The 287,511-nt window shown below is 37.7% G+C and overlaps 18 protein-coding genes, 1 long non-coding RNA gene and 1 pseudogene across 26 annotated transcripts; 14 read left to right on the forward strand and 6 right to left on the reverse strand.

The window, feature by feature from the left end:
- The first annotated feature begins 1,631 nt into the window (after positions 1 to 1,631).
- On the forward strand, positions 1,632 to 14,421 carry LOC102237380 (voltage-dependent calcium channel gamma-1 subunit-like). Its single transcript, XM_005808746.2, has 4 exons — positions 1,632 to 2,103; positions 10,582 to 10,656; positions 12,359 to 12,496; positions 12,656 to 14,421. Exons 1-4 carry the CDS (start codon positions 1,863 to 1,865, stop codon positions 12,886 to 12,888), a joined length of 687 nt encoding a protein of 228 aa, XP_005808803.1. The 5' UTR covers positions 1,632 to 1,862; the 3' UTR covers positions 12,889 to 14,421.
- A 28,259-nt stretch (positions 14,422 to 42,680) lies between these two features.
- LOC102236859 (cytoplasmic phosphatidylinositol transfer protein 1-like) lies at positions 42,681 to 109,734 on the forward strand. Its single transcript, XM_023349392.1, has 9 exons — positions 42,681 to 43,204; positions 94,533 to 94,681; positions 99,733 to 99,821; positions 101,014 to 101,021; positions 101,722 to 101,793; positions 104,136 to 104,231; positions 105,657 to 105,812; positions 106,373 to 106,436; positions 108,551 to 109,734. Exons 1-9 carry the CDS (start codon positions 43,157 to 43,159, stop codon positions 108,859 to 108,861), a joined length of 993 nt encoding a protein of 330 aa, XP_023205160.1. The 5' UTR covers positions 42,681 to 43,156; the 3' UTR covers positions 108,862 to 109,734.
- Positions 55,703 to 57,144, forward strand: LOC102223257 (annotated as a pseudogene).
- On the forward strand, positions 65,912 to 69,191 carry LOC102225594 (HLA class II histocompatibility antigen, DQ beta 1 chain-like). Its single transcript, XM_023349393.1, has 4 exons — positions 65,912 to 67,003; positions 67,102 to 67,368; positions 67,727 to 68,020; positions 68,111 to 69,191. Exons 1-4 carry the CDS (start codon positions 66,952 to 66,954, stop codon positions 68,257 to 68,259), a joined length of 762 nt encoding a protein of 253 aa, XP_023205161.1. The 5' UTR covers positions 65,912 to 66,951; the 3' UTR covers positions 68,260 to 69,191.
- LOC102225334 (HLA class II histocompatibility antigen, DQ beta 1 chain-like) lies at positions 69,193 to 72,852 on the forward strand. The gene is made up of 4 exons (XM_014475740.2): positions 69,193 to 70,091; positions 70,405 to 70,671; positions 71,053 to 71,346; positions 71,437 to 72,852. Exons 1-4 carry the CDS (start codon positions 69,920 to 69,922, stop codon positions 71,583 to 71,585), a joined length of 882 nt encoding a protein of 293 aa, XP_014331226.2. The 5' UTR covers positions 69,193 to 69,919; the 3' UTR covers positions 71,586 to 72,852.
- On the forward strand, positions 75,768 to 77,798 carry LOC102229989 (H-2 class II histocompatibility antigen, A-Q alpha chain-like). Its single transcript, XM_005817416.3, has 4 exons — positions 75,768 to 75,954; positions 76,645 to 76,893; positions 76,988 to 77,269; positions 77,359 to 77,798. Exons 1-4 carry the CDS (start codon positions 75,783 to 75,785, stop codon positions 77,499 to 77,501), a joined length of 846 nt encoding a protein of 281 aa, XP_005817473.3. The 5' UTR covers positions 75,768 to 75,782; the 3' UTR covers positions 77,502 to 77,798.
- LOC102237122 (HLA class II histocompatibility antigen, DQ beta 1 chain-like) lies at positions 81,601 to 83,349 on the forward strand. Its single transcript, XM_005808745.3, has 4 exons — positions 81,601 to 81,689; positions 81,791 to 82,057; positions 82,440 to 82,733; positions 82,821 to 83,349. The coding sequence occupies exons 1-4, from the start codon at positions 81,638 to 81,640 to the stop codon at positions 82,967 to 82,969; spliced, it is 762 nt and encodes a 253-aa protein (XP_005808802.3). The 5' UTR covers positions 81,601 to 81,637; the 3' UTR covers positions 82,970 to 83,349.
- A 286-nt stretch (positions 109,735 to 110,020) lies between the features above and the next one.
- On the reverse strand, positions 110,021 to 114,877 carry slc25a19 (solute carrier family 25 member 19). Of its 2 annotated transcripts, none has more exons than XM_023348469.1 (7): positions 114,752 to 114,877; positions 114,344 to 114,499; positions 113,904 to 114,059; positions 113,636 to 113,806; positions 112,700 to 112,880; positions 111,993 to 112,123; positions 110,021 to 111,906 (listed from the first exon to the last, which is right to left on the reverse strand). In XM_023348469.1, the coding sequence occupies exons 2-7, from the start codon at positions 114,473 to 114,475 to the stop codon at positions 111,709 to 111,711; spliced, it is 969 nt and encodes a 322-aa protein (XP_023204237.1). In that variant the 5' UTR covers positions 114,476 to 114,499; positions 114,752 to 114,877; the 3' UTR covers positions 110,021 to 111,708. The 2 variants fall into 2 exon arrangements, with proteins under 2 accessions (XP_023204237.1, XP_005808800.1); XM_005808743.2 differs by having other exon boundaries at positions 114,747 to 114,877.
- A 383-nt stretch (positions 114,878 to 115,260) lies between these two features.
- Positions 115,261 to 118,832, forward strand: mif4gd (MIF4G domain containing). 2 transcript variants are annotated; one of them, XM_005808724.2, is made up of 6 exons: positions 115,261 to 115,354; positions 115,963 to 116,085; positions 116,228 to 116,337; positions 116,526 to 116,681; positions 116,896 to 116,988; positions 117,174 to 118,832. In XM_005808724.2, the coding sequence occupies exons 2-6, from the start codon at positions 116,007 to 116,009 to the stop codon at positions 117,399 to 117,401; spliced, it is 666 nt and encodes a 221-aa protein (XP_005808781.1). In that variant the 5' UTR covers positions 115,261 to 115,354; positions 115,963 to 116,006; the 3' UTR covers positions 117,402 to 118,832. The 2 variants fall into 2 exon arrangements, with proteins under 2 accessions (XP_005808781.1, XP_023204116.1); XM_023348348.1 differs by having other exon boundaries at positions 115,289 to 115,351.
- mrps7 (mitochondrial ribosomal protein S7) lies at positions 118,642 to 121,182 on the reverse strand. The gene is made up of 5 exons (XM_005808723.3): positions 121,106 to 121,182; positions 120,063 to 120,254; positions 119,919 to 119,982; positions 119,665 to 119,832; positions 118,642 to 119,408 (listed from the first exon to the last, which is right to left on the reverse strand). The coding sequence occupies exons 1-5, from the start codon at positions 121,180 to 121,182 to the stop codon at positions 119,187 to 119,189; spliced, it is 723 nt and encodes a 240-aa protein (XP_005808780.2). The 3' UTR covers positions 118,642 to 119,186.
- A 1,006-nt stretch (positions 121,183 to 122,188) lies between these two features.
- nup85 (nucleoporin 85) lies at positions 122,189 to 128,851 on the reverse strand. Its single transcript, XM_005808722.3, has 19 exons — positions 128,697 to 128,851; positions 128,146 to 128,236; positions 127,412 to 127,574; positions 127,212 to 127,282; positions 127,080 to 127,123; positions 126,501 to 126,570; positions 126,269 to 126,390; positions 125,982 to 126,116; positions 125,504 to 125,626; positions 125,158 to 125,289; positions 124,963 to 125,069; positions 124,795 to 124,878; positions 124,635 to 124,700; positions 124,307 to 124,458; positions 124,071 to 124,188; positions 123,875 to 123,975; positions 123,275 to 123,426; positions 122,601 to 122,702; positions 122,189 to 122,400 (listed from the first exon to the last, which is right to left on the reverse strand). The coding sequence occupies exons 1-19, from the start codon at positions 128,727 to 128,729 to the stop codon at positions 122,302 to 122,304; spliced, it is 1,965 nt and encodes a 654-aa protein (XP_005808779.1). The 5' UTR covers positions 128,730 to 128,851; the 3' UTR covers positions 122,189 to 122,301.
- Positions 128,852 to 129,478: 627 nt separating this feature from the next.
- Positions 129,479 to 136,458, forward strand: sumo2 (small ubiquitin-like modifier 2). Its single transcript, XM_005808720.3, has 4 exons — positions 129,479 to 129,580; positions 131,191 to 131,322; positions 133,738 to 133,809; positions 135,727 to 136,458. The coding sequence occupies exons 1-4, from the start codon at positions 129,560 to 129,562 to the stop codon at positions 135,787 to 135,789; spliced, it is 288 nt and encodes a 95-aa protein (XP_005808777.1). The 5' UTR covers positions 129,479 to 129,559; the 3' UTR covers positions 135,790 to 136,458.
- A 751-nt stretch (positions 136,459 to 137,209) lies between these two features.
- On the forward strand, positions 137,210 to 147,471 carry jpt1 (Jupiter microtubule associated homolog 1). The gene is made up of 5 exons (XM_005808719.3): positions 137,210 to 137,430; positions 139,535 to 139,677; positions 143,201 to 143,349; positions 144,522 to 144,552; positions 146,884 to 147,471. The coding sequence occupies exons 1-5, from the start codon at positions 137,375 to 137,377 to the stop codon at positions 147,027 to 147,029; spliced, it is 525 nt and encodes a 174-aa protein (XP_005808776.1). The 5' UTR covers positions 137,210 to 137,374; the 3' UTR covers positions 147,030 to 147,471.
- Positions 147,472 to 152,620: 5,149 nt separating this feature from the next.
- On the forward strand, positions 152,621 to 159,270 carry LOC111611706. Its single transcript, XM_023349485.1, has 5 exons — positions 152,621 to 152,665; positions 152,811 to 153,143; positions 156,599 to 156,928; positions 157,257 to 157,402; positions 157,757 to 159,270. Exons 2-5 carry the CDS (start codon positions 152,813 to 152,815, stop codon positions 157,916 to 157,918), a joined length of 969 nt encoding a protein of 322 aa, XP_023205253.1. The 5' UTR covers positions 152,621 to 152,665; positions 152,811 to 152,812; the 3' UTR covers positions 157,919 to 159,270.
- Positions 159,271 to 162,838: 3,568 nt separating this feature from the next.
- Positions 162,839 to 165,227, forward strand: LOC111611600. The gene is made up of 4 exons (XM_023348662.1): positions 162,839 to 162,941; positions 163,062 to 163,433; positions 163,726 to 163,889; positions 164,576 to 165,227. The coding sequence occupies exons 1-4, from the start codon at positions 162,887 to 162,889 to the stop codon at positions 164,753 to 164,755; spliced, it is 771 nt and encodes a 256-aa protein (XP_023204430.1). The 5' UTR covers positions 162,839 to 162,886; the 3' UTR covers positions 164,756 to 165,227.
- Positions 165,228 to 166,786: 1,559 nt separating this feature from the next.
- Positions 166,787 to 170,371, forward strand: LOC111611582. Its single transcript, XM_023348579.1, has 4 exons — positions 166,787 to 166,958; positions 167,057 to 167,389; positions 167,690 to 167,835; positions 169,599 to 170,371. Exons 1-4 carry the CDS (start codon positions 166,889 to 166,891, stop codon positions 169,686 to 169,688), a joined length of 639 nt encoding a protein of 212 aa, XP_023204347.1. The 5' UTR covers positions 166,787 to 166,888; the 3' UTR covers positions 169,689 to 170,371.
- A 5,700-nt stretch (positions 170,372 to 176,071) lies between these two features.
- Positions 176,072 to 274,941, forward strand: LOC102219068 (septin-9-like). 5 transcript variants are annotated; one of them, XM_023348695.1, is made up of 12 exons: positions 176,072 to 176,313; positions 186,938 to 186,991; positions 211,440 to 212,195; positions 265,279 to 265,488; positions 267,365 to 267,493; positions 267,654 to 267,735; positions 267,832 to 267,969; positions 269,612 to 269,729; positions 270,009 to 270,104; positions 271,446 to 271,542; positions 272,214 to 272,265; positions 273,599 to 274,941. In XM_023348695.1, exons 1-12 carry the CDS (start codon positions 176,292 to 176,294, stop codon positions 273,738 to 273,740), a joined length of 1,896 nt encoding a protein of 631 aa, XP_023204463.1. In that variant the 5' UTR covers positions 176,072 to 176,291; the 3' UTR covers positions 273,741 to 274,941. The 5 variants fall into 5 exon arrangements, with proteins under 5 accessions (XP_023204463.1, XP_023204466.1, XP_023204464.1 ...); XM_023348698.1 differs by lacking the exons at positions 176,072 to 176,313; positions 186,938 to 186,991 and adding an exon at positions 192,462 to 192,568 and having other exon boundaries at positions 273,599 to 274,939; XM_023348696.1 differs by lacking the exons at positions 176,072 to 176,313; positions 186,938 to 186,991 and adding an exon at positions 202,008 to 202,297 and having other exon boundaries at positions 273,599 to 274,939.
- LOC111611610 lies at positions 221,106 to 224,804 on the reverse strand. Of its 2 annotated transcripts, XR_002754117.1 has the most exons (3): positions 224,763 to 224,804; positions 222,220 to 222,337; positions 221,106 to 221,347 (listed from the first exon to the last, which is right to left on the reverse strand). It is a non-coding gene; the product is annotated as an uncharacterized LOC111611610 (long non-coding RNA). The 2 variants fall into 2 exon arrangements; XR_002754116.1 differs by lacking the exon at positions 224,763 to 224,804 and having other exon boundaries at positions 222,220 to 224,257.
- Positions 232,720 to 236,035, reverse strand: LOC106699847. Its single transcript, XM_014471506.2, has 2 exons — positions 235,964 to 236,035; positions 232,720 to 235,018 (listed from the first exon to the last, which is right to left on the reverse strand). The coding sequence occupies exon 2, from the start codon at positions 235,007 to 235,009 to the stop codon at positions 234,266 to 234,268; it is 744 nt and encodes a 247-aa protein (XP_014326992.1). The 5' UTR covers positions 235,010 to 235,018; positions 235,964 to 236,035; the 3' UTR covers positions 232,720 to 234,265.
- LOC102219329 lies at positions 243,775 to 247,465 on the reverse strand. Its single transcript, XM_005806352.2, has 2 exons — positions 247,367 to 247,465; positions 243,775 to 245,465 (listed from the first exon to the last, which is right to left on the reverse strand). The coding sequence occupies exon 2, from the start codon at positions 245,462 to 245,464 to the stop codon at positions 243,959 to 243,961; it is 1,506 nt and encodes a 501-aa protein (XP_005806409.1). The 5' UTR covers position 245,465; positions 247,367 to 247,465; the 3' UTR covers positions 243,775 to 243,958.
- Positions 274,942 to 287,511: the final 12,570 nt, after the last annotated feature.

Below are 287,511 nucleotides of genomic sequence, written 5' to 3' on the forward strand. Positions count from 1 at the left end.
TGTGAGGTGTTTGGTCTCTTTGCAGCCACAGAGGAGACCGTGAACAAATAACAGGTCAGGGGTCAGCCAGGAAGATGGGAAAAACCAAAAAACATATTATTACACACTGAGAGATGAGTGGACTCTGTCATTGGAAGAAGGACACCTTTACTGCAAATGTAACCAGGCAGGTTGTGATAATAAACATGGGTTTTTGCCATCATCTCTCAGACTTTGACACTGTCAGATGTCCTTCACCAAGCATTTTGTTTTGCCCACATTCTATTGTTTTCTAACAAATCTGATATGTCAAGCCAACTGCTTTGTTTCTTTATGGATCTCCTAATTGTGCACACATGAATATGTTTTAAAAAGAAGGTAAGGGTAATTTTATTTATATAGCACATTTTCAGGCACTACAAGAGTAAAAGGGGCTGAAAATAAATGCAAACCACACTATTTTGATTTTTATTAGTAAAGAAATCATGAAAACTATGCATCATATTTGTCTTTTTGTCATTTTTGTTACATCGGTCTATTACATATAAACCCAGTAACAATAGATTGTAGTTGCAACATTCCAAATGGCAGAAAGGCTTAAGAGGTATGAATACTCTTGCGAGGCTCTGCAATCCTGGATTGTATTTTGTGTCCCCTAGACTTTATGTTTAGCTTTAAATATCCCAAAGTTAAAGTATAAACCCCCACGAGCTGTGTGAGTTGTGTCAGAGCAGAAAATGGGCCAGAGTCCTGTCTAAAGTGGGGCGCAGTGGTTTATAAAAAGCTTGTCCACTTATGCAGGGAGTTTTACGGGCAAGATGTTGATTGTGCAATTCAGATCTATCAGATTTGACTGGTTTACATATGTTAATAAAGCTGGTAATAATAGAGAGCTCAAGATTTCAGATTTCAGCCTTCCAAATGAATTGTAGTTTTAAGTATTTCCGTTAAATTAATACATGCTGAGAACTCGACGTAAATACATGTAATGCATTTTCTGATGACACATTTTTTAACGTCAACAGCATGAATATTCTACAGGTTTGAAGTAAAAGCTCCTTTTTCTTCATAAAAATCTGGATCAGCTGCTGGGATCAGGTGAAGTCCTTGTTTCAAACCTTGATGGCTGATTGGCTGAGGAAGTAGATCAGCCATTTCAGACGCCAACTAATAAAGGAAATCTTTCCCCCGAGGAGTCCCATGGCGCATGGCACCTGAGACAATTGAACGAGATTGGACTGAATAAGAAAAAGAGGGAGATGCGACAGAGAGTGTTCCAGATAAATGATGGATTGATAAGTGTTTGGAAGAGTGATGAAATATTAAAGTCTGGTGTCACAGCATGACGATTGTTCCCATCTGATGATCTTTGATGTTGTAAGAATTGCAGGGGGAAAAAAATCTGAATCAACAAATTGTATTAAAACTTTAAATCAATGAGCTCAGTCTTGCTCTAACACTGGTCCCAATTGCTTTGCTCCAAAATATTGATGTAAAGAGCATAAAGACATCCAGGTACACCTTGCTCATTTAAGTGAATGGCCTTAGTTTACCAAAGGCAAGCAGGGAGGGAGAGGGAGAGAGGAGAGAGGCAGAAACTGGGGCACTGTTATCTGGCCTCTTTTTACCAACCACAAGGCACAAGGCGGAGAACGAAAAAGACAGACCCTTGAAGAGCAGGAGCGACAACAGAGGACATTGGCGGTGTGGTGAAGGCGGCAAAACATCTGGAGACAATGTCCGATGTCAAGAACTGAAAATAAAGAGGAGAAGGAGCAAATTCCACGGCAGCCTGTCCAACCACTCGCCCAGCTGACACAAACCGGTGGCAAGCACGGACGCGCACACCCACGGTTCTGCGCGCACCAACTTGAAGCTGCAACATGTTTGAGGAGCAGGTGACAAAGGTCAAGATCACATCTGTGGTGATCGTCGTCGGCATGTCTGCGATGCTGGCGGCAGTGGTGACAGATCACTGGGCCGTCCTGAGTCCCAGGGTGGAGAAACTCAACGCCACATGTGAGGCGGCCCACTTTGGCCTCTGGAGGCTTTGCAAGAAGACCATCTTCATGATGAAGGAAGACCCTCAGGGCAAAGGATGTGGCCCCATCAGCTTACCTGGAGGTATGGGGCATCCTAATTTTTAATCAGTAAAGTAAAACCTGATCAGTGATTATCTTTTAGTCCTTATGGTGAAGGTGCCCGTCAAGAAGTGGAGTTCAGGCATAAGGTCGGTGGTGTTGCTAAGATGGTACAATCTACTGTCACTGTTTATTAAAAATAGTGACTGTTAAAAAACCCTAAATAATTATCTCACAGGATATTAAAGAGCTTTTTGAGTTATAATCTATCAGCTTCCACATTCAGGACCCTTTATAAGCGCTTTTGTTTTCTGTGGATCTGTTCCTTCTGCTGTTGTCTTCCTCTCTTGTGGCAGCACATATGTGGCCATGTGTGCAGACATTCACAAGAGCATAAACATGGATGGGTATTTCAACCAAACACTTCACAACTCACTATGCCCAGAAACCCTGTGAACTGTCTTTGTCTTCCACAAAAGAAGTCACTGAACAGACTGCTGATTAGGTACAACGAGGATACCTTCAATGTGTTATGGTGAAAGAAAACGAAAATCTTTTCTGTTTGTCATAAAACCATATGGGTCGTTGAATCATTTATTATGGCGTAGTCTGACTCTCTTTGGGCTGAAATGTAAGATCTCAACTCCCTTATCTTGACAGATAATATTTTGACATATTCTTTAGAGGCTTTGATCAAATCAGATGTGAATCTTTCAAGAAAGTAGCATTTATTACTTTTGTGGTTAAAACACAGATGGAAAATGTCAACTAAAGCTGTTTCTGTCAAGTATAAAGTCAACTCTTTTGCACAATTGGGTGGTATTCCAAGCTGTAAGTCATAAAAAAAAAAGTCAAAGCATTGCAGCTTGTATCTTTAAAGGTTTTAAATTACATGCACAGCTTTAATTACGAGGGCTCTCTTTGTGCAGAGCAAGCCCCTGGGTAAAACCATGTCTCCTGGCCCCTGGCTGTGCATGCGTGCCTTGCAGCCTAACTGAGAGATTTCACTCTGACTCTGTCATTGACTTTGCCTCTGGCTCCTCCAGCACCTCAGGATCAGTACAGGCCTTAATGAAGTGTGGCTTTCCGCCCCAGCTCATGAGTTAGAATACACCTGGGAGACTCGGGACGAATGACAGAAATTGAGAGAAGAGAGCAGGAGGGTGTACGTGGGCAGGGATACCTCTGTTGAGAATGAGACACAGAGCACTTTTGGAACGAACAAAAGAGAGAGAGAAAGGTGGTGGTGGGGGTGCGGAGGGTTCTTCCTGTGAATTGAGAAAGTGTTGTACTTTTTTTTTTCAAGAACATGTTGAGAGATCATATAATAGTGTACCTAGACAGAAAGCCAGATGAACACGCTTTCATCTTTTTCTCTGGACAAGCCCGTCACCTGTTGGATGTAAGACAGAAATTGTGACTGGCAGACTCATAATTCCAGTTTGACATGTTAATTAGCCTAAGATATCATTATAAAGCACCCTCCAGGTGTATTGAACCACCTGTAAAGATGTGTAAAAAGCTTAAAATAAATTCTGGCTCGGGTTTCTCTTTCAACATGTAACGGTTTTGAAGAATACAGAAAGGGAGTTGTTGACCAATATCTGTTTTCACAATCTCTCTAGATTGTCCTGTCCTTTCCTGTCCACTGTTCTCATCATCTTACCCTCCAGAGTTTCAATGGGATTCAGCTAATGGTGGCTCTGATGACCATGAAAGACAGATTTTGTGTCCGGTGAATAATTCCTGAATTTAGGTGACCATATATTCAGAATGATTGTACTCCTTAATGACTGAAATATGACCTGTTTGCCATCTGATAATGTTATGGTGTTACTATGGGAGTGCTATGTGCTCTGAGAAAGTCCTGAGTTCTTTGAAAGAGAAACAAGCTCACATCACCGGAGATCTTCCACCATACATTACTGTGGAAATATGGTGCATTTCTATATATTAATAATTTGTTTATTGCCAAACTCATCTGGAGTGTTTTATCAAATTAACTCACAGGGGTCTACAGTAAGGACTAAAATGTAAAAATACATTTTAAAATTTACCAATAGTCAACATAAAGACATTAAAACAGAAGTGGTGTCTTTTTTGTATGTTGGTTAAAAGCCTTGCAGCAGCACACTGAATTGACTGGAGAAGGTCAAGATCTTTCTTATTCAAACAGATGAAAGGACGGTTACAGCAGTCAAGATGAGATTAAATAAAAGCATGAATAATCATGTGTAATTCAGCTTTTGACACCAGAGTTTGAGATAAGAAATGTTTCTCAGCTAAGAAAAAGAAAGAGTAAAAAGAGTTTCTCATTCATCCTTGAGAATGTCACTCCAACGACACAGCAAAAAATATATTGATAAAAAGTCCATATTCAGTCCTAAAGTCCATATAGTGGAGATGAAACTGACCAATCACAAGACAAGACACACATTGTTTTATTGTTTGAAGCAGTATTTTATCTTAGTCATGCTTCACTCAAAAAAAAAAACAAAAAAAAAACACACACACACACACACAAACATATAACTTGTTTAAAATGGATGGATAATTGTTTAACCTGATGTTGCTGCTTTTTGTTTTCTTTTTATGGTAACAGTGTAAAAGTAGAATCTCCGCTACTTCTGTGAGATTCAAACAACCTGAAATAGGCAGAAGTGATTAGACAGAAGCGTCCTAACAGACTGAAATGTCATGCTCTCTGGTTTTGTTTGCAGTTTATTTCCGGTTCTCATTTTTAGCTTTCCATTGTTTATAATTGCTTTCTCTGTCCTGATTATTTTCACTTTTACCGTTGGGTAAGTAGTCTGTGTGCTCTGCTCACAATTTGTCAGGTTGTTTATGCTGGTTTGGTCATGCGCAGTTACTTCCTATATGACTCCAAGGTGCTGCACCAGAAATGCAGGGCTTTAGAGAAGGGAGAGCTTTTTAAAAGAACAGCATAAATCTGCACAATTCGTATCATTCAAGTTGTAACAGAATAAACACTTTTCTCATTAGGATTTAGATGAGTAAAAATGGCTTCTTGTCTTTCTGTCTCTGAGTAATTTTGAGAATTTGTTTTTGCTTCAAGGTTAAATGGTTTGCTTAAGGCTTATCGGTTTTCTACTTAATGTTTATACGTCTTTGAGGGGCAAGTTCCAGTCAGTCACTGTGCTCTAATTTTGTTTCACTAAATCACCTTGCAGCACCGTCACAGTTTCCCCATTGTAAGAGAATAATTTGAAGTAGTAAGTTTTTACTTTAAGAAACTTTCAAGATTTTCTGAAGCTATGTTGTATTGTCTTCAATTTCCACTGCATATTAAAGGCGAATACAGATTAGGTAGGTTGAAATGTTTTCGCCAGGAAGGTAGTACTTTTGATTTTACCCTAAACGGTAACCATTTTGGATTGTAAATCAGTAAACTAGAGTCTTCATCCACTCTAGTTGATGTGGATGATGTGGATTAAACTCCTCTTCTTCTATCAACTTTTCAGTCTTCCGCTTGCAATAGCCTGAGGTAAAAAATGAAAAACGAATCCCACTGTCAAAGTAATATTTTGAAAGAGAGTCTTGTATTTAGTTTCATGTTAATCTGCTTGAGCTGAGCTTTTTACCTTCAGTAAGTATCAAGCTGTTTTCTTTTATTTAATGTTGTTAGAGGGTCCATTTTGCCATCTAGTTCAATATGCTACAGTCTACTTATGGGAATCAGTCGGCAATCCATTTATTCCCATGAGAAAATCTGTGTCCTCCCTTATGCTTGTTTAACCTTTTATTCCACTTTCCTTCATCTCAAACATCCTTTGAGTGTCGCTTAAAAGCTACTCGGTTTTTGTTGCATGTTTTAGAGAGACTGAGTAGGAAGAAAAAAATAAATGAACAAAGTGCTCACTTGCCCAAGTGGAAACGTTGAAGGCATGCTGGTTAAAAAGTGAATCACACTGATGGGCAAATGCTGGTAAAAACTTGAGCTATCACAAAAACTGCGGGTTCAGTTCTTATTAGTTACACTGGATTTTGTAAGACAAACTTTAAAGCAATGCAGTCTGCTTTTATGCAATTTTTGTTAAACAGGTGTAAACCCAGTTACTTAGTTTATCTGCTTCTCAGTTTACTGTGCTGACTGCATGCAAAGCACAGTGTTGTCTTGGACCAATATGTGCTCTGAGAGATTACATCCTTCATGAATCATGAGCCCAAACACACACGCAACATTGATTGGACTTAATAATGCAAATTAACATTTTCCTAAAAGACAAGGAGGTTGGTTGCGAAGAGGACAGCACACAAACACTCATTCCTAGCTACTCTTCTGTTGATAAGCGGTTGTGTAACAGGAGCAACTAAACTGTGAACCCAAACGGCTTTCAAAATTAGCTTCCCAGAAATGACGCATGACAGCTGGAGTGTTGTAAAAATCAAACAAACCCTTCATGGAGCACATCGCGCAGCATGGCTGGGAAATAAAGAGCACAAATGGACCTTTTGGGTGCATGTGCATGTTCACATGCATACATGCTCAAAGAGACAACAGAGACTACTGTTTATTATTATCAAATATGTTCCAGAGCTTCAAGGTGGACATGCATTACGCTTTCCAGTCCTTCAGTGGAAAGAAAGTATCCCCAGAGCGCATCTTTACATAAAACATCTTCAACTTCCTGCTTTTCATTTGCAGAAGCCAAGCACTTTGATGATATCCAGAATTCATACTCAAAAGCATAAATATCCCCTTGAGCCTTTTCACCTTCTCTACGCTCAATTATTTTCCTCTCTCGTGCGTCGGCTTCCTGCTTTGAGTGGAAAGCCAAACAAGGCAGCAGTAAAGGCATTGGCCTCCGCCTATCACAACGTGGAGCACTTACAGATACAAAATTTGAATAGCACTCTTAAAATGCAAATGACCCAGAATATACAGAACAAAATGTGCTCATGATGATGACAATGAAACCTTTGACTGTCGTCATGAAAGGTCAGCATGCTCAGGCAGCTGGGATTCTATTTCGTTGTTGTGTCCCGGTTATCGGAGCTCCTGATGGAATAGCTGTTCAAATATCACAGTGCATGCTTTTCACACTGACCCTGAACTAGTTGGTCATTCTGTGAAAGCACCTCAACGCAAACTGTGAGCAAAAGCCTTCAAAATAAAGACTTACAAAATACTTAAATGTGTGTAGGTGCCAGATGGTTGATTGAATTTAAAACAAAAACAGAAAAAATGTGAGATGTTGTGAAACAGAGTGAGTATGGAGTTGGTAAATCAGAGGCGCCACATCAAAGAGAGAAGACGACAGTTAAAATGGAAAGAGGTGAAACTAAAATGACAGGCGACACTTCGCTATAATCATCCTCCCCCTGTAACTAAATCTCCCCATTAGCAAGACTGCAAGGTCGATGATACGCACCCAGATGTTCTCCTTCTAGGTAAATGTTCCCTGTTTTGAGCAGCAAATGTGCCTTTTCCACAACAGCTTTTTACCAGATAGTCAGTCTACAGGAGGAAAAAAAAAACAAGGATAATCAAACTAATGAAAACTGATCTAACTGCAGCGCCTTACAAAAGCATTTATACACCTTAAACTTTTTACTTTTTCTCACATTAAAACAAAAACAATCGTAATACAATATGTTAAAATTTTGAGTGATAGGCTTACAGGAAGTAGAACAAAACTGTGAAGTGGCAAAAAAAGAGACAGTTTGCTTCTAATTTTTCAAATAAAATCTGCAAGGTGACATAGATTTACTTTTACCTTTACTGCAGTTTTTATGTGGCAGTGTAATTTGCAATAGCTACTTCTGCTTTCAATAAATGTAATTACATTTTATTTAATTTAAGTTTATTTGATAGGGACAGACACAAATAGACAAACTGAACAAAACAGCAGTCCAATGTTTGCATCATCAAAAAGAATCAAAGCAAAATCAACACTCAAGTTTTTAAATATGTAAAAATGAATTTTAGCACTAAGATTCTATTGATTAAGATTTAATAGTGAATAACTCCTTAATATATTTTGATAATAACCTATATGTGACAAATCACCTGGTTAGGATTGATGCTACCACAACAGTAACTTGATGCTACCACAACAGTAACTTGATGCTACCACAACAGTAAGGTGATGCTACCACAACAGTAATGTGATGCTACCACAACAGTAAGGTGATGCTACCACAACAGTAAGGTGATGCTACCACAACAGTAACTTGATGCTACCACAACAGTAAGGTGATGCTACCACAACGGTAACTTGAAGCTACCACAACAGTAACTTGATGCTACCACAACAGTAAGGTGATGCTACCACAACAGTAACTTGATGCTACCACAACAGTAAGGTGATGCTACCACAACAGTAAGGTGATGCTACCACAACAGTAAGGTGATGCTACCACAACAGTAAGGTGATGCTACCACAACAGTAACTTGATGCTACCACAACAGTAAGGTGATGCTACCACAACAGTAAGGTGATGCTACCACAACAGTAAGGTGATGCTACCACAACGGTAAGGTGATGCTACCACAACAGTAAGGTGATGCTACCACAACGGTAACTTGATGCTACCACAACAGTAAGGTGATGCTACCACAACAGTAACTTGATGCTACCACAACAGTAACTTGATGCTACCACAACAGTAAGGTGATGCTACCACAACAGTAAGGCCGCAAACTTTAGAATTGTAAACCTGATTTTGAGTTACATTTAAAGCAGATCTCTGGAGCTGCAGACAGAAATGTGACTTTAATTCCACCTGCTTTCCCAGTCTTAATCAATCTTGATGAAAAAAAAATATCTTCATTGTTTAAAGCTCCTCTGAACTATTATTCTTATCTCTTCTTTGTGTATAAGGCAGAAAACTGTTTTCATAAAGACTGGAGAAAACAACATAGCTCAACACATATTAGAGGAGATTAGCTTGGCCCCAGAGGTGCAGGCAAGAAATGAGAAAAGACAAATGAAAATAATATATTTGCACATATCAGCTACAATGTGTCCCTGCCTCCACTATTCTGGAGTTCCTGTGTGGCCACACGTAAATTTTTTCCATGCACAAGCACAGGCATATGCATTCAGAGCTCTCTTCATATATGCCTTTACATGTGTAAACAGATAGAACTAGCCAAGACCTGCAGCAGCCTGTTGCTAGGTTACCCCTTTTAGTGATTCCTTCTCGTCCTGGTTAACAAACAGCTCCTCTGTTGCCTCGTGGACACACATACACTATGCACAGACACCAACACACAAACACTGTCTGTCCCTATCTGGATAGAGAAGGGACCTGCCTGTTTTATGGGTTTAATCTCAGCAAGAAAGGATAGCAAGTGTAGAACAGAAGGAACACTTGCTTGGCCTTTAGCTCGTTGTCAACCTTTCGCCTCCTCCCAGATGCCTTTAAAAGATGGCTCATAGATAGAGGAGTAGAAAATAATTGCTCTTCCCCAGAAACATTTCTTCACAGCTGTGGGAAATATCAACCTATTGTGGAGCAAAATACTGATGGCTCAGCAAGTAAAAGGCAACAAATTCACAATTGTACTTCATGAAGAAATATGTCCGTAGTGAATTTGATTCCAAGTAACATGGATGACAGAAAATATTAGCTTTCCTTTAAAACAAATTATTACAAGTTATAGAAATGCTGCTGAGATTTGGAAGGGATATCAAACACACAGTGGCCAGGCAGTCAAACAAGGTCTACATTAGTTGCACAAATTGTTATTATTTTATTTATAAATGTAGAAATTTGAAAGATATGATATGGGATTTTAAGCCAAAAGTGTTTTTTTTTCTAAAAGACTAATTTAAATGTGTTTCTGTTCTGAATATTGACTAAAGACTTTGCTATTTATTGATGTCTTCACAATTACAACAAAGCTACAGTATGTTCCAATGCAGTATGCTGTGTTTGGAAAATACTTTAAAATATACACAAAAGAAAGAAAGGAACAAGGAAAGGAAGGAAGGAACAAAGAAAACATGTGCTGTGAGTTACATTGCATAAATTCTCATCCTCACATGAGCGTATTGGTCCCCAGCTGAATTTCTAGAAGTCAGTTTTCTCCACAGGTTTTCATCTGATGTTCTGAAAAGCGAATATTCTGTGGATAAATCCATGAACTGGGCGTTGCGTTGAGGAAGTTACATTTAAAACATAAATCTTAATCTCCTACAATGATCCAGATTTGGATGAATAAAACTTTTAACTCAACATTTTCTTTATAAAAACCCAAAAAGCATTTTTGACAATGTTCACTGAGAAACACCAGTTAAGAATTTTTAGGTAAAATAGATAATGTTGCCCACTCAGTGTTTTAATAGTATTTGGTAAAAGTATTCACCTCTTTAGCTTCTGTGTCTTAATAATGTCAGTGTAATTTTATACTCACTCATGAGATTCATTGAAAGTTTATAACCCAGAACAATGGCTGGTAATGCAAAGGTATACAATCTTTTTTCTGCCTTTAGTCCCTCATATCTCTTTCTGTCTGTTTGTCCCCCTCTCCTCATTATCTTTTATTCTTCAGCAAAAAACTGCTCCTACTTCAAACACTTCACATCGGGAGAAGAAGCTGAGGTTTTTGAAGTGAAGACCCAAAAAGGTGGGTGGATCTTTGCTAACTCAGACAATAAGTTACCACAGCACCACACTGTCTATGTTTCGAAATCAGCAGAAACATCTAATAATATAAGAGAAAAAAAGAGAAGATAGTAAAGGCAGGGAGACATTGGACATATGATCATGTTCTCCTCTAATGAGACAAATGTTTGAACATGACAACAAATCTTTATGCCACTTTTAGGGCTCTAAGAAAAACAAGAGGGCAATTTGGAGCAAATTACTTTTTACACACTTGTAATGGAAAACTTGTTTAAATGCAATTCTTCCTGATTTATTGTGTTTTATCTTATCGCATTTGAGTGAAAGAAACAGCAGCATCTTGACAAATGTTTTCAATTAAAGGCCACATTTCATCAACTTCTATTATATAATTAGGCTTGTAGAAATGTTCTTATTTTTAGCTATGGTGTAAAATGATAAGAGTAATATTTTAATAATGTAAAAATGAATTTGCTTCTAATGCCACAACAAAGGAAGTTTTATTTCTTTCCACTGAAGCAAGGCAAAAATAAAATAAAAAATTTAAATAAAAATATAAAACCAAGAGAGACAAAAAAAATCTGATCTGTTGTTATGTGCACATGAATTTGCAAAGAAATGCTCTAAGGAATGAGAGCTTGGTGCTGTAAACCTTCTGTCTCCTATCTGTAGTCCAAAAAGCATGAAATATTAATATCCAACAGCAACAAAACTCTGAGCAAGAGTTAATCATCCGACGGATTAATTCCCAGTTTGCATTTAGTTATTCATGGTTTGAAAAGATAAAATGAAATGGTGGAAAATATTTCCTAGTTTTTAAGGTATAATTGGAAATATTGTGAACTTACAAATTTCAGTTTCTATTAAATTGACATTTATATATAAAAAACATAAATATAAAATTTTTAAAGTACACTGAAAACTTGATCAAAAGTGAGTGTGAAATCTCAGATGGTAAATGCATGTGAAAAATGCAAAACACATGTTTTATACATGGGGAACATGGCTTTGCTACAATTCTATCACTTAATATATGAAACATAGATTCAACTTAAATTGGATCTGCACAGGTAAAAATGTATATGTTGCTTTAATGTTTGCTAAATAAAGTTAAGAAAGAAAAATCAGAAATTCTGCACACAAAAAACTTCTTAGAATGTGCTGAAGAAACTAAATGTGAGGAAATTTTCCACCAGATATGTTTGAACAGTTGGGACTGTGAGGTGAAATAGGATCATTTCTATCTCAGCTGGAGATTTACAGAGAAGCAAAAAGCAGATTATCTTTATCTGAGAAAAAAAAGCGAGAGAAGGCAGGAAGAAAGAGACATGTCCTAATCATCTTGTTAAAAGTCTGCAGCCTGCATGACATCTTGTCTGTCATGCAAATTGTATTATTACCGGTTTGGATTAATGTCTGTTGGTTTTTTTTTGTTTAGTTTTTTTTTTAAGTGGGGCTAATTTAAACGCTAATTATCCGGTTCATAACTCAGCTCAGTGCTGAGCTGAGTTATGAGTTATGAGAAAATAAAAACCTGTTATTTTCTTACACAGTCCCAGTTTTTAATCTCCACACTGATCCTATCATCTCATCCAGTTTTCTACAACCTTTTTGTCTTTGGTAGATTTTTTTTTTATGTTTTCTTGTTGGCTTTGTATCCTCCTCTGGTTTCTAAATCTTATTTGTTTCCTTTCCCTCTTAAGAGTACAATATCTCCGCTGCAGCCATTGCTATCTTCAGTCTGTTCTTCATGATTCTGGGCACTCTGTGTGTGATCTTTTCTTTTGGAAAAGGACGAGACTACCTGCTCCGACCTGCCGGGATGTTCTTTGCCTTTGCAGGTTAGATATGATTGTGTTATTTTTCCTCCTTTTTCTGAGTTTGAAATATTTATGATTTGTGGTTACAGTGCTGATTTTTATAAACCTTTTTTTAAAGCTAATGCATCTTTTTGTTGGATGAATTGAACGAATGGAGATCTTTCCTGTTTTGGCATGCAGGCCTTTGCATTATCATTTCCGTTGAAGTGATGCGCCAGTCTGTCAAGCGAATGATCGATAGCGATGAGACCATCTGGATTGAATACTATTACTCCTGGTCCTTTACCTGTGCCTGCGCCTCCTTCACCCTCCTCATCCTCAGTGGAGCTGCCCTTCTTCTTATCTCAATGCCCCACATGCCTCGTAACCCCTGGGAAACCTGCATGGACGCTGAGCCAGACACCTTGGATTAGCCATGGATGATTTTGCTGGAATCAATTGTAAACAGAGATTAAAAAATGATGGTAGTGTATCGTTTAACCCTTTAATTATGTATAGCTCAAGTGAAAGACATTAAGTTCGCTTAACATGAGAATTAACTTTTTTATCTCTTCCTTTTTTTCTCTTTTTCAAATATTCCAAAATTTAATCTCCATGGGGTTTGAATTTAAATTCAGAGTTTTGTATCATCAATATTTATAGACTTTCATTTTGACAGTGCTTTCCAAAAGTCTTCTGACCCATTGATCTGTCTGATATCTTGTTGTTTAAAATTCACAAATTTAGTCTATTTTGGGGGGTTCCATGAAATAACACCAACGCAATGTAGCCGTTCTTTGAACTGTTAAATGTTGGCTACCATTTAAAATATACTGCAAATCACCCTGAACTCACCATGTCCAGCATGAAACATGGTGGTGCCAGCATCATGATGTGGGGATGCTTTTCTTCTGCAAGAACAAACAGCTCCTCATCCTGAAAGATGAATGGAGTTAAATTCAGAACCATTCTGGAAGAAAACCTGTTAGGAGCTGCAAAACGTTGAAATAGGTTGACAGTCCAGTTCTTCCAGTAGAACAATAACCCTTAATAATATATCATATTTATATGTGTGAATGCTCGTGACCTAAATTTAGTTGTGTCATTGGAAAAACCAGTTTGACTGTGGTTGAAATTACTGAAGTTATTTTGTGTCAGTCATTTTCATAAAATCCCCCCAGAACACTTAAAGTGTGTGGATGTAATGTGAGTTAATGCAAAAACGATCACAGAGTGTGAGTACTTTTGTAAGGCACCGTATTTTCAACATAGGCATTTTTACCAAACTGTTCTAAAATTATACCTTTAAGTTTCAGTTAAGGCTGTAAAATGCTATCGCTATGATATGTAGTATAGGAAAATTAAACTGTTTTGTTTGTCCTTCAACTGCAAATGACGCTTCAGTTCACCTGCAAATAATACTGTCACCGTTAGTTAAAGACCTCATTTAGACAAACTCCTTTTATCCAGTTGTTTCACGTGTTGTTAGTCACCTGTGCCTAATGTGTTTCCATGAGTCGGTGTGGCCCAGCAGACATTCAGCTAATGCAGGTGCAATGAAATTAAAGACCCCTAAAGGATGCCATTTCACAGGGAAAAAAAAATCCATTTTACCGCTGTAATCAGAACAAACCTGTTATCATAGTTAACACAGTGGGACATCATTACATGGACTATGAAAAACAAAACAATTAAGGCACACTGTGCATGTCTCTTCTCCGCATATCTAATAAATCTATTTCAGTAAATAGATTTATTAGAGTTAAAGTAGATCTCTATGTGTTAATTTCATCTAGTAAGAATATGAGTGGCTACAACTGAGTGGTGATGTAAAACAAAATCATGTTTTTTATCTGACGTTTCATGACAGCAGGTCTAATGTAATGTTATTCATGTATAATTTGTATTATCATTTTTACACAATATTAATATTTGTCTTTTTCACAAGAATAAATTAAAATATTTAAATCCCCCAAATGTTTGCACTTTCACTTGAGGTTTTGTCTCTTCTGTCACTTTAACTTCTGAGTTCAAACAGAAAATTATATAAAGGGTAGGATTATGAGAGCATAAATAATTATGGAGTGATAACAAACCCATAAACCAGCACAGAATTTATTTTTTATTTTATTTAAATTTCTTCTTGGCATTTCAGGTAAACCAAATAGAGAAGCAGCAAGTGAAATTTCTATATGTAACTCTTCCCGCAGAAAGGACTCACAAGTTAAAATACATGCATATAATAATAACCTACCTATTACTACAAAACATATCCAGTAATAAGAAAAAAAGCTTATGCTTCCTATGGTACACTTTTAAATCCTGGAACTTTGTCAGTATTTTGTTTTATGACTTTTGCTGAAATATTACACCTGCTTTCATAGCATCCAGAAAATCAGGTTTGTACATTTTTAAAGCTCAGTTTTTTGCTTTGGCAGTATCAAGTTAACACCTGGAACGTGTCAGAACTGTGATTTCTGCACCTGGCTTCACTGCATATGTTTTACAGGGTTTTTTTGGTGTTTTTTTTTCCACAATGAAAAAAGTTGGATTGGGCATTATTTCACTGAGTTTGTTTTAGTGAGGTTTAGGGAACCAACGGTGCAACATTAACATAGAAAAGCATATTTGAAGGTTTGCACTTGTCATGGCTTTGATAGTGGAGGATTTATAGGTGTTGTACAACAGCAGAGGAGAGTGTGTGAAAGAAAACTTTCCACTTTGGCACAAATATAATTTTGCATACCAAAGGAAAATATGAATCACATATTTTGACCTTTTCTTAGAAAAGGTATCAACTTCCCAGCAGGTATCTCCAGTCTTTGTATACCAGTTTATTTGTTATATTTTTATTTTATTTATCGTCTTACTTAACTTTATTTTAATTAAAACATAAGAATCTCTTTAGCTGAAATGTCATGATCCATGATGCTACATTCTATTTTTGTCCCAGAGTACAGAAGAACATTGACATATGATTTCCCATAAGCCAGAGCTGAAACTGGTAGCAAAGTACACCAATATTGGAAGGTTATGATTTCTGAACAGCTAAATATTTTCATCCTGTTTCAGCTGGGTTTAGGACAGAGTAATGCAGTCCTCCACCTTCCCCACCTATTGCTGCAGCTTCTAGCCAGCTTGCTGAAAGAAGACTACTATAAATCGCATTTACTTAGACTAAAAGTAACACCAGTGCGCTGTGCCAGTTGTGTATAGGTTGTTTTTTAAAGTAAATCCATTACATTTTCTTTGTGTTTGGGTGAATGTTAAACAATACCACTGACTCTCATCTATGTGGTTGGTTTTATTCTGAACCAAGAAAACATCATCTTTATTTGAACTAAAAACAATTCAAAATTATTGTTTCTGATAGGTATTTTCCTTTCGAACCTAAATAAAAGAAAGAACCACAGACAACGTATATGAATTTTACGTGGAGCTTTTGCAAAAGGAGAAGGCTCTGCCAAACTTCTCCTCCGAGCAATTTGCAGAGCGTTCTGATCTGCCCTCACAAAAGCTCCTGTTTTTATTGTCAAAGAAAAACAGGCAAGGGGGCAGTCAGGAAAAACAACAGAGGTCGTAAAGCTTCTAACCCAAACATCTAACAACCCAGTTCCAGATGTGTTATCTGATCAAAGGTCTGAGCCCGGTTCAAATCTCGGTCAGTACTGTCAATAAAACAAAATACGACTGCTCACAGGTAGTTACTGAATTAGGAGGTGTTCTTGAAAAAGGATTTAAGGTTTGAGAAACTCAGTGTTAACTATTTCTCGTAAAGTTGAACAGACAGTAGTGACCTCCATAAGAGAACACTTTAAACAGAAAATCACAATGATCTATAGGCTGAATGTGAACTAAAGAATAAAATGATAATACCAAAAAATCTCTGTTTTGTTTTGTTTGTTTGTTTTCTAATGACAGATGTTTTAAAAAGCTAAACAGCCAAACAACAATTGATAAATGAAAATGGAAAAAATGTGCATGCATTTTTGTGTGTATTTTGAATTTCTTTTTTTTTTTTTGTTCCCACTTTTATCATCATCATCTTACTTGCTTTGATGGATAAACATTATTATTGACTCACAGACGTATGTATAGGTAAACTTAGTAAGAACCTGGCTGGAACGGCTTTTCCTTTCAGAACTGCCTCAATTATTTGTGGCATTTATTCAACAAGGGGTTAGAAACCTTCCTCAGATATTTTTGTCCGTTATTGACGCAATAGCATCAAACAGTAGCTGGAGATCAGTTGGCTGGAATCCCAAACTTACGTATATTATTGGACTGAAACCTGGTTCACCATGGAGGCCATGGGATTTACAGTAAATTCATCGTCATGTTCAAGAAACCAATTTGAGATGATTTGAGCTTTGTTACATGCTGTCTTATCATTCTTAAAGTAGCCATCTGAAGATAGCAGCGCTGTAATCATAAATGGATTGACACAGAAACAATATAAAGTTACACTGCGGTATTTACATGATCAAACTATTACAGTCCTTCCACCAGCCTGAACCACTGATACAGGGCAGGATTGTTGCATGTTTTTATGTCTCTCATTGTCCAAATTTAGTGAGCCTGTGTTCATTTTAGCCTCAGTTATCTTTTCCTAGCTGCTAGCTGTCTAGCTGCACTGAGACAGGTCTTCTGCTGGTATAGTCCACCTGCTTCAAGAATTGAAATGGTTGAACTTTAACAAGATATCTTCACCATGTCTACATGCCAAAATGTACTGAAATTGTTCCAATGGATGTGACTGATTTGTGCAAACAGGCAGATGAACAGATGCCCAGTAAATATGTTTCTACATGTGAAAATTTTGTAAATTAATAAAAACAAGATGGTCAGTTTTATCCACAAATGGCTGGAGATATATATTTTTATATGTTTAGTATGTACTATGTATAAAGTTATTTGTTCCTTACCTGTAAGTGTTGACTGTTTGACTTACTAATGAATTCATTTCAAGTGTCACAGGATAAATGCAAAATCAATGTTTTTTGGCCAAGGAGCCTTAGAGATTCTGCATCCTAAAGAAACTAAAACCGAGATTAACTAGTTACTGGATGAAGTAGAACCAGCAGTATGCATGCATAAAGAGGAACATTTAACATGGATTTAGAAAACTGAGGAGGGTTTTGTCAGGAAGGATTTAGCTTCAGGTTTTACAGGAGTGGTAACATCAAAATGTAAATGTATTCACTAACGTGTTGTTTTGTAACCAGCCTCCACACCAGTTTGTCAGAACTATTATCTGTCTTCCTGTGAATCTGCATTACATCCCTTGACCTGTGTGACAGATTTTTTTTCTTTTCCTGCTCTTGGCATAATTAAAAAAAAAAAATTAAACATTAATATGCAAGCAAACCAAAGATTACTGGAGAGACATTACTAAATGTTGTTCATATTATAAGTATGTTGTAAACAGAACATCAACATTGTGTGCAGCTAACTTTTTACCTTTTAACCTATTTTTTCCCTGCTTTGCAACAGCAAAATAGACAAAGCTTAATGTCATAATACATGTGCTAGTTCCCTTCTCCATTATTATGACTTATTAAAGTTAAGAAGTCAATGGCTCATAGGCAGGGTGTGCCTTAGTCAAATTGACGGTCATTCACGGAGACATAGAATATACATTGTGACCTAATGGTAACTCAAGGAGCCCAGTTATCATAATATTCATGTTTCTGGTGCATAGGAGGAAGTTAGAGTATCCATGTATCCATGGGTAGAACATCAGAAAAGCTTCTGGCCAACATCTGAACCCAGGTCCCTGTTTGTTGCAAACCATGACATCAGCTCCTGGTGCTGCTCTGCACTGCATATAATTGACGGGACACCAAAGTATAGTTTTAGGTTGTTATGAGTTTTCTATGAGTTTTTAAGGTCAGTAAAGGGAACAAGAACAAATACTGCTGGTACCGTTGGTAAAGATTTTGCTGTGCACATTTTCACTCCAGAAACTGGATATTGAATTCCATTGCAATTCAGGAAAAAAAAAAAAAAAAAAAAACAGACCATAAAAAGTATATACTTGTCTAAAAAAAATTATCTACTTGTAGAAGGGTTGAGATCTCTATGTTGGTTTTCCAAAAATCCCAAGAAAATGTTGCTAAAATTTAGAAAGTTTCAAGCATTATGAATACTTTCCATATATTCATGAAGGTTTGAAATGTTAGGCATAGAGCTATAGAGCTTAATTTAAAATAACTTATTAAGTGACTTATTAAAGTTACTGTATAACAATAAAGGTGGGTGTAGATCACATGTATGTTGTGATTAACATTTAAATATGTTTATGTAGGGAATCTCTACATTAAAGAATGACGGCAACAAAATATACATGCAGTAAAGCTACAGTGCAAATATTACAAGAACAGTACAATTTCTAAAAAATGGATTCACATTTAATGATAGGCGCAAGGATAAAATAATTCCTTTTGGTTTGTTTACCTTTCTACCATTTTGCTGATGAAGGATGTCTGCAGGAGTCATCCTGGTTCCTTGAGTCACTGCGAGGAAAAAAAAGCTGTCGGTCCCTTTCCCGACCTCTGACTGAGCTCTGTCAAAGCTGCCACTATTCCCTATGCAGCACAATACAGTACAAGCATTTTACATTCTGCTTTGTCCTCGGGAGGTTGGATGAGCTGGCAGAAAGGTTTAAAATCACAGGACGAGATTTCTTTCAAGTTGTCTAGACAGGAAAGGAAGAAACGAAAAGAAAACGTAAACTGAAACTGAAAAGACTGAGCAGAGGAATGGACAGCGAACAAGGGATTGAGAGAAAAAGTATAGATGAACATGAGCTACAAGCTGTCAAATATCAGTTAAAAAAAGAGGGAAACGGTGACCTAACTATTATGAAAAATTTTTTACAAGGCTTGATCTACAACCCATTTAAGGTTGTAGAGAGTGATTATCTCTTCTTATTAATGTAGATAAATTAAAAAAGGGATGAGATTTCTTCATATTCCTTAAAAGTTTCTCTAAAGGTTTTCCGGATTAATGAAAGATAAATACACGTTAGCTCAAGATTAAGAAGGACATTCAACTAGAACGAAAATCTATTATCAATCAAACATACATACGAATGATTTATTAAACAAGACTCAGAACAAACAAATCTACTTTACTAATTCTACTCCAAGGTGGACATTTTATGATGATGTCACAAGTATAAAATGTTATTATCTGCATTGGTCAGAGAGCATCGGTTTTTCAGAAGGGGTTTTATCATTTTGTTTTCTTTTCTACATCAATTCAAGAGAGGAAACGGAGGAGGGCAGTTAATTCAAAATGTCTGAACCATCTGAACCTGTTAGCTTTCAGAACCAAAACTGCACCAGAGCTGAATGTCATAAGTTGTGCTGACTGCCTTTGTCAGCTTGCAATCTATGCCTGTATTTAAAAAACAAAACATGTTAAATGATTATAAATGTGAAAAAATGAAGAAGTTTGGTGTCTTTGAAGAATGGAGGATGCTTTTAATTATCTCCCACTGTGAAAAGTGCATCTCTGCTGGAGATCAATGGGGGTGGAGTCCACAGTGTTCTACTGGGTCAAGTGGAGGTTGCATTTCATTAAAGTCACAGTTCCAGTTTAATTTTTTCTTTAATAATAAATGATCATCTGACCATCTGTAGATGCAATACTCTATGAGTGATTCTAACGGGTCAAACAGAGTTGAGATAACCAAACATCAGGTGATGTTTAAGTTTCATGTTCGACTTAAACTATCCGACATCCACAGGTAAGTAAACAGTTATATACTTATATATACTTAAACAGGTGTTTAACACTCAAAGTGTTCCCTTTATTTTTTTGAGCAGTGTACAATAGTTCAATAGGACTATTTCTATGCACAGAATCAGGCCAATCCCTCTCTTACAGAACCGACTAAACTTCTGCCAATGTACTTCTTACACTCTTATTTCTCAGATAAATGGTCAAGAAAATTTTAGCTCAGACAGATTTTTCTTTCAGCTAGAAAGCCACTCTAAAGTTTAAAGGTTGTTTATTCTGGGACATATTGTTGGATTTGCAGTTAGCTTAGACGTAAAGAGAAACTTTCTTAGAGAAGTGGTGCTAAGCACGCATTCTAGGCAGATGGGAGAAAGTTGGGATCTTACACAAAAATAGCCAAATTAAGCATAAGATACAAACAATATTTATCACTGTCAAGTCCAAAAGGTGAAAAGCACTGTGTAACTTATTCGGGCGATGTTTATTGGTGGACTCTTTACTAAAACTGGACAGCTCAATTGGAGACATAATCTTGAGGAGAAAGAGTCATCACAAGGGGTTCATCAACCAATCAGAAGCAGATCTGGGATAATATGAGATATAATTTCACATCACAGTCAACTTAAAAAAAAAATAGGCTAATAGAAAATCAAAATGGGAACAATTTATTACTCTTTGAATAGTAAAGACACTGTTTTTCTCATTTTATGTTGTTTGGACTGAGTGAAACACTTCATCAAGGAGTGCTCATATTATCAAATAAGAAAAAACATTTAATTTTAAAGTCACAACATAAAAACTAAAAGTAGTCAGGTTACATTTTGCCTACACACTGAGAAAACATTTTTTCAGAGAACACTTAATTAATAAAAGTGTCAGTGTCCAACGCTGTGCGCCCCCACATTGAGCTGTGAGTCACATCTGTTAAATACAAAATTATGACAAATGTTTAGGTGTCTGCTCACGACTGGACTTCTCATACCTACTGAAGACAGGCTCTGGTCTCAGAGGATGTCATATTGCAACCCTTCTAATAAACAGACAGCAGTTTCTACAGTGCCAGAGATAAAGCAGAGAGAAGAAATAAAAAAAAAACTATCTATTAAAGGCTTGAATCATAACATCTATTTCCCTACAAATTGATTAGTTTCCACAGCTTCAAGAAGCTTTTTGCAATGAAGACAAATTTTTAGCCTACACAACTTTGGATTTTACTGACTTTTAAGCAATTTAGACAACAGTCAACAGGTTGACTGCCTCTCTAAAATAAGCTCCACATCTGTTTGTCATTTTTCTCTTGAATTGTCTGTGCAGGAAATGTCAAGAAGACCCTAAAGTCTCATAAAACCACCTCGCATCCAACCCAGACCTCATAACAGCAGGAATAAAAAAGTCAAATACAATGGATTGGATTGAAGAGTTGGTGGTAGATTATTTCAAAGAGAGGGCCCTCTATATTTAAGTATGCTATGGTTAATTCATTTCTGCACAATGGTAATTAGATGTTGCAACATTGTCTTATTGAATAAGTGTGTATATCAGAATAATTCATAAAAAATGTGTCTAGTTGCAACAATGTGAATATTGTCTCTCTATTGCCTATAGGTTTGTACAGTAACCTGAACATTTGACAGTAGTGTAAAGTCTGTTGGCATGTTTCAGATGTGGGACTCTCTTCCTGTTTGACAACGTATGAATGCACCCTTCAATCCAAAGATAAGAGGCATCAGTGTTTGTCAGGATAACTCCTTTGCTCTTCCCAACTACAGACTCTTCACCCCAGACAGACAGTGACAGCAACTCTCAACTTGGCCTCAAGTGCTACTTTTTCTTCAATTTTCTCTCTTTCTCCACTCTTCTTAAGTGTGACTAGATTTATTTTCCTTCGATCCAGCCTTTCGCTATTTCTGACTCACTGCCGTTTTCCATCCTGCCTCGTCATGTCATTTTACGTCTTTTTCTGCTGCCCACACTCTGCACTCTTTGCTTCAACTTTCGTTCTTTCTTTTCTTCAACACAATTTCCTTTTCCTTTTAGACTTCCTTCATCAGCACCGGTCTGTGTTCTCACATTTCACTCCTGAACTTCTCTAATGTTTCACCTTATTTAGTCAACATCAGTCTTGCTCTTTCCCCTTTTTTCGTCTTCTCTCGTCCCGCTTTGATGCTATCCTCACCAGACAGTGACAGTGAGGCATTCGTTCACCTCCTCCTCTTTTTTTTTATCTGCTATTCCTTTCTTTCTGCACCCCTCCCCTGCCCTCTACCACCTTTCCTGTCTCTATCTTTCTGCTCCAGTGAGCTCTCAAGCAGGCACTCTGCTGTCTAATGACTTGGATCGGTAGTGACTGTTGAGAGGAGATAGAACTGTAATAAGGCAGTTCAGCTCAGCGCGAGAGTGCAAAGCACTACCCGTGCTTCGCCTGTACTTACTATACACTGTAATCAGGCCAGGAAGCAGCATGGAGGAGGAGGAATAGATTGAGCATTGTTTGTAGAGATGAAATGACCTGGGAGTTTATGTTTCCTAAATTATTCACGAGTTTTATGTTAAAAAACAAAAAAGGTGTGGTATAAAGTTGAAAAAAAATCTAACATTTAAATCTACACATATTTAAAAATTTACTCAGTGTAGTAAAAATTATTTAGTGAATAATTTTTTTTTTCTCTTCCTTTGTTTTATAGTTTTTATTCTATCATCTTATGTTAACATAAGTTGATTTAAGCTGTACTTAATACTCGAAATCAGTTTTTGATCATTCACAGATATTTTATTGAATTTATTTAAGTCAAGATTAAAATTTTGCTTCATCAAATTGAGACTATCTGTGGTCATACCTTTTTTCTTTTTAAGTTTTCTGAAAGAAAGTGGTTTTATCACAAGGACACATTAGGAAAATGCATCTTGTTTAGCTAATTGAACAAAAAGATATCAGCAAAAATGTGTTTTCTAGCTAAGAGAACGTCCAACTCTGTAATAGTTTTCTGTAAAACACAAATTGTACCTGTGTTCCAGTCTCTGACATCAGTTTGTGTGAAGTTTGTGGCAAAAACACTAAACCATGATTCTGGTTTAGTGTTTTTGCTTTGTTTGGTATTTATATTTTGCTCCACTGTTTCCTGTTCCTACTACCTACATGTAGTCTTACTTACATTCTTTTAATTTGAAATGTTTTACTTTTACATCGCCCTGTTAGTTTCCCATGGATGAAGCCATTCGGAGTCAGCAAACTGACAAAAACAACCAATGGCCAAAAAAGAAATTCAAGAGGGAAAATGTTGAACAAATTAGACACATTTTGTTTTTACTATTTTGGAATGAAGGTTGTTTAAAAGTCATAATCATTAACAAGAACAACAACAGATCAGCAGCACCGAGGAACAAACACTTGGCACCACGTTGTGGCTGGAGGGAAGAGCAAATTAGACTAAGAACTCAAAGCAGTCGACTTGTGGAGTAAATATGCAAAACCTGCCAATCAACAAATCATTGGTACATAAGGTTGTATGAGCAATAATGAAAACCAACATTCTGCCATCTACTGTGAAACATCCCAAATGTGTCTAAAGAAATGTTTAATTTAAAACTCAGTATAGTAATAAAAGTAGTGGACCCCACCACCTATGGACTGAATGCAGGCGGTAGAAGAGACACTGCTTACCAAGAAGTCATATTGATTTTCTAGACAAAAACTCCTGTGGTTTGGGACATGTGATGCTCCCCTACTAGGGTCTGTCTGAAGTCCAACCATTTATCCACATCCTCAGGAAAACAGAAATACAATTTAGTTTCATTAGATTTTAATCGATGAAGTGATATGTTGCTGTTCAAAACACTAGCCACCCAATGCATCTGAAAGCCAGGCATGAATTATCTTTTTTTTTTTTTTTTTTTGTGGTTCTTTTAATAAATTTTTAAATGAGTTCTCTGTGCAATCCTTTACCATCTTCTGTTTATATCAATTTCCTTTTATGTACTTTTTCTTTAAAAATGAACCAAACTTTTATATTTCTTCTATCTTCTATCTCCAGCTTCAAAAGTATCTACTGAGATTCTCTTTTCTGTTCTTTTCCTTTGTTAATTGTTGGAGAACTAAAGAGAGTTGACCCCACTGATCCTTCGTCCAGTTGAATGTGACTGACTTTAATTTAAAGTGGAAACGCAGGGAGCCCATTCCTGTCCATGAATAAATTCAGTTTGAATTCAGCTGGTTGTGGAAGAGTACAAACAGTAAAAGCAGCTTGACACAAAGACCCCCTAGAAAGTTAAATTAGTCCCTCATTTTTACTTTTTCTTCTTCTGTATAAGTGACACAGAACATTCCCCACTCTTCTATCTAATTCTTTATGTCTCTTGAGAAATTGGAATAAGTGGACAGGTTTATTCCAAGAGATGTTCTCTTTTATTTTTTACTACTGAAGGGCAAACTGGGTTCACCTCTCAGGCTCCTTGACCCAGCCAAGGTTACTTGGTCCTGGTTGTAGTGGATTATGTCCTCTAGACATGTTTAAAACATTTAAAAGCTGATAATTCTGTAGTAATTAATATGTTGTATGAACTACCTGGTGAAAGATGCACCTCGTCTTTTAAGATAGATGTAACCCAGTTGCAGATGGCTCAACCACAACTTCTAAGAAGAGTGCAAAAACCTTCTAATCATTGAAATCTGGAATGATGGGTTGATCAGTATTACTGCTGGTTTTCTCACAGCAAGAATATCTTGACATTTGCATGTTCTTCATGAACTTGCATGAGTATTCTCCAAGTACTCATGTTCCCTTACAAGATCATGTTTTGTAACTTGTGCAGTCATGTGAAGAGATTACTATTTAATGATAACAAGAAATCCTGTCATAATGTAGATGAACAGGAGCACAAGGGAGCAAGAGAAACATTTGGATAAATGCTCTGATGGCACTGAGATGGCAATAAGAGAGGCGACAGGCACAGCCACGGAAAAGCATTTCACCAAGGCTTCCCAGGGGACCTATGCATATTGTGCTTGTGTGTCTTATCACCCCTCAGTAACAAACAAATACTGCGTTAGTTTAAACTTGAACACAGGCAGAATGTTTATGTGCAGAATTAAGCCCACAAACGCAACAGTCCGTTAAAACGTGAAAGCAAAACAAAGAGGATAGCCCAGGGGTGAGCAACTCCAGGCCTCGAGGGCCGGTCTCCTGCAACTTTAAGATGCAGCTCTACTTCAACACACCTGAGTCAAATAATGAGGTCATTAGCAGGACTCTGGAGAACTTGACTGTATTTAGGAGGTGATTCAGCTGTTGGATTCAAGTGTGTTGGACCAGGGAGACATCTAAGAGTTGCAGGACACCGGCCCTCGAGGACCAGGATTGCCCACCCCTGGCGATAGCCAGTTATCACTTATGCTGGGCAACATTAAGGTTTCTCCTTCATTATGAAGGAGAATGGGAGGATGGACCAGACCAAAGTTTAATGCCAACATCTTCATGAAATCAAGCTGAATATAAACATTACTGCTGCAGAAAAATCAGTTAAAGTGCAAATCAAGCTGCGTGTGGCCTTTAAACAACTCAAGATTTTACATAGTAGATGACATGTGACTTGTTGAAAGTGTATCTTAGAACAAAGCTTTAATTACAAAATTTGTCAATAATAGCCTTTGGCACCTTATTAGTTGTCATTCATAGCCAGTAGCAAATTTTGCTATTGGTTATACCAATAATGACTTTCCAACTGGAATAAAAACATAACAGCATCAATTTTGAAGTTCTATTACAAAAATACAAAATCTTATCAAGTATTTTTGGGCTAATTCACAGTGCAAATTTCTTACTACACTTGAATTAAGACAAAACTATCAGTAACTTTTCACCGAAATATGGGAATTTGTTTTAAGTCAATAATTAGTTTGTGAAAAAGAAAGAATTCCACTGGTGGGTTATTTCAATTATAGCATGAAAAAAATCTCCTTAGTGAAATAATTTTCTATTTTCACCGGATTCCAGATCTTACTCCCACAGAAAACCTTTGGGCTGTTCTTCAAACCTTACACATCTCCCATCACTCTCCCATCTCCAATTTAACTTTTCTTCTGTTTTTACTAAAACTAATTTGAGGAAACACAGACCCAAAGCACAGGAAGCAGGTGTTAAGAATAATGAGCATGGAGGCGTTGTTCAGTCCAGCCTTTGTGGGAAAATAGATTTGAGCTCTGCCATTATGTTTTTTTCATGTTATGTAAAAGAAGAACAGTGACAGGAAGAGGAGAAATGAATAGCTCTCACAATGACAAAGCCAACACGGAATAATAATGACAATGACAAAACAATTTCATAGTTTTTACTGGACGACTTTAGCAAACAGAAAATTTTTTCTAATAACTTAATTTTGTCCCTAATCTTAACCCTACATAATTTCATGAATGTGTGTTTTCATTGTACAAATAAATTTCTCCTTGATATAAAGAACTTGATCAGGGATGAGACCACAATCAGATTTTGTGTAAATATAATATTAAGACATTAAAAAACTTTACAAAACATATTTCGTCACAAATTATTCATACCTTAAAAGCCTTTTAGATCTTTTTTGGTCTATTTGGATTTACCTGACTTGAGCTTTGACTGTGAAAATATAGTCGAGGAGAAGCAGCTTTCAGCATCTATGCACCACAAATTTGGAACAAACTTCCAGAAAACTGTGAAACAGCTGAAACACTGACTTCTTTTAAATCTCGACTAAAAACCCACCTGTTTAGAATTGTATTTGAAATGTAATCAATTACAAATTTATTGATGGAACCTGACTTAATGTCATGTTTTGATTGTTGATTCTATGTTGCATTGTGTTTCTGTGTTTGTAATGATGTAAAGCACTTTGAAATGCCTTGCTACGGTACGGAGCCCTCTAGGGGACATGGGGAATTTTTTTTCTTTTGCGTTACCTCGCAAAACTTTTGCGTTCCCTCGCAAAACCTTTTGCGTTACCTCGCAATACTTTTGCGTTACCTCGCAAAACTTTTGCGTTCCCTCGAGGTAACGCAAAAGAAAAAAAATTCCCCATGTCCCCTAGAGGGCTCCGTACCTTGCTGCTGAAATGTGCTATACAAATAAAATTTGATTGATTGATTCTCTTTCAAATGTTGCTTCTTTAAAAAGCCCTACTAGTCAATAAAACCTACATAAAGACTACATAAAATACATTCATTTTAAATACAATCCATCTAATGATTATTTTGGCAGATGACCAATCAGTCAATATCTTGAAGTTTGTGAATAATTAAAATAACAAGTTAAATTTGGTGCTTTATTTGACATAAGGCATAGAGCAAATAGGGTTATTCCTAAATAGGTGTACAAATTTAACGTTTTTAAGATTACCCAGACCTTCACTGGTTGATGCAATGTTGCCTTGCAGCTATAAGGTCCTGGGTTCAAGTTTGAAGTTTAAATGTTCTCCCATTGTATGTGTGGGCTGTTTGTGTCCAATAAATATGCATGGTAGGTTAACTTGTCTCTGTAAATTCTCTGTGTGTTTGGGCTTCCTTCTGATGAACCAGAAACCTGTGCAGAACTTCCCCACTTCTTTCCCAATGACTGCTGGAGATAAGCACCAAAGTTTCACTAATCTGAACAAAATGTTATTCTGACATTTTTGTCAGAATAACAAAAATGTCATCTTTTGTGCTAGAGCCGAAAGTCATGCAACGAGAATTAATTGCAACCTTTGAAGCAATAAGTCAGAAGTTTTAAACTGAAGGTTTTCTAACTTTGTCTTGCTATGTATTTATTGAACATAAATAGAAAAAAAAGTGAAAAGTCAGCTTCTGTTGAAAGTTTTTCATCTTCCTCTACAGTACATAATTGTTACATCAAACAAAGCTTCTGTTAGCATTTCTGCTTATGAAAAATGTTCTGCTAAAGTTCTGGCTGAGTGAAGTTGCTGTTCACAAATAAACAGTCCTTTATAACATAATTTCTTCCATGTCCAACCACAAAACAATGTAATAAAATGTAAAAAAAATAATAATAATAATAAATAAATAAAAAAGATAATGCCTTTTTGTTTTATTTGTATTATAATGAAGAAAATACCCAGCTTTGGGCCCACTATTTGTTTTTCTTCTACCAAAAACAACAATAGCGACCATCCTGGCTCTGTACCACGCATTCAGGTGCTCTGTAAGCTGCCACACAGCTAATTGTACCTTTGAATGATGCAGAATAACCATTTTCTCGCCTGCTTGGTAAAAGCTCTCATCTCTATCAAGCAGCCCAGTGACTCATTCAGAAACATTGTGGGAGGAAAAACACATAAGCACAGCCAAAGTTTTCTCGAGCTCACATTTGGTTTTTTCCTCATTATACAAAATGCACTTTGGTCAAAGCTTGATGATCACCATAGTGACCATCACATAGAAAGAGAGACGGGAAAAATGTGCTGTGTCAGGCACAGTGGTTTGCAATGATAGCCTGGTGAATTTTGATTTCTTTAAATCATCCAGTTTTTTGAGTTGAGGATTAAAATGCAGTAAATGTTCAAACTTCAAAAGAAATAGAGTTGAAAAAGAGAGATTCAGATTTTCATCTTTTTAGAAACCTGAAGTTTTCCAGATCCACTCATCCATGTAGCTCGGCTTTTAGCTCATTAGAAGACTGCTACTGATTTAGGTTGACGTTATTCTCTCACGTAATTTACCTCGGCCTCCTGTGCATGGCACCCATAGCAAAATGAAGTTTCCTCCATTACATGAATGGCTGTTTTCACAGCTGACAAAAGCTGACAGTTGTGTGACCTCCAGTAACAGAAACGTGGATGAAATTAATGCCGTCTCATTATCTAATTCTTTCCGGGCTGTCCTCCCACCTATGATCAATCCTGTTTTGACACTGGTTTATTTTTGCTTTGCGTTCATTAGCATCAGGTTTGTGCGTCACTGTTATAAAGCTCCTTATTTAACAGGGCTTTCAGTGCCATTCTTATTTTTGCCCATTCAAGATCTTTTCAAGGTGACCGTTTTGTTTCTAGTCCCATTTCAATTCATTTCAGCTTTTTTGGTGCTGTCAAAAAAAAAGAAGCTTGTATCTCAATCTTGATGATTTCCTTTGCTTTGTGAGAATTTTGTCTTTTGAACTCCTTTCATATTAGTTTGTTATTCTTTAAAGGAATATCCAATGAAGAACATGGAACATTTAACACTGGGCTCTGTGAAGATTTTTTTATTTCCTTTTTTTTGTTTTAACATATCGTGTTTGCCACTGTAACAATCTGAATTTTTGTCTGATGCCATTTCGGCTTTTATTTCCTGAAAAGTTCCAGCATTGGAAATACAAGATTCTGAAGTGTTGAACAAGAATTTAAGATAATATCAATACCAATATAAGGTTCCAATCCCAAACTTTAACATGCAAATTATATGTTTGATAACTTGGCAGCTTTAAATTTCAGTAAAATAAAATAATACATTTCACCAGTGGAAAGTCACTTACCAGTTGAGCTCCAAATGGCTCAGCATCTGTTTTCTTTAGATTTTTTTTTTTTTTTTGGGCCTGTCTTCTACTAGTTTAGCTCTGGTCTTGAAATAGGTCAACTCTCACTTTATTCAAAGTCTTGATTTTGTCTTAGTTTTAGCCTTGACTCTTGGGTCAAGACTAAAATATCTGATTCAGTGCAGCAACCAGTGTAACTTCTTTTTTTTATGTAAAAATTATTCTAAAGGGTTCATTGTTAAGAAATCCACGGTTTTGTTAGGTTAGCAAAATAAAGCAAATAGCAAACATTGTAATGCAGAATTCAGCAGTAACATTTTTGGTTTTGTATTCAAAATAAAGATGCACAGCTTGATAGGGTTGTGGCAAAAATAAGCTCTCAGAGGTTCCAGCATGTAAGCCAAACCAATGTTGGTTGAAATACGGCATACGAGAAATATGCATGGTAGACCAAGCTGTGGTTAAGTTTCACGCACAAGTATTGAGCGATGTCAAATGTTGACATTTTCTGTTTGTGGCTTCCCAGAAACAGTCCAGCTGAAACGAAGGCTGGAACAGGATTAAATGAAATTTGAAGAAGAAATGGCCGCTTGCCCACCAGTTATTGTGAAGATTGTGTGAAGAATTGTAACAACTTGTCTCAAAGCTGAGTAGGTAAAGCAAGAAGACTGACTCTTGGTCAGAGCCACATATCCATCTTGTTCTCTCCTGTTTCATGCTGAGATTAATATTTCAGTCGCATGCTGTGCAGCACATACACCTCCAATGTAGCTTGCATTATTTACAGGGAAGAACAAAATAAAGATGAATCTACTTTTATAATAAATATGATGCAGGAGAAAAAAAAACAAAAAGCAGATATTCACCAGCATTTACAGTATGTGTGTGCATAAGGCACAATGAGTGACAAACTGATTTCCATTCAGTCGCTGCTGCTCCTCAAGGGAAAAAAGTGTCCGCGCTAATAATCCGTTGCATTTCAGTCTGACGCGGGTGACTGAGCCTGGCTATCAAAGACAACAAGTCACAACAAGAAAGGGACCGGCTTGATGTTCACCACGACTCTGTACAGGTTAATGTAATCTCAGAGGCAAATTGAAAAACAGAGGGAGGATTGTTGAAGCGTATCGCATTTCCTCACCTGTTCCTTGCAAGATTTAAGAACATATTATTCTCTCAGGGGTTCATTGTAAATCAATTAGACTGTGAAAATAACTACAGATACGGTAACAGAGATTAGGGCAAAATGCTGAGAAGAATCTCAAGTCTGAGCTGGAGTACAAAGATAAAAAGGCAGTGACTTTAATATTATTTGTCAGGATCCATATTATTTTCGTAAAACTGGCCTCTGCCTACTGCCGCAAACCAATCTAGTCAACAATGATAAATAAAGTCTTATTCGTTTAGGTTTTAGACTTAAAGCACACCAGAAAAATATCATCAAGAAACCAGAATGAGCAGAAAAGCCAGAGGGAGGCATTTATCATCAGTAATAGTGAAACACATAAAGTCACAGTGTGTCTTTGTTTCCACTCTTTAGGTGAAAGAGAGAGTGGGGGGAGGTACATAGAAGAGAAAACTTTTATCACGGTCCTGCCAACACCTTAGAGCCCTGTAGATGAATTCATTAGCCTCCATTAGCTTCTTCATCTCTGTCCTGCTCATATTAGCTTCACATCTTCCCACTGATCCTTTTTCATCTTCTTCCTCCGCCTTCTTTTTATTTTCCATTAACTTGTTTACTGCTATCCTACCTGACTTCTGCTTAAAATGCCACAAGAATCATAATGGGTTATAAAAATGTCTGTTGCGTGGGTGTCATTAAGTTAAACTTTGACATATGTGTACATTATTATTATTCTATCTTGGGGAAAAAGCATAGCAGAATAAAATAGTACTACATTTCCACCACTGCCCTGTAAAAATTAAGTCCTCTTCAATTTAATCATAACAACTCGGTTTTTATCAGTTGTACATACAGCTGGTGTTTTGCCTATTTGGCTTTGCAATGCGACGCTGTAAAACATTTGAGCCGCATTTAGTTTTGTCTACTATCTTCTACTCTTTAACTCAAATAAATTTTGCGAGTTTTAGATTTTGAACCTAAATGTGTGAGTTTGTGAAAGATAAACTTACAGTGATAAGTTTAGTTAACTTTTGATTAATTTGGTCAAACCTCAAAGAGTTGAATAAAGTAGAGTTTTTAGGTTGGCATTTAAAAAATAAACTGAAAAAAGAAAACAGTGTGCTTGGCGGCATGTTTTTGCATCCTGAGATGGAAGTGTGACATTGATCTGACTCTTGCATGTTTATGTTAAAGCAACTGACAGTTTGTAAAACTTGAGGATAATGTCCTGTTCACACTAAATGTTTTTCAGGAGAATTCATTGTGATGTTTAATAAAATTCATTATTTTAAATTTTGTTCATGCGATTTGAAACAAGAATTTTAATTATTTTAAAGTAAAATAAGTAGTTATTTTAACGTGATAGTAGACAAATGTGTGCTCTTTAGGTAGGGGAGGGCAGTTTTTTCGTGCATATTGTGAAATAATTGATCGATTTAAATTGCAGCGTTAAGTTAAAACTCACAATTCAAGATTAAGGTACTTAAAAAACAAAGTTTAGACAATTTGTCTCTTATTAAATCAATCTGATCAGATAATCTTCTTTCATGTTTTCACTGTGCCCTTTAGATGATTTGTGGAAAACCTTAAATGGAAATTTTGTCAACAATGGTTTTCGTCTCTTCATTTACTCTGGACTATCAGACTATGAGGAATCTGAGGGGGCAGTTAGTCACAAAAGTCACAAAAGCTAGGAAACCCCAGACAAGACATGTTTATATTCCAACACTAGTATTCCTATGGGAGAGCAAGCTTATATATTACTAAAGATGGCATCATCGCCTCAGACTCCTAGTGCAGAATTTGTTGTTTTGGTACTCGCAGGTGATAATGGTCTGTTGAGTCTCCTGGGAGGAGAATTTGAACTGCTGGCCACATGAGTGTTAACAGCTAAAAACATCCTTTTAAAGTGTGGCTCGCTCTGAATTAGACTTAAGTCTGTTTCATGAGGAATATCAAGGGCAGTAATCTGGTGCTTCTTTTATGGAGTGAAACTGAACAGTGATGTAAACAAAATGATGTCACCTTGTTTTAAATGCTGGTGTGTTTGTCACATGCTTCCTGTTAGTTTGTTTTGTTCTTGGAATCAGAAACTGTGATCTGAATAAAAAATAAAATAAAACACTGAGGATGAAACTGAGAAAAGATCCTGATGATATGTGACAAGAATTGGAAAACAATTCCCCGTGTGACTCTAAACCCAATTTAGCATCCACCTTATTGCTATACTTATTTTTTTTTTTAAAAAGACTAAAAAAGACAGTAACAATTTTGCATTTGTTAAAAACTTTTATGTGCATTGTAAAGAAAAAACTTCATAACTGGCACTAAACAGCAAGGCTACCAGTAAACAGTGAGAATTGGCAGTAAGCAGTGGCTTCAGAGGCAATCAGCAAGCGTTTGAAAACACACCGCCAAATAAATTACTTTAAACAGTTTCCAACATGGATTTTGAAGCACTTTCATCTAGTCTGTAAGACGTTTTCTCAGAGAAATGCAACTCTGATGAAGTAGGATGCAGTAAGAATCAGAAAGAGTGAGATTGAGAGTCGCATCTGATTCGGTCCTACGTATTAGACCTGATTACCATCTTACAATTTTCTACAAGTACAATACATTGTAAGACACAGTTGTATTGTTTGAACTTGTGGTATTGTCTGAAATAAGTATATTATAAGAATATTAATAAACATAATGTTTTTCCAGGATCTCATCAGATCATTAAACCGAAAACTGATACATTTACACTTAAATTTTGCTCCCCTCTGTGCTTGCATTCATTACATGAGCAGAGCTGGAGAGCAGAGATGTGCAACAGACAGATGGGACAACATACGATTTTGGCAGGTGATGAAGAAGAGGGTATTAGATAGATAAGACAGTGTTATCATCGTTCACAGGTAGAGTTCACATGACAGATAAAAAAAGAAAGCTTTTAGATTTGCATGTTTTTTGTGTCATTGTTTCTCTAAATCTCTATAAAGTATTTTTACATTTTACCTTCTGTTGATTAAAGAGAACATATATGAATTAGGTGCAGTTTATCTCCCGAAACTTGTAGTGATTTCTTGATAAAAATGGTGTCAGCTAATTTTTTCTCCACTGAGGGAGACAACTTATTCAAGTCCAAGTTAAAAGCAGACAGAGCAACATCTATGTCTGTAGCTGGACTGATGTATTAATCTTACCATTTTAAACTTTTACTAGAGGGATTTTTTAACTCCCTGAAGATGTTTAATCTTCCTCATTAAGATTTTTATTAAATATTATTTTTGTTTACTTTAGAGATAGATTTAAACAGAAACGGGCAGAAACGAACTAAAACAAAGGATTAGAAGAATCTTTGATCAGGAAAATCTTTAACATGCCTTACTCTCCACTGATTGGTTGATGTATAGCAACCAGTGTCTCCATAGTGACATGGAAGCAGCAGTTTGGCAGTGAGGAGGGAACAATCACCAGACTTAAGAATCCCTGCTTCCACCATGAGGAAGCAAAAATGTTTTTTTCTTCTTCTGTAAAAGCCTGCAAAGACATGCGATGCATCCATCAACATGAAACAGACACACAAAAACAGCAATAAACAAACACACACACACACACACGCACACACACACACACATCCACATGTCAGAATGCACCCCACCCCTCCTCCAAACATCACACCCTGATAGCTGTGATATTGAGCGCTTGTCGTTTAATTTTCCAGGAGAAACACAAGCTGAGTCCCAGGATGGAAAAGAATGCCACAGCTCTCACAGCAATATCTCCCCACTAGCAATAAGTCCAGATTTTATTATACATTATGCAAGAGACAATCTTCTTCTCCAAATGAAATAGGCATGACACCTCAGTGGCTCTCTGACCCACCAGATTGGGAAATGGGAAGACTGAAATTACCTGGGTGAAAAAGCACATATTGGCCACCTTTTTCACAGGGTTGGTAGTTTTTTCTACTTTGCAATGCTGGTCCATCACAACCAGCACTAGATACATGGTTTGGTTTCTGACCAGCGTTGGGGAATCGGAGATGTGGATTGGTTGCTGGCGTATCCATGGAAACAGTGTTGACACCGAAGCATCAACCAGCGCTCCAAAAGGTCGCTGGGCATGATTGATAAGCGCGGGAGCAGGCGCGGTGGCAGAGGCGCATTGTTCCTGATTTGTTGGGAAATTATTCAACGTTCAAAAGCAATGAAAGGTACTTGATGTTGCACTTTTATGGTCTTTAGTAGCTTTTGTTATCTGCATACTTGCTTCTGATTGGGGATAAGTGCACTGAAGCTCATTGTTCCACTGATCTGGCATTCATTGCGAATCAAGACGACCACCCTTGAGCAAACATTGCTAATTGTGTTGATTTTTCGTAGATTTTATGGCCCTGACATTTACTCTGCTGGGCCAAAACATCTTCCGGCATTTACCAGAAGAAGACTCTTGCGCTTCTGATTGCACTTCATCAAACTCTGTATTAATTAGAATTAATTTCTGAATATCATCATTAATAGAAAGTAAAATTATGACAAATTAGTTTCCTTATTATAATTTAGAGATGGGCTCTTTTGTTTCTTATTGTTCTGCATTACTTTACTATGTTTAAAACTTAGGCCTTCTCATCAACATCATCATTACCTTGCTGTTTGAATTCTTGTCTTACTGGTTTATTCATATTTCCTGGTTTATATCTACCGTATTGGAAATGAACATGTGTTCACAGCTTTGTGCACACATATGGCTCCATGGTGATGCAGATGCAGGTTTTGGGTTCAGGCTCTTTCTGCTTGAATTTTTTTTCCCTGTGTATGTGTGGATTCTCTCTAGATCTGAGGTGACCAACTATATCAACTGTCCTGAAACGTTTAGATGCATTCCTTCCCCAAGAGACATGCTCAGTTCACTCATCAGCAGGTCAGACGTCTGATATTAACCCATCCATCTGATTCAGGTATGTTGGAGCGGAAATGCACCTAACAATTGCCAGATTTTTGTTCTCAAGGTTTAGAGTTAGGCACCTTTACTCTAGAAACTCCTCCATCTTTCCACAGTGCAAAAATATGGATATTAGGTTAACTGACCACTTCATGTTCCCCTCAGTTATGAGTGAGTGTTTGTGGATGGTTGTTTGTCCTCTGTGTCTCTGTGTTGCACTGTGATGGATTGACAACCTGAAGCCCAAAGATCACTAAAGACAAGCAGCAGCCCCCTGTGACCTGTGAGGGACAACTGGGTACTCCAAAATGTATCCATTTACAACAGATAAACTGTTGTAAATAATATACAACAGCCTTGATACTCTATATCAAGGCTGATATAGAGTAGAAATAAGCATAAAAGTGATATCATTCATTTCTGCTTTTCGATCAAAATTTGCCATTTCAATTCAGTTTTACACATTAATTGTTACATGAATCAGTTTCATTTATCCATGAATCCAAACAGGGTTTCTCTTTGCTACTGCCAGAGTTTTTAGTTGGCTGAAAAATATTTTTCTTCAATTGTTCTTTGTCTTTGTTTCTTCTTGCTTTCAGCATCCAGCCAAGTCAAAATTTCACCACATGTTGCCTTTCCTTCTTTTGGGCTGCACAATTAAACTGCCCATTTTAATTTGCTCAGTAAATATTAATATTTTTAACAAACATTTCAAATTTTCATTGTTCACCACCCTAAACAGCTCTGTCTGAATTTAGGTCCTCCCTGAAAATCCCTTGTGAAACTTCTCACAGTGACAATAAGGTTTTCTGAGCCTTTAAGCAACAAAAAGGGATGCAGACGCCAGACTACAGTTGTGTCTAGACTGAACTCTGTCACCTCACCTCGCAGAATCTCTCACAGGTTATTGTTTTTCAGTGGCTGTCATTGTTGCCCCTTTTTGTCATTTCTCAGGTATAAACTGCCAACTCGCTGTTGTGTATCTGACAGAGTGCCAAGCGAGTGTTTGGAGAGCGCTTTGAACTTTCCTGTATGTAGTGTGTGTGTTGAGTATGTAGCCATATTTGTATCTAGCTGATCGTCTGTAGTTATCTAAACGTTTGACTCCCAGGGGTGGAAAATAAACAGTCCAGGAGGAAATCATTCACATGTTTAGATTTTGATATAGTTGTGTGTCATGGTATCTCATTCAGCCGTTACAATCAATACATTTTTGTTTCAGTATCTCACACAAAGTAAACAAATACCTTCTGTATTTATAAAAGATTTCAAAAAATTTTAACCAGGCCTATTTAGTTAGAGAACAAACAACGACAAGTTTTAGCTTATGATATATGAAAACAACTGAAATCCTCAACAAAAACAATTTTAAAAAATCCTTTCAAGGGTTTAACTTTATTTTATATAAAACAAAGTACAGTAAAAAAAAAAAAAAAAAAAGAGTGATGTAATCCTGCAAACAAAAACAACAACAACGAAAAACATCCAAACATGCAATAGGTTGCAGGATGTTTCTCAAACATTAGGACTGGGTTGCATTCACCATTGCATCACTTTTCTTTTAACAGCAGCTGGTGAGAGTTTTGAAACTCACCCTTGGTTTTGGGTTACAATAATGTAGATTTTAGGATGCATCTGAAGGAAATTAAAGGACAACGCTGTTGTACATAATTTATCTCGTTTGTCCTTGCCTTGCTCATCTGGAATCCATAATGTGCATACATCCTACAGCGAAGCTGTCCACAAGAGGAGATTCTTCTGTTTTGAGTGAGCTTAGGTCTTTTACTGTTTGTAAAAAGTGGTTGCAATCTGTTTTAAGTCGGTTTTTTTGACAGGGCAAAGCAATTGTTTGGTGGGATTACCTAAGGGTGTAAGATTAACTTTTTTTCTTAGTTAAAAGTTTTGAAAATCATGTTTCCTTTTCCTTTTGCTTGAGAGTTATTGGAATCAGTATCTATATTTCAGAACCAGTTACACTAATTGATAGGTTGGGTTTTACTTCTCTCTCAGCTCATCATTGAAATGTTTTAAGCCCTTCACCCCTCCCCGCCAAAAATATTAATGCATACTTTTTTGGGGGGATAACGGTATTAGGACAGAGGATATATTTGGCATAAAAAACAATACATAATAAACCAAATGCAGCATTCCAGGAAAATAAATTCTGGAATACCAGCTGTGAAGCAGAGCGCTGGATGTGTCGTGGTTTAGAAAAGCTTTTCCAGCTTGCCATCATAGAATCTGTCATGAAATCTCTGGTCACCTGTAGAATTTCTTATTTAAAAATAAAAATAAAAATGAATAACAATTTTATTCTTTCTATTGTCTAAATCATCAAGATTGCTGTTACAACAGGCCACCCTTTAACCTGTAAAGCAGTTACTTCTTATAGGACATGCTTAGGAACATGTGTGAATACCTATTTGTATTTCAACCACCTGTTGTTGTTTGCAGTAGTCATTCTACATAAAAATAATTTCCAAGGCAATTCATTTGTGTTAGAAATCCTAAATTGATCCCCTTGCATTTTCTTTTTCAGTGTTTTCCATAAATTGTTTCTCCAGATCAATCAGTTCTTGTTGTATCCCTTTCGGCTAACGTTTGCTTTTAAAAAATTAGCCTTTGACCTACATTTACCTTCATCACCAAAGCCTGTGTGCTGTTGCCTTTTAGAGGACTGCACACACAGGTCCATTTGCATTGGCTGAACAGCTGCAATCATTCACTCTGTGGAGGCTGAGACTGACGCAGATGGATACTTCCGTTCAAATCTATCCCAGCCACTAGCACCTCGCCTGAGGTTTAAGGGTAGTTTACAATTCTGTTAAATGCTAGAATCAAAAAGCTGTGCTGCTGTACGTATTCTCTTTATGTAACTCATGTAATCAGCATGGCTTTACTTTAATTGCCAGAAATGAAAAGAATATGAAAGGAGCAGCTCTGAAGCAAAACACAGAGATCCACAATTTGTCAATAATTATCAGATTGGGTGAACTGTGTAATTTTGCCAGTAAGTGAATATATTAAGCTTAAGAGCTTAAGACAAGCATAAAACAAATCCAAACAGTCACGATTGGCATCTTCTGATCAAAGCTTAGTAATTGCCATCGAGATTTAAGACGACAAAAACTTTCACAGAATTAAACAAAACCAAAATATTTCCACTTCACTGGGTGTTTAAAGCAGCAGCTGCATTTTGAGCGTGGATAAACTGTGTCCTATTAGTCAGGCAATAAATGCACTATTAGGAGTAATGAAGACTTCCATCCGCCGCCATCAGACCCTCCTTCCGTTCGTTCACCTAGTGCTAATCCGGTCATTAAGCAGCTGCTGAAATACACACAAACACCTATTTCCCTTCCAAAACTTGTGGCTTCAATAAAGCATTTTCGTTTTGGTCACAGGAAACACCCACAGGATCGTCAAAGCAGAGAGGTGGGCTCCTTTTTTTTTCCCTTCACAGGAACATTGTACGGACTGGGCTGAGTGGTTAGAAAAGTGACTGTAAAGGCCAACTAATGATGTTGAACGGCAAGAGGCGAGGAAGCCGGGTCTCTTAGCAACAGTTTCTCCTCGCTGCCAGCTCTCTGATATTGGCTGAAATAAGCAGGGATTGCTGTGTGTTGGTGTGTGTGTGTGTGCGTCTAGGTGCGTGTGGGGGTGTGTGTGCGTGTGTGTGTGTGTGTGTGTGTGGCAGATGGAGTTTGTCTTTCTACCTAATTGTAGCAGGTCTCATCATTACATGTACAGAAGCATAATGTCAAATGATTTTCCTTTTTAAATCCAATTACAGAGGAGCAGTAGGTGGGTCTGTTGTTGTTCTCCTCCCAAAATTGCTTGCGATTCTAATTTGTCAAAGAAAGTATATGTGTGTGCTCGTCTTTCCCATGTGTGTGTTTAATTTGCACAGTAGAGCATAGAAAAGGTGAAGAGCTTTCACACTACAACTTAAGGTCCTTCTTCCCCATGCTTGTACAAATATTCTGGCGTTAGTAGCGTTAATCCCATGAGCTTCCAAGAGAAAATCCTCACCCCCACCCCACCCCCACCCCTCACACACTGAGTGTGTGTACAACCGAAACCATCCAAGCATACTAATGAGGTAAAGATAACCAATAGTGGCAAGCACAAGCTTATGCTCACTATTAAACATATTGCATTTAAAAGATTAAAAAAAGATAATAATCTGTTCTTTATTTATTATTCTGTGATCTACCTGACTTGGCTTTCAATAAGAAAAGTCCTACACTTGCTTAATATTCGTGTGACCTCTTCTCACACATTTCTTTAATGATCAGCTATTCATGGAACCAGTTCTGTGAACTTTTATTCTTTACAAATAATACTGAAGAACTCTGACATTATCAAACAACGGGGGAGGACACACTCATATGTTTCTAGGGCACATTAGTCTGGATACCTGCCTAATTGCCTTCCTGCTCCTGATATCAGTTGTGTATAATAATTGCAATTGCACCATTAGATTGAGTACAAAGCGCCCTCTTGAGTTCAGAAGTGGGAACTGTCGTGTTTGGAAAACTAGGCAGGGTTGCCCTACAATGTAGGGCCTACATGTTTCAGATACTCTGTTAATTCAGTCAAACTGCCCCCTTTATTCAAAAGGGGTAATCATGTTGATGGAAGTTTCATTCAGTGTTGAACCATGATGCCGTCTACAACAGGGGTTTGCAAACGGCAAACTCCAAAGTCATGTGTTGCTCTTCTGTAGTTTTCTGAATGCTTTTATGAAATATCTACAGAGAATATCTACAACAGAGGAGAAATGACGAGGCTTTTAAAGGTAATTTGTTTTTGGTTTCAAACTATGCTGCATAATTTTAAATGCTCTATGTACCTTTTTTCACTGTCTGGAGAGGACTCACTCAACTGGTATCGTTCTACAAAATAAAGTGTTTTTTTTTAATTAACTTTCCAAAATCTAAAAATGTAAATAAATTCTAGTTTAACTTCCGTAGCTTTCAAAACTAAATGTTTGATTTAGTTCACATTTGTCAAATTTATTTCTGTGACATTTGAGCCCAAACCCAGCGTCGTTTTACATTGAATTTTGCTCTTTGCTCTTTGTTGAGTTTGCATTGACTCTCTCCAGGTACTCCAGCTTCCCCTCGCTGTCAAAAAACATTAATATAAAGCACTTAGGTACTTATGCATGAACAGTGTCAGTCTGTCTGGGGTGTACATTATTTTATGTATAATCCATATTTTAAAGCTGAATACTCAATAAATACATTTTGGTATTAATATTTCATCATAGGATACTTTTTTTTTTCTCCAGAGTGTATAAATTATCTCTGCTGCCCTTCTGATAATGTAATAAAACTGCATCGTTAAGAAACACATGCTGCTGTAAGTTCCCTTTAGTAAAAAAAAAAAAAAAGAAAAAGAAAGAAAAAACATATCTTTTTGCTCCTTAAAGGATGATGTGACGCCGGTCGTTTACCATTTAGATTCAAATGTCTCTAGGGACATCTACCGGAGGAGCCGGGTACTGCAGCTCTTTATGTCTAATGGTTTTAATGAAACAACTTTAGGACCTTTTCATGCACTTCGGTAAGTGTTGTAAAACTGGTCGGTCTGCAATTTAAGCAACGTATTTTTTTTTAAACTTTGCATCTTATATTGGACAGATCATAACAAAAGGAACTGAAGATTTCTAGCCTTAAGCAAGAAGCACTCAGAGGTGCTGTCTTGATTTGATACCTTTGGATGCATATCATTCCAGATCAGGTTCTGTTCATTAAAAAATAAAATAAAAATAGAACACAAAACAGAGAAGGCTATTTTTGCGCATTTTGTACTGCACAAATATGTGTTTATTTCAGTTTATCAAACAAATTTTTAAAATTTTAATTTTAAAATCCCACAAAGAAAACCTGAGCAAATTATTTCATGAATCAAGAGAAAATGAGTAAAAGAACATGCATCTCCGAGGATCTCTGAGGTTGACCAAGAGGCTGAGAACTGATGGATGACACCAAAGGAAAACACAAAACACACCAGTGAAACTACAGCTACAGAAAATGACTCACGGAGTAATAACTCCAAATAATATGTTCCACTGAAAGTGTGTAAGCAATAATAAACATTTTAAGTAATCAAATTTATTTGACTGTTATGCTTGACATGTGAGTGGATTTGGTTTAGTTTTGCTTAAAGGAACCTCTAATGTTTTCTGATGGCTACAATGTTTATGTCTGTGTTGTATTTTAGTGCTGTCTTGAACTGCTTTCATCTTGGCCTAAATGCAATAAACAATAAAGGTGATTAACTAATCTTAGCCCTTCAGTTCATAGCAATCAGACGGAAACTGATTAATGATCCATTAGTCGCTATTACAAGTAATCACCTAAACTCTCTAAAAGAGCTCCTTAAAGTTGTGCTGGAACTTTTTCAGGCTTTCCAGCTGTGTCGAAAATATGTCTGGCGTGCTGACATTTCAGGACCATGGTCAGCTTCAGTTCAGAACCAAGGCCAGTACCGGGACTACAATTAGTTCGTGATCAGAACCATATTTCGGAAAGAGTGCAGTCAGAACCACGAGGCTGGCAGAGGAGCGACGGTAGAGAAAGTTATTATAACTGCTGCTATTCAACGAGTTACCGTGAATGTCCCACAAAAGGAAAAAAATACACAAAAAGAAAAAAAAAACACACAGAAATAGATTAGTGCATAATATTACACACTTAAATATTTAACCTGTGCAGTTCTAACAGTAAAGGCTAATTCTGATTACAAATGTTGAAAACTCAGAGGTTATCTAACCATACTGTGGCAAACATTTTTATATGTCTTCGTTCCAAAGCAATCATGTCATTTGAGCGTTTTTTAAGGCTCCATCATGCTGTTGATGTGTATTTCTACAGCAGGGGTCATTCATATGCATTTATTTCATATTGGTCCACTCTGCTGCTGCGCGCTTCACAGAGATGCTGCTGCTGCTGCTGCTGCTCTGTGCCGCGCATCTCCGCACGGAGCTGCCGGAGGAAAACTAAAGAAAAGGAGGCATTCTGGTAGATTTCATCACAGTAGTGTGTGAAGACTTTTATTTCTCTGGAAGTGTTTTGGTTTTTCACTCCTGGACGAAAGCGCCAGCGAAACGCCGTTGCAAGAGACTTATTTCGGAGTTTGTTGTTCGTGCGCTTTTGCGTTATCAGCTGTTTAATGGATGCCGATGGATTAGTTTAGAGAACTGGTGAAGGGGGGTTGCATGTTTTGAAAGAAACTTGCCGTTCACAAGCTGCTGAGTGCAAAGAGCTTCGGCACTGCGGAACGGCGGCTGCTGCAGAAGTGGAGCGCGATTTTCTGACCGTTGCAGTTTTTTTCTTCTTGGATCTTATTGGGTTTTATTGTGGAGATTTTCCAACTCATCCGACGCAGCTTCCTACTGTTACCTTTAGCGCGGGGACCATGTTGTTGAAGGAGTACCGCATCTGCATGCCTCTGACAGTGGAGGAGGTAGGTGAAGTTTCCATTCATTCTCGCTGCTGTGCATCCTGCTCTTTCTGCTGGGTTTCACTGTTTCACTGCATATCTGTGCTTAAAAACCACGCCGCTGCAGACCTGTTCCCTGGTGGGCAGTTCTATCTGTTGTACTGTATTGTTGTAAAGTTGCCAGCTATGCGTTTTTCCCCGTATTTTGCAGCAGAGTAGTTACAATAGAGTTGCAGTCAGGTTGTAGTCGCGGGGTGGCGCTATTGCTGCTTTTCAGTTTATAATTCAGCATTTAAATAAGCTGTTACCTATCTATCTATCTATCTATCTATCTATCTATCTATCTATCTATCTATCTATCTATCTATCTATCTATCTATCTATCTATCTATCTATCTATCTATCTATCTATCTATCTATCTATCTATCTACCTACCTACCTACCTACCTACCTACCTACCTACCTACCTACCTACCTACCTACCTACCTACCTACCTATCTATCTATCTATCTATCTATCTATCTATCTATCTATCTATCTATCTATCTATCTATCTATCTATCTAATCGGACACCCCTGTGTGAAGCAACAAAACAATACCTCGCTCAGGTCTCAGGAAGTCATCTGTATTAATCTGCTGCTATTACTAAACTGAGGTGTCGCCCTGTGTCATCAGCTCTCTCACTCTGATATAACGCAGCCCTCAACGTGCCTCTCCAGGTTGTTTGACCTCCATTTGCACCTTGATTCACGTGACTTGAGCAGCGAGTGTGATGCTGAGTGGCGTCAGGTTAGAAATGGCTGAGTGACCATTTCTAGTCTCACGTCGCTAATGGCCTCCTTTAAGACTCGGTACCTGACCCGGCCTTGTTACAGCCGTTAATGTTTCAATGTAATTTAATGTGATTTTATAGGATAAACCAACGAAAAGTAGGAAAAACAGTTAAAGTTTTCACAAAAGTCAAAATTGTGAAGACAGCGAGGCTGGACCACTCTCTTGTAGAGCTGGACGTACGTATGTATATTGTCCAACCACATTTTTAGTGTTTTGAAGATTGCCCTGCATTTGGCCCATCTATCCCCCCATCAGCTTTGACCATCTTCCCTGTACATCTTGAACAAAAGCATCCCCACATCATGACGGTGCCACCATCTTATTTTTCACAAAAAAGATGGTGAATCGAGTGGGGGGTTTTCTATCAGAAATGTACATTTTCGTTTCATCTGATGGGAATTTCTTTTCCCACATTTGGTGTGTGCTTTTAGGTGCCTTGTAAACTAAAAATTCTGATTTGTGGGATGCAAGACTAATAGTTGTCCTGCAGACATGTCGTTGACAGCTGTGGCTCTCGCTCCTCCAGAGCGTTTCCACTGATTGTTTCTCTAATTATGAGCTCCTCTCATGGCTATTTCTAAGTATGCTTGAAGTTTTGACATGTTGTTTATATTTTCAGATAATGAACTGGACAGTGCTCTGTGAGATATTGGAATATTGTTTTACGGCCCAACTCTTTTCTTGTTACTGTTTGTTTTTGTCTTCATCTGTCTGCTGTTTTTCTTGGTTTTTACCAAAATTCGAGTGCCTTCATAGAACAGCTGTGTTTATACTGACAATAAGTTACACAGAGATGTGGTCTGTATTAGGTACTGCTGGCAATTGGTAAGACTGGCTTTTATTTAGGGGTTTCAGAGTCAAAAGGGAATAATGCAAATGTGTGTCATACTTTTCATATTTTATAAGCAAAGAAGAAAAAATCCCTTCCTAAGATTTGTCTTGTTTTAGACAATAAAATTTGATAAAAATGCAACAAGGTTTACGGTTGTAAGAGCCAAAGTGTTTTTAGAGTTTAAATTTATGGCCACTGTGTTTCTTCCGTCGGGATGCAAGCAGGCTTTATGTATGAAATCAATGATTTAGAAAGTAAAATTAAAGCACACACCTGGTCATATTAGGATAATCTATAGTGAGTATTTCCTTCCACATTTCCTGTTATACTTTCTAATGATTTATAATAATAATGTACTTTTGAATATTTTGGGAGCTTTTTGATAAGATTGACTGCAGATGGTTAAGTCCAACTTAACAGATGGCAAAATTAGGGAGCGTTAATGAAAATTTGATGCGAAGGTTTGCAAAGTTTAGCATGTCATACATCACCCTGACAGAGCAGGTAAAACAAGGGAAGATAAAACTAGATTGATCCCTAGATGCTTTTAACTAGACAGTTTACCAGCTTCCTCTAAAACTCTATTGATCCTTGGTCCCTTTTTTGTGTTTTCTAGGAGCTTCATGTTTCTAATTACCAGCATGCTCCTTCATCACCTCTTGTCTTGAGGCAGATTGTGTCCCGTCTTCGCTCCACTAGTGATGAAACACACAGCAACACTCCACAGCCTGACGAAAACAGTTACATCTGTTGTTGTAATGACCATAATGCTGGTCAAATGAATCTATTAATCTGTCAGTGGCTTGGCAAATGAACATTTATGATCTATTAACAGCAGACACGCCGCTGCTTGCAGAAACAGACGAGCGAACGGTCATTGTCCCGTCACACAAACACACTCACGCTCGCGGAGTGTGCACCTGTGGGGATTTGTATCAACTCAAGGAAACTGCTAAGCTATAAAGAGACTTCTGTGTGTTTTTCTAAGTTGCTTTAAATGTATACCTTGAGGGCAAATAGATAAATGTATAGGTCTTTCACAATTTAATCAGAAGAAATGGTTTATCATTGTAGAGTCACCTTGATTGGTTCAAATTACATAAAGCACAGCTTGGTGCTGATGCAGAAATTGAATAGACGACAAAACACATCACCACAATCACCTGAGGGTGTATTTTCTTATTTTTTCAATTCCTGATAAGTTCATTTAAGGTCTCGGTGTTTTTCTTATGCCGCTTTCCTTGCTTACACAATGCATTCTTAAGATTCACCAACCAGATTCTCCTCCAGAGGCCCCTTTTTCAAAAACCTCTAACAAAAACATGACAAGACAGCAAAAGAGCTTCACCTGCTGCAGACATCAATAGTCTTCATCATTAAACTGCCAGAGGCGGTGAAAGTGAAGTGCTGCAGAGAAAAACGAAAGAAGAAAAAAAACACAGCAGAAAGCTCCTGTCGTGACACCCAGAGCTGAATTCTGCAGCCCAGATGTTTCCTTTTGATTATGCCAATGGTTTGGAGATTTATGAGGCCACTTCATGGGGTTATACATTACCTCACTCTGTCAGCAGAAAATGAATTATGAGTGTTTTATGTTGAACGGTCACAAAGTACACCGTAAGCTCTTCCTTGGCTAGCTCTCCGTTTGATACTGGTAATAGCAGATGTTCCCTCATTAAAACTGCTGATACTGATCGTGATCACTAGTTGACACTGAGTCACTCTTTTGATTTTGAATTCTTCCCATGCTGTCCTTATATGATTTTGTTTGACTTTTTCAATCGTTTTTAATTTAAACAGAGTTTGTAATTCTTTCAATCTGAGTTCCAGTTGCCAGAGCTACAGCATGTGACTATAGCTCCGCTAAAGACGATCCTCGTTACTCCACAAAAAAGATTGTGTCCAGTTTTCAAAATGAAATTATGTAGTCTCTTCAGACTCAGGCTTCCTACACAATCTAGAACAGACTTTGATTAGTTTTAATCATTTCCTAATGTGAATGAGTTTGGAGAAAGCAATTAAGAATATGGAAAAAGGTTTGTATTTTCAGCTTAAACTCTCTATTCAACTCTAAATGTTGATCTTTTACTCTGTCCCTCCTTTCTTTCTTCCCTGCATACTTTCCTGTGACCTCCCACATCCCTGTATTGTCCTTTCAGCCTTTTTCCTAATTTTCTTCTTAATTCACATTTGTTTCATTTGTCTCCCCTTTCTTATTTCCCTGCTCCAGTCTTTACTTCCCCTCTTCTCTTCTTCATTTCGGGTGATATGCTTCCCTTTTTATGGTCTGCCTTGATACCTCCAAGCATTTGTTGTGGCCTAAACTTATGTCTTTTGAAGAAGAGAAGAACAGTAGATAGCTCTGTCCTTTAGCACTCATAACCCTGAGAAACAGAAACATTACACATTAAAATCTATCAACACTGTTGAGACTATCTTCTACCCTGTCCCTTTTACAAGGATCAACCTAAGAAAATAAAAATCTTTGTATTTATGTTTGTTTTTGAAATCATTTTGTTAAAAAAAAAACCTATTTGTTAAAAATGGATATTTTACTCTACTGATTAAATGTGAGAAATTAGTGACAAATTTTTATACATGGGGACAAATACAGTAAATGTTGAGGGTGCTGCATTGGATAATGTCACAACATCAATGCTGAATACAGCATTGCACCAAAATGTAACTTATAATAGGTTTCTCATCATGGTGCATCAGCTTTATGAAACAGCAGTGGGTCTTATAATAACAGCAACAAGAAAAAAACTTATACATGAATGGAGAGAGCATGCAAACACAAAGTTAAACAGCCTAATGTTGTACTTTACAAGATGTTTATTTAAAGGTCAAGCAAGACGTTTGAGTAAATTTATATTTTTATCAACAATAAAACATGAGATTGACATATTTGACCAAAAAAAGAAAGCAATGTGATAAGATAACAAAGTTTAGCAGCTAAAGACAAGACAAGAAGACACTCTCTGAGAGGAAGCAGTATTGATGTTATATATTCAGCAAGAATAGGAGGGGGGTGGAGTAGTAAACAGTCCCATGCAGAGTTCAAATTGTTACCTTCTAGAGACTCTCTTAAATTGTCTAGCTTGAGGTCATTGCATGCACACAGTACAGAGAAACGTTATAAATAGTCGTTTGGTCTTACCTTCTTACAGATTTGGCATTGCTTCATAGTTTCTAGTTAAACTAAACCAGCCTAAATTTAGTTCTGATAAAACGTTCCAATTTTCATAAAGTGCTTTACACAAACATCTCTGTAGGCGCTGAGGCTTATTAAATGCTTATATAATGTGTTCTTAATCGTCTTAAAAAAGGTGGATTGTTTGAAGTTTCTTGCTCTCGCTTGCTCAGATTTTTGCGTCGAAGCAGCAGCCAGTTTCTGGCCCCGTGAGACAGACTGAGGGAGTCCCCGGTGTGAGGATAATTGAAATGCTGGTGTTGTCCTCAAATTGTGCTTCAACACTTCGCCTCAGTTTATGGTGACTCTATTGAAGGTAATTTTCTGCACATTTCCTGAGAAGATATCTTGCTGAGAAGATTTCTTTCACAGTTATCTCTCTTATAAAACATGATTTCGGTCCTTCCTTGTATAAAATTGCCAAAACTGTGTTTGGTCACTGCTGGCCTCACTAATCTCTATGGTAAGAGCTGTCATTTAGAGCGTCTTCTCTGAAATGACACTAATGTTGCACTTTGTCTCTGGTCCAATGGATGCTGGAGATAGGCTCCTGCCCCCCACATCCATTCAAGGATCAGGTACAGACAACAAATGGAAGACATTAACTTTGATCATATACACACATATATATTAATGGTTAATATCTACATTTGTAAGGTATGCAAATATATTTAGTTTTATCACCGCTACTCTCCTGTTAAACATTTCTAATGGATAGATTATTTTTTAAAAATCATCAGTGAAAAGATGTTCCATAATTTATTGCCGTCTCCAGATATATCTGACCTTGTCGGCAAATGGAATAAAAAGGCTATAAAAGGCTTTAATGTGATAAAGTGAATTAGAAGATATCTCATAAGAGGGTTAGTGATGACAAGCATTAATAGTTATTGGTAATTTTTTTATATTTTCTTTTCAGAGCTTTTTGCTTCCCATAAATTTTTCAGCAGTTTGCATTTTGACAATCTGTTGACCTCAGTGCAGGACTCATTTTTAATAAAATTAATTAATTGTTATAATTATGTCATCAAATGGGGAAAGTATACATGTTTGAAATGTGCAGAGAAAAACAAGAGTGGGTTGCCGTGGTAACATCCTAAGAAACAGTGACAATGTAAAAAGGCGTACAGGACAAGCAAGTCAGAAATGACTTTCCTTTGCAGCAACATTTATTATCTGGCAGACACAGAGGGTCAAAATGTTTCTATTTATAGTCGGCACTAAATTAAGAGCTGTCAGGCCTATGTAGTTTGTCAAGTGGAGCACTGACAAGTAAGATGAATAATCAGGACTTAGTGAGAGTCTATGATTGTGTTTGCATAGTGTATGTGTATGTGGCTGGGACTGAAGGAAACTGTTGTTGACAGGAATTCTGCGCTCTGAGTGCATGCTTATTAATTTATGGGCATGCAGTCAAGAGAAGGCAGATGCCAAGTGCGAGGTGAGGTAGGAAAAATAACAAAGAAACATTTATTGTTAGGGACAAAATGACAGAGACAAGGAGAGAACAAACCCAACGAACTCCAGCTGGTTCATAGACTAAATTCAAGTCGTACTGAGTTTCACGGAGTAAAAACACAAAAGAATTAGTAATATTTTAGTTGGTCTAGAGTTTAATTACCAAACATTGCTGTGCTAAGGCTTTGCAATAAAAAAAATAAACATCTAATTGACCTGTTGGGATAGTGAAGGACAGAGTGAGAGCTTGATGCGTTTTTCTATAATCTACTGAAAGTTTACACCAAGAAAAATTAGCTTAATCTGTACCAGCGAAAGGTTGCTCAGAACTATTTCAGACATATTTTATAAGACGTGTTTAGGCTGTTTTCACAGCTGTGCAGTGCAGCCTAAATCAGTGGAAATAGTATATGATATAAAATATTAACACAATAGTACTAGTAGTATTATTTTGAAAATATTGCCATACTTTATCTAAAATTTATTAAAAATTTAACTGAGCAGCTTAATGTAAGGTGTTGATATAAAAGTGGAACAGAGAGAATTGATCTGGATCTATATTTGATTCTTTAACCTTTTGGTTTGTTGTGCTAAACATTGTCTTATTAAAAACTGAGCTTTTATTTTTAATGTTTTTATTGCTATTATTTTACTTCTTGAGACTTCAAAAACTACATGTACATTTTTTTTATTATTATTTTTTTTTACCTGAGAAAATACCAACACACCTGACATCACCTGCCCCTATACTTGTATTAGGTAAAAATGGAAACCTACATAGGACTCTATGAATCCTCCATCGGTTAGCTGCCTAAATGAGTGGCGTTCATTTACTCTTAACATTCTGTCCAACCAGGAGGAAACAATGGCTGCTGAGAATAGAAGCTGTGCCGATACACTCGGTCCGCCGTCAGAGTTACGGGACAGGAGTAAGAAGAGGCGAGCAGCTGGACATGCAGGACCATAATGTGATCACAGAGTATCAGGATGATTTGTGTACACTGCTGATGGATTAAGTCTGTGATCAGAGCGTCCATAAGATAACGTGGTCACCTGCATTAGTCATTTGCTATTTTCTAAATTAAATGCACTCTCGGGAGGAAGAAGATAAAAATAAACTATGGTGACATTTATAAACTATAAATGTCACTGCACCAAATATTTCTTCAACATAGCATTTTGAAATGTGTTTCTCACTCAGTATAGCTATATGTTTTGTGTTTGCCTTGTTCATTCGCGCTGCTGACGTAGTGAAACTATTTGTTTATAAAAAGTAAAATACCAGCACATTTTCTTCTTCTTAGCATGCTGTATACTATTAAGCAAAACATGTTTGCATATAGTACGTCAATATTCTATTGATCGAATCCATAAACTGTTTTTTTTACTCTTTACAATGACACAATGAGAGAGAAAGGATCATATGGCCTACTCCATTAGCTAGGAGAGGAAACTTCGCACAGAGGTGCCTCGACACTTATCATAAGGTTTTCTGTAGTTCAAAAGAAACTAAGTTATTAAAGCAGGAGAAAACCTTATCCTGTGTTATTTTCATAAGTTTTCCAGGAACTGTGCAGAATCATATTCAGAGCTGAATAACAAATGAGGCATAGCAACAAAAAAAACAGTTCTCATGCTAATTTTAGCCTAGGACCAAAAGAAACTGTGGCATGTGAAGTGTTAAAGAAAAATGATTATTTTTAATGCTTGATACAGCTAATCCACGACATGTGTAACAGTTATATACAATACTCTTATTTGGAACAGTTTTCTGTTGAACATTTGGGAATTCAGCTGAAGAAGCAGGCCGAAGCAGGGCCCTTTGCCTCCCCCGCTGAAGACAGAGCAATAAATTTGCATTCCGAAAAGGGGGAACAGACTTCTTGGCGCCTCTCGGCCAGGTCGGACGGAGATGGGCACGAAGTGGTTAGATAAAAACCAGACATCGGAGCTGTAAAGAAGGGGAGTTTCCGGGGGTCTCTGAGTGGTCAAAGAACGGAACGCCTTGGCTGCATATATTAAATAGGGAAACACCTTTTTACTTTAAGATTCCGTGTTAAGAAAAAACGAGAGAGAGTTTTTTCCATCTTTTTCTCTCCACGTTGGGCGCCTTTGTCTGTCTTTTGTGTTTCGTGTGTGTCTGTTTTCCCCTTGTCTGTATAAAATGTATATCTCTGTATCTCTGCAGCTTTGTTGTCGATTGTTTTTGTATGAGATTAAACTTCGTGATCTGTGACGTCAACACGTTGTGTTGTTTCGTTTTACCAGCACGCGGTCGCTGCACGTCGCTCACGGAGAACGTCACTCACCGATCCCGGGCAAGATTAAAGAGGAAAAGAGCCAAACGTTTTGTCCAAAGCTAGCATAAATGATCTTCTTTTTTAATAGAAGCTTCATTGAATTTGAATACTTTAATAAAAGTATTTGGCTGTGACTATGTAATGTATAAACCTGTTTCAAAGACAGAAAATCTCTTAATAATGATGTCGGTACATTTTATTTTTCTTCTCCACACTTACCAATCAGAAACTTAAGTGTGTGAGCCTAAAGTAAACCAGAAAAAACACACAAATTAAACTGTTTTAAAAATTTCAATCAGTATAAATTTGTCAAAATTTGTTCAAACATAGTAAATGAAATTTAGAACAAAAATTTGAAACGTTTATTATTGTTTTGTCCTTTAAATTAGCAGGTGTAATTTTTATGTTTTCCATGACCCTTTTTCTGTTTTTCTCCCTATTTTGGCTGATCCGTTTTGCTTCCTGAGCCAGATGTAGGCTTGTTAATTTTTTAACTTCAATAAAGTCCGGTATGCAACATGGGGAAATCTCCCCCTTCTCATAGTGCACTCTGTTGTAAGAACATGGCATCTTTTTTCCATGTTTTCTTGACAGAATACATTTTTTTATGCAAAGATTGTGTAAATTCTTTTATTCATTGGCAATGATAGTTTTACTACATTAGCCTCTTAATACATAAAAACAATTAGGGCAAATGAAACCTTCGGTTTAAAAATAAAAAACCATTGATAAAGGAAAATGGTTCTTGTATGATGAGAAATGGGATTCATCTTAACTCTTGGAGTTAAGATGAAATAGCAGGAAAAGTGCTATTTCCTGCACTTAAAAGTGCAGGAAATAGCTGACACTTCTTCTGAAAGGCACAGTAATCATTGTCTGAATTCAAACTAATGCAGACTCTAATCTCTAACGCTCTTATTCTGAGGGGGTGGGCAGCGCATTTGTGTGGCGCTAATTAATTTCCTTCCTCAAATTAAAGCAAGCGATGCGACCGATTCAATCAATGAGCAACGTAATTATCGTTTGATCCTTTGAAAGGCTTTCAAAGAGCATCTAGGTGACACCTCTGACACAAAACCAGCCAGCTTCTCCAAAATAATAATTAGCTCAACGCAATTAAATTCCCTAACTTTCAGCTCTCACTTTACAGATGTCATGTATGAAACCAAACAACCTTGGTCTCAATGAGCTGTGGCACACTCAGTTTATTGACTACGACATAGACATGCACTATGATACAAATTGATGTTTGAACTCATCCAAATATTTGTATGACATATCAGGTGAATGTGTCTTTGGTAGCCATGGGAACATTTGAAGCACACAGGTAAAGAGAAATCTCTTTGATTGTGAAAATCACTGGATGTGTGCATTGAGCTCACATTGGTTAAGGTTTGTGTGTAGCACAGGACTGATGATACAGTTTTTTAATTCAAATTAAAGTGGTTTTATTTTTGATCAATTATGATACGTTTAGTTAGTCCTGAAAATCTGCTGAGCAGCTGTTGAATCTGGGGCAGCGCCTCTGTCGCTAGAAAGTTCACATTTGGCAGAGAAACCTCGTGGAAAACACCAGATGCTCCACGTTCGTGTGCTGACGGCGACTTTGTAAGTCCTGCCATGTGTTTGTGTGTCTGAAAATCATACAGAGCCAATGATAAAATGCACTTTTCCCTGTTTCTACTTCTTCGTAAACCAAGATTGGTATTAATGCAGACAAAGAACCATTTTATCCAGTTGTTCTTTTCTTTTTAAGACATGTTTCCACATCAAGAACCAGATTTACAGATTCGTTGTGTGGTTTTCTGAAAAAAAAAAAGTGTTTAGATTTGTGATGATTATTTCACCGCATAATGCACCATACAAAGCGGTATATAAGATTTACTCCCTTTGTGTTAGCTATGGCATTTTATAGAAAGAAATATTTTTTATTGTTCGTCTTTTTAGAACAAAGTGAAACCAAAATGTTACTAGAAACACACACCACAGCTGCGAGGGTGGGCAGCTGTGGTCCCCACCATCACAGCTGCCCAAGAAAAGAAAAATAAAAACGACGGGCTTGTGTATTATTCATAGTGTTATTTCTCTAAATAAGATGATTGGTATTTAATACCAATATATATATATATATATATATATATATATATATATATATATATATATATATATATATATATATATATATATATATGTATATATATATATATATATATATATATATATATATACAGTACATACAGTATATACTGTATGTACTGTATATATATATATATATATACATACAGTATATCTATATATATATGTATGTGGGCGTGTGTGGGGGGGTGTATTTGTGTGTATTGTATGTGTATATACAATACGCATCATTGTTACATACAGTAACAACAAACTGGAAAACTTGGTGAAGATTTCTATGAAGCACCTTGCTGTGAGCTCCTCTTTTCATGGATCTCTGCAACTATGAATGTTACTGATTCATAAGAAGAAATGTGTTTCTATTCCACTACATAGTAAATAAAGCATTTTTGCTTCTGTACACAGGTTAGTAATGCTTTTGTTTTCAAATGGTAGCTGTGATAAAGATGCTTTACTTAGAAAAGCTGATGCTCTTTGAGTATAAGTACATTTCTTGCTTGGTATTTCTGGTAACATAACTGCAGGTGTCAAGAGGAATTAATTATCTCTTTTTCTCACCTCCTGCCATTAACATGTGCGGTTGTTGATTTAGCAGCATGTAAATCTTGTGGGGGGGTTTTGTTATGACAAAAGAGTTTATGTTTCTGTGTTATCGTAAACTAAAATGATCCATGAAACAGAGTCACCTTGCTTCTCACTCCCTGTGTGCTGCAGTTTCACACACAAACATAATGTGCTCTCCTCATAAAATGTCAGCAGCTGACTGCCTGTGAGTGAACGTAAGAGAGAAAGCGAGTGAGAGGGGGCCGTAAAACCATCCTGCAGCTGTTGTGACATTAGCTCACTGTTCACTACAAACTGTTCCTGAGCATGTGTCTCCTCTATCTAGCCTTTAAAAATATATTTCTGCAGTTAGTACTGGAAGCACTGGGAGAAATCAGAGGAGCTCCATTTATTCACAGATTATATGTAATAGACAACAGGGCAGCCTCTATGTGGCTTTTCCAGGCACATAGTGCCATTTTATAGCACAATCAAGTAACTGTGTTGTTTAGTTGTTTAATTGTATATATATAATACGACTTTAAAAAAATGTGATTTTGTAATTTAACATGAAAGAATCAAAGCAACATGATGATATAACATGATGTAAAACTCAAAAAAGTTGATTTTACGTAATTCCCTCACTCCCACTCCATCCCCCCTTAGGTGAAACCAAAGTCTTTTAAACATATAAAAGGAACTAAAGGTCCATTACAAATACATTAAGTACTAGATGCAAGAAGTAGGAATATTAAATGTAATGAATAAGCTAAATATGAAAGAGAGACAAAGCAAGAAATAAATCAAAAGGTCTTAAATCCTGTGAGAAAATAAAGCTGCACTGCAAGGTTGAACAGCTAATTTCTATCAAAACATAGTGTGTCATGATGTTGGACTAAATAATTCAGTTTAATCTAGTTTATTGATTTCATATAAAATCCCTAAAAATACCATCTTAATGCACTTTACAAAAAAACAAACAAAACATTTCAAATTCTGTTATAAGTCAGGTACTTGTATGAAAATTTCCAAATTTATGAAAACTTGATGCTAAAAGAATTTCTTTGTCAACATGAAACTTAATTTATATTTTAATAATCAGTGTAGAGGCTGCATGAATTACCCAGAAATACAGTTGGAACAACTATAACAGTACTCTCAACAACTGACCCAGCTTCCTCCTCAGCCAAAAGTGTTTAGTTTGCACTCAGGAATGAGGAAGCTCTTGTCTGCAGGAACCTGAGTCCGTCTGGTGAAATCACATTTTCACTGCATGTTTAGAGCAAAGCGATTGAGTCAATATGGGACGCCACTGGAGATTAAATAATCTGTGCTCTGTACTTCTCCTACTTTTCTTTGGAGCACGTTTTGTCTGTGCTGCAGGTAAGTAACCAGCATAGAGCTGCTTGACTTATTTACCTATTGTTAAATGTTAATTTTCACTGTTTAACTCTTTTTGTTGCAGGAGGTCATCAACTTTGTTTTACCTATGGATGCTTTGACTCAAATGACACTATGATATTATGATATTATGTAGACTTTAAAAACCACACCAGTGTCTGAGACAACAAAATATCAAGAACTATACAATCTAAATATGCATACAAGTACAGAGAAATATGCCAAGGCGTGTGTATAAAAGATATACAACGATGGAAACCGGATCCAGACGTTAGAAGGACTAGAGGTAGGTAAACCTCAGCTTTAATTATTCAGCAGTCATAAATCAAGCATGTAAGAAATAACTTCCCAATTTACTTTTTTAGATCCACCAGAAGTGATTATTTACACCAAAGATGAAGTGATTGAAGATGTAGAGAACAGTCTTATGTGTTTTGCCAACAACTTTTTCCCACCTGCAATCAACATCAGGTGGACCAAGAATGACAAACAGGTGGCAGTGGAAGATCCCTTCATCAAAACTATTTCCAACTCTGAAGGGGCGTTTCATGTCTTCTCCTACCTGAACTTTGTTCCAAAGCAAGGAGACATTTACAGCTGCACTGTGGAACATGAAGCCCTGCAGGAACCTAAGACCAGGTTTTGGGGTGAGAAAGTCTTTTTTTCTGTAGCTTCTAAACTTAAATTGTCTCTACTTGTGTTTTAGTTTGAATTTCAAATATTTTTTCCCCTGTTCTCTTTTTCTTTAGATGTTGAAACGGAAGAGATGAGTATGGGTCCAACCATTTTCTGTGCACTTGGCCTGACTCTTGGGCTTCTTGGAGTCGGTGCAGGAACTTTCTTGTTAGTGAAAGGAAACCAGTATTGTAACGCCCCAGAATTTGCTGCCTAATGCGTAGCATAAAAGAGTAGCTTCCCTTTTGACTTTGTTTACGTGTAACAAAATGTAGGTACTGTCAGGCTTTGCAAAAAGGTTTTTCATCCAGGATTCCTCTTTTTTTAAAATCACATGGGACCTTTAACTGTTAGCAACTAATGTTTTCTGAGCCATTCTTTATTCATATGAAAATAGGAGTTAGCCAATATTCAAATTTTTTTTTTTTTTTTTCATTTTTATAGCTTTAGGTTGAAAAGAAAGTCGTTCAATAAGTGTATGTATGTACTGCAAAAAATTAGTGTGTGTGGAAAGTATTTTTAAACTGAGTGGCCAATATGCTAAAGTTGTACCTTTGATCCATTAAATTCAGTATTTAGTGTAGAACCACTTTTGTAAATGTTACCATGCCTGAGTTATTTTGGATTAAACTAATACAATATTTTTTCTAAATCTTCACTGCCTAATGAAAACATAATGCAAACTCTTGAGCTTGTATTTAATAAAATCTATCACTTTGACGGCTAACACAAACAAGTCATACTGAAAACCTGAAAAGCTTTAACTAAAAGGAGAAATACTAAGGGTAAGGATGAACTAATACATGAAAAAACAAACCAAAATTACCAGAACATCTGACAGAACAACATGGCAACCCAGGATCTGTTGTACTTTGAAAGAGTATATGATTTGCAGAAACAAGTGAGCCGGTGGTAAAATGGGAAAGTAGCTGGTGACATTTTGAGAGTCTGGAAATAACCAGGGTTTTTTTGTTAAAACTCAAAAAGTGATTTTTAGACAAAAACAGGAATGGAATGAGGTCCAGTTCATTACATAAAACAACAGAAATGAATCTGTTGAAGTTGCTATGGCCCAATGACTGCCTCAGAGATAGATAGATAGATAGATAGATAGATAGATAGATAGATAGATAGATAGATAGATAGATAGCATTTATTGTCATTGAACAGAATTCAACGAAATTTCCATTGCAGCTCCCGTGCAAAAGGTCAAATATATACAGTATAAATAAGCAAACACACAATAATAATAATAACAATATATACAACTAAATTAACTAAAGGCACTCAACCACACCAAAGAAGTAGCAGCAGGTCCAATTATGGCAAAGTACAGATAATGTGACAGTGCAAAGTGCAGAACAATATGTCTGTGTGGGGGTGGGGGATATGTATGTGTGACTGCGAGGTTATGATATGTGTGAGAGGGGGGGGCGGCAGGGAGTAATGGCTCTGACGGCTGTGGGGAAGAAACTGTTTCTCAGTCTATTTGTTGTAGTCCGTATATTCCTGTACCGCTTGCCTGATGGCAGCGGCACAAACAGTCTGTGGCCCGGGTGGCTGGAATCCATGGCTATGGATCCAGCTCTCTTCTTGACCCGGTCTGTGTAAATGGAGAAAGGTGTAGTTATGAGGCATGTGATGTTATTTATGAAAGCATTTAATCTAGTAAATGATTTTTCGTTTTCTGTATTCATTTTTGTATTGGATTGGTGGTTCAGAAAGAAAAACAACTTTTTAACTTTAGGTAAAGGGAATAGGAGAAGAATATGAGGAATCACTTTTAATGCTATAATTGTACGATCCTTTAATGTGTTTGATCCGATTCATAAGTTATAAATGAAGACCTTTCCTCAGTTTAGGAGATCAGCAGAGAGAATGTTGATTGAGTGCCTGTTGTGTAAGATAAAATGTTTTGTTAATTTTTAGAATCACCATCTTAGAATGTAACATTCATGTTGAGTTATTCTGACTTTCAGAAATTGTCTTAATAAACAAATAGCCTTTATGTTTTCTTAATTTAGTGATGACTTCTAAGTGAAAACAGTGATACCTTTTTTGCCATTCGGATCTGTTCCTGTATGCTTCACACAAATATTATATCCCTGCGTTTTTATTGGTTTGTTTCTGATTGAATGGGCTCATTTTGGTAAATTGATAAAGCTTTTATTGGGTAATAAACATTCTCACACTAATGAAAAAGAAATATTTAGTTCAAGAATATCACATTTACTCCCCCTGATACAATTTCTATCTTAGATCTTAAAAGTGTGTGTGCTGATCCTTCTAATTTCTTGCCAACATTGTGTTAGGTTTGTTGAGTCTTAATTATCTTTTTCCTAGCAGATAAGCCTTATTTCATATTGCTGGAGGGTGACATGTAGCTGTATACAAGTATAGAATCAAACAAAGTCAAGTGACACATATAATAAAAGGCAGCCAAGAAAAGGAACAGATATAAAGGAAGTAGGGTGTGAAACAGGAAGTTTGATTCCAAACCATAAATAGAGGAACTCGAGGTACATATGATACAATTGTTTTCTGTACCGTGATTAGTGCATCAAACCTGGAACATATGGCCTGAGATGTCACAATGCAACTATTAGAGACTTCCTCAATATAGTGCTTGTATCATAGTACTTGTTGTACGTATATGGCTGGTGTTTTTTTATGAAGCACATGACTATAACTGTTATCAGCACAACTGTCAAGAGATGCAGGATTCAAGAAGAGATTAAACACCAAAAAAGCTAACTAAGTAGTTTCATACTAAAGATTCAATAAAGGAAGCAGGACTTAAAACAGAAAAGAAATGGAAGTAAACTAAAACCGAGATAAGACTAGCTGAAGCAGAAAACACAAGACATTAGCAAACTTACTAGGTATGATATTAGCATGTTTCACTTCACAAAGTGATTTTAATAGACTGAGGTGAAATTCAAAATATTAGGAAGGCATTTTTGATGAAACTAAAATTGGATATCCACTAAAAGTGTTGTTTTCTCAAACTGTCTGATTAGGAGTTGTTATATCCATATATGCAGCTTTTATTGTCTGGAATGTAAAACAAAGTTACAATTTACATATATATATATATATATAGATATAGATATAGATAGATATAATATAGATATATACAGTACAGACCAAAAGTGTGGACACACCTTCTAATTCAATGGGTTTTCTTTATTTTCATGACTATTTATAAGGCAAGAAATCCCACTTATTAACCTGACAGGGCACAGCTATGAAGTGAAAACCATTCCAGGTGACGACCTCTTGAAGCTCATCAAGAAAATGCAGAGTGTGTGCAAAGCAGTAATCACAGCAAAAGGTTGCTACTTTGAAGAAACTAGAATATAAGGGGTATTTTCAGTTGTTTTACACTTTTTTGTTTAGTGCATATTTCCACATGTGTTATTATTCATAGTTTTGATGCCTTCAGTGTGAATCTACAATGTCAATAGTCATGAAAACAAAGGAAACTCATTGAATTAAAAGGTGTGTCCAAACTTTTGGTCTGTACTGTATGTGTGGGGGTGGGCATGCTGGCGTGGGCGTGTATGTGTGTGTGTGTGTTTTTCGTTTATGTGTGTATGTGGTATAAGTGTGTGACATCACAATGAAATAAGGTATCCCAAGCAAAAAAAAAAAAAAAAAAAAAAAAAAATTAACCTCCGAGAATAAAATATAGGTTAATAAAATACACATAATTTTTGTTGTATTGATATGTATACAAGGATGTCTTGTATGTATGTATATTATTTGTGAAAGTCCACTTAGTAAAAATATATCTGGGTCACAACTTTTACCGGAACTTATAAAAAGGAACAGAGGACACTTGATTGAAAAAGAGAAAGGGGTGTGGCAGCACGCTGGAAGAGACGCCGAGCGACGGTCCGTGGAGCTTGCAAGATTAGCCCGGAGAGAACTGACTGCTGGACTAAAAGCGTGGCCAGAGCAATTCACAAAGGGGTCAAAAGTCTTCTGGAGGCAAGGTAGAGCCACACGGAGCGTTGACCGGACCCGAGGCGCTCGCGATCCAGGCCTGACGAAGGGAACCGCCCGGGCACACAAACGCCGACCCGGTGAGACCCTTCCATTTTTTTTCCCTTTCTTTCTTGTATTTTTGGTGCACGAAGACGGATTAATATTTTTGGGCCCCAACGCTGTTTTTTTTTGCGCAAACGGAACTTTATTTTTTTTGGATTGCCTAATTATGGACTTTTTTGATGGACTATTATTATTGATGAACTATTTCTTTTTCTTTTGATTTATAGGCTGGGTTATGGACTTAGATTTGACTGTTTCGTTGTTTAATTGTAAAAAATTAAAGAGTGACGGGTAAAATACTATGATTTCAGGAAAACAATTGATTATTAAATGTAGCGGGCAGCTTGTAGCCGCTTCAGTGCGCTGATGTGTCCCCTCTTTCTTTACATTGATGAAATCGTTTCTCTAGCCTTGTTTGATGGTCATGCTTATTACCAAATTCGTATAAAAAGAAGTAAAAGGACTCACTTGAGCGTGTACATTTCCCGTTTATTCGAGGATTTTGTTACAGAGTGGTGGCCCGTACGGGGATTTTTTTTTTTTTTATGAGTGTGACTAAAGTGATGTACAGCATTTGAATGTTTTTGTTGTTTGGGGCTTTGTTAAAAACAATTAACGTGTCAGTAAAAGGGATAACTTTATTGACATAATGGAAGAAATGTCCCATCATCAAACAGAAGCTGAGGAATCTGTTGACAGAGTTGTAGGTCCTATTTTAGAGACGGAAGAAACAGATAATGTCCCAAGAGGTGATTCCTGGGTAACCCGGAGAAATCCGGTGGGGGAAATAACTTCTTTACTTAGCTCATTGTATGTATCTGATGAGGAGAATAATGATGAGGAGGAAGAAGAGATACCAGGTTTTACTCCTGCAGATCTCTCTAGATTTAAAGATGAGTTGACAGCTGTGGTTGAGAAGGTTAGTACTTTAGAGGAAAACTATCAGGATTCAGTGGCCAGTGCCTTAAATCGAGAACAAAATATAAGAACTTATATAGATAGTAGTGTGGAGGCATTAGAACAGCGTATGATTACAACCCTAAGAGAGTTTGAAGAAAAGTTGGTTCAGTGTTTACAACGACGTGATGATAGGTGGAAGGTAGAGGTAGAGAAATTGAAGCGCGCCTATCGATCTACTACTACCCGACCCCTAATCAGGGCTGAACGTGATTTGGACATTTCTGATGTGCAATGGACACCTAAGATGGCACCTTCTACAGTGCAGGCACCAGTAGTGTATACTTCAACTTGTCAGAGGCCACCAACAATCCATTCAACACAACTGGCTTCATGTAGGCTGAGTGAAGATCATCAAAGTGCATGCTCTGGCGATCAGGATCGACCTGCACCTGGGCTTTCCGAAGAGCTGCCAGCTGCACCACCTACTAGTAGGGGAGTATCTACCCTTCACTTGGCTGTACCTCTCTCTTCTAGTAGAACGGCTGTAGTTTATGCCAAACCTCCCATCCACTTGGACTTTCCCACATTTGGAGAGGCACGAGACGTAGCAGATGTGCTGAACTTTATTGACCAGTGTGAAACATTCCTGTCTGTGAGACCACTCTCTGACCCTGAATTAATTGGGGCTTTGACTGGCGTTTTAAAAGGACCCGCTCACAGTTGGTGGTGTGTAGCCAAGAATCAAATCCAGAACTGGATGGATTTTAAGGAAGCCTTCTATGCTGCATTTCTCCCTCCAGATTACCTCTCAGAGGTGGAAGAAAAACTGCGGGAGATGGTGCAGTTGCCTGAGCAGTGCCTGAGAGACTTCGCCTTCGACTACCGAGCATTGTGCTTGAGGTGGAAGCCTGATATCTCAGAGGTCGAACTGGTGAGAAGGATCCTAAATAACTGTAATCCTAAACTGGCTGGTTGCCTCCGAGGGACTGTCACCACCATGGATCAGCTGGTCACAGTAGGATCCCAAGTGGAAAGAGACTGTGCAGGGGCTAAGGCCTATTGGGGGAAGGTTGATCATCAAAAGTCCAAAGGCAAAGCTCCAGCAAAACCTCCATCTAAAGGGAACTTTAGAAGACCAGCAGATGTAGTGTCCGTTGTTCAACGAGGGCCGAGGCTGGCGTCTTCACTTTTATATGTTCCTGTAGAGATCAGAGATAAGAAATATCATGCTGTCCTGGATACAGCCTGCACTTTTACACTAATGAGGCATAGCCAGTGGCAGGAAATGGCCCGGACAGATGAACATTTAAAACAAGCCGACAACCAAAGGTTTGCCCTGGCAAATGGGAGAACTTACAGCGCCATGGGAAAAACAACTATCCTCTATTGTTGGCATGGCATGATGTGGTCGTTAGACACGTTTGTGGTTGAAGATGCTAACCTCACATTTCCCATTATTCTAGGCCTGGATTTCCTGACCAAAACATCAACCATCATCAACTTAGGTGATCATACTTATGGAGTCAAAGGGCCCAGAGGTTATTCATTTTACCCTTTCATTGCTCCACCCCCGAGCAATTCTGCTGGGCGTCCTAGCTCATCTTCTCTAAGTCTGATCATGGCTCTGCCCATTAAAGACACGGATGACTTCCCCGCAAAGAGAGGACCAGCAGCTTTTAATCAAACCCCTGAAGTTACGCATCTCCTGCAAGCCTGGCCAACAGTGTGCACCGATACTTTGGGTAAGACATCCCTGGAAGTGCATCACATTTACACGACAGATGAGATACCAGTTCGATCTAGAGCCTACAGGGTGTCACCCTTTAAACGGCAGATAATCAAAGAGCATATTGAGAAAATGCTTCAAGATGGCATCATCGAGCCCTCTCAATCCTCTTGGGCATCTCCGGTGGTCCTCGTCCCAAAACCAGACAAGTCATTTAGGTTTTGTGTGGATTACAGGGCCTTAAATGCCAAAACTCGCCAAGATGCTTATCCCATGCCTCTGATTCATGAGTTGCTAGAATCCATGAATGGAGCTTCAGTTTTCAGCACTTTGGACTTGAAATCGGGGTACTGGCAAATGGCAGTGGCTGAAGAAAGTAAAGCCAAGACAGCCGTAATAACACCTTTTGGGCTGTATCAGTTTAAATGTATGCCTTTTGGACTGAAAAATGCGGGTGCCTCATTTCAGAGACTCATGGAGCGAGTGCTTGGAGAGTTGAGAGGAAAAATTTGTTTTGTTTACATTGATGATGTGATCATTTTCTCTCCCTCACCGGAACAACATATGAAAGATCTGGAGGCAGTTTTTTCCAAATTACACCAGGCAAATTTGACCCTCAATCTGGGGAAATGTAATTTTTTCCAATCAGAACTCAAATTTTTGGGTCACATAGTGTCTGGGCAGGGGGTTCAAGTAGATGCAAGTAAAAGCTGGGCCATCACAAATTACCCCGAACCGACAGATAAGAGATCGCTTCAGCGATTCTTGGGGCTAGTGGGCTGGTACCACAAATTTATTGCCCATTTTGCTGACATAGCTGCACCTTTATACTATCTTCTTAAAAAAGACAGCAAATGGGACTGGTGTCCAGACTGCCAGCAGGCCTTTGAAAAGTTAAAACAGGCCCTGGTGGAGGCCCCTATACTTATGCAACCTGACTTCCAACGGCCGTTTGAGATACACACAGATGCCAGTGATGTAGGCCTCGGCGCAGTACTTGTGCAAATGACACCTGAGGGCGAGAGGGTCATTGCCTATGCGTCTAGAGCTCTGAGGGGTGCAGAGTGTAATTATTCAACCTCAGAGAAAGAGTGCTTGGCTGTAGTGTGGGCAGTTGAGAAGTGGCGGCATTTCATAGATGGATCTGAGTTCACACTATTTACTGACCATGCAGCATTGACTTGGGCCTTTAATTGTCCAAAGGCATCCTCTCGTTTGACCCGGTGGGTGCTTCGGCTGCAAGAATACCATTTCAGCGTTCGATACAGAAAAGGGTTACATAATCTAGTACCCGACGCACTGTCAAGAGCAGTGCAGAAAACCGACCTGATGTACGTTGCAGCAGTCATGTCCAAACCTGAGTCAGAGCTACCTTCATCATTGGCCGAAATCAAACTGGCACAAGAGCAGGACTCTGCTCTTCTTGACATGGTCCAGATGTCTGCTGATAAAGACCCCAACAGAATAGGGTTCTGTCAAGTACAGGATGTCTGGTACAGGAAATCCTTTATCAAGAACCAAGGCGAAAAGTTTCAGCTGGTCGTGCCCAAGTCTATGATAATCCAGTTTCTCAGTTACTTCCATGATCATCCTCTAAGTGGGCACCTAGGGAAGTTAAAAACCCTGTTAAGGATACTGGAAGTCGCCTGGTGGCCCTCGGTCAGAAAAGATGTGTGGGCCTACGTTAAAGCCTGTGTCACCTGCCAAAAATATAAACCTGACAACAAAAAGCCTGCAGGGCTTATGCAGCCTACTGCAGTAACCGAAGCAGGGGAGAAGATCGGTGTTGACCTAATGGGTCCTCTACCTCGCAGTAAGAATGGAAATAAATACTTGCTGGTAATCATTGACTATTTTACCAAGTGGATAGAGGTGTTTCCTCTCAAAGACAGCAAAGCTCAGAAAATTACCAGCATCTTGAAGAATGAAATATTTACCCGCTTTGGAGTCCCTCAAGAGCTAGTATCAGATCGTGGCCCTCAGTTTACAAGCCATGAGATGGAAAAGTTCTGTCGCACATGGGGGGTGATTCAAAAGTTTACTACAAGTTATCATCCCCAAGCCAATCTAACTGAAAGGTCAAACCGAACAATAAAGACCATGATAGCCTCTTTTGTGGGAGAACACCATTCCAACTGGGACCAATGGATCCAAGAGTTTAGATTTGCCATCAATGCCGCTCAGCATGAGACAACTGGAAGGTCTCCGGCAGAGCTCACTCTGGGTCGGCCTCTCAAAGGTCCTCTGGAGAGAATCATTGGCCACTCTCCTAGCCCTCAACAGACGCCCTATAAACTTTTGGACAGACATAAAGAAATGACTGAACAGGTTAAGCGGAAGATAGGGTTGAGCCAAGCCAGACAAGCTAAGTATTATAATGCCCGTAGGAGAAGTGTACAGCTCTTTCCGGGAGACTTAGTCTGGGTTCGCTCTCATCCCCTCTCCAAAGCTACTGATAAGTTTTCCTCTAAGCTAGCGCCTAAATGGTCAGGTCCAGCAGTAGTGAGGAAACAACTGGGTCCTGTGAATTACCAGATACAGTGGACAGACCAGAATAGAAAGACGGATACAGTGAATGTGGTGAACTTAAAACCCTATTATGGAGTTCAGGTCCAAGAGCCTCTGGCAGGGGGGGGGGGATCTGTGACATCACAATGAAATAAGGTATCCCAAGCAAAAAAAAAAAAAAAAAAAAAAAAAAATTAACCTCCGAGAATAAAATATAGGTTAATAAAATACACATAATTTTTGTTGTATTGATATGTATACAAGGATGTCTTGTATGTATGTATATTATTTGTGAAAGTCCACTTAGTAAAAATATATCTGGGTCACAACTTTTACCGGAACTTATAAAAAGGAACAGAGGACACTTGATTGAAAAAGAGAAAGGGGTGTGGCAGCACGCTGGAAGAGACGCCGAGCGACGGTCCGTGGAGCTTGCAAGATTAGCCCGGAGAGAACTGACTGCTGGACTAAAAGCGTGGCCAGAGCAATTCACAAAGGGGTCAAAAGTCTTCTGGAGGCAAGGTAGAGCCACACGGAGCGTTGACCGGACCCGAGGCGCTCGCGATCCAGGCCTGACGAAGGGAACCGCCCGGGCACACAAACGCCGACCCGGTGAGACCCTTCCATTTTTTTTCCCTTTCTTTCTTGTATTTTTGGTGCACGAAGACGGATTAATATTTTTGGGCCCCAACGCTGTTTTTTTTTGCGCAAACGGAACTTTATTTTTTTTGGATTGCCTAATTATGGACTTTTTTGATGGACTATTATTATTGATGAACTATTTCTTTTTCTTTTGATTTATAGGCTGGGTTATGGACTTAGATTTGACTGTTTCGTTGTTTAATTGTAAAAAATTAAAGAGTGACGGGTAAAATACTATGATTTCAGGAAAACAATTGATTATTAAATGTAGCGGGCAGCTTGTAGCCGCTTCAGTGCGCTGATGTGTCCCCTCTTTCTTTACATTGATGAAATCGTTTCTCTAGCCTTGTTTGATGGTCATGCTTATTACCAAATTCGTATAAAAAGAAGTAAAAGGACTCACTTGAGCGTGTACATTTCCCGTTTATTCGAGGATTTTGTTACAAGTGTGGCATATGTTGTTTGTGTATAGGGCATAACTACATTTACTTCCTCTTAGCTGTGAATCAAATAACCTTTGCACACCAGTGAAGGTCTGCCCCTGTCGCGTTTTACTGCTGAGGAAACATGAATGCTTACAATTTTCTTTTTACCTTGTTTGTATCGCTTGGAAATCCAGGTGAGTTTGATTAATTTAACCTTTCACTTTTTATTTAGAGGTTGTTTGGAATAGTTAATTTAAACAAATGAAAAATTATTTCTCTTATTTTTCAGCAGTTTTTTCAGATGAAGATTTTTACCAAGTCAAAGCATGTTGTTCATTCAATGGTCCAAACTTCGACAAGATTGAATACATACTTACAGCCAGTTTTAACAAGCAAAAGATGTTGGAGTACAACAGTACAAGAGGAAACTGGATTGGATTCACAGATTATTCAATTGTGGCTTCAACGTTCTGGAACAAAGACCCTTTGGACCGCCTTGAAAGAGCAATGGAAATTAAACTAATGTGTTTCGATAACCGAGCATTCATACAAACCATCAGTAAGAGCAATACTTTTTAACAATATGAAGCTTGTTTGTAGTTTTACTTTATATGCCAATATAGGGCTGAGACTGTGATGTTATGCATCCTCATTTAATGACGATATACAGAAGAACTTTTTGTACTTTAACAAATATGTTTATATTTCTACATGACATCAAGTTAAAAAATATATATTTTAATTTTTACTAAGGATTCATTAACTTTTGTGTTAATTTCTGTGTAGATTTATGAGAAAAAGTTTCTATGTTCACAAACACTTGTCTATGATATCATGCACTACATTGAACACCATAGAAAAATGAAAGTTAAGGCCTAATGTGAAAGAAATCATAAATAATAACCCATTTTTTCTAGGAAACCTGTCAACAACGCCCACCATGAGGATAAAATCAGTGAAACAGCCCGATGGTCGACATCAAGCCGTGCTTGTGTGCAGTGCCTATAACTTTTACCCAAAGCAAATCCAAATAACCTGGCTGCGAAATGACCAAGAAGTGACCGAAGGGGTCAGTAACACCGATGTCATCCCAGATGGAGAATTGTACTACCAGTTTCATTCTTACCTTGAGTACACACCAACTTCAGGAGAAAGAATCAGCTGCATGGTTGAACACGTCACCCTGTGGGAGCCAAGAATCATTGTTTGGAGTAAGTTTGTTATTGTCATGCAGATACTTGGCATGGAAATAATTCACAATATGAATGTTTACCCTATTTGGGGTTTTTTCCCTGTTTCAGACAACTCCCTTCCTGAAGGAGAAAAAACTAAGATTGTTGTTGGACTGTGCGGACTGATAATTGGTTTGGTTATCTTTATCTCTGGATTTATTTACCACAAGAAAAAGTATGCTATATATTACTCTGTCCACCAAGGTGAGGAAATGTAAAAATGTCAGAAAATATAAACTTCATAAAAACCTAAAATGGTACGGTACTTCTTCCTTTAACAGAATGAGTTCTGGTTCCTGTGGAGGTCATTCCTGGATTGCCTGTTAGTAGAACTAACAAAAACAAATTAAAAACACCCTCAGGTCCTCCAAGATGCTCTACTTGTAGAACCTGAGAATGTATCTAAGCCTTTGTAGTTCAATTTTAATTCTAGGGAATAGTGTGCAATTTTTTCATTTCTTATAGTCACTGGCAGACATTTATCATTTGTGTGGTGCTTTTTTGACTTTTTTATAGCTGGACATGATTAAGATATATTTTGTTTTTTGTTTTTTTTCTGGATGACTTATTGAACGGCACTGTAGCACAATTTGCACCACTATTGCCTTGCAGGAAAAAGGTGCTTGGTTCAATTCCTGCATGAAGTTTACTGGTTCTCACTTTCATGCTCCAGCTTTCTCTTTCACTCCAAAAACTGTGGAAGATTATTTGCTCTCTAAATTGTCCATAGGTATGACAATTCACCCAGCAACCAATGGTCATAGTCACCCCATAGCTGGAGACCTACATGGATAAAATGGATGGATGGAAACATCTAGTATAGTAATCAGTACATCACCACTGTTACAAAAGCTGTGCTTCTAAAAACTGCTTTCAAGTCCACAATGTAAAAAATGTGAAGAAATTGTTCACTTGTTTATTCTCATAATAAATTATTGTGAAGAAAAGACTGTATGGCCAATGATCTAAACAACACTGTGATGCTTTGATGATCTGAGATATTGAGACAAGCATGACTCAGAAAACAAAATTCCAGACAAATCTATTTTAAACAAATCATTAAATATGATCTACAAATCAGGTATGACTAAAATACATACAGTGGCTTAAATAAAGTATAGTACACTATAGTCAAGAAAAACTTTGTATAAGCTTGTCAGACTACAAAAGCAAGTGTATTTTATCAAATAATGTTAAACACAAAACAGAACATAACACAACACGAGAATGATCCACGAATAACAGGAACCAGGCAGAGAGCAACTTGTTTTTTAGCATTAAAACTTAACGGTGTTTACAGAAAACATTAGATAAACACAACAAGCAGAATTAGAAATTAAATATATAAAAGTAGCTACAGTACAGGATACAAAAACTATGAATATTAAAAGAAACAAAGGAACAAAAAGCAACAAATGAATCAAAATGTTTTAAACCTTGTGATAAAATAGAGCTGCACCGATAGGTTTCAACTCCTAATATCTGTCAATAAAAATACATAACACCCTAAATACTTTATGTGCAAATGTTGGGCTAAAAATGTGTCTTAATCTAGTTTATACAAATAGTACTAATTCTCCAAAAAAAATACTTTGTCAAAATACTTTACATTCCATTCATACTGACAGAATAATAGTCAGCTACATACAAAGAATTTCAAACTTCATAAAACTTGAGCCTAAAACAATTTCAATATCAACAAGAAATCTAATTTATATTTTAATAATCAGTTCATTTTAGCTGTTAAACTTACCCAGAAATACAAACAGTTTCATTTGGAACAATTACATTACTCTTGACATTTTGCAGTACAGTTCAACAGGATTTTTGTTGACCCAGCTTTCTCCTCAGCCAAAGGATTTTAGTTTGCCCTTAGGAATGAGGAAGTTCAGACCTGCAGGAACCGGAGTCCGTCTGGTGAAATCACGTTTTCACTGCATGTTTAGAGCAAAGCAAGTGAGAGTCACGATGGGAAGCCAGCGGAGATCAAACAATCTGTGCTTCGTACTTCTCCTACTTTTCTTTGGAGCACGTTTCGTCTGTGCTGCAGGTAAGTAACCAGCATAGAGCTGCTTGACCTGCTCTGCTCTGTAAAAAAACAAAAAAGTTGTTTTATTTTTACAAAAAGCACTGGCTGATGTGGTTGCTAGAAGAATTCATGAAGTAAACATGTAAACAGTTTTACTGAGCAAACAGTAATTGCAAAGGTGCTGGACTGTAAAATAATTGTCGAGAAAAGTGTGACTATAAATTGTTATTTTGGTAGGTTTAATACTTTTTATTTTTATTTAGGTTTTAGTTAGCTGTTTGGGGGTGGGGAACAATTAATTTAAAATTCACTGATTTCTCTCATTTCTCTGCAGTTTTTTCAGATGAAGATTTTTACCAAGTCAAAGCATGTTGTTCATTCAGTGGTCCAAACTTTGACAAGAATGAATACATACTTACAGCCAGTTTTAACAAGCAAAAGATGATGGAGTACAACAGTACAAGAGGAAACTGGATTGGATTCACAGATTATTCAATTGCGGCTTCACATTACTGGAACATAGACCCTTATGATAAGATTGAAAGATTTGTGGAATTGACAATGATGTGTTATGAGAACATCAAATTTATTCAAACCATCGGTAAGAGCATTTCTTTTTAACAATATGAACACAGTTGACATATTACTTGATATGACAACTGGAACTGAGACTATGATGTTATACATGCTCATTTGGCGACAAACACATAACATAACTTTCAAAGGTGCTGTTATATTTTTACATTTTACTTTTCCAATTATAAAGTCATCAACTTTTGTGTTAATTTCTGTGTAGGTGCATTAGAACATGTTCATGTTTTTGTTCACATTTACTTGTTCATGATATCATGCAATGGACAATATAAAAAAAATAAAAGTTAAGACCCGATCGAATATTAGACGATACGTCTCAAGGGGTTATTCTTGAAACAGATATATAAATAATGTGAAAGAAATCATAAATAATAACCCTTTTTTCTAGGAAACCTGTCAACAACGCCCACCATGAGGATAAAATCAGTGAAACAGCCTGATGGTCGACATCCAGCTGTGCTTGTGTGCAGTGCCTATAACTTTTACCCAAAGCAAATCCAAATATCCTGGCTGCGAAATGACCAAGAAGTGACTGAAGGGGTCAGTAACATCGATGTCATCCCAGATGGAGAATTGTACTACCAGTTTCATTCTTACCTTGAGTACACACCAACTTCAGGAGAAAGAATCAGCTGCATGGTTGAACACGTCACCCTGTGGGAGCCAAGAATCATTGTTTGGAGTAAGTTTGTTATTGTCATGCAGATACTTGGCATGGAAATAATTCACAATATGAATGTTTACCCTATTTGGGGTTTTTTCCCTGTTTCAGACAACTCCCTTCCTGAAGGAGAAAAAACTAAGATTGTTGTTGGACTGTGCGGACTGATAATTGGTTTGGTTATCTTTATCTCTGGATTTATTTACCACAAGAAAAAGCATGCTATATATAACTCTGTCCACCAAGGTGAGGAAATGTAAAAATGTCAGAAAATATAAACTTCATAAAAACCTAAAATGGTACGGTACTTCTTCCTTTAACAGAATGAGTTCTGGTTCCTGTGGAGGTCATTCCTGGATTGCCTGTTAGTAGAACTAACAAAAACAAATTAAAAACAGCCTCAGGTCCTCCAAGATGCTCTACTTGTAGAACCTGAGAATGTATCTAAGCCTTTGTAGTTCAATTTTAATTCTAGGGAATAGTGTGCAATTTTTTCATTTCTTATAGTCACTGGCAGACATTTGTCATTTGTGTGGTGCTTTTTTGACTTTTTTATAGCTGGACATGATTAAGATATATTTTGTTTTTTGTTTTTTTTCTGGATGACTTATTGAACGGCACTGTAGCACAATTTGCACCACTATTGCCTTGCAGGAAAAAGGTGCTTGATTCAATTCCTGCATGAAGTTTACTGGTTCTCACTTTCATGCTCCAGCTTTCTCTTTCACTCCAAAAACTGTGGAAGATTATTTGCTCTCTAAATTGTCCATAGGTATGACAATTCACCCAGCAACCAATGGTCATAGTCACCCCATAGCTGGAGACCTACATGGATAAAATGGATGGATGGAAACATCTAGTATAGTAATCAGTACATCACCACTGTTACAAAAGCTGTGCTTCTAAAAACTGCTTTCAAGCCAACAATGTAAAAAATGTGAAGAAATTGTTCACTTGTTTATTCTCATAATAAATTATTGTGCAGAAAAGACTGTATGACCAACACTATAAACAACACTGTGATGCTTTGATGATCTGAGATATTGAGACAAGCACGACTCAGAAAACAAAATTCCAGACAAATCTATTTTAAACAAATCATTAAATATGATCTACAAATCAGGAATGATTTAAATACATACAGTGGCTTAAATAAAGTATAATACACTATAGTCAAGAAAAACTTTGTATAAGCTTGTCAGACTACAAAAGCAAGTGTATTTTATCAAATCATGTTGACCTTATAGAATAATCAGACGAGGTAAGACCAGGTTTTGGGGGGTTATTTATCACTGCATCGGATCAGAACCACACAGGGAGACCAACTCCAGAATAAATCAATAGGTTTGACTGACCTAGTTTGGGTTAGGTTTGCTGTATCAGAAATTTTTCATGTAATGTTGGGTTATAGGATGACCAAAAGACAAGACATGGCAGTTCTATAACAAAGTGGATTAATTAAAGCTGCAGTATGTATTTTTTACAAAAAAATACATATATATTTTTTTGCATATTGTTAAAACTGTGACCTTGTGATAAGAGTATAATATAAGACAAACTAGAAAATTTCTGAAGAAATTTAGCCGGGGCCTGCCAAGGCGTGCCCGTCGGTTTGGGCCCGGCGTTGTCATGCTACAAATTAGCATCGATGCTAAAGAACGCTGCAACGTAATCAATAGCATGTGGAGAATCACAAGAACATTAAGTAAGGTGGACGTGCACCATTCAGTATGATTTAAAATTTTGTCAAGGCTTTTATTTTGGAAGTTTGGTTAAACTTCATTTCAAAGGGCCAAACTAATCCCATGCGTAATAGTCCTTGGGTTAAAATAGTTATATAATGCTCAAAACACAAGTAGTTGATGTAAAAATATTAAAGGCTTTCATTTTGAAATGTTTGTTAAGCTTCATTTTAAAGCGCCAAACTAATCCTATGTTTATCAGTGCTTTGGATAAAAAATCACATAATGCCCAAAAGAGCAAATACCTGATGTAAAATTGTCAAGGCTTTTAATTTGAAATTTTCAGTATGCTTCATTTCAAAGGGCCAAACTAATACCATGTGTAACAGTGCTTTGGATGAAAAAGTCAAATAAAGCCAAAAAGAGCAATTACATGATGTAAAAATATTCAAGGCTTTTATTTTGAAATTTTTGTTAAACTTCATTTCAAAGGGCCAACCTAATCCCATGAATAACAGTCATTGGGTTAAATCAGTTATATAATGCTGAAAACGCAAGTAGTTGATGTAAAAATATTAAAGGCTTTTATTTTGGAATTTTTGTTAAACTTAATTTCAAAGGGCCAAATTAATCCCATGTGTAATAGTCATTGGGTTAAATCAGTTATATAATGCTGAAAACGCAAGTAGTTGATGTAAAAATATTAAATGCTTTTATTTTGGAATTTTTGTTAAACTTCATTTCAAAGGTCCAAACTAATTCCATGTGTAACCGTCATTGGGTTAAATCAGTTATATATTGCTCAACAGAGCAAATATCTGATTTAAAAATATTCAAGGCTTTTATTTTGAAATTATTATTATGCTTCATTTTAAAGGTCCAAACTAATTCCATGTGTAACAGTGCTTTGGATGAAAAAGTCAAATAAAGCCAAAAAGAGCAATTACGTCATGTAAAAATATTCAAGGCTTTTATTTTGGAATTTTTGTTAAACTTCATTTCAAAGGTCCAAACTAATCCCATGTATAACAGTCATTGGGTTAAATCAGTTATATAATGCTCAACAGAGCAAATATCTGATTTAAAAATATTCAAGGCTTTTATTTTGAAATTATTATTATGCTTCATTTTAAAGTTCCAAACTAATCCCATGTGTAACAGTTACTGAGTTAAATCAGTTATATACAGCCCATAGCAGCAAGTAGTTCTAAAGGCCAGTTCTCAGTCCTGATCTGTTTCAACTGAGTGGTCCACTATAGATAGAACTACAGTGATGCGTATTTGTAGTCCTAATCAGCAGCCAATAGCCTCTTGAGTTCCGTTGCTATGGTAAATAAGTTTCTCACCAAGGTGTGAACTGTTAGTGACAGAGCCTGAGAGCCTCAGAAAATCCTGTCGCATGACTTTGCTCTGAAGCACCGTGACAGAAAACCGTACGGTCTAGATAAATTTCGAAAACATTTTACCGGAGCAGACATGCGTATCAATGTGAGGACCGATTTTGATACCAATCGTGCGATATTTGTGGGCGTGATGGCGATTTCAAAATTATTTTGGGGTCAAAAAATCTCTTCATTTCTCACTCTAGCAGAGGGGCACTCAGACAGAGAGACACTCTAATTTTAGGAAAAATGAGAAACTTTGGGTCGCTTAGAGACAAATTGTGGACAAACCGTAATTGGTATCGACGAGCCGTCTTCACTTTCGAAGAGATCACAGACGTATCTACAAAATGAAATTTGAATGGCATTTCTACGTGAATTCGTGACGACACAGAAAATCCTCAAAAATAGGGTATTTGAAGGATTTTTCCCATTGACTTATAATGGGGTTTTTTTCGTAGTTTTTTGCGAATTATGTCGCCATGTTAAGCCCGAATCCCACCAAAAGTAATAGGTCCAATGGCGTGAATTTTCTGCACGTTTTGATACCTCATTTGTAGGTGTGCACGCAGCGGTATGAGCCGCATTAACGGTTACGGATGAAAAATAAAGAATTGGGAGAATAGCAATAGGTTCCTGCCATTGCTTTGCATGGCAGGCCCCAATAATCTGTGAAAAGATTGAGCTAGTCCCAGTTCTCCTAAACACAACCAATCAGAGCCAGGAGGAGGATCTTAGCAATGCCACAACAGGGAAGTCCAATTTCCTGTAAACTTTATGGCATTAAATTGGCGTACGAGATGTCATATGACAAATGTTAACAGTTGGGTAAAACTTAAAACTTCAACACAGTTCATGCCTCTGGCAAGCAATCACTTCTCAACAGCCCAGATCCCAGCCTGTCTGTACGAAGGGGACCATTTAAAACCAGGCTAAGAGAACCACAGAAATCAGAAAATGGAAAACACAAAACAGAACATAACACAACACGAGAATGATCCACAAAAAACAGGAACCAGGAACCTAAATACTTTATGTGCAAATGTTGGGCTAAAAATGTGTCTTAATCTAGTTTATACAAATAGTACTAATTTTGGAAAAAATACTTTGTCAAAATACTTTACATTCCATTCATACTGACAGAATAATAGTCAGCTACATACAAAGAATTTCAAACTTCATAAAACTTGAGGCTAAAACAATTTCAATATCAACAAGAAATCTAATTTATATTTTAATAATCAGTTCATTTTAGCTGTTAAACTTACCCAGAAATACAAACAGTTTCATTTGGAACAATTACATTACTCTTGACATTTTGCAGTACAGTTCAACGGGATTTTTGTTGACCCAGCTTCCTCCTCAGCCAAAGGATTTTAGTTTGCCCTTAGGAATGAGGAAGTTCAGACCTGCAGGAACCGGAGTCCGTCTGGTGAAATCACGTTTTCACTGCATGTTTAGAGCAAAGCAAGTGAGAGTCACGATGGGACGCCAGCGGAGATCAAACAATCTGTGCTTCGTACTTCTCCTACTTTTCTTTGGAGCACGTTTCGTCTGTGCTGCAGGTAAGTAACCAGCATAGAACTGCTTGACCTGCTCTGCTCTGTAAAAAAAAAAAAGTTTTGTTGTTTTTACAAAAAGCACTGGCTGCTGTGGTTGCTAGAAGAATTCAGTAAATAAAACAAATACATTAAACATAAAGTAAACATGTAAACAGTTTTACTGAGTAAACAGTAATTGCAAAGGTGTTGGACTGTAAAATAATTTTTGAGAAAAGTGTGACTATAAATGGTCATTTTGGTAATAAATATAGTAAATATAACAACATATTATGATGTACAGTATTATTTTGATAATGCTGTTATTTTATATTTCCTTCCAGTACGCTTTACAACTAGTTCTTGTTTGTTGTACATTAATTTTAATTTAGGCTTACTGAAGAGAACCAATAAAACAGTTAAAATGCCAGGATAATGTTTCTTTTATTATTTTCTGTAAACAGAATTGAAATTTACTTTAAATGTTTTTCTTTTTAGTAATTATTATACTTTCAAATAACATCTATAAACAAAAAAATTCCAAAAAACATTTAGCACTTACATGTAATGATAAAAAACCAAGGGAAGCCACATATTAAGGCTAAAATATGTAGAGAAGAACATCGTTTTTGAATTGATTTCACCAAATTTTACTACCTTTCTTTACAGTGTGTTTACCTTCTTTGTGTTAATTTTCACTGTTGATCTTTATTACAGGGAGTCACCAACTTTGTTTTACCTATGGCTGCTTTGACTCAAGTGACACCGAGCTCTATGTGACATTAGACGATGATAAATTGTATTATGCAGATTTTAAAAACAATGCTAGCGTCTGGGATAGCAAAATAGAAACTATGAAATATAAATATACATACACTACAAGTGAATATGCAGCAATATGCCGAACCGTGTGTAAGAAAGATATACATCGATGGAAACCGGACCCAGACGTTAGAAGGACTAAAGGTAGGTAAACCTCAGCTTTAATTTGTTACTATTCAATAAAGTTTCTCCAGAATCATTAAACAAGCTTAATAACTTCCCAATTTATCTTTCTTAGACCCACCAGACGTGATGATGTATTCCAAAGATGAAGTGATTGAAGATGTAGAGAACACCCTTGTGTGTTTTGCCAACAACTTTTTCCCACCTGCAATCAACATCAGGTGGACCAGGAATGACAAACAGGTGGCAGTGGAAGATCCCTTCATCAAAACTATTTCCAACTCTGAAGGGGCGTTTCATGTCTTCTCCTACCTGAACTTTGTTCCAAAGCAAGGAGACATTTACAGCTGCACTGTGGAACATGAAGCCCTGGAGGAACCTAAGACCAGGTTTTGGGGTGAGAAAATCTTTTTTTCTGTAGCTTCAAAACTTAAATTGTCTCTACTTGTGTTTCAAATATTTTTCCTCTGTTCTCTTTTTCTTTAGACGTTGAAACAGAGAAGATGAGTATGGGTCCATCCGTCTTCTGTGCACTTGGCCTGACTCTTGGGCTTCTTGGAATTGCTGCAGGAACTTTCTTGTTTGTGAAAGGAAACCAGTATTGTTACAACGCAGACATTGTTGGTTAATGCATAACATAAAAGAGTAGCTTCCCTTTTGGCTTTATTTGCATGGAATAATCTTTATGTACTTTTAAGCTTTGTATACAGGCATTTTGCCTATGCTATGTCGGTGTATTAACAGCAGGCTTGTAAATGTTCAGGTTAGCTTAAATTACTACTAGAAAAATGACACTTCAATTTAAATGTCTTTCCTCAACACTACAGTGCGGTTGTGTCTGTATTTGTCTGATCAGTTGCAGCTTCCTGTCAGTAACTATTATTCTACAAGGATATCATTAAAAATTAAAAAATCCTGTTTTCTACATGTGGTTTGACTGCTGTATTCCTTAAATGTTTTTATCACAAAGCTCATTTCATTCAGCTGTGCCGACAGAGAGAAAGAATCAAGACATATAGGAGAAATAAATCAATAACTATGTATATTGATATAGACAAATGATCAATATCAATAGATAAGACATCGGGTAGAATTTTCAATAGTTTCACTGAACTCCAATCCAGAACTGTACAGCATTCTGGGGGATGTAGTCAGAGGAAAGACTTAGCCGCTCAACCTAAGGTTGGTGGCATTCACTAAGTCACGGTTTGGTTACCTAGCAACAACCTGTTGAGTAACTTAACTAGGTTACACCCCTGAATCTAATAACAGCTAAAAAAAATAATAAACAATGGTGTTTTGTTAAGAACAGAGTAAACTCTGGATGAAACAGGAAAGGTCACCTTACCAGTTTGGCAGCATTTTTTTTTTGTATTCATAAAAAAGAAAAATGTGTTTTGATGTGTATGCTGGAATTCCCCAGAAATATTTTCACCAAACACCTGGTGAGTGACAAATGCAAAACCCTTCCTGTTGGCTGGCACAACAAGATTTATATCTATGGGGTTTTCACGAAGTGATAAAAAGATGCGGAAACAATGAGTTTTGATGAGTTTTAGAACATGTTCATATTTAAAGGGCATAACCTTACATCAGTGCTGTGTGAAGAGTAAGCTTCTGCTCAATAAAATCCATCATTTTGATGCCTAATCCAGGCAGGTCAGACTGGATACCTGCAAGTTATCATATATATATATATATATATCATATATCCCTAAAATGGGAAGGTAATTGGTCACAGACTGCTTTAAGGTGGCATAGAGCTGTGGTCAAGTAAAGGATCTGATAAAATCAAGTAAAACATACAATATATGTTGAAACAGGAACTCAAAACTACAAATAGAGGAACCTGATGTATGTTTCAATTGTTCTCATACTTTTTTGAGTATATACTGTAGTTACATTAAAACATTGGACCTCAGATGTGGGAATGAGGTAACACCAACTAAACTAGATGCTTCCTCATTGTGGCAGTTAAAGAGGCAGCATTATGCAGGGCCGGATTTAGGAGGATGGGGGCCCCTGGGCTGGAGTCAGGATGGGGGCCCCTGGGCTAGAGTCAATATATATATATATATATTTTGTATGTGTTTGTTTTGTTTTAGAGGATGAGCAGAAAATGACCGAACAGTAAGTTTTGACAACTTACAACTTTAATAAGCCAGTTGTCACAAACTACAAACAACTCTGAACTCTTTTCTAGAAAGACTAAACCACATGTTGGGGTTGAAACTAGAATATGATGCTTGCATCACAAAATAAAATCACTGAATAGTTATTGTTGCCTGGACTTCAACACAAACTATAAAACAGATTGAGTGCCAGGAAGTGCAATGCTCAAATATACTTTTACAAAGCAAAGCGAGTAAAACAATATTTATACAAATATCCCCAGCATTTACAAGTCCATATAAGTACAAGTGGAATATATCAAAACTCAAACTTTTTCTTTGGTTTTAAAGTTCTTGGTAAGCGGGGGATAATGATGTTTCTGCTCCATCTCCGCTAACAAGTTTGAAAAAGCCTGTCAGTTTAGGCATTTTGTTTGTCGCCTCTTTGGCGCGATGCTCTTTTTCTTTTCTCTTCCTTCTTTTCTGCGCTCCGCTGTCATATTTTCTGTTGTCCGCCATTGTAAAATAATATTCCCTTGACGCTCCTCCTCCCCAATGCGTAAGATGCGTCAAAAGTGGACCAATAACAAGCAAGCATTCAAGATGGACATTTGCCAGAACAAATTGGAACATTTTTCATCGGTGCTGTCAAAATCATCGTAGTCATTGATTAAATTCTGACACTATCCATTCACAAAAATATAAAACATCCTTCGGGGCCCCCGAAATGCCGGGGCCCCGGGCTGCAGCCCCGGTAAGCCCCTGCTAAAATCCGGCCCAGGCATTATGTATAATCAGCATTTTTTAGCTTTATATCATGTCATAATGTTATTCCCTCATCAAAAACATACCTGGAGTGTTGCCTTGATTCTTTCATGCATGTTTAAGAAATCCCTTAATCTCCAGTGGTAACAATTCAACAGTGTGAAACATTTGGGTGTGCCTTCGAGACACAACTTCTCCTCAGAGCTTCTGCCTCACAGAACAGTCCTTCCTCAACACTCCCCCACTCAGCTCCTTCAGACTAGTCAGCACAAATTAGCAGACACCTTGTAGAATTTGCACATCTGCTGAGCTGATTATACAAGCTGCTTCTCAGTGCAAAACTGGTAAAAGGGTTAATATAGGAGCAAAGCTATTAATATTTTCTGGAGGCGTTGCTTCAGAAAGAGTGTTTTTAAACCGATAGAGGCCCAAATTCAAGATGTGAACTTATAGAGTCGAATTTCTTTTAAGTCATATGTGATTTATATAACCTTTTTATAAAAAGGTTATCTGCGCCGATCGGATAAGCGGAAGAAGATGGATGGATGGATGGATGGAATACCATCCATCCATCCATCTATTTTCTTCCACTTATCCGGGGTTGGGTCGCGGGCGTAGCAGCTTAAGAAGGGAGGCCCAGACTTCCCTCTCCCCAGCCACTTGTCCCAAATCTTCCGGGGGAATCCCGAGGCGCTCCCAGGCCAGCCGAGAAACATAGTCCCTCCAGCATGTCCTGGGTCTTCCCCGGGGCCTCCTCCCGATGGGAGGCGTCCGGGAGGCATCCTGACCAGATGCCCTAGCCACCTCAACTGGCTCCTCTCATTGTGAAGGAGCAGCAGCTCTACTCTGAGTCCCTCCGGGATGACCAAGCTTCTCACAATATATCTAAGGGAGAGTCCAGACAATCTACAGAGAAAACCCACTTCGGCCGCTTGTATCCGCGATCTCATTCTTTCGGTCATGACCCAAAGCTCATGACTATAGATGAGGGTGGGAACGTAGATCGACCGCAATACCAGTTAATATAAACATATTTCTTTGCATTTTATGAATTCAAAAACTGTAGCTACAATGACTGATTTATTGAAACACCATTTATGAAATTAAAGGGAATAAAGGGTAGATTACTGTGACTTACACATGTAGCAACCATACAGACTTTGTTTGGTGAGGAATGACTTTCCCTCTTGCAGTTCTAATCTCAATGTCCAGAAGATTTTATGTTTTCCAACTCAAAACTTTAGACTTTTCAGTACAAATGGAGCACACTGTAGGACTTTACATAGCTTAAACATTCGCTGCACATAGGCGTCTTTATGGACACTGCTGACTGTTAAATTATACCATGTATCACATCAGTGGAAATATTGTATGTGACTGGTGTTTTTATGATGCATATGACTGCGACTGTTGTGAGCAAAAAGATAAAGAGGATTAAAGAAGAGTTTTAAACATCAAAAACAGCTGACTAAGTAGTTTCATACGATTCAATAGAGAAAGCAGGACTTAAAACAGAAAAGGAATGGAAGCAAATGAAAAGGAAGACAAGACCAACTGATGCACAAAACAGAAACAAAACATCAGCAAACTCACTAGTTACAACATTAGCAAGCTTCGCTGCACAAAGTGATTTTAAAAGACTGAGGTAAAATTCTAAATATTAGAAAGGCATTTTAATTAAAGTAATATTGCTTGTTTATTAAAATGATTTTTGTTGAAATAACCTGACATGACCATTGCTGAAGCTTTTATTGTTTTGAACATACAACAACAACAGGTATGTGGGATTTTTTTTGTTGTTTTTTTTTTTTTTGCTGGTATGTGGCATAACTTAATTTACTTCCTCCTAGCTGTGAAGCACACCAGTGCTTCACAAAGTTTGAGGAAACATGAACGCTTACAGTTTTCTTTTTACTTTGTTCTTGTCTCTTGAAAGTCAAGGTAAGTTTAATACTTTTTATTTTTATTTAGGTTTTAGTTAGCTGTTTGGGGGTGGGGAACAATTAATTTAAAATTCACTGATTTCTCTCATTTCTCTGCAGTTTTTTCAGATGAAGATTTTTACCAAGTCAAAGCATGTTGTTCATTCAGTGGTCCAAACTTCGACAAGATTGAATACATACTTACATCCAGTTTTAACAAGCAAAAGATGATGGAGTACAACAGTACAAGAGGAAAGTGGATTGGATTCACAGATTATTCAATTGTGGCTTCACATTACTGGAACATAGACCCTAATGATACGATTCTAAGATTAGTGGAAATGACACTGATGTGTTATGAGAACATCAATTTTATTCAAACCGTCGGTAAGATAATTTCTTTTTAACAATATGAACACAGTTGACATATTACTTGATATGACAACTGGAACTGAGACTATGATGTTATACATGCTCATTTGGCGACAAACACATAACATAACTTTCAAAGGTGCTGTTATATTTTTACATTTTACTTTTCCAATTATAGAGTCACCAACTTTTGTGTTAATTTCTGTGTAGGTGCATTAGAACATGTTCATGTTTTTGTTCACATTTACTTGTTCATGATATCATGCAATGGACAATATAAAAAAATAAAAGTTAAGACCCGATCAAAAATTAGACGATACGTCTCAAGGGGTTATTCTTGAAACAGATATAAAAATAATGTGAAAAAAAATCATAAATAATAATTAATTTTTTCTAGGAAACCTGTCAACAACGCCCACCATGAGGATAAAATCAGTGAAACAGCCCGATGGTCGACATCGAGCCATGCTTGTGTGCAGTGCCTATAACTTTTACCCAAAGCAAATCCAAATAACCTGGCTGCGAAATGACCAAGAAGTGACTGAAGGGGTCAGTAACACCGATGTCATCCCAGATGGAGAATTGTACTACCAGTTTCATTCTTACCTTGAGTACACACCAACTTCAGGAGAAAGAATCAGCTGCATGGTTGAACACGTCACCCTGTGGGAGCCAAGAATCATTGTTTGGAGTAAGTTTGTTATTGTCATGCAGATACTTGACATGGAAATAATTCACAATATGAATGTTTACCCTCTGTTTTTTCCCCCTGTTTCAGACAACTCACTTCCTGAAGGAGAAAAAACTAAGATTGTTGTTGGACTGTGTGGACTGATCTTTGGTTTGGTTATCTTTCTTTCTGGATTTATTTACTACAAGAAAAAATGTGCTGTATATAACTCTGTCCACTACAGTGAGGAGATGTAATCATCTAAGAAAATTTAAACTACATAAAAATCTCCTGCTTCCTTCCTCCGCTAACAAATGTGACTACAGGAAGTTAATTGCTCTCTCTAAATTGTCATTAGGTATAAATATGTGTTCATGGTTGCGTTACCAGTGTGCTTTGGTGTTATTGACTGCTGACCTGTCCATCACAGGTGCCTCTCAGTAGCAATAGCCACCCCATCACTGGGACTCTGCATGGAAATTTGGGGATGGTTAACTTACAATTATCTAAAAAAGTAAGAAAAAATTCTTCATGTGTCCTTACCGTAATTATAAAGGAATTATAAAGGAAGCTCTGTAATAAGTACAATTGTGAACATGCAATAAATAGTAGAAATTTCTTCATTTTGTATTCAATAAAGGTGTTATGTGTGTTTATTGTGTATGCTGGCATTCCTCAGAAACATTTTCACCAGTTATATCCATGAGATTTTTCAAGTTCAAGTTTCAGCATTTGTCCATCAGTTGTGCAATTCATTATTTTATTTTGTTCCTAGAACCGAGGCGAACTAAGCTCTTGTGTAATGATTAAAAGATGGAGAAACAATGAGGGTTTGACATGCTCATATTTTAAAGGACAGAACCTTGCATCAATGCTGGGTAAAAGCTAAGAATAAGCTTTTATTCAATAAACTCTATCACTAAAATGCCTAACACAGGCAGGTCAACCAGACAGGCTTTCATATCAAACTAGAGGGACAGAAAGAGTAAAGAAAAACTATATCAGGTAAAGTCAAAACAACACTGATTTGGTGGCAGCCACCGTGGCTTCTGTGGCAGATTGAATATTTAATACAAATATGAATAAGTTTTATTTCAAAAAATCAATAAAAAAATATATTGTAAAATAAACATACACCAATCCAAAGAAAAATATTTTGTTCAGGAAAGTGCAGCTGAAAAACAGATATTAATATACACTGAATAAAAAGACATACACATTTTTTTCTGTCTGAAGTTAAATCTGACCAAACATTTCTTGTTTTAATTACCGTAGAAATACCCAAAATTATTTATCTTTGCCAAATGCCAGAAAACGTAACGAGGACATCTTTTAGAGATTTTTTTGTAACTTTCCTGCAACTGCACAAGTCGGGTTCATCCCTGGGAACAATATACTGATGGTTGAAGATCCACGTTCATCTGTTCAAACAATTATATGGAAGTACAGACATAATAGGAATGTCCAACCATCATACCACTCAGGAAGGACTCAGGTTTCTACCATACAATAAAATACATTGAGGTTTGGCTTTAATACAGCAAAAGTTCAAGGGATACTAATACTTTTGCAAGGCATGGCATGTGTTAAACGTCTCTTGAGGATTGTCAACAAACTTATTGCCAACACAGGTAAACTGATACTTCCTCCTGGCCAGCATAAGTATCAACCAGGTTTTCAAGCCAAGTTCCAGTTTCTTAAGTCATGCGAGCTGCCTATTACTGAGTTCCCATTTGAAAAATGAGCTGAAGTCAATAATATGATAACAAATGTGAAAAAAAGTAACCACATGATACAGCAGTATCACCAAGTTTCTCCATTAATCCAAATAACGTATAAAAGCCTTTTCACCAAATATTACCAGCAACCATATTTTGCATGTTTCTTCTATCCACCCTATATTGATTATGCTATTTTCCTCCCCAGGTTAAAGTCTTTAGGAAAACCACAGCTGCCCCAATTATTGTTATAGTTGGGGGCAATGGTGGCAGGAGTTTGTCCTCTAATCAGTCGGTTGCCGGTACGAACCCCTAGCTCCGTTGTTGTGTCCTTGTGCAAGACACTGTACCCACCTTGGCTCCTGGTGATGATCAGAAGTTCCAATGGCACTGGCGCATGACAGCCTCGATTCTGTCAGACTGCCCCAAGGGCAACTGTGGCTGCACTCCGGTAGTTGTCACCATTGACATATGACTGTGCACATGAATGGGAATGACTGATTTTCTTGTAAAGCATCTCCCAATGTCCTAGTAAAGCACAACGTAAGTCTGATTTCATTTCAATTACCAAACCACTGCTACTTCTAGTTAAAGAAATTTGCATTTGAAAACAAAAATAAGTAGTAAACAATTGACCCTAAAAAGCTCTTGGCTTAATTCTGACATTTTGAATAGGGCTGGGATTCTGGGGCATAATACAAGCTTGATGTTAGTCTGCTTTGACCATTTCAGTTTTGATGTGTGTTGGGATCACTGTCAGTGGAGATTGGTCAGGATGTTCAAAAACAAGTCGGGAGCCACCAAAGCTCAAGACCATCATAAACTATAAGCTACAGTAACACCGCTGCCTTTGTTAAGTAAGCTTAACATTAACATGGATCGACAGGGAGTCCAGGTTAGACTTTCCCACCTAAGAACTCAGTACTAACTATGATGCTTGGTGATGGCAGCATCATGCTGAGGGTATATCTCACTACCTCCAGAACTTGTTCATTGCAAGGTATACTGAATATGAAAGAATTGCCTCAACAATATGCATCCTTACTTTGAAAGAACAGTCCGATTACATAGTTCAGATCCTAACTGGACAACGAACCAAAAACAGACATTAAACTAGTTTTGAAATTGACAGCTGGTATTAGGTTTCAATCTGCAAACAACATTTAAAAACTGACTCACAAGTACTCCTAACTACATTGTTTTTATGCTCTTCTTGTTTAAGCGCTAAAAAATGTTACTTGGAAAGACAGAATAAACCTGATTCCCACCCAAAACAATGATTGAATATATATTTGAGACAGAACTGTATTTAATTTATTAGTACATTGTTTTAATGTATCTGGCTTAATATTTGATGGAGTTTGAAATGAGAAGTAAGTCATTTTTCTTCATCTTTTTTGAAATGCTGCCGTTGGGTATCAAATGTTGTTGCAGGCATTGTGTAAAATGTTGCAGGCATATCAGGATTCTTACTGTACAACACTGTAGTCAGATACAACCCTGTATGCAGCTGAATAACTAAAATGACGCTGCTGCTGAACATTATGGTCTAGAAATATGATTTTTGTTTGTGTGTGCACTAACCTTTCTAGAAAAGAAAAAAAAACACTATTTATTTTAGCCTTGCTTAGCACTGTTCATTCATTCAGGTTTATGTTTACACATTTTCCTCTTGACAAGAAGAGAAAAATGTTCCTCTTGTTAAGAATGTGTTAACCCTAAGGCTTATAGGATTTTGATTGTGGTTCCCCCCCTGCAGAGCTACGCTCAACTTGGCTTTGGTACATTCTCACATACCAGACGTATTCTTTGTCTTCTCAAAACAGGAAGTTATTTGCAAATTCACCAATCTTCTTGTGCTGTCATGTCTGTTGGTGCCCCCTGAAAAGACAGTGAGCACGAACATGCAATCAATGTACAAGCTTTGTAAAATTCATTCTTGTGGTTTTGCACGAAAATAGACCAGAATTATTGGTTGTGGGCATGTTTTCCAGCCGCTGCGAGCGAGTGAAAACAGTGCAACAACATGCTGAGATTTTCTCTCTCTCCATCACGGTAGTGTTATGCAACGCTGCTTTTGATAATCAGTTTGTCTTGTTCCTGGAAGATGAATGTGAAGAGATATCATTATGAGAAAAGTCAAGTAAGAGGAAATACATCTGATTTACTTTCAAATAAAAGCTTTACCTTCACCTCAATAGTGCTTGATGACTATACTTTAAGAGAACTTTCACAGAATCAAAATAATCTGATTATACAACAGTATCAGTCAGGAGAAGAATAAAAAAAAGTGCAGAAATATAGCTGCCATGGCATAAAGACATTCATCAATAATGCAAAAACTCAGTAAGCTAATAATAATAATGTTTGAATACATTTTTGTGCTGATTATATGGTCCTCTGTGCTAAGTTTTAGCATTCAGAGTGTGCAGCACTATCATCTACAGTATATTATAATTCTTTAAAATATTTGCTTAATCTGATATGAGATCAACACAGATGGTTGTAAATTGAAAAATTGAAGAGGGAAAGACTCTCGAAGTGAATGTCATTGGAGAAAAAGATGAAGGAGACACTGATATGAATCTAGGAGAAAATAAATGAGAAGAGAAGCATTAGTAAAGGGCAGCTGTCTTCAATCAACTCCTGTTATGTAATGTCCCAACAGTCTGCCAGTTTCCTGAATATCTTCCTTTGAAAAACACTTTCCTCATTTTCGTACTCCCTTTAACTAAAACCAAATCTCTCCCGTCTATGTCTCCCCTTGATTTTCTTATCTCCTTTTTACGTATGCATAAACACAGCACTCCCTTTGGCCCCTCAGCGTGCCGTCAGGCAGGAAATAAAGATGATGCACCCAGAAGTGATGGATGTGTAGTGAGTGATCATAGCTTTATATAAGCTCTAATTCAGTGACCCCAGATGCTGCATAGATCCAGAATTGGAGGACTGGGGAATAAAATATGAGTAGAGTGGAAGGCATGACTGGAGGAGGCTTTCTCACACCTGCAGCACTAGATACACCACAGCAGGATGTTGGAAAAAGGTCGTCTATTCTGCTTTTGTTTTCATTTCTGAAAGTTGATCATTTATAATTCCAATGATGTTCTACCCTGTTAGGTTAATACCAAATAAAATACAGAAAAAAAATAATCTTTTTGTAGCAGCAACATTTTAATAGTAAAAGAGTGTAGAGCACACGTGACTCAGTCTTGAAATGTAAATAAAGCATTCATGTCCAGTGCTTTGCACTACTCAGACTGATGCTTTTTCACATTTTGTCAAATTGTAGCCTCAACACATGTCATTTGGATGTGGTGTGAGATTCTAGCCCAAAATAGAGCACAACATTTAAGTTGGAGGAAAATTACACAAGTATCTTCTTTACAAAATAGTTCAAGCTCAATTAGATTGGATGAAGAGTTACTGGGAAATTAAATGTTCTCGTCTTGGCACAGGTTCATGTCTGTACTTTAACAACATACCTGAATGCTTGGATCAAAACCATTTCATTGCAGCTTTTCATGCATTTTTAGAAACTTTGTCTTGTTGAAAGGGGAACCTCTGCCCCAATCCAAATCCCTAACAGGTAGTACTCAGTTACTCCCGTATACATTTAGCTTAGCTATGTCTCCATCACTGACTCACAGTCATCTCCTTTCAGAAGCAACGCATTTTCCACTGGATGATGCTTGCTTCTTACTTTGTGTTGGTCAATAAAATAAAATACGTTTGCAGGGGTATGAAGAAACTTGCAGCCAGCATAAACCTCCAAATCACATAAACCTAAATAGTTTTCTTAAAACAATGTTAACAAGTGTTCTTGAGTGACGCTGCGAACATTGCAAGTCAGCCGGTCGACCTGTATCGCACATAATCCATTTGTGTTAAGCTACTGCACCATATTGCTGCCTTGGACCAGCTGTCATCCTCTGCATCCTGTCACGATCCCTTGGTCACCTTCTACAGCGAGTGAATTTATCAAAGCTTCACAGGGAATTAACGCTCACCTTGGCTTTATGCTGGTTCAGCAAGCATGGATTAAAATACAGTCTGTGTGGGGCGTTTGCCCTCAGCAGCATTCCCACGTTTCTGCTGATCCAGCAAAGAGTAAAATGTGTGTGTACTCTTGCACTTTATTCGTTGTGGGGGGAAAACCCAATACTAGAGGTTCAAGGGATTAGACGCTGCAAAGTGAGGGAGCCTTACCTGAGTTTAGGAGTTAATTAAATGTTTCTGAATGTGTAGGTTCCTGTCACTCATTGAAAAGAAATTCCTAAAGTGTGACCGGCTGGTGCTTATACTTCCTAGTGATTTATTTTTATGTTTTTCCATGTTGACTTTCTGTTTAACTCGAGTTTATTGTAGGATAATAGCTGAGTCTGTGCACACTCTTTGTATGACAGATGCTTGAGAAGTACCAGCATCTGCCAGAGAGCTAAATCTGTCTTAATGAGCTCTGCAGGCTTCCCATCACACATTATATCTCTGGTGTCCGGTTTTAAATTGAGGTGAATCTTGAGGTCAGGATGTATTCTATTCTGAATCAATTAAAACATGAATACTATTTTAAAACTATATGAACTTCTCTGCTTTGCTGTTGGCCCCAAGGTTTATGTAAAGCAATATAAATTCCTTTTGTTCGATTTTCTTTTTCAAAATATATCTGTGTATCCGTGGAAATGGAAAGGTTTTCATAGAAATTCTATAACTGCACCACTTAAGATAATTTCTTGGAGTACGTTTGTTACTTTCATTCAGATTTATTTTTTTAAAAACTTAATGTTTTTGTCTCCAGCTGAAACAGCTTTTTTGAATGAGTAATTTCTGGATTTGGAAGGATTGTTGCCGACTTAGACATTTGTTATGATGTCAAACCATAATAATAACCTTAACATCTCAAAATCTCAAATAATACCTCGTCTAAAACCTATATCCCAGATGAGTTTAGAAGGAGGCATCATGGATGCAGAGCAGGAGCAAATAGGGGAGGGAGGAGAAGGAAGTTTAGGTCAAAGTTCAAAGCAAGATCTTCAGCAAACAATTTGGATGAACTTTAATCGCTAACAAATTAAGAACTGGCTATTAGGTCATGTCAACAACATTTTTCTGCTGACTTTTCTGACTATGCAAAATAAAGAAGTGTGATCCCTACGGCCCTGATAATACTGTTGGTACTACGGGGACCGATAATTGTGTCACCTGGGATTGTGTTGAAAATAATTTCCCAACATATTACATTAATTTCTTTAGCAGTGCCGTGTTACTGTATTAAAATGTTTTGGGTTTTTTAAATTTTTATCAGTGGTGCCAATACAATACTCCCCAAAAAATGCTAATGTATTTTTGTGAGTCCTGTAAGTTGCCTACGATATGTTTAATTCCCTCTGTAGATTTTACTCTTTGGCGAATAGAAGATGAATTGTAATGAAGCTCAACGGCTATATAAATCTATCTCAACATGAGCACGCTCATTTATCCACACAATGCTGAGCTCTCAGGACTGTAATTATTCTGTCCATGCACGAATTTTAATTACATCTTATCACTGGGCCCACTATTGTCTCGCGTTCATTGCTGTAAGTGTGTGTGCTCCTTAGGATTCTGGTTATCTTCTCACAGTAACAAATCTCTTGGCTGAAGCACATTTACCAGTTTCCCACCACCAGCTGCTGTGTTAGAAAAGGAGACAGAAAGGCAGAGAGACACGTAGAGTTTGGGTTTTTACATGATCTGTTTGATATTTTTCTCTGAAACATGCACTTGGTGTCGCATCATAAAAAACACATTCACCAACTTGCAAGAATTTTATTTTAGAAGCAAGATTCCTGAATGTAATCTGGTGTCTTTTTGCTTTGCTTTGCTTCCAGAGATGCCTGATTCCCGTTTGTTGAATGCTTTACTTAATATCGCTACGTCTTTTTCCGTAGCTTTCTTTTGAAGTTAACTTTACTTGAACTCATGTTCTTTCAATGTGGTGTGAAAAATAAAAAGATTCGTTATACAAAATCAAACAGGTTAAAATATCAGCATGTTTGTCTTTCAGTTAGAAGACATAAGGCAACATGGAAATGAAGGACAAAAGTCAATCATGATTTTGACTGCACTTGATTCCTCCTTTTGGTTTCATTCATTTACATGATCCTTCAGTTGATGTACTTTGACTAGGAAGGTCTGTGAGAATTGGCACAATTCCCTAACACAGTTTTAATGAATTCATGCTGTGAAGGAAAGAGCGTGACTGAATTGCTGTAACAGACCAAACATGGTGAGTCCAGAGCACAAATTGAACATGAACGAGAGAAGAAGAGAAAAAAAAATGTAAAAAAAAAAAACCCCAAAAAACAGGCAGACAGATTTAGTGACATGTCGGATTGTAGAAGATCAATTACACCTGAACATAGAACAAAAATATGTTTTCATTTTGTCAGCCCTTGATCCTACCCAACAACTCTGTTGTATGACAGAGAGAAAGAGAAATGATAACCGATTATTCATGGCCACTCTGTCAAGTCAAGGCCGCTACTCCTATTTTGTCATTTGATGGAGATTTCCAAAGACAACAATGAAAAGTGTTTCTCATTCATCAGCTGCAGCTTTTAGGTAAACAACAGACGGTGCCAAAGTACAATGGCAGGTAGGGAGACTGGCACAATAGCTGGCCTGTTTATACAAAATGTCCAAAAACCTGAATTAATGAAGGGCGACAGAAAGAGGATGGTGCTTCATGTTAATTCTCTCCGGTTTGCCATCAGATTGATCAGGGCACTGCTTAGTGGTCCTCCCGAGTGGCCACTTTGCCTCAGTGATTTCCATCCAGTGTGGAGATTCATGTGCACTCTCTATGCAAGCTGATGTCACTTAAGAAGTGTATCTCCCATTTTTTTCACTTGTCTGTTCCTCGCTGTCATAGTGGATTAAAAAGTGCGGACAAAAAAATGCACTGACTTTGCTGTAGTTTGCTTTGAATCCACAGATTTGCTTGTACTTGCGAAGCTCAGATTTAAAGAGGAAATCTTCTTGCTGTGAAGCATCTAAATGATGTTTTTGCACATAGTGGCAGATTTTATAATGTGCTCCTCAACACCCTTCGAGTAGTTTGATCATAAGGTTGGTCATCTGGCCTCACACAGGGATACCTGTACAGTATCATAAAACAGCAGGGGATATGTCCTGCATGCTTGAGACTGATATTTTTGTTACCCTCCTGACCCAAAACTTATCAGGATCAGAGCTGTCCTCTTTAACATCAATCAGACGCAAAAGGCAAATGGCAAGACCGTATGTGCTGAGCTCCACAAAATCTTTGATGCATAACAATCGCTTGACTCAGTCTTGATAAAATAATGTTTCTTTTTTTCATGCCTTTGGTATTTAATCTATTCAGTGGTGGTTTCTGATATGGGCTATATGGGCACTTGCCCAGGATGGGATTAAAAAAGAACTAGAAGACAAAATGTGTCTTCTTTGTCAGCTGTGCCCTGAACAAGTTTGCTACCACTTGTATACATGTGTAGTGAAAAAACGTTCCCCTTGTGTAACATATATGGATATTAAAATGACTTATTATGAGTGCATTAATAAAGAAATCAGATCTCAAAATTCATGGTTTGGCAGCTGGAGGGAGCTGTCATTTGTAAAAACTCACAAACAACCAAGTAGTGCAAAATTAGTGAAGTGTATTAAATAATATTTACAACAATGTATACAGACAGGTACTTCAAAAAGCCCATGAAATCCCCAAAATGTTTTTTTTTCCTTTATCCAAGGTAACATTTAACAGTTCAGCTCCTTGATGGAGGTGAGAGGGATGATGGAAAAGTATCAATATATAATTCAGTCCAGTCCAGAGTGAGAATGAAAGTGTGGTTGTGGGCTTGAATACCTCCTACCAGCCTGGAAGGAGTTGAAGGGATGTGACGTTTCTCTTGTTTCGATGTATGGTTAGCTCGCCAGTCTGGTCCACTTGGCAACGAACAGAATCAGAACAGAATCCATGATCTGGAAAAGGGAACCTGGCTTGTGTAAAACAGACCTGATAATCAATAACCCTGGGTTTTATCAATATCAAAAATCATTCTATAAATATAGTCTACACATGTAGTTGTCTTTTCTTTTTTATCACTATAGTAAATAAGTTTATATTATAAAGATAATCAAACTCATGGGAGTACTCCATTATTCATTAACATTACATTTCTTAATATTTCATGCTAGCACACAATTGAAATAGTATTTCACCATTTAACATACTTTTCAGTTTAAATGCCTCGATAAAATTAGTTTGCACTGACAAACAGAGCCCAAACAATAACATGGAGGCTAGCGCTAGCATGCTAGCTCCCAAACAAACACTCACTAGTTCCCACTTGTCAAAACGCGTGATCACTGATCAGTAGAAGATTTTGTTCTCACAATCATACATATAAACGTTAAGAGGCGTATCAGTGAGAGACAGAAATATGAGCAGTTGATCAAGGCTTACAATAAAATCACGCAAGAACTGACACACTGAATGGCGTTTGTTCTTGTTTGGTTGTGCTTAAAAGAAATTAAGGAAAGGAGGACTTTTTTAAAATAAATCTTTAAATTAATAAAATAAATAAAAGTGAATCTAAGAAAATGAAAAAAAATACCATGGTTACACTTGCTTGCTGCTAATTACTAGAAGATTCAGCTATACTTGCTTTTTGCTGGAGAAACAAATTTCTATAATTGCTTTCATTTTAATTTGCTGAGACTTAGTAGAAGATGGCTTACCGAGGGCTCCATTCCTGCAAGAAATATTTTAAAAACAATGTTGTCATTTAGGCTGTCATGATAAATTATTAGTAAACAGCGGTAAACCTGTGTATCTCAAGAACCCAGAGCTATGGTAGGTGTTTTTAGGAGCATAGAAATCATAGAAATTAATCCAGTTTTAGTGAGAGTCTTCCTCTTTAGTTAGAGTAGTGCTTGGTTATGTTATGGTGCTTTATGATATTTATTAGGAAGAGAACATATCCCTTCACTATTTTGCTTCACATGTGTATAAAAGATATTTACGTGTTTATATTTGTGGAGCACCACATAAACATTCGTTATTTTTTGGTTAAATAAATTCCTGATTGATCAACCAGTAATGAGTTCCCTCCTCTATTACACCTGACTGGTGACGGTTTTGTTGTGACAGTCATATTTCTGCCAGATTCCAGCAGCTGTGCAGTCGGAAACACCACCATCAACATCCCTGCTGGGACTTTTTTTATCACACCTCATTAATTTCCTCTCATGGTCAACAGACAGAAAAAACTAGCATTGCACAACAAGTTACACTTCAAGCGTGTTGCCCGTTTTAAAGTAGCTCTGCTCTATTCCACTACACTATCATATTTCTGTGCTGTCCATTCCTGGGACAGAGTCCTTGTCTTTTTTTTTTCCACTAGCTTAACACAGCTATGCTTGGTTGGGGCCTACACGGTTGAGTGTGTGTGTCAGCTGAGTCCTACATGACCCCTTAGCATTTCAGCATAGCAACATAAATCACTGGGCTGTATCTGTTTCCTAGGCACGGAAATAGGTCTACAAGCAGTTGGAAATCTCTGTCATGGAGCATCCCTTCTCCACTGTCTGTCGTTCTCCGTATGTATGGAAAATAGTTGCCATGTGACACCCAAGTCCCGCCTGTCAAAGCAGCTCAAAGTGACATTGTGACAGAGCCAAGTGTGTCAGTCAGAGCTGAGAGAAGGATTGTGGGTGTTGACTGATTTATCACGGGGAGGCCGTGGGAGAGGGTCACCGAACCTGTTGCTTCTGTTTTTGTTGTTGTCCTGTTTGATCGGGATTGTTACTATGGTGCAGACAGCCTCAAACAGGACTACCTTTGTTACTTAATCCTGATAATCCTTCTGCTGCAGTAAAGAACACGAGCAGTAAAAATGTTGTTTTCACTTTAATCATTTTTAGTGGCCGGCTTCATTCTCGCTTTATTATCCAGATGCATGGCCTACTTTTGTTCCAGTACAAGCACTGGCTGTTCTGATTGACCAACATAAATGTCTAATTATCTTTATTAAATTCAACAATTTAACAGCAAGCTTGTCTGCTCTCTCTTGTCGTTCAGTACCGTATCGGCCAGCTGTACATGATCAGCAAACACAGCCATGAACAGAGTGAACGTGGAGAAGGTGTGGAAGTGGTGCAGAACGAGCCCTACGAGGATCCAGAGCATGGATCAGGCCAGTTTACAGAAAAACGGATCTACCTCAATAAGTGAGTATTATTCCTGTGGTCATAAGTGAGTATTATTCCTGTGGTCATGTCAAAATGCAACTATGAAAGACCTAAGACCTTTATGGTTTTTCTTTTTAGTTGTTTTTTTTTTTAATAGTGCATTTAGGGATATACTTGTGTTATTGTAAATGGATCGATTATTAACGTTCAGATGCACACACTCTACAGATATTTTAGTTTTTCTTTTTTTCCATTTGGCTTTCCTCTTCCTTTATTTATGCACACTGGAATCATGTTTGAGTTTGGTAGAATAAATTACTTATAGTAAACTATTTTGTAGAACAAATTACATGCAGGACTTTATATGGCAGTAACAAAAAAAGAAACATTATCCTCAACAGAAAAAAGAAATACCTAACAGCTAGCTGGGGTTTAATTTTCTGAGAAATATGTCAATTTACTCTAATAAAATGACATATTCCAATACTAATGCAGAGTTTTGAAGCTGCCAATGATAAATTAAAGAATGTGGGTTTCTATTTCATCATTTCTGTCAAACTCATTTTTGAGAAATCATTCTGTTTAATATGTGATTATCCAATAAACTATGTCAACTGACCTGTTCAACAAATCTGTTCCTAAATAAAATTGCAGAGTTTAAATTATTAAATTATTTTATTTTTTATTGATAGAACTAATTTATACAAGCACCAAATAGTATAAATTTGGTGCTACACGTCGGCTTTACATGTTGGACTAAACATTCTAGTCATGTTTCAGTAATGAACGAAGCGAAAATGTAATCTGATAAAAAATGTTCATCATCCTTCTGCATATTTTTCCGCTGAAGTGTTTGACCCTCTGACAGATTGGATAAGCATGAAATTGAGGATCTGATTGTCTCTAACTGAATTGGCTGCTGTGTGTAATTTCATTCTAATTTATGAATTGACTTTGAAAATCAAATTTTATCACTGGCTTCAAATACGTTTTTATTTTTTATTTTTCTTTTCTCTCATAAACAGAGTGAGAAAATATAGGATTTTTTTTTTTTATATAAGAAATATGAACACTTAGACTTTTATCGAGACGACTGATGGGACGAATCTCACCGAAAGCAAACTCTCTGGTTTCATTTTTCCAAGCTATAAAGTTAAAGATATAGAGGTAAATGGATGAGCTGGGGGAGTACTCAAACAGATAGAAGGGGCTTGGGTTTATCAAAGACGGTTTTCGAATACAATAGGTTCTATAGTTTTCTGAGTTTTAATATGTCAGGCACTATTTTGTTCAGATTTTGACCCGTTACATTGTGCAACCTGCCCATTCAGAGAAGGTACTAAATTCCAACACTAAACCTTAAATCTATCAGTGATGGTAATGTAATTTGAAACGACTGATTTCCATCATGAAGTAGCAACTCAGGCCCAGCTGTGCTGCTTTGTTGCGGGGATGATTTAGATGTTGAGCACTGAACCGAGGTAGGACATGGGTGGCAGTTTAATCCTGCTGAGGACGTTGACAATCAACATACTGTAAATTGCACAATGAGGTCAAAGTAATTTTAGCCACTGAGTTGTTTCCGCTCTCTCTCAGAGCGCATTTTTAACCGCTAAATGGGCATCGAACGTATTTATAATAAATATTCTGAGGGGCCTGAAGACAAAGCTGTTGCATCGAAGGTATTAAATTGTATTTTTATGTAATTTATTTGTAGTGGATATGCTGATTTTAATAGCATAATCTTTCACATATAGAAAGAAATATTTTTATACCCTTTAGTTAACTTACAACAAGCTTCAAATTATAAACTTGTCTTAGTTTCAGTGTGATTCCAGCTATCCTGTGAATGTCTCAGAGATTTGTTAGACAACATAACTGAACCTAACCAAACACAACCTCACTAAGACCAAGGAACAAAGCAAATAGGTCATGGAGAAAGAAATGGGGATGTTTAAAGATCAATAAGCTTATTAAACAAAATCCCAACCTATAACCATTTCTTAGATAACTGTTCATCTCCACTAAAGCATGGTTTTGGCAGAATCATGCTGAGGGGATTATTTTCTTCAGCTAGAAGCTGTTAAGCTGGTTAGAGGTTGCAAAAGGCTTAAGAATGAGGTGGAGAATTACCTTCCAGCAGGAAAATGACCTGAAGCACACATCCAGGTTAGATCAGAGCCTCTTTATTTGTTGGCTAGTCAAATTCCAGACTTAACTAAATGAGATTCAGACGTACTTGAAAATGGTTGTGCTAAATGTTAGGCTCTAATCTGACTGAGATTCAACTATTTTGCAAAGAAAAAAAAAACAAATGTTATATGTAATGAGCACTTTTGCAAGTCACTGTGTACCACAGGAGATGTTTTGTAATTAACAGGACATATTTATTTTTTCCAGATCAGTATGTTGTGTTGCTTTAAAACAACACAAGGATTCAAGAACTCTCATTAAATCTACATCAGTACATGTTGTGTTTTATTTTCTCTAAAGAAACTTCAATGTGATTTTGATAGTTTGCTTTGGGGCGTCATAATCATCCCTCATCTTTCAGCCCTCCAGACCTGGATTCCTCTTTACAACCAATATTTTAGTGTATCCACAGACAGTGATGGTGTTATCTGTAATTGTCATCTTCACACCAAATTATGGTGTATTTTAGAGCTAAATGGTGCAAGTGGCTCACAGTCTATGGTGACATTTAACTGTAGTTCTAGGCATTTTTTATTCCTCTTTCTAGCTCTACTGGTGCAACAGGAGTTTGAATGATTCATGTTCCCTTCACTCTGTTTGCTTTTGCTTCTTTGCACACTATACATAATTTTTTATTTTATTTTTTTACCCTTCCAGGGTGTCTTTTGTGGGCTCTAGTGTCCCTTATATGACAGTAGGCTGACAGGAAAGGAGGAAAGAGAGGGGGGAAGACATGCAGCAAATATCGTCGGGTCTGGGAGTCGAATCCGCGACAGCCGCGTCGAGGACTCAAGGCCTCCAAACATGGGTTGCGCTAACCACTACGCCACCACGGCACACCAACTATACATAATTTTAATTTCTTTGGGAATTCATAAGAGATAAAATGTTTTATGACACCAATGAAAAGGGGGTTTAAAGGTTAATTGTCATTTCTTTTTATTGAGTTATAAATAATGAGAAATGACATAATGTAAGGCTTTTGATGGCTTACACTTGCCTTAATGTAAGGAATTTGCTTTTAGCTTTATTTTGGACTTATGGTTTTGCACTTTTGCAAAATTTTGTCCATTTGTTTTAGTGCTGATAAAAAAAATCCAAGGTGAGGACAGTCTGTTAAACAAACACCTGATTCCAGTCACTCCCAGAGGACACTGGCAGAAAGAGAGGAGCAATGCCACGAGACAGGTGAAGCGGTTATAAATGACAAGTGAGTGCGCCTCAGGGACAAATGAACTGTCATTCACAGTCCTAGAAGAGAAGAAGACTACATGTTGGTGTGAGTATGCAGTAAGTCTGCTTGTCTCTGTGTGGGGACACAGAGGGAGATGAGGTCAGCGTAAGTGATGGATAATTTGAGCAATCGCCGTCGGACACCAAGCAGGCCTCTCTCCGCCCACAAACCACCTGTTACTGTGTTATAGCTGCAGTCTGTGCATGTGAATGTACGTGTGTGGCACTTGTAAATAAAGCAGTGTGAGGACACGGGACATGTGACTGGCCTGCTATGTTTGTATAGTACACCCTGTCTGTATGACAGAGAAGAGGAGCCGGAGGAAACCACCAGTCTTACGTCCCTGTGGTCTCAATGGTCTCATAAAACCCTGGTTAGCTTAGCACACACGGTTTCTTGTAAAAGTCATTTCTTTTTCCCTTGAGAGTTCCCAAATTCTGTCACATTTAGGAAACCAAACACTGTAATGTGTTTATTTTGAAATTTTATTATTAGTATTTTGTAACTGCTGGTTATATATTTCACAAATCTGCACTTATTCTCAAGTCCCCATTTAAAGTTTACCACAAGAAGTTTGGGTGTGAATAGAAGAGGCTCTGGTCAAATGAGACCAAACCTTTGGCTACTTTTTGACCTACATGCAAAGTTGTTGTCTGTAGCAGAACATGTTCATGGTCTAGATAACCTCAAAATCCAAAACTAAAGCCAAAGAATGTTTTATGAGATGTAAAAACTGGTGTACACAGATGCTCTCCATCCAGTGTGACTGAGCTCAGCTCATTTTGCAAAGTAGGATAGGCAATATACAGAGAAACCAAGTGTGTCGTATACTTTTCAGTTTTCTGTGTGCAGAAAAGATAACAATGTATTGATTTTCTTGCACTTCACAATTAAGCACTACTTTCGGTTTGTCTAAAATGCAATAAGGAAGTCTGAAAATATTTAAGGGATATGAATACTTTCATAAGAGACTGTGTTACAGGAAGGTACCAGTGATGTATGTAAGTGCTATAGTAATCAGCTTTAATATTATAACAAGTGAAACCTGGTCTTGTTAATCAAATGGATGCATCCGAAGCTGGATATTGATGTTCAGGACAAATGTAATCTGAGTTTAACTGCTTCTGATGAGACTCAATTATAACTTTTTGCTCTTTTACGTTCCTTCATGTCTTTGTTAAACTGTGATGACTGTTATAATGCTAAAAGTATCAAAGTTTTAAATTTCTGTAATTTCATTTATATTCATCAACAATTTGTTCTGTTTCCCAAATCTGTGGCCTGTCACTTCTTCCCTTTTTCGTTTATAGAATCCATTTTTGAAGAGAAATGGCTGCTCCTCTGTATTTTTCTTCTTATTAACCCTCCATGCCTCTCTCTATATCTATCTCAGTGCAAGTGCAGTGAAAGTCCCCAGCAGGGTTTGGTGTAATCCCTGTGATCAGCTTTCCCAGGGGCCATCATGCCCTCATTGTATGGTCTCCATTATGGCTCCACGCAGCAGGATGTTTCTTATTGCTAGTTATGGTTGATAGACCAAAAGAAAAGAGTTGAGAAACTTGAAGTGAAGACTAATTTCAATCTGCTACAATTAAGTTGCTTGTCTCACGAATTTATTTTCTCAGCTTGCCAACCTAAACTCTCTTCTTTCTATGTGTTTTAGCAAGCTGCCCAGCTGGGCCAGGGCGGTGGTTCCTAAAATTTTCTATGTCACAGAGAAGGCCTGGAACTACTACCCATACACCATCACAGGTAATCATTTTACTGAAAATCTCTCCTCTTTCATCTATGGACATTTTTCCAACCCTTATTGTGTCAGAGTTACATAATCAGAAATCACAGTCGGTTTAAAATGACACAGAAACTGTTTGCCATTTAAATCCCATTTTTTCAATGCATTAAACATCAAAACCTGAGTTTGTTATGGCTCTTTTCTATATTTTAATATAACATAGACAGTACACATGCATGAAAATTTACATGATGGATCAAATTATAGTCTTTAGCTAATTTGCATTCATTACCTCTTCTCGCTAGTTTAATGTTATTCATGAAAGTTCACATGAAAACATAACAAACATTAAGTAACTCATATGTGCATTTATGATACTACTACTATAAACTGTCCATTATTAAGTACATTGTGCCTGTCAATATTACAAGCACTGGAAGTTAGGAAGTTCAAAACACATTGTCATAATTATGTAACTACTAATTATATGTAAACAACAATGTTTAACAATGTTTTGAAGTTTTTCTTGAATACAGACAAACCTTCAGTCTCTGATGGTGGTCAGTGACAGAATCACCTTTTCTTCTTAATCTAGTACATTGGATTATTCATGGTGGAGTGAGATCATGCAATATTTTAACATCAAGCAGCAAATTTTAACATTTTTATGATGTTTAAATGTAATATTTTGCCTTTGGGCAGCAAATCCTGATAATGATATGGCAGTTCTTGAGATGATAAAGATTTTTTGTGAAGCTGTTCAATAGGTTTTTGTACTGTTGAGCCTGATAATGGCATAATCTGCACATTTCTATATATTTGTGCCGACAAATACATAGAAATTGATGTTTGAAAAGAGTTATATTGGCCCGAGTAATGAACTTTGTTGGACGCCTACTGGAGTTCAGTTTTGATTGGCATTGGCAAGAAGGGGAGAAGCTGAAATTAACTTTTCAGTATAAAATATAATTTCTTGCAGAAACTGTACATGGCAGTCTGTGTTGCACTTACAAAATAAGGAAAACTATGCTAGAAACTATAACAATAGAAGTGTTAGCTACATAAGAGCTCTTCATACCATGCATGCTTTTACTGAGACTAAAATGTTATTTCTGAGGCCTAATGGTACATGCGGTTTCATTTCTTTGTTCCCATCTCTTTCTTTCTTCTCACCTCTTATTCCTATCCATTACACTGATGTCTTCTGGTCAGAGTACACAGTGAGTATTTTCACTTTCTGCACAGTGTACACACACGCACATTATGATCCAAGGCACTTTGATCTAACATCTGACATGTAAGTTGAAAGAGAGCAAAACATGTCCTTTAAAACATGCTATATGTGATACTTTTTTTGAATTCACTTTTTTGTTCCATTATCTATATTTTCAATTTCTTCTTCTTCTCACATTGATGCTTGTTACAGAATGGCAGATCAGAAAGTTTTTAAATAATATTTAATTACATAATTTCTTAAATTACACAATTACTGTATCATATTAAACACACAACTGGGTATATTCAAAGTAAATGACTGTTAGGTTATATTATGAAAACTTTAAACCTATTTCTGTAGTGGTTACTGCTGAAAAATTATATCTTAGTCTGATATTGCCAAAGCACATCATCAGAGTTAAATTTGCCGTGGAGTTCAACAAATATTTTTACATTTGTTATGATAGAGGATAATTTGTCTGGCGTTACCCCCAAACAACCAATTCAAATTTAAATGTTGTCCAGTGAAGGTTTGGTAATCTTTAATAGAGGAAAGTCTCAGACACAGATATCTAGAGTCCCAGGTCATTGTGTTTTATGTGATTATGTCCAAAAAAGATTAATTACTTATTTTCTGATAAAAGACATCATGGTGCAAAACAATGTCTTACTATCTGAGACTTTTTTTTTTTTTGCTCCCTCCAGTGCTCCTTCCTGCCCAAGTTTTCCATCCACATAGAGAGCAAATATGAGGATAACAAAGGAAACAATGATAATGTAAGTACAGCTCAATATCTCAAGCGCTTCGCGAAGAACTGTGCGCGCATCTCGATTTCTCAATTGGGTTTAGATTGCCGCAGTTTCTATTCCTCTGTTGTCTGTTTTATTGCTTCATTATTTTATCAGACTCCATCTTCACCACCTTCATGCTTCGAGACCTCGCCATCAAGTTAAATGAATTGCTTTTGTCTGAGGATTACTGAATCATTGTGAAGTATAAAGAGAAGGGAGACTTGGTCTGCTCTATTCATATTCCAGCAGGATTTTCAGATAGTAGAAATTGTTCAGTACTTTTCAAATGAATTGCCACACATCAATGTTTTATACAAACTTCATGAGTGATGTTGCTGAAAGACTAAAAATTGTTTTAAATCCCACAGTCCTAATTCTGCTGGAAAAAAATTTAACCCTTTAGATTTTACTGCAAAAAATGTTTTTGCAGTTTTGAAATTGGAACCTATAAGCAGAATCTACTCAAAATTACTTGTTATTTTACGGTTCCACATCCCAGAATTGAAACTGTATCTGTTTATAGTTGCAGAAAACATTTAATATGAGTGTTAATTGTACAGAAAAAAACATCCAGTAACTGAAAGAACAAGCTCTTTAAACAAAGAATGCAACTGTCACTCCTAATGTAAAGTTTAATTGAGTCAAAATTGTTTAATCTAGCTTACCATGTTTTATCATTATATATCTAAGAAAGAGAAAGGGATTTGTTGCATGTAAACAACAAGCCTTAACTTTGTTCATTAAAACAAAACAATCAGTAAGTATTTTGTTGATAAGGAAATCATTAGGACACCCTGCCCCCTAACAGCTAGTAAATATTTAAATTCTACACTCATTTATCTGTAAAACATTAATCCAAAATTCCAATTATTTGTCTACATTATCTCTTCAAAACTTCATCCTGAACCTTTCTGGTTTTATTAGAACCTAAAAGATTCCTCCTTGGTCCCCTCTCATTGGAGTAAAAGAAAATATCTTATCTGTTTATGACTGTAGAAACATCTACTTTAATATCAATAGTGGCGGAAATTTGATAGATCCCATTGTAGAGTTTTTGGAGTTTATATTTAGCGTCTTAGAGTCTGCTTCTAGAGTGAATTTTCTTGAACGACCAGATCTACACTGCTGTCAGTTGTTATTAATATCTTCCACTTGTTGGTTATTTCCCATACAGTTGAACACCTGTATCTGATTTTAAATTCTTTTGAGACGTCAAAAGCTGCCGTCTTCCCTCTGAAGGCTTCAAAATGAAGACACTCAATAAATCTCCTTGTGGTCATTTTCACATCAACTGTCAGGAGTCCACATGGATAAATGTTTGAGGTTTTAGCAAATGTTTAAACTCAAAATGTTGAGCAGCAATGATAATACTCAAGTGGACCCGACATGGCACATCTGTGTGGGATTTTAGGTATTTTAGGTATGAATAAATGACTGAATTTATTCCTGAACTTTTTTATCTACATGGTTATATTACTTACATTTTTTTATATTGTGTTAATTAATAATAAATATCCAATTATATGTCCAAATATAACAGCTGATTTGTTTAAAGTGTGTTAAAAATAGAGATTTAAAACTTTTTAATGCCAAATGAATAGTACATAGACAATAATTTTGAAGAACTTCTTTAAGGAAGACATGTTTCATGTCTTCTGCAACATGAAACTGTGTCCTCGCATTTCAGTTTGTAAAGCTTTTCATCACATCTGAACGCATCCTTCTTTGTTTGTGCATGTCCTTCAGAGCCACTTGATGCTTTGATTGGCAAAAAGAACAAGTCGGAGTTACGCAATATTGCCTCATTATGCTTAAGGAAAAGGCAAATGTCTGCAGCTCCCCTCAGTGGCACATGACGAGAGGTGCACCCAAATTCTGCTGGTGTCACAGATGGTCATTATTTCACATTTGAAGCTGACTAGAGCAAATGGGGCAGTAGACTTGTTCAGTGGAGGGGCTTTCTCCTTACGCTCCAGACTTGACGCCTCACTGCCTCCACCATTTGTCCTCTTGCTTCTCTTCTTTCTTTTCCAGTCACCATCATTGTTTTTCAGTAATCTATCCATTCATCTTTCTGATTTTGTTCCCTTTTTGTAGCACCAGTATATGAGACTAAAGGGAGTTTATTCACAGCTTAGTGACACTAAAGTATGAAGCTGTTCGGATAAGACAAGATAATCGTTCTTGTGTTAATTACTAAGATTAAGTCACTGAACATAAGGTTCAACTCACATCTTAAGAAAAACTAGTCACATGACACAATCAACACAGCCCAGTGCTTTGCTTCAACTGCTAACAACAAATGTGTGTGTTTTGCTGTCCCTCAGATCTTTGGAAGTGAGCCCAGAGAGGAGGAAACAGAAGTGTGTTTTGTGGACATTGCCTATGATGAGATCCCTGAGCGCCACTACAAAGAGTCAGAGGTGAGGAAAGAGAGGTTCCTGAATTAAAGACGTGAATCCGTGTTTTTAAAAAAGGGGGTGAAGAAAGATCAAAGGATTCAGAGTAAAATACAAAGACTAGAAATGTAGTGGAGGGATAACAGATGAGATTTTTATTATTCAGTTATTTTGATCACCAGCTGGTCCTCTGCCTATCTGAATGATGGAAGAAACACAAGCGAACGTATACAGATGGGGGCAGGTGTATTAACTGCAGTGATTTTACATTTGCTTGCACGTGTGCCAGCCAACCTACCGCTGTGTGACGATTATAAGACGAGTTATTAATAACCATAAGGAGTCATGACCCTGCAGCCGTGGAGTTTTATTATTGACACCTTCACTACACACCTCCCACTGGGATGTCTGCTGTTCTGCTTTTACACTTGGAAACTTAGACTACCTCAGAGGTTATGTCCGGAGTTAAATACAGATATTGGAAGTTACATGTAAATATTTGATTCAAACGCAGATTTAAAAATGAATAATGTCTTTGATGCTTTCTCAAGACAAACACAGCATCATTACTGCCAATTAATTAAAGATGGGGAAAAAAAACAAAGCACCGCAGTGTCTCCCCCCACTCGGCTCCTTCAGCAATTAGCAGCAATTAGCAAACACCTGGTGGAGCTGCACATGTGCTGAGCTCTTTATACAAATACTTCTCAGTGCTGCGCTGGTAAAAACGTTGTCAGAGGGTTAATAGAAGAGCGATGTGATCAGTTCACAAAGGCAGAGCCTTAGAAAGAGCCACAAGCCCAATTTTAAGGTGTTAAATTATGAAGTCAAATTTATTTTAAGTCGTGATTGATAACATGATTGGGCTATAAAATGGATCTTATACCTAATTCTCCCCCTTTAAAGAGTTGAGCATCGTTATTGGGGAAGAATAAGAACTTTAAATGTTTTTCTTCCATACAGATCAAGCATTTACTGGCATTTTCTATTTTTCCTCAACATTCTTCAGTCTTTCTTCAGTGAATCTGATGACACATTTTATGCAAAGAGAAATGCAACAGGCTTCATCCACCTCCTCTACTATGGAACTCCCTGCAGGGACAAGAAGTTTCGTCTCCCACCCGCACACATTCTGTCTCAGTCAAACACGTAACCCTCAACACAAATGAGGCCACAACATAATTAGTCCACAGGGGGGAGTGATTAATGTGGATAAAGCTTGTGATGAAGGACTCCGTCTGTGAATCTTGGCTGTTCTCTATATGATTCCTGTAATGAATGCAGGTGTTCCTGTCCTGTAGGGGGGGAAGGGAGCGCGTGAAATAGATAAACACAGCCAAACAACATGGCCTACCAATTTGGCTATTTGTGGTACATCTTTTGAGAAATATGACAATAACTTGAGAAGGGTTCATTTTTCTCTACATCAGCTGCCTCGTTCTTTTGCAGGACCTCCGACAGTTTAAGTCAAAGAAGACAGACAGGGGCAATCTGCAGGAAGGATGGATCGACACCCAGGACCCCATCATGTGCTCATACAAACTGGTTACAGTTAGGTTTGAAGTGTGGGGACTGCAAACACGCGTGGAGCAGTTTGTGCACAAGGTCAGTGTGAAAAACGACCTGTATTGGATTTTGTTTTTTTGCAACCTCACTTCATTTTTTTCAGACTTTTTGACACTCGCAGATCACTATCAGTGCCCGAGGCCTTCAATTTTCTATCGTGGAAACATATAACACATGGTAGTTAACAAAATCTGCTGTTTTCTTATCACTCTATTTCAGTGTCTGCCCTGGTCACCCCACACTGTTAGACCTCCCAGCAACATTTAATCCTAATATCTGCTCTTTCCCAGAGGCATTTCTCGCAGCTCTTAGCAGCATTTGTCCTTGGGTCAGACTGCTTCCTATTTGGCCCTTGCCTGAGGCTCCCTTTGACACACATAGGTACACACGGTCAGGGCTATTACTCACAGGGTACCGCACAGAGTGACTCATATAAATCATTTACTCCTGTGGAGGAAAACAAGCATTAGCAACTTCAACATGTTTTCAGACTCTCACCTTCAGGGTTAAGTTAATATGATTCACATCCGCTCACCTTGAACTGCCTCCCCCTCAGCTTCGGCTGTGATTTCACCTTTTTGTTTGCTGACTTTCTTCAGGTGATACGAGATGTCCTGCTTCTAGGACACAGGCAGGCCTTTGCGTGGGTGGATGAGTGGATTGGTAAGTTTGTTACAGATGGCACCAATAAAAATAAGAATGCTCTGATTAGTTTTTGTCTGTGAGTCGAGCGTTTTGGAATTTATAATGAAGCCAAGTTTTGATTTTTTTTTTAATTATTTTAATAAAACTAACAGACTTCATTGGATAAGAACAATGAGGATGAAAACACAACTTTGATAAAACTTTGGACTGACTGTGTAAAATATGTTTTGCAAAAGTATTCATACCGTTTGTAACTGGAAATGAAATTGTTGCACTTTTGTTAATTCTTCTTAGCAAAACGGCTTAAGCTCAGTCAGATTACTTAGTAAACATCTGTTTTCAGGATTTATTGGAGACTCAACCGGTTTATCCTTTGCCCAAGCTGAGATATTCTAACACTCAAAAATGCTTTCATGTAAATAATCAGAAAGCTTTGATTGTAGTCCTGGCTATTTACCAATGCCCAAATCTTTAGTCTTTTGAAGCCTCTAGCCTCTTCTTAGGGCTTCAGAGGTCATATCTATTTTTCCAACACTTCCATGGAGATCATCTTATTAGATTGCAGAACTATTTGCGGTTGTGTCAACAAATTCTCCCACCTGAGCCGCAGTTCCTCCAATGTTACCATGGGACCCCTGGGCTCCTTGTGTTTGTTCATCACTTAAAATCTTGATTAAAAACACTGACTTTTGACAAAGTGTTATAAAAAATGTGAAGGAAATTAAACTTTAGACTTTAGAGCTAATGGGACTATAAATACCCAATTATCAAAACTTGGAGTTCTTTTGCATCCTTCAGCTAGTGTGTTTTTGATCTCACTCTAAGACAATGGAGAGTTTACAATTAAATTTTGACCCTTCTGTGCCATGCAATGATTTTAGCTCCTCTGGTCAAAGTATTTATCCTATAAAGCAACTGTTACCAGATCTGTAAAAGATTTCAAATAAAAATTTAACAGGATATGTTTCCTTGAAATGTATTAATGTTTAACAGATGCTAGAGTTTGTAGGGTTTTTACAATCATAGTTATAGGAGGTCCTTGGCCTGTGTTGCACTAATACCTCCGTTCAAGATTGTTTTCTGTTTTTTTTTTAATAAAGTTCAAGTTTGTACAGCAAAAAGGCCATAGTACAACCTAATACTTGTACATCTTGTGTAATTTTGCTTTCTTTCTGTAATATAAGGGTTAGTCTTTCCACCTCCTGCTCTACTGCAACCAAATGCAATGATTGAAATAATGTGTTCTGCCCTTTACAATAGAAACCTTCCTTAAATAATACAGAAGTTTGAGAAAAAGACAACCTTCTTGAAATAAAATTTTACACCTTTTTACATTCACCATTTTCTCATTGTTGCCAGTTAACCTGAGAAAAACTGATTCTAACAGGATAATTGTACCTGAGTTTAGTCTTCATGTTTCACAGAAGCGATTTTTGTGCTGGTTTTGCAGCTCGCCCTTATTTCATAAGTTAAAACCAATTTATTTACTAATTTCAGATCAGATCAAGACTACATTCTGTAATCTCACAGTTTTAATGGAGTTAATTTTTTTTTTTACAATTTTTACATCACCTCCTTAGCTAAGATTGTAGACTATAGTATCTATTACTACACTTCTGCTGATGACAAGCAACTCTATATTTTTGACGTCGCATAACCACAGCGTGCCCATGATAAAAATGTCTGGATGGGACAGTCAACATTGTTTTTAGGCCCATAAATGTATGATGAGATTAGACAAATTAGATCTATTTGGTACCTAGAAAAAGTACCTAGAATGCTAGAAACTAAACTAAGTTTAGTCAACCACATACTGTATAGTAAACCACCCTGTTATTCTCCTACAACATTCATTTCAAAACAGCAAAACTGGTAATTTTTCTAAATAGGTTATACTCGTCTACCATTACATCGTTATTGGAAAAAAGTTTCCAACAAAGTTTCACTTTAAACAAAGTACCCAGATACGCACAATGTCAATTTTGCCAACCAGAATACAGACGTTCAAATAACAAAATCCCAGGCCTTTCGGTATTTAAAGCTTTCAGAGTGTCATATTGCATAGTTTTCTCTGGGCCTGAATTTGGGTTGCCATTGTCACACTGTTTGTGTTCATTTCTCTATTCCATCAGACATGACCATGGAGGAGGTGAGGGAGTATGAGCGTGCCACGCAGGAAGCTACTAATCTGAAAATTGGGACCTTTCCTCCAGCCATCTCTATCTCAGAGACCCCTCTGGCGTCCAGCACCCGCAGCGGCCCCAACAGCGCCCCGACCACTCCCCTTTCCACCGAAGCTCCGGACTTCCTGTCTGTGCCCAAGGAGCGACCCAGAAAAAAGTCCGCTCCAGAGACCTTGACCCTGCCCGATCCAGGCCGCAGGGATTCACTCTTCAAGCTGCCAAGTTTTTTCTCCTGGAACTCCAGTCCACAACCCGAATGAGAACTGAGCCTTGCTCTCGACCTGCGGATCAGTAGAGGATGCTTGCTTTGCACATCCAACATTGCTCCCCCCTGCTCCTGGCCAGTTTAAGTGATGGAGGCTTTTCACAGTTCTGGTCATCCTTGACCCCTCAGTTGTGTTCCTGGTGTTACAGCAAAGTCAGCAGCTCCCACACTGCCTTTACAGGTAGACAGTCTGCCCTCTCCCAAAGCCTGTGAGGTGCAAAAGCAAAGTTTGTTCAGCAAAGAACACTACAAAGAATCTCAGTCATTTCTTGGTTTTAGCAGAATATCCATCCTAGACATCCAAGCTCAGGGTGTCTTGATTTACAATTTCATTCAGCACAAAATTAGATTTTTGCTTTTTCACCTTCAAACATCTGGATCTTTGTCAGCCGGAGGTTGTTGTTCATTCTTTGTATTTATGTAGTGAAAGAGGTTTTGACGGATTGTGTTGCATAATGTGACAGTTAAATATAAAGAGTTTTACACTCAAGTGTACAATAATCGAGTAAGCGTGTATATATGACATGAACATGATTTAATCAACACAATGTCAGCACTTAAAAAGATTTAAACTCCAGTAATGAAGCTGCTATAATTTCTGTTGTGTACATTACAGACTGTTTTGTCTGTATGTGTTTATATTATCTCTGCCATATTACTGTCTCCTGGTGGTATAACTTGACATTAAGCTGCTTTTAAAATATTTGTCAATTGATCGTTATGTCTTTTTGCTGTCATACTTGATGTGTTTTACCCAAGGTTTTATCGAGTGATTATGTGGTGTTCAGCTGCTATATTCATTTTGTTCATTTTCAAGTAAAGTTTTGTATGCAGTAAGTCAAATTAAATTATATTCGAAGCTACTAGAGTCATAACTGTGGAGTCTTTATTAATATAATTGAATACCTTAGAGCAAATATGCTTATGTCCTTCAAATTTTTCATATTTTCATCATTACAGTGATAAACTTTATCAAGATTATATAAGATCAGTGGAAAGTAATTGTGCAGAAGAAAAATGAAACATTTCTATATTAACAGAGCATGAATTTTAATCCTTGCCATGTACAAGTGGTATATGTTTAGTTTGTTTGAATAGAAACACTTGTTAAAACAATGTTTCTCTTCAACAGACCAAAAGTAACTCAACAAAAATTAACAGTGTGGTTGTACATTTTATTGACAAAGAAATGAAGACCATATAAACACATGAAACACAAGCATTAATGAAGCAAATGGTCAGTAAGTTTAACTCAAGGTGAGACATTTAAACAAGTTATAAACTTTAAGGTTCCATTTGGTTTTACCCACTAAATAAAGTGAATATCAAAATAAATATCATGTGTCCAAGAATATACAAGGTAACAGCCGTAAAACTGAGCAGAAAATGTGCAAAGTTCAGTTTAAACTTTCACTATGATGTTTATCTGCCAAGACAAATCCACCACATTTGATAAATCCCTTTAACTGTGTTCTTTTGTACTTTCAATCTGTCGTCTTCAAGTGCAGACATCTCTCTGAACCATTTTGAGCAGAGAACAGAAACACCCACAAGACGAGAGGATAAAACAGGATCCAGAACAAGTGTGACATAGTGATACGATACAAAACAAAGGACAGAAGAAGAACCTGGACCAGAGTCTGAGAAGCAAGCAGAGCAGCAGCATTTATTTAGTGGAGAGGAAATCCTATGTTAAGAAATCGTTCTCTTAATTAATGAGAATTTCTCGTTAGTTCATAATAACGTTCTAAATTTCATGGGGCATAAATATGATGAGACTGAAGATGGTAAAGGATCAGTGATCCTCTTGGTCTGTTTCAAGGACCATGAGTTTTTTCAGTCTAAATTGTGTGCCCTCTCTAGGAGGCCACACAATTCACACAAATCAAACCATCAAGAAAGGCTTGATGGTTTAAGGCCGATAACAAGCACTTAATGCATTTGGACAGCCAACATGGCCATCAAAGTGGATAAGTGGTGGCATCAGAAGAGACTCACTGAAAGTGGCAAGTGAGGGTTACCAGACAGAAAGTGCCTCGCACACACACTTTAGCCCCCATTTGATAGGGACTGAGTCATATTTTAGGCTTACATAAGACAGCATTTTGCAGTTGCCTGATATGAGAGACATCTGAGATGCCAGATAATTGTTGAAGATTAACTAGCCTCACATATACCGTCAAACCTAATCAATGGCTGAAGATGCACACTGATGTGTGTAGCAACCAGTCACTGGATCTGGTGAACGGTGCTCACTGTTTGGCTGATCAACACATTTTTTGACTCAAATTTCCTTCTGCTGTCCATTCTGGACAAGCCAGGTCCCTGCAGAATTACCAATTGCTGGTCAGCATGTGTGAAAAAACGACTTAACTTTCTACCTAGTCTTTGGTCAGCAATTGAATTTTCAGGAAAAGTGATGGTCGTGACACCATTACGTTCATGACCAACTCTACCTGATTTGATTAGTCGACCTAGTGGACCTAGAGAGGTTTCAGCTGCTTTGTCACTGATATGGCTTGAAAACTGTTTTGTCACCACCAGATGACAATTTATCAATAGAATTTTATTATTTAACACTGAAACAAAATTGACATTGTCGTGCGCAAGATTCAAGCAAGATACAAACACCTCAACAAAAATATAATGCTTACAAAATAAAAGTAAATGATACAGCAACATATAATTTCATGTAGTCATTTATCCACGTAACATTTGTAAACACCATAGAAACCCAAATAAACCAGTTTCCCAGCTGAGTGACGTGTTCAGTGCAACAAGGCATTAGTGCGTTTATAATGTGCGTGATTGCCTCATTTCCTATGTTGTTTTTCTTTATGCATCATCTCTCCTTTTGGCCTTCCTGTTTCTCCCTGATGTTGCACAAGACGTTGAGGAAGAACTCATACCAGAAGAAGGTGAAGCCTGTGGACAGAGCGGCCTTCAGAAGACTGGGAGAGAGGCCTTTGAAGCAGCCTCGGATACCTTCCTCTTTGACTATTTGAACCGCACAGTCTATCAGGCCTGTGTAGGACCGCACCTGTACGGCAGAAACAGACAATAATACCGACACATGAGGTGAAGGTCATTTGCCTCAACGCTTTTGGTTCATCACCGGGAGCCTACCTGTCCAAAGTGAGCGCGGGCTTTCTCAAAGCCCCCCACCTGCAGCCTCTTTTTGAACAAATCAAAGGGGTATGTGAGGGATTTACTGATTATTCCTGCTCCACTGCCACAGATCAGGCTACTCATGTTTCCTGTATAGGAAAGGACACACAAAAATGGTCTGCATGTGTGTGCAGAGCTAAAAAGCTATAACTAACATGGCTTAGTAGAGTCTGACATTGGTTTCTGAAAGGATTAAAGGGGTTGCTCAGTAATGATTATATGAAATTACACACAGGTTGTGATTTTGATGCCAAACCTTAGAAATTATAAAGAAAAATAAGATTCAGAATTTACCTGAAAAAAACAACAACTCTAAATTCAAATGTAGTTTGATTAAATTTGAGGAGGTCATCAAAATACAGCAAAGGTAAGCAGTTACTACACTCACTTACTGTTCCCTGTTTTGTCTATCAGTACCTGTTCATCTCAGTAAAGTAGAAAATCACATATAATTTGTTACTCAATAAATTTATTGAGAGGTTTTTATCACTGAAAAAAATCTGAAATACTAAATGTTAGAATGAGCTAGCTGTATGATAAGAATGTTTCTTCCTTACAGAAAGACTTTTTTTTTCTTCTCAAAAATTTCCTCAGCACTTAAATACTTTTATTGATCTAAAATCTTAGTGGTTTTTCTCAGGCCAACAAACCATGTCTTTACTGACCTCCTGAGTCTCTGGATTTAGGTGGAGGAGCCAACAGCTGCTTAAAGACATTGTAGAAGAAGAACTGCAGCCCAGCATAAGGAAACACTGCAACCAGGGTAGGAGACAGGCCGCGGTAAAACGCCACTGGTCCCTCAGAGCGCCACATTGTGGACACGGCATACCGCAAGTTACTGTAAACCTGGGGAGACAGAAAAGGGATTTGAATTGTAGTCTTCTAATGCAACGTCTAGTTCAAATTTCCTAAACACCTGACCAAAATGAGCTAAATGAGCACAGACTAAATAACAAAGGAGAAGCTAACTGATGAATAAACATTGTTATTAAACTTTTACTTATTTCCTTTTTTACCAGTTTAGTTTTTCATCCAGATAGTGATCTGGAGATGATAAGTAAAATAGAAAAAGGATAATCTCATTTAAAGAGCTTAAAGTAGCTCCTTCTGTTCTTCTATATTAGTAAAAAGAAGCCATATTGGCAAACTGTCGCATTTAAAGCTTTAATGTACTTTTTCCTATGAATATGTCCATTCCTAACTTCAATATATACTGCAATATTTAACAAAACCAAAATAAAGCTCCACAAACAGTTTGGAACAACTGTTAAGTATGGTGGTGGAGGAGTAAAAATAGGGGCTCATTATGTAGCTACAAGACCTGCAGTCAATAATTAACTCCACTATGTGAGGGCATGCAACTGAGTGGTAAATCTGGGAAGAAGCTAGCTAATAATATGACACTCTGACACCCACAGATGTGTTAAGGACCATATGTTATTTTAGTATGACACTTAGTATTTTTTTTAACTAAATGAGTGTGAATCTAACTTTTGCCATTAATATCATGCATTACATAACTACTCCTCTAAAAGATACGCTGATTAAATCAAAAATGTTATTAGCTGACAGCTGCAGTAAAAAGTAGAGTAATGTTCTACCTTGGGTTCTCCCTGAGCTGCGAAGCGTGTCCTCAGTGTGTCCAGAGGCTGACAGGCCACCGTAGCAGAGCAGGCTGCCAAGCCGCCACAGAAAAAATGAACTCCTGAAGTCTGGCTGTCGTATGGCGTCGACTTGTGAGCCATCTTGGTCAGAAACTCAAAACTGACAAACTGCAAGTGACAAAGGCACAACCAGTTAATATTTTTTGTCCTGGAAAATGTTTATCTCATTAGTGTTGACACACAGTTCCACATTTGTAATATTTACCTGGACGGCCCCAAAGCACATAGAGAGGAGCTGCGCTGGAATGTGACCTTTCCAGAAAGCAGTGAGACCCTCCTCTGAGTAAATACTTCGGGATGCCTGAAATATTCCCCAATATTTTCCTTCGGGCTTTCGTGAAGACACACGCTCGATCTGCAGCTGAGGGGACAGAAGCTGCTGATCAGCATGTGATGTACACTACATGATTAGATTTTCTCAAACTAAATTAGATGATGATGATGATGCACACATTTTAGATCCTTGACATAATTCCACTGTGGAAGAAAAAACAATAGACTCATCATGATCACAATCCCATATGAATACAGCTTTAATATGATTTAATCGAAATTTCAACTGGCTGCATCTTTAACATTCCTCCTATGCCACCACCTGGTGCAGCAGTCATATTACACAAACAAGAAGTAGATTGAAATTATTACCTGAAAACGGATTTTAATAACATCAAATGGGCTGATAAGTGCTCTGGTAACCATCCCACCAGCTGAACCAGCCAGGGCTGCCTCCTCTGGGGCAGGAGATCCACTCTTAGCCTTGGGATCATATCCCACCATGTCTATACAACCCTCTTATCAACACTGGGGAGAGGCAAAATATATATATATATATATATATATTTAATTTGGGCACAGTTTTGTTCAATCTAAAATCTGACGTAATTTTGTTGTGCAAAAGATTAATAGTAACAATCTCATTTAAAATTTTACAATATAAAAATCATCGACAACATGTGCAGAGCAAAGAGGGGAAACTTGGGTCGAGCTAAGTTAGGCTAACAACACAGCAGCTGTTCAGGTTTCAAACAGAGAGGCGTACAGGTTTTACCTTACACTGAAAACCCTTCATGAATGTAACAGCAGACACACAGCACCGCAAATTCAAAACGAAAAGACAACAGTTGCCTTCGGGTAACTACAAACTATTCATGACTCTTCCGTTTAGTAAAACAGCGCATGCGCCATATTTCAAAGCTGAAATATAACGACAAGATGATGTTCGCTCGCACTGAAACAAACGGTCGTCTCTGCATTTCAGGTTTTCAGATATAACACAACAACCTATTTCAGGCTTGGTTTCGTGGTTTATTTTTGATGGAAGAAACAGTAACCATGGATAAGTATTATTATAATTATTATTATTAAATATTTATGTTTACTTCACAGGTACCAGTCTTGAAAAACAATTCATTTATTAAATAAAAATAAATAAAACTAAAATTTCTTTGAGTTTAATTTTTTTTACAATACAGTTTTTAATTTAAATTTTTAACATTTTTAATGTACAAGATAGTGCCTCATTCACGTATTGTTTCTTCCGGAAGTCGACGCACGCGAACTCCTTTATGTCTGCAGAAAGTCGGGATTCATCTTGAAGGTACTAGTGAATCTTCGAAGAGCCGTGTGGATAGAAGTCTTCGTTCCTTGATTCAGGTGGTAAGATCAGTCTAAATGCGTTAAATATGTACATTTCATCTCAAACTCTGCAATGTGAAGCTATGAAATTCTGTAGCTGTTAAATATATAAATTTATGTAGCACCTCGATAGAGTTCAGGTTTTTGCGCTTGAATACTTTGTGGTGGTTTCGTTGAGATTTGAGTCTGATTTCCTTACTTGTCGTTAGCAAGGCTCAGCTCATCGAAAGCACATACTAAGGTTATCAAAGTGTGCATCCTTTAGAAAACAGCCATTTTTATTCACTTGAGAAAAGTCTATTAGCATCATGCAAAGCAATACCTGGCGCTAACGTATAACTTTAGACGTGGCAGCTCAGATAACATCGTTTTATACCAGGTTTTTGGCTAGCTTTTCAAAAATAAAGACTTTTGACATGTTTCCTTGTTGAATATATATTCAGACATGTTTCAGCTGACCAGATCTAGCCTAAACCCTTTCTATCCCGCAGTGAATGAGCTGAGTGGAGCAGCCAATTTGATGACTCCGCAGGATTTAGTGTTTTGTTGTCCCGGCTTGTCTGTCTTTGAAAGAGTCGCATTGTGCTCTGGGAAAGACCTGTTGCAGTGACCCTGTCTGATCTTTACAGAGTGAGAGGTCCCTGGTGTAATCGTGTACTTTTTACCATTTATAATGGAAAACTGCAGCGAGGACTATAGGATCCAGTCATTTGACGTGGATACACAGAAACTTCTAAAAACAGCCTTGAAAGGTCAGTTATTACCTCACTGAGTGATAATAAAACATTTTAAAAAGCCTACATCTATGTGGACAAAAAAAAAAAAAAATCAGTTGTCAGAAATTACCCTTTGACTTCTGCATGCATATTCTAAAAGCTCTCTTGTTTCTTTCAGATCCAAGTTCTGTTAACCTGGAGAAGGTCTCCAACATCCTTGTGGACCAGTCGCTAAAGGACCCCTTGTTCAGCAAAGAGGCTGGCCGTATTTGCTACACGATTGTGCAGGTCAGAACCGACGGCTCCTTGGTTTATTTCGCATGTCGTTCTTTTTCGGAATATTTGTAATAAGTGTAAAAACACTCCATGTTTTTGCCTTCCACTTTTAAAATTACAGACACATTTGTTGCTCTTGTCAAAACAAATCTAGGTAGCATTTGTTTTGTGGTATATTTTCACTTAATTCCTTATTCCAGGCTGAGGCCAAGCAAGACAATGGAACCGTGTTTCGGAGGCACCTGCTGAACCGCCTGCAGCAGGAGTTCAAGGAGCGTGAGGAGACGAGGAAACGCTCGCTGCAGGGCTGGGTGTGCTACGTCACGTTCATCTGCAACATCTTTGACTACCTCAAGGTATGAGCAAGCTGGCATTTTGTACTTTTTTACTGTGATATTTAGCTAAATTTTCCAAAATATGCCAGATTAAAGATGCTTGTGTTAAACATTCCACTGCGTTACATAGGAGTTGCCTTGTGAAACTTCACATTGAACAGTAACTTGACATATGTACCGTCCTTCATAAAGACCACATTGATATGCTTTGTAATATATTGCTTGACTGTTTCAGGTGAACAACATGCCAATGGTGGCCCTGGTCCTGCCTGTGTACGACTGTCTAATGAGGCTGGCCCAACCAGACGCTCTGCTGAACGAGGAAGAGGTGAGGTTACCATCGTGTGTTTAAACCTAACATAGCGTAGAAATATTCTCTTTATGTTCTAGAAGTAGCTCCTCACCATCCCCAGAATCTCCCAATTTTTTAGGCTGTAAGATCAAGATCCTTTGAGTTGTGGAGTAGATCCTTCCATGTTTTATGCAATTGGGGGGAACATCTTCTTTCTGCAGGTGGACTGCCTGGTGCTGCAGCTGCATCGCATCGGGGAGCAGCTGGAGAAGGTGAACAGCCAGCGGATGGACGAGCTGTTCTTCCTGCTGAGGGACGGCTTTCTCCTGCAGGAGGGCCTGACCTCCATGGCTCGCCTCCTGCTGCTGGAGGTCCTGGAGTTCAGGGCCGGAGGCTGGATGCTCAGCAGCACCGCCCACAAGTATTATTACAGCGAAATCGCCGACTGAGACGGGCGACTCGCACACCGTGGACGCTTTCCGTTGGTCACCACCGATTACCACACCAGCAGCTTCACGATAGAAGGCGCCATCTTCCTGGTAATCAGAGGCGGGAGGGAGGAACGAGGATTTTTGCTGCGTCATTTCCTGCGCTTGATCAAGGCTTGGAATGTGACGGATGTGGAATGTGCAATAGTTTGAAGTTTTTAGTTCTTAAGGTTTCTGCCACATTCAGACACACTTTGATTCAAAACCGAGAAGTTCTGACATTTTTTTTTTTTTAATCTTTTTTTGCATTCCTGTTTTGTAGGAACAGTTTACCAAGTTTTTGGTGTTAAAAACAAGACATTCCAGTCAGATTCGGACTGATTTAATTTTATGCTATTGTTGGTATTGTGTTGGAATATTTGCAGGGGATGTTAAGACATTTTCTGTGTGAAGTTTAGGAGTTTCTAAAAGACTTGAGTTGCTGTTAAGCAGCAGGATTCTTGTTACCGTTTGATGCGAGGCCGGTTTGTCACTTGAAGCGCCGTCTTTATTCAGGGATTTTTATTTTTTGTCACAGCTTCAGTTGGAAGACCAAAAGATCAGATCCCTCACTTTTAAAACTTTTTTTTATATATGTGTATATATAAAATACAGATTTTAATGTTTTGGATCAAAAGATTAGCTTTGTGTTGCAGTAGTGCCAACATTCTCTGGGCATCAACATTTTCCTAATATCCGAGGGTTTTCTCTTTAATCGTAGGAAGTTGGGCTCTCAAAGTGGCATCCCTTTAAATCGGAGATGAACCAATCAGGCTTTTATAGGCCAATACCAATTTCCACATTTGATCTGATCTCTTTCTTGTTGCTTAGAACTATTTCACTTAAAAACTTAATCAATTTGGCTTACATTCTGGAGTTTATTACCAGAATATTAGCTTTGTAGGAAGAAAAGGTGCTGCAGATGTAGTTTCAATTTAAACAGAAAGTGAATATTGTATCTAATGTATCAAATTAGACACCTGTTACTTTTATCTCAGTCTGTTGAGTTCAAAGCAAAGGGGATCAATTGAAATACAGTTTTGGGGTGTGTTTGGAGAACAAAAACGCACTTAAGGTTCACCTCCGGGTTTTTGGAAATCGGCTGATTAGTGCCTCTTTTGATCCACTTATCAGGAGATTGTTTTACCAGCAGAACATGGCTTTAAAGGTGAATAAGCTAAAAAAACAATAATAATAATAAATGACGGCAAATTTTGTAATATTTGACCAAGTTCATTGGGTTTTGACCCATGTTGATTTATTTTAAGGTTGAAAACAGTTTGATCTGTAGCTCTGAACCTACATTTTCTAACAGAGGTTAAACGACTCTAGCTTATCTGGCTTCAGGGTCATAATGACCTGATTTGTTTTTGTATTAAACTTTAGAAATTATTGGTGTATTTGGTAAAAGCCAGCCTGAATGTTCAGAACTCATGGAAAATCATTTAAACACAGGACAGGCCACAGGCCTGACAGCAGTTGATTTTGGTATTTTCCTACAAAGTGGCAATACTTTTACATTTCTCTGTTCTGTTTTTCTACTCGTGTTGCATATTAAACATATTTGTTTTAAATAAATCCTTACACTTCGGTCCCATTTGTTGTCAAACAACTCAGCAGAGGTTTGACTCGCGATTCAGTTCCTTTTCTACAAAAACCCATCGGTGAGTCGTTCTCTGGTCTCCTGGTTACTGTCCCTTCTCGAGAAATATTCACTATCTACAACAGGAGTTTTCATCGCATGTTGAGTCCAGCACAGCTTTCCGTCTACCACCAGCGGTAGTGGGCGTAGGCTCTGTTGGCCTCGGCCATCTTGTGCAGCTCGTGCTTCTTCTTGATGACGTTGCCCTCCTTTTCGAAAGCGGCGAGCAGCTCCTGGGAGAGCTTTTCGTACATGTGCGTGCGCCTGTGTTTGTTTTCCCTGCACTCGGTGATCATCCACTTCATCGCCAGGAAGCGCTGGCGTTGGCCCGTAAGCGGGATGGGCACCTACACGGGATTGAGATGTGAGATTTATATGAGGATTAAACCTCAAAAACAAGAGATGCAACACTGTTTCACATGTTTTATGGGGGAAGGGGTTCCTTCTCTCATCATTGGGTTCCTACACAATTATGCCTTTATGCTCATATTAAAATGTAAATATCAAAGTTAAATAAAATAAGCTTAGAAGAATAAAGCAGGGAAGGAAATGAAGGAGGACACGAAAGTATGGAAAAGAGCTTTACTTTGCCTTCTCACTGACCTGATAGTATTTTCCACCTTTCTGAATGCTGGCCAGCATAACGACAGGCTTACAGTTCTCCAAGGCCTGGTGAAAAATGGCGTAGGGATTACATTCAATCCCATCCTTTTGCCCATCTGTAGCTTTGTGGTATTTCTCCACCTGCTTCCTCTTTATATTTTCCAGCGTCTGAGAAAAGCAAAAAAAAAAGAAGTGTTAATTATTGCTTTGCCTGGAAACCAACAAGAGGTTATTTTGAAAAGCGTTTAATTTACCTGCATCATAATCTCTCTGGCCAAAGTCTTCTGTCCGTGTTTCATCATCATGTTGATGAATTTACTGAGAAGCGGACAGAGAAACGATTGGTTGAGATGAACTTTAAATACAGCTGCGGTTTTGTTCCTGAGGCTGTAAATCACCTGAGGACGGGGTCGTTGAAAACGGAGCTCGTCGTTGAATTGGTAGCAGCTTTGATGGGTCGGAGCATTTTCAGCTCGCGCTCCTCCTTCTCCTCGGCACTCAGCTCGCTCTCTGGGCGGCTGTAGGCCTCCTTCCTGACCTCTGGCTCCAGATAGTAAGGGTTGTATCTGCTCCATCTCACCAAGAGCACTCTGCCCACGAAGAAAACAAGGAAGCACTGTTATTGCTGTGTTTAAATGATAGCAAGAGGACCAAAAACTGAAAAATATGTACTGTCGATTAAAGTATTTTTACACATTGTAATTAGTTTTTATAACTGGGTAATAACCGGTTGAAATGTATTCCTCCCATCCCTGTAAGAGAAGACCCTGTGTATAGTAAAAATTTAATATTTTAACAAAACTTGTTGAATAAACTAAACTCTTCTGTACAGAGCAGTAAAGGTCCATTTCAAACAAATAAGACATGAACTTTCTCCACTAACCTTTGACTTGCTCAAGTAACACCTCAACTTACCCACAGTCGGACAATAAATTATATTTCTATTTTATTCTGAAGGGCTACGTACATGAGAAGCCATTATATGCACTAATACTTCTATTTAAAATAGTTAAAAGAATCGACGTTGCATCATTGTTCAAAATAATATACAAACGGTATGTAATCTGAGTATTGTCGTCGAACTAGCCTGACAGAACACATGCTCTGTAACAGATACACCGGTGTTTATTTGGACGCTGTTATCGCTTATTAAATTATATTAGCAAGCAAAACATGTTTAAACATTTTTTGAAGTATCGGCTTAACCTTCCATGGTTTTCCATAAATTATACATACAGGATTTGAACTGTGCACAGAAATTGTGCAAGACGTAAGTAAGGCTTTAATACCGAAAAAAAAAAACTCTTGGTTTAACAATGCGTTAGCTACTTTCACAGCAGATCCCAGATTTAATATTTTTAAAAACCCAGCACAAGAGCCGGCATGGATTCGATTAATATTTGCTCATATGACCTTTCGACGTCCAAAAAGTTAGATTTACCTCGGTGTCCAAGGTTTTAGTAATCCTGAGATGGAGGCAGCCATCTTGAAAATGTGACTGTCTTCTTCTTGTTTCATGCCAGTAAGTTGGTGATATTTTAGCCCATTACCGCCACCAAGTGGAGTCGAGTGAGGAGACAAATACTAACGTGCCACTAAAAACTTTTTAAAAAGTAAATATTTTGTTAATTTAGTGACGTATTTCGAGTATCTCAATAAAACTGAACTTTTTTAAATTAAAGATTCTATCTGTTCTGTTGTATCTTTCTGCCCTATAAGTTCTGCTTCTGTTTCCTTCTATGGACACTGTATTTGGTTTGAAATACAAAACTCGCTCCACTGTTTTATCTGATAGTATGGTTCCCCAAATTAAACCATGCACTATTGAATTCTTTGTAACCAAAGCATAATTTAAATACATTTCTTCTTGATCCTACTTTTCTTTGATAATTGTAATGGCACCTACCAGTTTAATCCTTTTAAAGCTGCCGTCTTTCTTTCATTTATTTAATTTCTTTTACTTTTACAATTGTACTTCTATTAAAAGGGCTGGTTTGGTTTGACAGATTGTTTCAAAGTGAATGATGAACGAGAGTCATAACAAACTAAAACTCTAAATGGACAAGTGATGCTGATCCATAAACCCAGAATGTTTTCCATCATTGCTATTTATACATTTTTAATGATCATTTCATCAATTCTATATCTAACCATACGCAAAATTTTGACAAAAAATTTTTTAAAAATTGAAAGCATTAAATATGGAAAAAAAATGGCTGCACATGGCTTCATGTTAATCCTTCAAAACTAAAATAAAACAAACATGCTGAAATAATCAGCAGTAAATATAAATCCTTTAAACAATTTCTAAAACACAAAATGTTTTCTCAGTAATAAAGTTTGCATTTTTTGTTTATTCGTCCCTGCTTAGGAAAAGCATCCCCATAGCATGACGCTGCCACCACCATGGAATTGCATTGCCAAATGAAATCCAAATTCTTGTGACATAATTAGCTTCTCATTTCTAATAAATGTGATTTGTTCAGTGACAAAATATGAATGAAAAACAAAACAGATGTTGATGTCCAGCATGAAAAGTATTTTATTATCAAAAATCACATTTGGATTCCTTGATTTTTATATACAATACAAAAAGAAAAGCAAAAGAAGAGCTTTGTTTTAAATATCGATCCTCCCTCATGTCTCCACGGTTCCTTCTTTGACGATAGCCATGGCCAGATTCCTGGCCAGAGAGAGTCTCAGAAGCTCCACTTTGGTCTGCTCCACATCTTCCTCCTGAAAACACAGATGTGTTTTTTTAAACATCCAGCAGACATTACTTCTTAGACTCTAAAACAGCAGGAGATGGAAGCTTTAAGCTCTCCAAACATTTTAGGACTAGTGTGCATCTTTACTGTTAGAGAAGCTATCATTTGTGTAAACGTGATGATGAAAAGCCATCTCTCTTTGTCATACAAGCAGAGTAAAAAGTGTACCTGCATTGGTCTCTCTCCACCAGAAGCTGCGGTGTCTAGTGAGGAGGTCAGTTCCTCTAAACAGTACATCAACTCGTAGGTTTGGTCAGCAGAGAAGATCACCTGAAAAGAAGAAATCAAGGTTATCCAATACTGTTATCAGGAAAGACACTAAAACTCTTATTTTAATTTCTTCACATCAATCTGGAAGTCAACAATTTAATCTACAAAATGATAGGAAATAAAAATCTGTGAGGTTAAAAAGTCTGATTCATGCAGCAAGTATTAGTCCACTTACTAAGACAATGTCATAAGTAGCAAACAAAGGTAAAGTTGTAATGTAGCAAGATGCATGTATGACTTATTTAAAAAATATTGTGTGGCTTTAAGAAAATAATAAATAGTAATATTGAATATATTAGCTGAACAAAACTGCTGTTGCCAAATATGTGTTTCCAGTTCTCAGAAGTGGAATTCTTTATTTGCACTTCCTTATTATACCAAACTAAGTATATTTGTTACATCTCTATATATTTTGACTGTATTTTGCCTTTGTTATGATTTATAAGACAGAAAAAAAAATTAATCCACCTCAGAACCAAACTTAATATCTGATACTACATCTCTACTGGAGCAGCTCCTTGAATTCTGAACCATAGATCTAGAGTGTGCAGACAGCGAGCATGCTGACTGACCTCCTTCTGCTCCAGCAGCGGCAGAGCGTCGGTCAGCAGAGTCATCCAAAAGCTTCGGGGAGCAATCTTCGCCGTCATGAGCGAGAGCAGCAGCTTTGCAGCCTCCTTGAAGCGTTTCTCCCCGTACAGTTTGTGGAACTCCCTGTACTTCCCTAGCGAAAGAAAAATCAGCAGTTTAACATCTATTATGTGATTTTTTTTTTTCTGTGCTGTTGCGATTCTCTCTCACATCAACACATGGGTAAACTTTGTGTTTGAATGGAAATCCAGGGAGATGTTTTATATTAAGAACCTTCTATACAAAGTTATAAAATCCATGTTTCGGCAGAAGGGTTTATTTATAAATGGTGCCTGTCAGGCTCAGTAATGGTGAACGCCACAGAACATTAGGCACAACACATCTCCGATTTGATCGTCAATAGAAGTTTCTTTGTGCGTCTCATGTGACCGCGGAAAGAAGTGGGAATCTGTCCGAGACCAGAACTACTCACTGAATGTCCTGTCACAGTGTAGTGTGAAAACTGAACTTGTGAGTGACACGTGTGCCTCAAAAAGGGGGAGATGTTTGATGAATAAAGGTGTTGATTTGAGTGTTCATACCGAGGAATGTGAGCCTGTCGCTGAGTAGCATTGCTGGACCCAAATTATCAATCAGATCCAAATCGGAAAAAGTCCCTTTGGCACAGTAATCCTGTAGGAACCTAAAGAAACAACATTGTCAGCTGTGAAGATTTTTGAAAGTCGTTACAATCCATAAATATAAAAATCTATTGTAATCAATGCTTAAAGCAGGAACCTCTCAGAAATGAGGGTGGCAAAGGCGGCATCTTTGGCCCTGATGCTCCAGGACAGAGCGGAGCCCAGTCTGTTGTTCCTTAGAGCTCTCATAGCCATGATCTTACAGATACTCCGCACTGAAAGAAACAAAAGGGAGCATCAAGACTGAACGATACCTGAAAATAAATTACAACTTCCTGTTTTTATTTGAGCTAGAGGTGCATACAGTTGTACAAAGGAAAGGCAAAATGTTACCTTGCTCTGACATCTGCCTCTCCTCACAAATTCGGAGCACTTTGAGTGCTTTCCGTTCCGTGTCTAAAGGCACGCGCTCGATCTGCAGCTCGAGGCAAGCTCGCCCCAACTCCGGACAGTGGTCAAAGTAATCCACAGCGCACTGCCAAAGACTTTCAGGGTAGAGAGAGACATTTGAAATATATCAAAAAACATTTTATTTATGTGTTATGTGAAGAACGGAGTTTGGAAGGAAGGAAATGAGAGCAAAGACAGAAGGAAATAAACAATGGGAGAGAGAGAGCAAAAGGAAGAAGTGTATGAACTATAAGGTTGAGTCTAAACATACCTGTGATGAGTGAATAAACCTGAGGCATACTCTAACAGGAGGAACTCCCTCATATTGGACCCAAAGCTGAACACAAACAGCAGCACATCCTAACATTAGTCCAATAATGTGTGTAAACTTGTCATGTCCAAAACAATTTCACATCATAAAGCATCCATACTTTAGATTATGAGACTGGAGGAGTTTGCAATGATCCAGCAGGTCTGTCAAATGAGCCACAAACCACCAGTTGTTGAGAACAATGCTGAGGAAACAAGAAGTTAAAAAAAGTCAAACTTCTGAACGGTTTGGTTAAGTTCTGTAAATCAATATGATGTTATTCTCTCACCTGCAGTCCTTGATGACCAGATAAATGTCAAACTCAAAGGCGGCCAGTAGGATGCTGTCTAGAGGCTCCTGGACGCTCCTCGAGTCCAGGAACATCGTCAGGCACGACTGCAGCGACCGCAAACACACAAGTACCATGAAACAACCACACAGCAGCAGGAAGAAACCGTGGCAAGCTGCATACAACAGCCTGTACCTGTGCATAGTAATGCAAGTCAGTCGGTTTCACTGTGGGGTGACTGTAGAGCAGCCGAGTCACAAGAAAGTGATACCAGGTGCTGAGCAGCTCCTTCTGCTCCAACAGAGTGTCTTCATCACCCACCAGGATCTAAGAAGGTGACAAATCGTTAAGAAAAAGGATAAAAAATGTATTTAAAGTTTGATAAATGGAGGAAACAAAGAACTTAGGAGCACAGATGTGAATATTGTTAAACTATCTGAATACATCATCTCAAAAACAGCCTATAGTCTAATTTCTGAGAGTATTTTAACAACTATTACTGAGGGATCTGAGTAAAAAGGCCCAATGTGTGCACTCTGACCTTACAGATGAGCTCCAGGTGGCGGTTGCTGGCAAACGTATTGTCCTTGAGGTAGCGATCCACCTCCTCATGCCAGTTCCTCCACTTCACATCAAACTCTGTTAGTGTCTGCGTGCCGCCAGGCTGAAGGCAATATTACAGAAAATGAATCGGTTTATGCAATGGCATCTGTTTTACTGATAGAAAGCAGTGAAAATTAATAATAAGCTCCTCGTATTTCTGCACCAACAGGAATTTTGCCGAAGAATACAATCAAGTTTTTTTTTTATACCACCCTGTTCAGGTTCATAAAGAACTGAAAGACTGGGATGTTATTAACCAAAAAGCAGGAAACACAAAGAACAGGATGAAGGTTCATTGGAGGGCAAACACAAAAACAGACAACACACATATTCACTCATCACACTTAAACTCCTCACTGGGAAAGTGGGACAATTCCTAGTGTTATACTCAACATATAAGATCGTATTGTACTTACGTTGTAAAAAGGCATTTTGCTGAGTAAGCTATCCATCAGCTTGTACATGTTCCTAGAGGCTGGCTGTAGTGTGGCCTGCTTCACCAACATCTGCCTGGCTTCTTCCAACCTGCCCTGCAGAACATAACTCACCACCTGCACACACAACATGTGAAAATTGCAATTTGACTCAGCCATTTTTTTTTTAGAAAAGAGAAAAATAAGTTTGCTAGCTACAAAAAAAGAAAATCACCACATCTTGAAGCAATAAGCAAAATCAGACCTGGTAGAGTTTGTTCTGTACGTACCACATCCCAGTAGTTGTGGTGCTCTGCAGGACTGTCGCTCTGCAGCACATCCTTGGCCTTCTCGTCAACATCAGCCTTGTGTAACCTCACCCAGTCCAAAAGATGAAGCAAGAGAGAGCCAGCTGGGAATGAGCAAACAGTGCAGCGTTGCTATAATTTCAAAATCTCTAAATTGGAACATGTTATTTTACAACAACAAAAAAAGGAGATTAGAAATAGAAATTAGACCCACCAGGAGCAGCGTCGATAAAAAGCACTTCACACAGATTCCAGATCAGTTCAATGGCCAAAAGAATAGAAACCTGTGAAAAGAATGGCAAAAAAGCAGAGGTTAGACAAATGAAATCAAAAATATAAACACCTGAGAGGTGGTAATATGAGGTTTTGTTAGACGTCTGTCTAACAAAACAAATCCAATTTCCTGCTTTTGATCAGTTAGGATTACCTGTCATTTCTATTTGCAAAATGCCAGAACATGATAACACATCGATTTGTGTCTCAAACATTTTAAAAATCCTTCTACAATCTTCACACAATAGTTTGCTTGAATTCTGATACATTCCTCCAGAGCTGATGTAATTGGGGCAGGTTTATAAGCCACCTTTATCACACAAACCTTTTTACATCGGCAGCAAAAACACCCACTCAACATGATGCTGCCACCACCATACTTCACAGTATTTGAAGTAAAAATGTTCATTTGCAAAACTAAAACCTGTCTTTTTTTTTTAAAAGAGAAAATGAACTTTTGAACAACCCATAATGCAACCACCCAGTATATATTAAGGCTACAAATGCAGCTGATACATGCCTGATTTCCATATTGTGTGCCTTTTTCTGTATCTCTTGTAGAAACTGCAAAAAAAAAAAAAAATAGAAAGAAAAAATCCAGTTAGTGAACCTCAGGAAAAACTGTTTTAAAAATATATTTACAATATCTTACCTGCAACTTGCTGAAGCTCCTCCATACACGCCCGAATCACAGATCTGTAGTTTCTACTGATGCTGACGAATCTATAGAACGTGACAGATGGATTTCATACTTTAGATTGCACATCATACAATTACTTATATTTTTTGACTCTTTCTACATTGAGAGAGGACTAAATAAAAATGTTTAAAAAAAATCTATATGGTACTTACTGGGGTCTTTTGCTCTTGCTGGGGAGGTCATCGTTGATTGTCTGCAATCCAACGAAGATGTGATGCGACTCATTAAACAGTTTGCGTAAAATAGGAGAATTTATGTCCTCATCTTTCCTGACTTTGTGGATGAAGGAGCCACCTGGGCCTGACAGTGTATAACCTGAAGGACAGGATCCAAAGAGGTAAAAAGACAAGCAAGAGTGTGAAAACCTACAGAGAAGTGTGGCTTTACAGTGCCTTGCAAAATTAGTGATACCCCTTTAGGTTTTACACATTTTCACAAGGTACAATCACAAATGTCCATGTATGTTATATGACATAGTAACACAAAATTAGTGCATAGTTGTAAATGAAAAGCACACATGGTTTTCAGCATCCCTTGCAAATAAAAATATGAAGAGTGTAGCATAGATTTGCATTCAGGCCCGTAAATCTGATACCCTTAAATAAACTGGAATACAGTTTTTAGAGACATACCCCCATAAGATTTCAGATGCAGATGCAGATGTGGTTAAAAGGGAATATACAAAGTACTAACTTGGTGGAATAAAAACGCAGCCTACACTTTTAAAATTTTATCCTTTTAACTTCACTTTTCTGTACAACTTTGAATTGGTCAATTACATAAAATCCAAACACAATTATTTTTTACGTGGTAATATGCAAAACGAAAATAAAAAAATCAAAGTGGTGTATAACACTTATTTAAGAGGACAAATATATAAACTTACCTGACGGTTTAAAATGTGTTTCATAAACAAGGATATCTCCAGGACCCCAGGCAAATCCCATATGCTTCCCATGTCTGATTTCTGGTATGTTCTGTATTTAAGCAACATACATATATTAGAACTGTACAGAATCAAGAAGTAAGCCTTTAGATGCCAAATGTTTTCCCAGTAAAACATTAAAACGCAACAGCATTCAAAAAAGGATTTTGCACTAGTTCTTTGTAACATATATTAACTTGTTAAACTTATTTCTTAGAACAACAATTAGCCCTTAAGAGTTTGCCAGCATTTTTCAAAACTTTGAACTGCTTATTGCACTCTTGTGATTGATATTTAGCTTCCCAATGTTTTCAATTAACAAAGCAAATAAGTAGTTACTCTGAATACACGTTGCACTCAGAAAGCACATATTAGTTATGTTAACAGCCATTGCCATTCATATTTACTGTCTGAATGCAAAACAGAGTATCGATATCTAGCTAGCTTGTTAGCACTAAAATGCTATGTGGCTGAAATGAGTAGGAAAAAACTAACCTACAAAGATAACTTACAGTGACCGTCGGCTCGACGTCTACTTCCTCCATCAGGGAACAGTGCCTCCGATCTGTTACGTGTCTAAATTGCGAATAATTCAGCTATATACATGCTACTAAACACATGTGAAGTGTTGTCCCTTTTCCGCGCCTCTCGTTAATAAAAGCCGCTGGTGCGCATGCGCCAAGGCTGCCTTTCTCATGCCTGATTTTTCCTATCGATCGTGTCCTCAGGGATGTTTTTTTTTTTTTATATATATATCCCGCAAAGCGGCAACGCAGATAATCGTGATACTAAAGTTCCAAAGAGTCTGGACCAACTTCAAGATAGGATATAAAAAGCTTAATGTATGTTAAGTTATTAATAAGCGAACAAATTTGCGACAGATGTGGAAATATAAGAGTGTTGCTTTAAGTTGATCATTCAGATCTTGTTTAGAAGGTGGAACAAAATGGCCATTTGAACACAGTGTGAAAATAAGAATAACATCATGTTGCTTTTCCCTTCACATTTATGACACTGTATAAAGATCTGGACTGGTTACTACAACACATATGTGTGACTAGCAGCGTGATGAAACATATTTTGTGGCAAATCTGTGCGTATAAACCGAGAAAGCGAAATTAAGCGGGGGGAAAACATCATTGTGCGCGTGCACGCGAAGCAGAACCTCTGGTACGCGCATGTGGGACTCTCCCGCCCATGTCCATGACTGCGCTTCACACCTCGTGACTACCCTTAGCCACTAAACGCAGGGTGCGGTGAACGCGCACTGACACAAGGTCGCGCACGTCGGTCAGACTTATTTAAACGGGCACGAGTACGTGCGCGTACCCGTATTCTTTGTGTGGCAGCGTAGAGAAGCGCCAAAAGAGTGACCATGGCTGATGAAAAACCAAAGGTGAGCCTTTCTGCTGTTTTACCGAAAATTACAGCGTATTTTACCAGCGGTGTGATTTAAAACCTTAAAGAAAAACGCTACAGTTCGGCACTTTCCATTCTGGCTGTTTGGAAAGTTGCATCCTGAATTTGAACTATCAGCAATACCTACTTTGATAGACCGGAAGGTATGGGAGCGCGCATCATTCACGCGCGCATATCGGGTTTTTGTTTTTTTTTCCCTGATTGATCACTCAGTGTGGACCAAATTGTATCATCCACCTTACGGCCCGGTAGCTTGTAAATGCAAAGTAGTTTGTTTCTACTCTCAACAGAAAGGAAGGAATAATGATATGACATTATAAGATATGACATGATAGTACAACTGCTGCATTTGTGAGTGACATAGTCGACATCTACGGTTGTTTATAAACACTACAATATAGATACAAGTTGAGTTTATCAACACATGGTAATTTTGTTTTACATTCTGTTATTACACAAACTTTATTTTACCATACAGCAAAATATACAACTTGATTCATGAAAATAGATCTTTGCATTTCTGTGGGCTTTTGGCCCAAATGAGTAATGACTTTACCTCTGTTTTTGTAATTGTTTACAGTGCCTTGAAAAAGTATTCATGCCCATTTGTATTGTTTTATAGAGAAAGGTTACCTTCAGAAGTCAGCTAATTTGTACAGTCTACCTTAGTGTAATTTATTCTCAGAGTAAATATTGCTTCTCTGTAAAGTCTTAGGTTTGATAGTGAACAGTTGTGAATATTTATGAAGACTAGGGCTGAACAACATTAGGAAAATGTTAGGATATATGATATTATAACCCATATTTTCTTTGCTAAGCTGTTTCTTTTCCCTCATCACAAGTGCCCCTCCATTCTCCCTAAGTTTTCTGATCTGATCTCCATCATTTGCTGGCGTAAAGAATGGCTTAAGTCAACCCAGATTACCAAATGTTGCATGTAAGCAGTCTTGTGGAGTTCCCATACTGCAAATATGAATATGTTAAAAATTACTATTTGATATATTGTGTAGCTTTAGAAAAGACCAGGAGACACACAAGTCATTTTCGAATTAGGATTGTGGAGAAATGTAAAGCAAGATTAGGCTTTAAAACATAATCCCTAGTCCAACAAGACCAAGCAGCTAAAACTAAAACAGAATGGTTTAGCAAAGCATTTCGATATATTAGACTGACCCAGTCAGATTCTACACCTAAAGAGATCTTTAGCAACAGTTGAAAGTTGATGTAAACATATGCTCTCCATCCATACTTATAGACCTGGAACTATTTTGCTAAGAAGCAAAGCAAATATTTAGTCTCTGGAAGTGTAAAGCTGGGAGGTTCATACCCCAAAAGACTTGTAACTGCATCAAAAGATGGTTTTAAACATTTCAACTCAAAAAGAGCTGAATAATATACTCCACACTTTTAGACTTATTTAAAAACTAACATTTAAAATCTTGTATAATTAACTTTCCCACTGTAAACATGAGTGTGAGGTTAATGATGCACCTGCTCTGTCTTATTAAACCGCAATACACAACTTTTACTAACAATGCCTCTTAATTTCTATGTCTCACCTCTTTTTTCTGCACTTTTTTCTGACAGGAGGGCGTCAAGACAGAAAACAACGAACACATAAACCTGAAGGTAGCTGGACAGGATGGATCTGTCGTCCAATTCAAGATCAAAAGACACACACCGCTCATCAAACTCATGAAGGCTTACTGTGACAGACAGGTGGGCAAATAGCCTCTCGGATGCAATACACTGTGCAGTTGCTTTTTATTACCAGCAATTCTCAACCAAAAACATGCAATCATACGATCGTTTACATTTTTACCCAGAGACTATTTACAGATCTTTTGTATTGCATACATGTATATTTAATACTGAGGATTGTCATTTGCTTGCCACATCTAGAGATAGAATATCAAACTACTGGATGTCATTTAATGTTAACATTAACAAAGATTCATAGAAGTATTCTGGTTTGTTGTGTCGATGCTGAAGCCTGTGAGGTGCTATTGATTTATTTAACTGCACCTGGACTTTTTCCAGTATATTAAAGCATTTGTCATGAATGAAATCACAATGGAGAAATGTTGGCACAGTAAAGTGATTATCGTCTGACTGACAGCCAGCACCATCAGGTTGTAAGTGTTGTGCAGGGTTTTACAGAAACCACATCTCTACGTTAAAGGATAAACATAGGGACTTGTTTCTGTTTTAGAACACCACCACAAAAATATGTTCTTGCCAAACTTGTTTCAGAAACTAAACAGTTTTGTTATGATTTTTAACCTTTGCACAACACACAAGGCACTTATTCGCTATGAGGTAAAGGTTCTAATTTGAAATGGTCATTTTTGTCACTATAATCATGTCAGAATATATTCATAAGAACTTCAAATGAAGGTTTCCATTGACTTTAACTGACTTTAATTTAATTTTAATTGACTTTAGAATGAGGAACCATTAAGATTTGAAGGCCATCTTTTAGCAAAATATGGTCATATCTGATGCAGTTTACTTTGGCTCAAATACAGAAAATTAAAGCCATAAAATTGACCCATATTTTTTATATAAATAGTAAACCATTAGTGTCATGCTTTATGTCTCTCCTTGTGTAGACCTGAAAAGTGGCAATCTAACATCTGACCTGCCTCTTGATATTTTTTTTTTTTACTTTTAAGACCCCATGTCAACCTAGTCTTTTCTGTCAGTGTTTGAAAAACATTTTTGTCATCCAGCTTAGTTTTAAATCTCAAGTCTGAGTAGATTTGTTTTTATTTATCCCTTTTTCACCATTTTAGTCCTGGATTATTTTGCTTTTATAAAACCAATGTCAGATTCTTAATTCATGGGGTTAAAATGATGTTGGTCGACCTTTGAAGCTATCACAGCTTCAACTCTTCAACTTCATCCTCCACATAAATTCAATCCGAAGGTGTTCTGTTGAGGTGAAGCCAGAACTCTGTGGAGGCCAGTCAAGTTTCCTCCACACCAAACTTCCTCCTCCATATCTTTATGGACCTTTCTTTATCCACTGCATTTCAGCCATGTTGGAAAAGGAAGGGGCAATCCGCAGACTGTACTCAAATAGTACGGTGCATGAAATCAAACAATAAAAGCTAAATCATTGTTCTGCACTAATCAGTCCGATTTTGCACAACTGCACTGTGGCATATATTTACATATATGTACATATATTTACATATACATATCTGCATTTTTTTTTTACTACTACTCAGTGGTAGTTGTTATTGTGTCTTGTCTCTATGCTGTAACTGCGAAGTAATTTCCCTGCTGGGATGAATGAAGTACTTCTATTCTATTCTATTCTATAAATTGTTCAAAATATTACTGCATGGTGAAGAGTTAAGAGTTTCCTTGACTGCAAGTCAGGTGCCAAGTAAAAATGTAACCCTACAGCAGTTACATTTTTATCTGACCTGCAACCCAGTGAGTTGTCACACTGTAGAAAGTAACGGTGGTGTCCTAATCCAAACCTGCCCACTGTTTGTTTTCATATCACTAATTAGAAGTTAATAGTATTTGAGCCTAATGAATAAAAGAACTTGTTTCAGCTGCAGTTGTCATGCCTAAAACTTGACACAAACAATTCAAAGCATCAGCGGAGACGGTTAACATAAGGGGAAGGGAGTTGTCTTTGTTGCAAAGTATAAAATTTTTTTAATAAAAGACCATAAAGAGTCCTTTGTCATTGAACAAGGTTAACTATCTTAAATGTGTGCAAAAGGGGTTTTTTAACTGCTACCTCCCATTACTATTATGTTTCACAGAATTGCATTGTGCTTGCTGAGCTGATATGAAGTGTTCTGCTTTGCAGAGCTTTGCAGTGTTTTCTATGGTTGTTACTGTGTAGCTGTGAAGTCTTTGTGAATATGGAGCTAATGCTACTGAAGCAAAATCATGCAAATGTGTTGTTTGACGCAAACCCCACCCACTAGCAGCACATTTATTACATTGCTGTGCGTTTATCGTAGTAAAACATCTTTCTGTCCTTTAAAGGTCTTTGATTAATGTCTGCTTTTACGCCAACTTAAGCTATTGCATGTATATAGGATGCAACTTAAGCAGGACCTGCTAATGAGGAATTGCAATGTGAACAAGTTTTTTATGCCTTCCCAGGGACTGTCGATGAGGCAAATCAGGTTCAGATTTGACGGACAGCCAATAAATGAGACAGACACACCAGCACAGGTAAGTCTGAATGACAACCAGAATAACTCAACCATCTGGAGCATTTATTGAATAAAGAAAGAACTGTGTAGTGAGCTTGAAGGGAGTCTTTTTGCAGCGATATACAAGTTATTACACTTTGAAGAATAAAAAAAGATCAACACTTCTCTGCTCTGTCACGTTGTGGGGAATAAAGACCAAATATTTCTTGCTAACCAAAACACAGGCTTTTTAAAATAAATGAACTGTTGTTTTTTTTTTTGTTTGTTTCCAACCATGTTCAAATTTATAATTTAGTTTTGCTTCTAGTTTGTGAATCTCTTTAGAGTTTATATTATGCTTAATAATATAAATATTATTATTGACAAGTCATGAAGAATTATTACATTGTTTTTTTACATTTCCTATTAAGAGTATATTATTGTACTCTTGATTTCCATCCTAGGATTAAAGTAACCCAAATACACTCACAAAAAAACTAAACAGTAAATAAATATTCACAAATCTAATTGCTAGACATGTTTTTGGGTTGCAACCTGCCCCTCATTCTCTCTTTGTTCAGGTCATGGGGTTGACATGATGAGCCTTAACACCTCAGGCAGTGGGAATGCACCAAACTCACTCTCAGTTGGTCTGTTATGTTGAATATGTCTCTGCAGACAGATGCCAGTTACACTCAAGGCAGTTTGTGGTGGAAGTCGTCATAAATCATTATTGTAAGGTTTTGCAAAGGGAGGCAAGTCTGTCATTGCAGGGTGTTGTCACGAATGGCCAATGCAGCTTGCTGCTTCAGTGGCCAGCATTGCTGTTTGATGTCTGCAGACCAAAGAATTGATGTTGTGTAGGGCAAAGGGTCACCCTACATAAATGCAACCCTTTGACATTTGGCTTTTGCTGTCATGTCGTGTACCTTAGCGCGGTTTATACACGGTGCCTTTGAAATCACTTGAAGCTTTTCACATCTTGTCACCATAATATTCCCAAACATTATATGTTCTATTTAGATTTTATGTGATAAATAAACACAGACTACAACACAGTTGTGAAGTAGAATAAAAACGATACCTTTTTTTTTAATTTGGCCCTCTTTACTTTGGTAACCCTCCACTGAGTCTAGTGCAACCAATGGTCTTCAAGGTATTAAGGGTGTAATTTTATTTTCAATATAGATCCAGCTATTTTGTGATGGTCTCAAAGGTTTGTTAGAGAAGTTTTGAGAATAACCAGCATTACAAAGACCAAGGAACACATCATATAGGCCAGGGAGAGGGCTTAGAGAGAAAGCAGGGCTAGGTGATCAAACAATTTCCCAGAGCACTATTTAATTCATCATCTGTAATTGAAAACAATATGGCACAAGTGCAAACCTGGCTGCCCACTGAAATTGATAGGCTGGGCAAGGGGAGAACTAATTAAGGAAACATAAAACATACCTACAATAACCCTGGAGGAGTTAAAGAGAATAATCCACTACTTGTTCTTCTTATGTAATTGTGCAAAAACGTTTTCAAAAATATGGGAACCAGATTACAGCTCATGTATGAGAATATGTTGATAGGACAACTACTCGTCACACACTCCACAAATCTGACTTTTAATGGAAGACTTTCATTGTGAAAAGAAAACCATAGAAGCTGACAAGAGCTGATGTGATGGAGCTAAAAATAAGACAATCATGGAAGAAAACTTGTTAGAGGCTCCAAAAAGTTGACTTTACAGCTAGAAAATCACTCGTACAACCCAGAGCTACAATAGAATATTTTAGAACAAAACATCCTCGTGTTATGACCTAGTCAGAGTCCAGACCCAAATCCAACTAAAAATCAGTGCTAAGACCTCTGCTTTTTACCTGTTGGATAAAATCCTAATAAAATAGAGGTCTTACGTTGCAGTAATGTGAAATTCATGTGACACACGTTTAAATGCTTTTCTTCACAGTTGGAAATGGAAGATGAGGATACGATCGACGTGTTCCAACAACAGACAGGAGGTCTGATCTAATCAACCACAGCTGCCACCTTTTCGCTTCCAACATGACCGACTTCCCTGGCCCGTTCACACCCAGCGGCTAGCTCTTTGCAACTCGTCTAACAGTCTCAACTTAATTCTTTCAGAAGAGGTTTTAGTTTCTCTGCTTCACAAAACTGCTGTAAAGAATTTCTATTCATGCCCCCCTGTTACTGTTTTTGTCTGTACATAAATTACACCCTGAACACATTGTCTTCTTTTTTTTAAATTTTATTTTACTTCATGCTGTATTGTGGTAAATTTGTTGGAGTCCCATCCCAGTTTGAAGGGTTTGTTCTGCAGAGCTGCAGAACTCGGAACGATATCCAGGGCAGGTAAAAATGAAAGTCATCTGAACTGATTAAATACTTTTGTGCTAGGCTTGGTAATTGTCTAGCAAATCTGTTCTTAAGCTATTCAGTTTTGGGACCGGCTGTCACTTGGTGAGCAGTGCACCCACTTTGGGAACATGACTTGGTTGCTGTTTAACTCTGTAATCAGATATAAAAAATATTATATACTTTTTATATTGAACTGGATGTTAAGAATACTCATTTTACTTCACCACTTCAAACTTTGGGAAGGTTGAAGGGATGTTTCAGTTAAATATACAGCTGTATTGTTTATTAAAATGCCTGTTAAAATAAAGTTATTGTCTTTTTTTTCGCCCCCCTGAAGGTTTACTTGTTTGAATACATTTTAAAATCTAAGAATGAAATTTCTATCCGGAATTTATATAATGTTAGTATGTACAACAATTTATGGGATTTAACAGACAAACCTGTAGTTAAATATATTTAGGGTTGCCTTTAGAGTTATGGTTGAGGGAAATACATATTTTAGTATATTCTTGACTAAAACAACTTCATGGAAGTACATTCAAATGCATCATATTCTACAATGACATTGACATGGCACAATGTTTACTCTAGAGGTATGGGGGGGGGGGCACACCCCCTATATGCATTGTGTGTTCTTTCATCACACCCACAGTTAATTTCAAGAACCCTGTTCTCTTTTGGGGCACAATTTGGAGTCCAACATAGATTATTTTTGACAATCCGTTGAACTGCATAGATTTAATCTTTCCAAAATAAAGTTTGTCGAAGTTTCAAATGGTCAACTCAGCTTGAAAAACTCTGTTTCTATGCAGTATATGCTTTGCAAAGAATTACTAATAGCATAAATACACACCCTAAAGACAGCCTAAGTACCACCAACTGGCACTTGTACCAGAGTTTGAGAAACGTGGATATAGAATATGGCCTGAGGGATGTGGGCTGCCTGCTCACTGACTCTTGCCACCATCAAGAGGTTTGACCGTTGCACCTCTTATCCAATGAGAGTGAAGTACTGCGCTTTCACATCCAATCAGAGCGCGGAATTTGACTGGTGGGCTGGTTCTAAACGCCTGGCACCGCAGAAACAGCGGATCTGCTAGTCGTATGTTTTTTCAGTCTCGGGTGGAGTCTACATCCCTTCGCTTCTCTGCGGGCAACGAGGAGGATTTCTTCTTTTTTTTTTTATTAGTTTGACTACTGCTTATAACCCGCCAAGACATTGAAGCAGCTCCTCGAAGATGACGACGACCACCACGTTTCAAGGGTTAGACCCCGGTTCTAAAAGCAGTTCCAGGTAAAAAAAAAAAAAAAAAAAAGACATAAACCAAAAAAGGGGCAGTTGAATATCTTCCATGGAGGAACAAAAGGAGTGGGATGTGGGGAGAAACCGTTCGGCTAGCAGACGCCTCTTTTCTGGCTTCGTTTAAAGGGCAGCCCGCTAATGGTGGTGGTGAAGGATATAACTGGATTGAGCTAAACTGTCACATAGACTTGCTAATTGAGTTAATCTTATTGGGTCGCAGAAGCACCATACCCTTTAGCCACCATAAGTTAGTTTGGTTAGCCTGCTGTGTAGGCGTTGGGCATGAGAGCTGGACTTAAAAAAAAAGAAAGAAAAGCGAGATTTTTCGCTTTCGTTTGAAGAAGTGGACAAGCCTTTTTTAAAATCTGTTTGTTTTGAAGTTTCAGTTAAAATTTCTCTAATTCCTAAATGTGTTGTTGTTTGAAACTACAGTGTTTTTTTTTTTTTTTTTGCCTTTTGTATTTTTTTCACATTCTTAATGGTGTATTTTGACTGCTAAAGTCGGAGCATGTGACTGACTAGACTTTTTGTCTGCATATCTTTGTCTTTGATGTGATCTAAGTGGAAGAAAAATACATAATTTATTCTTGATGGCTATTTTTTCTAAATCTTTGTTTATGAATGAGTGCTTTTTTTGTGAAAAAAATAAAGTTTTCTCTTTTAGAAAAGAAACACCTCATCCTTAAAGCATGCAGGCATTCTTTTCCTGTAAGTGATGCATGTCTGGATGCATTCCTCCCCCTCTGCAGTAAAAAGAGTTGCTACCTTTCTTTACTTTTCTATGGCTTCAGGGTCCATATATTTATCTTAATTTTGTCAATAATTTTGAGAGTATACTTGTCTGGGGGTGGGCTCTGAGACTGCAAGCTGCTTTTGGGTGATGCAGGGGACTTGGGTGGGGGCTAACTAAGCCTGTAAATCTTATCTTAGCTCTTTGCTTTTGGTCTCTAAAGCCCTTTTTTTTTTTTTTTTTTTTCTTTTTTTAACAATCCGCTGGTCATTTCTGTGGCTGTGTCCAAAAAAAAGACCCACAGGGCAGTGAGTTTAACAAAGAGGAGAGATCTAATCTTTGTAGGCCATCAAAGACCCTCCTACCCCTACCTTATCAGAGATACCATCTTTAGCTGTGGAGTTCCTGCATTTGCTCACGAAATTGCCCTCTTGCTCCCAAGCAGTTGATTATTTTATTGATATTATTTGCAGTTTGGGTCTAGGGTGGGGTCATCTGCCATGCTGCTAACAGCTTTCTCCCCTCTCATCACAATCCATGTGGAAACCATGAGCTCATCCTCTTTTGGCCTGGAGGTAAAGTCTGGTTTAGGCATTATTGTCACAGCAGTGTGTGTGAGGGACGAAAAAAAAAAGGGGGGGGAAAAAATTCAGTGAGGAGTGGCGTGCAGCCATGACTCTAGTTGATCTCCTTTGTATGGTTTGAGGAGGTGAGGTGTTTGTTGGGTTCCCATCTGCCTGCTTGGCCTTTTGGACAGCTGCTCTGTGTGTCAGCTGGTGGCTTCAGGGACTTTAAGGAGAGGAGAGTTTGCTTAAAAAAAGAGGGAGGGGTCCGACATGGGCTGTGCAAGCAGATTGGTATCTCTCATCCACCCCAACTGTCACAGTAAACTTTGAAGGCGTCTCTGAAAAGTGACCATTGCTTTTTCTCATGTGTTGAACGCATAGATTTCCTATAATTCCTCAACCTTCAACTATTGCCTTTTGTTCTTGGGGTTTGATCCAACAGAAACACAAAATTTGGGTAAATCTCTTTTTAATAACGATGAACTACACATTTTGTGTCAGTGCAAAGGAATCTGTAGTAAGATGAGGCTACTGCTAGCTTGCTAAGTCTGCGATTAAAGGCAAGCGGAGTCAGCTGCAGGGCAGAGATTGTGACTGACTGAGCGGCTGACAGCCGCGGCTTAAACTCATTGGTTGCTCTCTGTGTTTGGTATTCTTATGAAAGGGTATGGGGGGAGTCTGAGCATCCTCCATGTTTTATTTGTTTATTGAGTCATTGATTTTTGCACAGCTGGTTTTTTGTTTGAGATGTTACGGCCTTCCGTCAGACTATTTTTACAGTCTGTTTTTAATTCCCAAGGGTACTACGGCCGCCTGGTGGGGAGTCCAACTTCTCTCTCGGCTCAGATGAAAACTCAACCCCCCAACGCAAGAATAAGATGGCCTCTAGCATCTTTGCAGAACCCGATGACCCCCATGCTCATCGAAGAAACAATCCACCAAGTAAGTTGATCAACCATCGCTCTAGTTTTGCATGCATCTTAAACAAAGATGTGGGAGCAAATACAGTGTCTTACAAAAGTGTCCATAGCCCTTGAAAGGAATATTTTTGTCAAATTATAGCTACGAACTACAATGTATTTGACATGATAGATCAACACAAAGTAGTGCATTATTGTGAAGTGAAAAGAACTGACACCAAAGTATATCCGCAAATAAAATCTGGAAAATGTGTCATGTATGTTTTCAGACCCTTTGAGTCATTTTTTATTTTTTTTTAGTAGAACCACCAATAGATACAATTACAGCTGCAGATAAATATTTGGTATGTCTTTGCATGCAGAGACTCAAATATTTACACATTCTTCTTAGCAAAACAAACTCAGGTATATAGGATGAACAGAGTTTGTGAACGTCAATTAAGTCTAGACTTCAACATTTTGACTCATTTCATTATGAATTGTTTTCCTGCTGGAAGGTAAACCTGAAGTCCCTTGTTGCCTTGAACGGATTAGCCCATATCTCCAGCTGTCTTCCCCTCTACCTTTGACTTGCTTCCCTGTACCTGCTGAAGAAAATCATCCCCACAGCATGATCTCCCCACCACCATGTTTCACTGATGTGTTCAGGGTGATCTGTTGTGTTAGTTTTAATACTTCAACATTTTGCATGTTGGTGAAAACATGCAGTTTTGGTCTCCCACATTTGCAATGTCTCTTACACGGCTTGTGGCAAGTTTGAAACGGGTCTTCTTATGTTTCTTTTCTCTTGCCACTATTTAATAAAGGCAAAATTTGCACAATATAGAACTAATGGCTCCCATGTCTATTGCTTCTTTCACTTGAGCTATGGACCTCTGCAGCTCCACCAGCATTACCGTGCTTCTCTTGGCTGCTCCTCTAAATATTTGCACTGAGTCGTAGCCTGGGATGTTGGCTTAAGTAGATGATCCTGTGCAAATTTGTTTGTTCCATGTTTTTTTTGTGTGTGTGTGTGGTGATTGATTGAACAGTGCTTTGAGACGTTCAAAGATCAGCTGTTATAACCTAACTCTGCTACACATGTCTCTACAGATTTCTCCCTGACCTGTAAGCTGTACTCTTCAGTTTTTATGAAGCTGTTTGTTGACTGTTCTCTAGAAAACCTCTAAGACTGTTAAACAAATCATACAGAGATTAAATGGCGGATAGTTTAAGTCTGTTTGTTTATCTAGTGACTTCTAAAAGTTGCCAGACTTTATTTTGGGGCACTAGAGTAAAATTATCTGAATATTAATGTACCAGATTTTTATTTTGTTAAAAAAATAAATTAATTAATTTGGTATCATTTACCTTCCAATTTATTGTTGTGCACTTCTTTGTGTTGGTCTATCCCATAAAATTCAAGTAAAATGCATCAAGTTTTGGCTGTAAAAAAGTTTAAAAAAAGTCAAGGGGAAAATATAGTTTTGCTAGGTACTGTAAGACGCAGACTGAAGGCTCATTTTGCTCATCAGAGGGAGTTTCCCACATTTGTTGCAGCCAAAGGGCCCTGGAGTGCTGGCACCAGGGTAATTTGAAGCTAGGCTTTGTTAAATAAAGACTGTAGATCAGAGCCTGCAGTGGAAAGACAGGAAAACTGTATCACTTGGTGAAAAGCATGGCCTTGCACATGGAGAAGGGAAGTGAATGCAGCAGAGGGTAATAAGGCAGCAAAGGGCGCCGAGAACGCTCAAGGTCACTGCAAACTTTCAGCCACGGAGGCTTAAATGTGATTTGACGTTTATGCCTTTGAGAGTGGTTTGAAAGCCTGGAAAGTTTCCGTCATTATTCACTGCTCAGCATGCGATGGTTTCCGTGCTTTTTTCAAGATAATGGTTGTTTGAGGGAGAGAAAGAAAATTTCAGTCTTGACAAAAGTGAAATTTCCAGAATTTTCTGGGCACAAACAAGAATCTGACCTAAAATCGCTCCTTTTCGTCTTAGACAGCTTGCAGCTGATTACAGTAAAGCCTTTTCCTGCCTGCATTGTTTCACTTGGGGCCGTGTCAAGTTTAGAAGAGCTCCTCAGACTTGCCCCACTTTAGCGCACACAACTGGAAGAAGGAGAGGAGCAGGAGGAGGAGGATATTGATTTTATTCGGGGGTTATGGTAACTTACTGCTCGGTTTACAAGCACCGTTCTCAGTCTGCGAGGCTTCTGTGTGAACGCTCATTTATCTGGCGTGCAGCGCTGTGTGGATTCCATGGTAAATAATCAAATGTGCGTTTTATAAGGCCTGGATATGTCTCCGCCATCTGGAGCCATATTACAGCCAGTTAGGAAGAAGCTGCAGAAGTGCTCCAATCTTTTTCAACAATGAGGGGGGGAAAAGCCATCCAGTTTGTTTTTAAAATACTCCACAAGAAGCTTTCTATTGGTTTATTGATTAAATGCAAGTTATGGAGCAGGAGTGTCACTTACCCCAGCAATTATAATTGGTAATTAATTTCCCATAACTTCCTGTGTCTTAAATTGAATGATAAAGGGAAAGAAGGAAGAGGAAGTCATTTAATGAGAGTTGCATAGGTTTGATGGTTCACTTCTACCTAAGCGACTCTTCGTGTTCGGCACGGTAATGGTTAATGTTTTAGCGTTTTATAACTCCAGAGCTGGTTGGTATGTTTAAGAGCCCTCAGCTTCTTCCCACATGATGAGCGCACTCTTAATAAGAGAGGAAACGAAGACGAGCAGCAACCACACAATTGCCTTTCCTGTCTCCCTGCTTTCATGCGTTTATGCCTCGGACCCATGAGATCCATAAAGTTAAGCAGGATGCTCTGTTTCGTATAATCCATCAATCTCTTCAGTTTAATCCTCTCATGCTTCACATTTGTTGCCCAACGGGCAGTTAACTGATCGGGCTCAGAAATATTGAGTTATGAACGAGCCCCTTGTCGGGGTATGTACTCTTTGTGATGATGCACTTTACTCCATTAACAACAACAGCAGCGGCGGCCTCTCGTCTGGCTCTCCGGCAGCCGACGTTTCTCGTCATCACAAAGACAGCTTGTCCCCTCCCCAGACCTCTGGATGATAGTGGTGGCCTTACGTGGCCTCGGGTAGCACCGCCTGTCGCTCCACAGCGGGCCAATACGGGGGTTTTAATGCCCTCTTTGCAGGCACTACACGAGGTTATGTGGGTCTTGGCGCTCGGGTTGTCTGTCTGGACGCCTTCCACTGCATTTCAGATTTGGTGATGTTTCCTTGTCGGTTCCCAGCGATTTCCAGCGTGAGGTATTTCAGTCGGATGCTCTTGTAAAGCTGATGTTTTTTCCATCAAAGCTGAGTTGATGAGACTTGCTGAGGGACGTGCAGCCTTATGAGCTGGACATGTCTAGTCCTGATTTGGCTTTGTTGCTAATTGGATTAGTCGCATATGGTATGAATCTGCTGCTTTAAAGCCGTGTTTGTGTTTCCTGTCTAGCTTCAGCAGAAGTGCTAATCTGGATGTTTCCCTCACAGTTTTAAGTCGTGTTTTTTTTTTTTTTTTTTCTTTCAACATCCAGCTGGGGCTCCTACTGGAACCCTGTGCGGGGAGCCCTCAGCCCCCCTCAGGAGGGTCCAGCAGCCTCTCCTCTTCCCTAAGAACCCCCAGCCAGAGCTGACCACCATCCACAACTCTGGAGCCGCCATGATCTGGAACCAGAGACGAGAGGTACCCGTCGTTTCCAGCGATTATTCTCTGTTTCCACAACAGAGCAGGAGCCTATTTGGGCCCGGGGATCACAGATAAAAATCTATTTCAGTGGAAAATGTAGTCGGAACGGGTGGCTTAATTTGTCTTTTTGAAACTAATCCACGTTTTCAGATAAATATGCGCTGACATTTGTAATCCCAGCAGAGGTTTGGTTTTTCACACAGAGTCCTCACTGTCAGACATGGAAAGAATTTCTTAATAGAGCAGTCCGAGTGAAGACATACTGAAACAAAATCCCTCCAAGAAAATAAAATAAAAGGGTGACAAAATTCAGAACGTCTTGCAAAAGTATTCATAGTCCTAGAAATTTTTTCACACTTATTTTATTTAAAAAGGAAAATGCACATTAATCAATCGGTCATGTAAATATGCCAAACTTAACCCATTGTGTTCAAAGGTTCTTTGTCATGTTATAAGCAGCTTGAACGTTTATGGAGATTTTGCATGATAAACCAGGGGAAAGTGGAGCTTGATTGTGAAGTGGAAGAAAAAGGATACATGGTTTTCATTGTTTGTTGTATTCTGGCTTCCTGAGTTGTTACTTTTACTGTAGCAGCAATGAACTCTGTTAATTTTTGGAGATTTGTGCTTCATGCAAGTTTGCAGCCTCTGCATCTTATTACAGTCATTCGTAGAGTCAACATCTGACAAAATTACTGGTCGATTTGCTTCAAACCAGATGAAAACATGCCTAATTTACATTTCCTTTTTCTCTTCTTTGCTTAAAATTCTCATAAAAGTTGGACAGAAACATAGCTATAGAGACATACAACCATGCAATCACAAACTCCCACCTAGGGAGAATTTAGAGAGACAGAGGGAAGTAGCAAGAGCACCAGGCAAAGGGAGAACATGCAGAAAGAGTTCAGGCTGGGATTCAAACTCGGGGCCGTCTTACTGTAAGGCAACATTGCTACCAACTGCTCCACTATTTCGCTACATTATCATTATAGTTAAATCATTTCAAAATAAGGAGCAGACACCAAGACACAATCAATTCACAAACCATCAGCTTCCAGTTAATGTTGGGTTTAAACAAACAAATAATAATAAATAAACAAAACAGAGCATATTGTCATGTATTGATAACCAGTTTGATACTATTGTCCCTTCTTTTTCTGATATTTTAGGGTGAGAACGGCCAGGATCAAGCAAACGATGGTAAGTACCCTGACTTCCTCAGCTGTTTTTACAAAAACAAATCCTTTAAGTGTCTGTCACAGGATGATTGTGACTAAACAGCAGGGCATGACTTGGATTACTCAGTGAAAGGCTCCATGGTGTACCAAAACAGACCAGGTAATTCTACTCTTCCTGCCCCTTCAATATCAGCTTGTGGAGAGCTGTCTCGTCTTTACTAGGGGAAAAAAACAAAACAAAAACAGGATTCAACTTCTCCCTTTCTGAGTCAACAACACATGATCTCTTTGATGTGGTTTGTTCCTGTCATGATGGCACGGCGATCTGGAGTCAAGCAGCTGTTTTATGATGGCAGGCTTCACTTAGTATGAAAAGCTTTTCATTAATCACCAGGTGCAAGATTTGAACTGAGTGGCTGGCTCCTCCGATAATAACAGGGGTCTGCAGCCTGGTTTGAATGAAAATATTGAAACTAAAGCTACTTTTGTTGCCTTTATGTGAAGCATTTCCTCTGCGTTTATGTTGGCAGCGAATTTCAGTTTCTGAACACAATCCAACTCCTGTTTTGGTGGTTGAACCGTATGCTAGCAGGAAGCGATGACTCAGAGCAGACAAGACGGACACGTTTAGAAAGGTCAAATATCAGAACATCTGCGTCCGCACTCACCGCGCATTGCAGTCCTGCTGTCTGTGGCGAAGGGCCCCTTAACTTAGAACGAATACAGTTGTCACAGCTGCTTCTATTGCCCTTCCCCTGTCAGGCCTCAAGTCAGTTCTGCTTTTCAGATCGATAAAAGTGATGACAAACAGTGTTTACTAGACATGGACTGTTATAGGAATCTCATGGTATAATAGGATAAATAGAAATTTCACACGTACTTACTCAGAAATGCAGAACAGAAACTAATTGCTTTTAGTTTAATCAGAAAAGCAACCATCACTCATAGTAGTGCATAAATTAAAGATGGATTCAGCACAATAAAGTCATCTATACCAGAAATCAGATTTGTTTAATAGATTTTAATTAAATAATTGGGAGTGAATACCTGCTAAATTTAGTAGTAAATGAATTAAGCATTTTTATTGTGCACGGAATTATGCAGTTTTAATTTATATTGATAAGCTAAGCGTTCTGTTGCTTAAGACCGGCCGCTAATGTAGCTTCAGATTAGCATTACTTTGACACGGAGCTTCTTCAGTTTCCACACTGGTAGTCTTTCTCTTTCAAAACTGGAAATATCTCCAACAATTTAGTTGGAAAGTTTTTTGTTCATTTGTTTTGTAAACATGAGAATATTAATGTTAGCCTTCTTTCTGCTAGCTTACCAGCAGAGTGCTACAACTGGGTAAAGAGAGGCTCTCCAACCTGTCAGCTAATCTGCATTGCTGACTCTGGTGTCTTTCTTCATCCCCTTGACATTTTATCCTTCCACTCAACCTTCCATTAACATACTTGAATACAGTCTCTAATTATTCAACTACTTTTGAAGTGACCATATACTGGCTTACAATTTTTCTGTAGACTGTCAATAACTCAAGACACTAATTGTATCCACCATAACGCAGCATTTCTGTATCAACCTAAAAGCCATTCAAATTGATTAAAAAATGCTTAAAATATGTCACTATGTGCAAGAAATCTAAAGAATAAGCTTCACTTTTAGAATTGAATTGTTGCAATCCATCAACTTTTTGATAATATTTTATTTTAGCAAGGTGTGCCTGTACTTTTACACCATGCTTGGTGCCTACTGTGGAAAAGCAGCAGCACTTCAGATAAAAAAGGATCTCAAGGCCTCAACATGGTTTGCATGTACGCTTAGGCAAAGCTGCTCACACACAAACACTCTTATTTATGCTTATTTCTGGGTCAGCTCTGTTGTTGACCAACCAGCTGGCCTCCAGAGTCACACTCTAAACAAAAATAAGTTTGATTCCTCGCAAATAACTAAGCCTATTGTTTTGTGTTTTTGATTGAACTCTTCAGTTTCAGATAAATCAACCATCAATGCTCCTTTTGTTTTTCAGAAATTTTCTGTCTGCTGCTTCATGTTAACACCTTTTGATTTTTGAACATTTAATGTGCATTGATGACCATGAATTGACCCTAAAGGTCAGCTTCTGGTTAGTCGGTACTGATCTACTCATATCAGCTGCCCATTACAAAACCAGTACATCCTTCTGCCACAATGCAGCAGCAGTGGTAGACCAGCTGTGGTTTCATATGAATGTCTGGAGCACATCTTCAGCCGCTGATCTAAATTATATCTGCTGTAATCCAATTAGCAGTCTGTGGTCAGATTCAGTTAAACTTAAGCACCCTGTGGTTTCTTATTGTTGCCGTATCTGTAGAGAGCCCTGAATATGTGGAGGGGGAGCTGGAGGAGCCCGAGCAGAAGGAGACATCACAGGCCCCTGACCCGTCGGGAGGCGCCAACGCTGCCGCAGGCGGTCGGAGAAACCCTCCTGGTGGCAAATCCAGCCTCATTCTGGGTTGAGACAACTCCTTTTTCTTTGTTTTCTTTTTTTATATATATATTTTTTTTCATTCAATCACTCTTGTTTTAAATTTTTTGAAGATAAAAACACCCCCCACCACTGTCTTCCTCCTCATCAACATGTCACTGTCTCTTCTTGTCCTCCTCCTTCCCGTGCCGTCACGTCCATGGACTCTCATGTCCTCTCACTCCACCCTCAAACCTTTTGTTTGATCCTTTTTTTCTATTGAAAGAAGAAAACTGTTGACAAAAGCACTTTATGTATCTCCCACACCCCTCCCATTTCAGCCCATCCTGTAGTGCATCGCGCCTGCTGGGAAAGGCATGACATGATCTTAGCTTGTCCCTCATTCCTTCCTCTGTTGTAAATGGTAAAACAAAAAAAAACTAAAAAAGATTTGATGTGTGGATTTCTAAAAACAATAAAGATTCATATGAAATTGCATCTGCTGGGTTTCCTTCTTTCTAACTTGGTATGAGGAAAAACTGTAGGAACTGTTTCCAGACGAAATGTCGTTGCTGATCACCCAGTCTAGACGTGGTGTATGCAAGACGACTGTTAATTCTCTCCTCTTCAGTTTCCATCTGCATAAATGTCCAGAAGCAAAGAGCCTCTTAATATTTATGTGTGCTGAAATGAAGCCTTGTGGCGGCAGCTGTGGAGAGAGAAGACAGACTCCAGTCTGGAAATCTGCCCAGCTGAAGTAACAAGAATGACTGCTGCAGTGACCTGTGTCAAAATGAGAAAAAGAAATATTTTTATGACCTCACAAGTTGGATATTTGGCTTCCAGAGCGTTTCTGTGTCAAGATGAGTGTTGCCTTTTGATAAGCCTGAAGGTTGGGGGGTTTTAAACAAAACATGGAAAATGATTCCTTATTTGGTTTTGGGCTCAAGGTAAATATCAGTAGGAACACAAAGGTTGAAATCATACTTTTGTCAAAAAAAAAAGTATTTTCCCCATTTTCTGCTCATTTTTTTTAATTATAAAAAAACAAACGTAATTGATGCTTAGCTTGACTGATTGCACAACCACTTAACTCTTAAGTTCTTGCTTTTAGATTACGTTTATCACCTAGATGGAGGTGTATTGTTTTTATAAGTCTGAGCTCCTTAGTGTAAAGCGTATAGTCTCTGAGGCAGATCCTCCTCTTCAGATTACTCATGATGGAGCTTAACTGCAGAGCTGAAGATCTTAAAACCCTCTTTAGAAAAATGGACACAGCACCTCTCTTCTAAAGGACCCACTCGCCTGTATGTATATGTATATGTACTTAAAACATCAAACTTGATAGGAGACATGTTGGAAATTAAAGCTGAGGCATATAAAGAAGCTGCAGTGATCTGCAGCTCAGGAGAAAGAATATGTTAGCAAGAAAACTATTAATTGTTTAGTCCAAACAGATGTTCATTATGGGAGAGTTTTGTTTAAACCTTCACATAAGCCATGTGGGGGATACCTTTAATGAGTAAAAAAGGATACTGTTTCAATAAGAACTTTTTGTTGTTGATTTTTGGTCCATGAGGTGGGAAACCCTGAACACATATTCCCCAGTCATGGGCATTTTCTTGTTTAAAAGGGGCAGCATAGCAAGCTGAATACAGAACATAAAACCAGTTGAGACTTAAGAGTTTTAGTATGGTCCTGTCAAAGTTCAGACTAAAATTCAATTCACAATCTGTGCAATGACTTAAATGAATGTTCACAAATGCTTTCTGTTCAGCCCCACTTGAGAATAAGCTACTTTTCCAGGATTGGGCAGCATGAAGACATGTCCTAAAAGAACAAGAAGAAGAAGTGAGTCTACAAAATATTGACTCAGTAGCACTGAATACCAACATGATTTATCTTCTATGTTACAACTATGTGCCACTTTGTGTTGCTCTATCAAATACAATCCCACTAAAAGACATTGGGGTTTGTGGCTAATGACAAAGCAAGAAAAATATTCTAGGCTTTTAAATTACACGGTTGCTTTGTGTCTTACCTACTCGTCAGCTACAGCAACTCCTTCAGGCCCAACCCTTGAGCTGCTTAGTGCTGTGCAGCAGCAGTGTGTTTCAGCCATTTTTTTTTTGCCAGAAAAGGCATGCACGGGTCACTCAGATCAGGAAAAGAACTTCCTGCCCTGGAGAAAGGCCAGGATGTTTTATTGCACTCAATGAAAGCCTGTTTGCAGCCAGCGTTGTGTCAACAGGGAAAGTCCTGTGCCCTGAAGAGTTGGTCTAAATATCTGCTGCTGCTACAACCTTCTGATGCACATATGACCAAAACAGATAATAAACTAAAGCGACTTGAGATTTACTGACAGGTTTTTTTTTAAATGTTTTGTTCATTTTTACTATGTAGATGGCAAATTAAATTCAGTAATATGCAAAGTTACACATACTGCGGACATTTTGCGTATATTTTACATTAAAGGTTCTTAAAGTGATTTTTTTTAGTACTTATTTTAGTTTAAGACATTTTTGTTTGCAAAAGCAGTCTTAATTAACATGTTCACGTTACATCAGCTAATAATGTCAAACTGCATTTTATTGGGATTTTATCTTAACGACTAAAGCAAAATAGCACATACTTGTAAAGTGGGAGGGGGGAAAAAAAAGGATTTTTACCAAACGTTTGTTGTGAATTTTAATTCAGACCCCTTCTACTATGTGATCCCTAAATTAAATCTAACTTACATTTGCAGTTTCGCTTGTGCGTTCCAAAATGGGTGTAAATACTTTCCGAATGCACTGTAACGTTAAGCTTTGCTCTTTTGTTCTGGCCAGCAGCTAATCAGTTTGGAGCCAGACTCTGTTGTCTATCCGCTTTGATTATCCGACTAATCTTTCCGCAAAGATGGGAGATTATCATTTTCCTCCCCCCACCCCGGCACAACCTGAGTTATTTATCCGCCGCGTGTGTGTGACATGTGTTTAAGCAGCACTCGCTCGTTTGCTATTTAATTGATCGACGGTTCCATTAGTCCATGTGTAGTCCAGATGAGGCCAACCGGAGGTCTCCGAGGAGGAAGAGGAGGCGTGAGCACGGGAAGTCGAGTGGGGAAATGAGGTGAGTCATCTCTGAGTGATGTGCAAACAGTCTGTTAATCGATACCACCATTTAGTCATGTGCACTGACTCTGCAACTATTCAGTGGAGGAGGTTTATTCAGACGGCCTGCAGAATAACTGTTGGTCATAAAAAATAAAAAAAAACCCAGTGAGATTCATCATTCTTGTCCTGTTTTTTGTTGATTTCCTGGCCTTTCTGTGAGCAAGACAGGAGTCATCCTGGTCTGGCAGACTCAGAACTGTACTGCCTCGCACATCGGGACATAAAACAGAAAGCAGCGGCTGGTATATGAATGGGACTATTCCTGTAGCAACAAAGGGACATGAAAGCTCCTTGCACTATCCCCTGTGGCTTATATCCCACCTCCTAAACTGGAAGAGATTGGAGGAAGAGCACTAGTGGCGAAAAAAACGATGAGATAAACTGGGACCTTTTGTTTCTGCTTTTCCTCTGGGGGAAATGAGACCAAACAAGACACACATGCTACAGTCATTGACTGATTGATTTTGCAGTTCCCTGAGGACAAAGAGAACCTTATAAACTATTGTTGTCTTCATGAAATTGTGTACCATTAAAATGATTTGTTCATGTTGCGTATTACTCTGTACGAATTAGGTTTCACAGCAGTATTATGTGCAGTAAGCACATATTTGTGAGTCTTTGTTTCTATCTGTGAGGAAGTAAAAATATGATCTGATCATCATCACCATGCTAAATTTCATAAAACAATATTAACATTACATTATCTTTTTTTTTCTGTATATTTGCTGTTCGTAATGCTTCACATTATTTTTGGTATTGTCTTAGGCTACAAATTTGGTTTATACTAAAGATCTTAGCATTAGACATTTTTCTGTAGCTATTTTGTTGCTAGGTGTGGTTATTTATTTTATTTGTTATGGTAAATTCATACAATATATATATTTTCTTTAGCAGGATTTTAGCTTTATGTTGGTTTGCATTTTACATAACTACGTAAAATGCAGACCAACATAATGTGTGTGAGTACATGCTTCAAATTGTAATGTTAGACAAGAAGATGATTTTAAAAATGAGATCTCTACTTTGAAAGTCAGTGGCAGTACAAAGTAAAATCTTTTCAATTTGTTTTGGCTTTGTGAATCTACATAATGAAGGAGTCAATGAGAGGTCAATGTAGAAGGGGTGACCTTTGGGTGTGAGACCATTTTCTTCTCTGCTACCACAAGAGGGCGGTAGAAACGCAGCAAAGCAACATCAGAGCACATCACACCTTTGATTGCAAACAGAGCCAGTTGGCTTGGTTGGATGGGGCCCCAACCACAGGTAGAGTATCCAAACATTGAACTCAAGCAAAAGTAGCACTACTTCAACAAGTTTTTACTCAACTAAAAGTAAAAAGTAAACATCCAAGAGACAACTCGAGCGTTTTCTGAGAATTGAAAATAAGTCTTGTACATTATCATGGAGGAATTTTAGCTTTACATCTTTCAGACATGGAGTTAAACTGATCTGCCTGTTTAACTTCATGTTGCAGCACCTCAGCTGGGTTTATATCCAGACTTTGATTTTCCACTTCAAAACGTTTGAAGTGGTTAAGTCTAAAAGTCTTTGAGATCATCAATGTTTTGTTTCTTTGTTTTTAGAAAATGGGACATTTCTTTGTGTTCTTTTCAGTCATCGTTGGTTTTACACTTTTTCACCTTCAAACACCACATGAATACCCTCTTTATCCAGTGTTTTTCTCATTGTTGAATCTTGAACACTGACCTTATTTAAAGCAAGTGAGGTCTCGAGTACTTTAGCTGCTATTCTGGGTTCTTTTGTGACCTCTTAAATGAGCCAGCAATGCGCTTTTGAAGTCATTGTAGTTGGCTCGCCACTCCCATGAAGCTTCAGCTTGTTCTATGATTTTGTTGTATCCATTTGTGGATGATGTCGTTCACTGGGACTCATCCACAAATGAGTGGAACCCCCAAGCCTTAGAAATGGCTCTGTAACCCTTTACAGAGTAATTGAAGTCAATGTCTGATTTTTATTTGTTATTTATTTTCTTGATGTGTTGCTTATTAAGTTCTGATGAACCCTACTTAATTATATTTTAAATGTTCTATGATTTTGTTTTGGTTCTGCAAGTCAGGCAGAAATCAGGCTTAAACGTGGCTTGTAAAATTTTGTCAGCTTCCAAAATAATGTGGGTACTCACAATTAACTTATAATTTAATAAAGCGGCTATTCACTTTTTTATTATTTAGCTTTTTTCCCCCTAAGTAAATGAAACCATACCTTGAAAGACCTTCTCAGGCGAATTTAGTCTTATAATGCAATTACTTTGATCTGAAAAAATGTGACAAAGTTTCATTTAGGTGTCTGAAGGAAAAAGAGATCTGAAAGAGCAAAAATACTTTTTCAGAGCTCTGTATTTGTGTTGCCAAAAATACGAGCAACCATGAGTTCCTGTTTGACTCTGTGGTTAAATTAGAGCACGTTTCTGATTCCAGCACAAGAATTTGAGTAGACTTTGTGAACAGCAGTTGTCATGATGTCTGATGCCTGGACGAGGATCTTCACCATCCTTTGTCTCTGTTGCGCAGCAGGTAAAGCTAAGACAGATGAGATAATGAACAATGACAAGCGGTTTAAACCTTACTGGAATATTTCGTCAATATTTTAAACTGTTTGATATAGGTATATGACGGAATAAATAGGATATGAAACAATGTTTTTGGTTTTGCTGTGTAGAGATGAAAAGAGTGGTTTGGAAAAAAGTTGGACAATCCCTTACAATCCAGTGCAGGACTGAGTCTGATCAAGATTTTCTGAATTTAAAAATGGAGACTGCCAATGAGGAAACTGACATTGTTGGTATAGACAAAGCCACAGAAAAAAGAATTGTTCTTCAAGGATTGACAGAAAAAGTTCAGACTTATGGAGCATTTCCCAATGTGGATATCATCATTAAAAACTTGAACGGAAATGACACAGGATCATACTGGTGTCTGTATTCAAAAACGAGCGAAACATTTAATCAACAAATAACAAAAGGTGACGGATCTGTGCTGCTCTTTGTGACAGGTAAGAGTCTCTTTTTCTTTATTAAACCAGCTGCATCTAAGCTCAGTTATTACGTTCTGCTGGACATAACTTGCTTTGTTCAACAGCCTTAGAAAGACACTTTAGTGTCTTTCTAAGACACTGCAAAAGTGGGCATTTAAAAAGGACTAGAAGGTTGAGGCTAAGCAAAAGTTTAAATAACTAATCAGAGAGAATTTTGTTTAAATAATTCTCACCCAAATTTCACCCAAAGTGGTTTGGGTGAAATTTTGAATAGAAACATCAGACTGGCTGTGTGGTTGTGCTCTGTTTGTCTCAGATCTGGCTGCTAACTCTGTGGCTAACCCTTCAGACCAGATTTGTTTTTAACATAAAATACACCGTGTTCCAAATTATTATGCAAGTGATATTTTCTCTATATTTTTCTTAAATGGTCAACGCAAACGATGGTCAGTATAATTTTCAAGTTCTGTAATGATTTAATTCACAGTTCCAACATGGCGTTTGATAATGTAGACCTATTAAAACTTGGTATTTTGGTGAGAAATAACTTTTTTTATGCTTCTTTTTCTGAGAAGGATATCAAAGCCTTAAATATCTGCTATCGATGCAGATTTGCTGAGCTGCCACAAGAGGGCAGTATTAATGCAGCAAAGCACAGGGCTTCCAATTTCTGGTAACTCCACACATTTGACGTTCTTCCGCAAGAATAAAAAGAAAAAAATTAAAGGAGAAAAACGAATCATGATCCCATAGTAAGAATTTAAAAAATATAATAATCTGACCAAATTAATTAGTCTAACATCATTTAAAAAAAGTTTAAGGAAAAGCAGATTTTGGACCTTATTTATTTGATCATCTGCATTTCTGTTAAAGTTTATTTAAAAGCATAAACTTATCAAAGGTGTAGAAACTGCTTACAAATGTATCTTTGATATGATATCCATTCAAAAATTATGTACCCACACATAGCAGATCCTAACTGGTCATGATAGGATTATTGTGTGCAGACTTAAAGTTTCATTGTTTCTTAAACCCTCTTTAGAAGAAAAATAAGGTAAGTAGGAACTTCAACATGCACTTACGGTTAAGAGTTTTAAGTTTTTTTATTCCAATTCAAGATGTTTGAGTTCACTCGTTGGTTTGTAATGGTACAAAGACAAGTGTTGAGCTCTCAGAGGTAAACAACTTCTGTTCTGCAGCAATAGAGGTTGATCAAGGATTGAAAGCTGGTGCAATGCATTCCTACAGGTCTTCCAATTTTTCTGGGATACTTACAATCAGATCTGTCTTCATAAAATCAGTGTTGGAACGCATTGTTGTACTATACCCACATGAACATCAGATAACTGCATTGCACAAAGTAGTGTGCAAACGATGGTCAGTATAATTTTCAAGTCATGAACTATTAGAGTATAAATCAAATTTTACTGAACAAAGCTCCCCATGAGAACAGTATTTTTTTCAGAAATAAAAAACTCAAAATGCACTGCTCCAAATTATTATGCACAGCAGATTTTCTAAACATTTTATGGATTATAAAGAACTGCAAACGGTCATTCTTTGAATGTGCAGCAGTAAGTGGTCACATGTACTAAAATCAAAAGCTATTTCAATCAAAAACATCTTAACAGACCGAGTTACATGTTGACATGTTACCCCTTCTTTGACATCACCTGCACAATTCTTGCATCCATTGAACTTATGAGTTTGTGGAAAGTTTCTGCTTGAATTTCTTTGCAGGATGTCAGAATACTTTCCCAGAGCTGCTGTTTTGATATGAACTGCATTCCACCCTCAGATCTTCTGCTTGAGGAAACTCCAAAGGTTCTCAATAGGGTTGAGGTCAGAGGAGGATGGTGACCACACCATGAGTTTCTCCCCTTTTATCCCCATAGCAGCCAATGACACAGTGGTATTCCTTTACAGCATGAGATGGTGCATTGTCATGCATGAAGATGATTTTGCTACTGAAGGTACGGCTCTTCTTTTTGAACCATGAAAGAAAGTGATCAGTCAGAAAGTCCATATGCTTTGCTGAGGTCATTTTCACACCTTCATGGACTCTGAAGGGGCCGACCAATGATTCTCTCCCCATGATTTCTGCCCAAAAATGACTCCACCACCTCCTTGCTGACGTCACAGCCGTGTTAGGATGTGGTGGCCATCCACCACCAATCCACTACTGTGTCCATCTGGACCATCCAGGGTTGCACAGCAGTCATCAGTGAACAAGTCTGTTTGAAAATTAATCTTCATGAACGGCTGGGCCCACTGCGACCGTTTCTGCTTGTGAGCACTGGTTAGGGGCGGCCGAATAGTAGGTTCATGCACCGCAAGCCTCTGGAGGATCCTCCACCTTGAGGTTCCAGAGGCACCAGCAGCTTCAAATAACTGTTTGCTGCTTTGTAAGGGCATTTTAACACCTGCTCTCTTAATCCGATGAATTTGTCTAACAGAAACCTTCCTCATTATGCCTATATCTGTACAAACCCATCTTTGTTCTGAATCAGCCACAAATCTCTTCACAGTACGATGATAACACGTCAGTTTCCGTTAAATATCTAATGTTTTCATACCTTGTCATACGGCACTGCACTATCTGATGATTTTCGTCAGCAGAGAGATCCTTTCTCTTTTCCATATTGCTTGAAACCTGTGGCCTGCTTAATATTGTGGAACATCCTTCTTAAGTAGATTTTATTTAATTGAGCTCACCAGACAAACTAATCAACCCAGTTCTCTGAAATTAATGATGGTGATTCAAAGAGCCCTGACACACAATACCATCTATAAATTTAATAACACAACAAAAAAATGTAATCTTTATGAGACTTAAATCCAATTTGCATAATAATTTGGAACATGGTGCACATGCAAAAACTGATCAGACGATTTAATTTTGAAAAATAAAACCACTCTTTTGAGTGTAATTTTATTAAACAACCATGAACTACACTAATATGTTAAATGGATATCTAAAATGGGTTTGTTTGCCGTGACATATTATGACAAATTTGTAATTTTGCTACAGACATGCATTATGAGAGTTTAAGGGTAAGAGCTTACAAAGTCAGCATTTGCATGAGGTAAACGTTCAATTACTGGGTGCAGAAAGCTTCACTGTGAAAAGCACAGTTCACCACTATATGTGGCCAAAGAAATGAGATTGTGTGTACCAGTTAGCTGTCACGTTCAGTGCACATTGTGGTTAAAAACAAAAGCACATTCAGACTGAGCTGTGAGAATTGAGTTGAATCATGTCAACAGTAATGGTCAGCATGTATTCTTCCTGGCTGAAGGTCTCCATCTTCCTGTGTCTCTGGTGCACAACAGGTAAGGCTGAAACAGAATTATGCACTATTATGGACAGAGGTATATATGTTTCAAAGCAACTATAATCTTTTAGCAATTTTTTTAGTTGTTATTTGACAATCCTGTATGATCTACTCTGTCTTTTATATTCTTTTGCCTAGAAACAAAAGAGGTGATTTGGAGAGAGTCGGGACAATCCGTTACGATCCAGTGCAGAATTAATACTGATCAAGATTTTCTGGTATTGAAAATGGGCCTTATCGAGGAGACTGAGGTTGCCTTTATCAACAGAGCCTCTAGAAAAATACATTTTCATAAAGGAATCGCAGGAAGAGTTCAAACAAGTGGAACATTCCCAAGTGTGGATATTGTAATTGAAAACTTGAATGGAAGTGACTCAGGGCCATACTGGTGTGTGTATTCAAAACTAGATGACAACTACCATCCACTGGTAACAAAAGGTAATGGATCTGTTCTTCTAATGGTGACCGGTGAGTATGTTGTTCTACGAACTGAATTTTAACTCAACTAATATGTTCAGCTGGACAGTATTTTTGCTTTGTGCAGCAGATTTCTGCAATGTACAGCAACATCCATCAATATACACAGGATATATTTATTAAGGTTTCTAAATAATGATGTGATTAAATTAAAAAATGTAGTAAGTTTAACTTGAATGATAGATTTCTAAACTTAAGCAATTAACTTGACATGTAAAATATTTTAAATGAGAAGATTCTTTAAAATATAACATTTCAAAAATAAACATACAACATCCTGCATGAAAAATAACAATAACTTTATGCTCGTAATTTCAAGGATATACTCGTGAATCAACAACGACCATTATGGGAGAGGCAAAATGTGATGCATCAAGTCTTTCTTTGGTTGTGGTTTATGTTCGCATCATCGTCATTGTTCTGATTGGCCTCATGCTAGGTTTTAGCATTTTGATCATGCACAAGGTATGTTCATGTTTTCTCTTTTCTTTTTTGAGAGAATGTGCCTTTGGTTGTATCTCTACAGGGATGCACCACATGTAATTAAATACAGTTAGAGTCAGATGATTTATTCCTTAAATTCTGCAAGTGTTTCTAATTAGATAGTTCGAATTCAGATCAACCTAATACATCAGTGAAAACTGTGATTATTTTTGACATCTCATTCCTTTGTCATCATTAAGGTTCTTTAAAAATACTTTCTCATTTTTATTCACAATTACATCCTACAGTCAGCAGGTGGCAGCAGGATCCCTGTTCCACCTCATGTATGGTTGTTTTTTTGTCTCATCCAGTCTTTGTTTGGTTTTTGTTTTGCAGAGTTGCAACAAACAACCACTTGAATTGCGTTGTGATGATTTTAATGAAAAAAGAAAAACATACAAGTCTGGAGACATGAAACACAGGATATCAAGTGTGGACAAAAAACAAACAATGAGCAAAAGAATGGAGAAACAGGTGATGGAGCCAAATGGAAATTAGACATTGAAACAAAACTAAAATTCAAAATATAAATACTGAGATGTAAAGTGACACAAGAAACAGACAGACCAATCAGGGGATTGGTCTGTCCCTGACAGACCAATCTGTCTGTCAGATTGACTGAGAGTAAAAGGATCTGGAAACCAAAGTGCAAAATCTCACAAATCTGACATGACAATCACATCTAAAGGAATGAATTACAAATATGCAAGAAACACAACACAAAAATAAGAAACTAAGCATAAAGGAATGAACTAATCTGGCAACACCTTAAAAGTAATGATAAACACAGAGAAATGAACAGAATGGCCAGACTTTTGAACACAAATGACCCACAGGAGAAAATTATTATTTTTGTTATTATTTTTTTTACACTCAATTATTATATTTACACAAACAAAAGATAAAACTCAAACACAACATGATATTCTTTTGATCTGTTTTGGTTGCAACAAAGAGATTACCCACATTATTTTACTCCGAGAAGGAGACAGGGGATAATCTTTGACCACAGCAAAACAAGAAGGACTGACATATACATTATGTGAGTATCATGCTGATCCCCACATGATGCCGCCCTGGGTGGTTACCCATTACGCCCATATTGAAAACCGCTAACTTTAAGTCTTCCACTTGTCTAGGTTCTGTTTAGAGTTGCAATACTTAGCCTCTTTACTTTTCTTTGTGGATCTTAGTTCCTGTCAAAAGTTTTCTTGCTCGCTTCGTGTCCTGTTTATATTGTATAACTTGTTTCTGAGTTTTGTCATTTCTCTGTATTTTCAGTCATTCTTTTGTTGGGCTGTTAGCTGTAATCTTTGGTTCCAGTGTTTATTTTGTGTCTATTTCTCTTCAGCTCTCCTGAATTCCCCACAGTATTGTCTTTCTTCTGGTTTGTCTTTGCTCAACTCATTACTACACTTGTTTACTTTTAACCAGTAATAAAAATTTTTTATCTAATGATCTAAGCAATAATAAAATTGTTAGATATGACAACAGCAGCAGCATGATCCTGCTGTTGTTCATACTTGTCATTTCACTGTTATTTGTAATTCCTGTCGCTAGTTTTTTTATGCCTCCTGCATTTTGGATTTTGTTGTTTCCAGTTTCAATTTTTGCATTAAACCTTTTTACTCAGAGCTCATCTCGCCTCCTGCATAGCTGCATATAGACTCTCTCATCACACCACTTACTGTCAACATTTCAGCTATTGTATATATTTGTAGATAATTTCTTTCGGTAGTTATTCTGTGATCCAGTTGTAACTATGCTATGGTTTTACTTTTCATTCATAAATGTTTTGCACATGTTTTTTTTTAAATTTGTTTTTCATTAAATTTAGCCTGTTTGAGGTCTGTATAAAGCACAATTGTTGTTCTGTAATGATTTAATTCACAGTTCCAACATGGCGTTTGATAATGTAGACCTATTAAAACTTGGTATTTTGGTGAGAAATAACTTTTTTTATGCTTCTTTTTCTGAGAAGGATATCAAAGCCTTAAATATCTGCTATCGATGCAGATTTGCTGAGCTGCCACAAGAGGGCAGTATTAATGCAGCAAAGCACAGGGCTTCCAATTTCTGGTAACTCCACACATTTGACGTTCTTCCGCAAGAATAAAAAGAAAGAAATTAAAGGAGAAAAACGAATCATGATCCCATAGTAAGAATTTAAAAAATATAATAATCTGATCAAAATACTTAGTCTAACATCATTTAAAAAAAGTTTAAGGAAAAGCAGATTTTGGACCTTATTTATTTGATCATCTGCATTTCTGTTAAAGTTTATTTAAAAGCATAAACTTATCAAAGGTGTAGAAACTGCTTACAAATGTATCTTTGATATGATATCCATTCAAAAATTATGTACCCACACATAGCAGATCCTAACTGGTCATGATAGGATTATTTTGTGCAGACTTAAAGTTTCATTGTTTCTTAAACCCTCTTTAGAAGAAAAATAAGGCAGAAAATTATGCAACTTTACAAGTAGGAACTTCAACATGCACTTACGGTTAAGAGTTTTAAGTTTTTGGATTCCAATTCAAGATGTTTGAGTTCACTCGTTGGTTTGTAATGGTCCAAAGACAAGTGTTGAGCTCTCAGAGGTAAACAACTTATGTTCTGCAGCAATATAGGTTGATCAAGGATTGAAAGCTGGTGCAACTCATTCCTGCAGGTCTTCCAATTTTTCTGGGATACTTACAATCAGATCTGTCTTCATAAAATCAGTGTTGGAACGCATTGTATACCCACATGAACATCAGATAACTGCATTGCACAAAGTAGTGTACTGCTACAAAGATGGTAAAAAAAAAGTTCTAAATAATGAAAGAGAGATGGACCATCACAAAACTCAAAACTATAAGCCTTTAATTGGGAAATTGCACTTAAAGCAAAGGTGTCAGTGAATACAGTTTATTTCTCCATCAAAAGGCATTAGAAACTGTGACAATCTGACAGGAAGAGGTCTGGCAGACTGAAAATCACTCATAAATCATTTCTGAGAATTAGCAGCTATCGTGACAAGCAGCTCACAGTACAACAGATTTCAAGCTGCAGGTTTGACAGCACGAGTTGCTGAGAGAAAGTCTAAGATTTCTAAGATGTCAAAATAAGACATAAAGGTTTGTCTGTGCCACGAAACACAGTCATTGGACAATTGAAGAGAGGTAGGCATTATAGACTGAGGAATCCAAATTGTAAATCTTTGGTTTATCCCGCAGGATCTCCGTCAAGTAGTTTGGTTCTACAGTGTGTAGAATGGAGAAGGAAGCCTGATGGCATGGGATTTTTAATTTTTTTTTGCTAGATCCAGGGTTGGTGAATTGTACGTAGTTAGAGGCATCTTGAACCAAAACTGCCACCACAGCATTCTGCAGCACCGTACAATACCTTCCAACATGGGTCTATTTGGTCAGTGATTCATCTATCAACTAGATGAAAACAACTAGATGTTAAGTTTTAAGACATGGACTAAAATCCCATTGGGGATGAACTGGTCAGAAGAGTGAAAACAAAGCAACCTACAAATGCAACACATTTATGGGAACCTTTACAAAAGATATGGGAAGAACTTTCTGAACAGTATTTGATATCTATTGTAGAACGAATGCCACAAGTGTGTTCAGCTGTCACATCTGCCAAAGGTGGTTACTTTGATTAGTCAAACGTTTAAGTAAATACATTTTGGTCTACAAATGGATTCCATGATTTCCTTTTTAGCTCCAATTACTTATTTGTACTGTGCTTTCATTTCAGAGAGCAGTGAGACATTACACTGCACAGTTTTCAATAAGAACTTGAAAAACTCTAAAACTTTAAACCAATATTGTATTTTGTTGGAGGTTTTTTAGAAGAATTGGAGAAGTTTGAGCTTGTTTGTAACATTGTTCATCATTTAAATTATCTCACTGCATGAGATTGTCTTCCAAGATTGTTTTTGTTGTTGTTGTTGTTGTTGTTTTGAGACCTCTGAGCTTTTTATCAATATATTAATTAATATTTCCATCATTACAGGCTGGGACTCATCATGTTTTAGACTTCAGTTTTAAAGATTTGTCACAATATTCTTTTACTCTGAATTCTGGGAGCTCTGCTGCTGTCTTGCTGTTGAACCTGAAGACAGACTTTGATGTAATCAACCATGATACCACAACTGGAATCATGTGTCGGCCTTCAGAGTCTGTTCTTCTCTGGTGTCGGTCCTCCTTATCTGGACGGACTTTTTATGAGAATGAGTGTCCTGTCATCTCAAAAATAGCTTCTCTTAGTTACAATGTACCTCTAGGCATAATTTTGAGACAATACCACACTGAGCTTTGGCTAATTTTCCTCCTGGTATAAGTTTTCACAATTGTTATTTGTTGAGGGCTGGTGAGCTGGAACTTTGAGAGACGTCTCTGCTTTGACACACCTGAGTCCAATTATGAGATCATTAGGAGGATTCTAGCAAACTCGACACTTCCAAAGGTTGCAGGACACGAGGCCTTAAAGCCTGGGTTTGAAGACCACCAAGAAATTGTGGAGGCTTATCAGGTTTTTGACATAGTCACTAAAATTAACAGTCAAATTTCCAATGTCAATGGCAGTTTTGTGAAACGATATCGAATCTGGTTTTTTGTTGTTGTTTTTCTTTTGGGGGGGATTTAAAAACAAAAGGTTTAGTGCAAGACAAATGGGCAAGAACAGCCTTGTTATTTCCTCCAAAAGCAGGTGAGTGCAGTAGTCTAGCCCAGCTTGTTGTGAGACAACTAGATGAGGCAAAGCATGTCTTTCAACGTGTTTTTCATTTGTTCATTACTTGCAGACAATGGACAACTGCACCTTTCTGTATTTTCGTTTGGACCAGTTCTATGTTGCTCTAAAATGCAGCTGCTTGTCTGGTACAAAACAGAAGGACCATGTAACCCCAGTGTTGGACTCTCTACACTGACCTGCAGGATCCAGTTTAAAATGTCAGTTTTTCCTATTAAATCATTAAATGCTAAAGTTGATATTATTCATTAAAGTCTAAACTTAAATCTCAAGATGACTGAGTCTTCTCTGGCACAGGTCCCATACTCTGGAATAATCTGCCTCTAAAATGTTGCAGATTTAAAACGACATTTTAAATCTCTGATGAAGACACATTTCATGGACTGGCTTTTAAAACATGCTGACATAAACTTTATTTTTACCAATCTTGCATATACTATTTAGCTATTTCTATTGCCTACATTTATTGGTTTTTATTTCTCTTCTATGTTCTGAGTGCACCATTGTCATGCATTTATTTTGGTTGCATTTTAGTTTGCACAGCATGAATTCTTGGAAATGTGTGACTTCTGCTGGTCGCTTGAAGCGACAAACGCCAGCAGTGTTTGTCACGTCTTCCTGCAACGTGAATCTACACAATGTGGTGAAAACAAGAGCACATGTCCAACTACAGCGTCATAACAGGAGGGACCCTTTTCAAAGGCAGATGTCGACATGTCTGCAGTCTGGGTGAAGATCTGTGCCATTCTTTGTCTGTGCTATTCAGCAGGTAAGCCTGAGAAGGATGTAATGGCAAACCACCATTATGTTTATTTGGCTTAAAAACAATTTAACTGATGTTGCTGAAGCTTTGTGACTATCTTATGAAATGTTTTGCTTTCATATTCAGAGACGAAAGAAGTGGTTTGGAGAGAAGTTGGAGAATCCGTCACAATCCGGTGTAGATCCAGGACAATGAAGGATCGATCTCTGCATTTTAAAAGGGGCCTCTGGGAGGATATGGAAATTGCTCAAATAACTAACAAAAAAAAATTGACCAAAACACAGAAAGACAGACTGAAAATTTCTGAAACAAAATTAGATTTTGTTAAAACTATGACTGACAGAGTTCAGCATAATGGAACATACCCAGACATAGATTTTCTTCTTAAAAACCTGAGTGTCAATGACACAGGAGCATACTGGTGTTTGTATTTGAAAGACGCATCAAGCAACAGAGAAATGATAAAAGGTGAGGGATCCGTGATCGTTGTGGTAAAAGGTGAGAATATTTTTCTTATAAACTACTGCTGCATTTAGCACAAGAATGTTTTGCACAAAACATGACATTAAATGAATACGCATACACCATAGCAAGGAGGAACTCCAACTGTGAATCTGATATGGCAGTGATGTAAATATGCTTTTACAAGATGTATACACATTTGAACTGAAAGCAGAAAGTAATACTTCAGAGTTTTCTGTTTTTTTCCCAAATCCAAACAAATATATATGCATTTATTTTTAACTTCACACTAAAAGCAGATTTGTAACCTCTCTGTCTAAACTTTAAGAAAACAGTTGTGCCAGAGCAAAAGCGGTGCAGGGCTCTGTCGAAGCGGTGCAGGGCATGTTCATGGATGAACCAACCGTGAACATGCCCTTGGTGTATGCTGTCCCTGTTGCAGTCGTCTTCCTTGGCATCATATTGATCTTCATCATTTGGATCAAGCGCAGGGTACTTTTAACTTTTGTTTGAATTGTAACTTTATGTGTCTGTCTGTGCGTGTGAACGTAGCCTTCAATATCTGTGTTCTTATTACAGTGGAATTCTCATATTGTGCAGGTGCAATACTAAATTGTGTTTAAAGATTTATCAGAATTCTACATGTCCATTTCTTTAAAAGATATTCACATACAAGTAAGAATCCACCACCATAACTATGACAGAGTGACAGAAATGACCAGTTCAATGAGCATTTAGAGGGTTTGAAAAATATTAGGAGTTACACCAATTTCAGTACAAAATGCCAAAAATAACATCCACTATGGATTTTTATGTCATAACCTTTAACACATTTTTCTTTGTTTGTTTTATAAATTTGGATGCTCCAGTTACTCTTAATTATTTTGATTTTGCACTTTGAGTTTAATACTGTTTACAACTTTCTCCTGCTGTTTTGCTTTTGTGGCGTTAAATTGTGTTTCAATGCACAAAAGTAATGTTTCTGTTGTTCATATGAGCAAAACCGCAACTCTGTGTGGTTAACCAGAAATAACATCCTCTGATGCAAACTTTACCTTTCCACCAATTAAACCTACTCATTTTTATTTCTGAAGGATGCAAGGACATGTTCATTATGTGTTGCACATTTATTGATGAACTCCCTGCTGATCCATCTGACACGGTAATCTTTTAAACAGACCAAGTCCTCAGACATCACAGTTGAGCAGACATGTGTCTACGAGGAGACCGCCCGTTCTTGTGTGGATGAAGAGCAAGTTGAGGCTGAAGCTGAGGATGAGACTGAGAGGGTGCAGATTGCAAACCCGACTGAATCACTCAACACCCTTGACCACAGCGTCAAAAGTGATGCGTGTTAAACTACATCGCTTGTCAGACCACTCAGTTTTCTAAACCAAGTTTTTGCATGTGTGCAAAAGTGTAAGCTGATGCTGCACTTGAACAAATTGTTGTGTACAGTTAAAGATGAGGGGGGGAAAAAATCATTATCATGACTAGCATTTACACCTGCATTGTTTTGTCTTTGTATGTTCCTTTTTTTTTTTTTACCATTTTATTCTCAGTTTTAATAAGATTTTACTTGAGTAGATGTGTACAATTATAATTTTAGATATAATTGTATGTATCATGACTATTAATGCAGAAAAAAAAGATTTGAAGAAATCAATATCAAAAATGTTTATATCAATCAGGAAGGAAAAAATGAAGGTGGAAACAATAAGTAAGGACTTTCAAGAAAAATAAAGCAAATGTTTTTGTATTTTTCTTTCATGTTGTGTCCCTTGGTCAAAGTCACACACTGTTACTCATGAATAAAGAATACATGTAAAGCATAAATAATCTCATGAGCCATGCATTGCAGAATTTGTTTTCTATTGTATTTTATCTGATTAACAGAGAAATACCGCAATTCACTTTTGCTCTCCATAACATAAGCGCCTGCTACTGTTGAAGCCACTTTTATTTACAAAAGCAATAATTTTGTCTGACTGAAAATACATAGGTTTGTTATCCTACCCTACTTACTAACCACAAATATATCCATTTTGTCCTCGGACAAATAACTTTTATTTAGTTTTTGGCTGAAGACCGTTTCCTCCAAGCAGAAGAAACAGTCACGTTTGCTTTATTGCCACAAGAGGGCAGTGTTCTCTTCTTTTTAATCTGTTCCGGGTTTTTCCTTTAGGGGTCGCCCCACGAAACATCCTGTATCCATTTCGTCCCTTCCTCTGCATTTTCTACCCTCAACAACCTTCATGTCTGCTTTTATCACATCCATTACAAGAGGACAGTGTAAACAAAGTAAAACTGGCAATCCACCTTCTTTTCAGTAAGAATTACATTTATATGTCATATAAACATGCCTTCCTTAGATGTAAAAGATTGAAAGACAAATGTATGCACTTAAACTTTTTTTCATTTTGTTATCTCTTCATGCTCAAACTTTAATGCCACTGTTTTCAGCTTTTATGTGATAGAAAACCACTAGGAATTGTATAATTATAAAAATGAAAAATAAACTGAAAATGTCCTGCTGCTTCAGAATTCACCTAAATAGAAGAAAAAGCCCATGAGGCCTTTCTGGAAAACTGGCAAGAAAAAAAGACATTATAAAAAAGAAAGATCAAAGAACTTCTTTTTGCAGTTTGGAACAAAACTGGTATGTTCACAAAATGTTAGCATCTTACAGAGCCTTTTTCAAGTTATCTCACAATGGTTAGCATGTGGCCTAGCTGCAAACCTACTAAGATGTAGCTTTTCACCTAAACTAACTGGCCAGACAAAGAGATAAAAGGCTGGCTGATAAGCTGCAAAAATCCAGACAGAACAGAAAAACCACTTGTTGCACACTCCACAAAATTGGGCTTTTTTGTTAGAGTGGATTGAGGAAGCTTATTATTGAAACAAACCTGCAAGACGTCTTGCAAAACCGTGAGAGCAACAGCTTACAAGATTTTGTTGCTGACACTGCTAGCAAGTAAAGTATGGTGCCAAACGTCTCAAGTCTTTCAATAATATTTCCTGTGTCTTTACCATAGTGTCCACTTCTCTAATTCTGCAAAATCAATGTAAACCCCCCCCCACCTTAGATTGGAAATATGTTTCCTCAGTGCAGTGAAAATAAAAAGGATCAAAATCTGAAATATCACCCCATAAATGCCAAAAGTTTTTCAGTCATTTTAGGACCAGAAGCATCAAGAAACCAAACACATACCAGCTTTTCTCTGTTATTTCTCCAAAACTAAGTGTTTTAAACCCACTTTCGAAAGAAATTGAAAAAACTCATAAGATAGTCTCACTTCCTGTACCAGCTGCTTGCCAAATGTAGTTTCTATTTATATGTGTTGTCAAAGACAAATAAGATTGGGTTGCAACCTGAATATGCTGACAGCTTCCCGCCCACATGAAAGGTATTCTATATAGGTCATGTGTTCTAGTGAGCTGTCAAGTTAGACTATGTGATTGAAAACGTTTCTGTCTGCGGCGTCAGAATGTCAACTATCAGCATGTCTGCTGTCTGGGTGAAAATGTCCACCATCCTTTGCCTCTGCTATACAGCAGGTAAGACTCAGTCAAATAAAATTATAAACATTTACATGCGTGTTTAAGACAATGTGATAAAGCTGACTTTTTGTGTTGTTTTTTGTGTGTTTGTGTAGAGATGAAAGGAGTGGAGTGGAGAGAAGTTGGGCAATCCATTACAATCCAGTGCAGAGTTGGGTCTGATCAAGATCACCTGAGCTTAAAAATGGGTCTCAATGAGACTGAGATTGTTGGAATAAACAAGTCAAAAAAAGAAATAATTCTTGAAGGAATGAAAGAACGAGTTCAGACAGATGGAAAATTCCCCAACTTTGACATTCTCATTAAAAACTTGCGTGAAAATGACACAGGACCATATTGGTGTACTTATTCAAAAACAGGAGACCTTATACATCAGTACAGTATCAGTACCACAAAAGGTGAAGGATCTGTGCTGCTGGTGGTGACTGGTGAGTATTTCTTTTGTCCTAGATGTTGCTACTTGCTAATAAAACCAATAAAAACTAATTGTAGTTAAAGGCTTTTTAGTTAGAAAGGCTTTCATACTTAGATAAATCTGATTAAAACAAAATTAGCAAGTAAAGATTGTGACATGAATCGCATTACTGCTTAGTTTTGGGTGTTTCCTATTAAAGTTTTGAGCCCTCTGATAAGACAAAAACAGTGAGACAATATTATTTAACACAAAAATGCTTTCCTAGAAACTCTCCCGTGGAGCATAAATAATGATATATGGTTTTGATTTTAAGAAAAAAAAAAAGAACCATCACCATCAACTGATCCGCAGAGAAATTGTGAAGGAGCAGATATGAACATGGTGCTTGTGGGGATTACCGTCGCCTTTGGTGTTCTGCTCATCATGATGCTGGGCTTCGTCCTGTTTGTCATGCACAAGGTATGAATTTGTGTTGTTTTTGTCTTTGTTGAGTTTCGTAAGTTCACTGTTTCCCTTTGACTCAGCTACTGTTTGTGTCTCCACCGGTGTTTCAGGATCAGTAAGCCTTCCTGTCTGAAAGTGACACTTATATATTATATATATTTGCAAAACTGGTAAAAAGTCAACAAGAAACCTGAACCTCAAACCTAACAGCACAATGAAGTTTCTAACTCTGTGAGCAGGAAGCCTTGTACTTATAATACTGAACATTTTCAGAGGTCTTTCAAAGACAATTAGCAAGATTGCAACACTTTATTTATTTCAACATCAAAAGCAAAAGTAAAATAAAAAAAGATTTATGTAGCACTTTTAAAGACATGAACAAAACGAAAAGGTGCTGGAAAATGTAGGATTACAACCCCCCCCCCCCCCCCCCAAAAAGATTTAAAGCACAATTCATTTAACAAAATAACTTTTAAAATATTACTGTGCTTCCTAGAAGATAGCTAAAAATTCAACTCATAGTATTCAAACATATTGGAAAGCAGTTCCAGAGTCTTGCAACAACAGTTAAAAATGCTTCGTCACGTTTTGTTTTAAGCCCTGAAAGTGGCACAGCCACTAGAACCTCAGACACCAACTAAGGACAAATGAATATTAAGGTTTGAGGAGATACTGGTCTGTGAAGAACTCTACAAATTCAAATGGTCTTATTCTAAATATTGCCGTAGACGGGAAACCACTGAAGCCAAACAAAAAGTTGCTTAATGTACAAAAATATGACCTAGTCAGTAAACTAATGAATGAGTTTGTAACCATTTGCAGATGCTTCATGCTTTTTTGGGTTTATGTAAGCAAGTAGGAAATTACAATAATAAAGCCTAGGAGAGATAAAAGTATGCGAAAGAAATCCCAGCTTACACAATGGAACTCAAGTGTGCAATGTTTCATAAAACATAAACAAAAGCGGGGATTTGTCATGAGTTGTAACAAAAAACCTCGTTCAAAATATATCCCAATGTTCGTCATAGTAGAGCACAGCTGCCTACAACATAGGTGGCTGCAAGTCAGGAGTTTTAACAACCAAGGGCATATTTTCTCAAAAGTAAAGAAAATCATTTTAGCATCTTATTAATTTACTGGAAGAAGGTTTTAGCCATCAAACTGTTTATCATGTCTAAACACCGATGCAACACATGCAAACTTGAAACCTTGTGAAACTTGGAGGAAATATATAATTGCACAGCCACCGCATTGCACTGATAAGAAATGTTTGACAAAACTTTCAGAATGAACAAAGAAGTAGCATGTGACACGGAAACAATGGGGCCCCCAACACATACGTTTGATGTATGCCGTTTTGGAACAGTGTTGAACCTGTAGCTTGAGGCAGCAGTAGAAAACAGTCTAATGAAAATTCTGCTAAATATGCATTTTTTTGAAACTATATCAAACCTGATCTAGTGAGTTGTTTTGCAGCTTTTTGCATGTCACAGATTGTTATTCCAGATGTCATATTTTAAACATTTTATTCAGAAAAGCTTATAAATTTGCCCTGATCATTTTGACTTGTGTTATTTGTGTGGCTGATGTGTTGCAATGCACAAAGATGGTGCTCCTTATCCAGAATAAACAGAACAACTTGCTTAAAAAAAGTTGTCACTCAAACTATTGCAAAACATCCATTTTCTTAATTTTTTTCTTTAAGTTGTTGTATTTGGTTTCAAATTCATTTCCCCATTTCAAACCAGTCTAACTTGTTGACAATCTTTTGCGACCAGACCAAGAGCTCAGACAATGCAGTGAAACCGAGGCGTGTTGCTACCGGCAATGATGTTTATGAGGACATGCGAGGAACACTGAGGCGCTGAGGATATGCTTGCAGGACGCTGACATGCATGAAACTCATGAAACCATGGACCACAGAAACATCTGATGCATCCGATGCACTTCCCCAACAGATGCACACTTTCAAAAGGCAAGCATATGTGTTTACAAGAGAATGCCAAAGAAGAGAGTGGACAGGCTGAATCATACAATGTAAATGTTCTTTCAATAGCTTTATTGTTTAAACTGGAAAACAAGTATGTGTAGTATATATATTTTTTAAAACATGTATATGTCTTTTTTTGTAATTTAGTACCAAGTTTGACTAATGTTTTGTTTAAAAAAAATGTGGAGCTGGAATGGAATAAAAAACCCAATCTGATACTTAGAGAGCCAATAAAATTAATCTGGCAAATTGAAAGTTTGAGGAGTTTTAAACAATTCCATCTATAAAATCTTTTTTTTCCATTCCCAGATTTTCTGAGGTGCTTTTAGTAACAATCATGAAGCATCTAACATGAATGAAGCACATGAGGCTTCAGTTCACTGTTTCTCAATGATTTTACCACCAGAAGTATCAGGAAACAAATGTCATACATTTCAGCAAAGATGTGATTTATATGAGAAGAGCTAACTTTCACCTCTACCTTTCACTTGTGAAAAAAATATATATATACAGTACAGACCAAAAGTTTGGACACACCTTATAATTCAATGAGTTTCCTTTATTTTCATGACTATTGACATTGTAGATTCACACTGAAGGCATCAAAACTATGAATAACACATGTGGAAATATGCACTAAACAAAAAAGTGTAAAACAACTGAAAATACCCCTTATATTCTAGTTTCTTCAAAGTAGCAACCTTTTGCTGTGATTACTGCTTTGCACACACTCTGCATTTTCTTGATGAGCTTCAAGAGGTGAAATGGTTTTCACTTCATAGGTGAGTCCTGTCAGGTTAATAAGTGGGATTTCTTGCCTTATAAATAGTCATGAAAATAAAGAAAACCCATTGAATTAGAAGGTGTGTCCAAACTTTTGGTCTGTACTGTATATATATATATATATATATATATATATATATATATATAGATCTATATATATACTGTATATAATGTAATATATATATATATATATATATATATATACATATATATATGTATAATATATATATGTATAATATATATATATATATATATATATATATATATATATATATATATATATATATATATATATATATATATATATATATATATATATATATATATATATATATATATATATATATATATATATAAATTATATAGACATATTTTGATTCCATTAAATGCCAATTCTCAGGTGTCATTTTGAAGCTCTCGGCTATAAAAAAATCTTCATGAACAAGATTCAACTGTAGTAAACAGTTGATATTTAGGAAAATCATGTCAAGTGCAATCAACTTTTCCAAACCAATTTCTTCCAATAAAATTTTTCACTCTAAATGCATTTCAAGAAGGCGTTGGTACGCATTTTAATACTAACTGTATAATTGTAATAAGTGTACAGGGATATGCTCTCCGTGTTAGATTGTTATTCAATATTTTGGTAATTAAAATAAAGGCTAAAATTAAATATGGAATCTTTGCACGAATTAAATCAAGGTTTATTTTTCTGTGAAGTGGAATTCCATACTATGTGTGTAATACAATTGTTTGTATTTTTTAATCTACATCAATAAAGCAATACCTTTGCTTACTTTCAAACCTTCTCCAGCTTTTACATTGACTTGGAAAAGTGTTAAGACCTCTGGAAGTTTTCCACATTTTGCCACAACGCAAGAACAAACTTCAGTGCATTATGTCAGAATTTTAAAGCAGTACAAAGTAGCACACGATTGGGAAGTGAAAGGAAAACAATTCATGATTTTCATTTTCTTGCTTTACAAATGCACCTCTGTAAAGTGTGCTGTGCTGTAATTCATGAATTTTGCACTGGGCAAACTCCTCCTTTTTTGTGCATGAATGACAAAATAACATGTTGTGGCTAGAAGGCAAGAAAATCTAAACTAGGTTTTGAATAATCCTTACTCAGTCCCAAATCATTCAGTTCACCTAAATTTTTGCTTGTCTCAGTTTTAGGGTGCCTTGATCCCAGACAAGCATTAGAATGTTCTTCCTTTATGATTTGATAAAGAAATGTGGATGAATATGATTTATGTGTTCAGTTCTATCTTTTGTAAAAAATAAAATGAAATAAAACTGTGAAACACAGGGAGGCATCTGCATTGTATAAATTGAAAATGATAGTACAAAAACTTTTTTCCTTGTCTTACTCACTGTCGCCCGGGAGGTGAGCCATTTCACCAAAACTATAATTGCTTTAACTTTTTGTTTAACCTTTTGGAATATGTCTCTACCAGCTTTGAACTAGACTAGAGAGTTTTGCCCATTTCTTCTTGGAAAAAAAATGTTCAGACAGATCAGATGAAAAGCAACCTTGACCATTATTTTTCACGTAGACAGACAGACAGACAGACAAACAGACAGATAGATCAAGGGTCAATAGGAATACATTTTGTATTTTGACCAATAGTTTTATGGTTCTGACTTTCCTCTCCTGCCACCTCTTGCCACATAGTGGTCTTCTTTTACAGTAAAACCAGTCTAACACACAACAAAAGAGTCAGTAATTGTGAAGGTGAAAGTCTAGTTACAGAAAATGTGGGCAGAGTTAGGAGAAACAGTAGGTGCGCAGTCACCATGTGTCACCTTTAGAGGAACAAAACCAAATCAGTTGTACAAATGTCTGTTAACTTGCCAGACTCTCATTCAAGAGTGTTGTAATTTACTGTCTCAAAATTGTTACCATTTCAAAAGCTGGAAGTTACATTGTTTTCACAAGCCATTTTGAACCAAAATGACTAACAGAACGTCAGCTGAGATGCTCCTGCAGATGAAGTTTAAGATTACTAATAAGCCACACAAGAAGAAAAAGCATGTTGGTAATTTATTAACACTGGCTACTCAAGCTAGTTCATGTGCTCTCTTAAGTGGTTGTTCAATTATTATAAATCTTAAAGCTGTCCAAACAAGACATGTCCAGTTGAAGCTGAAATGTTAAACACATTGCCTGGGTGAAAGAAATTGCTTGCAAAGTGTAGGTAAGCTGGATGTTTACTCAAGCGGGAGGTTTGTGGTCAAAGGTTATATTTTTTTCACGAAGATGCTTGACGGGACAATGAGGTGTGAAACGTGTCATCCTGTGTGTTTATAGGCGAAATGTCAGCGATGAGAAGTGCAAGAACACGGCTAGTGTTTTGTATCAGCGTACGATTCAGAGGGACCACTTAAGAATGGTCGTGAGCGAGATGTAAACCAAACGGTGCCACAAGTTAAAGCCAGTGGCGGAAACATAGACCACTCTTCCGAGAAACGCAACCTAAGCACATCGATAGCGAGAGCATCCAGCTAGAGCCACAGCTTTTTTCTTTTTTCCTTTTCTCAAATGAGCGTTATGTACTTTTACTTTTTTTTTTAAACATTGTTTTTACCCAATTTTAAAAGTTTAAGAAAGAGCAGGAAACCTCTCAACACGCACCTGCAGCAGACGGTGTAAATGTGTCACAACATTATCACAGGAAACAATAAAAGAAGAACTGTGTCAGAAGGCGCACATACAAAATATTGTATAAGAGAAACAGATAAACAGAGGATAAACTGACAAATGTTGACGGAAACCAGATGAAACTCTAAGTACAGGCAGCTTTGAAGAAAAACACCTCAGTATCAAGAGTCATAATCTGCACGATTTGCAAGAAAACAGTGGAAACTAGGTGCTTTCAGAGGAGTAGGTAGTTTGGTTTGGATGTAACGTGTCTGGTTTCAGATTGTCTTATCTTCCACAGTTTCAAAATACTTTAATATGAAGCTTCCCCGACTTTGTGGTTACAATGCACCTGGCTTTTACAACAGAAACAGGATGTTCACATATATTTATTAATATATAAAGGCATATGATATAGAATTTAGTTGTACAGTTAAATTAGCAAGTAGTTGTGGTCAAAAAGAACATGACCACTATGCTGCTACACTTTGCGGCTTTGCATTCTTTGGCATGGTTGCCTCATCAGAATGAAAAAAAAAGTCTTGACTTTGTAGCCAAACAGCTTAACTGGAGAAGGATGGTGTCTAAAAGGTTATGTGGGAGTTTGACTTTGACAAAGATTTTGACTTTGAATCAGGGATTATTTCTTGGTCGTCACATTCTTATTCTCAGATTAACAGACAAATAATCCCATTTAGCGCGTGTGAGGTGCGCTTTCAATCTTGCCCTGACAATGTTTGCATGTCAAGCTGAATTGAATTTAAATTTCAGCTGTTTTGTACGTTGAATATCAATGTCTGTGACTCGTGTAGACGGTCACTACAACCCTAACATCAAACAAGTCGTCGTAGGTTTTCAGAAGATGTCACAAAGCACCTTCCTCCTTCACATTCACTCCAGGGATTTGCACCTCCAGCCTTATTGACATTTTCACACACGGCACAAACAGTAATATCTGTTTTTGCCCACTCTTAGGGAATTTGCAAGTGGGAGTTCCCGCACTTGCCTTTTATGCTCAGACGCTACAGTTTAGCTTTCAACATCTCGTGTCTCTGGATGCATAAACTTTCCGTCAATAATTACCCAGGTTTCAAAGAAGTTAGGGGGCATTATGTTAAACTACAAGAGGATCGGTGAAGAGTAATTTCTCACTGGCCATCTGTTTACAGTACACACTGTTGAAACTTACTGAAACTGCAGCTGATTCAAGCCACTGCGTGTTTTTCTGGGCCATGCACCTGGCATGCCCGGCCACAAATGGTACACTTAATCAGGTTATATTTCATTTTGTTGCATCAACACGTTCTAATGTATTTTATCACAGTTTAACTTGCAATGAGGGAAAAACAAGGCGTGGTTTTATGTCTTTAATTGAATTTTTTTTTTAAATGGAACAGATTTGCGTCACCAAAATGGTTAGCAAGTATTCGAAGTGATGTGAAGTTAGTTTTCTGACAAAAACAAATGTAGGTCAGAGTATTTAATTTTGGTCTCATCTGACAAGAACAGATTTGTATTTTTACATCCGTAACAGTAAAAAGGAGTTGTTGTTGTTGTTGTTGGCTCTTTATGACAACAGTTTTCTTCTCTCCACATACACAGGATTTGCTGCAGCTCCTGTAGAGTTACCAGGGGTTTTCTTGGTCATTTTCTTGGCTCAGCCAGTCAGTTTAGGTGGATGTGGAATTGCCGCTGTGGTATCTTTTCATTTTTAGACAATGGGTTGAACAAAGTTTGGTGTGATACCAAAGCTTCAGATAGCTTTTCAAAACCTAGCTCTGCTTCAGACGACTCCACAGCTTTGTCTTTTTCCTCACATGATGCTGATTGTTCTCTAATGTTATCTATGAACCACACAGACAATGTATTTGCATTATTAAATCCCACACAGGTTGACTTTTACTTAATTAGGTGAGCTCCGAAGGGAATTTTTTGATGTGGATTTTATGTGGGGGCAGCAAAGTAAATGAAGCTGGATACAAATGCATGTCACAGTTTTTTTTTTGTCTCCCACTTCACAGTTTAGCACTATTTTAACAAAATACATGAAGGATTGTAGATGTAACGTGACCAAATTTGGAAAAGCGTAATTAATACTTTTACAAGACACCTCAGAAGACAAGGAAATATTTCTGCAGAACTCCACGCTGGCTGCAAGAAAACTGTTGATTTGCCTTCAGTGAGCAGCTCGGATCTGTGCTAGTTGCTCTTAAAGATCAAACTGAAACATTGCATCAACACAGACTTTGAATTTTCTCCTCAATCACTCAAGACGTTCCTCGTGAATGCGCTGGAATGCTCGGTGGAAACGGAAGCCGACGAGCCCACGCAGCGACCACAAGAGGTCCCTGCAGCTCAGAGCTGCTGGCAAGATGAGTGTCTGTGTGCGGTGAAGGTGAAGCGGAGTTACAGGGTTTGACATTTGACATTTGGAAAGGTTGAAGGTCGACGGCAACACTGAAAGCTTCATCCAGGGACACATGGCTCAAGACTCAATGTTTAAAGTCCAAACAGTTTTACCTGCCCGCACTCTCCCACACAGCGGCCCGTGAATACTGTACACACATGGTGTCAAATGTTCCACACAGACGCATTGTAGGTGTAAGTCGGTTTGATCTTTGCGCAACAGATCAGACCGGCAAATTGCTCAATTTCAGGATTTTAAATCCAATAATCCACGCCAGATGATTCCCTGAGCGCACAGGTAAGAAGGCAGTCTTTATTCTTTCTCTGATAGGTGAAAGCCCCCGCGGAGTTACTGTAAACCACTCCCGCTCCCGGGATAGGGCGTGCGTCAGAAGCGCAGGTGAGATTATTAGAATATCCAGCTCACACACCGTCTCCCGAAGCAGATAGAGGTGGGAATAAAGCACTGGGGCAAAGTTTAGGGAGATCTAAAAAGCATAGGAGCGAGCTTTGAGCCTGGTCGGTCCAGAGGTGACACAGAAGGCAGCACGGGAAGACGCAGTCTGGAAAAGTTACGGATGCAAACGACACTTATGAGATTTTCCTCTTTTTATTGAAACACTGCGAACAGAAGAGACATCTGCAGCCATGAAGAAAACTTCGTATCCAGGTGAGCGATTTGAAGCAACATCCCACCTTTATTCTATTTATAGAAAGAAAATATCTAAAGCCGGGGGTTATTTAAGAGCCTGCAAAGTAAGTTTTTTTTTTCTCTTTTTATCTCTGCTTTTCTTCATATCTACGCATTTCTAAAATCCCCGATTTGCGAAAGGCCCCACGCTGCGTGGGATCTGTGGGTGTGGTTTTGTTTTTTTTTAAATCCATTTCTTGACTCCTCTCACAAAGTCGCATAAACAGGTTGTGACATAATGACAGAAAGGTGGCGCACAGAGAAAGCCTGGCTCCTTTTTTCCGTCCTGAAGAATGACATACTTTATGCTTCTGGGTCAAATCCAATCTGTTTGTTTTATGACTGGCGGCATTTAAGTTTGGCTCCTGTGACAGTTTTTGTAAAGGGTTCAAATAGACAGTTATGAATATTTAAAGAATCAATCATTTATGCATTTGTGTAAAAACTTGCGTTTATCAAACTAAGAAGTATAAAAATGTTTCATAGATGAAGGCAAAAAAAGCTCTATTTAAAAAACAAACAAACATGCATTTCAACCTAATATTGTCAACGAAGTCTGGTGGCAGTAGTTTCATAGTTTGGACATGTTTTGCTGCGTTTGCAGCTGGGTTTTAAGCAACAAACAACAAGAGGAGAGTAAGGTTATTGTGTTAGACTGACCGACTGAAAGGGAGATGTCAGCTGTTAAAACATTGTTTTCTCTTCAAGAGCAAAACCATCTATGAATTGTGTCATATTGGGCCAGTTTTGTTGCATTTAACCCAGAATGGCTGGCTGTTTGTCTGTAAAGCAAAACTCCAGAAAGGAACAATTAAAGCAGAGCTAGACAAATATGTTTCATCTATGAAGTTGAGATACCACTAACAATACTTTGAAATATTTTTAAAAAGATGAGCTTAACACAGAAGAGCTCTTTTCTTCTCTTCTGTTATTTTTCCTACTACGTTTCTGCATGTTTTAGAATAAATCTCAGGAACTTTCAAGCATATCTTCACATGCATCGAAGGCTTTTTTAAATCTTCATCACCTCCTGCTTTTGTCTTTTTCTACCATTACTAATCCTCCTTTCACTTTCCGCTGCTGCAGCCTGCTAGCTATATCACTCATATCTCCATTCAGAGCTCAAAAGCCCTCCTCTTCCTCCTCCTCAGTTTCTCCTTTCTCCAAGCCGCAACGTGGGCCATAGCCTGCAGAATGCCAGCTTTCCCGGCTCCTCTTCCCGAAGTCTTTAGGTGCGATGGAGCGTCTGACAGTTTTCCATTGGAGTCGAGCACATGTTGGGTCATGCTGCTTCGCCTCCTCCTCCTCCTCCTCCTGCTGCTGCTGCTGCTGCGTGTGTGTTTGTGTGAGAAAGAGAGTGAAATCGCTCTGACTAAAGTTGTCTCAGTCTTTGTTAGACCTTCCTGCTTATAGAATAGTCTAATAGCAAAGTATGCATTTAATCTGTTGTGTGGATGTGTTGTGAAGGGCCCTTTCTCTTCAGTATGACAGGCAACTGGGATGCAGAGGTGTGGCGTTCGCAGAGGGAGTCTGACTTGTGTGTGGCCATGTGTGTGTGTGTGTGTGTCTGTTTTGTAATTAAATAAGAAAAGCTCTCACACTTCATCTAATTTTAAAGAAAATATTCACTTACTAAAACAGCGTTGAAACATGATGCTTAGGGGTTGTTGTGCGTTGTATGCATATCAATGTTCAATCATGCAACCTCTTGTACTCGTGGAGCTGATCCGTGCATTGTACGCCACTCCCTTAATTTGCCTGGATCAATCAGTAACCTGTATGAACGCAGCAACACACAGAGTCATTATTTTTCCTAGTGCACACCTCCTGGTATGTTCTTTCATGTCCTGCACAGAAAAAGAAGCACACACATGCTCCTTATCTACTCCTACCTGTGTGACACTTACTCCATGTTGCATTTTGGCTTTTAACCTGTTTATGCTGGAGGGCGAGCAAGGCTTTGATTCAAAGCCTGAAGCAATTGTTAAATGGTAACTTGAAAGTCGAGCTATAAACTGTGTTGAGACATATTTGCCCTGTCATCTAGCAGCGCATGCCGAGGACGGTCTAACCATCAATTTGAAAGCTACAAGGCTGTGAATAATAGACTAATAAGCTACTGGAACATGTGAACATGCATGTACAGTGCTGTGGTTTCATGTGAAATGTGGGTGTTTTTACACTGCACAGGGTTGTGCTTGGAAAAAGCTTGTGAAAATAGCAGCAAACCTGTGGGAGTACCACCGAATAACATGAGTGGTGGTGGTGAAACAGGAAAATGTTGGGGTTTCTGGGTGATAGATTAACCCAAGCATTTACAGTTATAGATCTAAAGATTAACAAATACGTAAATAAAGAAGCACAAAGTTTCCAAATTAATCACATGGAAAATAAATCTAAAAAAACCAAATACCATAGGTGCTTTTAGTGTAATTTTGTTTTTAAAATTGAATGCTACTATTAAAAAAACCCAGCAACTTATAAAACCTACAATTGTTAGGATATTTGTATTTAAAGTCACACCTCAGCGCTTTATCATTTTTAACCTAACGTTATTAAGAGACATTGTGGAAGGTCCAAAGAGTGCAGAGCCCTAACCCGAACATTAACTTGGGCTCATCGGACAACCGGAAAGCTCCATGTGGGCAACCACTTGCGTCGCATTTAAAAAAGTTAGTGGTTTGGCCTTAAAAGGAAACCCACACAAAGATAATAATGCATACTCTAACCACTGCAGGTATGCAGTGGTTAGAGTATGCGTTTTATTTCATGTGGTTCAAAAGACAACGTTTACGTAGCGAAATAACCAAAAGGTATTATCTTATTAGTTTGTTTTCACCTTATCCTGCACCGTGCCTTATCTTAACCTCAACTATTTACAAAACCCAAGATCTCGACCACAAGTACTGAGAAGGTGGTAGAGAAGACATTCAGGTAACACAGGCACACAGAAGGACGGTAGTATTAAACGGTAATATTAAATAATGTTAGACTTTCTACTTCACATTTTTCTTTTAAGTGATAAAATTGATAAATATCAGAATATGAACCAATCGTGTTAGCATAAGTAGCAGTGACAACAAAAGCAAAAATCTTCAATGTTTGTTTGACATGTTCATACAACCAAGTGTCACCTGCATCATGAAGTTCCTCCGGCTGCAGGAGACCAACTATCTGCATCTATGCTGTTTCCCTCGTGCGGAGTCTGGTCTTAAGTGTCCACTCTGCTTTGTGTTTGTTATCTGCTGTCAAGAATGGAGCTCTGTGACGCTGGCCGCTGCTTCTGGGGGTGTCAGCTGACACAACAGGCGGCTAGTGTTGTACTGCTCGCCCGAGGCCTGGAGAAAGCCTGTAAAAAGATAATGGCAGACCCAGAGAGGCTCTGATACACGTGGACCAGCATTCAAATTCTTTTAGAGTAGATATGAGAGCGTTTAAGTATTTCAGATGTTGCAGCCGAGCGCTGTTGTCTCATTAGCACTTGTTGAAACATTTCTTCATGGACGAATGACAATCATGTCGTGTTAAGCAGGGCCAAGAGCCACGGCTCAGGCAGCAAATAGTAACTCAACTGTTTGGCAGGAACAGCCTTCTCCTGTCGTGACAGGAGTAAATATTTTTATGTTTATGGAAATCAGTTGAAGTGTTAGACACTTTTGCTTTCTGAGCACGTTGGAGTGACAAACATTTCCTGAGCAAGCTTCAAAATTCACACGAACAAGTGAGCACGATAACTGAAATGCTAACCTTTGGTCATTGTTGGTTCTGCTTTTTTTCACACTCAGATACTTTATGTCTGATTACAAAAGTGTTTTAGTATTAAAGGTAGCCCGAGTAAATACAGACTGCATGTTTTAAATGAGGACTTCATTTATGGATAAAAAATCATTGTACCCTAAAGCTAACAATTGCTTGTAAAGCCTTTGTGCAAGAATTGCCATCAAATGTTTGCCAAAACTGTAAATGAATCTTGTTGGCCCACTCTTCTCAGCAGAATTATTTTACTCCTGCACCATTGGAGGGTTTTCAAGCATGAATTGCCTTTTTAAAGTCACTCTAGATTTGACTAGGCCGCTGCAAACCCTTCATTTAACTTTTTCTATGTCATTCAGAGATGATCTGCTTCATCACCCAAGCGTGCATGGACTTAAGGTCACAGACAGTTGAACATTCATCTTCAGGATTTTCTGGTAGAAAGCAGAAGTTAAGGTTTCATCGATTTTCAATGTCATCCAGGTCCTGAAGCAGAAAAGCAGCCCAAGACTATCATTCTACCACCACTGTGTTTGACTCTAGGTATCATGTTCTCTGTCTGAAAAATTGTTTTAGTTTTATATCAGATGGAAAAGGCACACCTTACAGACTGATAAATGTCCAGTGCGGTTCAAGGGTCAAAGTCGATGTCTTTATTTCTAATTTATTTTGTTGTTTTTTTTGAGCCTATTGCATTGCTTTTTGAGATCTTTAAGTCTACTTCATGTTGTCAGGCAAGTTCTGTTTAGGTGAATTCTGGATTTCACAGATCTGGTTGTAATCAGAACCAGAAATGCGGTTTATCACAGTTAATTCAGGTAATTACATGTTCATGTGGATCCTGGCTGGTTTTGTAAATTATCCATTGAAAATGGCTTTATGTGCTCAAGTTATTGCATTTTATGTCATGATGTGAATCACAAAAACAGAGAGAGAAAAAATCTGTAAGTTATCTTTAAGAATACTTTCATGACACTTTAGGTTTAGAGAAAACTCAGATTAATAATACGCTTCTTGGTGCACACCCTTACAGTGTGCAAACAGACTCTGCATCAGACGGTGGGTCAGGCTCATGATGTTGCACGCTTCAGTGTTAAGATGGAATGACAATGTTTGTTTAGCTGCTGCTTCTTAAATCCTCCATCCAAACATGGAAATCTGTGCAAATGTACAAATTCTAAGGCCTTTCTCGAAATCTGGGGTTGGCCTGAAGAGTTTAAATGCACTCCCTTGTTCAGTTACTCACCTATGACTTACTGTAAGTGCATACTTCTCAGGGGAGGTCAAATCTCATAAAGCTCTATGAGCTATTTAACTGCCTCTCCTGGGTTTTAACAGCTTTACCTGATCCTTATCTAAAACAGTCACATTGTTTTATAGACTGCAGCAGCATCCTGGTTAATTACTCTTACAGACACTTCTTTTGGTAGACTAGAATGTGCCTTGTGCAGAGAACAGACAGATTTTGTGTGTTTGGTGGAGTGGTGCTGGTTTTCAGCGAGGTGGAAGTAGGAAGAGGTGTTGTCCATCTGTCGCCTTGGCGCCAGAACTCGGGAGGAGTGCGGTTCAAGGGTCAAAGTCGATGTCTTGCCTAAACTGCTCATACATCCATGTCTCTGCATGAGTCGGGCACTGTGTGGGTGTGAGGGTGTGTTCTTCTTGCCTTACCTTGATGTTGGTCCTGCTATGAAAGAACTCGAGGTCTTATCTGGGCCGTAAAAAAAACAATCTTGAAAAATTACCTCTGTGCCTTTTCATCTCCTGTCTTTCTTTTCATTCTTTCACTCACCTTGTTTTTTCACAAATGCTCCCCCTCGTTCACTCCACAGAGTTGTGAAACGTTGTTTGCAGCGTAGCCTGAACGTGTGCAATGAGGGCCATAAAAACACAATGGAGAACGACTGAAAAGCAGGAAACAAGCTTAGTGACATTTAACCTTTTTGCATGCACAGGTTTAACTTGACAAATTATGATTGCAAGAAAATTGTCCACACCTACCCAGATCATGCCAGAAATCCCGAGCTGCTCTGCAAGCAAACCACCCTAGTGGGTTTGATTGAGAGAATTTTTTTTTTCTTTTAATCTACTTTTGACAACCTTGAATAATTCCTAATTTCTTAGAATTTTGCTTTCATTTATTGAGAGTTTTGAATGTATTTATTTATTTTGGAGCTCTGAAATCCTTTTGCATTTCTTTGTAAGCATAAAAATCCCAGCTAAAATCAATGGATTAGCCAGTGTTGTCAAGTAATTTGACATAAGAGGAATTTTGGCCACTTGTTCCCAGTACAAACATGATTTGTCCCTGTTCCTAAACTGAAAATCAATGAAAACAAATAAAAAAAACTAAAATTAAAAAGGCAAAAAGAAACTTCAAGTGTCAGAAGGTTTGCTGAAATGTACCTTAAATAAATAGCAAATGCACTAAACAAAACAGATCCTACACAATGATGAATTAGGATAAAATTTGCCCCCTGTTGTCTCTATAATTTTAAAAAAGACCAACAAAGTTGCAAAACTTTGTTTAAATTATCCAGCAGATACATTGTTAGGGTTGGACGTTGACATACAAATGCACTAATCCAAGTTTAATTTTTATTTATAATCCACACAAAATCACAAAGGAAAATGAAAAATGCATAGAGTTGAAAGCAATGCAAACAACCCCTCACCTGCAATCATTGAAATATTCTTTAGCAAGTTAAAGTCACTCTGAACCGTAAAACTGGTTCTTCAGCAGGTTCCAATTTGTGATCTGCTTGAGTCTTGGTGGTCCCTGGATTTATGGACATCATAATTAATCTTCTTTCATTCAAGTGCCACAGTCAAGTTGAGACTTGGATACCATTTGTTCTTCTGGCAGGACGATGATCTTTAACACACTCCAGAACTGGTTTTCTGTCTTTTGTTTCTGTAATGACCTTCTCAAAGCCATGACCTAAGATCGGTGGATTATCTGGCCTCAGTTACTTTTAATCCGACCATGCCTGTGTGGATTGAGGAACATTTTAGATAAATTTAATCCTATGGACCAAATTTTTGTCTCTTACACTATCATTGAAGTTCAACTGCCTGTAAACGCCCAAAATTAGTATGACAATGATCTCCATGATACGTGTATGTAAACTTCTCAGTGTTAGACAGTAAAGAGTTTGTTGAAGGCTGTAGGCAGAGTGAGATAATTGACTGAAATGAATGCCTGCCATTATACATGAAATATCACTCTCTAGGTTTTAAAAGAATCATTGTAGCTTTACTTCAGCAATGTCTACAACAAGCTCCACTGATTTATGTGTTAATCGAAACGCTGCCTCACTCTAAAGTGAAGGGTGTTCCCTTAACGAGGTCAAGGGAGAAAAAGGGGGAGGGAATAAAAGAGGGAAGATACTTCACCTCCTGTCTTCCTGCTCAAACACAAGCCGCGTGGCCTCCTTGAGCAAACACAAAAATCTCAGCAGGATGTGAAAAGGCACTGCATGCTTTAAAACCTATTCTGTCCTTTTTCACACATGTAGAAGAACAGTAACCTTAACCATTACTAGTCTATTCTTGACCCTAACCCTATACGGGGGGGTCCACCGCATTAGGACCATTGGTTTTCAGAAGATTAGAAAATATGCCAGAAATTGTCCTAAATAGAAGCTAAATAAGTGCGTAGCCACAAACGTAGTATTATAGGTCTCCTTAAGCATTACAAATTACATTAATCAGCTGAGTCTTGGTGCAAACACAGAGATATTTTATGACTTGTATCATCCCTGAGAAGTGCAAATTATCTCTCAGTGTTAACACAAGTAAGTGTGTTGACCTCTGTTGCACGTAACTCTCTCATGAGAAAAGTATGACAAAAGAAGACTACAAAGCCTTCCAGAGGAAGCAAGGTTGTTGTTTCTGTGTGTGTGTCTGAGGCCTCGGACAAGACTGAGCAGGAGAAATAAGTTAATACTATAGACAGCCACACTTTTCTACCAACACATTGCAGATGTTACTCCTTTGGCTTTAGTTTAGACTCACTGAATTATGTAGTGCGTGTTTGCTTTACTGTCATGTGAAAACCACAGGTAATGTTGTACAGTTACAGCACTTCCACTTATGAAGGTGTTGCTACTACTCATTCTTCTGCATGTTTATTTGTTGCAGTGTTTTACTTGAGCAGTAAGAGTCAGTGTATGTTAAAGAAGGGCGTATACTTGCGAGCCTGTTTATTTATCTTTTTTTTTTTTTTCCAGGCTTTCTTCTCCCGTAGAAGACTTTATAGGTACAGACATGTTTTTAGCTGCAAGGCTTGACAGATTGGATGGACCACCTCTATATGCCTTTCACACTATGAGATGTATACAAATACAACTTGCACAATTATAACTCATGGGATTGCTGCTTATCTAAAAAGTGGAGCGTGCACTTGAGTCCATTTTTTGTAGAAACGCCTTCGGTGACAACTGCAGCTGCCAGTTTGATTTGGGGATGTCGACCAGCGTTGCACACATAGAAAATGTTGCCTCTTCTCCTGTCCAAAAGAGCTGAAAGTCAGTCAGATTGAATGAGGAGGGTTGGATTTTAACTCCAGCAACAAATTCTACATTAGATTTAGATCTTGACTTTCATTCTCAAGTCTTTTCCAATCTACAACATATTTTCTTTCACAAATTTGTTCACCCATATAAGACAACCTTTACAGTTAGTAATATGGGGCTAAATGAAATGAATAGGCAGACTTTCTCTGCATCTGATTGTTAATTTGTAGATTAAATAGCAACATTTCTCAAAGTTAGCCACAGATGAAGCATGTTTTCAGAATATTTAAATTGAACTAATATGATTATAACAAAACAGTTAGCACAAGTTATAGCAGCACTACTTCATATATTATACAGCACTTATATTGTACTCCATTAAAACTAAAAAGAAACCAAACAAGAAAAAGGAATTTGGTAAAAATGTTACTTAACTACTGAGCAACTGATCATAACATCTAAAAAATAAATAGCATGATTAGATTCAGGCAGATGCAACAGTTTTTCAAATAAATCTTTGAATTGAAAACTACTACTTATAGAAGGTGACGCATGTTGAACCTGAGCAAAGTACTGCCACTGGCCCAAAAGGTTCAAGCAGATAAAAAAACAACAACATTAGAATAACAAAGTTTCTGAATGATTAGAAAGTCTCACTTTAGCATAAACTGTAGGTGTATGTCTGGGTCTGGTGTATTTTTGGTCAAAATGTGTTTATTGCTCAAAGTTATTGTTCATTGAAGTTTCTTGCAGGGGGTAGAGTAGCCAGAAATTTTACTCAAGCAGGAGTAGTGATGCATGAAAGTACATTTTGATATCTGCAGACCTTTTTTTTCTCACGTGTACCTTTAAAATTCAACTTCTGAGTAAAAATTGAAATTGGTGTCAGTTTTTTGCACTTCATAGCCATCGACATTAGTGTGCACACACTTTGTTAGTGTCAATAATTTAACAAAATTATCATCCTTAAGTCCCTAGCAAGTTGCTTTATTCACATCTTCCAGTCACAGTAAGCAGTGACACACTCAACTCCTCCACGTCAGTGAAGCCATTTTCGCTTGTTATGAAACCTGGTGGAAAATAGAGCTTGCTGGTCTAATGAGCAGAGACTGAATGTCACCATCTGCTGAGTTGTGGTACAAGAAAGATTTCTGCGAAACTCAAAACAGGATGGGATGGCTGACTCATCAGCCAGAAGATGAACTTAGTTTATCTAAGCAGCAGTCGGTACTGAAGGGACAGGAAGCAGAGAATAGTGACAGGCAACCTGAAACATCTTTTTATCCCCTGTTCTTGGAACAACAGAGTGAAGCACGTCACAAATTTATGTCTTATGTTTGCATTAAAGACTGAAACACTTACAATGGTGTCAAAGCCCACTTTAGTGTCATCATGCAATCAAACTTTCATGATCACTGAAATAAAAACTCAATCAGAGTTCACTTTTGAGACACATTTTCTACAGGAATGATGTGCATCAAGGATGTTTGCCAATTCCTAGTTTCAGCCAGACAGTGCTGTGAACTATGCAGAGGATAAATATCAGCTTTTTGTTTAAATCTGATTCACAAACATCCGCTGGAACTAAAGTGTTCCTCTGAAACTCACACTTTTTAAAATGTGCCATGTTCAAGTTATTAAAGAAATAGTCAGGTGGGTGTCATTAATTAACAGTGTCAAGGTAGACATCAAAACCTATCAGTTAGAAATGATAGAAACAGCCTGCAGTAACAGCGTGAAGGAAACAGCTTACAGAAAGCCTACAGAAACAGCTTGAAGGAGGGGCTTAGAGGAAGCAGCTATTGTGAGTTGACAGATTAAACTCTAACATTCTTTCCATTAAATTAAAAGAAACACATTGAACCTTTTTGTAGAGATAACAGATTATCAAGCTCAGCGTTTCTTTGAACAAAAAAGGAATCTGACAAGGTAGCCTGATCTGTACACTTCAAGTTTTCCATCTCATATTACTCCAGTTATCTGGCTTGTTATTACAGGGCCTCAGTAGCCTCCTCAGTTGGAGGTTATCTTGTAACCAGTGGCCTGCCAGTTCGAGCCCCCTCTCCGTCCATCTCAGTCCTCATTGCCATTATGTCTTTGGGCAGGAAGCTTCACCTGCTTTGCTTCTGTCAGTCTGCCTCAGGAAACTGCAATGTACTGTAGCTTACCACCGTGAATGTGTGAATGACTTTAGTGTAAAACACTTTGAAGTAATTGGATCTGAGAAAGTGCTGTAAAGTTCAAACAAATGCTAATTTAGTAAATTTTTCCTTGGATTCCCCAGATAGATTTTATTAACTTGTCCTGCTTGTTTTTTTTTGTTTTTTTCGTTTCAGTGCGATCAGCCAGCGCTCGAACAAGAAGAACAGAAAGAGAAATCACTAGCCCCAGTAAGTAGACTGCGCCTCTGTTTTTGTTTTGTTTTGCTTTGTTTTTTTACGTTCATCATACATAACTCCATTTTTACATTTCTTTGAAGTACATGCTCATCGATCATATAGGTGTTTAGACTTTGTGGAAGTTTAACATGCTAGAAATAAAATGGGGATTTTATTTATTTTGTTTTGATCAATCAAGTGTGACATGAAATCAGATGCACAATAAATAAATAAATAAATAACACACTAATAAAACTAAATACATAAGCTAACCTGAATAAATAGTTGATAAATACAGGTATTACTTAAATTAACCAGAAAACCTGTAAATAAATAAATATAAATATGCTAATAAAGTCAATAAACAATTAAACAAACTTAGAGTTGAGATTTTAAACATTAATATTAAACCAATAAACCAAGACAGCTTTCAGTTCCTCTTGGGTTTTAGGTTGTTTTCATGTCTTTTGTCTGAACAGTCTTGGCTATCACTGTATTAAATGTCAGAGTAGTTGCTGCTCTTGCACTCTGCATCAATCTTTCTGTTTCTTAGTCAACATAAATGAATGACAGATCTAGTTGTCACTTCCTACACAGGAACAAATGGTGCCAGAAATTACATGTTGTTACACAACTTGAAGTTAGTGCTGTGGTTAGCCACTTATTTATATTGCACCTTTAGTTTTAAGTGTACAGAAATTAGTTTTGATAACCTCCAATGCCGAGGGCAGACTCCTTCCTGTTCAGATAACAGCTGATAGTGGGGGAGCAGCAGGGAACTGATGCACTGATAAAGGCAAAAGTCAGAGATCAGACAACATTCTTGTTACCTTGGAGTTAACTTAGGTTTATTTTTAAATGTTTTTTGCTTGTACTGTGTTGTGTGCAAATTTAAAAGACACTTTAGTGCTAAATGCACAAACAAGAAAACACAACTATCATATTTACACAGAGCATTCAGATGTTGGTTTAACTGGTAATCTAAGATGTAGTGAGCAAAAAAAAAAAAAAAAAAAAAATCTCACCATGTGATTTTCAGGTGTGCTTTTGTCAGAGGACTTTCACAATATTAGAAGCATGCAAGCTGAATCTTGCAGCTGAGGGCTCTGTAAATTGTTTGCAGCGTGTGTGACAGCAGCCCTCACTAAAGCTGAATTGTAAAATGACCCTCAGGATGTAACACAGAGGGAAAAAGACAAAGGATAAGGGTAAAAACAGAGGCTGTTTAACTCATTCTGATGGATGCGTATGTTTCTGCTTATGCCTGGCATTTATTCTTTTTTAGTGTGTTATCATTGAAAAATATTGAGCGATATCAATTATTTGCACAATTTGACTGTGGCACAAGCACTCAGAAAAAAAAAAGTCATTTACAACAAGAATAAGTTTGCTTTTGCTCTTTGGTATGCCTTTTTTTTTTTTTTTTTTACCATGGAGCACAATGTGTAAAGGGCGGCTAATGACTGTGAAGCTTGTATCTGATTTAAAACCTTTGAGCAAACACCAGGTGCATAAATATCTCTTGAGTTCCTAATTGTTCTGACATGTTTCCTAAAAAAAGTTCAGTTATTTTGCAAAGAGGGCTACTTCATCTGTCTTTGTTTTTCGGCTGTCTATGGGTCAGAGAGTGATAAGGGGTTGGGAGCAAACAAATGGGGTTTTCCCAATTGCTTAAGAACCATTACTGGCTGAGGTTATTTCAAGTTTTTATGTGTTTTGAAGTACATAAATGGGTATGCTTTACCTTGATATGACTGAAAACCACTCCAGGACTTTGGAGGTGAAGTAAATTTGCTTTAGCACACATGTATGTACAACCTTACACACAAGTTGCTAGGAAGTGCTTAGAGGTGTGGATAAAGTCCTCACTGTCAGCAGACTTCCCTGATGTAGGGGCATTTACCACTATCCATGTGTGTGTGTGTTTCTGTGGGATGGCTGGCATGGCTTAGGGAGATGCCCTTATGCAAAGCATGTGCTAGCACAGCAGAGTTACGAGCCCACAAGCATGGAGGTTACTTTCAAATAGTGATCAAATTTTAATTGAAAAACAGGAAGGAAGGAGATTTTTCAGTTGAAACAATAAGCCTAGTGTTGTGATCTCCACATTTAGATTACATACCAACACTGTGCTGCCATATAGTCCATAATTTACAGTACTCTGTCTTGAGTCATCCCTCATTTCCTCATAATTTGCTTCCAAAGATCAAGACCTCCGCGTGCTCTCTTAGTGTTCTTGAGCAATGTTTCCTCCATGTTTTTTTCTTTCTTCACTTTTTTTTCTGCTTTTCATTCCAGTACTTGACCGATTTCAGAGGAATGTTTAGTTGGTTGTTAGGGCACTTAACCCTGACCAATAAATCATTCAAACAAAGAAAGGCTCCTGAACTACATGTCTACACAAAGCAGACAACTTAACGCACTGCTGGGTCTCTGACTTGGGTTTCATTGGCATACAAATGTACACCGCTTAAAGTAAACAACGCATTAACATCACCTTTCTGTGCATCTCTCAGTGTACATGATGGGATTTTCAGCCACCTCAGGCAGTTTCAGTTGTTAAATTAAAAATAATTGTGGCATGAATATTGCAACATAAAAATACAGCACATAATGCTGCAGACATTTATACAAGTGATACTCAAATATCACATTTAACCATACTTCCTAAACTCATGCTATTCAGAAGCTCTGACTGCACTGATAAAGTTGATAAAGATGGCTCCAACATCGGACGGTATGACCTGTTGCCAAGTGGGAGCTCCTGTAGACTGACTATTGAGGACTAAATGTTCAGCCCAGATAGTCAGTTGATTATTGAACAAGGAAAATATATAGGACTGTGAAAGAATGCTAAAAGTAATTTACCCACTCCTGGCACCGACACCGACCTCAGTTTTAAATCCTTCATCTCAGTGCACACACATGCTATACCAAATCATAAGCAACACATATGAACACTTTATGTTTTAAAGAATGTGCTTTATTTTATTATAGTGACAGTATTTCAACATTTCAACATATATGTATAAGGAGACAGTGTAAGTAGCAGCCTGTCACAAAGACAGCGTCTATTACTGTTGCTTCTATAAAAAGAAAATTGCAAAGAGCATATAACCTCAAATTTGAACTTAGCACCAACCGGAGTATTTCCAACAACAACAACAAAAAACATTTCACAGAAAAACATGACACATGGTAGATGATCAGCTGAGAGAGCATGAATCTCTCGGTTCCTCTTTTTATAGGTTTTTTTTTGCTATGTCTTAAATCTTGATTCAAGTTGTTGATCTGAGCAGACAGTTTTGCTTTTTGTATCTGCTATGCGCAGATGAAAAAGTAAATCAGAAAGTGAGTCAGTCCAAGTCCAAATGAAAACTGAAAGTCCTTCATAAAGCTTGGAGAATTATTAATCAAGGTTACTGTAATGGTTACAAGTCTGGTGCTGCAGAAGAAATATTAAGACTATGTCCTTTTGCATCATCACAATTCCATACTTTGACCATTTGAGGGTGCTAACGTACCTTATTTCCATTTTTCATCAAGCAGGCCACTGAAGTTGGCTTTCTGATTCTGAACATATGAAAGGCAAATGGACAACAAAAATGACCATAGAAACACACCAAAGCCACCAAATGTTTTTGTTTATTTTACTGTAGCTACTTGTGCATGGGAGTCATACTGAGACACTGTAAAATAAAAACACAAATATTAGCAATAAAACATTAAGGGCAGGAACAATCATTCAGAGATCAGGTCCTGCAGTCGTTTGCTTGAAGTAAAAGGAGGAACATAAAAAAGAAGCCATTTTCCCCCAAGTTTTGCATGTACTGAAGGGACACTGAATGTAATAGTATTTGCTTTTTTATGCGACAAATAGGAAGTTAGATGCACTGGTAGTAAGCCAGTAAGAGATTTATAAATGAAAAGTATCCAGTGCAATAGTCCACATGTGAACAGCAAAAGTCAGTAAACCAAAAAGTGTAAAGTGTGATGGTGAGTAAATGGTTTACATCTTGTGATGAATCTCAGTGCCCCGTGATAAAAACCACCCAACATCATATGGTGGTTGTTGATATGTTATATGTATTTTAACCTATATAAATGCCATTTCTCTCTGCTATTTGCTTGTCTGAAAAGCGCTGTATAAAACGGACTGATGGATTAATTTTGAGGGAAATGACATCTACAGAAAGTTTTTATAAGCAGTGTCTTGCAAAACTATTTGTACCACTGGGCACAATAACATTTTGTCCTGTTATTACCTTGGAAGTGTTTTAATAGATTTTGTTGTGTCAGACCATTTCAAAAAATGCATAAAAACAAAGTGAAATGGATACTTGGTTTTTAATTTTATTTTCTCTGTTAGTCTTTCAACATGCAATATGCTTTTCCTTCGTTTCTCCTAAATTCCCTCTGAATTTCTGTCAGAAGTCGTCAAATTGATAAGGAGAATGCATCTGTGTTTAATTTATTAACATTATAACTACAGCTCTTTGGCTATTTGGGGGCACCAACGTACAGATTTTCTTTTTAACACACTTGTTAACTCTCAGCTAATGGTCTTAATCTGAAGAAATGCTATCCAGAAAAATCCCCCAGAATGAAAGTTCTCCTACAAACATGCAGCAGGTCAGTGGGTTGGTGAGGGTTGCGCAAGCCGGCAGACTGACATGTCTAAGTGTGTTTGAGCTCTCTATCAGAGCTCAGACGCTTACCATATGACCTCTGACCCCATGCACAGCTTGAGGGACGTGCCAACAGTCAGAGGTCATCTCAGTTTCCTGAACACACATTTCGGAGCGAGGGTTGATGCTTCATCACACTTTAAATCTCTCACGCTCTTTCTCTCGTTGTGCCTTTCATTGTTGCTGGGAATATGGAAAGGCTTTCTCTTCTGTGTTGACTCTTCAAACATTTCAGGGAAGTTTTTTTTTTTTTAGTCATTAGTTTTTGCCCTTTTCCATCTGACTCCAATATTATTTCAGCAGGCTATCATCTTCCACGACAGAGCTGTATCTATGACACTATGAGGAAACTCAGACATGTTTTTGGACTTGACAGGATTACAGTTGGTATCAAATGAATCACAGCTCTCCAACACGAGGAGCTGAAGAGTTTTCTTTTCCTGCCACTTATTTTCACCCAACTAGACCCCATCCATGTCACACGGCTGGGCTGATGGTTTCTATTTTCAACATACAATGAAGCTTCAGTCTTGTGGAGAGATTTTTTTTTACATAAGGAGAGGAAAGAGAAAGAAGAGTCTGCAAATGCAACATATGATCAGCACATGGGGATGTCGTAATTCTGAATTCATTAGCAGGGAAGGAAACAAAGCCAGGAGAGGGAGGGAGAACCAAGAGCCTGAAAGGAAAGAGAGAGTGAGAGGAGGAGGAAGAGGAACCCAGCGAGGGAAGGAGAGAGGGAGCGATTGACGGGAGAGGAGAGGAGGGAAGTCTAAAAAAAAGTTGGGAGGGAAGAGGGGAGAGAGAGAGAGAGAGAGAGAGAGAGAGAGGAGTGAAAGAGCAGACACTACATGTGGCTGTGGAGGGAGCGATCCCGTTATGGAGGGGGACAAATTCTCAGGTAAGACAAACTCCAGAAGCTCTCAGCTGAGAGGAGCTCAACTTCTCCCCTCAGTGCAGTTAGATCTGCTCCTTTTCTGCGACCGAGACACTTTTTTGCTGCCGTCTGCTTTCCCCCCCTCTGTGGTATTTTCCACTTGCTCATTCTGGCCTGTTTGCTGACTGCATGCTTTTTGGGGGATTTGGAGCTGGAAGCTCTGCAGAGCTTTTGTAGCAGCTTTGGCTACAGCTGCCAGATTTGCAACCTTTTCTGCCTTTTCTGTCTCCTTTGTAATATCCTTTGCGGATAACCTACTATTATTTTTTCCTCTTTATCACCACATCCTGACACTTTTCCATCAAAGTTTAGAAAATGTAACTCTACCGAAGTGACACAAAATGTCACTTTCTATCCAGACATGTCTGCTTCTCCCTCATTCTTCCTGAGAAGAATGGTGTGAAAACAGGAAAGAGCTCTGTTTGAACAGAACTACTCTTGTCCCATGTGGCTTTTTAACCTACTTTGGCACTTTGGCCCCTTTGGTCAGACTTTCCTTTAGTTAACGGGACAGAGAGTCCCAAAGCAGCAAATAAAAGCTCTGACTTTGAACTGAAACCTTTTAGAAATATTTCTCACTGTTTATATGTGGGTGTGGGTGTGTGTGTGTGTGTGTGTGCGTGTGTGTGTGTGTGTGTGTGTTATTATGTGTGATCCCTCTGCCATCAGGGAGGTTATATGTGTGACCTAACAGCTTGCCACACCTTCAGGTTGTGTGAAATGTGGCCCCTTGTTTCCATGTACTTTCTCCAAGGCTTTGCAGCAAGTCATTACAGTTTTATGTATGTTTCCCACAGGCTTTAACTGTTAACTACTGCATTACTGTGTTTATATTTTCCAACATATAACGTACAAGGTTTTCTGGCAAGGTGCTGTCTTTGTGTATATGTGTATGTACATTTCGGCTTAGGTCAATTTATGTGCTGGATTTTCAATCATTTAGAAATAAGACAGTGCTCTGGTTCATTTATGTTGAGCCTCTTTGATCTGCAGGCAGCACAAGTCCTTTTGACACAAGTCTGCCATGTCCTACCACCATATTTCTCCCGTACCCTATAATTTCTTTTGTTTTCTTAGAAAAGTAAGGCAAGGCAGGAGTTTTCACTGTAATTTTGAGGGCTAGAGGTCAGGACATCCTGCTTGCTGTTCCTTGAGTCCCTTTGCTGTTTAATACTGAGGTACAATATTGCAACCAAAATGGTCGAGACGTCAAGGATGCAGTGAGAACATGAGAAATTTACTGTGCGAGTGATGGATATCAGTGAAACACGTCTGTGGGAACATTTGTCATGACTTTAGGCTACGAGAGAAGAGAAGGGATGGCAGACAGAGCGGTGAGAGTAAAGGAGGAGGGAATGCAGAGCGCGTTAACAACAGGTGTTGTAATCCTGGACGTGCTGCTGTGGGGAAGTACTTTTGCATCTCTGCTATGTAATGCTCACCACTGAAAATTTTGTCTGTTATCCATGTGAGGAGTTCAAAGGATGTGTCTGTTATGCAACAAATCTGTGGCTTTACAGGAAGCTAACAGACTACCTTCATGGTAACCTCTTTCTGTTTCGGAGAAACCATTCTATATGTTCTGCTTCAAGAAAGGTGAAACAGTGATTGCTTTCATTCTATACCACAAGATCCGCTGCCCCAGGTAGCCAAACGTATCAATTTTCTATAATCAGTTTATTTGCTAAATTTTCTTTTCCTAGTAACTTTCACTAAATTATTATTATTTTTTCTCTTATTCAGCCAGTTGTATGCAGTTGCCATTCAATGTTAATATGTTCACTCTGCTGTGCACAGATTTCTTCTGGTTAGATTTAGTGTCTTGCAAAACATTTTTACATATTGCAAAGTTACAACCACCATCTACTTTGTGTTTCATTTGGATTTCTTAAATAGCCCAAAACAAAGTAGGACACAACTATTAAGAGACATGTAAAAAAAAAATTTTTTTTTTGTTTCAAATAAAACTCTCAAGAAATGTAGAATGCACCGATACTCAGACACCAACTTTTCCCCGCCTGGGGTTTTTGCACTTATGTCTTTCCCAAACGTCATTAAGTGTGATCATATAGTTAGGGTGTCTGAGAAAAGGAATTTTAAGTCTTGTCACAGATTTTCAAAAGGATTTGAGTCTAGATTTGGGGGGCACCACTTTAGCACACATATATGCTTTGGTCTAAACCAAAGTAGCTCTGCATCTAGAGCTACACAGCTGTAGCTCTGGATGTAAGTGAATCTCCTCCCTGGCCTCTAATAGCGCTCTTCCTGGATGATTCTGTATTCAACTTCCTCTGTCTCCCCATGACATTCTCTAACCAGTTTAAATTTTTATTATATAAAAGATAATAATTTCATGGCATGATGCTGCCTTCTCCACGTTTTGTCTTGAGGACGGTGTGTTCAAAAAACCTCTGAGGCCTTTAAGTTGCTGGATTTATACTAATTACACACCGGAGGATTACGTTTATGACTTACTCGACTTATCAGGGCAATTTCAATGCATTGGATTTTATTCAGGGGTAGCAGAAAAGAGGACCTATGCAGCTAGGTGTTATTTTCCTCATACATCACAGTTCTGCACTGCCATTGCAGAGATTCCCCACAAATTACAGTAAATCTGTGAAAATTAAAGGAACAGTGTATGAACGTTTTAGAAACTGTTTTTTGTTTATCAAGAAACAAGGTATCAAAGCAGATACTACAAATTTTGAATATATTGAGTTTATGGTAAGGGGCTGTTTTTAGTTACAAATGAACAATAGCTTTCCCCCTCTAATCTTTGGAAAATACTAAATTAAAATTTTCAATAAATCTAAGAACAACAGACTACATTTGACACTTTATGTCAGCTGTTTCAAGAAAAATGTTTGTAGCTCTGTGTTGGTTTTTACATGTTTAATTTTTTCTTTTCCACACTATTTGGATGTGTTATTGGTGGCTCTCCCTACCATCTGCCTCAGCCAAATCAATTCTCCTCATACTCATCGGTTATGCTCCTTCCTCGTTGTGTCCAAATCTGCTTTCAAGACTTCATTGGTTTCCTGTGCATGCTTTTTTTCCAACATGATTCAACAGTGATTGTGTTTCTCAGTGGAAAACACTCAGCAGAAACCCCAGTGAGTGCGAAGCGAAGATGAAGGGGCTGACGTGTCTCGTTAATTTCCAGTCTCATGTGGTCAGCTGATGATCACCTCATATGACACAGACACAGTCAGAGTCTCCTCCAAATGTCAGAGTTATGACGGTTCGGGCAGCTGCAAAGCTTCGCAAATTCACTCAGAGTAAATAAATAAAAAAATTGTTTGCAATATATTTTTCACCCAGCAGGTGGAGGTGCAGAGTTGATCAAGTCAACTGTGTCTGCGTTGCTCTTTGCAAAGCAGCTCCTTTTACTACCTGAAATTTTTTGAGACAAAACATTAAGATTTACTTTGCTGTCCTGGGCATGAATTGTTTTAGGCTTTCTTTTTTTTTTTTTGGTTGATTTTCAATTCATGATGAATAGACCAGTGTGCATCTGCATTGGCAAGACCAAGAACGGTCTTGCCAATACAAAATGTTGGCTTCGTTGTTATTGACTCTGCTGTTACCCGTGAGAGAAAAGGGGGAAGATGATGGTGGGAGAAAGTAAGGCCAACTGGGATTTATCTCTGGTCATGGACAGCTGTGCTCAGTTTTCTATCCCAGCCTACGCTTGAGATGCACACGTGCAAGGCTGCGGCATGTGTGTGCCTGTGTCACAACTATGCAAATAAAACAACGGAGCAAAACGCTGTTGAATAATATGCCATTGTGTCTGTATGTGTGTGTGTGTGCATGCATCACACAGTTTTCCGACAGGTGTTCCCGTTTGATAAAACCTTGCCGGGTGCTGATGCTTAACATTTGGTTTTGGGCAGCTGCTGTCCTCACAGCTGTGGCTGTACTTTAGATAAAGCTGCTTGACCATGTGGGTAAGGCCTTCGGAGGGGGGTCAGGGAGGGAGTCAGTGTGCATGTGGAGGTTTCTGCTGTGCTGCATTACAGCCCATTCAAGCTTCTTCTGCCATTACATTTTCAGTTAATAAATCCCTGTACATTGCATGTGTAACATAACTGTTTCCCGTATCAGAAGTTGCAGATTCTCACCGGTTATCTCTGGAGTTTATTTCCCACATTCAGCTGCACACTGCTGTGCTGAATTAAAAGTCAGATATTTCTCTTCTGGGGTTTAAACTGGCCGTGCTGCTTCTCTCATTAGTCATGCTCGCTCTCTGTGTGTGATTCTCACAGCATGCACATACTCTCTCTGCAGGGGTTCAGTGTCACCACACATCTTCTGCTCTGTTTTAATACCCCCTACTTCCCTTTTTGCACCTGGGGAGACATCTGCACACCTTTTTCCAGAGATCCTTCCTGCCTTACTCATCCCCACCTCCCCCCCCTGTGGGGTCTCTTTATTATGGTGGTTACCATGTGAACTGAGATAACAGTGGGGCCAAATCCAATTTATGCATGCATCTGCATTTAAGTAGACATAGGTAATGTGCTCACCACCATTCATGGTTTTTACCGACTCCAGATGGGGCCACTACGTAAAGAATGACTCATGGGTGAGTTTTCCGCTTTGAGGCCAACAAAGCTTTTGTTGTTTTTGGATGAACACAGCAGGAAGCCGGAGTTTCCTCTGTTGCTGGCGCTGCTTATGATAAAAATAACAACCACTGCCCAAAAATGAAATCAAACTCACATGATCATAAAACTGAAAATAATGGCTTGAGAAAAAAACAACAACTCATAATGTAGTTATTAATTACTATAACAAGACAAAAATCCAATTAAGATAGTAAACATGTGGGTTTACAGTTTTAAACTTTAAGCATTGGCATTCCTCTTCGTGCTGAGGTGTAGCTATAGCTTAACACATCAGTGGTGCAATTTTTACATCAACAAAAGGACATTTTTATAGAGTACATTGTCACATAAAGCCCAGCCTCCCAAAACAAATATCCTTTCTGGAGCTTAATAAACACTCAACCGTCATGAAACAGAAAGGCCTTGTTGTAAAATTTGCATGCATCTTAGTGAGTAGATCAGCAAACTGATAATTGGTTGTAATTCACTGTAGAACAAACCGAGCTACAATACAAAGATTAAACTCATCGTGTCACATTGTAGCTATGTTAACACAACAATCAAACTGTGAAGATTAACTTTTGTACTTTTAGAAAGTACACTTGCCATTTAAAACATTATCTGATGCTAAATTAGCAGCATTAAATAAATAAACGTTAGCAGTGAATGTGGAGCAGTAAAAATAAACTACAAAACATAAACATGGCGCTGAAAGGTTGTGAGATAAAAACAAAGAAGCCCTCCAGGAACGTTCATTAGCAAATGTGAGAACCTCTGACCTGTTTGGTGGTTGTGGTATTTTCATCAGTTAGGCAGAGATACCACTATATTTATATATTTGTGTATATATATATATATATATATATATATATATATATATATATATATATATATATATATATATATATATATTTCTTGTTAGAAGTACGTAGAAGTTGACTGGAGTCTGTCAAAATCTCCTGGGTCTCCACTGCTTTTCCTTTTTCTACATGTTTATGTTCTCTGTCTGGTAAAATGCTTAGTAACATGTGGATTTCTTTCAACAGTGTCACAATTATGCACTGGACACGAACGTAACATTATTCAGTGTTTTATTTGCAAATACACATGTATAACATGCATCTTTCTTCGTGCTCTTCACAGTTGCATGCTATTTTTCCAGTCTATTGTAAGATACTGCATCCCAATGCAACACAATTTAAATTGCAAGTGCCACGTGGCAAAATGAAAATGACTCCTGTGACCAACAGTTTATGCTTTTTGCCACATTTGCATCTGTATTTTGAAAAGAAACAGATTTTTGCAGCCATAGTTTGCAAGATGTCTTTTTAATGGCACAGGCAAGACTACTAGGGAGGTAACCACCTTGCCTCCAGGCATTTGGACATGCTCCTGCTTTTCATTTGTGTGCCACTGCTTATGTTTATGTCTCTGGAGATCAACTGTTGACATTTGTAATTTGTTGCCCTGGCATTGCCCTAACAACTGCCACACTAGCCTGGCATCCGTTTATAGAAGTTATCCTCTTCTCTGCACTCTCTGACTCCTCTCGTTTTTCACCTCCTGGAAAGCCAAGGGCCTCTTTGGGGTGGTGGTGGCTCTCTGGGTTACATTAAGCAGCAGGCGGCTGTCTCTGTCTCTCATCATCTGTATGCTGCTGTGCAACCTGACACCAGCAGCTGCCTATTTGAGAACATTATAAAACAATATACCTCCCCATTTTTTAAATTAATAGAAGAATAAATTCAAGATTTTGATTCAAAACTGAATTACAATGCGGATGCCGTGGATCACATCATGTCATGAATGCAATGCATGCACATCGATATGAATGAAGCTCCTTTCTGGGTGAAAAACATCCCGGTTCTCTCCCGCTGCGACAGTTGTTACAGAAGATTGGATTAGCGCTCTGTGGGCTTGTTTGGGCTTGTGAGGATGTGTAGCAGAGATAGATCCAAATTGCTCTGAGTGAGCGTGCACATCTCCTGATTTATTTGTGGTGTCAAACCGGGTGGTTGAATGTCAGGAAGTGTTTCGATTTGGTTTTACGATGGATCACACAGGGGGACCAAAGAAGCAGTCAACAGACTGAGGGTAACTCTGGAGGAGCAGCAGAGATCCAAAACTCAGGTAGAATAAACTGCTGATATGATAACTATTATTCACGTACTCTACAAATCTGACCTTTAGGAAGCAAGAAAAAAAGTTATAGTTGAAAGCAAGTGAAATTTGCAGTTTTCATGAAGTGAGACAAGAACTTAGTCTGTCCTACATGCAAAATGCTCTGCAGTAAACTAGCAGTCCTAATCAGCCTGCATATGTGATTTCTATGTTGAAGCAAGGAGTGAGTGAATAAATGAATGAATGAATGAATGAATGAATGAATGAATGAATGAATGAATGAATGAATGAATGAATGAATGAATGAATGAATGAATGAATGAATGAATGAATCAAATGGATTGGGAAATGGGGAAACTGGGCAAAACTGATGGGAAAATTGATTGAAAATCGACGACAGGACAATTCTTGAAGAAAACCTGTTTGAGACTGCCAAATATTTTAGACTGTGACTGAGATTCACCATCCAGAAGAACATAAACCACAGTCACTTAAAATTTACTGAGAAACTGTAGCTTGACTTTACTGTATATGTTCACAGAAATTTTCACTGATTCTGAGAAAACAGTTTAAAAAATAACCAATGTTTCAGTTTAGGTCTAGGTGCAAGGTATGTGCAACATACCTTGCACATCTTCACCTACTTCCAATGTGTATGGAGAGGGATAAAGATCCAGTGTGGTGAAATCTCCAGTAACAACTGAAATACTGAGGAAAGAACTTCACTAACAGACAATATTCTGAAATGTGTTGGTATGTTAAGAACGTTAGGTTCTCAGAGCTTCAAGTGTTGCTGGATCCTTTAGTTGTGTAAAAATGTTATAGAGACTTGGGGCGGCTTTTTCTTCTACTCTAAAAATATGCAGAACTTCACGTTAGGCTATTACATAAAAGTTCTACTAGTAAGAATCAAAGTTTGTAGATAGAACAAAGTTGAAAAAGTTTGGTAACCCTTGGATGTGTGTGTGTGTTTGCGTGTGTTTGTGGCACGGTGATGGAATCTCACACACGTGTTTGACAGGATGTGCTGTTTGGGTCGAGGGTGTGTCTGGACCAACATTCTCCTCATGTTTCCATCTTCAGCTATTTGCAGATTGAATAACAGTACAGTAGTGACACTGCTCCCATTCACACTGTGTGCTCACAACTGGGGGTTGACATATTAGTACAACACTGACCTCTGGTGGAGGAAGTTAGGTTTTGTGAGTGAAGAGGAACAGATGCTACAGATAGTTTTCCATCTGAATAGGGAGATATGGCAGCATTATGGGAATGCCTGTAATCTTAAAGGATGAAAGACTCAACTTTCCTGTGCTATCTGGGTTAGCCAGATGTGACCACTGCTAATTTTTTTTTCTTTTTCTTTTTTTTTGTAGATTTCATTCTTTGCTCAGTTCAATTCCAGTTAAATCAATGTAGTGTAACTTGAATCTCAGACTAAATGTTGTAGTACAGTAAATACTTACTCAGAATCAGCGTTCTGGTTTGTGTGCTTGTGGTCCGAAGTCAACAAAACGTGCAAACTCTGATACCAATGTAAGCAGCACGGCCGCTGTGAGTTCAAGACACTGAAAATCTTAAGTAAACACAGATAAATCTTAGGCATGAGTGCAGCTATTGCAAGGACTGTTAACCCATACAGCTCCATTAAAATGCAATAAATTAACTGCAACTTAAACCCAAATTATATATAAAAAAATATTTGTCTCAATTTCTTTTAATACTCAAAGTGCTTTTTTTTTATTCTTACATGAGTCAGGAATGCTTTTGCTTAAAAACTCCAGCACATTTATTGGCTTCCATAACAATCTTTAGAAGCAAGTCCATACACACCAAAAGGTTTCATAATGCATTCAGGATAGAAACAGTCCCACAGCATCACAGATCCTCCACCGTGCTTTCCATATATTAATCCTGGATTGTTCTGTGAAAAAAAAAAGCTCAATTGTAAGTAATAAAGGGTCCTTTTGGTGGTTGTTTTTGCACCATATGTCTGAGTCTGGTGTAGCTGCACGAGGCGTGGGGTCAACCTAAACCAATGCATGAGGAATCAGACCCAGAGGTGCTTGTGCATCATCAGTTTTGGTTAAATTCGCTTGAGAGCTGCAGATAATCTTGCTGCATTCTTGACATACATTCATTGACATACACGCATGCAAACATCCCCCAGCACTCACCTTCTGTCCGCTTCTTTCCACCTCCTCCCCCACACACAGACACTCATTCGTGCAGCCATTAAGTCATTAGGGAACTCATTTATTGATGTCTGCCTCCAGAGTGTCCACTCACCGCCCGTGTGAGCGTGCCCTGGTTGTATTAGTTCAAAGTGGACTTCTGGATCCTCTACAGCTATTTTATTTCCACTCCTGCCACAGTAAGATAAGCAGATATTTATTCTAATGTGTGTCTGTAGGCTGCAAAAAACTTGTGGGACATGGCGTTTAGCCATGTGATCTTGATAGGACGCGGATGATTTGAGCTGTCTGTTTGAAAAATAAAAAGAGTAGTTTTGCAGAAAGAAAGGGAGGGAGATATGGAGGGAAGGAGAAAAAAAGGGGGGGTAACCCTGTGAGCTAGAAGAGGGAAAGAGCGAGAGGGAGGAGGGCGCCTGGTGGGTGTCATTCCAAGCTCTGGAAGTTGAGAAGAAGGAGGAGAAGAGGAAAAATAAGTTGCTGCTTTAAGAGAGAGGGGAGATAGAGAGAGATCAAGCAGCTCAACTCTTGTTGGGTTTTTTTTCTTTTTCCGTTTAACCTCCTCTCCTCTCAGCTGCACAGGCTCCTAATTTGGGATTTGTTTAAAAGCGGGACTGCGGCTCAGGAAGACTTTTCCTTGCTGGGGTAAAAAGGGAACCCTGCTCCCTCTCTTTTTCTTTCTCTCCCACACACACACACTTTCTCCCCCAAAATGTCTGATTCCACTGTCAACGCTCACTTGGAAGGGATCATATCAGACTTCGAAGGTCAGTGTCTTTCTTGTTGTCTTTTTTCCCTGTGCTTCTCCTGCAGAGAAGCGTTCTCTTTAACCCTGCCATGAGGACACTATAGATAGCTTCCACATGTTGTACTGGAACCAGGCAGATCTGGAAAACTGAAGAGGGCTTGTTGACGTCTGCATTGAGGTGTGGTGTTTTGAAAGGGAAATGGTGCTTAAAGTGTAGCGTGTTCATTCTCCTTCTTTGAGAATCTGTGAAAGTGGGTTTGCTTTTCAGGTCTCTCGTGGGTCAGAGACCGTGCAACCAGAGATAAATGTGCATCTGAAAGACAAAATGATGCCGTAGTTTTTGTCCAGCGTGAAACTTAGAGCTGTGAGGTGAACACCTGGATCACGTCTTTCTTTTCATCTCTCGTATTCCCCCTGTCATCTCTCCCCTCCCACCCTTTTTCCTCCTCCTCTGCCTCCTCGTCCTCTTGCTGCGCTTCCACTTTTCCTCCCTCAGCAGCTCGTCCATCCACACCCCCCCTTTGGCATGTCATTGGTGGATGTGAGGAGAAGAGAGGGCGCAGGAGGGTGGGGGAGGGAGGTTGACAGGCTGACACCTTTCCCCCCAACCTGTCTTTCCATCTGTCTCCCAAAACATATAGCCATTAGGAACACATCTGCACACGTCCAGGGCTGCTGGTCTGTCAACACCAGTGTGCCAGTGGTATGTACGGAGAACCTATCTGCCTCTCTTCCTGTCTTTTGCGTCTTGAAACCTGTGGATTACATAGTGCAGCCGTGCAGAAAGATAAGTGGCGTTCAGAAAACAGGTTTCCGGAGGGTGAAAAAGTTTGCTTGTGGCTCTGAGTCGTGTTTTCAGATGCTCCTCACTCATGTGGAACACCAGCATAATGGGTCACTGTTGGGGTTTTAAACAATGTGTGTTGAAGCAGGTTGGGCTGGATTGTTAGGAAATAAGTCACCAACATGAACAATCAAGAATGAAGAGCAGAGCTGACAACGCTATGAGGAGAAATATAGGTTTTTATAGGTAATATGTTTGGGTTGGTGACACTGTTGCTTTGCAGCAAGGAGGTCCTGGGTTGGAGTCTTGGTCACGGGTCTTTCTGCACTGAGTTTGCATATTCTCTCTCTCCAGGTACAAAATTTGAAAGCATTACTTTTATGTTATTTGTTAAGGTATAAGTGTGTGTGTGTGTGTGTGTGTGTGTGTGTGTGTGTGTGTGTGTGTGTGTGTGTGTGTGTGTGTGTGTGTGTGTGTGTGTGTGTGTGTTTGTCCTGTGTCTTTCTTTGTTGTCCTGTGATGGTCTGCTGACCCGTCCAGCATGTAACCGCGCCCATCCAGTAACCACTGGAGATAGGCACCGGCCAACCCCCCCCCCCCAAATAGAAGAAGCTCTTTAATTAAGTGCTGAGAGAAACTCAGACAGAAACTACAGTGTTAGCCTGGTCATATTTTGTTACAGTTCTGAGCTTATACAGGTAAACAGGTTAAAAAAAAGAAAAAAAAGAAACAGAAAACCCATTTGTCATGCAACCACAAGGTAACGTGTTTTTCTTTTGTTTTTGTTTTTGTTTAGATGCTTCCTTCTACAATTAGCATACCTACAGAAACAAATGGGTGGTGTTTCCAAAGAAACAGCCCTTATAATTAAGGGCAATATAATTAGTTGCAATTATAATTAAAACTGAAAAGAACAATGAAATACCAATGAAATTGCCATTGGTTCCTTAAATAGGTTATTAAGTAATTAGGGAGTATTAATTTCACTTTTGAAATTTCTTGTTCCTTTTAGGCATCCAGCATGACGCAGAGTATCACATTTCCTCTTGAATCTTTGCCAATTATGCAAGGCAGAACAAAACATCAAGTGAGCTTTATCAAAGGAGGTCAGAGTAATCACATGTCACGCTGCAGCAATGATTTCATATTAGACCAGCAAGTGGGTGTGGTTGTGTAGACCAAAGAAGCTGTCAATGGGGATCAAAGCCTGATCACGAGATTTGAAATGGATACCTATATATTATTACATATTAAATATGTTCCTGGTGGTTCGTTACTTCTTTACAGGTCAATGCAGGTGTTGCAGACACACTGCAGGAAGAGAAATATTTGGAAAACAAAGCCACTACAGAAAGACTACAGAACAGCATTCCTGTTTAATAATACGTTGTAAAGCATGCAGAGTGTCATCACTTCTTCTGCTGTGTTAAAGCTGAAATGATCAGAAAACAAAACCTTCTTGCCCAGAAGGTTATTGACCTCAGATGTGGCCTCAGTTTCAAAACTACAGATTATTGACCGAATGACAGAACTTCCTGCTCAGCAGAAACACAAGGATGCTCTCACATTTCTGTTTTAGTTTTATGGAAAGTCGTCAAGAGTTTTTAAATACATACAAACAAGATTGTTTAAAACATCTAGCAGTTCTGTGAATGGCCATCGCTCTCTATTCCTCAGGAGTGAACTTCTGATTGTTCAGAAACCCCTCGGACATTTGAATTAAACTAACATAAATGTATTTCCATTAACTCTATATTAGGAACATATGAGACATTGATAAATTCAATAAAATATTTTGTGGAATGAAACTTACTTGAAGGGATTGTTGTGAGACCTCAGAAAGTCAAATGCCTTAAAAAGAAAAGAAAAGAAAATTGCTACTTTAAGCTGACTGCCACTTAACTGTAGCAAGGCTTATTTCACAAAAAAATTTTTTTAAAGTAACAAGGTGAAAGAGTGTCATTAAGAAGCAACAGGCCTATATATGGTTGACATGCTTCAGATCTAGGCAGCAGTGTTCAGACTCAGCGCTGGCCCAGCATGCATGAGGGAGGAAGTGCCTCCTCACAGAAGATTTTTCTCAGGAGTCTCTTTCCTTATCGGCCCAATCAGGCCTCTGTAGACCCACCAGCAAGGACAGGCTTCCTGCTAATGACGCAACTATGGCGGTGCTGCAGGGAAGTACCGGAGGTCACTGTTCACAGTGAACACAGCAAGGCTTTGTTGAGCTTTTACTGAGTAAGAATATACGCAGAAGGTAGTCTGAAGAAAGTCATCAGCAGGGTTTAGTCATCGTTAAAAACAACTAATATGTTAAGAAAGATTTATATTGTACCATGAGTGAAGAGCTGCTTTTTGCCTTTTATTCTACAAGGAATGGAAAATGTGTTTGACAAGAGTAGCAGAGATTTGGTTGGTTTAAACTTTGAGTGTTCAGCTTGTAAAACTAATCTTATTCATTCAGACACAAGTTAAGTGACAGGACAGGACATCTACATTTTTTTAAGTGTTTTGCAGTTTTTATCCATTTTTATTCTTTTTTTTTCAGTAATTAGCTAAACAAATTAGTAAAGAAATTAGCTGCTCATGAATACAAACCAATATTGAGTGAGAAGTGGCCAGTTACAGCAATATTTATCTATCTTACCCTTTATCGATGATCTCTTTAGAAATAAAGTTGTATGCACTGCACACTGTTTGCATCTATTTCATTATTTGTTATTGCAGGTGGACACATATATAAAGATTAATGTATTTGAGATATTCATTAAAATATCCAGGCTATGATATCTAATTTACTAGCATGTAGTAGTGATGATACAAACTAAACATTGAAGACATAATATATATCTCATTGAATAATAGGCATTAGTGTGGTTGCAAGATGGTCCTGGACTTCAGTACCTATTGTTGTGCTGTTTGCATCTAGGTTGAGTGTATTTCTTTTTCTTTTTTCCAGTCAATAGATTGATGGATGTTTTTCTACACGTGGCCTTAGTACAGAGTATCGGTTTTTGCTGCAATATGTTCACATGCCAAATGCATTAAAACTAAATTCTTGTTAAATTCGTCTCTAATGCATGGATCTTCTGTAGTTTTAAGAGAACAGATACAATTTTTAACCATTAAAAATGACCTTTTACACATACTTGGTGAGCTAAGTTATTTAAAGTTTTATGGCAAGTTTTACTCAGTTTTGGTTGTTAAACATTGATGTTTTCCAGAGAAAGAATTCAGAAACACTTTAAAGCAACTATAGTTGTTAATTAGATGATATTTTTGCTCTTGTTTCTCATTTGTTTTACTCTGGAAAACAAATGTGACAGATAATGAGACAACAGACTACTTTGAAGAAGAAACCAGTACAAGCTGACATGAAAAAAACACTCAACAACAGTGTGCCCAGTTTATAAAATAACAGACTTTTATGCTTTTCTCTGGTGCATGGAAAGTTAATTCTTCTGTTTGTTGCACTGCGGTTATGGTTAGAAACTTCAGCCGTTTATTTAGGAGCTTATTCCACATGTACACATTTTTGCATTATTTGGAAACAATTTGCTTTATCAGAATCAAACACGGTCCTTTAAGCAATATTCCCAAAACATCTTGAAACTGACTTGAGAGCAAAGAAACAGTCAGAGATTAAAGTGACACACACTCCATGATTGATTTCAGATAACGTCACAATAAAGGCTGCCCTGTATTTTATCAGCTAAATGATTTTAATGCGAAGCAGCTGCTGTGCAAAATATTACATTTTTTCTTAGCAGAAATCTAACGCAGCACTAACCGTGTGGCCTGACATTATGAAATAAAATCAGCAGTTGCTTGAAGTTCCTCATGCATGTAAAGGGAATTTGACTCGAATGTGAAGGCAAACTACATAAAGATTACTATTGAAAGGATTCAGGTAAAGTGTAGATCTGAAAGTGTAGATCTTTGAAACTGATCGAGATTAGTGGCTTTACTCACTCTTGTTCAGAAAAACCACAGAAGACGAGCTAGGCCTCATCTACTGTCATGCTCAGAGAGGCAGAGAGAATGTGCTGCTCGGCCAGCGCATGCTACACTTGCAGAGGCTACATCATGTGATTCTCTTTGGCAGTTTTACTCTGTTTCAATTGAAAACACAGATTCAACTGATGCCGCTGCAAGTGTTAGTCCAGAAACATTACGCTTCGCTCTACGCCTGCCTTATTTGGTGTCCAGTCCGTTCGCAGCACTCTGTTTAGAGTCCGAGATTAATTGGGTTGAAAAACTGACTTCAGTTCCAGGTGAAATGGAATTTGGTTTTCTTTATTAGTAATATCTGTGCTTGGATGTGTTGCGTCCTACCACCACCATTTAGTAACACGAGAACTTCCACAAAATTCTATTTAATTTTGTGCACCAAAAAACAAAGTTGCATGAAATAAATGGCCAAGGACTTGCAATGGTAAATTGATTGATTCATTATTTACCAAATGAATTTGTCGTCAATATTAATTCCTTATACAAGCATGTCCCATGATGCAGTGACGTTAACAGAGGCAAAGGGTTTGGCCCCAGCAGGGAAAGGAAAACATACTGTGTTTGCTCTTCTCTCCAGCTGTGTTTAAGCACACACACCCACCCACCCACGCAAGCACACACGGACGCACACACACACACACACCCACACACATACAGAGAGCGAGAGAGGGAGAGAGACAGTAACACTTCTGACAAGACCTCTGTCTCCACTGTGTCTGTGAAGAAGTCACAACAGAGGCCTTCTGTCACCAGTCACAGATCGCAGTTTTATTGCAAACAGGTCATTATATATTACCCAAAAGTCAAACACAGTTTTAAATATTGTGCAGCACATGGGCTCCCATGTCTGTCATGGTTCAGCCTCACAGCCCACACATCTGAGGACATGACAAGTAACGTCCATCAAGTATCGGCCGAGATGATCAAACATTTGTTCAGTGGAGAAAAGGCTGGTGAGAGATTTCTGTTATAAAATATTTATTTTTATTTTTATTTTATTGGAAATTAGACTAGTATTGTTTGTTTTGTCAATAAAAACCAGAAAGGTGTTGCAGGGCTTGGTATTCAGTCAATCTAAACTAATACCCCTAAATAAAATTACATTTTTAGAAATCACCTAATTGATCATTTTCAGCAAAGGCCTCAGAGGTTTACTAGAGCAAATTAGTGAATAAACAGCTTTATGAAGACCAAGTAACACAGTAGAAAGGTCAAGGGTAGAGTTGTTGAGAAGCTTAAAAAAATATTTAGGTCACAAAGAAATATTCCAGGCTCAGAACATCACAGTGCCTTGGTAGATTTACAGTTTCCATTACAAGGTGATGGATTAAGCACTAATCTTTCTGTAGTAACGTGTTCAAAGCTCAAGATATTGTTTTACAACCTTCTGGAAGCAGCTGGTTCCACTGGTGACTGATTGTGTTTAGGTGTAGTAGAGTAAGAGAGGCTGAATATATACCCGAGTTGCACTTTTTCAGATGATCATTTCAGTGAACTTTGAAAAATTATGTATCATTATTCCTCAACCTGACAAGCACTACTTTGACTTACTCAATCACATAAAATCTGACTAAAATACAGAAGCTTGTGGTATGGCTTCAGGGTGCATGAATACTTTTACAAGGGACTGTGTGCCATTTAAGAGTGTCTATTTGTTTAAAAGCAACTTTTATTCGAGTGAGTCCTCCATGTGAAAGAGATTCAAAGCTTGCTACAGCACATTAACTGTTTGCATTAATGCTTCATTTACCCTCCTATCTAAAAAGAAGTACTTTCTTGTCTTATCAGTGTGTGACCTACTTTTTCTATGTGATTTGTGCAATCTGAAGACAGATTGTGAATGCTGGCCCTGCTCCAGATAAATATTCTCAATACTACTCCCATAGCCTTAAATGTTTTCACATAGAGTATTGAAGCTAGGTTTGACAAATTCTTGTTATTCATTAAAAAGATTGGTCATTCTAGATATGTTTGGGGAAAAGGTGGAAACGGTTTGAAAGATGCACTTAAGCAAAACTGTGTTCTGATTTCTGCAATACACCATTCTGTAAGGTCGAACACAAAGAGTTGCTGGAGCATAGGAAGCATATAACATAATGCAATATACTGGTTTGGAAAAAGCAGGTTTTCTTGCATGCTGGTGGTTGGCTCGTCATCTTTAAAGCATGCCAGATCTTTGTGCGGAACTCTGGGAATCTAGCCATGTTGCTGCTCTAGATTTTGTTGCTGCTTTGGTCCCTGAGCTTATAGCGAAGGTGAGCCAGGAGTCACCCTCACATCTGACATGAAGCTGAACTGTTGCTAGAGAGCAAATAATCACATCAAGTTTTGCCCAAGACAGAAACTATTCTTTGTATTTATATTTAAAAAAAAAAATCAGAACTAATACAGGTCTGTGAGATAAATATTTGAAGGTATGAGAAAAGCATTTGCTCTTAAAAATAATGTATCGCCATAAAAATACCTCTAGAATCACCTAATATGTAAATGAGAGTAGGCACTGCAGTGTGTGTTCCCGTTATGATTGAGTGAAATTGGTGCAAATGCAGGCACTACATCTTTGCTCAGTTTTAGTCAAATATATGTCATAAAAGCTTCTGGTGTGGTTATGTTGAAAGAAAGGGAGAGGAACGACAAAAAGGTCTGACACACAAATCTGTTTTCACTTCTTTCATTTAGTCTTTAATCTTCCATTTTTTTCTGAGATCATTGGATTATTTGCACACTTATTGAAAATGAAACCATGTGAGGATTTTGGAAAGAAAAGTGAGTCTTTGGTGGAGTTGTTGACAACTTATAGACACTCGTAACATGACCCTGACAACACTCTGCTTTTTGTAGGGTAGAAACTGAGGAGAAAAAAAGCTAGAGGGCATTTGATCTAATCTTAAGCAGTCGTTGTACTTTGAAAACCTTTTTTAAACACCATAAAATATATTTCAACTATAAAGAAGTGGTGAATGAAGTAGAAAGAGTTTTATTTTTCTTTAATTTATTAGAAGTGGATAACATTCACTAAAACTTAAACAATGTTTATGGAAGTTTATGGAAGAATGTGTTTCCATAAACTGCAGTACAACTGGCAATTACAATTGATATATCACTAAACAAATAAGTAAATAAATAATCAAGCAAACAAATGTATAAATAGTAGATGCTCAAGAAAATAATTCAGAGACCTATCAAAGTAGATTTCTCTCTGTCACTGTCATGCAGGCGACTACACTGTAAGGGATGTAGTGGAAACAACTAAAAAACTTTTAAAAGTTAAGCGGATCTAAATTTGTGAAATGTGTTTATATTGTGGTTTAAAAAGTGGGACAGTTTTAAGTACAATTCTAAATAACGTAAGTTACCCCATAATTTCACATTTTTATATTATAATCAGTTTCAAAAGTAAACTTGTATTTTCAGTCTGAGGCGAGAAAAAAAAGAAACCGTTTTTGACTTTGACGTGATTCACCGAGAGTCTCGCGAGAAGTGGTTACTCCAGATGTCCACAGGTGTGTGAGAGTCCGGAGCTTGGTAACGGGAAGGAACTGATGTTTGTCGGCGTTTTTAAGTTAGCTTTTAGCACATAATATATTCAGGTGCAGCTCTTTGACGGTAGTAAATACATCTTTTTTACTCGAGTGAGTGTGGATTTAGGGTATTAGCGACATGCTGAAGAGTTTCGTGAAGCGTGTCAAGTCAGGTGAGAGTTTAAATAATGACTTATTGCCAGATAGCATAGCATACGCTTAACAATTGCTGTCTTCAAGCAACATGTTTTTGTAAATTATTGTACTACCTATTGCAGGTAGTTTGCGTATTTTGTTCATAATCCCCAAGCGAATTTATTTTATTTTTTAAGATTTTTTTAAACATTTTTTGCCGTATGTACTCCATTGATATTGTTTCTGAAAATCTGCTGCCGCTTTATATCATTACCAGGTTGGTCAGTGGCATAAAATAAAATAAAAATCACTTCTTTGTGAATGTTTTTTTTCGCGTAAAATATTACTATTTAAATGCCTAATGATTAATAGTTGTAGAAATTGTAGAATTTGGCTAGAAACGGGCTGCTTCAAGGTCCCATATCCAAGGAAGTATGGAAAGAGAGTGTGTGGAAAAATAAATGTATTTATAGACATTATTACCTGACCTGTTACCAAATGTGGTAAAAGGACAGGTACCACATTATGATAATGTGGTGAAACTTATTCTTATCTGAATAAGATTTTTCTTTAAACTTATTCAGGGAAAATCATTAATTTTCCCTAAGTTTAAGTCTGGAGAAGTGAGGGATTTTTATATGAAAAATATGCAGGAAACCACAGTTCTCTTCTTTTATTAATGTCTAACCCCTAGTATTTGTGTCTTGCAGCTCTGAAACGGTCATTTGAGGTGGAGGACACAGATACAACCACGCACCCTTCACCTCTGTCTCGCCGAACCACCAACCCCCTCCGTTCTTCAACATCCTCCACATCCAACCAAAGGAGCTATGACTTGAGTTCACGCAACTCTGACTATTCCTCCTCCTCCAGATCCACTGCATCCGAGTCCTCAAACCTACGATCCCCAAAGACCGGGATGAGGCGCATTGAGCTATCAGGGCGAAACCCTGATGCAGCTGCTTCCCGCCGGGCAGAGATTTCCATCGAGGTCTCCTCCAAACAGATCGACAGCTCGCCCAGTGCCGGCATTGCTCGCTTCGGCCTCAAGCGGCCAGAGGTGAGCCTGAGCAGTCGGAGCAATGCCCTAGACAGCACCTCAAACTCCATCTCCAGCATTACAAACCGACGAGCGGAGCTCAGCATGACTCGGCCTCAGGAGCCCCCTGCACCTCCCAGGAGGGCGGATAGCCAGCTGTCGTCCACACCGGTCTCTAGGATCCCTGAGCTAACCCAGAGAAGAGCAGAGCCCCCTTCTCCCAACCTGAGCTTAGTGGACGGCATCTCCAGAAGACCAGAGATTCCCGTCTTCAGACAACCGGAGAACTCTGTGACAAGCAGCCCTGTAGAGAACAACAACCACCCACCACCTGCACCCGTCACCCCACTGCCAACCCTGTCAGAGCCACGGGTGGAGAAGGTGCAGTCACCTGTCGCGGAGCAACCCACAACACGACCAACAGACAGTGAGTAAACTCAATCCACTCCATTTGCTTAGAAAAAAAAGAAGCTTTCTTTGTTGTTGTTGAACATGTTTGTATTCACTTTTCAACAAGATGCTCCATTCTGGAACAAAAACTTGCAACAGTAGTGAATCATCTCAACTTTGACACTGACTTTTCCTGTTTATGGGATTTTATTGCACAATCGCATGTTTGAAATAAGTAACAATGCCTTAAGATTACTGCTGTTTTTTTGTGTAGTATCATCTTAGCATATGAAAAAGGAAGATGAATCTGTGAAGTAATGACAGGGTCAAAAAAAAAATCAGACATAACTGAACCCATGTGCTTGTCCACTTATGCCGTCTGCAAATGTAGGTCAGTGGGGTTGGTGATGAGAAAAACAGGGCTGGAAAGAAAAGAACTGCAACTCTAAGACAAAAAATGTACAAAGCAAATTTTCAGTTAATAGTCGCATTTAATTTAAAACCACTTTTTATTAGCTTATTGTTCTCTCTCTTCATTTCAAGAAGTTGTTCTGTTATTTATATATTTTTTGCTAAGATTAGTTTTATTTGTGAAAGTACTGTTGCTTTAGGAAATTTATTTGCTCACTACTTGCACTACTTTTTAAAAAAATAATAAAATAAAATGTGAAATGTTTTTTTTCTTCTGAAAAACAACTAGAAACACATACTTTAAGTAGAACATTTTCAAAATGAGTTATTTTCAGTGATTTTTTTTTTCTCCCAAGTGTTATTCAGTGGTCAGCAACTCTCGTCCTCGACCGCCACTATCCTCCCACTCCTAGACTCGTAGACGGATCTCTGCTCCAACACACTTGAATCAAAAGACTGAATTACTAGTAGGACACCTACTAGGTCTTAGCACCTACTAGTATCTTTTGCTGGTTTATCAATATTTTATCTGTTTTAATTCAACACTTTCTATCAATATTCATATCCTACATAGATTAATTGAAACTAATTTCTAAGTCTAACCAATAAAGTCCCAGAAAGATACAAAAATTTTGTTGATGACGTTGCAAATTCTGGAAAAGATTAAGGAGTATTTAGGAGGAGTGTTTAGGAGTATACAGAAAGTTAAGATATCTCATCCTCAAGTCAGTTATCTTCATGCTGCAGACTTTGTTTTTGTTTTCCATTTTAAATGTTTGTGTTAATCTGCAATTGCTTTAACTGAAGTATACATGTATTTTATGTGTTTACTTGTGCAATTACAAGTAATATATGAGCAACACATTTTTATTTCTTTATCATTGTGGCGTTTTTTGTGATTTAAAACAGCTAATGTTTTCTCTGCTGTTTGTTTTGCTGTTCTCTCTGGAGACAGCTGTGCTCATATGTTGCCTCCTCTCGTTAAGTAGTATCCACTTGTGGGCGGCAGGGAGGTGTAACTTTCCAAATCTGGAGGTCATAAAAAAATTGTACTCTAAAATAGACTCCAACTTGCACTTTCTACAGGTCTGTGTTGGCTGGTTCTTTTTCTTTCTGTGCTACACAGACATAAAATGTTCATTATTTCTATCGGTTCCCCTACTTTTCTTGAGTTTTGTAAGTTTTTCAGATGAATTAGCAAGCACGTGGGCATTCTGAATGTATGTAGCATGGCCTTGGGTAAGTAAAACGGAAGTCAGCAGGGAAAAGGGAGAGGATTACAGCTCCCATTACTGCCACTTTTGGCTCGGATTACCACCTTCCTGCTCAGCTGAACCTGTGGAGAGAGGCCCTGTGAGGAAGAGGCCAGGGAAGAAGGAAGAGACATTAAAACACGAGGTTTATTAGGCAGAAGGGATGAGAGGAAAAGAGATTTAGAGTACTTGAAAGCCTCTGAGAAGAAACTAGAAAGTGAGATTTCTTGTCGCTTGTTTTTTGTGAGATAGCAAAACAAACTAATTAACTTTAACTCATTTGGGAATAAATCTGAACAGAACATACTGTTACAACAGCACGCCCAATAATCTCCCAAGTATTTGTTTTGCTTTTATTATTTGGGACATTTAGGGCTTTAAATTGGAAATGTTTTTATTTCTTCTTCACCTCAACATCCGGCTGGATGTTGGTGGCTTGTTTCTGTGTGGTCCAGGGAATATTTGTGTAAGGGCGTGTGTGATCTACAGCCAGGTTATAACAGCTTTTAAACCTCTTGTGCGTCTTTGCTCATGTGCATACACATGAGCTCTGGGTCGAGGTCTAAGAATGCCTTGCCCAAGGGAATAGTGACTAATGAAAAGGCTAAGTGATGTGCCTCTCTTTTCTTTGTGTGGTGAATGTGGAAGAGGCACAAGGTGCTGTAATGACACGCTTTGCTTCGGTTGATTGGTTGACTGTAACCATAAGCAGCTGGATTGAGCCTCGGAGTGCCTCTGCAGGATATGATCTCATGTTTACACACAGAAAAACACACACATTCATTGTGGATATAGCTCTTCTTACTTTCCTGTCTTTTCACTTGAGCTCTGATTTATTCAATTGTGGCTGCTGTTATATGTTTTCGACCAAGCATACTGTTTGCTGAGAGATCTTGTTTTTGTATGTCTATATTTACTTTCATGTCACACAGACCGTCCCCATCAATTTGCTTTACCAAAAATAAGCTGTATAGCTGATTTCCTTAGAGCATCTTCTCACTGTGGTAAACTTTGTAGTTTCATCTTTGTATTTAAAAATATAGTTATGTCATAATAAAAAGGCTCACAAAGCAGACCGCAGCAGAGTAGCAGCCCTGATGGAAACGACCTTTGTAACCTTATACAAGTGAGTTTATGTGCAAATACTGTTAAGACAAAAGTATGATTGGTGGGGATATTAGTCATTTTGTACTTTAGCCAAGTTTATAATTATGTAGTTTTGATCCTTTTCTGTCCATATGTATTTGGTACATGTGTAGATCTGGATTTCTGGAAAAGTAAAGGGGCTTTTACATTCATTTATACTTAGATGATGATTTATATTAGATTTGGCACATTACAACTCCGATTTTTTGACCAACTCAGGCATTTTGATGTGTTGAGTAACTGATAAGTACACATTTATTTAAATATGGCTTCACTTAAAGCTGCAGTGGTAAGTTTTATAACTATGTTTTTTTTTTGTTGTTTTTTGTTAAAACTGTCACTATATCCTGACACTATAATATGAGACGGATAATCTGTGGGACATAAGTTGCTCCTCTTCCTCCTCCCTGTGGTCCTACTGCCATCTTACATTCAGGGCATTTAACTACAACAGTGCTTATGTACTTGAGCATAAAGTAGTGTTACGTTGCAAAATGGAAGAAGAAGATATAAAGTGAGGGTCTGAATTTACAAAGGAGTGAATTGATCCAGTGCTGATAACTGATATTTAGCAACTACTTACTAATTCATTGTCCTGGACAAGTAGAAATTAATGTGAAACATAAATAAGAGCAAACAAAATTCAAATAAATCTTTACTGACTAAATAATATTTAAAGGCTGAATAGCCATGAAAACCTTTCCAGGTAAAAAGTATAATGTTTGATAAAACATGGACATCCATTCTTAGACATACTATTCCTCCTTTCCTCTGTATTCAGAGACTAGTGTTAATATCTAACTAGCACAGACATACTGCAGCAGAAGGGTTGCACTCTTCTCTTTTGTTGGCTGTATTTGTGCTTATTTATTGGCTTTCATAAAATAATTTATCTTGGGAAAAGCTCATGATGGCACAACACCACAGAGTGTTGCATTCAAAGCAATCAATTCAGAAAGCATACTTTGGAAGTCTATTAATTGGTTTGAAATGTTTGCAAAGGTGAACTAGATAAGCTAATTACTGCCATATATCACTATTGTTGCATTACACTCAGCTAAACACAATGGAAAGAGATGCAATTGACTTTCTAGTCTACAACTTTTTTGTGGATTACTAGGTTATGAAATTATACTAATACATTTGCATGTTTACTTGGATGCATGAAAGAAGGTTTTTTGTTTTTACCTTTTCATCTGCTGCCTCACTCTTAGGTTGACACAATTTTTTCATAACTGTGTGCTTCCCCTGGAACCTGCAAGACCAGACTGGTTTGTTTGTACCGAGTTTTTGGTTTTTTTCCTTCTCTCCAGTACATGCTGTTACTTCACTACTTGTGACTAAGCCCTTTGTGTTTTTTTTTTGGAGTGATAAACAAATAAGAATGATGTTGCCAATATTAAGAATAATTTAATGGATGCACTGTAGACGCACGCAATCTTTTAGATGAAATCTCTACCCACTTTTTAACCAGGCCAGAACTTAGAACCTTGTTAATGTTGCAACTTTGATATTGTCTATTTTCCTCAGATATTACAAATTAGATTAGTGAAAAAAAGGTCAGTCCACACTGGGCATGTGGATTGAACTCTCATTTGGGGGATTTTCTCACATGCAGCAGTGGTTATCTGCATTTTATTGTGTTAAAACTAACTTCAATAATCATAAATGCAGGCAATTATCTTCGGATGATCGTTATAGTTTCCATAAACATAACTCAATATACTGTATGTTTCCTTTGTAAGTGATCTCAGTTTTAATTGAGTTTTTCTTTTTTCACATTTTTTCCAAACAAACATCAATATTAACTTGGCATCAGCACTTAGAGTGGTGTTCCTCCCCAATAAAATAAGCCTTTTCATCTCTGTTTTCTGCAGGCTGACCGCTTTTTATGACTCAATATCTTATGATCCGTCTTATGCTAGTCTGCTGAGTGCCACTCTTGTTTCTCTGGGTTGGAAAAACTGTATTTTTGTTTTTCACTTAAACATAAAGACCTTTTTGCCAGGCGTTTTTGAGCGCTGGCTACAAACAAGAACTTGGATGCATGGAAAGTGTGGTAGCTTTTCCCACACTTTTGGGACAAAGATGTTTTGAGGTTTTTAAAGCATAACTTTTTAAAAACCTTGACACTGATACCATTAATTTGCTTACAATTACTTAAAAGACAAGGTAAACTTCTGTGGATTATTAGATGACATGAATCATCTGCACAGTGTCTGCATATAATATCACAACAATAACTTTAAGATTCTTGTCGCGCTTCAATGAACCTTGAATTGGTTAATATGATAGATGTTAAGTCTCTTGCCGTGGAGTGGCTTACTTGCTCAATATTTGGAAAAATACACTACTCAATTAAGTAAGTAGAATATTTATGCAGTCATAGCACTAAAGAATGATGTATGTTATAAATAATTGTGAAGTTAATATAAAATATAGAAGTCATTAAAGTGGAGACGCATTTTTATTTAGCTGCTGTTTTAAAAAGACATTTACTGGTTTAGTGTATGCTGTCTGAATGCAAATTATTGCTTGATACAAGGCAGAGGTGTGCTTTCATATATACAGTAAAAACAGTCTTTACACACTTGAATCATATTTTTACAAAATGCACAAAATATTTGATCAAAACGTGTCACAAAAATTCTTTAGAAAAAGGCGTTGTCATTATTACTATCAATAAGCACCACAGTTGCATGTTTCTTAAGATAATATGACATGTTCCATTCCCACTTATTTCACATTGTTATTTGCGCCAATTACCAAAGTAAGACCCGAAAATGATCAAAATAATAAGAACAAAAATTAAACGGTAAACATTTGCTATACAGTTGTCATCTTGCCTAACTGGGGTATACGGCATATCTATTTGCGTGTCTTTCTTAGGTTGGTGAACTTCCTGGGAGTAAGCATTTGAGGTGTTTCTAATCGGTCCAGTTTGGGAACCATCAGCAAGTTGTTGGATTTCATTAACAGAATGCTTCCTGAGTTGCCTCAAAAAGTTGGTGGTGATTCTGAATGTCTGTTCTGGATCATAGCTTGATCCCTGATTTTCATATTCATCATAATGCTGAGTGATGAAGACTTGGTCTATCTGTCTGCCTTCATTTACGCGAAGTAGGATTCGGGCACTGTTGCCGACAGTATTCCTCTGGGAATTTACTACATAAGATGGAAGTGATGCTGAAGTGGCTTGATGAAAATTGCCAATTGTGTAGTAATGGTAGCCCCAAGGTGGAGATTCCAGGAGTCCCTCCTGATTTCTGTAATAATGGCAGCAAAAAGCACCTGAGTTTGGATCAAAGGTCAGCTGGATGATATTGTTGTAGTCGATGTCAACTTTGCAAGCAAACCAGTGAAGAAGTTCTAAGATGTTTGTGTGATCAAACTGTTGGCAGGTTTTCAGATCGTTGATGGAGTTCAGACTTCTCCGTGCAGCGTACACCGACGTCACAGTGAGGAGCAGTGCAGCACAATAACTCACAGTTTTTCTTGACATCTTCAATTCCTGTAAAGAAATTTTGGAGCTTTCATTGTTCATCTTTGCCATACACTGTTGTTTTAAGCGTTTAATACAGAAATAAATTAGATTTTTTTTCTTAGATTTGTTTGTGTTCATAATTTTAGAGCATACTAAAGCAGAGGCCCCTAACACTGGTCCTCGGGGCTCATGTTCTAGATGTTTCCCTGCTGCTTGGATGAAAAGTATCCAAACACACCTGGATAAATGGATGATAATCTGCTTCTGTAGCAATTGCAAACATTCACAAAAGGTAATGCTGTCATTTGACTCATCTTTGTTGGAGTGGAGAACAACTAAAACATGCAGGGCAGCGGGCCATGAGGACCCGAGTTGGGGAACACTGGACTAAAGAATAACTAAATTCACTTGAATTTCATGAGAAAACTGAGAATTTCAGCCATCCATTTTCTATTTGGTATTTGAAATAATGCTTAAAGAGAAAAAAGTAGCACATCCTCGTCCATTTAAAATCTATCAGGAAATAAATCAGAATTGTAACCCAGAATGTTTTGCCCTTTAAAATAATTGCATTACATACTCTTATGTACATGTTAAATGTTTCTCTAAATAAACCAAATTACGTTTAAGAGTAAATTTAAATCTTTTAAACAAAATAAAACAGAGCTTACCGACAGCACAGATTGCTTTTTGGTCTTTAAAGCTGCGTCTGTGTGTGTTTGTGTGGGAGGGAGACAGGAGAGGAGGGAGTGTTCTCTCCATTTTCATTTCCTGGTAAATGAAACTGAAAAGCAAACTCACCAAGTTTGTGACAGATCTATTAATTAAAATAAAATTTATGACAGTTGTTGACCTGCAGGTACTTGTAAAAGTATTTGTTCTAGCTGAATGTCACATCTTGTCGTTTTAACTGTCACGCACAAACTGCTTATAAAAACCAAACTGATCTTGCTTCCTCTTACCTCATGGATCTACTCCAGCATTTATCTTCCATTGGATCAGCTGCTCTGCTTTTAGTTGTCCCAAAAAACCCCACATTTATTTCAACATTTTTGCAAAGAAAACATTTGTAAAACAGATTTTCTCTGTTTAGGTGAGGACTTTGACTGGTATCCCCAGAAATGCGCTCCATTTGTTTTTCCTTAAATCTGACCAGTTTCCCTGGTCAAAACAAAACATACGGTACATATTTTAATAAATCACATACCTGGTTAGCTTTATTTCTTTGTATCCAGTTTACATTGGGAAGGGGAAAGCACACATCTCTTAACTAAACAAGCACAGTTCCAATAATACACAATAACACACAACAATAGAGGCTTTTCACATCCATTTTCAATCTTTCATCTTTTTTTAAGGATTTTTTTTGTCCTAATGGCCTTTATTTGACAGTCAGTTGACAGGAAAGTGGATTATGAGAGAGGCGGAGGACATACAGAAAAGAGTAACAGACCGGGACTCGAACCTGCGACAGCCGCATCGAGGACTGAGGCCTCCGTACATGGGTCACATGCTCTACGTTTTGCCACACTTTTCAATCTCAACAACTGTAACAACTATCACACATTAAAAATAATTGGCACATTGGATGTGCAAATAAACAAAAAATTCAATTCATTTTTAAGTAACAGAATAAACATGTTATAGACAAAAATGTAATAAGCATTTCTTTAGTGTGTGCTTGTTCACTTACATCAGCTAAAAAAAAAGGTAAATATAAAAAAATTCAAACTTCAACATGCAGAAAGCTCAGCCCTTTCTGCTTGACATAACATGAACACAGTGTAGGTCTAACCTGTTTATTTATTTGATTAACCAATTAATAATTGGATAGCAAAATGTGCTGAATAGATTTTTCTTTTCTTTTTTTTTTTTTACAGAATTTGAAACTGGTGAAAATAAAATTGCCACTTCAGTTCTGGGTACTCCAGATCATCAAGCAAAAACAGATTTTTCACTTTAAATGCTAAAATGTACCTATTTTTGAAAAGTTTTGGCTTAATTACTGCAGTGTGGCTGTTGTTCTTTTAAGCAGACACCATGTTTAAGGGTTTGCATATTCCAGTTAGCGATTATTCAATTACTAAATTAGTTGACTATTTGAATAATCACAATCAGATACATTGTATCAACCTTACTTTATTTGCCTACATTGCCTAGGAAAATCAATAGCAAAATAAAAAATACTGCCAGGGCAGTACAAAATTTTCCGAGGACATCATCTTCATCAGTTGTTGTTGGGTTAGCTTGAGGGACATGGTTCTGATTAGAGAAGAAGAATTCTTGTGGCCGAGTAGATGTTCTTTCAAAGTTGCTTCTCTGGGAACCAGTGTGACCAATTAGGATTTCCGAAATGGACCGTCCTCTCAATTCTCGTAAAAGGTTGGTAGTGATCAGGTATGTGTGGTTTGGGTCATAACTGGTGCCATTATATACAGAAGTGCCACAATGCTGTGTGATGTAGACTTGTTGTATATTCCATCCCCTGTTGACTTCTGTGGCGCTAAATACGATCCGACCTCTGTTCCATCCAATGGTTCCAGTTCTGGCGTTTTGTACATGAGGAGGAAGCTGTGTTAACAAGTCTTTACGTATATTTCCAACTGTGTAGTATTTGTACCCCCAAGGAGGTGGATTCAACATCCCTTCGAAATTCCCGTAATGATGTGAACCATAATCAGATTCTGGTTCAAAGGTCAACCTCACGTTACCACGATTGTCAATACTGACTGTGTTGGCAAACCAGCGAAGCAGTTCTAAAATGTTAGTAGGCTGAGGAACACAACGTTTTATTTCACTGATGGAGTCGAGAGTTTTCTGTGCTGCTTGCGCCGAGGTGAGGGTTAGGAGCAGAGCTAGACAGAGACTTGGCATTTTTCTAGACATCTTCGGTTTCTGTGAAGAGATTTCAGATTTGTTATTGTTTAGCCATGGAGTGAATTATTTCTTCATTCCTGTGTCTTAGGATACACCCGGTAAATAACTTAAAGCACCACACCTTTGTATCTATAGGCACCAGACAGAAAAAACTGTCTAAAACTGGTTTAGTCTGTTGTCCTTATTTTCTAAATGGAGAGTCTAGAATGAGTATTTGAGTCACTGAATTGTCTTTGTTAGAAAATATGTTAATTTTTTTTTACATTTCTACAGTAAGTAGCGTACATATATTAGACATAAAATTAATAGCATTTTTCCTTAGAATGTACCTAAATTTATTTCAGGGAAAAAAGTAAGTAGAATCCACTCAACCCCAGAATATAATGGATTTAATTTAAGTATGTTTTCCCTTGTGCTTTTTGCATTTACATGTTAGGTACTGATACAATATTTTGAATAATATGTAGACTTGTGCTAAGCCCACTGAATGAAACCTCTGAAGTAAATCTGAAATGTATTACCTTAAATAACAAAACAAATTATAAATATCTGCTAAATTCTATTTTATGCAAAAAAGACATTTTTGTGCACAAACGTATACTTATTGTATACTTCTAAGAAACGATAAGAGTGACAGTTATCTCTTATTATGGTCAATGTAAAATTTTTCTCACTAAGTTTAAAAATATTCCATTATCATCATAACAGAGATTTTTAAGAATTGAGATAAAGTCTAATGTGTGCAGTTATTATGAAATTTACTAGATTTAATAATGCATTACCAGGAAAATAATTGCATCTTATAAGTTTTCATGTTTAGAATATTTGTATTTATGGGTTTGTTGCAGTAAGGACTAAATTTGTTTTACTGAGTAATTAAAGTAGCTTACCTGCAGACTGTGCTGCCGGGTTCTGTGGTTGGCTTGATGCTCTCAAAGGCAACAGTGTTCTACAAAATATGACTGAAGGGATGAACCACGCAGTCTGTTACGGTGGGTGGGACCAATTCTCAAACCAAAAAAAATGAAAAATGTTATCTACAGAGGAAGTTACCACTTCCTGGAAAATGCAGCCCTACAGCTTTTATTTGTGAACCTGTTGCTCAAGGCTGTTGAAATTCAAAAGCTGAGCAAATGTATTCTTCATCTCAGTTGGCGTGTCAGAATGCAAAGAACATTTAATAACTATCTAACGTGTTTGTGTGTTTGGTGTTCAGGTATGCTGTGTTTAGTTTGTGGCTAAAGAATCTTAAACATTTATAATCATTTGATGACAGCACATGAGAATTTTACAGACATTGTGCAAGTTCACCCTTCAGAAGAACTAAATGAAAGTAAGATGGTGATGGCTAAAAAACGCTTCCCTCCATCTCTGTCTTGAAAATCAAATATTGTTGCTATGTTTTCTAAAATACAGTGAGAGTTGAGTTTAAAATACAGCTCTACAACCTTTATATGTGCACCTTTTCTTATTAGTGTGATGTATGTTATAAAAAACATGCACTGTATTTGCATTTAAATGCAAATTTATTGCTTGTGTTATGAGACTACGGTAACTAATCAGATCAATCGTGGCATAGTTTGAAAAACATGTAAATGTCTTTCTTATTTTTGTAATGTTCTCTGCCCCGGTCGAAGTCTGAAACAATCTCCATCCATCCATTTTTTGTTCACCCTTGTCCCTAATGGGGTCGGGAGGGCTGCTGGTGCCTATCTCCAGCTACGTTCCGGGCGAGAGGCGGGGTTCACCCTGGACAGGCCGCAAGTCTGTCGCAGCTGAAACAATCTGATTTGTGAATTCTTGTTTTGAAAAGAAGTGACATATAAATATGAAGGAGGAAATGCATCAAAATGTTCCCCTGACAGTGTGAGTTGACAGTGGTCAATACACAGAGACCCTATTTTGTACCGGCATGAAACAATCAAAAAAAGCGAAAAAATATAGCTGGATTTAGCTTTTGACTTTTTTGTTTTATCTTTGGGGTTTATTATAGTTAATATATTAACTATATTACAGCTAAATAGTTGATGCCAAAATTTCCGATGAGTACCATTATTTTGTATATTTGAATTAGAAATCTATCGCATAAAATGTGAATCTTGTGAAAAAAGTAGGAGAATCTAAATTTTCCAAATGACTTTAGAATGGTACAAAAATGTTTAATCATATTGTGTCTTTGTTATTATGGTTCTTTTTTTTACTTATCTCTGGTACCCTATAAAAACACAGAAAAAATTTCCGGGGAAACTTTTGCCAACTGCTAAATTTCAGGAAAAGAAAATTGTAGAAACTTTCATGTGAAACTTAGGCAACTGCAGAAGTACTTTTACTTCTGCATTTACTTTACAAAGTTGTGCGAGACAGTACTTGAATGTGCTGTAAAGCTGGATATATTAGTTTGTATTCTGCATTCTTAACACATTTTTGGCTCACACCATGCAGGTTTTAGTTGTGTTAAATAGAACATGGTCATGGATACACTACACTTGTCATAAAATACCTCTTATATCAGATGTACAGTTTATATGGACCTTCTTGCTGTCAGTTATTTTCTAGGAACATTTTGTCCTTTGTGTTTTTGTTTCACGTTTATTTTATCCAAGTAAGACATTAAACAAAAAGCTGATCATGCGATTATCTAAATTTTTTAATTAATCTATCAATGTTTCCTGTTTTTAAGGTGGTTTGTTTCCATTTGGAAACAAAGTTGTTATATTTTGAATAGTCTCTCTAATCCAGGTGGTGTTCCAACCAGTATTACTCTTCTGGGAATTTACCGCAGAAGGTAAACTTGTTCAGTGGCTTAATTAGTCTTGCCTTACAGGCTGTATCTCAGTACCTTAATTGAGTTCAGTTAAATAGTGACCTGAACTTCCAGGTCAACTACCATACTATCACTTTGAAATTTCATAGTGATAGTGAACTCCCAGGTAAAGCGACCTGGGAGTTCACTATGACCTCCCAGCTCGCTTTACACATACAGTATGTCTAGTGCAGTGGTTCTTAACCTTTTTTGAGGTACCGGACCCATCAGTTTCATATGCGCAGTCACCGAACCCTTCTTCAGTGATAAATAAAATAATTTTTTTTTTCCAAATTCAAGACAGGTATATGTTTTTTTGCTGGTGCACAAAATGAGCCGTGCATGAACGTCACCTTTGCTCAAATAACAAAACTATGAACTCACAGCAAGTTACAGTATTACTTTATTCTGGCCCCCCAAAAATATTTTGGCCCCATAAAAGAATTTCAGCCCCCAAAATATTTTTTTACTATTTTACTAATTAAAAATAAATTTGGTTTTTTTTCAAAGAATTAAAAAATTGTTTAATAACTTGATTGTTTTTATTTTAAATTTAATTTCTTTTTTGTTGTTTTGAATCCACAAAATACTTTTTTGGGGCCAGAATAAAGTTTTGCACAAATGACATACCTGCAAATCAGTGCGACTTCTGCTGTTGTTTTTGGGAGACCAGTTCAGAGAGGCTTGGCTTCACCTTGGCAAGTGCATCTTCAGAGCAAAGTCTGTTCATTTTCTTCTTTTTTTGCTCGACATATTTAGTATGGATTAAAATATTAAGAAAGAAACCACGAGACGTACAACTACGACAGCCGCTGATACTGCGCGGACTAAATTCCCCGCAGCACTGATTGACTGAGCAATGTAACATGATCTTCTGCAGCAAGTGATGGCCAAGCGGGGCGTGTCATCACGACTTTACACAAGTGTGTCTTTAACTCCGTGGCAGAGGCTCCGCCGAACCCCTGAGACCGACTCATCAAACCCAGGTTAAGAACCACTGGTCTAGTGTCATAAATGCATACATAGAGAATAGTTGTTGATTCACTAAGCCAACATCTACTGTACCGAAACCAAATAAAACCAGATGAGCTTAAAAGTTCAAGAAATGTATTGCTAAAATAGAGCTGCTGCTTTTTTGTTTTCCTTTTTTGCAGTTTAAACTGTATCTTCATGTTTATCTAGCAGCGTTTTAAAAATAAACACTGCTAAAAAATAAAATAACTTGTAGACATTTTATTTTGAAAGATAAATTTTCATATTGCAGTATGTTGCTGCAGGTCCTTTTCACAGACACAAATCAATCCACATACCTTTGTTAGCTAAAACAAGCCATCTATGTAGTAAAAGTGACAAAATGTAAACATAAACACGTTGTCTCACAAGATTATAGCAACTGATTAATGTGTTGAAATGAAAGTCCCTAGAAAGTATTTTATTCCACAACCATAAAACATTACTCCTGGGAATTTACTGCAGAAGGTAAACATGTTCAGTAGCTTGTTCAGTCTTGCCTTACAGGTTGTATCTTAGTACCTTAATTGTTTTGGAAAAAAGTAGTTAAATCCAGAAAGTTGTAGTGATTTATTCAGATTTAAAATATAAATTTAATACAATTTTGTAAATCCTCACACAAATTCTTAAGAGAAGAGCCTCTGAAAACTGTACAGTGCAAAATGTGATAGTGGACTTTTAAAATGTCCACTATCAGATGGATAGTGGACATTTAAACATTTTAGAAACATATTGCAACATGTCACACAAATTCTTTAAAAGCTTGTAATTAGGCCCGAGCAGCAAAGCGCTGCGAAGGCCTATTGTTTCTGTACTGTTTCTTATTATTATTATTATTATTACGATTCTGCCCCCCCAAAGAGGCGCCTTTTTGGGGGCTTTATCATATTCAAAAACTCACCAAACTTGGCGGTCGCGACTAGAAAATTTAAAAATTTTGAATTTTAAGGTTGGCGCAAAAATCGCAAAAGAAATTGCTCAACGGCGGCAACTAGCAATTTTCTGTTGACACAATGTTATGAACGTATTTCATCGTAGAGACATGAAATTTGGTACACTTGTAGAGCTCACCAAAAGACTCAGAACTTACATTTAATGTTATTAGCCAACTATCACAGGAAGTCGGCCATTTTGTATTGAACGTCCATTTTTTTCCTCGATTTTGACGTTTACAGCCTTCGTATTTGATCGAACTCCTCCTAGGGATTTCGATTGATCGACTTCAAACTCGGTCAGTCTGATCATAAGGCATGTTTGATTTAAAGTTATCAAATTGGTGAGTTTTGGAGTATGTTGAAGGGGGGTTAGCAGGGGTCAAAGTTCACCTACTCGCCATGAAACACGAAACTCTTATATTTCCTATAAAAAAACACATAGAGGGACCAAACTTTCAGTGATTGATCGGCATCGGATGTCCTAAAATACCCTGTGGTGAAATGATGACATCACTTAAGCCACGCCCCCTGAGAACAGGAAGTGTCATGTTTTACTGTGAGCGGTCGCTCTCTTAGCCCTTTGACCTAATCAACATGAAACTGTGTCCAGACACAGAAGACATGTTGGTGTGTTGAGGATTCCAACCCTGACCGGCTTTGAGATAGCAGCTGGGCGTGGCGGCGTGGCGAAGTGACCTGTAACGCCGATGCCATACGTTTGCTTCTAGATTCCACATGTTTCGACCGAGCTGCACCAAACTTGGCTTGAGTGATGCTGGTGTGATACCTGAAAATTCTATGTCATCAGATTATGACGTCATCTAAGCCCCGCCCCCTCAGAACAGGAAGTGCTATTTTTTTCCTTGGAAACTTTCATCTATGGCTCTCTTGACCTAATCAAGGTGATTCTGTGTTGGATGACAGATAGGAAGTTGGTCTCGCTTGCTTTAAAGTGCCAACAGTTTTCAATGGCGGCAACGCCGTTCGTATACGTTTGCCTCTACATTCCACATATTTTGACCGAGCTGCATCAAACTTGGCCTGAGTGATCCTGGAGGCTTGCCCGTCAATCCTACGTCATCACATTATGACGTCATCTAAGCCCCGCCCCCTCGGAACCGGAAGTGCCGTTTTTTTCCTTGGAAAGCTCTGTTTATGGCTCTCTTGACCTAATCAAGGTGATTCTGTGTTGGATGACAGATAGGAAGTTGGTCTCGCTTGCTTTAAAGTGCCAAGAGTTTTCAATGGCGGCAACGCCGTTCGTATACGTTTGCCTCTACATTCCACATATTTTGACCGAGCTGCATCAAACTTGGCCTGAGTGATCCTGGAGGCTTGCCCGTCGATCCTACGTCATCACATTATGACGTCATCTAAGCCCCGCCCCCTCGGAACCGGAAGTGCCGTTTTTTTCCTTGGAAAGCTCCGTTTATGGCTCTCTTGACCTAATCAAGATGATTCGGATGATGAGCTCTGTCATTGCTCGCTGCTGGCTGAACCGTGTGGGCGTGGCCAAATGGCGAATATCAGTCCCTCGCCATATTCATACGTTTGGCTCTAATTCAAGCATGGATCATCCGATTGGCTCCAAACTGGATATGTATGACCTTTGTTCACCTCTAAAGAGCCCAACGGGATTGAGATGTAATTTGGCTCCACTGCGCCCCCTAAGTTAATACATGGGTTGTATCTCCTCGATGCATCGACCGATCTGCACCAGATTTTTTGACAGTCGTCGGGGAGCGCCGCCGAACGCATTCACGCGTGTCGCCCGGTGGACGGGCGTGGAAAATGCGCGACAGCTTCTGCGGCGGCTAGCGGGCGGCGGTGCTGGAAACTGCGGCAGAGCTTCTGCGGTGGGGAGTTGGCTGCGGCTCTGGAAATCGTGCGAGAGCTTCTGCGGTGGCTGGAACCCCCACGGTGGCCAATAGGCCGGAGCGGCGCTTGCTGCGAGGGCCGCCCGAGGCTGCTTGCAGCTTTAATTACATTTATAGCACATTTATATAAAATTCCCACTGATTTCTTTATCACAAATATAGTTTTTCAGGCAAATTCACAATTATACACACTTTTCTTTATTTCGATTTAGGAATTTCTATTATTTTTTTTCCATTGGGAAAACATCATATTTACAGTTCTGTTCAGTGACTAGAAATATTGTTTTATTTACAGTTATAAGAACGACAAAACAAAAATAACACAGATCAAAAGAATGGCAAAGCAGAATCTCATCAGGACGTCATCATTGTGTTTTGTATTTGAGTTATATCAAGTTTCTTGGACGTATCGAATGGGAGATCCTTGTGGACGGGCAGAAGCATTCCCTCTCTGGACCTTCTGACAGGTTGTTGGATTTCAGCAATACTCAGACATGTCACTTCCGATATTTGGTTTTCCAGACATTTTGACAATTTTTATCATTGATATTTAAAAGCATCACATTTACTGTTTGGTTTGAACAGTGTCTGGGTAAATAAGTATTATTTACCTGCAATACTTAGGAAAACAATGATAATACAGAAACAAATGCATAGTACTATAGCCATACACACTTTCCGCAGGTAATCTTCATCAGTTGTTGGATTAGACTGAGGAACGTAGTAGTGCCGGTTAGAGTAGGAATGTTGCTGATGAATAGATGTGTTAACAAAATTTCTTCTCTGGGAATAAATGCCACCCTGTTGGATTTCCAAATTGGACCGACCTCTGAATTGTTGTAAAAGGTTGGTAGTGATCTGGTATGTGTGGTTTCTATCATAACTGGTGCCACTATGCTGTGTGATGTAGATTTCTTGTATATTCCAAACCCCACTGGATTGTGTGGCGCTAAATATGATGCGAGCTCTGTTCCATCCATTGGTTCCTGTTTCGGCATTTTGTACATAAGAAGGGAGCTGTATTGATGAGTCTTGATGAATGTTACCAACTGTAAAGTATCTGTACCCCCAAGAAGGTTGATCCAAAATGCCTTCGTAATTGCCGTAATGATGTGAACCATAGTCAGAGTTTGGATTGAACGTCACGCTCATGGTACCATAATGGTCAATTCTGACTATATTGGCAAACCAGTGAAGGAGCTCCAGAATGTTGGTGGGGTGAGGAACACAACTTCTTATGTCACTGATGGTGTTGAGAGTTTGTCGTCCTGCTTGCGCCGAGGTGAGGGTCAGGAGCAGAGCTACACAAAGACTTGGTATTTTTTTTTACATCTTCGGTTTCTGTGAAGAGATTTCAGATTTGTTATTATTCATCCATGATAAGAATTACTCCTGCAGTCATTGTTTTTAGGACACACCAAGTAAATAACTCAAAGCAGTGTAATATTTGCTTGTTGATGCTCTGATCAGGTTTTATGCTGATAATAGTGATACAGATCACCCATGAGTGCTGATCGCAAATATCATTCACATAATCGCTGATAATTTTTTGATTTAGGTATATAAGCCACTGGCTGTGTGATCTGGCGAAAAGGAAACATTAAAATCTCCTCAATTTATACAGAAACATACAAAAAATTGCAGACACAATGCAGCAGATATTCAGTCCAAAGAACAACTGAAAAACCTGCCATATAATATTTAACAGATTGAAAACAGTAAAGTTCTCAGCAGCACAAATTATACAGAAAGTAAAATAAATCTCATAACATTGCGTATATCAAACAATATCTAGTAAAAGAGAAAATATTCAAACTAAAATGAAGGTTGCTTTCAAATAACCTTTCATAAGTTACTAAATAAAAACTCCCTGTGAGGATGGCTTTTGTGCATGAGCAAGCTCTTTTGCATATTGTTAAAGCATGATTGACAGCGCTATGTCCCCCTCCGTTGGTTTCTGACCGAGAGGTGTAAATCTGCATGGCAAAAACAGGGAGGAGCTAAATTATTTTTCCGCAAATTATTGTACTCATTTTAGGGCATAGTTAAAGTTTTAATAAATCTGTAATTTCTTTTTTTAAAATAAAAGTTACATACTGCAGCTTTAAGGAGACTTTCAATGTTAGAGTCCACTGTCTGGTGGAGCCCGAACCGCACTACATCTGTGAAATATTACACTCCAGTAGCACATAGGGGTGGTCAAACAGCGAGAGCAAACCTGTTCATCTAGTTTGATGAACTAAATCATTTTTCGGGTTATTTGCTTAGAGTAGTCAGGCTCTTCTGGGCAAATGTTGGTAATTGTAGAGCATTGCTGCCTGACTGTTCTGTATGTCTTTTTTTATCCTCAGTGATCCTCACCATACTAGAGTAGCACATAGTTACATCGAATTTTTTCCATTATCATCATGCTAATAGAGGTTTTATAGAATTTGGAAGAAGTGTAATGAAATTTGATGGTTTAGTAATAAATCACTGGGAAAACAATAGCATTGCTCTTTTCTTGTTTAGAATATTTGTATTTATGAGTTTGTTGCAGTAAGAAAACAAACTCATAAATACAAATGTTTATGAGTCATCTCAATGATGCAAATATGCGTCATTGAGATGTTAATTAAAGTAGCTTACCTGCATAAGTCAAGTGCTGCCAGGTCGCTGATCTGTGTTTGAGAGGGAGCTGTGGTTGGGTTAATGCTTTCAAAGGCAATCCTGAAAGGACGAATTGCAGTTTGTTTCAGTGGGTGGGATCACTTCTCAAAAAAGCAAAAGAAATCTTTTGCTCCCTCGCGCTCGGTTGCAGCGCGAGGGAGGGACTGTTCACTCCGTCTTTCTTTAGGGCTGTTTCATTTTACTGGTAAATGAAACTTAAAGAACTCAAGTTTGTGACAGATTTAGTATTATTAAATAATATTAAATTATGTGTCAGCCTAATGTGGGTAAGGCTGAAACACCTTGCAAGGTGGTTTTTTTGTTTCACATAATATCCCTGATCAGTTGTCCCTGAATTTTGAGACCAAGGGAAGCAATTTTGAAGCAAGTGACTTCACATTTATTTTTATGTTTTATGCCCTGTCAGCTCGCCACTGTACAGTACAGAAAGATTTTACTTACTGTAAAAAATCTTTTTTTTTTTTTTTTTTTTAAATAAATACACAATTTCTTGAGGTTTCATTCTTATTGAATGTGTGGAACGTAACCATATGTGTAAAGTGACCTTGGAGTTCACTGTGGCAATGCATTTATGACACCATGTTCAGTGTCATGAATGCATAAATACAGAATAGCTGTTGATTCACTAAGTCAGCATCTACTGTACCGAAACCAAATAAAACTAGATGAGCTTAAAAGTCCACAAAATTATTCTTAAAATAGAATATCTGCTTTTTTGTTTTCCTTTTTTGCAGATTAAACTGTATCTTCATGTTTATCTAGCAGTGTTTTAAAAAAATAAGCACTGCTAAAAAATAAAATAACTTGTAGACATTCTATTTTGAAAGATAAGTTTTTATTTTGCAGTATGTTGCTGAAGACTGTAGCACAGGCTATCCAACGACATGTACTGCATGTGTGAGTGTTTCGTGTGCCATGTGAAGTTCTGTTTGGAGGAGGAAAATCCCTGGCAAATGGAAGTTGCTTGGTTTCCAGATTGTCTTGTTTGAAATCTTCTTGCAAGTTTCTGGATTTCATTAAAGGGGTGTCTCCTGAGTTTTTGTAAAAGGTTGGTAGCGACTCTGTATGTGTGTCTTGGGTCATAAGTTGACCCATGACGTTCTGATAAGTCATAATGCTGAAGGATTTAGACTTGGTCAATTGTTTGTCTTCTCTGACTTGAAATATGATCTGAGCTTTGTTCCATTCAGTACTCCCCCTCTGGGCGTCAACTCCATAAGTTGGTAGGGGTCTTGATGTGTCTCAATTAATGTTACCACCTGTGTAGTATTGGTACCCTGTAGGCCGTTGATCTAATATTCTCTCGTCATTTTTATAACGATGTAATCCATAATCAAAGTATGGATCAAAGTACAGCCGGATGATGTCGGACTGATCATAAAATAAAGAAAACTACCTTTTCGTATGCGTTTCTTTTTCTTTCTTTACTGAAATAAAGATTAATAGATTTGATTTTTGAAAACATGAATAATCAATCAATTGATAGTTCTGCTATCAGTTGTTAGCAGAACTATCAATTGATATGTATATTGCATCACACTCAGTGTTCAGATTTAATCTGTGCATTTCAATGAGTGATTGAAGATCTTACCTGTATAAATTGTCTGTTTCTGATCCAAACTTCAGAGAGCAGTCGTTTGCTACTCTCCCCAAGTTACTGTGTCATTCAAAAGAAAACTGACAGTGAGTGTTTTCTACTGCATTATAGAATAATAGAATAGAATAGAATTACTTTATTCATCCCAGCAGGGAAATTATTTCGCCGTTACAGCAGCATAGAGACAAGACACACAACAACCACCAGAGTAGCAATTGTAGACAAAATAAAAATAAAATCTAACATGCTGTCAATATAAAAGCAGCTTAGAGCAGTCCTTGCAAAGATTCAAACAATGCAGATACAGTATGTATATGTAAATATATGTACAGCAAGTGTGCCACAGTGCAGTTGTGCAAAATTGGACTGATTAGTGCAGAACAATGACTTAGCTTTTATTGTACAGTGAGATGGCATGTGGCAGGAAGGATTTCCTGTATCTGTCCCTATGACAGCGGAGCTGGAGCAGTCTATGTGAGAAGGTGCTCCGCTGTCTGTCCACTATGTGGTGGAGAGGGTGCTGTTTATTGTCCATAATAGACAGAATATATTTTTATATAATTATATCCAATTGGGAACCAGTGGTTGATACCTGAGGCAGTTCTTATACAGTTCTTTTAAAAAATAGCCAGAGGACTACCTACGTATGTTATTACACCACTAGTACAAATTGCTTTTATTGTAAATCTCTGATCCTCCCTCTGTTCTGTTTTGAGTTGCGGTAGACGATTGCCATGCAGAGGAATTTTTAACTTCTAAAAATAACTTTATTATTATCCCTTCTAAACAATGTCGTAATATCACTGCCTTCATTTATAAATGCTGATTTTACACACATGCATTGTTAGTGAGCACACCTTACTCACCTTACAGCTTACTCAGCTGCAAACACCATATAAACACCATTTCATATTTGCTTGCAGCACAAACAGCTGATCCTCATTTGTGTTTTTGAATAAAAAACGAGGTAAAAAATATGTTTAAATGCATAAGATGTGATTCTGCTTTGGAAAAAAATTTAACCAAATCTTTCCAAATAACAAATTGCACAGTAAGTGTCAGAATTTGAGTAAGTGTTTAATCATATTGCTGTCTATATTATTAATGTAATCTGTCCTCATGTAAGCTCTGGTGCCCTATAAAGATTAACATTTACTTTTCTTGGATACCTTTAGTCAACTGTTGAATTTGTCAGGAATAGAAAATTGTAAAAACTTTCATATAAAACTTAGGCAAGTACTTAAGTAATAGTATTTACTTTGCAAAGTTGTGCAGGAGAGTTTCTTAAATCTTGTAAAACTGGATGTAATTAGTTTGTATGTTGCATTCTTAACATCACCACCAACTCTATTTTTTCATGTTATGTAGAACATGATCATGGATACGCTAAGCTTGTCATAAAATACCTCTTATACAAAATATACAACTTATATCAAGCTTCTTGTTGTACAAGTTGTTTTCCTGGAATATTTTCTCCATTCTGATTTTGTTATTTTTTTGGAAACAAACAAAGTTGTTATATTTTGAATAGTCTCTCGTTATGATCCAGGTGGTGTTCCAACCAGTATTACTCTTCTGGGAATTTACTGCAGAAGGTAAACATATTCAGTGGCTTGATTAGTCTTGCCTTACTGGTTGTATCTCATTACCTTAACTGCCTTGAAAAATGTAGTAAAATCCAGAAAGTCGTAGTGATTTCTTCAGATTTAAAAAATAATTTTAATACAGGTTTGCAAATCCTCATACAAATTCTTAAGAGAAGAGCCTCTGAAACTATTGTGCAAAATATGAAAGCGGAAATTTTAAATTGCGCAACATATTGCAACATTTCACACAAATTCTTTAAAAGCTAGTAATTACATTTACAGCACATTTATATAAAATTTGCACTGATTCCTTTATCATAAATATAGTTCTGCAGCCAAATTCTAAAAATGACACATATACACACACTTTTCTTTATTTGGATTTAGGATTTTCTGCCTTTTTTCCCTTTGCAAAACATCCCATTTACAGTTCTGCTGAGTGTCTGGAAATATTGTCTTATTTGAAGTTGTTCTGAAGACATGCGAACAAAGCAAAAATAATGATCACAAAAATGGCAAAGCAGAATTTCATCAGGAAGTCATCATTGTTTTTTGCACTTGGCTTATATCGAGCTTGTTGGCTATATGAAGTGGGATGTCCTTGTGGACGGGCAGAAGCATTCTCTCTATAGGACCTTCTGGCAAGTTGTTGAATTTCAGTAATGTTTCTCCGTCTTATTGCGTGTAAAAGGCTGGGTGTGATTCTGTATGTATGATCTGGATCATAATTTGTTCCTTCGTCAGATGTATCAAAGTGCTGAGTGATGTACACCTGGTCTATTATCTGTCCAGGGCGAGGTCCCGAGTGTCCTTCTTCCACTCTGATTATGATCCGAGCTTTGTTGTTGTCATCAATATTCCTCCTGTGGGGATTTCTTACATAGGATGGAAGCGAGTCGGAATCGTCTTCATAAAGATTACCAATTGTATAGTATTGATACCCCCAAGGCAGTTGATCTAGCATGTCTTCAAAATTTCCATAATGATGTGAGCCATAATCAGAGGCAGGGTCAAAGGTAAGGCGGATGTGGTGATCAATGTCGACTTCATGGGCAAACCAGTGTAGCAGCTCTAAAATGTTTGTGTGCTCAGAAAGGTGGCAGTCAATCAGATCAGTGATGGAGTTCAGACTTCTCCGTGCAGCATACACCGAGGTCAGAATAAAGCACGCAGCTACACAGAAGATGAATTTTCTTGACATGTTCAATTCCTGTGAAGACATTTTAGAGCTTTCAGTGTTCAGTCTGTGAATGCTCGATACTTGATAGACTCATGCATGACATTTGATCTTTTATTTATATCAAGACTTCCTACCTGCAAGTTCACTTAAAAAAAACTTAACCCCTTTATGCATGTTTATGTCAAACCACATGTGTGTAAAATGTCTCTTACACATTTTATGACTTTTTGTTATTTAGTTTTGCTTAAATTTCACAAACTTTTTTTATTCTGACCTGAACAATGTTTAGTTAGGATATTTGGTTTTGAACACTTATGTGAAGATTTATTCATTAAACTCCAACAACTGAAAGAGGGTGGTACCGCCTTTTGACTATGATTGCATAAATGGCTAAACAGGTTTAACTTTCAGTTTAATGATTAGTAAGTAATAAAAGCCACAGTGATAAAGCATTTCTGGGTCACCGTACTGACGATGGCAGAGAGATTTAATCTAATGATTATTTTTGGGTGGACAATATGCCACAACTTTGTTCACAAGGGAAAAATATATAAAAAGGTGATAACATGAAAAAACACTAAATGTGGCAAAAGTCTCTCCAAATATCCCCAATTTATTCGTTATTGAAATGCACATCTGATTGGAATAATTTACAAACTTGCTCTTTTAACACCAGCAAAATTAAAACTTTAAATTGAACCGCAGAAGTAAAAAGACATTTCTAAACATAAGTTAAGAATTACCAAATTGATCGATTTTGCTACTTGAAAGTATTTTTGTACACAAATGTGGCTACATAAAAACAGGAAGTTTCGAAAAGGAAGAATGTGCATCATTAGTTGCAATATAAAACCTAAGACAACAGCTTGTGTCCAAATCTTTTTTCTTATCTCTAGAATGTTTGTATTTCTAGATTTCTATTGCAGTTGAGAGTAACTCGCTGTCTTTCTAAAATCAGAAATTAGGCGAGCTTACCTTTGCAGTAGTCTGCTTCTTTAGGTCCCTCGTTGATTTGAATCTATGAGAGGCGTGGTTGATTTCTTTTCCTTTTTTCAGATTTCCGTTTCATGAAACATGAAACTTGGGTAACAAGCTACATTGAGTTACCATAGCAACTACTTAGTAGTAGCTTTACTTACAAAAAATGCTTCCTGTATTCAGAAACCCTTAATAGTCCTTTGTTAAATGGGATCTGTTGATGTGCCAGCAAACCAGTTTTACTTGTTTTCTCCTGAGTTGTGCTGTGATCTTGGAGTAAAGTGCAGCATGAAAATGCAATAAAAAAACTTTTTATAGGAGGACCTCTGGTTACTTGTTTTTGTGGAAATTAGGCGTTTACCTTTACATTTTACTTTTCTTTTCAGAAAACTAAAAAGACATGAAGGTGTTGGTGACTTTTTTTTTCTCTTATAATCCTATTGTAGGTGTTGACAAACCAAACGTCCATCCAGTGGGGTGGCTATGAATAAGAATTAATTAAAAGTTTTCTTTACAAAATGTTACCACATTCTATTTTCAGGACATTATTGTTCCAAATCAGGCACTTGTATATCTGTACTTAAGGGATTTTTAAGAAATGGGAAGACAATGATTTTTCAAAAGATTTATTTTTATAATTTCAGTGAATATAGTGCTTTGCTTATGATCAACTGATTGTTTTTTTTTTTTGTTAGAATCTTTAACACAAATCAAATGGTGGTTTATTTAAAACCTGTAGACAGTAACACATTGACATTCTAAAGCAGAGCGTACAAACTATAGTCCGTCGTGGTTGTTGTTATACATCCCACTTTACGTATATCAGGGCGCAGAACAGTGAGATACTGTGTCCAGTATCAGTGACATTCAGTTTGGATGAATGTGACCTGAACGTTAGGTTGCATTTGAATCGGATGCGTATCGGATATGCAAGTGGCCTGGGTTGCATTCAAAAAGAATCCCACCTGTGCTGTTCAGACTGTCATGAAAAGATCAGATACAGGTCGCATTACATAAAAAAAATCGGAATTGGGTTACTTCAACCTGCAGTGTGAATGCAGCCATAGAGATTTAGCTTTTGTTATTAGAAGCTAATATATATGCAAGTTCTTATCAAACTGAAGAAAACACCATAACTCATATTTTTATTCATACATAGAAACATGTCCTAAAAACAACTTAACACACATTATGTACTTGGTCTACTTAACTGAATTTACTTTCTATAACTTAAGATAACACAACCATTGGACAGTTTTAACATGGTTTAATGAACACAGTTTTTGCACGGACTGGTTACTAACTGAGGTACACTGTATAGCCAAAGGTATTCACTCACCCATCCAAATGATTGAATTCAGGTGTTCCAGTAACATAAATAGATGCATGTGGATAAAATCAAGAATCTGTATATGCAGATTGCTTCTACAAAGACTTTTGAACAAATGGGTTATGGGATAAATAAATGGGATGAAACCTGTACAGTAAATTGAGTAACAACATATTCTTAGTACCTGATAAACCATAGTCAATGTTGGTGTAATATAACAAAATGGATGCAGTTGGGAATAATTGAACGACTGCCTTATAAAGTTTGTTGTGTGTGGGGTTACTTTGTGTGTGGTAATTCTTCTGGAGGTAAGGCACCTTGGTTCCAGAGAATACATTTAGTTGCTTTAACATACCAAAACAATTTGGAGAATTTCATTCTCTCAACTTTGTGGAAAGAGTTTGAAAGTCACCCCTTTCTTTTCTTACATGGCAACACACGACTGCATAAAGCAAGGTTGATGTAGATTCGGATGAGAAAGATTGGTTTGGAGAAACTTGACTGGCCTGCGCACAGTCCTGACATGAGTGAAAACCTTAAAGACAATTTGGAGTGGAGATTAAAAGTCAGGTTTTCTTGTCCAAAATCAGTGTCTGACCTATAAAATGCTATTCTTGGAGAATGGTCAAAAATTCCCATAAACACATTCCTAATTTTTTGGAAAGGTTTTGCTGGGAAGTTTAAACCACTAAGGCAATAAAGGATGAATAAAAAACATGTTGTCACTCAATTTGTGTATAGTGGGAAGTTAGTGAATACATTTGGCAGTGTAAGGTTAGAATACAATTTTTTTTTAAATCTTTGTTCAGACAAAAAAAGACACTTATGACATAGTTTATGAACATCTTGTTTCCATATCATTAAATAAACACCATCATAAATGATTCAGAATAGTTTAATTAAGACCTTATTTCCACCACATTGACAATCATCAAATCATAACCCTATAGAAGCTTGATAATAACTGAGTCATGTACCTAAAACTTGTTATATTTTAGGTACATGCAAAGTACTTAACTTACTTTGTAGTTAAGTATTTTATTTGAGATAAATTCTCAAATCTAACCTGTAACTCAATTCAGTGGCATATTTTCTGAACACTTGTATTTTACGTACTTTGATTCTAATTGATTTGGGCTCTAATTATTTTTAGAAGACATTAGACAAATTGGGACTGCTGATCTTAGGTGAACACTCTTAAGTTACTGCCAGCAAGTAATTGTTGCTGTTGTATACAGTAGACTGATTAGACTATAAAAATCTAAGTTAAATCACCAGTTGTCAAAATTGGTACAAAACATAACCTGGCAAGTATGAATTGACACATGGTCTGTATTAAATGTGCAGATGACTGCACATGACTACCACAGCATCACTACGATTTCATACCTGGTAAAAGCTTGTTATGAAATTACTAAAACTTTAAAGAGCAGATATAAAAAAACTTGCGAAATGACCAGCACCCAGCCACCCAATGTATTACTACTTAACAATATATTTGTACAAAGCTATGTATATAAAATGAAAATTATTTTTTGTTCTTAAAGTAATCATGCTGGATTTGTTTTTCTCATTACCTAAAGCATCATAATGACAATTTGCCGTAAGTTCTTGGGACTTCTTCTCTGCTTTGGTTATTTTCTCATAAGACCAACATACATAGATGTAGCAATGCAGATAACGATAAATATTGCACAACATAAACACCAGTTGCATTGACCTTGGCCTGTGCCAGTTGCGTGACTAAGAGGCCTGTAATCATCTGTGTTAGTACAACATAATCTCTTTACATAACTATGTGACGAATTTTCAACACTGTCATCACTGTCGTCATCAGATGGTTTCATCTCACAAATGGTATTGGTACGTTGATGTTTTAAAAGGTTGACGTCTACTTCGTATGTGTGGTTGGGATTATAACTTGATTGGCCATCATTGTGTATAGTTATGTATACCTTGTCAATTATCTTTTGAGAGTTGTCTTGTCTGACTCTAAATATGATCCGAGCTTTGTTAGCATCTCTTCCCCGGTTGTCAGACACATCAGATGGAAGTGGTTTTGATGTCTTTCGATTAATGTTACCAATTGTGTAGTATTTGTACCCGTCAGGTAGCTTATCCAATATTTCCTCGTCATTTCTATAAAGATGTGATCCATAATCAAATTTTGGATTAAAGTTCAGCAGGATGGTGGTGTTCTCAAATGTAACTGTATTGGCAAACCAGCGAAGCAGTTTTAAGATGTTTGTCTCTGTAGACAGGTAGCATTGCTCCAGCTCACTGATGGTGCTGAGTCTTCTCGGTGCTGCATTGACTGAGCATACAGTGAGCTCAGTCATATTTTTGGTGCCTGTAAAAAAATATTTCAGAACAACATTTTTCATTTATGCCTTGCATTTTGTTTGTATACGTATTTCTTTGAAATCAAGGCTACACAATGCATTATATTGTCACAGCAATGTGTGCTATATTATTACAAAGAACTGTTTGGAATGCATTATTTTTTTTATTAATATATTCATGGAATCATGAATATGTCCGTGAGATATTCTGCCTTTTGTATAGAGTTCCACTGCATTTGTCGTCCATACTTCACATAAATTACAATGTCTAACATGCTGGAGGTCACAGAGAGTGCTGGTAATGCACAGGAGAAAGGCCAGAGTAAGAAAAATGCAAAGTTATCAAGTTTTTCACAAGTGATATTGTCACACAGTGAAATGTGTATGTAAGATTTTATTTTCAAAATCTTACATACACCAAATAAAAAGGTACATATTTTTTCGTTAATGTTAAATTAGACCTAACTTCTCTTGTATTAGGTCCATTAGAATTACCAATATTATTTTTTATTTGCTAAATGCCAGAATATTGGTGACATATTTTTTCAGATATACCCACAAACTTTCTATTGGATTGAGAGGTCTTTGTGATGACCACACCAAAACAATGACTTTGTTGTCCTTAAAAGTCTTTTTAACCACTTTGACTGTATGCTTAGATAGGGTCTATTTGGAAGAGCCATTTGAGCCCAAGCTTTATCTAACCGTCTGATGTCTTTAGATGTTGCTTGAGTATTTCTGTATAATTTTCTTCCCCTATGATTTTGCGTACCAGTTCGTCCTGCACTAAAACTGCCCCACAACATAATACCATCCATATACTTAATCTATCAAAAGTTCCAAACTCATGACATCATCTTTCCCTCACAGAATTTTAATCATTCTGTATGTAAACTCTGATTTTAAGACTTTAATCTCTGACACATTCTTTCTCATTATTGTAAAGTATTTTTGTAATTCGGTCTGAAAATAAGAAAAGTTTTTCAGATTTAATTTTAGTGAGGAAAAAAAAGGTGTGCATCTTTTTTTTTGGTGTATGCACACTTCTTGTTTCAACTGTATCGACAAATATTATTTTCAAATACCACGAGCGGCACCACACGAGCAACTGACTCATTAGTTGTTTCTAGTTATTTGGGAGAGTGCAGAGGAGCTTTATTTATTTATTTATTTTTCACAGATTATCTGTCTCATATCATACTGTCACAACATAGCAGTTTTTATAAGAAATTTTATATTCATTTATATTTATAAAAAATATTTTTTATAAAAGTTACATAATGCAGCTTTAATGTTAATTTAATATTTGCAAACATGACCAACTTGGACTACACCGCTTTGTTCACTTCCCGTGTTGCCATTGCTGAAACTACAGGCAGACTACAATTCTAAAACACAACAGCAAATAAACTTCATTCTTCATAACTTCTCCATCTGTTTGCTGATTGGCTCGGTAGAAATTCTACCGGGGGAATCCAAGTTAATAGGAGAAAGCACAGACTGTCTGTGAAGTGGGATTTTGATCAATAACAGAGGAAGGCAATGGCCAGGCTAGCAGCTTTCCAACATGCTTTTTAAGCTGCAAGCTGCAGTCAAAAAGAAACTAGTTTAGCTTGTTATTTTACATACCAAACATAGGACTCTAAATACAATTTAGAGCTACTGCAGCTTGCGAAGCAAGAAATTTCAATGCCATTTTAATATAAATTAACTTGATGCTGCAGAACTAGTTAAAATAGTATATTTTTGGGGACTAAAATAGCCACAAAAATGTATGTGTATTTTATTGGGACAGTTTTTAAAAATGGTAAAATCAGACAGTAGTCAGAAAAAACATTGGTCATGATAAGCAATATAGTCATGCAAACTTTTTAGCAATACCATTACAATTACATTTTTCCCTAATGTTGGGCAGCCCTTCTAGAAATTCTCCAGGAAGAGGCTCCCTAGTAGTCCTTCATGTTTTTTGTTGTTCTTTTAGAACACATTAATGAACAAAAATCATTGAATGGTCACTTTTTTCCATCATTAAATGTGAACACCTTTTTTTTTCTGTCAAACTCAATTAGACAAATGGATAAAATTAAAACATCTGTAATATAGTGAATACAAAATTTAAAATCAGAAGTTACATAAAATTTTTTTTTTTAAATAATTAAAAAAAAATATTTGTCATAATCATATTTGTTAATTATACCTGCCATAAGGTTTCAATATGTATTTTCAAATCAGTAACTTAAAGAGCTTACCAGTACAATCAGCTGTTGTCAGGTGTCTGATCTGTGTGTGTTTGACGGGAGCGGTGTGTTTCTCTCAGTTGTCGTTTCATAGGAAAGAAAACTGAAGTGACGTATCGGACGAATTTACAACAGGTTGAAAAGACTGATGCGTAATAATGGAAAACTAAATCATCGAGAAAGGAATGCTGTTCTGCTCGAACTTGATTTCAAATAAAAAATATATTGGACTATTGAAAAACATTTATCTTGTATAGAAATGTGGGGTTATTGTAAAGTATGTTTAATACTTTCCTAGAAGTTATTTTCAAAAGATACTTTTAATCTGACAAATGAGCCACATTATGTCGCATATTGTAATTTACTGAATGTGACATATTGATGGGATTTTTTTTCCAGGTCAGAGTAGTTGAGTCAGAAATGGGAATTATAGGTTTTTGGTTTTATTTTCAGTAAAAGGAATAAAAACTGCACTTACATATAATCAGAAATTGTTTCTTGGCTGCAAGTAAATAGTTCAGATGTCTCTAGTCTAAGTATTGTTGTTGTGCAAAGAGATTAGTGTAAGAAATATCATTAGATTCACATTGGATTTATTTGAAACCTTGATGCAAATATCAACTATTAAAGCACTATCACATATTAATATTCTACTTTTGTTTCATTGTTACTTTAAGAGATTTAAATTTTTTTGTATTAGCTACTCTAATGGGTAAAAATAAAACAATGTTTCAAAACATGAGTGTCATTGTTGGTGAAATACAAACTATTAAGACAACTTGTGACTAAACCTGTCCTCTTTAGCAAAATCAGAAAATGTCTTACACACAGATACTGATGTTCAAGTTCACCTTTCATATTTTAAGACCCATTTCACTACATCCTAAATAAAATTCTGTGCCACCACTTGCCTTTCAGAAGTAGCTTAATTAATAAATAAAGTAGCGTCGCTGCCAGCTAATTTACATCTGTATGTTTACTTACCTATATCGTCTTCTTTTCTGTGCTTACTTAAACTGTAATTAAAAAGGTCAGTTTTTCTAATAAAAAAAACTTTCTTGCATCTAGACTTTAGACGGCACAACAACATTGTAATATAGGAGAGAGTATGTATGTTTGTATTTCACAATGCAGCTTAAATATTTTAACCATATCCTCACCATTATTAACATCACTTGGACTCTTTCGCTCCATAATAATAAAATGTCTTCAGATTACTCTGACCAGCTGTTCATTGTTAAGGAATGTTGTTGTGTCTACTTTATACAGTAAGCCTCACTCAGAGCACATTATGTTCAAAGAGGACGAAAGCCTTTAGTTCCACAGATATAGCTGTTTAAGCCATATTTGTACATAACATTGCACGAATGAAACTCATCTGGTGGCTGGCTCTTCTGCACACTTCACTTCTGCACTTGTGGGCACACAAGCAAATACAATGATGGAAATAAGTTGTTTTTGCATCTAGTCAGAGAGGCCTGAAAGCTCAGTCACAATGTTTCTAGGACATTGTCAGAAATGAATTAATCCTTATTTGATGGATTTTTTTTTGTTTACATCACTTTTATTAAAAACACCGTACAATTTATCTGGAATACAGTCTGACATTCTGTATGTTAATTAACACCTGATATTCTGTACCATTGCAATGATTTTAAGGATCATCTTTGAGATTACAGTGAACCCTCGCTATAATGCAGGTCGCAGCATCACAGGCAGAGGAACAGTGAAATACGTGAGTCACAATTTGTCCTTATGTACTTTGTATTGATGATTAAAATTATTATTTTACTGTAGTTATTTGTAAGAAAGCGTTCTATTTGTTTAACAGGTTTTGTTCTTTGGTTTTAATGTAGAGTGTTTAATTATGCTGTATAATAATTGTAAAAATAAAGGTAACTACTTCACGGATTTCGCCTATCACGGGTTCTTTTTGGAATGCATCCCCCGCGAAAAACGAGGGTTCACTGTATTTGATTGTCCAGGACCAAAATGATTTGAAAAGCAGGGAAAATAACATTCAGCTTTATACAATACATTCAGTGCAACAAGACTGTCTTCAGTGCATTTGATGCTGTCTTTCTCATTTCCAGCCGGGGGTGCGTGCTTTCTCTTCATTATCTTTCAGTATGAATCTTGCTTGGACTCCTGGAGCAATTGTCATATTAGAGCAATACTCATAAACAACAGTGTCCAGACAGCTATGCAAATCAGTTTTCTGTTCAAATTTCTTTGCCCATTGCCACTGCCACCATTCATAATTGTTTGTAGATTTATCTGCAGATGTGTAAAAGCCTATCCATGAGTCTTTGAATTGAGACATCCAATCGGTGAACGAGGTTTTCACATATAAGCGTGCACAAGCTTTGCCATCCTTTGCGAAAAGTTGCAGGCTTGCATTGTAGCCTTTTATAGTAACGGCTGCTGTAGGATTCTTAAACTCTGGACCTCTGTGTATCTCCACTCCAGCACGGGACCAAAAGAAGCATACTGTTATCACTTCATGAAGCCGGACCTGTAGGCCTTCATTCAGTGGTACCGATGTGTCATAGGTGCCTGATTTTGCGTTTCTAACAGACTTATAAGTAAGTGGTTCCTCGTCCTCATCGCTCCTATAAAGTGCAACCATTAAACCGCTTTTGTAGTTATTCACTGGAACATTTCTCCAAATTATTCTGGCTCTTCCTTTTGAATCTGTCACCACCTGAAGCATCATATCACTACTGTAATGATGAGGGATTCTTATGGACACCTCAGAGCTTCTATTTGGTCTGCTTGGTCTGCTCTCTGGGATGCTGACAACATAATCAGGTTGTGTGTTTCTTCTCGCAGAAGGCTGACGTCTGTTGTTGGGTTGCTGGTTAGGGCAGTACTTTTCCTGGATTATAATAAACAAGAATAAGCCCAGACAAGCAAGGTCACCCCATAAGTTTCTAATCTCCCTCAGTTGGGAATAATCAGCGTTGCTTCTGACGTTATCTCTGAGGTTTGTCAGTGTGTTCAAGTCATTCACTTCCACAGAAAATTGACTGATCTGTCTCAGTAGGCTGGTAGTGATCTGGTATGTATGGTCTGGATCATACCTTGTCCCTTGATTATCTGATGTCTCAAAATGCTGCGTGATATAGACTCTGTCTATTACATGCCCAGCCTGACGTCCGACATTCTGCTCCCTTACTCTGAATATGATCCGATCTCTGTTTCTTCCCTCATATTCAATTCGTGGATGGACAACGTAAGATGGGAGATCAGACGACGAATCTTGATTGAGATTACCAACAGTAAAGTATCGATATCTGACGTTTCCATGAGGCAATGGATCCAAAAGCCTTTCATAGTTTCCATAGTGATGTGAGCCGTAATCGCCTTCATCAGGGTCAAAGGTTAGCCTTATAATATTGTTATTGTCAATGTCAACTTCATTGGCAAACCAGTGCAGGAGCAAAAGACTATGTTTTGGCACAGACAAGCCAAAGTTGAGTTTCTTCAAGTCATTGATGTTGTTGAGGACTTGCACTGCTGATGCTGAGGTCAGGAGAAGTAGCAGAGCCACACACAGACCTGGACTTGATCCTGAGAACTTCGCCATCCTGTAGGAATATTTAGAAATTACTAAACCTATATCATAAAATATCATTGCATACACTTTTTGAAAATTTAGTCTAATTATTTTAACTGAAAATACACCTTTTTTTCCTGTCTTGAGTTACACGCTAATGATTTAGAGATATTTGTTTTTAACATAACTTTATTTAACTCATACTGAGCAATAAGAATCAATTTCACAGAGAAATGTATTAGAAAATTAATGTTAAAGGTTCTGAATTGATGCATTAAGATATTACATTTTAAAAAAATAATGGTAAGCTTTTATTTTTTTTTATTTTGTCCAGCACAACTATGCAAGAAAAACCTTTCAAAAAATAAAACCTTTAGTTTTATTTTTATTTTAATTTTTTTTACAAAATCACCCCTGACACTGGCTTTAGCGACCACTCAGTCCTTTTGTATGTTTCAGGAGGTTTGAGGACACATAAAAGGCTCTTTAGCCATTCCCAAAGTAGACTACATGCTCACAGTATCAAACATCCTTCACCATATTCAACAATATACATAGAGCTTTTCTCACATAATTCTGCTGTGTTTTATTACCAAGCCCACCTGGAGCTTTTGTTGCTGAAAAGCTGAAGCTCATCTGACTAAAGCACATGGTTCCAGTTAAACTCCCAGTAGACGTTAGCAAGCTCCATGTGTTAACATTTTTGGTCAGATTCAAAAAGACTTTTCTGGCTTTCCAAACAACTAGGTGGCATGTAGATAGTATAAATAGTTTATAGTATAAAAACTTGTTAACCTATTCAGTTCTCCAACAGTGCGATTATTTCATGCCTCACAAGCCTTCTCACTATGACTGATGGCGAGATAAATATGGATCGTTATCCAGGATAGCAGGAGAGGTTAAAAGAAATTAATCTTTGTCATATTCATGCCATAGAAACATAGTTATAGATTTCTAATTAGAAGTTCCTGGAAACTCGGATCAACCTAAATAAGTAAATTACTATCCATCCATCCATTTTCTTACACCTTTATCCCTATTGGGGTCAGGAGGGGTGCTGGTGCCCATCTCCAGCAAAACTTTTCAGGCGAGAGGCGGGGTACACCCTGGACAGGAGACCAATACATTGCAGGGCAACACAGAGACAGACAGGACAAACAACCATGCACGCACACACTCACACCTAAGGAGAATTTAGAGAGACCAGTTAACCTGACAGTCATGTTTTGGACTGTGGGACCTTCTTGCTGCAAGGCAACAGTGCTACCAACTAATAATTAGTGCAGAAATCAGTTGTTTGTGCAACCTGGACAAAAGATTTCTCACTGAAAAGCGCATTGAATGTAATTTAATTTTATTAAAGGTGATGCTTCATGTCTTTTGTCACTTGTTGTGCTTGCAGATTGGCAGTAGGAGTGATGGTTTGTCATCACTAACGAGATGGGTTTAGTTGACACAGCTTCTAATGTGTGTCAACACATTAGAAGCTTATAATTACTCATAATTATGAGTAATTATGAGTAATTACTCTTTGAGTAATTAGTAAATTACTCATAAAGAGAAAATCTCAAAATACACTCATAGAAAATGGTCCTTGGGAGTGCTAATAATTACGATATTGCTGACTTCATTAAACAATTAAGTCTTTTCATTGTGAGGTAATGCTACTACAATAAAATTTGAATTTATATTAGGGATTTAAAATGCTCTTTACACTATTGCAGTATTCCTTATAATCAGCAATAACTACTGACATGTCACTGTTTACACAAAAATAATACATTTCCTGGTCAAAAGATTACATCTTTCAAATATAGATGTAGAATTATACAATGCATTTCTCCTTTGAATATTAAATATATGCTTAAACTTACTAAATTATTGCCTTTTCTAAAACAACATTTTCTTATTTGAATAAGAAAGCTTACCCACCTGACAGTTCTGTAGACCGATGTTTGTCTGAGCTCTGTGTTTTGTGTTCAGCTGATTTTACTTCCTTAGAGTTTCTGTTTCCTGGTTAATGAAACCAGATCTTTTAGTTGAAAGCTGTAATGGGAAATGTGGCCATAGTACTTGTTTTGATTGGCTGGGTATGCCACGCCCAATGGTTTCCAAAGGTCTTCAGTCGTATCTTGTAAATAATGAACTGAATATGAGTTGCCTATCTTTCAACACTAATTCAAATATTGCTCTTGTTGTAGCAACAAATTAATAGCATGTTGAAGTTCACCCATTCCGCCACGTTAACTGATTGTGTTTGGTTTTGTTTTATTTATTTATTTATTTCTTCTTTTGTTTTGCACAGCTCTCTGTTCAGTTTACTTAACTGCTGCAATACCTCTAGCTGCCAGCAGGAGATGCTCTTACACAGCCCATCTTTCTAAAATTTGCAGGGCGTTGAGCCCATAAAATCTCTGTAGCAATCATTAACACTTAGAAACATACGGAGGATCTACTTTCTGACTCTTAACTTATCCAGAAAGCACGTTTTTTTTTTTTTTTGAGGCTCCAATCTGTTTTCAAAACACTGATGGAGGCTCATTTTGACTGTTGCTAAAAATCCTCACATCCGAGGAATAACTTCCGCTTTTCCCAGAGAGCTGTATGCATGCGACACCCTCATAACAACACACAGTCACTCAATGTTTTCACTACTTTTTGGGAAAATTATTCTAGTTTATTTTCTCAAGACATACCCAGTTTAGAGTTTAGATTTGGATATCTTTACACCAAGCTTTCCTCCAAAACAGTTATTTGGTTGATTCTGGAAAATGTTTTTGTCCCCCAACAAAAAAACATTTGACTTCACAGTTGATTTGGGTTGTGTCCATAAACTCACAACTGCACTAAAATACAGACATACTTACATCAGCTAATTTCCTGAATGAAGGTTTGGCTATTCCCTCTGGGCAGGGCAAAAGAGTGTAAAATAACACACACAAAGGAAATATTTAGTTCCTCTTTCATCACCACCCACAGGTTTCACATAGGGAGTCCCTGAAAAACATCCATGTGATAACCATGGTGTGACTAAACCTTTTGGAGAAACTTGTCTCACATCTTACAGTACAATGCAGACCACAACACTTCTTAAATTACAATATTTACATCTGCTTCAAAAGTGTTCTTACACCTCAAACTTTTTTCCACGTTTTGTCACATTACATAATTATTTTATGACAAGACAAAACACTGTTAAATTGTGAAGTACAAGAAAAATAATACATGTTTTTTGACTAAAGCACATCATTATTCACTGTGGAAGAAATACAAAGATCCCCAGCAAAACCGCACATCTGCCTGTCATGGAAGAAGAAAACGGCTGTTAAGACATGAGAAGTGAAGCTTGGTGAGGACACAGAAAACACAGGAGAAGGTGATCTGGCCAGACAAATTAGGTGTAGAAAAACTAACATTGCATATCACCCTGAAAACACAGTCTTTATGGTGTTGGCAGCATCATGTCCTAACTTTCTTCTACAAAGATATGGCAGATGGTAAGTTAATGGAAAAATTAATGGCAGTAAATACTGGGCAATGCAGAGGGTTATGTGGTTGGGTTAGAGGTTCACATTTCACCAGGATCACATACAGTCAGAGCTGCAATGGATGGCTTAGGTCAAAGGTTATTCATTTTACCAAATATTCCAGGTAAACCTTGGACCTTAATCCAAATGAGAGTATGTGTCTAGACTATAAAATTTATGTTTAAAAACGTAATTACCGGTAGTTGGTGTGAATGTATGAAGTTTTGCAATGGAGAATGAGCTGAAGTTGCAGTCTCTTGTTGCAAAAGATGGTACAGATAAACATTAAAATACTTACTGTTGTAATTGCAAAGAAAGATTAACTCAGTTGGGCTAAATAACATTTTCTTTCTTAGAATTTAGCAAAAAGGAAACATAACATTTTATTTCCAATTCCGTTTTATGCACTTTTTTATGTTGGTCTATCACATAAACTCTGAATAAAATGTAAACTATGTTGTGGTTATAATAGGATAAAATGAGGAAAAGTGAGATCTTTTGCTAGGGACTGTAGAAAATATAAACAAAAACATTCAGACCCGGGACATGCCTGAATTTTTCTGCACAGGAAAAACAAAACTACATGTGTGGAAGGCCCTGGACAGCTGCAATAAACTCTGCTAGCGGTTTGCCAGGCAGTCCTACCCTCTCACTTGCCAACACATGACAACATCTTGGCTCAGAAATGTCCACAAACATCAACCCGATGTCACTGGCTTTCTGTTAGAATGTCCTCTTCTCCTCGAAATGGGGATTTTTAATCTTTAAACATGATATCCTGCTCAGCAGGGTCTTTAATAAAGGAGTGCACCATTGACTAAGTGATGAATGACTCACTCTGCATGCATGCAGGGTCACACAGAAGTCTGCATTTCTAAGGAGAAGCTCAAAAGGAGAGGGGGGAGGGCTATCTTACAAGAGGATTAATTTAACTTGCTTGAAACATGGTAGCATGTGCCAATGCTGGTAGTTTTTGGGTGAATAATGCAGTGACTGGACTGAGTTGTGGTGTCCAGGATAAAATAGGTTTTATAGTCAATAGCAGACTCTTAAATAAAACAAGTTGCATTGGTAATCTAAAGTGTTTGGATCCAGAGAGACAGTGATGTTCATGCTCAGATTTTGGAAAAGTTTGTCTGAAGCCCATCTACAATAATAATTTCTCATTAGCAGGGAAACTTCTTAAATAATCAAATGAAAGATTTAAATGGGATTATGTTTTCCCCTAAATATTTTCTTAAATAATGCAAGTTGTCTTCCTTTATTTTCTACTTTAACATAAGCAGTATGGTCATTTAATTGTCTCCATGATCTGCAGAAAAACATTTGTAAGAACAAAGCTTCAACCCCAAACAAGATTTCCATTTTTTTTGTCGTCCAAACATGAAAGTGGAGAGCAGCTTGTAAAAGAAGTTTTATCTACAGTTTTATATCCAGTTAAATGTTGTATTTTGTGTGTGTGTGTCTTTTTGGTGTACCTCTTTATTTGCACTTCACTTTAAAACATAAATAAATTTTCCTTTTCTTTTAAGATGCAGAGTTAACTAGGAAAAAACTGAGAACAGTGCTCTGATATTAGCCCAGAAATGTCTTTATGTGAACAAAGTGAGCAAGGAAGAATTTCTTCATTGCATTGTCCAGTGTGTGGATAACTTATCTGCAATGTCTCATTGCTCAGTCTCTTGTTACTGGCGTCCCTGCAGCATAGACCTCCCTCCCGCTGTCCTCCCACTCCCTGTCAGCCCAACTGGTTCAATTTCATGGTGTTGGTTCTCTGGGTTGTTCAGACAGTCCCTCTGTCAATGTCCAGGTTTCCCAGATGAAATAAATGTCTGACAGGTCTGTTCAGTCTTCTCTGCTGTCACATCTCCTTGATTATTTGTTCCTCCTCCACCCTGAGTTTAGAGCATTCTCGCAGAGGTCAGTAGGGCTCAGTAGCACCCATACACAAGCATGTAGTATCCTTCCAAATGTCCCCTGCATTGTGAGGCTTCAGTGTCTGGAACTGATCATGATCTCCTGGATCGCTGTTATCAGCTGGTAGTGGGATATCATTGTAGACATGGAAGAACAGGAGTTGAGGTCAAAGTTCAGACGCCCTGCAATGAGGCTGAGAAAGAATATAGATTAAGTGGGTTTTTTTAAATTTCACTCAACTTTTTCTTCTAACCTTTCAAAAATTGCAAATCTTTTGCTTAATCCAAACAGACATAAAGCATATCTAGGCCCATATTTTCTTTTCATAAGGTCAGCCGTTTCTCTCTCGGGAGGAAATGGGACTTTGGTACCACTTGATTAAATTTTTTACTCTGAAATTGAAGGGATATGCTTTTTTATTCTGCAAACGCCTTCACAGACTCAGATAAATCAGCTTTGCAGTGACTCTACCTTTAAAAATACCTTAAAGAAGGGCCTTTAAAGGTCTTCCATTGTTCTCTAGAACTCTGCTGTATAAAACTCATAAGGACTCTACTTTTGGGATTTTTCTGTATCCTACCTTAATTCAAACATATCCAGTCTTTTCTAGATTATGACAGAATAATTTATTACACTCAGTGTCTCACCAGATAACAGTGGATTCACTTTAAGTTCATAAATCCACTGTTGACTGCTAAGCCAATGATCAGCCCTCCCTTCTCTTAATGTCTCTTAACATGAGGTAGGAGATTGAAGCCTTATGTCCTGGTCTGTACCAAAACGCTGTTTGCTGGCATCCTCTGATGTCCAGCACAAAATTATTAAAAAATAACATCCAGGCACGTCAAGGTGAAAAGCACCAATTCTGGTTTTAATATCTTACATAAAGTCTCAAACACTTTTGTACATGTCAGAGTGAAATGCGTTGCGAGACACAGACAAAAGATATGGTTTCCTATTCAAGGACAGAAGATTTACAGATGGAGATGGTCTGACTTTCCTTGCAGGTGCAAGGCAACATCTCTGGGAGATGAGCTTCAGTGTGACAACTCCAATAAGTTTGTTCAACAATTGTCCATAAGCTTTAAGAAGTAGACATAACATGATTGAGGTTAGTGAAGTCATAGGACAAACTTTCATATCTAAACAGAGACAGCCTAACTGAAAGAGACCAGGAGACTTCACTTTTGGGAAAATTGAGAGTTTTTTCTTCTTTTTTTCCTAATTTGTGAAGTAGCAAAAGCTGGTTTTCTCTCCATATTTGGTCTGACTGTGTTTTTACCAGACACGTATGATCACCTGTGTTTTTGTTGGAGAACCCAGCCAACACTGGGTACATCAAGCTATTACTATGGGTGAGAAGATATAACAAGATTACACAAAGTAATTCCTTTCATTTGGTGTTCCCTAGATTTTCAGACGCATGGTGTTTATACATCTGTAACACTGGGGTTAAATTCAGAGTAATGCATACGTGGAAGCATAAATATACTTTGAAGGGAAACAGCTGTCTCCCTTACCTTATAATTACACAAACATGCACCTGAAGAAAAGTAATGAAGAGCCTGGTATGCTTAAAGCCAAGTCACTACCATATGTCATATATTAAATGTGGTTGAAGTTGCTCTAATTGTGTTTTCTTCCTTTTTTATCACTGTAAGTTAAACAGTTGCTGTATTTCTTCTCTGTAAAGATTTCTTATTACAAATGAGAAATGTTCTCCTATTAAGTTTTTGTGAAACTTTAATTGGCTCAATCTGATTTTTAACTATTTTCCTAATTTTATCTAAGTATAATTTACAACATTCAAAACATTTATTTCTGGTCTTCCTGCTGTGAATGGTCAATAACTATTTGCAAATTTCTCTAACTTGAGCATGCTGTTTTAAAAACGTTTATACTGCAGGTACCTTCCACGAATGCAAGACAAAATGTTTTTCTATTCAAAATGTGCAGTGAAGTAATATTTTTCTAGATTTTTTATTAAATTCAGAATATAAAACAAAATCTTTTACGTTTAATGATTAAAATAAAAGGCATGTAATCTGCTGTGCCTCTCTAATATCTGCAACAACCAAAAAAAATTGCTTTTTCCAGCAGCAAGAACAGGATTTAGTCCAGTTTTTGTAAAAAAAAAAAAGTAACATACTTGCACTTAGCCAAGTTTAATAAATTAGTTCAACCAAGTCTGCTTTAGATTAAGCGTGGATGGGCGTTTGTAGAACTATTTAATGTGAAAATAAAATAAAAGGGGGATTATTAAAGCTGAGCACTGTGTACCCAATCTTTTTCCATTTTAAGAATACATTCATCTCCAGTTGGACCAAACTTTTACAGATCTTTTGGTCGTGTGCCTGGAGAAATTTATTCCAAGGATGTCCAATTACCTCTGCACCACACTTTGGCACCTCTGATGTAGGCCCTTACCTTAACTTTCAGATCTCCTAGCGGCTGCATTTGAAATGTAGCATCTTCCATACCAGGCAGATATTTAAAAAAAGACTTAACAGATCAACTTTTTTTACATTAGGGCTTTTTACTATAGTCTAAAGTCTCACTGTCTTGCAGCCTGAATAAAATGCAAACATGTCTTGACTTGAAATAGAAAGAATTCTTTTGAAATATCTTTTTACATCTTGTGTGTTTCCTCTGACTTTATTTTGTCACTAATTCCATAATAGTTGACTTCTTATTTCCACGCAGTAACTTCTCCACAGAAGAGTGTTGTTCATAGTCTGACCTACAAATATTTTGTTAGGCAGCTTTCACTGATCAGAAATAGATTTAATTTGAGTCTTCAACCAACTTTTCAAGCTTAGTATGATCATTTTTACTCATTGCTTGCAGAAATTTAGGAAGGCATCACATGCAAAGGAAATTGTTTCTACATTGAGTGTTAGGTCTGATGAATGAATGGGATGTACTGAAGCAGACCTTATAAAATACTCAGACTAAGCAGGGTATTAAGTTATCCTGGGAGTAAAGAAGCATAATAGTTATTTAAAGGGGCTGTGTAGACACACCTAGTCTATGCTCCTGACTAGAATCTGCTCCCGACAAACAGATAATAACTCTTTGTCTCTGTTCACTGTGATCTATTTTTTTCTTTCTCTGGAGAGGGGGGGATGTTTGGAGGAAATGGGCGGATCTTGATGCTTTGCATGCTGAGTCACATGTCAGACTTGAGTGGGAGGGCTGAGCAGGGATCTGCCACAGCAGAATCTGGCCTCTCACTGGTGCTCTTCACTTCAGCAGGGGACAAGTCATTCTCACACTTGCGCACACACATTTTACACACGGTAAGTGCGTTGCATACCAGCAGGGGAGTGTTTGTGTACATGCATGTGATTGTGTGTGGGGGGGTTTCTAAGAAATCTGTGGGAACTGAGCTTTTTTTCTCTTTGGTATGTTTTCCTTCCTACCTTAAAGTGGATGTCTGTTTTGGAGTCCAGGTGATAAGTGATTGTAAAATGTTGCTTCAAACATTTCGGTCTCAGCCTCTGTTTGTGCAGTGTCTGTTCATATATTTGCATGTGTGGCGACATGAATGTTAAGTTTAAGACATAATTCATGGGTGCAGTCCATAAAATCTACTTTATGGAAATACTAGGTTCTAAACTTTAAACTTTATACAGATTTAGCCTTTTTAAATGTTTTTTTCTTGTCATTTTGACCATTTTTAAATTCTAGAAAGCAGTTTTTGTACTGTAAAAACGTACAGTTTTTGTACACGGTAAGTGTACTTACATGTGCTATGAAAGTACATGTGGTCAGTTTAGTTTTAATAAGAATAGTAAATGATTACTTATAGCCAATAGTGAAAGGTTAGCCATCATTTTTTGAGTTTCTATTAAGAAAAACTTGCTATTAAGGAAAATCAAAGGGTTTCTTTCTTTATTGTTCTGGGATTTTTTTTGTTTACCCCTTTAGATTATGTTTCTCTTCACCTTCATTGTTTCTTTTCTGCTCTGCTGTCTCATCTTTCTGCCATTGTTGTGGTCGTGGTTTCTGGGCCTCATCTCTCTGTCATCCCAGTCTTTGTTGTTCACTGCTCAAGCATTGCTCTGTCATAAAATCAAACCGTTGGAAAAGTCCAACCGCCCCTCACCTTTCCAGATAGACGTCAGCCTCTGTTTTCCCTCAAAGGCATGCAGAACACACACTTTTACACACACACGGCTGTTGAAAGGAGCTCTGTTGTGTCCTCTGAGCATTGAAAGCCAAGAACAGACCGTTGCCTTTCACCAGTGTTTAATGTGATGCAGAACAGGTCATTTTTACCTTCTGTGTTTTTGAACAAGACGGTTGGTGAGTGACGTTGGATAATGCAGTCTTACTGGAATCCAGCGTCATAAATTTGTAATGCAAAACATCTCATGAATGCAACCTGCACTCCTTGAGGGTAAACTGATAAGGTTTTGATTCTATAGCCTGTTAGTTTACATGATCTGGCTGGAGGGAATAAGATGTAAAACATAAATGCTGGTTTTGCGGAATATAAGAAAGAGAGGTATGAATAATAGTATCAGATATTGTGGTTTTAAGTATCTCTTATGAGTGTTTGGAGAAAAAAAAGATCAAATGGTGACTATGATACCGATACAGACAGTACATCAATAATCCAACTCTTTTAATATTAAAGTAACAATGAAAACAGTGTCAAGTAGTGAGGAATACAAATATTGTGGTTTCGAAACTGTTTTTAATAAATCAAAAACATTTTTTAAGAAGATGCCAAAGTGACTGAGTCGTGTTTTCATTCCCCACTTCAAGTATAGAATAGGAGAGCCCTTCCCCACCAGTTGCTGTACACTGCTGTTTAGCTTGTTGTAAGAAAGCTTCAACACTTAGTTTGCTTAAAGAAATACCATTTTGATTGCTTGAAAATATATTCAGTCATTTAAAAAACAGTCATGGTGTAGATGGAAACTAAAGGGAGCACCACACATTGCTCTTATTGATGAAACTTTCATTTTGAAGCTCCAGTCACAAGCACAGAGTGGCTTTTCTGCCTACTGCAGGTATGCCACTCAACTATTATTAGCAGGTTATATGCTTCTAAATAAAGAGCAGAATGTCAAAAAGTTTAGTATTCTGTACATTAAGTTCTTGTAAACAACTTGTCTTAAGATAGTAATGACATAATATGATGGAATTTATAATAAATAGGAATGATTAATGCCTTTTTTCTTTATTGTATGAAAAAAATTGATATACAGTCTGAGAATCACATACTAATCAAAATAGCTTATTTTAAAACAAACTGAAATTATCTTGCTGCTGCTCATGTTATGAGATAAGCAGCGCAGATTGTGACCAAAATGCAGATGTCTGTTCTTAAAAAGGATCATATAATGTAAAGAACAAATGATGCAGTAGAGATTGTATTTAATTTGTTTAATGAAGCAGTAGTATCACTTATACGCAGTGTCTAAGTCAAATAAAATCAAGGATGGGTTGAAGAAAATAAATACTCAGTACTTTAGACCTGGATATATTGTTCCTGAGTGCACTCTTGAGTTTAGTATGTGGATCAGTCACAGTCCATAAATACTCGTCCTGATGGCCGCACAGAACCTGAATAACACCATCACGTCATACAGGCAGACTGCTGTGTGCTGCAGAGCCTGGAGACTCTTCTGATTACATACTTCATTAAGAAGTAGGCTTGTGTTGTTATTGAGCTATCTATTCTGGGCTGATAAATACTTTCCTGATTATTATCTATTGTTCACATTATGTTTTAAAAAAGCAGTCACAATTGTAAGCACGTTTATCAACCCTATTGCATCCCACCATGTAGTTTTTACATATTTATAAGCATTCATTTACATTTGAAGGTTAAAATCTCTGTGACCATGAGATGAGGCATTTGTCTGGACATTTGTTGAGGTCAGCCATGTGTGAGGACAGAGGTCAGATTTCTGATCTCCCTGGCCGCATGGATCTATTCTTTGACAGTCAACCATTTCACAAATACAATTTGACCCAATTACTAAGATAAACATTTCCCCAGGCAGACTAATGACATTACAATCCCTTGGCTGTGAGCAACTAGCAAATAATGGCTTGCTAAGCTTTAATTTAACTTATTTTGCAGAAAGTGTTTAAAGAACCACCCTTTAGATTTGAAAATTTTCCCTTCTAAAAACCCTTTGTTAATCTGCTTTACTGTCATTAAATATTTAGTGTTATTCATAAATAAATTAGAAACAGCCTATTTTATGTAGCACAGTTGTAAAAATATAAAGATAAAATTAGCGGGTTAGATGCAATTAATATCATTGAAAAGATATTAAATTGATTTGATATTTGATTCCAATTGAGTTTTACAAAAATATTTATTGCGGCTCATATCTGCTACAACATCTTCTGAAAACTGACATTTTTATGTTTACTGTATCTTAGTTTATTCGGGCCTGTATAGTTTTGTAAACCATAGAAATTCACTCAACTGCATTTATGTGAGGAATGTCGTTCAGCAGTGGAATTGCTTTCCATAATTATAGATGTCGAGATAGAAATTAAACAAACGAGTTTTGGATTGGCTTGTCAGAACATAACATTCCTGCATGCACTCATGCACTTTTTACATTGATGCATGCTAGAGTTTAATAATATGCACATGAAACCTCAAAGAAGGCTGAGAAATCCTTTCCTTGTGAGCATCTCGGTGTCAGAAGCAGCTGAGGAGACTAGAAACACAACGACTCTCTTGTGTGCCACCACAGTTGGGAGAGTGAACACATTCCACTGGCAGTCCAGACAAACCTGTGGGATCCGGTTGTCACTGCAGCAATTTGCATTTCTTTAAAAGCCTAGGAATAATTGTTTGTATGTTTTTACAGCGTACAAATGAAATTTATCACACAAGAACCGAGCAGATGGGTTATATTCATCTGCTCCAATGAAATATTGGATCCTTTCATCTGCTATACCATCATATTGTATTATTTGATGACATGATGTCCAGTTTAGACCCTTGAGGGCAAAGTGTACATTTCTTCATTGAGCTGAATGATGACTCTGGGAACTCAGCTTTGCTCTGACTTTAATAACACAACAGACCCTGCTTGCACTGCCACTCCACCAATTTCCTCCTTTTATTAGAGTATAAACTGTCCGGGGCGGAAAGTGTTTGTTTAAGCATGCATGTTTGTCAGCCATAACCCCATGTGGTTTGGAGTATAAAACTAATCAGTGCTGGAGTTCATCCGCTGGGATTGGAGCATCTTCTCTTCTTATGAGAAGTGCTGGAAAAGTCTGGAACTGGAGAACATTTTAGATTGTATCTCTCCGAGGATAATTTACAGCAGCCCACAACCGTCTCAAGAACTTAGCATTTGGATCTTTATGAAACCAAATCCAGCAATGTTGAGATGGGATTCAGACACAGACCTCCTTTGTCCTGTCAGAGAATGTAAGATATAGCTCAAAATAAGCAGATGGTTTTAAATGAGTCACATAAAAAAGCTTTTAGTGGATTTCTTATGCGTTGAGTTTGAGCTCCATATAAGCACTTAAAGATTATTTATTCACCTAGATTTGAAATAACGGTGGTGCTTGCACAAAATAAGTAGAACATGATACTTCTGTATGTCATTTGTTTAAAGATGCCGTGTTTGCTTTGGTATGCACGTTATTGGCAATAGTTTATAGCTGAAAACTTAATAGTGCTTTGGAAAAGATTCCTCATATTTTGTCACATATCTTTGCATATCTGTTTTCACACAAAATTGTGAAATGCAATGAAAATAATTCATGGTTTTCTTAAAAAAAATCTGAAATGTTTTTTTATCCATTTGCACTGATTCCAATTGCTTATATATATATATATATATATATATATATATATATATATATATATATATATATATATATTTTTTTTTTTTTTTTTTTTATCTGAAATGAGAAATTTGATTCAGACCTAATTAAAAGTCCACCTATTTATAATTTCATCTCAGTATAAACAATGATAATCTGTGAAAGCCTCAGAGGCTTCATCAAGGATGAAGTTGCTGAGAAGCAGGCCAAGACTAAAAGGCAAATCCGCCGTTTGGAACGTCTTAGTGAACTTTGGTCAGTTCATCAAATAAAAAGGAAGTGCCTAACCAGACAACAGTGACCCTGCAGGAGTTGAAGATCTCCAAAGCTCAGAGAATCTGTGACAGGACAACTATTTGTTGTCAGCGATATCCCACAAGTCCTGCATATTTTGTTGTAAAACCTTTTAAAACTATCATCTCACTTCCACTTCAAAATTATACACTTTGTGTTAGTCTCTCATGAAATCCCAATAAAACACATTGGAGTTTGTGGTTTTACTGGGTCAAATGTGGAAACATTCAAAGAATAGCGGACACTTTCAAGGCAGGCATTTTTCTGACCCATCCTCTCTAAGAAATGTCTGCTTTGTTCTTTAAATAAAACGTTCAAATCCATTATGTCTTACTAAATAAAATCTGAGAGGCCCACAAATTGTATCCTGCTGTTGTAAAAGTTTCCAAACAAAGCGGACACTTTATGGGATGAGAGTTTTAGGGATCCAGTGACCCAGTGATTTACAAAAACGCTCTGCGTTCCAAGTTTCCAGTCCGTTTGTTACGCTGGATTCCTCTCTTGTGACTCAAGCCAGTTTGTACCGCGGGTCAGAACCACTGGTAGTCATGTAGAGGGATAACCTCAGAGGAGCTCTTTTCCAACTTAAACTGGGACATGACCTCTGACCTGTTTGCTATGCCGTCAAGATCAACACTGAACAGCTGTAGCACGGCTCAGTGGTCTTGGCCGCAGCGCCTCTATACTTATAATGAAGAGTCAGGGATTCTGTAACTTTTAAGAGGATTGTGCAGCGAACAGAAATGTTTGTTCGGCCTGTTTAAAATGTAGTTGCATCCCGGTTTGGAGGTCTGTAGTTAGTTAGTGAGGAATGCCTCAGGCCCAAAAGTGGAATAAATCAACAACATAACCATCCACACAGTCTTTCCTTTTTCCTTCCCCCTCCTCTATTCTAAATGCTTTCCTGTGTCGTCCTCCTTTCTCTGACCTTTATCTTTTTTCTAACTCGCCCCCCTTCCCAAGACCTTAACGTCTGCTTCCTTTTTGCTTCTTAACTTTATCTCACCCTTTTCCCCATACTTTCTTCATGTTTTCCCCTCCCTGCTTTTGTTTCCCTCTTCTTAGAAAAAATGCTTTGTGGTTTTGTAGACCGCTGGCTGTATTTGCAAAAAGCAAAGAAATCCGATACTGCTGAAAGAAGGGAAAAAAAAAGATCTTTTGTGACTAATAGAAAACAGCAATGCAGAAAGTCCAATGAGTTCTTTTGGGCTTTCCAGTTGCTGAGATTAATTTTCCTCTCATGCACATTTCAAATAAACAGTTTATCTGAGATGACATTATTGAATCTGAAATAAGAGAAAACTTGTTGAAGTGGATCTGATTATCATCTTGAAGTCAAAGATGCTTAAGACCTACTGGTATGATGTATATAATCTAAAACATTGAAAATCTCCAACTAATTTGGTAAGAATCAAGATTTTTGTTATTAGACCCTGCTAATACTAAAAATCGGTGTGCAGGTTGTGTTCAGATCAAAATTTTTCTTAGTCTTGAAATACACAAACCTGATCCACAAGTTTGATCACTTATTCAGTTTTCTGTAATTGATACACAGATATAAAGGACATCCAACTTTTCCTGTCTTGTTCAGAAAACTGTACAGCTGGTAAAAATCTGCCAGATGTTGCTTGTTTTAATTGTCAGTGTTCTTGCTGTTTGAGAAAAATATATTACTGAACAAATTATTTTGTAAAGCTTTTTATATATATATATATATATATATATAGAAACTTTAGATTCTTACCTCAACTCTATTTCTGAAATGCTAACATTTGCAAATGCACAATGTTCAATTCAGCTGAAATGGGGAAACATAATAGCTTTGCTATACTCCTTCCAGCCTTCCTGTTATCTGCCAAATGTCTTGCTCTTTTGCAGCTTGAATAAATAGTAGACATGTCTAGCCAATTAAAAAAGGTTTCTATTTAAGTAGTTAGATTTATATGCTTTCACTGACTAAAATTTTTTTGAAACATTTGTCACTGAAACTGGAAGGTTTTGAGTCTTCTAGCCTCAGAAACAACTTGTCAGCTCCTTGAAGAGTTTGATGTGGTGTGTTCATAGATTTTTGAGTTTCCAACACACATTTGTTGAAAATATATCCCCAGATATTTTCCTGCTGCTCTACTGTTAGCCAACTCCAAACCCATTTTGTGTTAAAACATAATCCTGCTCTTTTATTTGCTTTCTTTTTTTTTATGTTGAAATTGTTTGACTCCGTCAGTGTTTTAAGGTTTGGGCTTTGTTTATGCCCAACAGCTGCTGACCCACCAGTCTGAGACATTTTAAAACTCCAGGTCAAATGTTTCTCATTTATAGATCCCCGGTCCGACTTCTTGTCTCCAGACAACTCTTTATATTGGCTAAGAACCATCTATGATCTGCAGTACATCTATAGATCCTGAATACATCCGTTTGATAAATAGTGTAGACACTATATCCAGTTGTAACTTCGGTTACAGGTCCTTCACTGTCATAGTTCGAACAACCTTTAAATGAACAGCTCTGAAAAAGTGTATTTAACCGACAGCTAGACATTCTTGTATCAACATCTCTCCATTCTGGGGTTGAATGTTTACTAAAACAGACAGGAGTTTACTACCTGTAAGGAAAGTGATTTATTTCTGTTAAGTTTCCCACGATCCTGGATTTGGTGGTCCTCTTCAGTGTTGCATGCTTGCAGAGTTGTTTACAGTGCTTGGAAAACTAAGTAGTTCAGAGTCATTGAGGACAAGGAACAAAGCTTTGGGAAGCTTTACTGCTTCAATCTGCAAAACCCGTTTAGTCGACTCCCTCTACTCCTTCTGCCGCCTTTATTCGTTGTCCCTTTTCTTGACATAAGAGGGTTTTCTACTCACCCAAAAAGATTCGTTTGCTTATTTTGTCACTGTAGCAGTATTATTCATACTAGATCAGTGATTCATTATGTCTAATGTTTCATCACCCAACAAAAGTGTGTTTAGCTAAATACAGGAAGGTTTCTCAAGACTTCTTTGTTCATTTAGACCTAAACGTGTCTAACTTCAAACCAAATTTAGTTCATACCAGTCACAAGAATGACACAAGCTTATACTGCATTAAAACACTGGCTGCAACAAGTTGAATTACAGATGTATGTTTGTGCTATCAAATAAAATAATGGACAAAGGCTTAGTTTTTCTAAGCCTGTCAGTAAGATAGCCTACATATAAACTGAGGGAACAGAAATAGTCATGAAAGCATCATGAAGAGATGAAATTGTTTAGCAAAGATTCCATTTTTTACCTAATCAGCTCAGTATGATGGAAAAATGTCTCTAAAGGTCCCAGGTTTGCTCTCCTCTTTGGCAAGATGCTCATCAATTCTGAATTATTTTAGCTAAAATTAGACATCCATTCTGTGCTTTTCAAACATCTATAAAACATTCACTTTGAGACTAAATCAACAATTTAGCTAAGACTTCTGTGAACATTTCCGATTTTAATAGGTTTTGTGTGTTTTATCCATACGTTTTGAGTTCCAATAAACAAAAGTCAAACAGAAAACTAACAAAGTATGGGTGTTAATAACGGATTTTTTTCAGTGAGAAGGTAGAACGTTTTTGAAAAGTACATTTTAAACATTTAATGACATCCCTAGGAAAATGTCAGACTGTAAGGACCCACTACATAGAATATAGCAACCCCTTCCTTATATGTTGCTGTGCACTTCCAAACAGCTGGCTGAACAACTGATAAATAAAATATTTCCGGCTGAACAGGCAGATAGTAAATATACAATTTTTTATTCAAATTTTTTTCACGCACATCCCATACTGGTGTATGCATGGCTAAAGAAGTAAAGAAATTGACTGAAGGGAGGAAAAGGACAGAAGAAAAATGGAGTTCTGTGTAGATGGGTGGTGCACAGGGAAGGTAGAGGGCATTGAGATGCAGCAAGTTGCTGACTGGCTGCCTGGAACAGGAAGGGGAAGTGGTAAAGGAGGTCAGGAGAGCTGCTTCCATAGGTGGGTCTTTATGACACATGGATACACACAATGAGTTACAATAAAAGTGAGACTGAAGTTTAGAGTTTCCACTTCTGTGTTATTCTTTGCCGTTTTCTTTTTTTTTTTCTTTCATTAATCACTTTAAGGCCAATTTGACGTGTTTCCACCAGGAGTGGTCCATGGCAGTTTAAGTGATTTGAGTGAAATGTCTGGATTTTTTCATGTCACAGCAGCAGAATTGTTTGCTGGACTCTGTTTCGTGAATGTCCATGTACATGCCTACCCATCACCCATATGATCAAACAAGAAATGTTTGAGGCAAGGACGGGGTTTCGATGCACAAAGCCAAGCATGCACTCTGTAGATGTGTCTGTGCGAGGGAGGCCAGCTGGGAGTAGATCGTATTTCAGCTTCTTTTTCAGTCTCACATTAACAGGACAGATACTGAGGATACTGGAGGCCTTATAAAGGGTTGCAGCACCTAAAAAGCGTAGATATAAACCCGGCAGTTTAAATCCATACTGACAGGTTACATTGTTAAAGGCGCATTCATGTTCTGCATGCTCAGGCTTTGGAAAACGGGCTTAACGTTGAATATATAACTTATTAATCCACACGAGGAAATCTAATGATTAAAACGGGCTGTTGCAGTGACTTCCTGCCAAATCTGAAGTACTCTAAAACTAGATAAAATATTTTCTAATAGGTTCTCCTTGAGTAAAGTCAGCCTGCTGGGATGAAGGCTACATCTGTTTAAAATTCACTGTGTTTTAACAGGGTTGGTGTGGGAATGGCAAAATCTCTCAGATCATCACTTTTGCTTCTATTGAAAGTCTCATTAAATATGAAGAGTCTTAGGTGGAATCACTTTGCAGACATTTAAGATACCTAAAGTGTTAGTGTTCTTCACTTCAGTAAGTTATTTCACACCTATTGATGTAATTTAGATTGAACCCCTAAAATAAATAAATTTCCCAAAGAATTAGTGTCTTTTCTCATGTTCAGGAAACCATCTTGGGGAGACTCAATGTTTTTTTTATGATTTTCATAGAGTAGTCAACTATTAACCCTGCTCTAGTACCTGTCCACACCCTTAAAGGCTAAGAAAGAAAAGATTGGTGCCCGTCTCCAGCGCCTATGAGCGAGACAAGGCACACCCTGGACAGGTCACCAATCCATCAGAGCAAGACTGAAACACATTAGACAAACAACATTGCCCTCATCCTCACCTCTAGAGGCAATTTGAAGAGCTCACACACCAGTTAAGCTAACATGTATGTTTTAGACAGGGGAAGCAAGCACAGTCGACTTTTAAAAACTGTTTGTGGTGTGTAAATGTGGAGTCAATGTCTGGAGATTGTTAAAAATGGTTACTTATTGACCCACTTTGCACATGCCCTTTCTAACTTTTTGTGCTAGCAACCACAACACTGAAGTATTTTTATTGGTTTTCCACTTATGATTTGCTTTGCTCTGGCTTCATTTCCAATAAACTTCATATGTGAGCTCAAACTTGATAACCGAGTCGCAGAAAATAAGAGGTCAAGTTGTTTTGGGGAGAATCTTTACCAATTAGCTACATTTTGATGTAGGCAGTGATAACATTGTCACCATATGCTGGTGGAGCACAGAAGCATCACCAACGCATGTTATAGAACCCTGTTATTTTTATTTATTTATTTTTTTTTACAAAAACAGGAAAATATTTAATAAAATATCTAGCGTTGTCTCAGCACTCAAACAAGTTTGTGTGCTTTCTCTTTTGTTAAAACCATACCCCTTCACTACCTGCACTGATAGCAGTTTCTGTGTCTGGTTGTATTTTTGTATTCTGCTGTTTATGTGAATGGACCGACTGTTTCTCTATGATGCAATTCTGAACTTAATTAGCCACTTCCGATCATTTGCCAAGCAGCTGGTGCTTTTCTAGATTGAAGATACAACTTAAATGACTAATGTGCTCTAAACATTATATGTGTTTCATATCCGGATGTTAGTAAAGCTTTAAACCTTCAAAGCCAAGCGTAATTGTTTGGCTTAGACTTCATTTTATTGTAAAGTTGTTCATTATCGCCTTAAATGCTTTAAGCTCTTTCCATTCTTGCTGTGAGGACGTTTTGTTAAAGAAACTCAGCTGTGCAGATCTCCTCTCCACTTCCTTATCTTGCTTCCAGTACCGCTTTTGCACATTCCCTGCATTGCTGATGACATTTATTTGACCCCCTTTCCTTCCCATCAAATGCTTAGTTCCTCTGTGCTTTTACATCAACAGTAACTGTATAACCTTGTCTCTCCCTCTTTCTGTGTCGACGCAGGACCAGAGGTGTTCCCCAGCAACAGCAGCAGTGCCATGTCTGAGGCGGTGGTGCCTGAGGCTATGGTACCCCCAGCAGTGGGTAATCTATATGGGGAGAAGGCTGGTGGAGCCATGGTGGACTTCAGCTATGTGGGGATTGATGCCATTCTGGAGCAGATGAGGAGAAAAGCCATGAAGCAGGGCTTCGAGCTCAACATCATGGTTGTAGGTAGGTTGTGATTTTTCCACACTAAAAAACATCTAGTCTGTACTCACCTTACATCTTGCAACCTCCTACATAATGTTAAACCCAAAACATGTGTAATATTAAATTTAAATGTCTTTTTTTCTGTTTATACTTCTGTTTCAGCCTCTTGTCTTCACATCCAAATACACATTTCTCATAAAAATCCTCGCGTTTTTGTTTCCTCCTGCGCTGACTTGACTTTTGTCTCTTTAATCAGCCTTGACTGAAAGCAGAGGCGTCAAACTGATTTTAACAAGCATCCCTCTCTGTTGGAGGCCCAACACACTGCCTTTGAGTCCTGTGATCACACATCTTTAATTACACACACCTCAGCTGTAACCAGACCATCATAAAACACTCTCTCCACTTCCAAAGGGCGTCTCCTGAGGATGATGCCGTGACACCTTTTCTGTCTGGCATGTGAAAGAGAAAGAAAGAGAAGCAGTCTCGAGTAAAATGAAAGAACCCTTGTTTAGATGCTTTATTTTGCTACTATAAATTGGAGATAAAATACCTTCTTTTACTCATCAGAGCATTTCAGGTTGTGCTTACAGAATTACAAAACCAGGAAATTTTTAAAGTAACCCAATCAGAACAGATGTATTTCCTTTTTTTTTTACTATGTTTACTTACTCATTTCTTTATCCATTAAAGAAAATAACATAATCAAAATAAATACAACTAAGTACTTGTATATTTTTGACCCTTTGAATGTACCTCTGAGGCTTTTAAAAGCTTAATCCTCTTGAAGAATGTGGTCTAGTCAGAGAAGAGCCATATTGAACATGGTTGTCTTCAGAGAACAGTAAGGTGGAAAACTAATACATCACTCTGAAAACACAGTGGTGGCAGGATGATGCTGTGGGGATACTTCAGTACAGATGGAGAAGCTGGTCAGAGTTGATGGGTAGATTGTAAATACGGGTAACTCCTGAAAGAAATCCTGTTATGATGTCCGGCAGCGACACTAAACATGCATTAAGAGATGCAATGGAGATTTATATGCCAGAATGGCCCAGTCAAAGTCAAGACCTAAATCCAATTAAGAATGTGTGTGGAGATTTGAAAACTTCAGGTCAAAGATGCTTTCTGTCTGACTGAGTTTGAGCTTCTCTGCAAAAAAGAATGAGATCAAATCTGTATCTAGATGTATAAACTGGAGTGTAGCGACGTTCCCCAAAAGAATATGGAAATTAAATGTGGTTCTTTTTGAAAACACTGACTCAGACCTTTTGAATTCAAGGTAATACTATTGCATTATTTTTTTTCCACTTCAGTTATGCACTCAAACTTACAAAAACAACTTGATGTTAGTGGTTATGAAGAAGTGCAAGAGGTGTGAATATTTTTGTAAGCCTTCAGTTCTCAAAACAGATGAAACATCAGCAGGTGGAAACAGTCTTTCCCTGTGTTCGATGTAGTTCCACTTCATAGTTTCAGTGTGAACATTTTTGGCATGAATGTGCCTTCCTCTATAGGTTCCAGCTGTTGAGATTTTTAAACTATTGCTTGAATTATGTCCTGCTGTCTGCCTGCCTAGGTGAGTGTGTTTTAGAAGTAATCTCCATAAATCAGGGTGGTTCTTGTTGACTTAACCTAAATTCAAACTGTGAAGGATTACTTCTCAAATGGTCACTTCCCCCTCTTCCTGATTATTCTGCTCAAATGTAGTACCTTTTTGATTCATGTAGCAACATGGGGAAAGTAAATTGCAGTGTTAGTTTTGATAACATAGATGGAGGTAGACACTGTTTACACTTAGACCCATTAGATCTGAAACTTACATGTAATATGAGTTTTAAATTAGTTATATTTTAATTATGTGCAGATTTATAACAGCATTGTTCTCATTTTACAGGGCAGAGTGGCCTTGGGAAGTCGACTCTGATGAACACCTTGTTCAAATCTAAAGTCAGCAGGAAGTCTGTACTGGGCACCGGCCAGGAGAAGATCCCAAAAACTATTGAAATTAAGTCCATCAGTCATGGTATATGGCCTTTCTTTGTTTTCAGTTTACTACATCTTTTCCTGCTGTTTTATGACACATAATCCCCCACAGCTGCTAAATCCTGAAAAGGAAGCAAGCCTCTATGATCAGAATCATCTTGTGCTGTTGGCACTTATTGACATTGCTTCTCTTTGTGCAGACATCGAGGAGAAAGGAGTGAGAATGAAGCTCACCGTCATTGACACACCAGGATTTGGAGACCAGATTAACAATGAGAATTGGTACAGCTTAATTTCAATTTTATCTTACAAAATACTGTTATACTCTATTTAAAAATGTTTCCCTTAATGGATTCACCCTTTTTGCCATCAACGTAGCTGGCAGCCCATCATGAAGTTTATTAACGACCAGTATGAAGCATACCTGCAGGAGGAAATCAACATCAATAGGAAGAAAAGGATTCCAGACTCCAGAATCCACTGCTGCATATACTTCATCCCTCCGACTGGTCACTGGTAATTCAAATAAAATTAGTACATGTATTTAATACTGCTGCTATTTGTCAAATAAATCAATAACATTAACTGATATTTTTAACCCATACTTGAAGTGACTTTTACAGACCTAAAACATAATATTTTGTGGTGTGGTATTATTAGTAACATTATTACAACCATTTTGTCAATGTTTGGCTTGGGGCATATGAATTTGATAATTTATCACGCAATAACAATGAATTATGTCGTAATCTAAATGAATCAGATTTAGACTGGAAAAAGCACTGAAAAAGTCTCAATTTATACAAAACACAAACCAGGTTTATATAAACTCGCAGCTGAACTGTGTGGTCCGCTTTTGTTTACTTCCATCTTAACTTCATCATATTTGATTCTCAGGGTTTTTTAAAACTGTAAATATATAAACACAGAGGTATGTTCATGTTGTTTTTGTTTCCCTAAAGGCAGCATATTACACACATGTACACATGTTTTTGAGGCATACAAAAATGCTATTATGTTGAAGAATAAATGCAAGTTAAATTGTTTTTTGGATGACAAATCATTGCTTCTGTACAAATACATTAATTATCAAACTAGAATAATCATAAAAAAATGTCTGAAAGCAAATTGACATGAATAAAAAAAATCTTTTTGAAAAAGCATGTTTTCCTGCATGCATCTCCACAGAAAGTATAAACCGTTTTTAATCTGGACTGCCTTTGCGGCAAACTGTTGCTGGTTCTGCATGTGTTCATCCAGACCTTTTGTTTATTCTCAGGTGGAAAATGTGAGGCTGTGCTTTGTTACTCTGCAACTTCAACACTCACACAGTCCTGTCATTTTACTTCAGAACCAACATATCCCAGAACACCATTCCACTGCACTGCAAACACAGGCTGCTCTTGCCAATTTACCAAGTTTCTCCCTGGATTTCTTACAAATGCAAACATCTGGCTCTTATTGAACAGGCTAATCTACTCACTTGGCTCAATCTGCAGTTCCTGGAGCTCAGGGGACTGGGTTTTACTCACAGAAGGAATTAGCAGGAGGTTTCGCATATTCTCATGTGCCCATCTAGCCATTCAGCACACATTTCTTTCATTCTCTGAAACTGAAGCCGAGTATCTTGGGGAAACATTTTGTAACTGCTGAGTCCTCCATGGAGACTCTGTTCAAGCGCCGCACCTCAGCTCTGTTATTTTTGTGTTTTGGCCTGTCTTTACTGGGTCAGGGGACGGGTGTGAAATGGTTCCCCCGAGTCGAGCCGCCAGTGTTTCATGTTGATCCAATTCAGATGTCACTTAGTGTGAGCAGCAGCTGCTCAAAGCTCGTCTCAAAAAGACTAACACAGGCAGAGCAGAGTGTTTCTGGGTGCAAGAAATCACTTTTTACATTTCTGTCATTTTTGTGTGTGTGCTTTTGCTTCAGTGCACACTAGCTGGACACAATCTAAAAATATGTAGAAGCTTCCACAAACTGTGAGATTCTGGCTATTTAATGACCTGAAGCCTCCAGTAGATCTGATGGACGTGTAATGACTTGATCTGGGAAAATAGTTGGGAAAATCTGCCCTCTGCTGCTCAAATCTAGTATTGCAATTTTCAAATGATTCATTGTTCTCTCTCCTAATTTTGCTCTGTTATTTTCTCCCCCTCAGTCTGCGACCTCTCGACGTGGAGTTCATGAGGCGTCTCAGCAAGGTGGTCAACATCGTCCCGGTCATTGCCAAGGCAGATACTCTCACGCTGGAAGAGAGAGACTTCTTCAAAAAGAAGGTAATCTTTTTTTTCAGCTTCAGGAGAAAATTAAAAGTTTAGTCTGAGTTTTTTTTATTTCATTTTATTTTATTTTTTTTGGAATGATCAGCCATGATTATGTTCTACGTATAAACATCTAATGTTATTTTTTGTCAATTACAGATGATAATTGATAAGTGTGATATAATTTACTACTAATCTGATCCGATTTAAGTGCATGTGTTGCATATCTATGTAGGAATAAATTAAAACTAGCAGGTTGAAGTTTATTTTGTGTGTATGTTTTGCTCTCATCAGATCAGGGAAGAGCTGCGAGCCAATGGGATTGATGTGTACCCTCAGAAGGAATTTGACGAGGACACAGAGGACAGAATGATTAATGAAAAGATCAGGGTAAGAGCATATGGCTTTTCACCTAAAGCTAATAATATAATAAAGTATGTACAACCCTTGAACCCTCTCACTTTAGCAGCATTAAAACAAAAATATACTTCACCAGGATTTTATGTTTCAGACCAGTACAAAGTAATACAAAAATGTAAATTGGAAGGAAAATCATACGTATTTTTCAAGTTTTTGTACAAATATAAAGCAAACTTCAGGGACAACAAGATGCCTTCAGAAGTCACATAATTAGTTGCCGCGTATGTAATTTAATCTCAGTATCAGTCCAGAAGTTTGTTAGAGAAAATTATTGAACAAATGCAGACCAAAGTAAACAGCAGGGATAAAATCATGGAGGAGTTATGGTTATATGCCACGCTTGATGATTGTCACAAATGGTTTCTCTGGAGGAACTGCAAAGATCCACAGCTATACTGATGCTTGTGTTCTTCAAATCTGGTGTTTGTGGAAGAGTGGCAAGAAGAAAACCATTATGGAAAGAAAGCTTTAACAAGTTCACTTTTAATTTAGCTGTAAACTGTGGTCACATTCAGTTTTCACTAAAACTTTTAAACTACGCCTGCCAAACTGGGAGCTGTGGGAGTGTCTGAGGCAGGACGTTTTTGAAGCATGTCAGACAACACACTCGCGCGCTGCAGAGTTGTATCTATTTAAAAGTGAGTACTGTAGTGACCTCTGACAGTTGCATATTTTACACTGTTCTTTAATCATGGTAGATAAGAATTTTATTGCTACAATTAAATACAGCTGCTGCTGTTCTGATTACAGTTTCTGAAGAGCTTGACAGTAATGATTATGATGATGAAGATTGTAAGAGCTTTGATTAACAGGATTTTGAGACCGACTGTAAGAAATTGTATGGCTGGCTACTGTACTACTTATTTTAATGTCTCTCTTGAGTAAAGCCTTCCAGCACCTGATGCAGGCATTCGTCGTTAGTAAAAGTGGTTTTAGGTCACACTTTATTGTAAGTATCGATAGGTGGATTTTTGCAAAATTCAAAACATTTTCTACCATGACCTTTGGACAGTCACTCTGCTCAGAAAACAATAAAATTGTATCAATCACAAAATTATTAGGAATAACTACATAATTATTAAGAATTATCCTGAAACAGCAGAAACATAAGAAAGCATCTTAAAATAGTACTAATTAAAAAAAACTGCATTTTAGTCTTCCACTGATTTGTGTTGACCTATTACTATTATTTAAAATTTATTTGTGGTTGCAATGTAGCACAGTCTGATAAAGTTCAAGAGGTGTGAATATTTTTTCAAGGCTTTAGGAGAGTCTTTGTAATTCACTGTGACTCTCTGATTGTTGGGGCAGGAGATGATCCCATTTGCGGTCGTGGGCAGCGATCAGGAGTACCAAGTGAACGGCAGAAGGTTGCTGGGGAGGAAGACCAAGTGGGGCACTATTGAAGGTAAATTTCTCCTACTCATATAATCTATGATCCATCATCAAAGCAGTACTTTTATAGCTTAGATGGAAATATTTTTGATTAATTAATAGGAAAAAATGGAGATGCAGTTATTACAGTTGATGCTGTAAAAGAATTTCCAGTTTACTGTTGTGCTACTTCAAGCTTTTTATTAGACTTTGACTTTAAAAAGCCACATTTCTTTAAAGGATGTTACTTTTTTTTTAACTAAAATCTCAAAAACAACTTTAGTCATGCAGATAGTGTTAACAATGTTTCGTCTCGAATCATTCCCTCTGTTTTAAATTATGTTAGCCACTACAGATCGAACGCTGTGATTCTTTATCAAATCTCTCATTAAAGAAGCTTCATTTCCTGCAGCATACTCTGCAGACACGCAGACACTTGTCTGCTGTAGTTTCTCTGCAGCGATACTTATCTCCTCTTATTTACATAGCTGCAGAGATCTGTGCAGCAGATCAGAGCAGACTGTAGCTACATTCATGCATTAACTACTTGTGTCTTGAAAAAAAAAATGCACCAAGATCTGCACCTCCCCCTAGTGGGCTATTCTTATAACCCGACTTAAACACCTTCTGCATTGAGACATTGTTTTTGTGAGATTTCTTCATTTATTTGAAATACTGAAGACATGTTTCCTCTCTCCCATGCAGTTGAGAACATCGCCCACTGTGAGTTTGCCTACTTACGAGACCTTCTCATCAGGTGAGTGGATTTTGGCATCCTCAACCTTTTTATGTCACATTAATTTTAACATGCACATAAAACTAGGGAGAACTTGGCTTTGAGGTGGGATTTTAGGGGAGTTCTGTGATACTTTGACAAAAACTGTAACAGTTCATTTTTTTCTAATCAAAGATGGCTCTCATTCTGATTAGCAGGGTTTTTAGTAAATATGGTGGATCTGTTTTTATTTCTGTTAATTCCTGCCACTTTAAATAAATGACAGATTTTCTATTTTTAAAGTTAATCCACTTTTTATCATTTGAGAGAGGTTTGTCACTATGGTATGAGTGAAATATTTTAAGTTGATAATAAATATGAAAAGTTAGAAATTATGATATCTTTTAAGTGAATTTTGGTAAGGGTGCTAATTTGACAATAACCACATTAACCAGACTGGGATGTTTGTGGCTAGTCGCAGCTGGCACTAATGTGGTGCAGTTGGATCAGCTCTTAAATCTGCTGTGTACTTGTGGCCATCTTTTAGAAACCACCCTTAGAAAACTTCTCAATCTTTTAAAGTCGAGAACATTTTAAAAATTGAAGTGTTTTCAGTGACAGACTGGGTAGCTCTAAAGCACTTCTTCCATCCTAGCCATCTACTCAGGCTAGGATGAAACAAATCCAAAATGAAACAAATATTTCATGATTAACTTGTTTTTACAGTAGGTTTACGATAATAATTTCCTCAAAGGAGAAAATGTAGCAAATATTGACAAAAAAGGCCAACACATGTTGTAACATATGACCAGCAGATTGTCAACATATCCTAATTTGTTAAAATATAATACTGTCATATGCCACTTCCCCAAGTACATTAATCGAGTTTATGGTGTTTTATCGTTTGATTTTGTTTTTATTTTTGCATGTTGTTTTCATGTTATTCAGATCTTGTGTGGCTTTCATCAGATGGAGGTTTAGAGTTCTCATCAACTTTTTGTGGAGCAAATCTGCCACCAACTTTCTAAGGCAACAAGTCCTACCATACTTCTTGACTAGACTCCCAAAAATGGACACTATAATAAGATGAAAATACAATTTAAAAATATGTAGTCATTAGATAAAACATGACTTTGTCTAAATGTTTTCCAGCAACCAGGTTGAAGTTTTTGCCAAGTCTTTTTTGTTGTTGTTGCTAATTTAGTTCAATGCCTGCATAACAAAATAACAAAATTTTCATGTTTGAAAATATATTTAGTCATTTTATAAAAGCATAGGGTCTGACAACCATGTATCTGTAGAAACAACAAAAATAAAATCTGATTAAATGGCTGGTATCTTCTCTTATCGTGCTCTCATGTGTCTTTTTGTTCAGGACCCACATGCAGAATATTAAGGACATCACCAGCAGCATCCACTATGAAATGTACCGCGTGAGGCGCCTCAATGAGAACAACACTGCAGTGGCTCATGCCAACGGCGTCCCTGAACATCACCTGACTGCCCACGAGATGTAGACGCCACCTGCCCTCCACTGCAGACTAACACACGAGATGCAAGACTCTGATCTTCCCTCCACTCCAAGCCTCCCTCCACCCAGCCTTGATCTCACAGGTGGGGTAAAAACTCTAAATCCTGTCAGAGGGACTTTATCATCTTCCGCTTAAAGGACTCTTTATCAGTTTATTGCCTTATTTTTATTTTTTCAAACTTATCTTTACCGATGACAAAACAGAGAAGAAAGGGTTCTGCCTTCAAGTTGTGCTGCAGCTTTGGTTTTATATCCCTCATGTCTTAGAAATTTTACAGTCTATATTTTGGGTGCCAAAATGTTTTGTTTTTTTTGTCTACCAAACTGATCAGATTTGTCTGATTTGCTTTAATCAGTTAAACAAGTTTGGCGTTTTTGTTTCCATGGTAGGAATTTGTGCCACAATAGAAGCACAGTGTTTTGTCTCGATGAACACACTACAATAATATGCATAAAAACTGATGAAGATCATGTTTTAATATCAATACATGATCAGAGCATGTTGGAAGAAGATGAGCTAGTTCTTTCCCAAAATGTTTGACATGCCAAAACAGTAAACTCAGCTAAAAGTCACCAAACAACACGATGTGCCTGAAGGTTTTTCTTTTTGCGCATCACAACCTGTGTTTTACTTCGATTCTTTGTTCATATCCTGTTAAATATAAATGTCAACATTTTTTTAAACATCGTTATTTAGTAGAAATATCATAAAGTATGATTTAAGATGGAAAAAGTATTTATGCACGTTATAAAATGTGAACATTTTTCAAGACTCGTCTTCCAGTTATTCAAAAATATCAACACAAACGGGCTCAGACGTTCGAGCTTTTCCTGCTTTTTTGGGGGGATCCTCCTCAGTGCCTTATTTATTGGAGGATGATTTGTGAGCTCGTCAGCTGAAACTGGAAAGAGAAGCAGGTTTTTGGTTCCACCTGAAATTACATTTAGACATCTTTTAGTCCTCGCGTGTCATTTATCTTCCATCGACCAGACCACTTTTTGCTCTGTTGACCACAATGTACCAACAATATTTCTCTTCCATGCATATCTAATGTCCTTCTGTCGCTGTTTTGCTCTGTCTTTGTATATTCCTCTGTGTTCCGATACATTTTTGTACTTGTATTATTGATAACAAAGTTTCTTTTATCTTATTTTAAAGAAATAAAGATTGAAGTTTTAAATATTTATTCTATCACTTCCACTATTTCACAATAAGAGTCCTGTTTAAGCTGTTGTTTTTTCTCATTAATTCACCTCATAGCAAGGGGATGCAGGGGACTATATTCAGATTAAAAGACCAGGCTTTAGATCATTTTCTGCTACACTGGATCCCCACAGCATTTATTCGCAGGTGTAATTTACTCACTCGAGCTCTTAAGTTGTCATTAAGCCATTCCTCGATTACCTTGTGGGATCAATATGTCTCTCTACATGGTCAGTGCATAGCTGATTAACACTAATTACTTGGGGCATGAGTTCCTCTGTTGGTGAGGTGTGTAGTAAAGGAGTTGTAAGCTCCAAAGTAGACGGCCACACTTTAGTATGTTCAGTCCAAAGAATCTAAATAGTCAGCAAAGTAAGTTTTTACTAGTTCTCCCTTGGGGAAAAAAAAAACTTTTTTAGCTTCAAAACAAACCTTATGACATTTTACCATTCAACCTAAAGTAATTGCTTTAAATGTTTGTGCGATTTTCAAAATGGCGACTTGGATCATTGCTCCTCGAAATGGCACCCGCTCTCGCCCATCCTCCATGGTTTCCATCCAGCGCCACACACAGCCATGACGCCCTTAACCGCCACTCTTTCGCAAGCTTTAACCCTCCGCCATCTCATAATTTGAAATCTCCTCATTCCTCATGTTTCTTTTCCTGCCTGCTTCTGTCCTCCTGGGGGGGAAAAAAATGCAAGAGAAGCAGCTGCAGCTCAGCTCTGCACCAACTGGGGCTCGCCGCCTCTCCTGCGTGCCACCTAGCAGTCGTCTCGTTGGCAGCCACCCAGCGCTTCGCCGCCTGCTTTAATGACATTCATTAATGAGGTGCATGCTTTATGGGTACTAATGAATTTGGCATCTCCAAGACAGACACAAACAGTTTGCTTAATACAGGCTGCGCACGTGTGGAGTTGTGTAAGGCTGGATATACGACGCCTTGAAATGTTGCCACATAACCACAAACTACTGTGTGTTTTATTTTGGTTTTATATCAAAATAAAACATAGAGAAAAAAAAGGATACATGTTGGGGGTTTTTTTCTGAATAAAATCTGGAAATGTTTTCTGCTACCGTTAAATGAAACATAGAAGTCACCTTAATTATTGAATGGAATCAACCAGTTTTGTGAAAACCTTAGAGGTTTGTTAGAGAACATTAGAAGACAGCTGCTGTGCTGTTTTCTACTAGAAGACATCTTCACAAAGACCAAGGAACACTGCAGACAGGCCGGGGAGAAAGCTGGCCGGAGATGTAAGCTAACACATGGTGCCAGTCTATTAAGACGCGGCCTAAACTGACGGAGAACAGTAATCTGACAAGCAGCCAAAAGCTCAGAACTAAGGTTTCATTTGGATGAATCTCTGAACACAACTATTAGCCATGCCCTTGTGGAAGATGTCCCACTTGTAGTTCATCATTAGCCCTGTAGGGGTCAGAGTAAACATGTGGAAGAAGTTGCTCAGCTCAGATGAGAACTTTTTGCCTCTATGGCACACAGCACCTTACCCAGAATAAAACATCCTTGCAGTGACACATGGCAGCATCATCCTGTGGGGAGGGTGTTCCTCAGAATCGGCTTTATTCGCCAAGTTTGCGCACAGAAACTAACTGAAGTTGACTTCAGTTCTACTTTACACCTGTAAGGACTAAAGGTCCAAGGCGATCCTGTAGAAAAACCTGCAGGAAACATGTGACGAGGACAGCAAACCTTTAGCATACAGCCTGAGGTAGAACAATTTGTGTGTTGAGATGGCCCAGTCAAAGTCTCAACCTTAAACCAGTTGAGAATGTGTGATAAAGTGCAACATCTGATGCTCCTCATCCAGTCTGAGCGACCAGCAGCAATAAGCAAAACCTTCATCTCCTAGATATGCAAGAAGCAAAACCCAAAAGACCAGCAGCCGTTTTCACAGTGAAGGGAGGTTCTAAACAAAGTATTTACGCAGGAAGCAGAATGATTTTTGTTCATGTTAAAAAGAAAATTAAAGGTTTAATTGCCTTTCTTTTCATCAGTATTAGCTTGAGTGCATCATAATGCATTGCACCCCATTGCCATATCTTGTTAATGCGTCTGCCCATCTTATCTGCATAGAGACGATGTGCTACCAATTAACATCTATTTGTATGATGAGAACGATATAGCATCGCGTCATGTTTTTCCTTTTTTTTTTATATAATTAGCCAGCCTGATTGGAAAATCACCGGAGTTATCCGTTTCTCTGAGAAGCTCTATCGATGTTTTGCATGTATTTGCATATCTGCTGCTCTCCTCTGCTGCACGGGCATAAGGTGGTGTTGCCCTCATTTGTCTCATCCCTCCCTAGTCTGCTGCTTCTCCTCTCCTTTGTTGGCACACTCTCTCCTTCTCCAGCCGAAGCCCCTCGTCCCACCCTGCCACCCCTCCTCTCTCTCTCTCTCTCCGAAGTCAGCTTCCTGTCTTGCTCTTGGCTCTTCGCCAGCCTCTCAGACATGCATTGGGGAAGAGGCTGAAGACCCGTATGCAAATCATTCGACTTTATGGAGATCAGACCCGCTGTTAATTAAAAGTCAGTTGCAGATTCAATTAGCTGTCTGAAAAGGGAGGGTTGAAATGGGATTCTTTGGATAGATGTCGAGTAGATTGGATTGAAAAATTCCCATAAAAGAGCGCCAACATGGTTGGGAAAGACAAAGCTCTCCCTGTTGGATGAAGGGTTCAAGGGACTGGACACTTTCAAACATCTGTAATCTGGGAAATCACTAATTGTTGGGTGTGTCATGCAGTACGCTCAGATTCATGACAGGGATTCTGTTGCTCACTGCTGGAAAGCAGAAAATGCCATCCATTGTGGGGAAAATATTGCCATTAGGTGATCATTTAAAGCGAACACGGCTGTCGGTGAACCATGAAATGAAACAAATACACATTCTTGGTTTCCATCAAATCTCTTTTAACTTTTTGGTTTCAGAATTGCAAAGCTGACTCTGTCATAATGACAAATATTCAGTAATGCACAGATATTGAACAACAGCACTGCAAATCACTCTCTGAGAGACGTGTTGAGCCGGAAGCATCTCCTAATAGAGGGATGCTGATGGAGGATCAGTGGTGAAAAATCATCTCTTCCTGTCAGAAGACGGCGAGCAGAGGTGATGAACGGCGGTGAGTTTGAGACGTGAGGAGCATGAAAGGAGCCGGGCGGGGGAAGAGATCTGAAGGAAGAACGGCTGTGGGAAGTGGGGACTGGTGGGATTTCTTTTTGCGTACAGAGACGTGTGAAACTTTCAGAAATTATTAAATTCACACTTAAACCTTGTTTCGCATAAAGATTCTGCTCAATTATTAAGTTTGTTCTTTAACCAAACTTCAATTTTTTTTTCTTATCTACATTCAATTAGATTGGCTCTGTTGCTATCTGGAGTGTATACACAAGCATATCCCTGGTAGCAAAAGAGCCGTATAAAATGACCAATTAAATTACAGCCTCCAGGCTGCTGCTATGACTGAATGACAAAGCAGGATGATATTTGCAAAAGCTTCCTTATGCAGACTTGCTAGCTGCAAATGAAAAATGTCATGTTGAATATAAGACAGTACAGATGAGTATCTTAAGCGGGAGAATATGTATTTTATTTGAAGTGTTAGATTAAAGGCAGTAGAAGCGCTTTCATTATTACAATCAAGGATACAGCTTTTGTTATCCACCAATTTTATATTGAAAATCTCATCGTAACACTTTAATTTATCTTCAGAACCGTCATACAAGCCAGTACAGATGCAATCATGAATCCTCACATACAGTACGAGTGAAAATAAAATTATTTCCATGTCCTTATCTGTTTCTAAAATTATTTAAATCAGATCTTAAGTGTTATTTATTAAGCAGAGATGGAACCAAATTGGAAACGCTCGTATCTTTCTGTCATGACTCAACAGGAGGGCCTGGTGCTCTTCACTAAGGAGATGGCATCATAAGCAAAGAACGCTGTGATGAAATATTGAAGCAACAGCTCAAGATATGAGACAGGTTATCATCACAGAGAGATGGATTGTGGGTAGAGCTAAAAAGGTGTTTGAAAGCAAGGCAGCTCACAAATCTAAAACGGTTACACCAATTCTGTCAGGAGGAATGGGTCAAAATCTCTGTAAATACTATAATATGGAAGCATCAACAATGTTTTCTCATTACTCCGACTTTTACCAACTAGCAATAATTGTGGAAATACTAACTTCCTCTTAGCAAAAAAAAAAGTCTGTTTTAATGTCAGTGAGAAAAAATAGTTGTGTGTCTTATATTTCTAAATATCTGGGTTTTTACATGCAAGTGGTCACAAGGTTGACCTTTTGAACTGGTTTCAGCTTCTTATATTAGCAGTTAGCTTAGCTAGAAACACAAAAACAGCAGCAAGTGGCATCCATCTTGGGGATCTTTCATTTTTAAACACCTCCCTGTCACTAAACATCCGAGGCTTTTCACCTCAGTAAAACCATCCAAACCATAGAGTGTTGCCATCACAACCTGGTGGCTCATATGTTTTCTAATTGATCAGTCAGTGATTAAGGTTCATATTCCCCAAAATGCAGGACACACAAAATCGCTGCTGAAAATGCAAACCTAGCTTGTGTTTAATAAGCTCATCTGCTCATGAATGTTTGAGAAAGGCACATCATCTGAATGCACAGCTAAATCCACACACAGAGATCAAATTAAGATGGAGAAAATATCCTTAAAGCGCAGATTGGGGTTTGATTTCAGGCTCTCAATATCCAAATTGAAGATACGACGAACAGAAGTGAAAAAGGCAATCTGAAGGTAGCAACGTGATTAAGAATGAGGCTAAACATGATGCCATTCAGAGCAGTAAGCAAAAAAAAAAAAAAAAAGATAAATGCCTTAAGGAAATCATCACTTATTTTTTGTGGTGAATGCACATTGGTTTCAGTGGCGATGGAAAGGATGGATGTGCAGATGCAAAGTACAGTGATGAAAATTCATTAATTACCCTGAAACCATCCCTCAAGTTGCTAATGGTGAGGAAAAAGTAGATCACATTCTAAAAATAACACAAGAACACTACAAGTGATAAAACCCTTGCCAGAAAAATTGTCTGAAAACTGTGTCTACAGGAGGAAAATGGATAGAGGGGAAAAAAATCAGTGTAAAACTGTAAAAGGTAACTTCCACCTGGTATCACTATACCTGACCTTTATCCTCATGGTAACCTACAGTCTGAGCTGCCATGGAAATCTAATATCGAGTTTCAGCTTGGCAGTATGTCACTCAAGTTACAGATCTGCCCTCAGAGCCAGATTGGCGTTTTTTTTCTCCCCAGTTGACTGTCGCTCATAACCACCAAGTCAATAGGCGTATACTACAACCCCTCAGATACCAGCATACCTGACTGAATCTGTAAGCTGGCGTTGTCCTTGAACTAAGCCACTTTCACCTCTCTGACCTGAATCACATCAGAGGTGACTTGATATGAACTGCGAAAGTACGTGTCTCTGTTGTCAAGTGCACGTCTGTCCTCTGGGGGTTTTTTCCCTGTCTTTATTAACTTGTCTCTCCTGAAGGGTTTGATATTGTGCGCGGTTTAATATAGTGTGAAAACTGTCTTCTCTTTGTGCACAAACTCTCCTGAAGCTGTCAGTCAGTCAGAAATGAGCCAATAAAGCTGTCTCCTTCAAGCCCGTTGTGTGAAGCAGAGGAAGAATCAGCTCATTATTAGAGGAGAAATGTCTCCGCGTGTGTATTCACCCAGTGCAGCTAAACTAATCTTCATCATCTGTCTCAGCACTGACATGTTCAGGACCTATCTACAGGATGACATGGATTTGATTTTCAAGTTGGGTTTTTTTCTGTTGATTTTTTTTTGTGTGTGTGTCTTTGTTCTGTCTGAAGTGAAGAATTTCCTTTTTAAAATAGAACCCAGACACCAGAAGAGTCATATTTAAATCGCTCTGCAGGCGGTGAAGGTAATAATGTGCATCCATTCAGATAATGAGGCAGAAAAAAAATTCAAATGAAAATATTGCAAACATCTTGCAGAAATCCCGCGATCGGAAGGGGAAACATAAGGGTTTCAAAATTGTTTCACAATTTTGCCTCAGTCACTTATAGAACAATCTTCTCCTACTTTGACTTGCAGTGATAAACATTTCATTGTTCACCTGGGCAACAGACTGGACTGGAGATACATCAGTGAGGTTATATATAATAATAGGGATCAGGCAGATGGCATGTAGAAGTTCAGATCCTTCAATGTTTGCTGTAAAATATCTGCAGATCTCTTAGACTGTTTTGTAGAGTTTAATCTCCTCTGCTGTCTCTTGTTTGAGTAGCAAAATCAAAACCAGGGACTTAAAAAGCTGAAAAGGTGATAAAACTTGGCTCTAGAGGTGATTGTGTAAATTCATAAAAGGAAACACGCAATGGACAAAACAAATGGAAGATATGAGCTACGACATTTAATTTACTTTTGGCATAAATAAAGTATTTTTAAATTGATTTGAATGAGTTGTATTACCTGGTCAGGATGTTCAAATCTTTAAGTGTAATCAAAACTACGATTAGGTTTTACTTCTTGCTAGATAAACATTTTTAAAGAAAGAGATTTTTAAAAAAAAAAAAAAAAAAAAAAGGTTTTGAAACCATTTTCTTTATCAAAAAGAAGTGCATCCGTGTACTTTAGAGCTAATCTCCACACTGATGGAACCAGTGAAGCTCAGCTGGCTGCAATATTTGACAGCTGTTACACTTCAACACAAACACATGCAGAACCAACACACTGTCTGCACAGCAACACCAGACAGTCTAGATTCACACACTAATGATGTTATGGAGCATACTCTCGCATTAGATCAGATTTATCTGTTAAGGCTGGAGGCTGCGTGTGAGAGGGAGTGTATGGGAGTGTGTGGATGTGTATTAATCTGAGAAATTCATTATTAGTAGATTTGTTTTCTTTGTTTTCTCCCCTTGTTTCAGTGTTGCCAGCTGCTTGAAATATCTTCCTTCGTTTAATGGATGTGCTAACATCTGGGTTCATGCTCTACCTAATCGTTGTAGTAGGAACTTTTTTTTAACTTATGACATGACATTAATGTCATGTCATTGAGAAAATGGATGAAAATTAGAATCTTGCTAAATTTCATGCATTTTCCACCTAGTTTTATACAAGTCGTTGCTTAAAGTATTGGTGGATATATTGTAGCTTTTGTTAAAGGTTCTACAAATAATAACAAACTAGATTTTGGGGAGATGGGTAAGCTTCCCTAGTCTTTAAACCCTGGTTACATCTCTGCTCCTTTCCATCTCTCATAGGACAGCTAAAAGACACACCCTTGTTTTCTTTATTCTTCTAAAAAAACAAAAAGAAAAAGCTTTCTCAAACCTGCAAAAGAAAATACAACAGAGAAAAGGCAACAAATAATATGTCCTCATTAAGGAAATGTGTGGATTTAGAAGTTTGAATCTATGCGGCTCTCTGGTGCCGGTTCTTTTCACTACAGAGCGCCGCCGGAAGGTTCCATTCATCAGGTGGGATTTTTTAGGATTCAAAAGGGACAAAAGGTGAAGCCGCATTATGCTTTCAAGACCAGCACACCTGATGTAGCGATATTAACAATGAATCAAAATGGTTTTATGTGTCCTTTATGCATCTGATGGAAACCTACATCCTGCTCTAACAGCTAAAAGCATGTTTCTTGATGTAGCCTTTTTTTTTCCAACACCCACATATAAAATCCTCCATTTCTTTAGTAATATTAATGGAGTTTAAGAGCATTTGGTGTACAGGGAGTATTGATGTATTCAAAAACTCATACAATGCATTTATTTTAGAGCTTTCTTTTTCTCAAAGAGACACTCTGTAAAATCAGGACTTTTCTAATGCATTTGTCACAAGGAACAATAAGAAGAAGGATAACATTTTTGTGCTGTGAGCAGAAAACTTGACTGCTGTCTTGGAATTACACACTGCTATTTGCATTTCCCAAAACATTTAATTCAAAAGCAATGCAACAGAATGGGGAGACACTGAAATCACACACTGAGCGCTCTATCAGAATACAAAAAGATTCGAAATGTAGGTAAGTTGCTTTTTATGTAATCACTGATGCTCAAACGTATCTATCGAAGAGACAATCTGACATCACTGTTATGTTCTTTTTGCAGAGGCATTTCATGTTCATTCCTACTGATCTCTTTCTTCAATCCCTTTCTAAAAAGTAAACACATTTTTTAAGATGCAAGATGTTCAAGGCAAATTGTTAAACCTGTCACTATACGTGGTAGATATGAGACATACAACACTTGGTCAGAAACAGCCAGAGGAGAATCTCCGTGCTCTCAATCACTCTTGTGTACGAGCTGCACACACCCTCTCCCTTGCTCTCTCTCTCGGCTAGGCCACGTCTAGTTCATCACAACTGCGCCTGCTGTGAAAGTACGGGGTAGTGACGACAGATAAACAGGTTTCCAGTAACAGTAAGTTGTTTCTCCACCATTAGCACAGCTGCAACAAACCGGCAATCTTGAGTAGCGAGTGCAGGAGGTTGATTGGCAGCGCTAAAACCCTCCTCCTAGTTCTGCTTGGTTGTTTCTCACCTGGCGCAGCACATTTCTGCAGATAGAGGTGGAGGAGCTTCACTTTTTCACAAGTTCTGTCTCCAAACAAAAGTGTTAAAATCATATTTTTTAACATAAAAAGTTCCACACTATAACTTTAAGTAGTACTTATTTTATTCTCCAATTTTTTTTATATACAAAGGTTGATCAATTTCCCAACATTGTTTTCGTGCTCGTGTCCAACAGAACCACTTGAAAGTAAATCAGACTCTGGAAGATTTGAAGGATACAATTCTCCATGAAGGCAGAGAAGAATCTTCAGTTCTTTAATATCCTTTGTGGATTTGACCGAGATTCGGGAACCTTGTAAGGAATAAAAGAGGATTTTCTGACGGGGATTATTGGAGTCAGCAGTAAGCAGAGAAAAGTTTTACAAACCATCTTTTGTCTTCTTATCCCTAATGACTTTATCTTCTTTCTTTAGTATCGTGTTGCTAATCCTGCTGTATGTGTGAAGCATAACTACAAGTCAAGTAATAAAAAATTCAATTCAACAAGTTTTTTATTCATGGTCCAACCAAGCAAGGTCACACCAAGCAAGAAAGCTGCCCGGGGGCCATTTGCATAAATTTTTGTGATGCCTCACGAATGCTGTTAAAAACCACCAGCAGAGGTGGTTTATGCTGGTGAAGACAAATCAATAATCAATTATTTAATGACAACTTAAGCTCAGAAGCAGAATTGAATGCTTCTATTCATCAAAGTTGAATAAATGCACCAAGGTTTTTCCAAAGAAATAGAGACACGCTTTCCGTTCTATTGCCAAAAATACTTTATTTTTTTAGACCAAGTAATTAGAAAACAGTAAGCATAAAAATAATAATAATAATAATAATTAGAAAATTGTATACCTGATGTTTAATAAGGAAAACGTTTGAGAACCATTTTCTACATTACTACATTATATTACTTTGATTAATTTATTAAAATGTTGCATGCTTTTGAGTTTGTCATTTAAATAACATTTTTGACATGTAAGCACTTTCAACTTGATTATTTGGCTTTACTGCCGATGGGTTTGAACACTGGACTTTAAACAGAGAGACTAAACTTTTCAAGCAGATGAGAGCTGCGTTAGTGCTTTCTGACCCTCATTCCTAGTTTAAGTTATTACAGAGACAAATTATTCAGGTCTTTATTTAAGCTTACTTCTTTTTCAAAACAAAACTGCCAGAAGTCTTCAGAAAACGCACACACACACACACACAGACACAGGAAACAAAACTCTTATTTCTTTGCTCCAATAAAGACGTAATACATTTTTTATTCTGATATTTTAAGTCTAGTCTAATAATTATGATTCAAAAGACGTCCAACACTTCAACACAACAGCTGTTGTTTTAACCAAATTAATGTCCAATAACACTTTGTTAATTGGCCAGGCATTAAATAAGACTTCATACAATATGAACTGGGGGTATTTTAGTGCATTTGGTACACAGGGAAGAAGCAAATGACCTCCGCCTTCTGCCTTCACTAAAACAGGGGTCAGTGACTGGAAAAGTGCCAGGGCAGCTTTCACGTTACCCAGATGTTGCCATAGACACCGGCTCAGCTCGGCACCAAGGTGTATGTCGAATTCTCCAGCTTAATTAAGAGAGGGCCACGTTTGAGCTGCCATCTCGTTTAGCTAATTAGTCCTGAATATGAAATGGCAGATTTTTAATTAGCCCACCGTTGTCAGAGAGGAAAACAGACTAATTTTCTCCGCTTGCTTGGCCACACTTTTGTATTTTACAAAGTAGGTAGAAATGGGGTTTCATTCCTTTGTAATCGCCGGTGAGTTGGAAGAGAGTTTGGTCCGCACATCTTATTCTGATCCTGTGATTCTGATCCTGGAGATAGGAGCAACATGATTTTCTATTTTCAATTTAAGTCACACGAGTTCTCGTATATCTTTCCACAGAGGATCTGAAAAAAAATTTATTTACTGTGTAAATTTAGTAAAACCTATTTTTTTAATACTTTTTCATATTAAAATTATGTTTTAAACTAGAAAAAAATCCACAGTAAAAGGAAAGAGAAAACAAACTTCCACATTGATTACAAGGGCTCTGAAAATGTAAACAAATCCAAAATAAGGGGAGGGGATGTGGAGAAAAAAAAGCAATCCCACAGCATTATACTGCCATGATCTCATCTGACCAGAGCATCTCCTTCCAGCAGAGGGGGTTTGCTGAATCCCCTCGTTGAATTCCCACACACAGGATTTCTTTAACAATTGTTGCCCTCTAAACAAGTTCTCTTCACCTGAGCAGTGGATCTCTGCTGCTCCTCCAGAGTTACCAAGGGCCTATTGGCTGCTTTTATGATGAACTCAAATTCTCTGAAAAATGATGATGTTTTAGTACGGTTGTGCTAACTTATGGATCAGATGCCTTTCATTATGGTTTTAATCTGCAAGAATGAGAGATACATTTTCCAGAAATTTAATTTGCTATTCTGCTCCTATTACTTGTACTAATTATTAGAATAAATTATGGAGATGCTGTAAGAGCAGTGTTTAAGTCTGGAGGGTTGAACCGTGGACAGGTAGATGGCTGCAGATTTTACTCTGCAGTTGGTAATTAGATTGATTTGAGACAGAGCTGCTTCTGGAGACACAATGACAGGGAGCCGGAAATGGAGATGGATGAGCCTGCGGGGCTGCAGCTACGAGATAGGAATGGTGAAAAGAACCCATCCAACCTGAAGAGAAGAATAGGACTTTCAAGGCTGCAATCCTTGTCTCCTTTCCTACTCTGTGCCATAGCGAATTGAGTCTTTTCTCTCTTGTCCCTGGACACACAGAAAAATTGACACACTTTCCTTTCTTTCTCTTTTTCCAGAGTTGGGTTATTTCTCTCCTCTTCCTTGATTGCAGAGGCAAACTGAAGCCTGGCATTCTCATTCACCCCCAGTCACTCAGACACGTCTGCTGTTGTGTGTGTGTGTGGGTGGGGTGTGCGTGTGTGTGTGTCGAGGAGAGCAGGTGGGCTCAGCGTGCGTCCATCAGCCCCCCCTGTGAAGTCAGTGTTTGATCGGTGGCACAGTGAGACAGGGAAGAAGCAGAAAACTCCCTCATCAGGTACGCTTTCTGTCTGCAGGCAGAGCTGCACCCAAACCACAACTTTCTCAGCCGATATCAGGTTTCAGGGCAGCTCGGTGCTTTCCAGACATTTCGCAACTCGCTGGGGAAACTCACGTCTCGCATGTGACATTTTGTTTAACTGTCACCATCAAAAATGTGGCAGCAGATCAAGGCGTCGCCTCTGTTTGGCATGCAGGCTTCGTTGTACTGCAACATAAAATGGCAATTAACTCGCAGCCCTCTCAGCGTCTCGGGGTTTCTAAATGGATGGAGGCTGCAGTGACTGAGACAGAGAAGACTCAGTAAATATATATTCAGCTGCTTTATGCAGCTTTATAGACTTATTATGCCCAGCAGGAAGGAACTACATATAGCACCAGATAATGTGAATTATTGAACATAAAGTTTGTTTTGTTTTGTTTTTTTTTTTGCTTGTGAAAAACACAATAAATCTTTAGCCCACAATGAGGCTATGTGGATCACAGAGAACAGTAACATAATGTTTGGTTAAGATGCTTTTTTATTATTATTTACATTGGTTGTTTTTGTTTTGTTTGTTTTTATCTGTTATGTTCTGTGCAACACACTCCAGCGCGGTGGACGGTGCTATGCACCCTTTTGAAATCCGACGTTATGTACAATAAAAAAAAAAAAAAAAAGCAATACATCAGTATTTTTCTGTCGATCATGCTGTTTCTTTTTTTATCAGGCTTTCAACTAAGCCTTCTTTTTAAAGAAATCACCTTGTTGAAGCAAGCTTCCTTACTTTGGTCAAGCTGCTATTTTGGTATTTTGATTAATTCAAGTAAGTAAAGAAAGAGAAACAAAATATTTTTAAAATGACAGACTGTGAGTGTAGAAACAACCC

The sequence above is a fragment of the Xiphophorus maculatus genome, chromosome 16 (genome assembly GCF_002775205.1).
Source record: "Xiphophorus maculatus strain JP 163 A chromosome 16, X_maculatus-5.0-male, whole genome shotgun sequence".
NCBI classification, from domain to species: domain Eukaryota; kingdom Metazoa; phylum Chordata; class Actinopteri; order Cyprinodontiformes; family Poeciliidae; genus Xiphophorus; species Xiphophorus maculatus.

Bases quoted from the DNA above. Each gene is read 5' to 3' on its own strand.
- sumo2 (XM_005808720.3), top strand. From the start codon at position 129,560: ATGGCTGATGAAAAACCAAAG. The intron at 129,581-131,190 runs GTGAGCCTTTCT...TTTTTCTGACAG, and splicing joins TGGCTGATGAAAAACCAAAG to GAGGGCGTCAAGACAGAAAA. The intron at 131,323-133,737 runs GTGGGCAAATAG...ATGCCTTCCCAG, and splicing joins AGGCTTACTGTGACAGACAG to GGACTGTCGATGAGGCAAAT.
- mrps7 (XM_005808723.3), bottom strand. From the start codon at position 121,182: ATGAAACAAGAAGAAGACAGTCACATTTTCAAGATGGCTGCCTCCATC. The intron at 119,983-120,062 runs GTGATTTACAGC...TCCGCTTCTCAG, and splicing joins TTCAACGACCCCGTCCTCAG to TAAATTCATCAACATGATGA. The intron at 119,833-119,918 runs GTAAATTAAACG...TGCTTTTCTCAG, and splicing joins CCAGAGAGATTATGATGCAG to ACGCTGGAAAATATAAAGAG.
- LOC106699847 (XM_014471506.2), bottom strand. From the start codon at position 235,009: ATGTCAAGAAAATTCATCTTCTGTGTAGCTGCGTGCTTTATTCTGACC.
- slc25a19 (XM_023348469.1), bottom strand. From the start codon at position 114,475: ATGGTGGGATATGATCCCAAGGCTAAGAGTGGATCTCCTGCCCCAGAG. The intron at 112,881-113,635 runs GTAGAACATTAC...CTGTCTCCCCAG, and splicing joins CAGCTCAGGGAGAACCCAAG to GTTTACAGTAACTTGCGGTA. The intron at 111,907-111,992 runs GTAGGCTCCCGG...TCTGCCGTACAG, and splicing joins CCCGCGCTCACTTTGGACAG to GTGCGGTCCTACACAGGCCT.
- LOC102225594 (XM_023349393.1), top strand. From the start codon at position 66,952: ATGAATGCTTACAATTTTCTTTTTACCTTGTTTGTATCGCTTGGAAAT. The intron at 67,004-67,101 runs GTGAGTTTGATT...ATTTTTCAGCAG, and splicing joins TGTATCGCTTGGAAATCCAG to TTTTTTCAGATGAAGATTTT. The intron at 68,021-68,110 runs GTAAGTTTGTTA...TCCCTGTTTCAG, and splicing joins GCCAAGAATCATTGTTTGGA to ACAACTCCCTTCCTGAAGGA.
- jpt1 (XM_005808719.3), top strand. From the start codon at position 137,375: ATGACGACGACCACCACGTTTCAAGGGTTAGACCCCGGTTCTAAAAGC. The intron at 137,431-139,534 runs GTAAAAAAAAAA...TTAATTCCCAAG, and splicing joins GGTTCTAAAAGCAGTTCCAG to GGTACTACGGCCGCCTGGTG. The intron at 144,553-146,883 runs GTAAGTACCCTG...CCGTATCTGTAG, and splicing joins CCAGGATCAAGCAAACGATG to AGAGCCCTGAATATGTGGAG.
- LOC102219068 (XM_023348695.1), top strand. From the start codon at position 176,292: ATGAAGAAAACTTCGTATCCAG. The intron at 176,314-186,937 runs GTGAGCGATTTG...TTTTCGTTTCAG, and splicing joins GAAGAAAACTTCGTATCCAG to TGCGATCAGCCAGCGCTCGA. The intron at 212,196-265,278 runs GTGAGTAAACTC...GTGTCGACGCAG, and splicing joins CACAACACGACCAACAGACA to GACCAGAGGTGTTCCCCAGC.
- LOC111611582 (XM_023348579.1), top strand. From the start codon at position 166,889: ATGTCAACTATCAGCATGTCTGCTGTCTGGGTGAAAATGTCCACCATC. The intron at 167,390-167,689 runs GTGAGTATTTCT...TTTGATTTTAAG, and splicing joins TGTGCTGCTGGTGGTGACTG to AAAAAAAAAAAGAACCATCA. The intron at 167,836-169,598 runs GTATGAATTTGT...TTTTGCGACCAG, and splicing joins TCCTGTTTGTCATGCACAAG to ACCAAGAGCTCAGACAATGC.
- LOC102229989 (XM_005817416.3), top strand. From the start codon at position 75,783: ATGAGGAAGTTCAGACCTGCAGGAACCGGAGTCCGTCTGGTGAAATCA. The intron at 76,894-76,987 runs GTAGGTAAACCT...TATCTTTCTTAG, and splicing joins AGACGTTAGAAGGACTAAAG to ACCCACCAGACGTGATGATG. The intron at 77,270-77,358 runs GTGAGAAAATCT...CTTTTTCTTTAG, and splicing joins ACCTAAGACCAGGTTTTGGG to ACGTTGAAACAGAGAAGATG.
- LOC102237380 (XM_005808746.2), top strand. From the start codon at position 1,863: ATGTTTGAGGAGCAGGTGACAAAGGTCAAGATCACATCTGTGGTGATC. The intron at 2,104-10,581 runs GTATGGGGCATC...TTTATTCTTCAG, and splicing joins CCCCATCAGCTTACCTGGAG to CAAAAAACTGCTCCTACTTC. The intron at 10,657-12,358 runs GTGGGTGGATCT...TTCCCTCTTAAG, and splicing joins TGAAGTGAAGACCCAAAAAG to AGTACAATATCTCCGCTGCA.
- LOC102219329 (XM_005806352.2), bottom strand. From the start codon at position 245,464: ATGGCGAAGTTCTCAGGATCAAGTCCAGGTCTGTGTGTGGCTCTGCTA.
- LOC102225334 (XM_014475740.2), top strand. From the start codon at position 69,920: ATGAGGAAGTTCAGACCTGCAGGAACCGGAGTCCGTCTGGTGAAATCA. The intron at 70,092-70,404 runs GTAAGTAACCAG...ATTTCTCTGCAG, and splicing joins ACGTTTCGTCTGTGCTGCAG to TTTTTTCAGATGAAGATTTT. The intron at 71,347-71,436 runs GTAAGTTTGTTA...TCCCTGTTTCAG, and splicing joins GCCAAGAATCATTGTTTGGA to ACAACTCCCTTCCTGAAGGA.
- LOC102237122 (XM_005808745.3), top strand. From the start codon at position 81,638: ATGAACGCTTACAGTTTTCTTTTTACTTTGTTCTTGTCTCTTGAAAGT. The intron at 81,690-81,790 runs GTAAGTTTAATA...ATTTCTCTGCAG, and splicing joins CTTGTCTCTTGAAAGTCAAG to TTTTTTCAGATGAAGATTTT. The intron at 82,058-82,439 runs GTAAGATAATTT...AATTTTTTCTAG, and splicing joins CAATTTTATTCAAACCGTCG to GAAACCTGTCAACAACGCCC.
- LOC102236859 (XM_023349392.1), top strand. From the start codon at position 43,157: ATGTTGTTGAAGGAGTACCGCATCTGCATGCCTCTGACAGTGGAGGAG. The intron at 94,682-99,732 runs GTGAGTATTATT...TATGTGTTTTAG, and splicing joins AAACGGATCTACCTCAATAA to CAAGCTGCCCAGCTGGGCCA. The intron at 106,437-108,550 runs GTAAGTTTGTTA...CTATTCCATCAG, and splicing joins GTGGGTGGATGAGTGGATTG to ACATGACCATGGAGGAGGTG.
- mif4gd (XM_005808724.2), top strand. From the start codon at position 116,007: ATGGAAAACTGCAGCGAGGACTATAGGATCCAGTCATTTGACGTGGAT. The intron at 116,682-116,895 runs GTATGAGCAAGC...TGACTGTTTCAG, and splicing joins ACATCTTTGACTACCTCAAG to GTGAACAACATGCCAATGGT. The intron at 116,989-117,173 runs GTGAGGTTACCA...TTCTTTCTGCAG, and splicing joins CTCTGCTGAACGAGGAAGAG to GTGGACTGCCTGGTGCTGCA.
- nup85 (XM_005808722.3), bottom strand. From the start codon at position 128,729: ATGGAGGAAGTAGACGTCGAGCCGACGGTCACT. The intron at 128,237-128,696 runs GTAAGTTATCTT...GCTTAAATACAG, and splicing joins ACGTCGAGCCGACGGTCACT to AACATACCAGAAATCAGACA. The intron at 123,427-123,874 runs GTATGAACACTC...TTCTTTCGCTAG, and splicing joins CGACAGGCTCACATTCCTCG to GGAAGTACAGGGAGTTCCAC.
- LOC111611706 (XM_023349485.1), top strand. From the start codon at position 152,813: ATGAAAAGAGTGGTTTGGAAAAAAGTTGGACAATCCCTTACAATCCAG. The intron at 153,144-156,598 runs GTAAGAGTCTCT...TCTTTTGCCTAG, and splicing joins TGTGCTGCTCTTTGTGACAG to AAACAAAAGAGGTGATTTGG. The intron at 156,929-157,256 runs GTGAGTATGTTG...CGTAATTTCAAG, and splicing joins TGTTCTTCTAATGGTGACCG to GATATACTCGTGAATCAACA.
- LOC111611600 (XM_023348662.1), top strand. From the start codon at position 162,887: ATGTCTGCAGTCTGGGTGAAGATCTGTGCCATTCTTTGTCTGTGCTAT. The intron at 162,942-163,061 runs GTAAGCCTGAGA...TTTCATATTCAG, and splicing joins TTGTCTGTGCTATTCAGCAG to AGACGAAAGAAGTGGTTTGG. The intron at 163,434-163,725 runs GTGAGAATATTT...CTAAACTTTAAG, and splicing joins CGTGATCGTTGTGGTAAAAG to AAAACAGTTGTGCCAGAGCA.